This window comes from Sorex araneus, chromosome 9, assembly GCF_027595985.1.
Source record: "Sorex araneus isolate mSorAra2 chromosome 9, mSorAra2.pri, whole genome shotgun sequence".
Taxonomy (NCBI): domain Eukaryota; kingdom Metazoa; phylum Chordata; class Mammalia; order Eulipotyphla; family Soricidae; genus Sorex; species Sorex araneus.
In genome coordinates, this window is record NC_073310.1 from 61,545,427 (window position 1) to 61,833,784 (window position 288,358).

Consider the following 288,358-nt stretch of genomic DNA (forward strand, 5'->3'; position numbering starts at 1 on the left):
CCTGCTGACTCTCCCTATACCCACCAGTCCCACCACTTCCCCTGCCCGCCCGTGCTGAGCCAAGTCGGAGGGGGACAGCACTCTGTTGGGACCACCAACTCCTACCTGGGGGCTTTGTACCCCACCAGTCTCCAGTGGGTGGTGTCTGGAGGCAGGAGGCAGGGGGGGAGGGAGCCAGCTCTCCTTCCTTCAGTTCTGATTCTCTTTTTGTTGTGATCTGAACTTCTCTTTCCCTGTGTCACTACATGATAGTGACTACTTGATGCACAAAGACTGGAAAGGGGCCACCAGGAAACAGGAAATACAAGATGGTGGAAGGGACCAAACAACAGATGGACACGAGGATAACGCTCATGACTGCCATGTGCAGGTGGGCAGGCTGGGCACGGTGCAACTAGAGGGCGCTCCACTCCATTCGGCACTCACCGGGGAACTGCATCACTGCAAGAATTTTCCAGCAGATATTCTGAGTGTCTCTAATATCTAGACCCCGTTCTAAGCAACAAACATGTGTGCATATAAATTTCCCACATGTAATGTCAGCTAAACCTAACCTACATCTCACTCATCATTTCAGAAATATCCAGGATCACCAGTGAGGCCCTCCCTACTATGGGTTAGTTGCTTCAAAACATAGAGGAGGGAAGAGGAGGCTCAGGGGAGGGGAGGAAAGGAGAGAAGCAAAGAAAAAGGAAAAAGGAAAAGGACAGCCCAGATGTGGCTCAGTTCCAAGCACTCAGTGGTGCTCCTTGACCCAGGCCCTCAGACTTGGTAGTGCTCCCTGACCCAGCCCGTCAGGCCCAGTGGTGCTCCCTGACCCAGCCCTCAGACCCAGTGGTGTTCTCTGACCCCACTCCTCAGGCCTGGTGGTGTTCCTTGAGGTCTGAGCCATGACTCCTCCAGGTGACGTAGCTAATGGGTGGGATAGAAGTTTGGCCAGGAAGTTCCCTGAGAGGATGTTGCTTTGCTTTTGAGGCTAACCATGGGAGTCTCTGGGTAAGACCTTGGTGTGTGCGTCCAATGGCTATGCCCAGGCTTACTCCGAGCTCTGTGCTCAGGGATCACTTCTAGTCAGCTCAGGGGACCACAGAGGTTGCCAGAGGATCTAACACGGGTCAGCTGCATGCAAGGCAAGTGTCCGACCCTCTGTCCTATCTATTGCTCCCACTTCTTCTATCGGGGTCTCTTCCCTGGAAGGGGTGCTGGGACTGAGGCTGCGTCTGCTCTGCTGAGGTGCTAGGAGAGCCATGAGAACACGGTGCTCTCCACATTGTCGGCCTTGCTGGTGAATTCCCCGGGGCAGCCAGCAAGGGACCTCTGGTGGGCTGGGAACAGGAACTGCGGGAGGCGTGGCCAGCTGGCCCTGGGGGACACACTGCTCCCTCCGTCCGTCCTCAGACAACTTTTTCACTCTTTGTGCAAGTCTGTGTGCTGTGCGCTGGCACAGATGCCCTCTTGGCGCAGCCGTCCGGCTTCTCCTGAGGGAGGGGGCGTTTCTAAGTGGCTCTTTGAAATGCTGAGGCTTGGCAGCACGCGATGCCCTTGGCTGAAGAGCGTCCAAAAGCGCACAGCGGCTGGGGTTCTCCGCAGTTACCTGATCCCAGTGGGTTTCTGCCCCGCTCTGCCCACACAGAAACCCTAGAGGATGCAGATTTCACGGCCTTGCAAGAAAGCAATCTGGCTCGGAACACACGCCCGGAGGAATTCGAGCAAGTGCGAGGGTGTCCGCTCAGGAGGGGGAGTTTGGGGGAAAGCTGCGGCTTTGGAAGTTCCTGTTGGCCCAGGCCCCTCCGAGATGGTTGCCAGATCCTCTGTCACTGGGCAGTGGACGGGAGTCAGCTGCTCGGGAGAAGGTCACCCTGCAAGCCTGCCTCCTCCTTCAGGCTCCCAGAGTTTGTCCTCGCTGGAGGAGAAGTGGCTCAGGGACAGTGTAGAAGCAGGAGCCCCCGTGCCTGCCGTGTGAGCTCCACCAGCCCCGCTGATTTCAGGGACAGGGCTGTGTCCCTGTGGGAACAGGCCTCACAGCTGACAGGTGGGAGGAGCACCTTAGGATGTGGGATCCCGGAACCCTGAGCTGAGCACTGCGGGGCCTGGACTGAGCCCCTGGGTCAGTGTGGGTGGTTCTCTGACCCAGGTCCTTGGGCCCGGCGGTGCTCCCTGACCCAGTCAGTGCTACATGATCCATCTCTGCAGCACAGGAAGTCAGGATGTGCTCAGAAACCATCGGGGCCCTTCATGCAGAGTCGCCAGGGCAATACGGCCTGAAGACTACAGAGATCCAGCCCGTGATTTCCCTTGAGGAACGATACTCTGCAGGATCAAAGCTCCTGTTCAGAGAAGGGACTTCTCCTGACTGTGGTCCCACACTTTGTCTCTCTCCGGGTGGAAACCTCAGACGCCCCTCCTCTGTTCCCATCAGCTCAGGAGCCAGGGCTGTGCGGAGCTTGTGAATTCACCTCTTGGAGCATCCGGGAGCATCCGTGGTGAGCACGTAGGAGCATATGAAATTTGCCAGACTCCGTGTCCTTCTGCCAGAATAGAACAGGGGTCTGGTCGGTTTCCATGTGCCCTTTCGAGCCAACAGTCGCTCTGATGCCCAGAATAAAAGATAGAACACTTTCCAACAGTGATTCGAAGGCCTATTGCTGGAGGAGGGTCCTTCTGCCCTCTGGCTTAGTAGAGACCCGCGCTGGATTGCCGAGTGCTCGGACCAGCCTTTCTCCACCTTCTAACCGTGGCCCCCTTCCAATCAAGTTCTCATCCCACACCCCACCTCCATCCTGGTTGACCCCTAAGTCGCATGCAATGCCCCCGATTGACACGAGCTCCAACTGTGACCCCTTTGGGATATCCTGGGGAGCTGCACACCTGAAGGTTCCCGATTCAGAAACGCTGCCCTCACCCCATTCTAACCAAGGAGACGAGCATATCCCCATGGTGGTCTCCATGGGGGTCTCCAAGGGCTCCATGTCCTGTTTTTACCCGCCATCTGGGAAAAAAAATGAGTCTTTTCACCAAGATTTATGTGATGGCCAAGCACCTGACAAATGTTTGACCTTTGCCCCCTGGAGTTAAAGCTCTAAGAAGACCCTCTGAGAGACAACTGTCAACTCACACACCAACTTACTGCTGCTGACTGGGAGGGGCTGTCGGTGCTGCATGAGGGATGTTGCTGTCCCCCAGTTCAGCGGTGATGGCAGAATAACAGAGAAATTGGGAGGTAATCAAACAAATGTGCAATAAAAGATTTATTGGCCAACACATTGCTGGTAAGAAAGCAGTGTTGGGGCTGGAGAGAGCGAGCAGGAATTAAAGTGCTGTCTTGTTTGTGCCTGGCCAGCCTCAGTCCCACATGTGGTCCCCCGAACAGTAGGAGTGATCCCTGGGCACAGATCACCACCCTCCCACCCCCAGGCCCCCACCCCCACCCCTGCAAACAACATCAACCAAAAAACCAAGAATGCAGCAATACTGGTATTCTCACATATATAGTTGGTGGCCTATAGTTGGCAAGCTACCGAGAGTACCCCGCCCGCACAGCAGAGCCTGGCAAGCTCCCCATGGCGTATTCGACATGCCAAGTACAGTAACACTGACAGGTCTCATTCCCCTGACCCTGAAACAGGACGGCACCCTTTGGAAGGACGAGTAAGGAGAGGCTGCTAAAATCTCAGGGCTGGGACGAATGGAGATGTTACTGGAGCCCACTCAAGCAAATGGATGAACAACGGGATCACAGTGATACAGTGATACAGTGGGGTTCAGTGCGCAGCAGGACTTGGCTGTTCGCGGTTCCAGGAGCTGGGGAGTTCAAGGGGAAGGCGAGGCACACTCACTGTCTCGCGAGAAGCTGCACCCCTGTTTCCCAGAATGCCATCTCTGTGAGCTGGGAGCTCTAACTGCAATTGGGAACACTCTACACACAAGCCCTTATCCTCTCCCTACGGCCTCACCTCTGAACACCCCAAATATCATCCCCAGGAAGACTGGGCCCCGGGTTGGGAGATGGTTGGGATGGGACAGAGACACTCAGTCCTCAGCATGGAGAGTTGGGGAAAAGAAGGGCAGGCTTCATTTTAGCTTTGCCAGTTTCCAGTTACTTAAAAGAAAGAGAAAAACTGCAGTTTCACTTAACTCCCTATTTGGCTACATTGCGTCTACCTCACTGATTGTGTGCATATGGGGGAAAGACTCATTGCAAACTGATCCCCAAATGAAAGGAGCAACCGAGGCATAGCCCCAGGGCCTCCGAATCTTCTGGCACGTTGGAGGAAATAGAGTCCAGGACTCCGACCCAGACTGACTGAATCACAGAGAAATCTGTGCTTTGAATCAGTTCTCCGTGTGACTCTCAGGCCCTTCAACGTTTAAGAACTTCCTGCCAAAACCCTGAAGCAAAAGCAAGTCCAGAGAATATTCCTGCCCTTCAAAGCAAAAAAAAAAAAAAATCAAATCAACAGGAAGGAGTGCAGAGTAGCTTTGGAGGGTTCTTTGAAATGCCCAGAGAACTGTGTGTACACAGACCGACTGCATACAGTGAGGGGTCAGGGTGTGTGTCAAGGGAGCACATGCAGTTGTCCACCTGAAATCTTGCCCACCAAAAGGTATCCAATCAAAACCGAGAACAGGACATGTGGGGGTGGGAGAGAGTTGCAAAGGGAAGCCCCAGCCACACGCTCTTTGCCGGGAAAGACAGAAAGGCTGAGACACCTGGGCAGATGGCAGATCTGGCGGGGCTTGGATGCTCAGACAGATGGCAGGACTTCCCAGGGATCTCACCCACATGCAGGTGGCCATGGCTGGGGACAAAGGAAAGCTGGTGGCAGGGAACAACTGGAATGCAGTCCTGAAAGGACCAGAGACAAGACCAGGCAACAAGAGCACACACTGGATCGAGAATGGCACGGGCGCAAGATGGGGTCAGCGTACACTGGAGCTGAGCAGAGGGTGGGAGACAGGATGAAGGATGTTGTCCAGGGGACCAGGCAGTGAGGGACGGAACAAGTGGCACCACACATAGGTCAAAGGAAAGGCTGGAATCAGAGAAGCCAGGCTCATCTATGAAGACTCTACAGTACACTCTACAGACTTCTTAAACATCTGAATTTAGTATGCAAATCTCTGAAGCAATTCTCAAGAACCCACTAGCGCAGGGGAAAGGCACTTCCGTGCTAACAGCCCTGCAGGAGGAAGTGGTGACAGCCGGGGCCAGCACTTGGTTTGCAGGAGTTCAATCCCCTTCGCCCAAACCTAATCATGCAGTGCTGTAATGGATTTTTCTTTTATTCAAGTCCTGTGATTTGAGTGGTTGCTTACAATAGGTTTTTGGGCGAACAGTGCTCCTACCTCCAATCCCATCACCCCATATCAGTGTTCTGCGTTCCTCCACAGCTCACCCATGATCCTTTCCTCACCCTAGTCTGACTCCTTAACAGTTACATTTTTAAGCTTACTGTCATAGTTGGGTCCCAGGCTAGCAGTAAGATTGGATCTAGAGGTTTATTTGATTGTTTTTTTTTTTTTGCTTTGCTTTTTTGGGTCACATCCTGCGATGGTCAGGGGTTACTCCTGGCTCTGCACTCAGGAATTATTCTGGCGGTGCTCGGAGGACCATATAGGATACCAGAGATCGAACCTGGGTCAGCCGTGTGCAAAGCAAATGCTCTACCCACTGTACTATTGCTCTGGCCCCGGATCTAGTGGTTTAGATAGACCTCGACACCATCGAGGGACACAGGGTCCCGACCCTTGCCTCTGTTACTTCTGGACCTTCTCTTCTCGCTTCCCTTCTTCAATGTCCTCCATGCCTGTCACTTCTTAGTGACTTGGTTACCCATCACCCTGGGATATTTCTCTCTTCCTTTAAGATTCAGCTCAAGGGGCTGGAGCGATAGCACATCGGGTAGGGCATTTGCCTTGCATGGTGCCGACCCAGGTTCGATTCCCAGCATCCCATATGGTCTCCCGAGCACTGCCAGGAGTAATGCCTGAGTGCAGAGCCAGGAGTCAGCCCTGAGAATCGCCGAGTGTGACCCAAAAAAGCCATAAGATTCAGCTCAGGGTACCACCCAAACAGTCCCCCTGGGAGAAGCTGCTCCCTACATTCCTTGTGGGTCTTCACTGTGGGCCCCTCCCAGAGTCTGCAAGGGACCCTGACCCCTACTTCTACATGTACTTTTGTGATGGTAAGGAGGGTCACCATCATGGTGCTCAACTCTCCACTGCAACTACAGTCGCTGTCAGTCTGGCCCCCCAGGTGGGGGCTGTTGGCTCTCTTTATGGAGAGCCCTGACGGGTACCAGGGACACCCAGAAAGCAAATGCCTCAGAAGCACATGATGGGCTGAGTTGTCTCATCTCAAAATTAACCACAGAGGGCCTGGAGTCACTCAGAAAGTGCCTGTCTTTAGAGAGGGCATGACAGAGGGTCCCCGGCTCTGCAGGATGCCATTAAGGTGAGATGGAATCTTCTAGAGAATCCCCCAGACCCAGGGCCCTGCAGGGGGCACAGACAAATGAAGAGGTTAAGAGAGTTGAAGCCTACCAGCACCTCGGTCTTGGATGTCCAGCCCCTGAATTGTACGAAAATCTGTTTCGATGGTTTAAAATAACAGTCTGTGGTACTTTTGTTATGGAGAGTTGCTAGAAAACAACTTAATACTTATACTGGTACAAGTATCCTTACACCAGAAGGATACTTATTAAAATCCTTATTTCAATAAGGATACTTATTAAAATTAAAATCAATGGCTACTATTCCAAACTTTTATTTGGTGGGGGGTGTCTTGGGACCACACCTGGAAGAGCTCAGAGATCCATCCTGGCAGGGCTCAGGGGACCACATAGGATGCCAGAGATTGAACCTGGGTTGACTACTTGCAAGGCAAGGACCTGACTCACTGTACTATCTCTCCAGTCCCAATCCTGACCTTCTGGTGCTTGTTGCAATTGTTGATTTCCAGAACTTTGCCTAAGTTATAGTTTATAATTCATCATCATCCCATTGATCGTTGACTGTCTCGAGCAGTTTCAGTAATCGCTCCATTTGTCCTAGCCCTGAGATTTCAAGTTTATATTTATACTATATATGAAAGTCTCTGTTGGTGTCTTTTTTTAAATCCTGGGCTGTAGAGATAGTATAGTTCTGGTCTTGCATGAAGCTGACCTGGTACAATCCCCAGCACTACATAAGATGCTCCTGAGCACCTCCAGGAGCAATTCCTGAGTACAGAAAAAGGAGCAAGCCCCAAGCACTGCTGGGTATAGAGAAGGAAGGAAGAAAGGAAAGAAGAAAGGAAAGAAGGAAGGCAGAAAGGAAGGAAAGAAGGAAGGAAGGAAGGAAGGAAGGAAGGAAGGAAGGAAGGAAGGAAGGAAGGAAGGAAGGAAGGAAGGAAGGAAGGAAGGAAGGAGAAACAGAAGGAGGGAGGGAGGGAAGAAGGGAAGGAGGGAGGCTGGGTGTTTGAAGGAATGAAATAAAATGGAAGAAGCTCTGATTGTGTCTTTATTCTAGACATTGATGCTTCACTTCTTATTCACATGTGACTTGTCAGAGGTGCTCTCAAGTCTGACATGTCAATTAGCTGCTGAAGAAAATAACAGCTTAATGAACCATCGGATGTACCAATAGCTGCATGTGTGGCCAACAAACATGGAATGAGCCAAGAGTCTGCTGGTCTTTACAGATGTCACCTTTATTTTCAGAGTTCAAGTTTCAGAATTCAAGTTACCGTTCACATTGTGTTCAACTGGGGTGGGGGGGGGTGATGTCCTAAGAATCTCCCAGCTACTGATTCTGATGAAAGCCTGAAGCAAGTACAATGTCACTATGGAGACCATGAAGACATTTTATCTATGGGAGAACTTCTGGTTAAATCAAAACAAAACAAAGCATAACAACAATCAAAGCCCTACACAAATGCACAACAAAACGCTCTTCTTTTCATGATCCTCCCCCACCCAATTACCCCTCATATTTTAGCTTGGGGATTGTGTAGAACGGTAGGTACAATGAATTATCTATTTGATGACATGTTTAAATGGCTCATCTGAGCATATGAAGTACAACCCTCTGTTCTCTGCCAAACACAGAGGAGATAAGCCATGGAAGTAGGAGATACGTGTTGCTTAAAAGGCAAAGTATTTTCTGTGAAACACAACTCTGAATTATAATAAAAAGGATGATGTCCAAAAAAGGGGGCTGGAGAAATAGTACAGTGGATAGGGCACTTGCCTTGCAAGTGGCTGACCCAGGTTTGATCTCCAACACTCCAAATGGTCTCTCAAGTCCCCAGAAGAGTGGTCCCTGAGCACAGAACCAGGATTAGTTCCTGAGCACTGCTGGGTGTGGCACCCAAACAAACACACAAACGTACAAAAGATACAAGGACTGTGTAATATAACTTGTAAGCCATACTCACTCATGCATTTCTCTTCATTCCATATTTCTAATATCTTAAGAAGAAAATCTCTCCGAGGAAAGGGATTTCTTTATAGCATAATTAACCACACAGGGCTTGATGTGGCAGCAACTGTTATCCCTGGGACTTCTGCAGGTGGACCGTGCTTTGTTCTTACAGAGGGGAATGAAAAGCAACATGTTCTGTAATGCTTGAGGCACACAGGGAGGTGATTTTTGCCCTTCTCTCACTTTCTTATTTACCTGCTTCTCTCTCAGGTACTGCAAACGCCATTTACCCACACCCCAACATGCTTATTGAACCGTGGACTTTTGGAGAATGTAATTCTTTCCTTTTCTCCCAAAGAAGAGGCTCAACTACAAGCACATGCAACATCCTGTATACAACTGGTATGGAATAGGCGTTCCCAGGACCCTCTCATGCCACCTGAGGTTTCTGTCCAAGACCCTCAGGTAAAGGACATCAGCTCAGGAGCTGGGAGAGGTGAGGAGAAGCAAAATGTCTGGTACCTATGAGGCAGGAAACTTCCACAGTGCTGCACAACGTACATGAAGCAAAAGGGAATTTTCAGAGTGACAGAGAGCTGTATAGAGACCTAATTTCCAAATGCCTTTAATTGCTGAATTATGGGTCAAAAGATGGGATCCGGAAAGTGCCGTCAGGTATGATGGTAAATTTATTTTACACACAGAACTTTAACAGCAAATCTTTTCTGAAGAGGTGAAAGAATCCCTCTACTGATTATATTAGTTGTTTTGAGTATAAAGTGTCAGGGAAATGGATAAATAAGTCTCCTTGTAAAGAAAAGACGCCGACCAACATCACCAAAATACAAATCTATTAAAAACAGACCCTGTCTCCGAGGTGTATTTCACATTACCTACATGTATCCAGGGAACACAAATTTACACTTTCACTTCACATCTTTGTATTCTTAATATATATAAACTAGGGCAAAGAACATATTTGTGATATCCAGCCTGGGACACCCTGCTTGGGGAAATCAAGCTTCTTCTCAGCTGTGTTATTCTCTCTTTGCACGAACATTTGTAATCACTGGAGTTAAAAAAAATAAAAAAGGAGATTGGTATGAAGAAAATAAGGGGCTGTCTCTAGGCCACCTGGGGCCACTTGTCCTGGATTTTTGAAACAGCTCTTCCAGAGTTCCGCTACCCACTGCAGATGCTTCGCATGCCTGTTCCTGGCTTATTAACCTGCAGGTAGGGAAAAGGAATGTCACAGCCACGAGACAGCCACGTCGGCACTTTGAATCTAGCTGTGTATCTTTGAAGTGATGGTCAACACTGCCGTAAAAGAGAATCTCTTGCCAGGCTGGAAAAGGAGCCACAATTTCTTTATCTTTTTCACTAACGCCTTGATGCGGGGGCTGCAGCTTGTGTTAATGAAGCCTCATCCGAGGGTAAGTCATTGGTGGTCCGCATCGGCATCAATGTGTTCAGCAAAGGATTAAAACAAAACAAAAGAAGGAGAGAGTTTTGAAGGCACTGCAGTCAAGACCTGATGTCGACGGCGGTCCTGGGGCGCTAGATGACGGCGTGCTCATTCTGCTCGATGTTCCCCACGAGACCTTTGGTATCGCTGGTCCCAGGGCTCCGACTGTTGAAATAGAGGGTGTTCTCAAAATTGTCTCCCCGAGGAAGGTGCACACGCCTCTTCTTGAAAAAGAAATATGCAGCCAGCCCGGCGGCAGTCACGATCAGGAACACGACGACCACCACACCCGCGGTGCCAGAGGGTCTGGTAGGTTCCGTCTTCTGCATGTCGGCTGCAAGCACACAGAGCCATGAGTGGGTGGGGGTGGCAGGAGGAAGAGGGTCAAGGTTGGGGGACGACGGGGCAGCTTCCTCATTTGAGAAGCCTTAAGAGGACAAGTGTTCTTTCAAGTGACATTGAGCAAACAGAAAGGGCCAGACGGTAAACCGTGGGAGCTGAGGATAGACATCCAGGAAACGTTACCTTGATTATTTGGATGTACAGGACTTTCACCAACCTAGGGAGCACTGAGCTAGTTCACCAGAACTTTAAAATTCTTTATTCTGGTTTGAAAATGGGGCTGGAGTGATAGTCCTGCAGGTTGGGCTTTTGCCTTGCATACAGCTGACTCGGGTTTGATCCCTGACATCCTAGATGGGCCCCTGAGCCCTGCCAGGAGCCACCCCTGGGTGCTGCAGTGGGGGGGGGGGTGACCTACAAACCGACAGAACAGAACAAAAATAAACCCCGAACTAAAAATAATTAAGGCTTAACTAAATTTAGAGCTGCTTATAATAGTGTTAGACGATGATGATGATGATGATGAATGTGTATAGACATATATGAATAATGATGATGGCAATCAAAAGTTTGTGGAAAAATTATGGAAGAGAAAATAAGTGATGTGGAAATTTAGTAAGTCATGCCCATGCAACTAATAAGGTAGGTAGGCAAGCCAGAAATCTCACTTGGTATTTGTTGTTGTTGGGCATATATATGTGTAGTATATCATATATGATATGTTAGATACAATATATAATTTAATATAATATATCATATATAATACTTAATATGTCATATAACATTTTATTGATGATGATATACATTTGATATATTTATATATTACATATGTAATTTGTATTTGGGCTACAAACAGCGGTGCCGAGGGCTTACTCTGGGTCTCTGTTCCAGGACCACTCCTGGAGGTGCTTGGGGATTGAACCAAGACTGGCTGTGTACAAGGCAAACGCTTTACCCCCTGTGCTATGTCTCCTGCTGCTCGCTGGGTGTGTTTTAGCAGGAAATCAAAGGAGTGAAACAGGATCAGTGACTGGATACAATTATCCATGACATTATATCTTTTTTTGACCTTCGCTTTTAAAAACAAAAAAACCAAAAACACCACAGGAAACCTTGAGAGAGGGTCTCCAGTGCCTTTTTAGAAGGCAGTTCTTTTAACACAGCAGCAAATGTCTTCCATACATTGTATTGTAAAAATACCAACCCAGCTCCTCTATGTGACTTACTAGTGCTTTTATTCATTTATTTAATGACAGAATAAAAGAGAGCTTATGTCATTCAAGCCATTCAAGTCATTCTACTGAGAAGCAGAGGCACTGGAAGAGTTTCTTATGGTTTCCAAACAACTTACTAATATGTAATTGAAATTTCACAATGATCTTACCTTTTGTTGTAGTTATTGTCTGAGTAGGCTCAGGATCAATAACTGTAAAATCAAAATCAAATTAAACACATATAAAATTACATGACTCATAGACAAGAAACATTGAATCTTCCACAAATGGTTTTGGTAACATGCCGTGTGGGAGGTAGACAAACAGACATATAGATAGATTATTGATAGATCATAGATACCCTATGACAGATTCTTACTGCTGTATAGATAAATATACTAGAATATCTGAAAACGAGATGATCCTCTGACTTACATATAAGCCATATACTCACCCTCAAAATCTTCTCCAAACTACTGAACTCTAAGCTAGCAGTTTTAAATTGTCCAACTGAAGGTGGACATTTTACAAGGTAATTAAATGAAGAGTTAAATAAGACTCTTACTGCCCCAAAGGGTGGGGTATCTTTGATTAGAGTTTCGAAAGATGAAAGAGCTATGCAATCCTAAAATAGTAACACACACTGGGATAGGAATGCTAGTTTGTCTAAATCTCCTTTCCTTCTTAACACCTCTACTTCTTGGGCAGGATATTCTGTGACAAGGTAGGGCTATATAAATATGACTGGAGCCCAGACTGCATCACATCACTGGCTTACAACATGAGCAATACCCCCACCCGAAAACGCTCTGCCACACCGTCTCAGAGAGAAACTTAACTGATATTGCATTATAGAAAACATTCTGATGCTACAAAACCCAGGCTCCTTCTCATTTGCCCAGGATGGTTGGTTCTCCCCTTCCTTCTAATGCCAGATGACTTTACAGGCTGGTTCTCCCAACAAGCTGCAACTGTGTAAACCCTGAAACAAGGAAATCCTATTCTAAACGTATTGATAAAGCAAAATCACTATGTTGGCTGGGCAGAGTGTTTTCTGCTTAGACTTGCAGAGAGCAACTGATCACTAGGCCCCTAGATTTTCACTTTTATAAAGAGAACTTAGAATCCCACGTCTTGTGTCTCGATATTGGAAAGAAATGACAGCTTGTGAATAGATGCACTAGAGAACAAATTCCTACTTACTTTTTGGTCTTTTACAAATAAACCCTTTATAGGAAGAACAGTGAATATTACTCCAGAGTCCATTAGTTGCTAACAAAGATACGCAATCATTTCGTTCACCGGAGGGCTCCCCTACATTCCAGTTGACAAAGGAGACTGGGATGTTGTTTAACCAAATCCACATTCCTGATGATCAAATAAAGCCAATAAAAATAAGAGTTAGGGGCTGGAGTGATAGGACAGTGGGGAGGGCTCTTGCCTTGTATGCAGCTGACCCGGGTTCAATCCCCGGCACCCCATATGGTCTTCTGAGCACTGCCAGGAGTAATTCCTGAGTGCAGAGCCAGAAGTAGCCCCTGAGCATCGATAGGTGTGATGCCCTCCCCCCACCCAAATAAGAGTTAAACATAACCCATCTTTGGAATGTGGGATGGTAATCAGTGGTAGAGCTTAAGCTTGGAAGCTTGGGGTTCAAATCCCAGTACAGAGAGAGAGAATATGCAAAATTTACGTGTATTATTTATATTGTAATAAAACCTGATTCATAACCTGACTTGAGTGTGGCTCTGGGACCACACCCAACGGTACTTGGGGCTTATTTCTGGCGTTAGGCTCAGATGTTACTCAGGAGTAATCACTGAGCACAACCAGATATGGCAAAATACCAAGGGGGAAAAAAAGAAAGAAAACTCAGTCAACTATGCACAAGGCAAGCGTCATAGGTGCTGTGCTATCTCTCTGGCCCTTATAACCAGACTTTTTAACAGGAAATAATAATGACGAATTATAAGTGAAAAGTAGTGAAGTACTTTTTTTTTGGGGGGGGTCATACTCGGCGATGCACAGGGGTTACTCCTGGCTCTGCACTCAGGAATCACTCCTGGTGGTGCTCAGGAGACCTTATGGAATGTATAAGTGAAAAGGAGATTGAGAATGAAACTTTATAACTTTAACTGAAATTTTGTTCCAAATTAGTACATACACATATACTTATCCCTAAGTTTTTCTGGCAAAAGATAAAAAAATATATTCAACACTTCCAGAACCAACACGGCTTCAAAAACTATTCTTTTAACCTAGAACATTAAACATAGCATAGAAAATTATTTAAAATTCCAGTTATTAACTTATATGAAAAGATAAGTTTGAATTTTCAAACTCTTTATAAATTCATCATTATTTGGGGGTAGGGGCAGGCCTCTAGAACGAAAGGCTCATTTTCCCTACAATACTCTGAAATAGTTCAAGTGATCAAATTACCTTCCACATTTCTGAATAATCCTATCCAAAAGCTGGTTTTGCTCTGAAGAGGCTCAACCCGATAAGCCAGGAAATCAGCTTCCGCAGCATTTTCAACGAAAGCCAAAGTGGAACCTGCATAGCATAAAAGAGTAAACATTAAGGAAGGACACTTAAGTAGCTGAAAATATTTCTATAATAACAGTACTGCTATTAAGAGCAATACAGAACATTCCAACATCTCTCCTTACAGAGAAGATCATCAAAGGGTACTGTGGTCAGAATTTCGGTTTCCATTCAGAAACTCTGATTTTACAGTCTCTCTGGTGAGCAAGAGTGAATGACTGGGGTAGGAGAGGCAGCTGTTGCTATCTACCTTAAAGAAGGAAATGGCTTTTGGCTCTCACTCGGGAATCACTCCTGGCAGAGCCTGGGAACCATATACACTGCCAGGATCGAATTCTGATGGGCCGTGGGCAAGGCAAGCCCCTTAACAACCCTTGTTCTATCTCTGTGGTGTGTTCAGATTCCTGATGTTTTCATACTCAGGGTCATTAGGAGCACAAAAATAACAGGACAGATGGTCGTGGGCTTTCCAGCAGTGAGAAAGTGACTGCTTACCCATCCGGAGACATTCTAAGGACGCCTGGCCCCAATTTCTTGTGAATGACGACTCAATGTAGTAGCAGTGACCGTGGAAGGGAATCCAGGCTGAGTGGTCTTTCTCGGGACACCGGCCAGGCAGCTGCGGGGGCTCAGTGGCAGGGATCTCTGTTAACAGGAAGACATACTAAGTACAAAAGAGCCCAGAGTTTCCACAAGACTGAGAATGAGATTTTAGCTGGGAAAATATCCCATAGCATTCTTTTTTTTTTTTAAACTTCTAATCATAATTATTTGGAGCTGCCACTTTTAGGATTTGAAATTTTCTTCCTTCCTTCCTCCCTCCCTCCCTCCCTTCCTTCCTTCCTTCCTTCCTTCCTTCCTTCCTTCCTTCCTTCCTTCCTTCCTTCCTTCCTTCCTTCCTTCCTTCCTTCCTCCTTCCTTCCTTCCTTCCTTCCTTCCTTCCTTCCTTCCTTCCCTCCCTCCCTCCCTCCCTCCCTCCCTCCCTCCCTCCCTCCCTCCCTCCCTCCTTCCTTCCTTCCTCCCTCCCTCCCTCCCTCCCTCCCTTCCTCCTTCCTTCCTTCCTTCCTTCCTTCCTTCCTTCCTTCCTTCCTTCCTTCCTTCCTTCCTTCTGTCCTTCCTTCCTTCCTTCTTTCCTTCCTCCTTCCTTCCTTCCTTCCTTCCTTCCTTCCTTCCTTCCTTCCTTCCTTCTTTCCCTCTTTCCTTTCCTCCTTCCTTCCTTCCTTTCTTCCTTCCTTCCTCCTTCCTTCCCTCCTTCCTTCCCTCCTTCCTTTCCTCCTTCCTTCCCTCCTTCCTTCCTTCCTTCCCTCCTTCCTTCCTTCCTTCCTTCCTTCCTTCCTTCCTTCCTTCCTTCCTTCCTTCCTTCCTTCCCTCCTTCCTTCTCTCCTTCCTTCCCTCCTTCCTTTCCTCCTTCCTTCCTTCCTTCCTTCCTTCCTTCCTTCCTTCCTTCCTTCCTTCCTTCCTTCTTTCCCTGCTTCCTTCCTTCCTTCCTTCCTTCCTTCCTTCCTTCCTTCCTTCCTTCCTTCCTTCCTTCCTTCCTTCCTTCCTTCCTTCCTTCTTTCCTTCCTTCCTCCTTCCTCTTTCTTTACTCTTTTAAAAAAATTCTTGATGAACTTGAATAGAATAACTATGGTATAGTTACTACTGATCATATATGTAATAAAGAGTTCTCCAAAGTCACCCCAAAATAATTAGCAAAGGGAGTCCCCACCCTCCAAAACATTCTTCTTTCCCGAGATCCTAACCTCGCTAAATGCTTCCAGCTATGTATAACATCTGAATTATATAATTAAATGCTAGAGTCAAAATTTTAAGACTTGACCAATGTCCAATTCTCAGGCTGGATTCTAGGATAGTATCATTAATATCACTGATTCTGATAGTCTATATATCCACTCTGATTAAATTATTCTGATATAAAGGTATCATTGACATAGATGGGTTCATAATTTCCTGTGATATTTGATGTGATTGACTCAGAAGACCATCTTCTTAACAAAAATTCAGAGATTAATAAACAGTCAAGAAATCCTAGCAATACAAAATCAATACCCAAAAATCCATGGCCTTCATATATGCAAACAATGAGGCAGAGGAAAGGGATATGAAAAAAGCAATCCCATTCACAATCGTGCCCCAGAAAATCAGGTACCTCAGAATCAGCTTAACCAAGGAAGTAAAAGACCTTTACAAAGAAAACTACATAACGCTACTCCATGAAATCAAAGAGGACATGAGGAAATGGAAACATATACCCTGCTCGTGGATAGGGAGAATCAATGTTGTCAAAATGGCAATACTCCCTAAAGCATTATACAGATTCAATGCGATCCCTATAAGTATACCCATGACATTCTTCAAAGAAATGGATCAAGCAATCCTAAAATTCATATGGAATAACAAACGTCCAAGGATAGCTAAAACAATTCTTGGGAAAAAGATGATGGGAGGCATCACCATCCCCAACCTCAAACTTTACTACAAAGCAGTAACAATTAAAACAGCATGGTACTGGAACAAAGGCAGAGCCGTAGACCAATGGAACAGGGTGGAATATCCCTACACACAACCCCAAATGTATGACCATCTAATCTTTGATAAGGGAGCAAGAGATGTGAAGTGGAGCAAGGAAAGCCTCTTTAACAAATGGTGCTGGCACAACTGGACAACCACATGCAAAAAAATGGGTTTAGACCTTGACCTGACACCATGCACAAAAGTCAGATCAAAATGGATTAAAGACCTCAACATTAGACCACAAACCATAAGGTACATTGAAGACAAGGTCGGCGAAACCCTCCACGATATTGAAGATAAAGGTATCTTCAAAGGTGACACGGAACTAAGCAATCTAGTAAAAACAGAGATCAACAAATGGGACTACATTAAACTAAAAAGCTTCTGCACCGCAAGAGATACAGTGACCAGAATCCAAAGACTATCCACAGAATGGGAAAGGATATTTACACAATACCCATCAGATAAGGGGTTGATATCAATGGTATATAAAGCACTGGTTGAACTCTACAAGAAGAAAACATCCAACCCCATCAAAAAATGGGGCGAAGAAATGAACAGAAACTTTACCAAGGAAGAAATACGAATGGCCAAAAGGCACATGAAAAAGTGCTCTGCATCACTAATCATCAGAGAGATGCAGATCAAAACAACTTTGAGATACCACCTCACACCACAGAGACTAGCACACATCCAAAAGAAAAAAAGCAACCGCTGTTGGAGAGGATGTGGGGAGAAAGGGACCCTTCTTCACTGCTGGTGGGAATGCCGACTGGTTCAGCCCTTCTGGAAAACAATTTGGACGACTCTCAAAAAATTAGATATTGAATTCCCATTTGACCCAGCAATACCACTGCTGGGAATATATCCCAGAGAGGCAAAAAAGTACAATCGAAACAACATCTGCACATGTATGTTCATCGCAGCACTGTTTACAATAGCCAGAATCTGGAAAAAACCCGAATGCCCCAGAACGGATGACTGGTTGAGGAAACTTTGGTACATCTATACAATGGAATACTATGCAGCTGTTAGAAAAAAGGAGGTCAAGAATTTTGTAGTCAAGTGGATGGGCATGAAAAGTTTCATGCTGAGTGAAATGAGTCAGAAAGAGAGAGACAGACATAGAAAGATTGCACTCATCTATGGTATATAGAATAACAGAGTGGGAGACTAACACCCAAGAACTGTAGAAATAAGTACCAGGAGGTTGACTCCATGGCTTCGAGGCTGGCCTCACGTTCCGGGGAAAGGTCAACTCAGAGAAGCGATCACCAACTACATTGTAGTCGAAGGCCATGTGGGGGAAGGGAGTTGCGGGCTGAATGAGGGCTAGAGACTGAGCACAGCGGCCACTCAACACCTTTATTGCAAACCACAACAGCTAATTAGAGAGAGAAAACAGAAGGGAATGCCTTGCCACAGTGGCAGGGTGGGGTGGGGGGGAGATGGGATTGGGGAGGGTGGGAGGGACACTGGGTTTACGGGTGGTGGAGAATGGGCACTGGTGGAGGGATGGGTTCCCAAACTTGGTATGAGGGAAGTATGAGCACAAAAGTGTATAAATCTGTAACTGTACCCTCACGGTGATTCTCTAATTAAAAATAAATAAATTTAATAAAAAAAAAAAGAATCATAAAAAAAAAAAGAAATCCTAGCAATAAAAAAATGTTCTTACACAGGCGGGGGGGCTAAGGGTGGGGGGGCTAGGGGCGTGGGGGGGTTAGGGGTGGGGGGGGCGGGGTGGAGCTATACTGGGATTCTTGGTGGTGGAATATGAGCACTGGTGAAGGGATGGGTATTCGAGCATTGTATAACTGAGATTTAAACCTGAAAACTTTGTAACTTTCCACATGGTGACTCAATAAAAAATTTTAAAAAAATAATAAAGAAAATGTTCTATGCTCATTACTTTAATCTCTGTGTATTCATTTATTACCAAGTCAGTCTTTTCTTAGGCGAAGGAATATGCTTTATCTTATCTTCAACTACAACACATGTAGTGACCGTCTAATAATACCAACAACCCAATGTCTTTGCTTATTGAGAAAATTTTAAATCCCATTATTGCTTTTGTGACTTTAGTTACCACTAGATCTTTTGCAGAGGAAGTGATGACTCTCGTTGCAGTGTGTCGTCTTCCAGTAGCCGTCAACATCCATATAAACACAGGCTGATTTCAGTCTGGGCTCATCGGCACCCCAGTTCGTGTACCTCAGTCTCCATTTATCAGCCCAAACATATTCATTGTTGGTCTGCAAGAACAGAAATGGCCATAAGCAGGGAGCCTTGTCTCACTGAGCAAACGCCAAAAGGGCCAGCTGAGGAGCAAGGAGCTCTCGAGACTATTCTCACCAAGAGTCTCCAATGCCTGTGAATCAAATGAACATAACAATCACTTCTACTCACAGGAGTTCAGGAAAAGCAGGCTTTAACATTTTATTGGGGAAGGGGCTTCCCAAGCAATGCTCGAGGGGCCTGGGGGCCCCCACATGATGATAATCAGCGAACAAGGCCAGATAGTTCAATGCTAGGGCTGGTCATTCAATGGCTTGTAAGTCTAGGGGAGCCAGGCAGACACTAGGGCCACCACACAAGTGCTAGAAGCCATCAGGGTCAGCCTCTGAGGTGCTGGGGAGGTGGGGATACGGGGGAGAATCAGCACTGGGATCAAACTTGGAAACTTGCCAGTGTAAGGCATGTGCTCCGGTTCACCAAATCCCCTTCCTGTCTCTCAGGCCCAGTAGAACCTTTCTTTTATAAAAACACTAACTCGGGGCCGGAGCGATAACACAGTGGATAGGGCGTTTGCCTTGCACGCGACCGACCCGGGTTCAATCCCCGGCATCCCATATGGTACCCCAAGCACCGCCAGGAGTAATTCCTGAGTGCAAAGCCAGGAGTAACCCCTGAGCATTGCTGGGTGTGACCCAAAAACCAAAAATAAATAAATAAATAAATAAAAAACACTAACTGGGCTGAAGAGATAGTACAGGGCTTAAGGTGCTTGTATGTGACCAATAAGTGTTCAATCCCCAGCACCACACACGATCCCCTGAGCACCTCCAGGAGTGATCCATGAGCACAGAGCCAGGAGTCAGCCCTGTGCACAGCCAGGTGGGGGCCCAACCCCTCCTCCAAATTAAATCACATACAAATTAATTGATAACATCAAAAGTAGTACTTATCGTATTATCCTTTCAATGGTCTAAGATAGATTTTGCAGGTTAATTCCGAAGCACAGATGACATTTAGCATTTATCTGACATAAGTTAACTTGTAAATAATACAAACAATTGTCCCCCTTTTAGTAGCATTATCTAATTTGCCAAGCCAATTACTGAAGAGCCAATGACCAAATCAAAAGCACATGTCATTCCAAGTCAAGCTGGATGCTGTTCTACCACGGTCAACCAAAGAATGCTTACATAATAATGAATTCCATTGATATCAGGAGGAGAGTAGAATTGTTTTAGTTTAAAATGTTGGTATAGTGGAAAGCCACTCCATGATTTTGTAAAATAATAAAAGCCTATTATTCTAAACTTCTAAGAGAATTGTGTCCACAGAATCTGTGAGAGGAAATGAGATGAGTATCAAGTAAATTACTATCACAGTGAACACAGACTTAGAAAATGTGTTGCTTAAACTTGAAATCACAAAAATTGCTATGGAACTGCTGAGATGAAAATAGTCACTTATCTGCTCAAGTCAACACACAATGTCTAAAATGCAAATTTTGATCTCTGAAGCACTGGAATTTCTGCAACATCTAATACCAACTTACTTTCCTGTTTTTTTTTCTTTTCCTATCCTTTTACCTCTCCCTGGTATTCTTCCCTTAAGTTCTACCATCCTAGAGATCCACCTTTATATAAAAAGCTCTCGGTCCTTCCCCCTAACCCGCTAGTCCCTAATCTCTCTGTGGCATTTTGTATATATATATTTCACTTTGACACTGCCAGAATTATCTCTTAATTACTTGTTGACATTTTTGTTTTACTAAGAAACTTGCTAATGATGAGATTGGTTGAATAGACAGGTGGGTGTTAGGGAAGATTGGCTCTAGGAATATTTTGTTTGGCCCTCGGCTCTGTGCTTCATTCCTTACCCCACCCTTTTCCAGCTCCTTTTCTCTAATATAGAATCTAACGACAAGGAAGCATTTCTAATACATGGATGGAAGCTCCACAACTTAAGGGCCAAAAGAACTCTAGAAAGGGCTTGTCTCAAAAAAATTATCTGTGTTTTGGGCATATGTCTATACCTTTCACTCTCCTCACTGGTATAACTGAAGCCCTGGTGCCTATTCACCCATTGCTTCTTCTATTCTTCCACCCTTGATTTCCTGCCTTCTCTATCTGTCTCCTCTAACACTGGGGTCAAGGATGATCTAAGTAACCTCCCTTCTCTACACTACAGTTCCTCATCTGGTAGTCTATATTCCACAGATAAGTGAGATCATCTGGTGTTTGTTTTTCTTCTGTCTTACTTCACTCAACATGATATCTTCCAGTTTCAACCATGTTGCAGCAAATTGCATGATTTCATCATTCCTTGCAGCTGCATAGTATTCTGAGTCGGGATGCGGAGGGAATCAGGGAACACTGGTGGAGGGAATGACACTGGTGGAAGGATTGCTGTTGAAAGAGTGTATGCCTAAAACACAACTATCAGTAACTTTGTAAATAATGGATCTTAAATAAAAAATAAATAGATAAAATAAAATATCCATGACCTAGAACTCTGCCTCTGACTGGCTTCCTTATTAATTCCCCATGCCTGTTGCAGTCATGACATTAGTAAGAGGTGGCAAATAAAACTATTTAGATATAGAAATAATTTTAATATTCAAAGCAATCTGACCGAAAATATATATTAGGTAAGTCTTCACTCGATTCCCAGCATACTTCACTAGATTACTCATCATTCAAGCCATTGAGTCCTGCTTGTATCATCTCAGACTATGCAGAAAGTTTTCAACATGCCCCAAATCCTCAAGTGAATGAATAGAAAGAAAACCATTTCATCAGAATGGAGGATGGCGTCAAGCCTCACACCTCCCGTACTTACCACGTTACTGTTCAGGGCGATCCAGATGGGCTCAGGCTGCACCTGCAGCCACTGCAGCCACACAAAGGCATTGCTGTAGGGGTCCAGAATGCTGGCAATGAGGGAATGATGGAGCTTGCAATAGTCAGCTGCTTCATGCCATGGCAACTTTAATTTTACAAGGGAATAGCTACTCTCACCAAGTTTAATAAAGTCATCTGCTGGAACTGTGGTTGCAAGCTTAGTCAAGGAAGGGTCTGGAATAAAAAGATAATCCTCATTAGTATTTACAAACATTACTTGAATATCATCAGTGTCTGACTGATGTCTTTGGACCATAAAAAAAATGATCTTCATGAAGAGCATCAACCCAAAACATGGGCATTTAAAATATTTTTCATGACCCCATAAGCACCAGAAAACAAAGCTCAATTTTTACATTAGTATGCATACACTACTATGCCTGCATGAACCGAGTAATACCTAAGTAGCATTAAGTAAAATATATAACCAAATTTCTAAACTATACAAAAAGGCTTGCAAATTTAAGGGGATGTGGTACTGGATAAAAGAAAAGTTATAAATTAATTCCATTTATTAGTCTCCTAAATTTAAAAATATCCATCATCCTGCCATTGCTGATTTTTCGATATTGGTTGAATTTCAAGGTCAAACAGTCTTTTTCCCTCTTCCCCAATCTGTTCCGCTAGATACATAAATTTTGCATCTGTTTGTATCTCTTTGACTCCACCTATGCACCTTCAAGGGAATTGCTTAAGTTCTGGGATAAAGCCATACACCAGTCCCAGTTCATTGAACCTTGACCTCAGGGTTAAGCCTTAATCTTACCAATGAGTCTATGTCCTTCATCCAGCTCCCCCCACTCCCAACCTCCAACCAATCTCTGCTTTTGGTCAACACATACAGTGAGCCACTGAAGGAAAATGTCTGCAAAAGAAGTGAAATCTGGCCTGCTGTCTGTTCCTTGGAGCCCAAGAGCTAAAAAGGGCTTTTTGAAATCTTTTTCAATGCCAAGGGTGAACACGTGTGGGTAGGGGGTAAGGTGTCAGAGGCCCAGCCTAGATTCTTGCACATTCAAGTACGTGCTTACCACTGGCACAATGTCCCAATGCCAGAACAGATCTTCCACCTTAGTTATTTAAAACTCATTTAAAAACTCTCCTGCAAGGCTGGGGAGGTACAGGGGTTTGAACAAATGCCTTACATGCTCTGACCCTAGAATAATTTTTAAAGGAGCTTTTGTTTGGCTTTATTTTGTTTGGGGGGCCACACCTGGCAATATCAGGGGTTACTCCTGCTCTGCATTCAGGAATTCTCCTGGTGGTGCTTCGGGGTGCCATATGGGATATCGGGGAATCAAACCCGGGTGGGCCATGTGCAAGGCAAGCAACCAACCGCCTATACTATCACTTGGGCCCCATGTTAAATAGGTTTTTAAAAGCTAAAGAAGAACATCTCATGATATGTGAACAATACATATGACAAAATATAGTATCGTCACACTCTCTTGTTTATTGACTGCCATTGCCTGTAACCCCAGTAGAGCTGAGTGGCTGTAACCAAGATTGCTGACTGGAAAAGCCAGAATCATTTGCAATCTATCTCTTTACAGAAAAAGCTCTCAAAACCTGGTTTAAACTTCCTGATGGTTTTCCTGACTAGCTCTGTCCTGGCCGGATCCCCGACCTGGCCACTTCCTATCACCCCAACTCAGCTTGTACCAGCACAATTACCAAGCTTTGTCCTGGGGAGGGGACAGCTTCACTTCAGGAACAACAGCCACTCATTTTTTCTCTCCCGACATTACTGCCCCCTTGTGTTGGTAAGAAATCATTAAACCAAGCGATCTGGGCCAGGAGGCTTAAAATGTTACATCTGGTAGACACTGAACTGTCTTATCAACTTCCAGCTTTGAGAGATCTGGGTTTGGCAAAATATCTATGGAAAATGTGGGCTGACTGAGAGTCGTAATAAATAAAGCTTGGGGCACAACTACATAAAAGGCTTCGTGGAAGGCTGTATACGGTAGGAAACTTAGCTCATCTAGCCATCTGCTTATCTGTAAAAACACTCAGAATTATAAAGAAAACTTAGATATGACTGAGTCATCTTAGGTGATTACATTGTCGGTAGTACATATGTAACATGTTTTTTAAAGTTTTCCTTTTATTCCTATGTATTCATATTATAAATTCATTTGTTCTTGTTCAATACATTCACATGAATTCACATGAATTCACATTTTATTTACGCATAAATGGAAATAATAGTTTTTAAAAGTTACAATTTTACCTATATCCCATGGATTAATTTTTTTTTTATTTTTAAAATTTTATTGAATCACCATGAGATAGTTACAAGCTTTCATGTTTGAGTTACAACCTCACAATGATCAAACACCCATCCCTCCACCATGCACATTCCCCACCACCAATATCCCTGGTATACCCCCCCTTTCCACCCTCCACCTGCCTCTAAGGCAGACAATATTCCCCATACTCTCTCTCTACTTTTGGGCATTTTGGCTTGCAACACAGACACTGAGAAGTCATCATGTTTGGTCCATTATCTACTTTTGGCATGCATCTCCCATCCCAACTGGTTCCTCCAGCCATCATTTTCTTAGTGATCCCTTCTCTATTCCATCTGCCTTCTCCCCTCCACTCATGAAACAGGCTTCCAGCTATGGAGCAATCCCCCTGGCCATTATATCTACCGTCCTTGGGTGTCAGCCTCATGTGACGCTACCCCACACTCCACAAATAAGTGCAGTTCCTCTATGTCTGTCCCTCTCTTTCTGACTCATTTCACTTAGCATGATACTCTCATGGATTAAAAAATTTTAAATATAAGAATAAACATTAAATGTATTTAATAAACATACTGTCACTGTTCGAGCGGGCACCAGTAACGTCTCTCGTTGAGAGACTTATTGTTACTGTTTTTAGCATGTCCGACATGCACGGGTAGCTTGCCAGGCTTTGCTGCGCTGGCTCGATACTCTCAGTAGCTTGCCGGGCTCTCTGAGAGGGGCGAAGGAATCGAACTCGGGTCGGCCGTGTGAAAAGTGAATGCTCAACCGCTGTGCTATTGCTCCAGCCCAATAAACATACTAAAAATAGATTTTCTGTTTCTAATGAGATGTTTAAATATATAGCAAAATTTCCAATAATGCACAATGAATGTACAAAAGTCCTTAATTCCACTCCCCACAGCAGACAGCCACTATTCTTTTTGGGTCCACCTGGCGATGCACAGGGATTACTCCTGACTCTGCACTCAGGAATTACCCCTGGCAGTGCTGGGGGACCATATGGGATGCTGGGAATCGAACCCGGGTTGGCCGAATGCAAGGCAAACAGCCTACCCGCTGTGCTATCGCTCCAGCCCCCAGCCACTATTCTTACTCTGATGCATTTAAGTAGGCTCTGTTGGTTCCAGTTTTAAAAAGTTTACAGTAGTCCTTCTGTTACTGTTGCTCTGCCTTTAAAAGTCTATAAAATTTTGTTCTGCCTCTTTTCACTTTAACACCGAACTCTTCCTTAACTCTAACTCACTGAACATTTTTTTTTTTTTTGCCTTTTGGGTCACACCCGGCGATGCTCAGGGGTTACTCCTGGCTCTGCACTCAGGAATTACTCCTGGCGGTGCTCGGGGGACCATATGGGATGCCGGGGATCGAACCCGGGTCGGCCGCGTGCAAGGCAAACGCCCTACCCGCTGTGCTATCGCTCCGGCCCCTCACTGAACATTTTGAGAATATTCTTATTAGTGGTAAATATACTCTCATTTATGTTCATAATTAGAGAGAAAGAGAAGACCTTAAATAAGCTTGTGCATCACCATTTTCTCCCAGAAGGAGGCGCTCTCCTTGGCCTGAAGAACAAAGGTACAGAAGCCGTGGGTGGATAACGCCACTGCTCAGAGGGTCTCAGCAGGTTAGAATTTCTGCAGTGCTCCTCATCAGTCTTAAGAAACATTGCACGGTTTTCAGTCATAGTGACAGGGTGACATCCCAATTTCTAAAACAGTGTAACACAAGGCTGACTCTGGGAGGACAAGCTCTCATCTCCTACCTCAAACTCTTCCTCTTGCCTCTGCACTTCCGCTGCACCTGCACCCTCAACCTTCTATCTAATCTACCTTTGAACTTCTGCCCTTATGCTTCTGTGCAGAGGGGCTGTTGCCCCGGGTGGTGCTTGGGGGACCTCGTGCTGCTGGGGATCAAACCCAGGCTCCTGGCGTGCAAAGCCTGCGCTCCTTGCCACGGAGCCCTCTCCTTGGCCTGCCCCTATGCTTGCAAAGGCAGGAATGTCTATTAGATTTCACTCGAAACCAGTACTTGTCCAACCATAATCTTGATTCTCAGTTTGCTGCACTCTATTTTCTTCTTTTTGTCTATTTTGGCTTTCTTAGATTAAAAGAAGGCGGCAAACTGGAAACCTCATACTCTAGGACACATAATACAGAACAAACACTGAGACACAGGTGCTAAATGTGGCAACAGTTCTAGAAATATGAGTGTCCAATTGAGGTCTTTCTGCTTGGACATAAAAAGGAAGGAAGAGAGGAAGGGAGGGAGGAAGGAAGGAAGGAAGGAAGGGAGGAAGGAAGGGGGAGGAAGGGAGGGAGGGAGGAAGGGAGGGAGGAAGGGAGGGAGGGAGGGAGGGAGGGTAAAGGAAAGAAGGGAGGGAGAAGAGGGTAGATAGAGGAAGATTAGGTGGAGGAAGACATATCCCAAATATGCATCAATGGAAAATAAAATGTCAAATTCATATTGAATCTGCACAAAACTCTGGCAACAAGTGATGGAAGACAAACATGAATAAATCAGAGAAAATGAAACCCTTTGTTCTGTTCGTACAATGAGTTCAGGTGAGATCAACAGAACTTGTTGATGTGCTTTTGAAAGACATCATTTTTAAAATAAGATTAAAAAAACATTTTTAAGTTCATGGCAAAATTGAAGGGGGCATCTTTTAGAATATGAATACAGAGTTTCCAGCTCCTGGGTTCAGCGAGCATCAGCAAGCTTACCAGGACTCATCTGGCATATGTAGCCTTGCGTGCTGTCGCAGTTGTCGTCCATCCACTTCCCTGCATCCCTTACATTTCCTCCAATAATAACCGCACAGTCGGCCTGTATATTTTTATGGAGAAAGACAAAAACTTGTGAATGGTGATTACTGCAGTGAATTCATGAAGAAGCCAGCAATGATGCCTTCTCCTTCCCCGTCAAAGGAGAAGAGAGTAGGTAGAAAAAGATTAGGTAGAGGAAGACATGTCCCAAATACGTGCCAATGGGAAATAAAATGTCAAATTCGTTTTGAATCTGCAAAAGCTCTGGCAACAAGTGATGGGGGTCAAAAATGAATAAATCAGAGAAAACAAGACACTTTCATTCAATGGCATATTCGACTCCTCCTCACTCTGCAAGCACATCCTTACCCTGAACTCTTGTTGCCTTCATCAGAAACCCAGTAACTTTGGATCCATGGTGGAGAAAGGGCTAAGAAACTTCCTCTGGGACCTCCCATCCCTTCCCTGATCCCTCTCCTTCATGGCTACAGCTGTATCAGCCTCCCGCCTCTAGCCTCATTACCCCATGAGCTTTGACACACACAGGGATGCTTCTGTCTCAAAGTGTCAACCGATTCTTCTCTCTCACTCCTAGTCCCCTCCCTTTGACATGGTAATACATGGCATGCACTTTTTGATTCCTCATTTGTTAAATACAAATTTTATTCGCATATGTACTAAGGAAAGTGTGCTAAATTCAACACAAGTCATGTTTGTTTTTGCAAGACAGTGAGATTACAAATGTTTTGTGTGGTTGTTTCTGCTATTCTTTTTGTTTTTGCAATTTTTATGCATTTTATTTTCATAAAGTAGTTCACAATAGTTCATTACCGGTAATATTCAAACACCCACCCCCCAGCGAGGATCTCCCCACTGTAGTAAGAGGGAAGTGTGTGAAGGTTGTTGTATTTCATCCTGGGGCCATTTAGGTCCATATATAAGCGAATACAGCAAGTATGCAAATGTGCTACTTTAGGTACATCAGTGGGCTGGCGTGCATTCACAGCGGCGTGCTCCAGGAAATACTGCATCACTCTCTTCCAGGACCTTTATTTTATAGTCTCTGGATCTTGGCCGCTGATGAGATTACATGGCGCCGGGGGCAGTTTGTGGGTTGTGACTGCCAAGTTACTGGAAAACTGGGGAATTTCTACTATTCTTAAGGTTCTGAAAGCAGAACACTTGTGACAATGAACTTGGTTTTGCTTTTATATAAAGCTTGCTCTCCCCCTGAATTATTTCTAAGCACCCCCACAATACTATCACAATGGCACCTGACTTTATCTTCTTGCATTTCCAATTCTATCTATAAAGATTAATTTGATTTTCAGGAAGTTCAAAAAATTATTTACATTAAAATCACTCACCCATCACCAAATCTTTGGGCTAATTTGGTGGATTTGAGCAAAAGGATTCTTTTGTTCAAATCCACCAAATTAGCCCAAAGATGCTGTTTTGATCACATCTATTTTTTTCTGCTCAAACCTTATTTTGTTCCTTTATATGAATGCCAAGCTCTCTCATAGGGCATTTAAGTTACTCCAAATTTTTCTTCCTACCTTCGGAAGAGTACCCTTCTGTCCTCTTTTCTGCATAAAATTTCTCTAAAGTGGGACCAGAGAGATACCACAGCAGGTGTGGCTTGGTCCCCGATACTCCATATGGTCCCCCAAGGCTCTCCAAGAGTAATGCCTGAGTGCAGAGCCAGGAGTAAGTCTTGGGAACTGCGAGGCATGGCCAAGGGAAATAGAGCCACACAGAGGAGTGGCCGGTGCCGTGGACTCCTGCCCAGACCCATGTGCCTTTGTCTGAAGGGCTGTCACCTTACCCACGAACACGACCCCTGGCATTCTTCATCCCCTGGCCAACTTCCCAAACTTTAATACTGAAGAAAAGAGCCCCGAGCAGACTCACTTCTACCTCCCTTGCTCTCCACAAGGATGAGATCGCGCCCTCCTGGAGCGTCTTCCCCGCAAATACTACAGTGCTTTAGAACCGAGGCTACCATCCTGCAGCCTCACTTTCACCTTCTTCCATCCTACTGACCCTCCCATCTGGCCTTCCTGCCTTACCTTCTTTCCTTCCCTCCCTTCCTTCCTGTCTTCCCTTTTCCACTTCTTTTGCTGTGATCCAGGGCCAGGGCTCCTGCCCACACTGTTCAATGTGCCACGTGGGGTCAGGAACCAAACCCAGAGCCTCACACAGGGAAGTACGAGCTCTCCCTCTGACGCAGACTCCCTGGACCCAGCACCACCTTTGTCCTATAAAATGTCTGGTTTCATGTAAGTGAATTCTTCCTCCAGTCAAGTCCGCAACCTTCGAGGTCTTCGTGTATCTCACCCTGCCTGGTGCTCAATACTGACTGGTAGCTGGTTCCAGGAAGCAAAGATAAAAGTGGCCAATCAAAGAGGCAAGCACGGGGGAAGGGAAGCCTCGTGAGTTGATGGACAAAAGTTTTCAGCCCAGTGTTCAGCACGACCTGAGCATTCTACAAACACTAGCCCGGGATGAAGACACAAACTCTGAAGACAACATATCTCCAGACGCAGCAGTTAACAGATCCGTCCCAGACACTCCACGAGCTTCAAGAGTTTAGGAGCAGCTGAGGCAAAGGAAGTCACTGGGGACAGGTCCCAGTGTGAGTCCTGACTACAGGACAGCCCAGCTGGGACATGGCTTTCCCACACCCAGTGGCCAAAGGGTTCCTACCAGAGTCACAGCCCTTCCTCAAGGCCGCTGGAGTCAGACAGTGAAACTGCAAGAAACTCAAATGGAGGGAGTTTGTTTTTTTTCCCACAGAAGACCAAGACTGAACCTAAAGATTTTCAGCAAACTGACAGAGACCAGCTGAAACAGACACTTACATCTTCAAAAGAAATGCTGCTCCTACGGCCCCCTGGGAACCCTTTGCCCCAGTTTGTGTAGTGAACCCCTCGGCCATCTGTCCAGAGGAACGTGTTCTCGGAATTGACGTCATTCAATCCAGTCCAGGCATTAAAGGAGGAGTCCTTCATGTGATAGGTGATAAATGCTGAAAAAAAATCACAATATTTTAAGCATTAGGGATTGGGGTGTGGCGGTAGGGAAAGGAGACTCTAAATACTTTCATCTTCAGATGTCAAACCCGTGCTTAAAGACTGTAGTCTGAGTTACAAGCAGTCACTATGAAAATAAACACAACCTAATGTCTACTTCACTTCTTCACCTTTGGACTTGAAAAACTTTCTCACAGTAAAGGTCTGGTTTGGTTCACTGCAGACAACGGGACCAGTGGGACCCTGCCCAGGGACCAGGATGCTCTGGGTGGGAGAGGCAGAAGGAGCCTGAGGGTCAGCCCCTGCCCACTTCCCATTAATGCACCCCCAACAGCCAGAAGAGAGACACTTCTTCACTCACATGCCGATCCCATGGGCAAGTAAGTTTCTAGAAATAACGAAATCTGATGATAAGAACTGAGGGAGAATGGAGAGTGCTCTTCCACTAGGAAAATTCTAAAAGGAAAATTCTCTGTCAGGCCAGAGTGATAGCAGGTAGGGTGTTTGCCTTGCATGTGGCCTGCTTGGTTTCAATCCCTGGCACCACATATGGTGTCCTGAGCCTTGCCAGGAGTGATCCTGGAGTGTAGAGCCAGGAGCAAGCCCTGAGCACAGTCAGGTATGACCCCAAAACAAAACAACAACCAAATTATCACTACAAGAAACATCTGGGCCAAGGAAAGAGTAAGGCACTTGCCGTGCATGCCTCGGGGTTAGTCTCGGGCACTGCATAGGGTCCTCTAAGCGCCACCAAGAACGATCCCTGAGCACAGGCCAGGAGTAAACCCTGAGCACTGCCATGTGTAGTCCTCAACAAGAACATCAACAAACAACCCGAGAAGCTTCTAGCTGTCAAATGGTCAGTGTCTGGTCTTTGTCGAAGTAAAGGAGCGACTGTTTGGGAGGTTCTACTCTGAGGGGTTGGCTGCCGAGGGTGCACAAATGCTGGGGTGTGGGGGCACCTTGGCACTAAGTGCTGCCATCCTGGGGGAAAGGAGAGTAGAGAAACACAGAAAGGAGCTAACAAATATGGTCTCCGGCTTCCTCCATGATTCTGAAGCGGAGAAGGAGGTGACCCATAGCCGGCCAGTACCCACGGCCTTCCCCTCCACGGTCCACAGCGCAGGCCTCCGCCGAGGCCCACACCAGCACCTGCACAAGCCGAACGGCTGCTTCCAAATATCCATGCTAACAACCAGCTCTTGAACATCACTCGGAAACCCAGAACTCAGTGCTCGGGTGCCCAACGGAAAGTGTGCAAGAGAGGGACATAGTGATCCCTTCATTTGGAAAGAGACACTCTTGCTCTCCCTCAGAGTGGTCGGGGCAGGCCACTGCTCTGCTCAGATATTTCTTATTCCTAACGAAAAGGAAAATGATGTTTCTCTTTCAATAATTCTCAGGGGGAGAAGAGCCTGGACAGTTATTTATCCTGGTTTGGTTTTATTTCCTCAACAAGATCAGAACTTTTTACTCTGCCCCCCGATTTGACATGAAATGTGGATAAGCTCTACCTGCCAGCATTTCAGTGCTGACACTTTTTTTTCCTGCCAAAGACCACAATAAGCATTCAACAACATGGGCTGCTTTTGCCAGGAATAATGTTATTTTATCTGAAAATTGTTTCCTTCTGCACATCTCTATTACCCAGGTTCTAATTTTGTGATGCCAGGAATAAGCACTTTGCGGTTAGGAGAGGAAATCAATTACTGAGTTTCTCTGTTGGGTAGCTGTCCTGAAATGTGTAGGCTGTTAGAGAAATGGGAATATGACATTCTTAAGATTGGTCTTTCTTTTTTTCCCCTCTGAGTATTACAGTTTGACCCTTTTCAGTGTCTGGCAAGCTACTGAAATTATCAAAGGTTCTCAGTGAAATCTTCGTGCTAGAAAGAGCCCTTGGGAGAATGCCGTCTTCATTATTTTTGAGTCATGCTAGTTTCCCAGTGCATGATTTTAAATTCAAAGAATCTCAGAACCAAAAAAAAAATAGGTGCTCTGGGAAATTAAAATAAAAATCCGTTCAGCCTCCACCTGTTTCCCAACAACACCCATATACATTTCCATGTATAACAAACGTTCCCATCCCACATTCAGTTCAAATGTGTGTCCACAGCATCCAAGGACCTTCCAATGGAATTGTTTTCCCCGACCTTCAGAACACCCATGAATCAGCCCAGGCCACCAATCGTTTGCTTGTTTGGTTTGTGGGGGCCAGGCTGGGCTATACCCAAACATTACTTCCTGCTCTTGCTCAGAGATCACACTTAAAGGGGCTTGGGGAGCCCTGAAGAGTATTAGGGATTGAGCCTGGGTTAGCCACTTGCAAGTACAGGAGCCTTAACCACTGTACTAGCTCTTCGGCCCCCTCAGTCAGTTTTAAGTTCATGAATGACCTTCTAATTCTGAACCTTGATGGCGCCTCCATCTGAATAAGAGTTCTCAATGTCTTTGACTCCTCTCTTCCTAGTTTTTACTCAGAAAATTAAAACAGTTATTCACTACCAGTCATATCAGGCCATTTCATCAGAAGATGTAGATTTTTAAAGGTATGTGGGACCGTGGATGGGCCACCTACCTTGCTCCTTCTCATTGAGTATGGATGCCAGATTCCCTCCAAGTTCTATGCAAGCTGTCCGTGACTTGTGCCAATTTTTCCTTTCTTCTTTAACAAATCCAAAGATTTTGAAACACTAGGACAGAAATTTTAAAAAAACTCCACAGTGCTTAACTAAAGATAATATGGGTTGTTCTAAACCATCTAAATTATTCATGCAGATTATCACTATACAAACATTTTCTCACAATAGATCTCCCCCAAGTTAGTTGACTTTCAATACCCACATTTCTTTGACACCTTCCCCCACCCCAAACTTAGAGAAATGGCACTCCTATTCATATAATTCTTCCAAGAATTCTCTCCATCTTCTGAGAAAATTTAACTTGAGTATATCTACCTAGGCTTGCTTATTATTTTCTAAAGTGATGAGGTAAGTTGAAGTCAACTTTGAGTCAAAAGAGAAGCATTGTCACTCCTGGCATGACTAATGCCAAGGCTGCAAGTCACTTTTCCAGTACCTTGTTATTGTAAAAGGACCAACCGTCCTTACAACCTCCTGGTACTGGGGGTGTGGTGGGGACGGCAGTAGAATTAATGCTGCTGTTATGTCGTTCACAAATAAAGGCGCTTGGATAACCGCAGTTAATGTCATTCCAAAATCCTGGCAAAGAACAAAGCGGCAATTAGATATACAAAGCCTATAACAAAAAATCTTTAAATGCACCCATATTCTGTGAGGAGTCTCAAAAATGGTTTCAACTAGAATGAAATTTGAAATGATACAAGTGACTCCAAAGGGCTATGTGATTTCCTTGAGTATTTTCATCTGAACTAATGGTAGATCAATGTTATAAAGCATTTATTATGAACCAGGCATACAGCTGACATTGTCTAATGCAATCTAAATAGACAGCTAATAACAAAAATCTGATTATATTTTAAATTATATTTATATATGTACATATTATATTTGTATAACTATTTTGTACTTTATAGAAATATTTATATGTTTATATGAATATTTATCTTATATCTTATAGACATACTTGTACATTTATATGAATATTTATTTTATTTTTATATAAATATTTGTATATGAATGTTTATTTTATATTTTATATAAATATTTCCATGAATAAAATATATGGACTGGACCGCTAACACAGCGGGTAGGCATTTGCCTTGTACGCGGCTGACCGGGGTTTGATTCCTCTGTCCCTTCAGAGAGCCCAGCAAGCTACCAAGAGTATCCCAACCGCATGGCTGAGCCTAGCAAGCTACCCGTGGTGTAGTTGATATGCCAAAAACAGTAACAAGTCTCACAATGGACGTTACTGGTGCCTGCTCGAGCAAATCGGTGAACAACGGGATAACAGTGCTACAGTGCTACAGTTATTTTACATCTTTATATAAAATTATTTTCAAAAATCTAATTAAAATCTACCTATCTTCATAGATCCCAAGAATTTGCCTAGTGTTTTTGGTGTGTAATCTCATTAAATAGTCTTAACAATGGTAAAGTCTGCAGTTAAGAGAGGAAAAACATGATTGATAATCTAGATGCTGAATAAAACTGCAAAGCAAACAGACAAAATCCAACCAAAATCAATCCTTAGATGCTGAGTGCAGAACCTAAGTTATTAAAAGGAGAGGGGGATTGAAGTGGAGGGTTGGAGGGTTCTGGTGGGCCCTGTTCCTGGTACCGTGTTCTCACGTTCTCAGTGGACATGGTGAGATATGAATAGATGAACCTACATGCCTAGGACATGCACACTACAGTGCTGCCTCGTGGTCAGCAAAGCAAAACAAGAAACGTGCCTTCTGTATAGTTCCACAAATCAGAATATGAAAACATGTTTGGGGGCCAGAGAGAGTACGGGGGGGGGGGGGGGCGGGCATTTGCCTTACACACGGCTGGCCCAGGTTCAATTCCCGGCATCCCATATGGTCCCCCGAGCACCACCAGGAGTGATTCCTGAATGCAGAGCTAGGAGTAACCCCTGTGCATCACCAGGTGTGACCCCAAAAGCCAAAGGAAACAAAACAAAACAACAACCATACTTCATAAAATAAGGATCAAGAAGACTGTGTCATCTTTCAGCGTAAACGAAAAGCACCATTCTTATACCGCTGCAGCTCTGCAGCTAAGCGCAGACTCCTCTCGTCTCCTTCGGCCTGATGGAAAAGCGTCACTTGCTCCCTGTAGCCCAGGGAGATCATGAATGACCACTCACAGCACAAGGCAAATACAAAAAGATTTCCATCGTGCCTACCTGAACTTGAGTATATGGTCACACAGTTTTCATCATCATTTGCAAAATTGGGTTCGCCTGGGGCCCAAGATACAAAATTCACTTTGCTTCCATCCATCCAACTGGGAAAAAAAGAAACCTGGCATTTAGCACCATCCTAGTTAGCTAGAGCCTAGTGGGCGGGGAAGTTGATTGAATAATAGGATTGAATAATAAAAGGAGCAGAGGTTTCTGAGCAAACAGAAGAGAAGGTTCTAGAGAGATTGGCAGGAAGTTGGTACTTCCATAGGCTCTGTGTTCCTCCATAGCAACTGGCATCCTGAAAGTGCAAGAAGAAATGGATACCGCACTTACTCTGGAAACAAATAGAAGCAAATAACTAGGCTGACTTAGGCTCAGAACCCACCATCCAAAACCACCCAGAGGGAGACTATAGTTTCCCCATTGGCCCGCCTCTGATTTTCCCATTTACGTTCCTTTCTGCTAAAGAACGTGATCTGGATTTTATTTTCATAAATGACAGAAATTCAAAAACTCATCTCTGAAAAAAAGCAAGAGAGCATTGAATTGGACCCTCTCATTTTATTTTATTTTATTTATTTATTTTATTTTTGCTTTTTGGGTCACACCCGGCGATGCACAGGGGTCACTCCTGGCTCTGCACTCAGGAATTACCCCTGACGGTGCTAAGGGGTAATATACGGGATGCTGGGAATGAAACCCAGGTGGGCCGAGTGCAAGGCAAACGCCCTACCCGCTGTGCTATCACACTCCAGCCCCTTTTGTTTTGTTTTTTAATTTTTTATTAGTGAATTGCCGTGGGGTACAGTTACATACTTACAAACTTTCGTGTTTGAGTTTCAGTCATACAATGATCGAGTACCCATCCCTCCACCAGTGCCCATTCTCCACCACCAATGATCCCAGTATCCCTCCCCCCACCCTCACTCCCTCCCCGCCACCCCACCCTGCTTCTGTGGCAGGGCATTCCCTTTTGTTCTCTCTTTCCTTTTGGGTGTTGTAGTTTGCACTAGAGGCATTGAGTGGCCGTTGTGTTCGATCTATAGTCTACGTTAACTCGCATCTCTCAACCTGAGTTTGGACCCTCTCATTTTTGAGATGAACAGATGTGTTTACTTATATTGTTTTGCCCAAAGGAGCATCAAGCATCTTTAAACAGTCTCACGGAACCCAGAGGGGGAACCACTGGAGCATGCACGAGAAGACAGAGCTGCTCTTCAAATTTAGGACAACGTGTGCATTACTGAACAAGGAAAGGAGCTCCCCAATGTACTGATGTCCTCTCTGTAGCTACTTGAAAACATTCCTTTGAAAAGAAAACATGTCAAGCAGTCAAAAGGGTACATCAAAGCTATGTTAGAGCCAGGAGGGGTGGGTGGTAGGGGAAAGGATGCACAAGAAGACCCTTCAGTTCTGGTCACCAAGGAAAGTCCAAATGGAACCCTAGTTTGAAAAATAAATCCAGAACTAGAGCGACAGTACAGAAGCTATCACGCAGATCTGGCATGTGACGGGCACCCTACCCCAGCTGGGGTGACCCATATTATACCCAGTATCACCAGGCCCAGAGCAGCACCTCATCCTCAGACCCTGGCATCAAAGCACTGGCCCACTTGGCTGAGAATTTCTGGGAGCGGCCCCTGGACTTCCTGAGCACTGCTTGGGAGCTCTATTCATTCATTCACTCATTCATTCGTTCATTCATTAGCAAATCAATGCAGTTTTCTGGTCTGTCCAGTATATATTTTCAGTGGGTGACTAATTTCCTAATAACTGGAGACATCAAGTAGGGTGTTGAGCTGGTTATGTGAGAATTTCAGTCACGAAAAGTTACAAAGAATTCCTTTTTCTTCTTGTTTGTTTTCAAGATGATGTTTAAGACCCCTAAGAGGATTTTAAAAAATATATCCAGAATGCCAGGGAAGTAATTCAGTTACAGAGCTTATGTTATCTGTCCAGGCAGGCAGCCAGCAGGAAAGAAGAAGGAAGGAAGGGAGGAAGGAAGGAAGGGAGAAGGGAGGAAGGGAAGGAGGGAGGGAGGGAGGGAGGGAGGAAGGAAGGAAGGGAGGAAGGAAGGAAGGGAGGAAGGAAGAGAGGAAGGAAGGAAGGAAGGAAGGAAAGAAGGAAGGAAGGAAGGAAGGAAGGAAGGAAGGAAGGAAGGAAGGAAGGAAGGAAGGAAGGAAGGAAGGGAGGGAGGGAGGGAGGGAGGGAGGGAGGGAGGGAGGGAGGGAGATAGATCACTATCCTAAGTAAAATTTTTGTCAGGTTTACTTACGCAAACTTTTTATCCAAGCTGATCAATAAACCAATGAAATACGCCGTATGTGCATCTTTCCTGTTGGCCTAAAACATGAAGTTACCATACATATCAATTTTTACTCCCGTAAAACACACATATTCCAGAATACATTGCAAATCAGACCACCATGTTGTTTATCTTCTGCTGACGGTGATATAGGTCAAGCATTTCTCAGTGAAACTGTTGATGTGACAATTAACATCCTCCTAGGAATTTTTCCTATGGAGAAATTCACACAGAGATTGTGCTGTATATCTGATTTTTTTTTTCATAGAAATGATAAAAAAGGACATATGTTCTGTGCCAAAACACTCTTGGGAAAAAAGTAATTAAACTTATGCTGTTAGCTGATGATTGTGTATAGGCAAGAAAAATAATTTATGTAAATAATTAAAAGCCAACAAGTTTTGATCCATCCAAGACAGATTCTTTAAATGAATAATCAACCTTTACTATTCAGAATCCATCAATGCAAAATTTTAACTACTTGATTTATTTTCCATAATTTCTGGTTGGCACAGAAGAGTTTATTTAGCATGTAATTGATGTTTCATATGGATGAACTGGATAGTGTATATACTTGCTCCATGGGTTGATTAAATGCTCCTCAGGTGCATCAAAACTTTGTACATCAAAACTATAATATTACTTTGACGCTACTATGACTATGTTATCTAAAGTAAAATAAAATCATTTTTTAAATGAACAAGTGTTCACCATGCAAAGAAGTTGTGGTCTATATACTAATGGGAAATTATTCAGCTGTAGAAAAGAAAATGAAATTATATCATTTGAGAGAGGATGGATAATAATGTGAGATGCTTCCGCTAAGTGGAATAGGAAAGGAAATGAAAGGCTTCCTTAACTGATAGGTTTCACTCACATGAGGATATGAACCTTTAAATTCACAAATCACAGCAAGAAAAATGCTCTGACTCTGAAACATTGGTGGTTATTAGAGGGAGAGAGGGTGTGGGTAAGAGGAAAGGGCAAAGAGAGTCATTTTGTTGCTACTGTTCTGTTCTGAAATTTTTTTGGTCCATTTTTTTATCATGGTGACAATGGTCTATAAGCAAGTAAATATTTATATCCCAGGGGTAATCAAGCACACCAAAGTGCCAATATCCATCAGCCACAGTCCAGAGCACCCTGCCCATCTTGTCCCCTCTCCCTCTCAGCAACCTCAATTCTGCATCAGAGTCTAAGGGTTGGCTCCAACGGTACAGTTTCTATTGAAAGGGGGCCGTTCTGTTCTTCATTTTGAGACACCATGATATAGGGGTTCAAGTATACAACGCTCTAATACCCACACTCTACCTGTGTGGAGGGGGTCGTTTTGATGATGGAGAGCCCTAGAACTTTGGAGATGGACATGGAAGACTCATAGGCTTAAGATGGTGTGGCGCTATCCTCCTGAAACTGCATCAACTTGTCAACCAATGGTAAGTCAATATCATTAATTCAAAAATTAGAAGAAAGTAAAATCTCATCATGGAATCAGAAAATAAGATAATAATTATAATATCTGAGTATCAAACAAGTGAATAAAAGCCACCAAGTCTGGGGGCTGGAACAATAGCACAGTGAGTAGGGCATTTGCCTTGAACATGGCCGATCTGGGTTTGATTCCCAGCATCCCATATGGTCCCCCGAGCACTGCCAGGAGTAACTCTTGAGTGAAGAGCCAGGAGTAACCCCTGAGCACTTCTGGAGTGACCCAAAAAGGAAAAAAAAAGCCAGGTCCGAATTCTCCAAAGTGCAAACTGAAAATAATCTCTGAGTTCTGTCGTTCTATACTGAACCTTCAACCAGTTGGGCCAGCACCCACCTCTCGTCCTTTGGCATTTACATCTTTCATCCAACCTTAGAAGGCTCAAATTTAGCACATAATTTTGCAACTGTACAATGAGGGACCATTGGCATTTTCTCTGCTTATCAGAGGTTCCACACTTAACAATATTCTTACATATTTCCAGAGAAATTTCTTCTGACTTTCACTTCGAATAGTAACAAGATCGCCAAAATTTTTCTTGCAAAATTCTCGAGCATCGTCCATGGTTTTCTTGTCTTTGCTAAAATAATACTGGTATTCTTTATAAATAACCCACCCATCTTCAGTGACTGGTGGATCTGAAACACAAATTCGAGGCATGGATGAAGAGGAAAGGCAAGCATTACTCAGATTCATCCAAGAACTTGATAGGTATGGTGTATAGAGGTGAAAAGGGGAGTGAAGCACTGTGAGAGGTACCAGCGACTGTGTGAGCCCAAAAGGGACAGGAAGTTGATGCCCCATAATCACTGAATGAATCGAGGCCAAAGACTCAGTTTCCACCTTTTCTGAATAAACTAGCAACTTTCTCTTCTCTGCTAATTTGCATGGGTTGTTGTTGGATAAATATTGTTGGATAGAATTTTACTTTCTTCGGTAGGTGGGCACAGCTGGAAGAATACATATATATATTTATATATGAATATAGAGAGTAAATATTACATATAAGAATATAATGTGTGAGTGTGTGTGTGAGTGTGAGTGTGTGTGTACATGCACTCAGGATAGTCTATGTCCAGGTTTAGAAACTGAAACTTTCAATTACAAAATAAACAAAACTGGATGGACTTGTGTGCGCCAGTGCATAACTGGAGGACCAATGAAGTCACACCCTAGGCGCAGTCTTAGGTCCTCTTCCAACTCAGGAATTCTATGGGTCTGTGCTGAACAAGAGTTCCCAAAGATAGACTGTCCTGACCTCTGAAAGGTGTGAATGCTGCCTCGGCATTTTGCAAGGTTGATTAAAAGAGGGATCCTGAGATAGAGAGAGTACCCAAGGTCAGAGGTTCCCCAACCTTTTCTCACTTGGGGTTACTTTTCAAAATCAAAAAGGTCACGTTCCCTCCTGAAAATCTACACAAACACATAGAAAGGGCTGCCCCCATTCTGTCTCTGGGGCTACCACCGCACCTTCCTGGATTATATTCTAGTGTGTTCCTCCCCTACATGGTGTGTGTGTGTGTGTGTGTGTGTGTGTGTGTGTATGTGTGAAGAGGGAGAGGAGGGAAGCAATTGCCCTTGAGCACACTGATGGGTCTAAAATCACCCACAGGGACCCTAGCAAAAGGAGGCAGAGATGCTCCTATGGAAGAACAATGCCATCAACAAATAACCCAAGCTACATGGAAGTTCTTGGAAATGGGAAAAGGGACATCAACCAAGCCATCCAAGCACCCAAACTGGAGAGAGTGTGGTTTGCAGATACCTTGATTTGGGCCCAGTGAAGCTCATTTCCGATCTCTGACCTCCAGAACTGTCTGGGGATGCAGGGTTGCGGTGTGAAGTCAGAGGGTGAGCAGAAACGTGTTCCGGCAGTCTCAGGAAGCTGATATATGCACTAAAGAAGGCCCCTGGGCCCTGATATTTGATTCCCGAATCCCGAATCCCAGAGAAAGTGTATTAGCGTGCCTTATGCTTGTACATGGGAACCTCAGTTAGTCTACCTGCCCAGGGCACTTTCTGCCACCAAGAAATGAAAAAGGCGAAGAGAAGCAATGGGCAGGGAGAGGGGAGAAGCAGAGACACCTACTGTCTTGAGGAGCTGGCGTCGGCTCTGGCTTGGGTGTCTCTCCTGGAAAACAAAGGTTAAGGAGAAAGTGAGAAGCTAAAAATGTGACTCTTCTCTCATTCGGACCCTCCGTCCCTTCCGTTCTCCAGTTCTATATCCATCTGAGGAGGAGGAAAATGAAGGAAACAGGATTTGGAATGGAGAGTTAAACAAATGGTCTAGTAAAAATAAAATCAGCAGGCAGTGGAGGGGAGGGGAAGGGCAGATGTGAATGGGATGTAGTGTATGGTCTGGGGCTTTTGGTGGTGTGAAGGTGCATCAAAACCATAAACGTTAACACCATTTAACCACATTACCTAAAGGACAAAAAAATTAATGTATTCTTGGTTAATAAATTTTTATTTTATGTTTTATAAATAAAGGTGGTGTAAAATATGTGTTTCTAATATTTAGAAGGGACTATGCAGGTGTTATAGTCAGATATGTTATGATTAGCTCTAAGATAGCTTAAATTTTCTTTATCTGAAACCATTAAATGTGGACTAGTAACCTATAAAAAATTTTAAAATCTTCAAAGAAGATTTCCCAAAGAACAGAGACTCTTTAAAAATATTTTTTAATTTTATAAATTTTTATTAAAAAGCCATAATTTACAAAGTTACTGATAGTTGAGTTTTAGGAATACAATATTTCATCACCAATTCTTCCACTAGTGTCAATGTCTCTCAATTAATGTTCCCAGATTCCCTCCCCACCCCCAATCCACCCCTGTCTGTCAACTTGACAGGCATATTTAAAAGTCTAGTGGTTACTGCTTAGTTGTTATGTGTTTTGGATATATGACTATACCCTCACTCATATGACCTGTACAATTGAAGCTCAGATGCCTAAAGAACAGAGATTCTTCAAAGCCTATTACGCTTATTAAATGGTTGAGTCTATTAAATGTAAAATGAATTATTTTGCTTTCTAAGAAGTTAGTGATATGACTGGATTTAACTGGAATCTGTGAGAAACAGTGAGCTTTGCACTTATTAATTTTCCCATCACTTTTTCATTGAGGTGCTGGGAGTTATAATACTGATTTTGTGCATACATCATTCCAATACTGAGCTTTGGGTTCAATGAATGTAAGTCCATAGAGGAGAGCTACGAATGATACATTCATTGGGTGCTAGGTGACTTTTAACAGAAACTTGCTATCACTTATCCCTTAATTATGAAACAATCTGAAAGCACTAATCTATGCTGACGGTGTAAGGAAGCAAGCAGCCCGCCGCAGAAAAGCTACAGAGTCCCTAGCAATGCAGCAGGGACAGTTGTCAAGGTCCAGACAAGAGGGGGCAAGGTGGTTCTGGTGAACTTTCACAGAGCAGCCAGCAGGAGATTGGGCTCCAGGGAGGATGCTTCTGCTCCTATTAACACAACAACCTGGGTCCTCCTACCTCAGAGACAGACCCAGATGCACAGAGGCCCGCAGGCCCCAAAGCTACAGGATGGTGGCTGCGAGCATGCAGTATGCTCTTGTGAACATCAAGACAACACTGTGGGTCTATTAGCTTCATGAACATCAAGACAACACTGTGGGTCTATTAGCTTCATGAACATCAAGACGACACTGTGGGTCTATTAGCTTCATGAACATCAAGACGACACTGTGGGTCTATTAGCTTCATGGACATCAAGACGACACTGTGGGTCTATTAGCTTAGAGACCAAAGGGTGAGTCTCCTCTGTGTTGAGCATTTACTTGGGAAACTGATATAAGACCATTCAGGCTGAGGAAAGCTTTTGACCTGTCAGGTGACTAACAAAGCTTACCAGGTGAAAGATCTAGAGAAGACTCTACACTTTCCCCATCCTGCATCAGAGTCAAACTCCCACTGGAAGAGAACCTGAGCCAGAATAACAGCTTGTGGGAACTGCTCTGGGAGACGTGACTCTGGTCTGGGATTCCCTGGTGGCCTTTTGATCTTCTGTTCCGTTGGAACAATTATCTGTACTCCACAACCTCATCCTTATCCTGTGAAATGAGGGACCCTGCCAGTTCCCTTTATCTGTTACTTTGTTTGTTGGTCCCACCAGGGTGGGAAAAATCTTAAGAAGTCAGGGAGTTCAGTCAAAGCCAAGATAGAGGAGAGATCAAGTTATCATACCTTTTTGGATCTGGCAAATCCAGTTGTGAAGATGTTCACAATTAATATCATTCCAGGACATCCCAGGGTCACCTTTTAATTCACCACAGAATTCAGTATTTTGGTAATTATTAGGTTCTCCATAAGCCCAATTTTCATATGAAACCTACATTAGAAACATTGAATTGGATCTGGTCACTGCTTATTATAGGTCAATGCCAATTAGCTCTCCCAGCGAAAAAGAAAAGCTATGTCTGTCTTTTAAATCCATTTACATTCTTTTTCACAGTTGATTTTCTTTGAAAGCAAGAGTTATGAGTCTGACTCGGAGAGAAACAGTTTTCATTACACATAAACCCTTGAAACCCTATTCAGAATACACTATTGATTATTATACATTATTCTTTGCTTTTATTTAATAGAACAAATCAGGAAACAAAAGTAAAATTACTAACTGCCACAGATGTGAGATTTATATGTAGACAAAAATTGGCAACAAAGCTCCTACTTCTCAGTATAAGAAATTTTTTAATCTATAACCTATTCTTGATAAAATTTCACTGTAATATTAGAATTTCCCCCTGAATTAAATGTGAATAGTTGTCTTACACAAGAAAAAAAAGCCTGTGAAAATGGCTCTAACAAAACTTAAGTAAGTTTATCTTAACTCACATCAATGATAGAAATAAATGAAATTCTGGGCTTAGGACGGGAGCAATAGCATAGCAGGTACAGTGCTTGCCTTGCATGCAGTCAACTCAGATTTGATCCCTGGCACCACATATGGACCCTGGAGCCCCACCAGGAATGATCCCAGAGCACAGAGCCAGGAGTACTTAAGTGGCATCAAATATGGCCCAAAAAATAAAACAGAAAAAAGCAAAGCTAGGTTTGGGCCCCAATGAAATTTTTAACATAAAAGCACAGATCACAGAATTTTAGACTGGCCATAATGGTCTCATTCCCTGACATATAAGCATTTATCTTTCTACATAAGCACAGAATCCAAATGCCACTGGAGCCATGAAATATGCATGTTATATCCAAGTGCCTTGAAATGGAGCTGGTGGGTTCTAGAAGCTAGAACTGATATTACATGATTAGAGGCACTTTCTGTGAGGAAGAGGGTTCTGGAGACACCAGTGGGCCTCACTTCTGCATTTGCCAACAGAGAAGTGTAACTGAGTCTCACAGTTAACTCATGGAATAGCAAACGTTGCTTCCAAAGCTCCTGGATCTGTAAGAGCTATTAAACACTCAGTTTCTTTTCTTTTTTTCTTTCTTTAAAAATAATTTACTGTAGTATTAATGTCCATGGCTGAGATCTCCAAGCCTGCTCAGATCAAGACTGGGCCTCCTCCACCCAGATCCCCAGTTTTCCAGTAACTTGGCAGTTACACCCACAAACTGCCCCCAGCGCCATGTAATCTCATCAACTGCCAAGATCCAGAGACTATAAAACAAAGCTCCCGGGAGAATGTGACGCAGGTGCTGCCCAGAGATGCAGGCAGGTACAAGGCTAGACTCCTTGCATCGACTGTGTTGATCTGACTAGTACTTTCTGTACGAGAGCAGCACATCCATGTACAAGGTGTGTGGTGTGTTTGTCAGCATGCAGATCATTACAACATGACAGTAGACCAAAAGCTTGCATTCAGGAGACTAGGAGCACCTGTAAGGGCGATTAGAGGCCACCCCAAAAACCTCGAAGGTCACCTTGCATGCGGTCAACCGGGGTTCGATTCCTCTGTCCCTCTCAGAAAGCCCAGCAAGCTACCAAGAGTATCCGGCCACATGACAGAGTCTGGCAAGCTACCCTTGGTGTATTTGATATGCCAAAACAGTAACAATAATGGTCTTTGTGTCCCTGGAGTGAGCAGACACCATTGGACTACACTAGCACGCTACAGGGACGAATGGAGACCTTACTGACACCAGCTCAAGCAAATTGATGAGCAACAGGATGACAGGTGACATAGGTGATTTATGTTAGTAAAAATTTTAGAATCAACCTCCATATATTTATTACTATAAAGACATGGTTAAGTAATTGTACTTCAAACACTATCTAAAGTTCCTACTTCCACATCACGTTGGCATGGTAGAATGAAGCTACTGTTTTCTATAAACTCGTGGAATGAGTTTCCACTCCCATTGGTTTTCAACCAAACAGACTTTGGGGTAAAGAAACACTAAACTGGGCAGGAACAGATTCATAGTCATTTAAAAAAATCATTTTTTATAGGAAAATGTCTCTAGTTATCACAATGAGCTTTCTTACCAAAAACTTGGATCAAGCTGACAAGTAATATCAGAATTAAACACAACAATGTAAGAAAATAAATTATTAAGCCAAATTACTCACAGGAGAGCCATCGCTCCAAGTGAAGCCCTCGGTAGGACTTCCGTATGTCAGTCCCAACCAAAACACCTCATGGTAGTTTCCGCTACTCCTAAAACGTACAAGACATGCAGAAAGCTTAGGCTGTTGTGATAGAATGTTTGGTTATCTTTGAATACTAACAATATTAGAAAGCTGCAAGGTCAAGCAAGGCAATACAGTACAGAGGGTGAGGCACTTGCTTTGCCTTGCACACAGCTTGATCAAACCCTGAACACAAGCTTGACCCCATTACTCTAACCAATTGAGATTTACTCATTAGCCCACTAGCTGCAAATAAACAGTTGTAAAGCACTGAGATAACAATTCATTTAACAATATATATTAAGCAACTCGTACTTTTATAAAGCAATTCATGGCTGAATTTATACTTATGAAACTAAAACAAATAGGAGCAAAGCTACATCAAAAAAGACCTGCGGGTTTTTGATGGCATATTATCTACATACTAGAAGTAGATTCATAAGTCAACAATGTTCAAAATAAACGGGGAAAGGAAATTAGACAGGAATGGTACTTACGTTATTAATCGCCATATTGCTTGCTGTTCCTCTTTATTATTGATACTGGCCAGATCACCACCCATAGCTCTACAAAAATCTCGAGATTCAAACCATGTTTTCTTCTCATGCTTTCCTTTTGTATACAGCTAAAGATGACATAGTTGTAGAAGTTATTTGTATTATACAGTTTCACTAATCAATAAAAATAAGATGAGATTCAGACAGACACTTTAATGGTCCAAGCCAATGTTTTCCCTTGGCTAAAAATTATCCATGCGTGAATGTTTGGGTAGTAAAATTTGAGGGATGTTTTGTTGAGAAAACATTACTTAGGGCTCTTTTATAGTATAGGAGACACTGGAGCAAAATCTCAAAAGCTTTGGCATTTAGGTTGGACATGTAATCACAGAAAACAGAATCAATTCAGTTAAGGGCAAATAGGGCACTGAGATGAGAAAAAGTAAAAGAAACTTTTGATGCAAAGAATCACTGTATCACTGTCATCCCATTGTTTGTCGATTTACTCGAGCGGGTGCCAGTAACATCTCTAGTCTTCCCAGCCCTGAGATTTCAGCAACCTCTCCTTACTCGTCCTTCCCAATGATTGCAGGCTCTTTCAGGGTCAGGGGAATGAGACCTGTTATCGTTACTGTTTTTGGCATATCGAATACGCCACGGGGAGCTTGCCAGGCTCTTCCCATATACCTCTCACTGTATATATACCGAGAAGTGTCTTATGATGTGTTGCGCGGCCGCTTTGCGACATAAAAGTAAAAGAAAGTTTGATGCAAAGAAAGAAAACATAAATAGGGAATTTATAGGGAAAATAATATTTGTAAAATTGTGCCATGTTTGGGATCCTGTCTAGCTGATATAACCGCCAGCCAAGTGACAGCTGCCTTTCCATAATTGTTGGGAGTTTCTTTCAAAACTGCTTTGTAGTTTACTCCCTATGTTGCATTTTTTAGCACTTACTGGAGCACATGCCACAATACTCATCTGGCAGAGCATTTTAAAAGATGCGTTAACTAAAAATAAATAAATACATTTTTAATGGGCTAGTCTAAAGTGATATAGGAATCTCTGAATTTATTTCATTATTTACAATAACCACAAACTGGAAACAACCTAGGTGCCAATTGAAATATGGATAAAGATGAGATAGACAGGTAGATAGATAGATAGATAGATAGATAGATAGATAGATAGATAGACAGGCAGGCAGAAACAATGGTAAAGCATTCAGTTATTTTTTAATTAAAAAAGTCCTGCCATTTGCAACAAGAATAATGGAATGACAGAGTATTGTGCTGGTTAAATAAACCAGAGACATATAAACACATCATTTACTCCTAGGTTAAGTACAGGTTAAAAAAAACCAGATAAATGAAATAAAACAACGATAAATGTTTAGATTATAAAATCAACCTGTGGTTGAAGGGAAAGGGGAAAAGTTGGTGAATAGTTGACAGAGGAAGCACATGTTGATTTTCGATGATGCACATCTGAAACTTACATTATACTGAAGAGTTACCTCAATACAAAAAAAGGTAGTAAAAGTAAAAACGAGTTATTGACTAAAGTGAATGCCTACATAGTATAAAGAATCTTTCATATTCTCCACAGTACTACAATGATATCAAATCCACAGTGACAGCCTGGAAATACCTATTAGTGTGCAAATAGAATAGGTGCTCCTTGCATCTGCCAACTTTCTTTTTTATTGAATTACAGTGAGATACACAGTTACAAAGTTGCTTTTGATTGGATTTCAGTCATATAATGTTTCAACACCTGTCCCTTCAACAGTATACAATTCCCACCACTAATGTCCCCAGTTTCCCCTCCCACCATCACCCTCACACACCTCTATGACAGGCACTTTTCTTCTCTCTCTGTCTCTGTCTCTATCTCTCTATCTCTGTCTATCTCTCTCTCTCTCTTTCTCTCTCCTCTTGGCATCTGCCAGCTTTCATCATTTCCCCCCTTGTCTCCTGTGAGTTGATGGCTCTCATTACCACAGACAGTGGAAAGAAGTCTACTTGCAATGGTCTACATCTGGCCAGATGGCATTAAGTAACTTATGGAAGCCTTCCTGTGCCCTGAATCTGAACCATCTAAACAAAGGAGTCTTTTTGTTTTTTTTTTTTGCTTTTTGAGGTCACACCCTGCGATACACAGTGATTATTCCTGGCTCTACACTCAGGAATTACCCCCGGTGGTGCTCAGGGGACCATATGGGATGCTGGGAATTGAACACAGGTCGGTTGCATGCAAGTCAAATGCCCTACCCACTGTGCTATTGCTCCAGCCCCACAAAGGAGTCTTGAGTGTGTTTCTACTTCAATAAATCCCAAAATGCTGAAAAGCACTTCAACTTGCTAGACTATTATATAAGCTCTTATTTTCTAAAATCAATTTACGATCAGATGGACTTATTAATAATTGCCAAATCTTAAGAGATACAAAGATATTGCATAAATTTGCAACCAACGCCTACCCCAAAGACATTTAAAATCACATAATTGCTAGCAAAGAACATATTTGGGGGTGTGTTGGGCTTTCACTGGATAATGTCTACTAGAATATTTGTTTTACTTCCCAGCTACAGAGAATTCTGCTTCTCTCTGAGTTCTAGAACAGATCTCAAAGACTACTCTCAGGTACGTGGGTAAACCTGGTCTTTCCTTAGTAACTCAAGTATCTGTAGACAACAGTGCAATACTGATTTGCTCTATTACTCCTCAATGGAGCCATTTACAAAGTCTTTTCTTGTCTCAACCCAAATACATTCTTGTAAGTAACTATGTTAGTAGTTAGTAGACTATTATGGATTAAATGACTCATCAGGTTTTATTACTGCTACTGGTCATTACCAGTTTAACAAGTAGTATGCCCCTTTAGTTTGAGAAGACTAAATAATCTCTTTCTGACATACTAACTCAAGTTCTTCTCTGGTATATCTTAATGTCTTACAAAAACCTTATGTCCTTCTACCGAAGGACTGGATTAAAGTAGTTCTGAGAACAAAGGATCAGAGAATAAAAGTATCAATCAGAGAAAACATTTATATCCATAACTAAATCTAACTTTTCCTTATAAGGAAAAGAGAGAAAAGATCTTTTCTAAGAGAGAAAAGATCTAGATTCTTTTTTTTTAATTTATTTTTTTATTGAATCACCATGTTGAAAGTTACAAAGCTTTAAGGCTTAAGAGAAAAGATCTAGATTCTTAACTGGGCTATTTATTTGTGAACTTGACTATGTACAAGAAAATGATGGTCTGATCTAGGAAATGTATAAATAAATAGTAGCACTCTAGCACTGTCATCCAGTTGTTCAATTTGTTTGAGCGGGCACCAGTAACACCTCCATTGTAAGACTTGTTGTTACTGTTTTTGGCATATCTAATATGTCACAGGTAGCTTGCCAGGCTCTGCTCTGTGGGCGGGATAGTCTCGGTAGTTTGCCGGGCTCTCTGAGAGAGATGGAGGAATCGAACAAGGGTCAGCCGCATGCAAGGCAAACACCCTACCCACTGTGCTATGGCTCCAGTCCACAAATTAATAGTAGAATATCAAAGTTATTTAAATGGTGTTAAAAGCCCAGTTACCTCTACCTAGCCATGTCTTCTTCATCTCTCATCTAACATGACAATCAGGGGCTCTATATGGGCACAGGGAAGGAAGATAAAGTGTCACCTCTAAGATATATATATGTATATACATACATATATATATGAGCCATTGCTGCAGTTATCAATTAACCTCAGAAGGGGGCAAAAAATGGGATATATTCGGACAGCATGAGAGGCAACAGAAAGTAAAATTTTCTTAAGTATACAAAGAAGCATGAACTCAAACTAAGACAAGAAAGAGAACCTGACGGAGGCAGGATAGGGAGCAGAAAGAAGGTGGTGATGACAAATTCAGAGGCTTCTTTGGAGCTGTTTGTTTTTGTGTGTTTGTGTGTGTGTGTTGTTTCATTTGCAAATGTAGCTGGTCATGAGCATCCACCCAGGACCTATTCCAAATCAAATCAATCCACCTCTCTTTGATCATATTTTATTTTCATGCCTCTGGTGATACTGTAGGCGGAAGCATGGGCACAATTATCCTAGGAACAGGTTCTTACCTTGTAACACAATCTTGTTTTACCGCTAGAGCCCCAATTCTCCGGGCATCTGGGTTCAGGAGTTGTTGTGGGTTCAGGCGGGCGAGTTACTCCTTCTGCCCAGTGTTTGCACACAAATTTTGCCTTTTCTTCACATCTCAAGACATCCCACAAGCCCCCTGAAATCCCAGTTCTCATGGCAACACACCCTGGCTTTCGTCCTGCAATAAATATGCAAAGGAAAACTCATTGTCTGGGGTCTGTGGAAGGCCGGTTCTGCTCACAGGCAGTCCAAACTGTAATGTCTTTTTGGTCGCTGAGCTATGTGAATTTTTATTTATTTTTTTACATTAAGCTGCAAAACTATCTGAAGAGACATAAAGAAGACATTGAGATGGTCACAGAGATAAGGGAAATGTGAAACGTCACTTATAATAAGGGATTATCAAACCAAAACCACAAAGGTGATATATCATGCCACACCTGTCAAAATGGCCTATGTCAGAAAGATTGGTAATGAGTTTGGGTGAGGATATGGAGAGAGAGGAACTCCCATACCCTACGTGTAAGAATGAAAATTGTTGTACCCTCTATGAAAAAGGGTATGATTTTCCTTAAAAAAAAAATAGAAACAACGTATGACTGAGTGGTACCATTCCCAGGCATTTATCTGAAGGATATGCAAAGGCAAAGTCAAATGGATGCTCACAGTGCCATGTCCACAGTCATATTAACACAAGAGTCAAAATAAAGAACCAAACTAACTGACCATCAGCAGAGAACTGGACAGAGCTGCTGGGGTCTACGTACTCACTGGACTCTTGCCCTGTCATTTAAAAAGGATGAGCCATGCCTCCTAGAACCAAGTGGATGGAATGTGTGCTGACTGTTACTGTCACTGTCCTGTCCTTCCGTTGTTCATTGATTTGCTCGAGCGGGCACCAGTAACATCTCCATTATGAGACTTATTGTTACTGTTTTTGGCATATTCAATACGCCACAGGTAACTTGCCAGGCTCTGCTGTGAGGGCAGGATGCTTTTGGTTGCTTGCTGGGCTCTCCGAGAGGAATGGGGGAATCAAACCCAGGTTGGCTGCATGCAAGGCAAACGCCCTACCCACTGTGCGTTGACTATGCTAAGTAAAATAAGTCAGAAAATGAAAAACAGTCACCAAATGGCTTCACTCATGTGTGAAGCAAACTGGACAGAAAGAATAAAATGTGTAGACTGGGTGAAAACTATGGTGTTAATGGGAGGGAGCACAGGTGGGAGGTGCAAGGCGGGGGTTTCGGGAGGGTGCTTTTTGGCAGTGGGGAGGCACAGAGAGGCAGTAAGCTCTGCTCCTGAAACGTTAGAATGCTGTGGATGGATGTTAAGTCGAATTTAAAAGGGTGTGGGCTGAACTGAGTGTTGGGTGACCAAATATGAGATAACATGTTGAGGAGAGATCCTGTTGGCCTGGGCAGTTGATTAGATTTCTGAACCCTCCTTTACCTTGTGTTTGGGTGACCTTTGTCCCCAAATGAATCGGGATCTCAAATGACATGGTTTGGATAAGACTTTACATTGCTTTCATCTGGCAGGTGGAAAAAATATTTCATGATACAGTAAATTTAGTCAGATCAAGTATACTCTGATAGCAAAAACAATGGTGTGATGTTTCTTTTAAAATTCATTACAACTCATTTCCTTCCTTAGGGCTCATGTAGGTCTCCCAGAAAGGAAGTTGTTCAGACTTTCAAATCAGTCACACCTCTGAGAGTTTGAAGAAGTTACTGATGACTCAGAAATTGCTTCTGCTTCTTAAAGCTCCTATATCACTACTTGTATCTGGTAGGGTTGAGATTTGTGCCAGCTTTAATAGAGAAAAAGGTAATAAAATGTGGAATAAATGCTAATAGTATAGTAGCAGTACTTCAAAATAACATAAAGTTAACCATTTATAATTCCATTTCCAAGCTCTAGGTATTTTTAAACCATAGTAACGAATTCGGAGCTTTGAAAACACTAGAATTCCTTGACACAAGATGGTAAAATCTTCTTTTCTTGTATTTATTTAAAAATCTTACCCTTTTTAAAAATATTTTAAGTGCAGAGATAAAAGGCATATATATTACAATGAATCTCCCTGTCCACTCATTATTCGGTTCCAAGAATTAAAAACACTGTATTTCCATCTTTCTTTAACTTTTTTCCTTTTCAATGGAGGATTTTTAATGAAAAGTTTTACTAGGACAATTGTAGATTTACATAAAGTTATGGTAAATAATGTATAGAATCCTTTGTGCATTTTGCCTCTTTTCTTACATTTAAAATTTAAAGGACAGTAAGAATTGAGCTAACCCTCAACATTCTACAGAGGTACTTCTTTTCCAAAGCATTTTCTCTAAGCTCCATAATTCTCGAGTGCTTTGGTTTGATCCATATTTATTTCCTAGGAACATTCCAGAACTAAGCTCTTAGAATCCTACTGCTGAATGAACAACACCAACAAAGTTAAGGAGTTCAATGTGTAAAGTAATGGTTAGCATTCCTATAAATATTTTGTTAAGCGGGCATTCAATTCTTAATGTACTGTCCACTTATTAAAAAAAACCAAAATCTTTGTTTTTCAGAATGCTGAGTAATGAAACAAGAATCACACTATCCAAAAGACTGATAATGGTCTCTGAATTCACAGCTGAGAATAAAAATGAAAAGATCAGCTGAAGATTATGACTTTTCTAGGCAAAATAGTCAATTTACATATGAGCTATTATTGCTGCTAAGCTTTATCTATCTAGACAGAAAAGATGTGTTCTAAAGGAAGTAGAATTTTCTGGATGTTGTCCTATTAAAAAGTGTTATATGTCATGATACCAGTCCTGAGGAATAGCAAAATTTTTTCAGAGTTCATTTCTGAAACTACAGGGGAATGCAGCTGGATGCTGATCGGGAAGCAGATTGGTTTTGGTGCAAACACTACACTTGGGAGTTTCACAAAATGAGTCTGTACCCATGTGAGGAAACTAGATGTAGTGTAGAGTCATTTAGATGTTCTGAGCTTCAATTTCCACAGGTTTAAAATGAAAATCCTTCCATTTTCTGTGCAGATTTCATATAAGGATACTCAAGCACATACAAAGTTAACCAGGGTGCTGATACCAGCTACTGGGATAATGAAACCCATATAAGGTGATGCTCCCCACCCCCCAAATACAAGAATAGCTTCACTCACAGTAACACTTGCACAGTTTAGTTCCCTTTAGTATAATTATAAGTTTTCAGAAATGAGTTAGCCATTTGAGATATCAATGACCATAGAGGATTTTATAATATTTTTCAAACAGAGCACTATCAGATACCTAGTAATGTCCACTTCCATTTCTTCTCACCTCCCTGCCAACTTACCAGACATTTTTTAAAACAAAAGAAAAAGAATATGATACTGAAATCCCAATGACTTGGTCTCATCTGTTTGGAAAGGAATTACAGATGGTGTCCGAAGGGTGCAGGGCAGGAAGTCAAACCCAAGGATACTGCAGACACGGGCGTACCTGGCATGTCTGAGTTCCAGTGAGTGAACTGCACCTCCTCCCCAATGGTCCACTGAAAGGTCCCCTTGTTCTGTACATCAGAAAGGCCAATCCAGAAGTGCCTCTCAGGACGCATTCCCACCAGGCTAGTCAGAAAGGCTTGCTCATATCTGTAGGAAAGAACAACCTCAATTTCATTTCCATGTCTGTAAATGTCCCTATGCATCAACATCAGAGGCATCTCTATCCTATGTCGAAGCCATGATCTAGTTGGTCATTCAAACAGATTCAGCCTATTTTGATGGTATTTAAATTATTCACATCTTCACAAAGGAAATGTGAGCCTGGGCAATGAGTCATACCATTCAAATGGACTCAAACCATCTCTCTCTATTCCTCACCATCTCTTATGGCCCTGTGCAGAATATTAGAGTCTGAAAAGCACAGAACAAAGCATTCGAGAATTTTTAAGAGGTGTTATTCTTTTAAAACTCAATCCACTTTTCACACATCCTACTCAATTATTGATCAAACAATCTCAGGATCTCTAAGATCACCGGGGATAATACTGATGGAAACATCTGCCTGGATTTTCCCTTCAGCTCTGAAACAGAGAAAAACACTGAGAAGTATAAAACACAGAGCTGAAAGGGTGACGGTGCTTGTGTTGCATTCAGCTGGCCCAGGTTTGATGACCAGCACCACTTATGGTCCCCTGATCCCAGAGGCAAGAGAAGTTCCTGAGCACTGCCAAGAGGGGCCCCCAATGCAAACAAGCAGCATTATGGAGACTCAATCTCTAAAATTGAACTAGGAGCAGAATCACAAGCTCCAACATCCAACACCCCCTCCCCCGCCCTTATATCTCTTCCACATGTTTGGAATAATCCAATAATAATGCCCTGTGGCTGGATGGATTGTAGGTAACCAAAGTTTGTCTTCATTGAACCACTTAGGCAGCAACACAGGAAAAAGCACTCCCTTAGGAGCCCAATAAATCCAGGCCTGCTCTCCCAGAACCAAAGGAAGCAGAGAGAGATAGAGAAGACAGGGAGAAAGAGAGTACGCCAACAAGAGCAACACATTCATTCGACCCTGGTGTGAATCATCATATTCCCTAAAAAGAACAAGTGCCTAAAGTTCAGATTCCTTACCTGAATTTATCTATCCTATAGACACAAACCTAAAATATTATGGAAATCCAGGGCCTGTAGAGATAGTACAGAGGGTAGGGCGCTTGCCTTGCATGAGGCCGACCCCGGTTTGGTTCCCCCTCCCCAACCCAGATGGTCCCCCGAGCACCATCAGAAATAATGTCTGTGTGCAGAGCCAGGATTAAACCCTGAGAATCTCTGGGTGTGACTCCCCCCCAAACACACACATACAAATATTATGGAAATCCAATATCTAAGCACTCCAACAGACCAAAGAATCAATTACAGTGCAGATCAGCACTTGTCCTCCTGGCGTTTTTTTTTCTTAAGACTAGTCAAGTGCAGTAGTGAGAGAACCTCCTGGCATTTTTTAAAAGTGATTTTATTTTATTTATTTATTGCTTTTTGGGTCACACTCAATAATGCTCAGGGGTTACTCCTGGCTCCGCACTCAGAAATTACTCCTGGGGGTGCTCGGGGAACTATATGGGATTGAACATGGGCCGACCATGTGAAAGGCTAATGCTCTACCCATTGTGCTATATCAAGCAGGTCCCCATCCTCCTGGCATTTAAAGATGAGAAGATTTTCTCCTTGTTATGAAGTAAAAATTATACACGTATTCTGATTTTCAGATGTCAGCATTATCTCGGGATACAACAACTTATAGACATTTAATTGCATATAAAATTAGAAACTTGATAAAATTATTTTATCGAAACTATACAAATTTAATATTTTTTCAAAAATAATTTAATGACAATAGCATCCCCTACATTTTACTGGTTCTGCCCCAGAGATCAATAAATTAGACTCATTATATGAAAACCAATCACTTCAAAATTGAGATCAACTTTTAAACTCTTCTTGCAAATTTTTTCCCATTGCTTCAGAAAGAGTCAGGAAAAATAAATAATAAAATCTTAAAGATGGATGAGATGGGAGACCACAAAAGCAACATCAAAATAAAATCCTGTTTTGCTTAATCTTTGAGTAAATCAAGGAATGGAAAGAATCAAATATTCAAGAAATATTTCTACCCTGATTTTTGCTGCATGTAGGAAAAAGGATTTAAAAAATGAGGTTTCTGAGCTAACAAATGTCATTCTCTCTTCTGTTTCAAAGAATTTCACACATGCCAGATCAGAATAAGAAACATTTCTGAGAGTTCTGAGTAACTGAGTATGAATTTATAGTATTAAAATGCAAAAAAAAAGGTTTAGTATATTATGTTACCAAAGATTTTTTTAAAGATTTTTTCCTTGGGTTTTCGGGCTGCGGGGGGCTCCCCTGGAACCCCTGAACTGCCTGCGCTGTGTGGACACGCCTCTGCACCTCTGTAACGCCGAATTCCCAATCAGGAACCGACAAACAGGATCGGGACTCCGCCTACTGGCCCAGGGACACTCTCCCATCAGTTTTCGGGCTGCGGGCAGGGGGGGCTCCCCTGGAACCCCTGAACTGCCTGCACCACGTGGAGGCGCCTCTGCTCCTCTGTAAGGCGGAATCCCCAATCAGGTACTGACAAACAGGATCAGGACTCCGCCTACCAACCCTCTCCCACTGGCCTATCCTGCCCTGTCCCCCAAGAGATTACTGGGGGCTTTGTCTGTAGTGCAGGGGGCGTGGCCTCAAAAGGGGGCGTGGCCACTTGCCAGAGCTGCTGCAGTTTTAATTTTTCTTACATTACATACTCTATAACCTAGTTCTTCGAAAATCACCCTGGCCATCTAAATCATTTTTCACAAAAATAGTCCTTTAGCCGAGTTGTGCTTCACCAAAGCTATCAGTGGACAATAGAATTTCCAGAAACTCCTCATAAAGACAGCATAGCCTTAAATCATCACTAAAGGCCCTACATAAACCAAGAGGAGAGTCTGAAAATAAGGAAGTATTCTGGAATTGGAACAAAGCCTCCAACATCAACTTAGCACCAACAGAATCCCTCCCCCCGCCCCGGGAGAAAGAGCGAATAGGGATAGACAACTAGAAGGCTACAACTCTAGACTTCCACAACAATATGAAGAAACAGCGAAAATCCCCTCCACAAAGAGAAGATGAAGAACAGATTCCAGAAATCTCCAAAGGGTCCACCCACATACTGGACCTCTTAGAAAAAGATTTCAGAGAAGAAATCTTGAAGAGAGTCGATGTTCTGAAAGCATCCATGGAACAGACGAACAATAAATTAAGGGAGGAGATGAATGATGCTTTGGAACGGTCAACCAAGAAAATGCAAGAAGAAATGAGATCAGAAATTTCAAAGCTACAAACAGATGTCACAAAGCTACGAACAGAAGTCACACAAACAAAGGAGTCGGTAGATGAATTAAAAATCTCAGTAGGTGCCCTCAACAGTAGAATGACTACAGCCGAAGACAGAATCAGCGACCTTGAAGATGAGCTGCAGAAAGCTTACAGACAACAACAAATAATGGCAAAAGACCTCAAAATGGCTATAGAGAGAATCAGAGTCCTTGGGGATGACTTCAAGAGGAACAACATAAGAATCATTGGAGTACCAGAAGCACAGGGAAGTAATCCCAATGAAAAAAAAACATAGTCAAAGACATCATTGCCAAGAATTTCCCAGAACTGGAGAAGGCAGGTATCCAGATCCAAGGAGTCTGAAGAGTACCAGCAAAAAGAGACCTGAATAAAAAGACTCCAAGGCATATTATAGTCAAAATGACAGACACAGTGGATAGAGACACAATTCTGCAAGCAACAAGGTCAAAGAAGGAAAACACATTCAAAGGAGCATCCCTCAGATTTACAGCAGACCTATCAGAGGAAACCCTCCGAGCCCGAAGACAATGGTGGGACATAGTGAAAAAACTCAACGAAATGAATGCCTCACCAAGAATACTTTATCCGGCTAAACTCTCACTCAAACTCGAAGGAACCATACACTATTTCTCGGATAAACAACAGCTCAGGAACTTCATAGACTCAAAACCAAACTTAAAAGAAGGACTAAAGGGGCTATTGTAAGTCAAGGAAGAACCCCACAAGAACAACAAACCCCACAGAAAGATGACACAAAACCCCATGACAATAATCTATCTCAATATCAATGGCCTAAATGCACCAATTAAGAGACATGGAGTGGCAAAATGGATTCAGAAACTAAACCCAACATTCTGCTGCCTGCAAGAAACACACGTATATGCACCTAATGAGAGACCTGCTAAATACTTAAAACAACTCCTAACAGACTTTAAGGAGGACATCACTAACAGCACAATAGTAGTTGGAGACTTCAACACTGCCCTATCACCTGTAGATAGATTGACAAGAACAAAACTCAGCAAGGAAACACGGACTCTGAAGGAAGAAATAGAAGAGAGAGGCCTAATAGACCTATACAGGGCTTTACACCCCCAAAAGAAAGAATACACATTCTTTTCCAGTGCACATGGAACATTCTCCAAAATAGACCGTGTACTGGGCCACAAAACATACCTCAATAAAATCAGAAAAATAGAAATTGTATCAACTATCTTCTCAGACCACGATGCACTGAAGATAGAAGCTAATCACACACAGACGCAGAGAATCAAAGCAAACAACTGGAAATTAAACAGCTCAATGTTGAACAATAAGTGGGTCAGGAAGGAAATCAAGGAAGAAATCAAGAGATACCTAGAAACAAATGAGAATGAAGACACAAGCTACCAGAACCTATGGGATGCAGCTAAAGCTGTGTTAAGGGGAAAATTTATAGCTCTGCAAGCATTCCTTAGGAAGGAAGAAAGGGCCTACATAGATAGCTTGACTTCACAGCTTAAGGCCTTAGAAAAGAACCAGAAAAAGGAACCCAAACCAGACTGAAGGAAAGAAATAATAAAAATTAGAGCAGAAATTAACGACATGGAAACCCAGAAAACAATCCGAAAGGTCAATGAAACCAAGAGCTGGTTCTTTGAGAAAATAAACAAGATTGACAAACCTCTAGCAAGACTCACAAAGAAAGAGAGAGAGAGAACCCTAATAAATCGAATCAGGAATGAAAAGGGGGACATCACAACAAAAACCAACGAAATTCAAAAGATTATCAGAGACTACTTCGAAAGCCTGTATACCACGAAACAAGAGAACCTAAAAAAAATGGATGAATTCCTTGATTCCTACAATCTCCCAAGACTGAACAAAGAAGACTTGGAATACCTGAATAGACCCATTAATATTAAGGAAATTGAAACTGTAATCAAAAATCTCCCCAAAAACAAAAGTCCAGGTCCAGATGGATTCACTGGTGAATTCTTCCAAACGTTTAAAGAAGACCTGTTGCCAGTTCTCCTCAAGCTTTTCCAGGAAATTGAAAAAACAGGAACTCTCCCAAACAGTTTCTATGAAGCACACATCTCCCTAATCCCAAAAGCAAACAAGGACACCACTAAGAAAGAAAATTATAGACAAATATCCCTGATGAACACTGATGCGAAGATCCTCAACAAAATATTAGCAAATAGGATCCAACAACTCATCAAGAAGATCATACACCATGACCAAGTGGGATTCATCCCAGGGATGCAAGGATGGTTTAACATTCGGAAATCAATCAACATAATCCATCATATCAACAAAAGTAAAGATAAAAACCATATGATCATATCAATAGATGCGGAGAAAGCATTTGACAAGATGCAGCATCCGTTCATGATGAAAACCCTCACCAAAATGGGTTTTGGAGGAACTTTCCTCAAAATAGTCAAAGCCATCTACCACAAGCCTACAGCAAGCATTATCCTCAATGGGGAAAAACTAAGGGCCTTTCCTCTAAGATCATGCACAAGGCAAGGATGCCCACTCTCACCACTTCTCTTCAATATAGTACTGGAAGTACTTGCAATAGCCATTAGACAAGAAAAAGAGATTAAGGGCATCCAGATAGAAAAGGAAGAAATCAAACTCTCACTATTTGCAGACGATATGATACTATACCTAGAGAAGCCTAAAGCCTCTACAAAGAAACTCTTAGAAACAATAGACTTATATAGTAAAGTTGCAGGCTACAAAATCAATACCCAAAAATCCATGGCCTTCCTATATACAAACAATGAGGCAGAGGAAAGGGACATGAAAAAAGCAATCCCATTCACAATCGTGCCCCAGAAAATCAAGTACCTCGGAATCAGCTTAACGTAAAGGACCTCTACAAAGAAAACTATAAAACGCTGCTCCATGAAATAAAAGAGGACATGAGGAAATGGAAACATATACCCTATTCATGGATAGGGAGAATCAATATTGTCAAAATGGCAATACTCCCCAAAGCATTATACAGATTCAACGCGATCCCTATAAGGATACCCATGACATTCTTCAAAGAAATGGATCAAGCAATCCTAAAATTCATATGGAACAACAAACGCCCATGGATAGCCAAAACAATTCTTGGGAAAAAAATGATGGGAGGCATCACCCTCCTCAACCTAAAACTATACTACAAAGCGATAACAATTAAAACAGCATGGTACTGGAACAAAGGCAGAGCTGCAGACCAATGGAACAGGGTGGAATATCCCTACACACAACCCCAAATGTATGATCATCTAATCTTTGATAAGGGAGCAAGAGATGTGAAGTGGAGCAAGGAAAGCCTCTTTAACAAATGGTGCTGGCATAACTGGACAACCACATGCAAAAATATGGGCTTAGACCTCGACCTGTCACCATGCACAAAAGTCAGATCAAAACGGATTAAAGACCTCAACATCAGACCACAAACCATAAGGTACATTGAAGACAAGGTCAGCAAAACCCTCCACGATATTGAAGATAAAGGTATCTTCAAAGATGACACGGAACTAAGCAATCTAGTAGAAACAGAGATCAACAGATGGGACTACATTAAACTAAAAAGCTTCTGCACCGTAAAAGATACAGTGACCAGAATACAAAGACTGTCTACAGAATGGGAAAGGATATTTACACAATACCCATCAGATAAGGGGTTGATGTCAATGGTATAAAAAGCACTGGTTGAACTCTACAAGAAGAAAACATCCAATCCCATCAGAAAATGGGGCGAAGAAATGAACAGAAACTTTCCCAAGGAAGAGATACGAATGGCCAAAAGGCACATGAAAAAGTGCTCCACATCACTAATCATCAGGGAGATGCAGATCAAAACAACCATGAGATACCACCTCACACCACAGAGACTAGCACACATCCAAAAGAACAAAAGCAACCACTGTTGGAGAGGATGTGGGGAGAAAGGGACCCTTCTACATTGCTGGTGGGAATGCCGACTAGTTCAGCCCTTTTGGAAAACAATATGGACGATTCTCAAAAAATTAGAAATTGAGCTCCCATTTGACCCAGCAATACCACTGCTGGGAATATATCCCAGAGAAGCAAAAACGTATAGTCGAAATGACATCTGCACTTATATGTTCATCGCAGCACTGTTTACAATAGCCAGAATCTGGAAAAAACCCGAGTGCCCTAGAACAGATGACTGGTTGAAGAAACTATGGTACATCTATACAATGGAATACTATGCAGTTGTTAGAAAAAATGAGATCATGAACTTTGCATATAAGTGGATCGGCATGGAAAGTATCATGCTAAGTGAAATGAGTCAGAAAGAGAGAGACAGACATAGAAAGATTGCACTCATCTGTGGAATATAGAATAAAAGAGTAGGAGACTAACACCCAAGAATAGTAGAAATAAGTACCAGGAGGTTGACTCCATGGCTTGGAAGCTGGCCTCACATTCTGGAAAAAGGCAGCTCAGATAGAGAAGGGAACACCAAGTAAAATGTGGTTGGAGGCCACTCGGGAGAAGGGTGTAGCGTGCTGAATGTAGACTAGAGACTGAATACAATGGCCACTCAACACCTTTATTGCAAATCACAACACCTAATTAGAGAGAGAGAACAAAAGGGAAGACCCTGCCACAGTGAAGGGGGGAGGGGGGGAGATGGGATGGGGGGGTGGGAGGGACGCTGGGTTTATTGGTGGTGGAGAATGGGCACTGGTGAAGGGATGGGTTCTCGAACTTTGTATGAGGGAAACATGAGCACAAAAATGTATAAATCTGTAACTGTACCCTCAATGTGACTCACTAATAAATAAATTTTTTAAAAAAAGATTTTTTCCTTAACTTTATAAACCATACTTGGAAGATCACGTGCAATTTATTTAGAAATTCAAGCACATGGATGCTTAGGTTTGGTGGGGGGAAGATTTGATTATTTGACATATTTCTAGATAAAATCAAAAATCACTGTAGAGCTCACAGATGTGACTCAAGTGGCTGAACCCATGCCAAACATGTCCATAGCCTTGGGTTCAATCCCCAGCATTGACAGGTGTGCCCCCCCACCCTCGTGACTGAAATGAATCACAACAACTGAAATAAATCAACTGAAACCAAATCCCTACATACCTGTCTTCAACAGTTGTGAGGTAAGCCTTCTCACTGGCACAAGTCTGGTTTGCTTCTGCAAACGTTGAGAGTGAGTGACCAATCATATAGCAGTAAAAACCATGTCTTTTCCAGCCCTAGAAAGCAGATGGTCATGCATATTTAATGAATAGTCTTATCTAATAGCTCTTCTATCATGAAACATAAGTTGCTAAACAACAGAAATGTTTCAAGAACACAAATCTGCAATTATTTGAGTGTCATGACAATCATTTATACCAACAGCAGTATTGTTGCTCAGATGACAAGTTATGACATAAAAGAAGAGAGGACAAATATTCACTCTACATCTGATGTATCCCCACCCCCGGAAAGATTGGTCTGTGAAAACATTTACCAAAGAAACAAAACAAGTATTGCTTCAATTTCAGTTCTCGAGTGGGTAACCAAGGGAAACAAACATAGAACAGCAAACCAAATTGCCTACGGAGGTCACCAGCAGACCACGAGGAACAATCTGCCTCATCTGGTCCTAAGAGAACTCTGAACTCTGGAAGCCTGATTTAAGGTGGTTTCTCCTTAGTTTCAAGCATTTGTAACTTTTAAATGAAAAATAACTGTAACACTGTCACTGTAGCACTGTCATCCCGTTGTTCATAGATTTGCTGGAATAAGTACCAGTAACGTCTCCATTGTGAGACTTGTTGTTACTGTTTTTGGCATATCGAATAAGCCACGGGTAGCTTGCCAGGCTCTGCCGTGCAGGCAGGATACTCTCGGTAGCTTGCCGGGCTCTCTGAGAGGGACGAACACTGGTTGACTGCATGCAAGGCAAACATCCTACCCGCTGTGCTATCACTCCAATCCATGAAATGGTAAATAATAATAATAATAATAACAATAATAATAATAATAATAATAATGGTTACCAGGTGTTGCATGTCCTTTTCGGGGCAGGGGGTGGCAGTGAAACCACTGTTGGGGAGTTACTACGATGAAAGACATATGACTTTCCCTGCTTCACAGTAGGCGAAAAATTGCATACCAAAGTTTGAGAGAAAGAAAATTTTCCAGGTACCAAAAATGAGTGGAAAATTGATAGATGGAATGGCGGAGGGGGCAGAGAACTAATTTGAGATTGTGGCGACAGAGCATGCTCTATAACTTAGTTCAGCATCAATGGCTAAGGTGCTGGGGCAATTGTGGCCACACACCATGCACTGAGACAGAGAGATAGCCAAGAGGTGTTACCAAAAGTTACTATCCACCATGGGCAGTCGTCTCTGGAAAGATGAGGAGCCCATACGGGAATGACACAGATGCTCGGCTTTTAATGGGGCTCTGGGTGTAGGAAAAAACAAATTCTGCTTGAAGATAAACACTGAATTGTGAGAGCTTCTAGCTTTCTAGTCTTACTTTCTCTGACATTCTATATCAGCTGTTTTCGATTGTTTGTACAGTCCTACATGGGGTTTCCTGAATTTGAATTCTTTGTTATTCGAATGATCACAGTCTGACCCTCTTGGAAAGAACATTTGTTTCTTCTTTATTTTTGTCCAAGAGAAGTGAGAAAAGGAAAAAGAGGAAGATGAGCGAGGCAGCAATCGGGATAGGAAAAGGACCCACGTACAGCCCGTTCTGAGTGATACGGCCTTTCAGAACAAGGCTTTCCAGGGACCCTTCAGCTGAGCCTCCAAGAGACACGAGGCCTGCGGGAAGCACCTCTCCCGGGAGGCTGGGCCTCCATGGTGTGTCCTGGCATTATTCAGCTACCCCACCCCTACCAGTCAGCCCCAGTCTTCTGCTTCCCGCTGCAGGATTCTGCTGATACTCATGAATATACTAGAAACAGGGGGGGTGGGGGGGGACGAATGAGGAGCTTTTGTTATCTGCAACTTTAAAGTGACCTGGAAATCTGCTAAAATGGCTCTCTCTGGGCCCATCCCTTCCAATACCAACTTGACACAGCCTCTCTCCGGGTCTGCCTTCATCTTAGTGCCCTCACCAGACTCGATCAATTGACAGTCTTTCCCTCAGAGTCTTCTGAAGGGAGTTCAAATCCCAAGTAAACTGGAGAGATTTCCTGAAGAAAGAGAACGAGGCCAGCCAATGCCAGCACCGACAGGTCGTCACGTGTCCATCAGGGGCATCAAGCAATCGCTCCGACCAGAGTCAGCCCATCCCCATCACCTCCTACTCGCCGAGATGACATCAAATTTTGGACACCCCAGTACTCACCTTCCGGCAGCCAGGGTCCACTTGCACTGGTCCGGGACTCTGGCCTTGTGACTTCATCTTACAGATGTAGCCCAGAAGTTTCTCACAGGCCCGGTCAGCCCAGAGCCCATCCTGAGGAGAAAAGCCAGGAGACAAAGACCCAACAATCAGCTTGCGTTCTGACACTTTCTCCCTGGCAAAGTGCCCTCGGAGAGTCAACTTTTGTCCAGAGAAAGTGGCGTCTATGAAAAGGAAAGGGCGCTTTACGACAGGAAATCCTGCTCTGGCTTTAGAGATGTAAAAGGAGATTGTGTCCCTGGCGATGTTTTTCTATGTGAGGCGCCCTCGGCACAGAGTAAGAAAGCGCTAGGGAGAAATTAGAGACGCTTGGAAGCAAGGTTGGAGGAGGTGGTGTGGACAGATTTGCGAGCAGTCTCCTTGGCAAGCCGACAGTCAGCGCTTAACCAAGAGAAGAGAAAGTCATGGGGAAGTGCCCCCACAAGAAGTCGAACTCAAAGAGACCCCCGAAACCAGGGATCCCTCCACCCTTCTTCCTCTTTTTTGCAGATAAATTAATTCCTGGCCGTCCACAGGCCCCGCCCTCCCAGTACTTCTGAGCTCATCTGCTCCCACTTCCTCAGAGCTGAGGACATGGGGGAGACCCTCTTCCTTCCCTGAACTGGACACACCTGTTACGTGTTCCCAGTGGGGGCTCCCTCTCATCCTGCATGTCTCACTCAGGATCAACTCCCCACCCCACCCCCAGCCTACCTCCATCCAGCACTCATCCTTTTTCAGCAGAAGGATCCTTAAGACTTGCAAAGTTGGAGCAAGAGAGTGACAGAGAGACAGAGACAGAGGTAGAAAGAGACAGAGAGAGAGAGGGAGAGAGTGTGTGCTCCAAGTGTGGAGCACAGACTTTGCATGCATGACACCCAGGGACTGGTCTGCAGCTCCTCACAGTCCTCTGAGCACCCCCAGGATTGACCTCCCCTCCCCTCAGCACAGAGGACAGAGCCTGGAATAGTGCCCAATCACAGCGGGGCCGCGGGGTGGGGGGGGGGGCTAAGCCACCCACCTCCAGCTTGCACATAAGGGCTGCCACTCCCCAGCTGAAGCTGTGTCTCCTCAACTTCATGCGGGTGGCCCCCACCCCCTAACCACGCTCCTGGTCAGATCGCCCCCTGGGCTCTGCTTGTCTGAGGCTGTCTGACTTCCCTTCTCACACACCTCTCTGCCAGTTCTTTGGGTGGGTCATATCTGCTCTTAAGCGTTCACTCAATCACCATAAAAGCAATCACAATGGCAATGGTGGTAGTGAAAATAATGGAGCAAAAAAGTCAGGGCCAGATGCAGAGTGTTAGGGCCAGACACAGCATCTGTGATTGGACACTATTCCAGGCTCCATTGTCTGTGCTAAGGGGAGGGAGTTCAGCCCGGGGGGGCGCGCAGAGGACTGTGAGGTGCTGCAGACCAATTCCGGCGTCTGTAGCCCCCACCCTGTGAGTGGGGCACACTTCCTACACCTCTTTTGAAAATGGAGAAAGAAGCTGAGCATCAAGCCCCACCTGGTTCAATTTTGGTTTTTCACCAGAGAGAATCTGATGATATTGTTCTTCATTAGCCATATTTAGGAAACAGAACAGGGTTAGGGATGTGGCTCAATGGCAGATGGATGGAGTAATGGGGAAGATCTAAGTAGATCTTACTTTGTATGTGTGGAACCCTGGGTTTGATTCTCAGTACCACAACACACACACAGAGCATGGAAGCAATCTTTTCATATCTGACAGCACTATCTGACTCTCTCTGACTCTTTTAATCTTTGAAAAATCCCCATTGCTCATCGATTTGCTTGAGCGGACACCAGTAACATCTCCATCGTGAGACTTGTTTGTTAATGTTTTGGGCATGTTGAATACACCGCGGGTAGCTAGCTTGCCAGGCCCTGCCGTGTGGGCAAGATACTCTCAGTAGCTTGCTGGGCACTCCAAGAGGGGCGGAGGAATCGAACCCAGGTCGGCCGCATGCAAAGCGAATGCCCCACTTGCTGTGCTATCGCTCCAGCCACCATCTTTGAAAAATAACAATAATAATTGTAACCTTACAGGGACAGATTCCAAGCTGTGGGTGCCCAGGATATAAATGTGGCTATACTAACCCAAGATAATCAGCCAAAAGTTGAATCGATGCTCTGATTTCATCTGTTGCATCCTATATCTAAAGCATCGTATGTCTTTAGACGCCAGCATAGGAACAATCTGACTATTGTCATTGGTTAATTTCATCCCAGAACCAAAAGTTTCTGTTGATTTCCTTAACCCTACTTAATATTTTACTTGATGAGCTAATTTAGACTCAAAAAAAAAAAACCCTTAAGTTAAATGTTGGTTCAACCTGCATCTATGCCAATGAACCTAGAATAACAACAACTGAAACAGCCACAGCATGTCGGAAATGCAGCACCAAGCAGACGTCTCTGAACACTGGTACCCAGGCTGCCTCACCTTGCCTTTCATCACAGTGCAATCCTCCTGCCTGTTGTTTTCATGGCTTGGTTCTCCGCGGAGCCATTTGGTGAACGTCACAGGGGTTCCGTCACTCCATTCAAAGTACATTTGAATCTTGATGTCATTTAACCCGATCCATAGCTCATCGTTGGGCTCTAAACAGGAAGAAAAGATCACCATCATTTGCATGATTTTCTTCCCCTCACACCAAGAGATTCTCAGGAAAGGAAGACCTTGTGCTTTCCTCATAAATCACATCTGTTGCCCTGAATGTCATAATCACCACAAAAGACCATTCTCTGGAGTGTGAGACAGGTCTACACGCTTCAGACTGACACGTCAAGGACATTTCGAGCTGCCACCTTGAGTTGAAAGGTGGAGCGTATTCTTTGCATGGTGAAAATCCTTGTTCATTTGCTGTGCGAGTGTGAATCCTAGCTTGTGGGGACAGCAAAAATGAAATTGAGGTTGGACTGTCATTACCCTCTATTTTGTCAAACTTCTTTTTCCTTACAAATAACACACAGCAAACTTACCGTGTGCAGAGTATTGAAAATGTGGTTGCTGATTTATGCTTGGCGCTACTTGCCTAGGACTAAATATTATACATTTTTCAAAATAAGGAATATATTAAGAAACACTTTCCTTTTAGTGACTATATTATTATCCATTGTGTTCTGGGTGAAAATAATCTGGACAAGGAGAAGAGGCATAAACTGTCTCCTAACATTTGGCCCTTACTAATTAGTCTAGAAGTCATCATATAATCACTTTCACCATAAAATAATCAGAAAAAATAAACAAGTAAAAAATCGAAACAAACTACCCAATTTCACCACCCTTCATCGAAATTCAGATGTCTGAAACAACAGAACAGCCACAGCAGCAAAGGGCGCACTGTCATAGCACTGTAGCTCTGTCATCCTGTTGCTCATCAATTTGCTCGAGTGGGCACCAGTAACATCTCCATTGTGAGACTTGCTGTTACTGTTTTTGGCATATCAAATATGCCATGGGTAGCTTGCCAGGCTCTGGTGTGCAGGCAAGATACTCTCGGTAGCTTACCAGGCTCTCCGAGAGGGACGGAGGAATCAAAACCTGCTGGCCACATGCAAGAAAAACGCCCTACCTGCTGTGCTTTCGCTCCAATCCACCCAATAGTACATTTTGAAAATTCTACGAAGAACCTGGTTGATTTCCTCAGAAGCAATAATCCTAAAGTTCCAAAGATCATTACTAAAATGAAACACAATTAAAGACCTGAGATTGCACAGCTAAAAGGATACATTTCCATATTTTAAAAATCAATGAAAAATATAAAGTTTCTTATCTAATTTGTGCTACCAGGAATTTTCCCATGAGCATTTGATTTAATGTCACCAAATTATAAATCCATACCAAATGATTGTTAAGATGAATACCGTCATGGAACAAGAACAAAATGTCACACGGGATAAGAATTTCCCTAAATGGCAAGGTCTCTTCCTCCTCAGAGATGCCACTCAACCTTGCTTTTGGAGAAGTCTTTTCCTGGCCCAGGGCCAGCCCAGCAGATGTTTCCAGAGTCTTAGGCATGAAGGACAGGGCCAGGATGATATTTTTCCCCTTTCACTTAATTTGGCAAATCACAATCTTTTTAACAATAATCTTCAATACTGACTCAAAGGACTAGAGTTCAATGAAATGATGAAAGTCTAATTCCAAACCCCACAATCAGAATCCAAGCCCCATAATTAGAATGAAGTGAGACGTTTTTCTCTCCTTCCCTTACAGCTTCTATAATGCCCCCGGCACAACTCTGGCCCCACAAAAATGCATAAGAGGAATTTAGTACCCATTGAGTGGGTAGGATTCAGTTGGTGAAGCTGTCTTAGCTGATATAGCCCTAATTTCACGTGCAGGTCCCAACTTAGATACTGTAGGTCCGGGGATCATATAAGAAACACCTCAGGACCATCCCTCGGCCACGCCTTCTCGTCCCCCACTTCCCGCTGCTGTCTGCGTCCCCCGAGTTTCTGAAGCCACTCCCCACCCACCCTGCGCACCCCGTCTCCCGAACCGGCTTGTAACTGCGCACGTCCTTCAGGTACGAGGACCATCCCTCGGCCACGCCTTCCCGTCCCCCACTTCCCGCCGCCGTCTGCGTCCCCCGAGTTTCTGAAGCCACTCCCCGCCCACCCTGCGCACCCCGTCTCCCGAACCGGCTTGTAACTGCGCACGTCCTTCAGGTACAAGGACCATCCCTCGGCCACGCCCTCCCGTCCCCCCCATCAACAGGAAAACACTGGGGGCGTGGCCTGTGTCTTAGTGGGCGTGGTCTCAAAGTGGGCATGGCCTACTTTTGGAGCGGCCAACACTAACGCGGCCGCAGTTATTCTTTGCTACCTCAGCTCAATCGGTACTGTGTATTCCTTTGAAAATTCACTTTTGCGATCTCAAACACTTACGCAAAATAGCCATTAGCTTAGGCTGACAGTATAAAAGCTATCAGTGAATAAGGGAAGTTTAGCACAATTGGAGCCCCTTCTTCCCACAAAAAGGAAGAGGAATAAATAACTACAAAGTTCCAACTCTATACTTCCGTGACAATATGAAGAAGCAGCGAAAATCCCCTCCGCGAAGAGAGGGGGAAGAAAAGATACCAGAAACCTCAACGGGCTTCTCACATCTACGACCTCTCAGATAAACAATTCAGAGAGGAAATCTGGAGGAGAGTCTACGTACTCCAAGCAAATATGGAACAGACATCTAATAAATTAAGGGAGGAGATGAATGAAGCGCTGGAACGGTCTACCAAGAAAATCCAGGAAGAAATGAGAGCAGAAATGAGAGCAGAAATTTCAAACATTCAAACGGAAGTCTCACAAATAAAGGAATCAGTAGACGAAATAAAAATCTCACTAGATGCCCTCAACAGTAGAATGACTACAGCCGAAGACAGAATCAGTGATCTGGAAGATGAGCTGCAGAAAGCTTATAGACAACAACAAATCATGGCCAAAGACCTCAAAATGGCTATAGAGCAAATCAGAGCCCTGGGGGATGACTTCAAGAGGAACAACATAAGAATCATTGGAGTACCAGAACCGCAGGGAAGCAACCCCAATGAAAAAAACACAGTCAAAGATATCATTGCTAAGAAATTCCCAGAGCTGGAGAAGGCAGGCATCCAGATACAAGGAGTCCGAAGAGTACCAGCAAAAAGAGACCCGAATAAAAAGACCCCAAGGCATATCATAGTCAGAATGACGGATACCATGGATAGAGACACAATTCTGCAAGCAGCAAGGTCAAGGAAGGAAATCACATACAAAGGAGCACCCCTCAGATTTACGGCCGATCTGTCAGAAGAAAGCCTCCGAGCCCGAAGACAATGGTGGGACATAGTGAAAAAACTCAACGAAATGAATGCCTCACCAAGAATACTTTATCCGGCTAAACTCTCACTCAAACTCAAAGGAACCATACACTACTTTTCGGATAAACAACAGCTCAGGAACTTCATAGACTCAAAACCAATCTTTAAAGAAGGTCTAAAGGGGCTACTGTAAGACAAGGAGGAGCCCCATAAGAACAACAAATCCCACAGAAAGATGACACAAAACCACAGCACAATAATCTCTCTCAATGTCAGTGGCCTAAATGCACCTATCAAGAGACACAGAGTGGCTAAATGGATCCGGAAATTAAACCCAACATTCTGTTGCCTGCAAGAAACACACCTGAACAAACAGAGTAAACATAGACTCAAAGTCAAAGGATGGAAAACAATCCTGCAAGCAAACAACCCCCTTAAAAAAGCTGGAGTGGCCATCCTAGTATCCGACAACATAGATTTCAGGATGAAAAAGATCAAAAGGGACAGCGAAGGTCATTTTCTGTTTATCAAGGGATATGTACAACAGGAAGAAATCACACTCTTAAACGTATATGCTCCTAACGAACGACCGGTTAAATATTTAAAACAACTCCTAATAGACTTCAAAGAGGACATCACTAACAGCACAATTGTAGTCAGAGACTTCAATATGGCCTTATCGCCTCTAGATAGATCCACAAGAACAAAACTCAACAAGGAAACACTGACTCTGAAAGAAGAAATTGAAGAGAGAGGCCTAATAGACCTATACAGGGCCTTACACCCCAAAAAGAAAGAATACACATTCTTTTCCAGTGCACACGGAACATTTTCTAAAATAGACCATGTACTGGGCCCCAGAACATACCCCAATAGAATCGGAAAAATAGAAATTGTATCAACCATCTTTTCAGACCACGATGCGCTGAAGATAGAAGCTAACCACTCACAAATACGGAAAATCAAATCAAACACCTGGAAATTAAACAATTCAATGTTGAACAATGAGTGGGTCAGGAAGGAAATCAAGGAAGAAATCAAAAGATACTTAGAAACAAATGAGAATGAAGACACGAGCTACCAAAACCTATGGGACGCAGCTAAAGCTGTGTTAAGGGGAAAATTTATAGCTCTCCAAGCATTCCTCAGGAAGGAAGAAAGGACCCACATAGATAGCTTGACTTCACGACTCAAGACCTTAGAAAAGGACCAGAAAAAGGACTCCAAACCAGACTGAAGGAAAGAAATAATAAAAATTAGAGCAGAAATTAATGACATCGAAACCAAAAAAACAATCCGAAAGATCAATGAAACAAAGAGTTGGTTCTTTGAGAAAATAAATAAGATTGATAAACTTCTAGCAAGACTCACAAAGAAAGAAAGAGAGAAAACTCTAATAAATCGAATCAGAAATGAAAAGGGGGACATCATAACAGAAACCAGTGAGATTCAAAAGATCATTAGAGACTACTTTGAAGGTCTTTACGCCACAAAAAAGGAGAACCTAAAAGAAATGGATGGATTCCTTGATTCCTACAATCTCCCAACACTGAAGAAAGAAGACCTGGAATACCTGAATAGACCCATCAATGTTAAGGAAATTGAAACTGTAATCAAAAACCTCCCCAAAAAACAAAAGCCCAGGCCCAGATGGTTTCACTGGCGAATTCTTCCAAACATTTAAAGAAGACCTATGGTTGTTTTCCTCAAACTTTTCCAGGAAATTGAAAAAACAGGAACTCTCCCAAACAGTTTCTATGAAGCACATATCTCCCTAATACCAAAAGCAAACAAAGACACCACTAAGAAAGAAAATTACAGACCAATTTCCCTGATGAACACCAATGCGAAAATCCTCAACAAAATACTAGCAAATAGGATCCAACAACTCATCAAAAAGATCATACATCACGACCAAGTGGGATTCATCCCAGGGATGCAAGGATGGTTTAACATTCGGAAATCAATCAACATAATCCAGCATATCAACAAATGTAAAGATAAAAACCATATGATCATATCAATAGATGCAGAGAAAGCATTTGACAAGATCCAACATCCTTTCATGATGAAAACCCTCACCAAAATGGGGTTTGGAGGAACTTTCCTCAAGATAGTCGAAGCCATCTGTCACAAGCCTACGGCAAGCATTATCCTCAGTGGGGAAAAACTAAGGGCCTTTCCTCTGAGATCAGGCACAAGACAAGGATGCCGACTCTCACCACTCCTCTTCAATATAGTACTGGAAGTACTTGCGATAGCTATTAGACAAGAAAAAGAGATTAAGGGCATCCAGATAGGAAAGGAAGAAATCAAACTCTCACTATTTGCAGACGACATGATACTATATCTAGAGAAGCCTAAAGCCTCTACTAAGAAACTCTTAGAAACAATAGACTTATACAGTAAAGTTGCAGGCTACAAAATCAATACCCAAAAATCCATGGCCTTCATATATGCAAACAATGAGGCAGAGGAAAGGGACATGAAAAAAGCAATCCCATTCACAATCGTGCCCCAGAAAATCAAGTACCTCGGAATCAGCTTAACCAAGGAAGTAAAAGACCTTTACAAAGAAAACTACAAAACGCTACTCCATGAAATCAAAGAGGACATGAGGAAATGGAAACATATACCTTGCTTGTGGATAGGGAGAATCAATGTTGTCAAAATGGCAATACTCCCTAAAGCATTATACAGATTCAATGCAATCCCTATAAGTATACCCATGACATTCTTCAAAGAAATGGATCAAGCAATCCTAAAATTCTAATGGAATAACAAACGTCCAAGGATAGCTAAAACAATTCTTGGGAAAAAGATGATGGGAGGCATCACCCTCCCCAACCTCAAACTTTACTACAAAGCAGTAACAATTAAATCAGCATGGTACTGGAACAAAGGCAGAGCCATAGACCAATGGAACAGGGTGGAATATCCCTACACACAACCCCAAATGTATGATCATCTAATCTTTGATAAGGGAGCAAGAGATGTGAAGTGGAGCAAGGAAAGCCTCTTTAACAAATGGTGCTGGCATAACTGGACAACCACATGCAAAAAAATGGGTTTAGACCTTGACCTGACACCATGCACAAAAGTCAGATCAAAATGGATTAAAGACCTCAACATCAGACCACAAACCATAAGGTACATTGAAGACAAGGTCGGCAAAACCCTCCACGATATTGAAGATAAAGGTATCTTCAAAGGTGACACGGAACTAAGCAATCTAGTAAAAACAGAGATCAACAAATGGGACTACATAAAACTAAAAAGCTTCTGCACCGCAAAAGATACAGTGACCAGAATACAAAGACTATCCACAGAATGGGAAAGGATATTTACATAATACCCATCAGATAAGGGGTTGATATCAATGGTATATAAAGCACTGGTTGAACTCTACAAGAAGAAAACATCCAACCCCATCAAAAAATGGGGCAAAGAAATGAACAGAAACTTTACCAAGGAAGAAATACGAATGGCCAAAAGGCACATGAAAAAGTGCTCTACATCACTAATCATCAGAGAGATGCAGATCAAAACAACCATGAGATACCACCTCACACCACAGAGACTAGCACACATCCAAAAGAACAAAAGCAACCGCTGTTGGAGAGGATGTGGGGAGAAAGGGACCCTTCTTCACTGCTCAGGAGACCCTGGGTGCTGGGGAATGCCGACTGGTTCAGCCCTTCTGGAAAACAATTTGGACGATTCTCAAAAAATTAGATATTGAATTCCCATTTGACCCAGCAATACCACTGCTGGGAATATATCCCAGAGAGGCAAAAAAGTACAATCGAAACAACATCTGCACATGTATGTTCATCGCAGCACTGTTTACAATAGCCAGAATCTGGAAAAAACCCGAATGCCCCAGAACGGATGACTGGTTGTGGAAACTTTGGTACATCTATACAATGGAATACTATGCAGCTGTTAGAAAAAAGGACGTAAAGAATTTTGTAGTTAAGTGGATGGGCATGAAAAGTTTCATGCTGAGTGAAATGAGTCAGAAAGAGAGAGACAGACATAGAAAGATTGCACTCATCTATGGTATATAGAATAACAGAGTGGGAGACTAACATCCAAGAACTGTAGAAATAAGTACCAGGAGGTTGACTCCATGGCTTCGAGGCTGGCCTCACGTTCCGGGGAAAGGGCAACTCAGAGAAGCGATCACCAACTACATTGTAGTTGAAGGCCATGAGGGGGAAGGGAGTTGCGGGCTGAATGAGGGCTAGAGACTGAGCACAGCGGCCACTCAACACCTTTATTGCAAACCACAACAGCTAATTAGAGAGAGAGAACAGAAGGGAATGCCTTGCCACAGTGGCAGAGTGGGGTGGGGGGGAGATGGGATTGGGGAGGGTGGGAGGGACGCTGGGTTTACGGGTGGTGGAGAATGGGCACTGGTGAAGGGATGGGTTCCCGAACTTTGTATGAGGGAAGTATAAGCACAAAAGTGTATAAATCTGTAAGTGTACCCTCATGGTGATTCTCTAATTAAAAATAAATAAATTTAAAAATAATAATAATAAAATAAAATAAAAAAGAAACACCTCAACTAGATTTTTTGTTTGTTTGTTTTTTCCTAGGGCTGGAGAGAGAGTACAGGGGTCAAGGCACATGCTGTGCATACAGTCAAATCCTAGCACAATCCCCAGCACCCAGGGTCTCCTGAGTATGTCTAGGTGAGGCCCTAAAGTCCCTTGAGCATTGCTGGGTGTGGACTGGGTGACCCCTGGCTCCATAGGGCTGAGCAGCATCCCATCCTCTCAGTGGCCGCCTGTCCAGTTGGTCAACCATACAGGGACAACCTCTGAACCTCCTTAGAAACTCTTGGGAGCATCCAACCCCCTCAAAAATAAACTTTTCAAGACCTGCAATTGAGAAACAATAATTTGAACTTTATGACTTAGCTTTCATCAATATTATTTTTAGGGGTTTGGTTTGGATTTTTGGTATGGTTTCGTTTGGAGGCCACACTCAGCAGCACTCAGCGCTGACTCCTGGCTCTGCTCTCAAGGATCACTCCTGGTGGGACTCAGAGCACCTTCCTGGGGTGCCAAGAATCCAACCCAAGGTCGATTGCATGCAAGGTAAACAGCTTACCTGCAGTACCATGACTCCAGCCCTATCATCAGTATTACTATCCTATTTTAAAGAAATCTTTCTTACTAGTAAAAATGGTTTTCCTAGTGAAAATGTACTGTAGCACTGTCACACTGTCATCCTGTTGTTCATCGATTTGCTCGAGTGAGCACCAGTAACGTCTCCATTGTGAGACTTGTTACTGTTTTTTAGCATATCAAATATGCCACGGGTAGCTTGCCAGGCTCTGCTGTGAGGGCTAAATATTCTCAGTATCTTGCCGGGCTCTCTGAGAGGGACGGAGGAATCGAACCTGGGTCGGTTGCATGCAAGACAAATGCCCTACCCACTGTGCTATTGCTCCAGTCCATCATAATAACAAATACATAAAACTACTGAAGGCTGGAAGGTGACTGTGCCAAATCCCGCCAGACCCTGGCTGGGCCCCCTATGCCCTTGTTCATCTCCTGGGGTAACCCCCCCCCTCCAGGCCCTCGCAAACTCAATTGAATTTAGAAGCATCCTTTATCAGCCCTTTTCCCACCACCCTCAGAGCTCTGAGCCATTGCGGGTTCTCCCACTCCATGTTCTACGAAGTAGAGACAAGCCAGCCGTGGGGACCTGCAGCCTCTGGACTCGGATGTCCTCCATGGCCTCTTTGCATACTTGCCTACCTCCCCAAATCTCCTGGGGCCACTGGCACACACCCATGTCAGTTTCATTTGCATCTCTAGCTTGCTTTCACCTGGGAGCAAAACCAAGCTTTTGCAGAGCTATTAGCACGATCCACTCACTCCATGAGGCAGGCAGGGGAGAACAGATTTATTTCAGGGGTTCTGGGGCCAAGAGTCCCGATGATTGGGGTGTTTTCAGTCTCTCTGTGCCATGACCCCACTTCCCTTGTCTATTTGCTGCTCACTTTCTCCTCTCCCTTCCCACCAAGCTCCCGTGGATGGTCAATCTGTAAGCCAGGAAGCGACTCCAGCACCCCCAGGCCCACCCACACACGCTCTTCTTGCTGGCAGTGAAGAGCAGCAGCGGAAAAAGTCATCACTTAATCTCAAGCACTGCCGAGGGCCCGTCATCATGCAGTTCCTCCCTGGCCCCTCTTCTGGGAATGCATTTCCATCTCATCCCACTCACGTGTACCATTGCTCTGAGTCAGGCTTCGAAATTTTCTATTTATTTCTTAAATTATCTACCTGGAATCGAGGTATCAATCTAAGAGGTTTATGCCGATAGCTAAGCACCCCCATAATAATGCTAGTTTCTCTAACTGTTCAACATACAAGAAGAATTTACCCAGCTAAAAATAAAGCCAAAATTCATTGAGAGAGCTTCCTTATGAGAGAAACTAAGGGTCTTAAAAAGGAAAAACCAGCACCCCCCAGGATCACTGTCTCCCAACCAGTGAAAGTTTATTAATAAGTTGAAAACAGATGTGTCTGGATCCTGGTTACATATAGGAAAATGATCTTCACGTACCTTCATTGGTTACATATGAAAAGAAAAATAACATCTAGGATAAAGATTCTTTAAATTCCTACACAGTCTTCTTATTTGGGCACAACAGTCGCATTTATGTTTAAATATGTGTTTAAGTAAATTGTTAGGGAACATGTCAAACTAATCAAATGGCACATGAATGACTCCATTTTCCAGAGACGAGTAAGCATCAGGAAGTGAGAGGCCCTTGGGATACTGCTGGGAGATTCTTACCATATCCCAGCTGAGAGATGATGAAATCAAACTCCTCAATGCTGTGGATGCTGGCCAGATCTCCTCCTTCCTTCCTGCAGGCCCTCAGCGCATCCCTCTGGATCTTCTCCTCTCTGTGAATCCTGTAACAGTGCCCTGCGTACGGCCACCACTGTGCGGGACAATTAGCAGGCACATCACTTTCTGAAAGAACAAAAATGTGGGAAAGATTTTTTTTCATTGTAGCAATTTTTTTCTCATCCTAGATATGAAACGGCTGATAGAGACAAAGAAAGATTATTTTTCATGTTAGTTATGCAAAAACTAGACTAAGCTGTATTTGCTTTTAGATGAAAAAGCCAATGCAATTCATCTTCAATTTTAAAATAAAGTTAAATGGGAAAGGTGTGTGTGTGTGTGTGTGTGTGTGTGTGTGTGCGTGTGTGCATGTATGCACATGGGGAGTAGACGTTGAACATGGGGCATCATAAAATGCAAGACAAGTGCTCTACTACTGGAATTTTAAAAAATTATACCTATAAGGTCCAATCAAGATGCAATTAATTAACTCATTTTTCCTCCTCCCGTCATCATGCACCTTCACTGGCTCATTAGATGAATCTACAAGAGGTCTGACCTGTGGCACTTGCCTTATATAATGGACTTGAGGGAGGAACCATTTCTTCAAGGAGGAACAAAAAGATGAATTGAAGTGGGCAGTAGATTTGGCCCTTGCCCCTTCCCCAAAAAAGATTTTCTGTGATTTTGTGGCAAACATAATGATTCGTGTTCAGAAGAGTTTCAGGCTGAATGTGAATGAGTGTGAGCTGTGGGGTCCCCAGACATCACCTCACTGGTGGCAAAGGACTCGCATGTGTGTGCAAAAGCATTGGAGTCATGTTAGCACTTCTGCTAATATAAAGCTCCCCCTCTCCATGGTGTTCTGCTGAACCAGAAAACTTTTAAGATAACATCATAAGGTATAACCATTCCCCAACTATTATTTAATCAAACCAGGTATGTGTAGTCAAGATTCCATTTTTGTTTGCTTGTTCATTTTTGTTTGTTTTCCTGTTTTTGATTCTCAGGGCTTACTCCTGACTCTGTTTGCAGACAACTCCTGGAATAAATCAAGGGACCACAGGACTGAGGATTGGCTGGATGCAAGGAAAGCACCTTACCTGCTATAGATGTCTCCAGCTCTACAACACCAACTTTGCTACTAAGAATAAGGGTCACCAAAAGGAGAGAGAGAATATGGGTAAAATTGTCTGAATTGTCTGCCATAGAGGCAGGGGGAGGGGTGGGATGGAAGGGGATACTGGGGACATTGGTGGTGAAAATCGTGCACTGGTGGAAGGAAGGGTGTTCGATCTTTGTATGACTGAAACTCAAACATGAATGCTTTGTAACTGTATCTCATGGTGATTTAATCACTGTCACTGTATCACTGTCATCCCATTGCTCATCGATTTGCTCGAGCGGGCACCCATAACATCTCCATTGTAAGACTTGTTACGTTTTTGGCATAACAAATACACCATGGGTAGCTTGCCAGGCTCTGTCGTGTGAGCGGGATCAGTAGCTTGCTGGGTTCTCCGAGAGAGACAGAGGAATTGAACCCAGGTTAGCCATGTTCAAGGCAAACGCCCTACCCGATGTGCTATCATTTTGGTGCATGGTGATTTAATAAAAATTAAAATTAAAAAAAATAATGGTCACACCTTACCATCTTGACTTTACATTGCAAAAACATACTGATTCTCATGAGCCTGGGAAAGTAAGATGTAGGAGTGAATATTCACCTCTTCCTCTGCATCCGCCCTACAACTGGAGGTTCTGGCACATGGCAGGTGGAATGCAAGTCCGCCCAGGAAAACAACTGAAGTCCTATTTCAAATATAGCTGCTTCTTATAACATTTTTCTTTACTTTTTATTATTACTTTTTGTTTGTTTGATTTGGGGCCACACCTGATGGTGCTTAGAGCTTAGTCCTAACTCTGCACTCAGGGATCACTCCTGGCGGGCTCAGGGACCATATGGGATGCCAGGGATAAAGCCCCAGTCAGCCGCATGTAAGGTAAGTGCCCTCCCCACTGTACTATCACTCCGGCCATCTAACCAGTTTATAGATACTACGCCAAACAGAAATTTCTTGACAAGCCTTGCTTTAAGAGGGATAGTAATGCCAAATAAACATCAATTCCTATATTTAAAATTGACACTTCTTAAATGTACTGCACTGTAGCCATTCAAGTGAATAAACAATTGTGAGTCCCAAACACTGTATTACAGTTATAGAAAAATATCTCCTGCAGTACTTAGAGATCAGCAGAACCACACCCCATAGTACTGGCAAGGACCGCCAGGGCTAACCTAGAGGTAATTGGGGGAAGGGGCAGGGGGTACATGGAGTCAGTGATCATACTCAGGGCCTTGCACCTGCAATCATGAGCCTGTCCTTGGGCCATATACATACCCAACCCCTGACAAGTGCCAACTTGAAAACCCCCACTCTCTCCATAGAGGCTAGATGCCAGACACTTCCTGTGATTCTCATATATCACTGTCATCACTGTCATCCTATTGACCATCAATTTGCTCAAGCTGGCACCAGTAACGTCTCCATTCGTCCTAGCCCTGAGATTTTAGCAGCCTCTCTTTTTCCTTCCCAATGGTGCCGCATTGGAGGCTCTCTCAGGGTTAGGGGAATGAGATCCATCATTGTTACTGGTTTTGGCATATGAATACGCCGTGGGGAGCTTGCCAGAGCCAGGAATAAGATCTGAGCACAGCTACATGTGGCCCCAAACCAAAATAAGACAAATTGCACTTTAGTTATGCTACTATAACTTAACTGCAAAAGGTTTTATATATATGAACTGTGTTCTATAAAGTTGACTAGATTTGATAGGAGAGACAAATGGTGCTGATTTTATCACATCATGCAGCTGTTCTATTTCAGTAGATAAGGAAGACTTGTGAAACTCAGGGTCATTGGTATCTTGATTTTTATGATGATTATTATTTCCCATCTTAGTATTAAAAAAGTTACTTCAAGGGGGCACGGCAGAGCGTGGCAAGCTCTCCGTGGTTCTCATATACGTTACTAACATATGTCATATGTTTGTCAGTGTAACTCTGGAGCCCTCTGGTGGGATTTTTTTATTTTGCTGCCCAGTAAACCGAAGATAAAGTCAGCAAATGCTATTAAGGGTTTCAAAAAGGAAACAGATGAACTTTTAAAAGATTTTAAACCACGAAAACAACTCATGGACGAGGTGTTCCCTGGGACAGTGACAGAAGTTAGCCTGTTTTTTAGCAGCACAGTCCAACAGAAACATAACGTGAACCACCAATGCAAGCCGCAGGCATCCTGTTAAATGTGCGGGTCACTGTGTCACATAAGAGCAAAGAAAGAAGCCAGTACATTTCATGTTAATAATAGGTTTTCTTTTACTCAACAGATCTAAATATTATCATTTCAACCATGTCGTCATTAAGAAAATAAATAAGAAGATAGTTTTTCTCTTTTTTCGTGCTGAGTCTTGGAATCTGGTATCTGTTTGGCATTTACAGCCCATCTCAGCAGGAAGGAGCCACATTCCAAGGGCTGAGGGGCTGCGTGTGGTTACATGCAACTGAAGATGGAGACAGACCCAGAGACCCCGAAGCTGGGCACAACAGGGCCACATTCCAGAGATCCCAGCTACGAGGTGGGCTTCTGGCCACAGGGAGACACCCGTCACTTCTGATTTGATACGTTAGCGAGAAGGATTCAGCCGGGAGGCAGAGTGATCACGGAGAGCACTAGACAAGCGCAGGCTGGCGAGAGGGCAAGGCAAGGCTGGGAGGGAGAAGACGCACAGCGTGGGCCGACTCTCGCAGGGAGAATGGGTCTTCACGCTTCCCTTTTACGGATGAGGAACCTAAGCGGAGGGGTGAACCAAGGCCAGCTCACAGCATTCTGCTTCCTGGCCCAGGGAGACCAAAATAACTGCTCCCCCCCCCCCCCCCGACTGGCAATTCCAAGCCCTCTGAAGAGGAATTGAGCTCGCCCCAGAAGGGAGCGTTTAACAATTTCTTCGGAGGAAAGACTAAGAAAGACAAAAGAAAATGATGAAGGCCTTGCCTGAGGTACCCCCACCATCCAGTTATCTTCTCTGCCTCATTTACTCCGAAAGCAGGACAAGAGCAATAGCCAGCCCCTCGCTGATAAACCACTGGGGACCCTGGCCAGCTCGCAAGAAGTTACAACCACAGGGAGCCAGCCAATGGGCTTCATCTGAGAGAGACCCGGGTTCCGTCCCTGGGACACGATTCCTTACACTCCCCCAAGATGAATAAGTAAAATGAAAAATAAAACTGTCCACTCAGCTACTCTGCTCCAGCAACTCTGCTTCTGGGAATGAACAAATGCATGAAATAACATACATGGAAAGTTTTGTTATTTTGTTATTTGTAATGCAAAACTATAGCATTGCTTATAAGAATAGAAAACTAGGCATAAAACCAGAATCCCATAAATAGGGAACTGGTTAAAAAAGAAAAAAAACAAACAAAACTTTAGTCTCTGCAGTGGTGGTGATGGACCAAACAAAGGCATTTTAAGCTACCGACACAGAAAGAAGTTTGAAATGATTATAAGTGAAAACATTGAAGATTCTCAGTATGTTATAAAACAGAAATTTTTATCAACACTTTATATATATTGATAGAATAACAAATGAAGAATACACAACCTTAAAAAAGTATTTACCAGAGAAGGAGGAAAACAGAAGCAAGAGGTGCAAGGAAAGGTCATTTATGGCTTTGTACCTTTGGAATTTCTGAGCTGGTCAATCATATTTCTTTTTTTATTATTTTATTTTTAATTTTTAAAAATTTTTAAATTTTCTTTTTTTACTTATTAATGTAAGAGTGGGCTGGAGCGATAGCGCAGTGGGTAAGGCATTTGCCTTGAATGCGGCCGAGCTGGGTTCAATTCCTCTGCCCCTCTCAGAGAGCCCGGCAAGCTACTGAGAGTATCTTGCCTACACAGCAGAGCCTGGCAAGCTACCCATGGTGTATTCAATATGCCAAAAACAGTGACAACAAGTCTCACAATGGGGATGTGACTGGTGCCCGCTTGAGAAAATCGATGAGCTAAAGGATGACAGTGACAGTGACAGTAATGTAAGAGTATTTTTATTAATATTTTTATTAATAAATTGGGCTGGAGCAATAGCACAGCGGATAGGGCATTTGCCTTGCCCACAGCCAACTTGGGTTCGATTCCTCTGTCCCTCTCAGAGAGCCTGGCAAGCTACCGAGAGTATCCCGCCCGAGTGGCAGAGCCTGGCAAGCTACCTGTGGTGTATTGATATGCCAAAAACAGTAACAACAAGCCTCACAATGGAAATGTTACTGTTGCCCGCTCGAGCAAATCGATGAACAATGGGATGACAGTGCTGCTACATTAATAAATAATGCTATTTATTCAGCCATTGATTAAGTTGTCAATCATGGTTCTTAATAGGAGTTGTTTTAAAAGTTTAAGGAGATTGGAATTTGCTGAGGATGGGGGAAAAAATGTAAGTTTCTTCCTGTCAACTTGAAGAAAGGATTTGTTCTTGACTCAGCAATATTTTTTCTCTATAATTATAATGGATGGCATCTTCGGAATGTTTTCCAAGGGTCAAGCCTCTATTTTAAAACTCAGCTACAATGATTCCACTCCTAGTAAAGACTTCAGTGGAAGAGGGTGAACTGAGCAACACTGGAACCCAGGCAGCCCCTGGAACAGTGAGGACACGGTATCAACACCCCTTCCTGCGGGGCTGGGGAGAAGCTGCAGCAGGCTGAGTGCTTGCAGGACGACCAGTTTTGATGCCCAGCCCCGCTGCAAGCATCCCCTTGAGCACAGAGCTGAGAGCACCCCTAAAAGGTATTTCTTTCCTAACTCAATTTCCACTGCAGTCTCCTGTGTATGTTTTCTAGATCTGTGAACATCGTCTTCCTTTTCTCAGAAGTGTGCTTGCAAATGCCTGCGTCCGGGCGGCTGGCAGCTAGAGCAATTCTGACTTGTCAAAGGGACTTTCCAGGCCTTCCACAGTCCAGGACATTTCACGCTGGGGACTTACCTGATGGGATAATAAAGGGGTTCAAGGTGGTGTTTCCCCTCTTGCAGATATAGCCGAGTTTCTGGCCACATTCCAGATTCTCCCACTTGGCATTTTTCCCAGGGTTTAGTGACACACAGCTCTTTCCAGGCTCCGCAGATGGACTTCCTTTGGGGAAAGAAAAAGTTAAGATCAGTCTCTGAGGGGTTTACAAGAAGACCACCCCGACCCTCAGGACTTCATCCTGGGGTTCAAAGACGCCCCCACTCTTCCCTTTGCTGCACAGCCACAAATAACTTTTGGCGACTGCAGAGCAAAAGGAAGGACTAGAACCCACCTTCTTGTTGCTGGATAGTTACAGGGCCTCAGGTGCTAACTCTGCTAGAATATCTCTTTGAAATAACCTTTTTCTTTTTTTAACCTTACCAATGAATAAAATTAGAGCTTGAAACTGAGCAATCTTCCCAACAGGCTAGCTGGGTAGAACAAGGCGGCTCCTCGTGGAAAATATATAGGATTTTGCAAACCTGCCCTATTCCACCTGGTAAATATGTACTCCCAAACTAAGTCAGAGAAGTGTGAGAACCAGACTAGATGGTGTCTAAACCTGGGAAAAGTTTCTCTGGCGAGAGAACAAAAGACAGGAGAGAAGCTCAATGAATGGAAGAAGAAAAGGCCAGAAGCAGAAAAGTGATGTAAAAGGAGGCCCAAGCCAGCCTAGAGCCCAGACCTTTGCTCAAGGTTCTGGACTCAACCCACCCAGACAAGTATGCTGAGGATGAAAGTTCTCCTCTTACTTTTTCCTGGAAAATGTAAGATAAAGGCAGGCGTGGGTGCCCACATTTCTCATACCCTTTCATTATTTTAATGTTTGATTTATAAAACCAGCTCTGTGTACCCCTAAAAATTAACACCCCCTCATTCCTGAAGACAGGGTGAAGAACCACATTTTGTGAAGAACTCTGCTTTGTCACAGGTCCATAACCTGAGAACAGACCTTACTGCCCTTTCTGCAAGATGGAAAGTTGCCCTGAGAGCAACCAAGGGTGACCAGCCCCCCCAGAAAAAAAATTAATTCTAAAAAATATTCCCAAAACTTGTTGCTATTGTAGCAGTCAACCTGATTATACTGTACTAATAACACACTAACAGGTATGTTAGTGCTGGAAGGAAACATACAGAAGCAATAGTTCATTTTAGAGGTATTGATTATTAGTACATTAATTAGTAAATCATGTTACATGTTATTTATCAATAAAACATCATTATTGTCATTAATTTAGTAGTAATTAATGTTTCACATAGGTTATTTTACATTTTAGTTCACATTCTTGTGTCATTTATGTAAAATACCCTCAGTTCAAATGTGGACATGTTTTAATAGATGCATTCCTTAGTAACTACTCAATTGCATAATTAGACTCAATTGAGTAAGTGCAGGTGGTTAAATGTTATGCTCATAGCTCCAAAAATAAATAACAAAGTGACCAGGCTAACTCTGTCAAATTAAGTAACAGAGAATGCACCTAGTCCTTTAATAAAAGATTATTATTGTCTAATGATGTGGTGTAGGACTGGAGTGATAGCACCAGTAGGGCATTGGCCTGGCACATGGCCAACCCAGTTTCAATTCCTCCATCCCTCTCGGAGAGCCCAGCAAGCTACCGAGAATATCCCACCCGCACAGCAGAGCCTGGAAAGCTACCCGTAGCAAATTCGATATGCCAAAAACAGTAAAAACGAGTCTCACAATGACTGGTGCTCGCTCCAGCAAACCGATGAACAACAGGATGACAGTGCTACAGACAGTGCTAATGATGTGGCGGAGTGCATCTGGAATTCTCCAGTGTAATGTGACTGGGTGAGTTGGCAAACAAATCCAATCTTCACCCACAAGGTAAGGAATCTTATACTTCCCTAAAGTCATGCTGACGTCCCATGCTCCAGAAAGAGTGGGACACTGTGGCAAGGCTCTAGGACAAGGTTAAAGGCATCACAGAGGGGAAGGAATAACTCAGTGGGGCAGATTTCAGAGTAAGACATCTAGTCAATTAAATGAAAATGTAGCCTCTAGAAAGAAATCTCCCATTTAGTATGAAAATCATTTCATTGAATTCCTTTTTTAAATGTATTATTTAATTTTAAAAATTGGGGGTGGGGACTACTAAATGGTGCTGGGAGAGGGGAGGGCCACTCCCAACAATACTTGGCCAACATAGCCGAATGTTCAGTTCTCGGCCCAGTGACACAAGGTCACTTAGACCATTCACACTGGAGGTCACCAGGACCACTCCTCCCAGGGCTCTTCAGGCACTACATCTTCACGACAGAAGGATGCTCTGGATAAATTCCATCACAGACAAGCTGAACCCTACCTGGTAACCAATTCAGGTATCGGAATGGGCTGTCACCACTCCACTGCCATCCACTGTTGAAACTCAGACTGTTCAGACCAATCCAGAGGCCTGAAGTCAGGGAGCTGGTTAATCCTACGGAGTAACAAAACAGAAAACACATTCAGAAAAGACAGTGATGTCGAAGTCAGAGAGTCACACGAATCGTTCCTAACACCTCTCCTGCGGTTCTCTAAGGAGAGACCCTCAAGACCAGAGCAGTACTCACTGGCATCGGCAGACAAAGAAAATGACGTAAGGGAAGTGGATAGGTGAGGGGGCTTCTTGCTGAAGGTTCAACCCAAATCCTAGTAGGCGTCAAACCCCTCCTGGTGGCCTCTCCTGTTTATCATCCCCTTCATTTATTAAAATCATTTTTAAAATTTTATAAAGTAGTTCACAATATTTCATTACACTTAATATTCAAATTAAGTGTGAAGGGTGACCTGGGTCTCAGCGTGGGTGTTCGACCTGGCACAGACCCTCTGTGACGGGTCCTGCTCTGCCAGTTGCTCACCAACCTCTGGGAGCATTCCCTCAACCTCAAGGGAGATCAACCTGAGGCCGCAGATGTCCCAGGTGCTGCCCAGAGATGCGGGCAGTGCATGTTTGTCAGTGTGCAGTTACATGCCAGCCGACCAAACACTTGCTTTCAGTAGCCTGGGAACACCCATAAGGATGATTAGAGGCCACCCCCAAAGCCTCTGTCCCTCTCAGAGAGCCCGGCAAGCTACCGAGTACATCCCGTCTGCATGGCAGAGCCTGGCAAGCTACCCGTGACGTATTTGATATGCCAGAAACAGTAACAAGAATAACATGCCCTTCATGTTCCTAGAGCGAGCAGATGCCTTTGGGCTGCACTGGCACACAACAGGGATGAATGAAGACATTACTGGTGCCCGCTTGAACAATCAATGAACAACAGGATAATAGTGATAGTGATAGTGATATCAAATATTCAAGTACCAGTCCCACATTACACCTTCCCACCACATTACTTTAGGTGTTTCAATACCGAACCCCAATCCCTGTCACAAACCAGAAACAAATAATATATTTTGTACTGTTTGTTATGCAAAACCACTGAAAATGCTACAAAAAAGTATCTTTAGAGGAAAGAGGGTGAAGATTGTTGGATTTCTCCATTAAGCCCTTCTATAAGAGATCACTAAGATGTTGTTAGAGGTTGAGCCTTATGTACTTCTATATTAATATATATCTGTAAAAAAATATTTCCCTCTAAGGTTGGTTGCCTCCTACTTTGAACTTCATCAAATGTGGTGCAGTGCTCTTGGAAGGGTATGGGGTATGAAGTGGCACTTGGGGCCGCGTGGTCCAGGAATAGGTTCACTCATAACATCCCCTTCATTTTAAAATGAAATAAACTTGACGTTTATTTCATTTATTCCCTATGAAATAAACATCAAGTTAATTTCACATATTCCCTACTCTGAAGGAATTTTAATGAACATTTCAGACCTAATCGCCTATTAAAATACTTGAAGGACTTGATTTTAGAGTTTTTTTCACAGTACTGCAGATCAAACCCAGGGTCTCACACATACATGCAAGGCATGTGTTCTACCACAGAGGCACATCCAGAAACACCTATCATTTCTGAAAGAGAACTTTTCTAGTCTAGGAAGAGACTACAGGGGTGCAAGCGTTTGCCTTGCACACAGCTGACCCCCTTCGATTCCTGCATACGGCCCTCTGAGCACCGCCAGACATGGCCCCCACATCAGCTTTGCTCCTCACTAAAGATTAAACATTCAGGCTAGCATGAACAACTCTTCTTTGGACAGTTAATCATTAGTACAGCATCTCATACTCGAGCAGATCACTGTATCACTGTACCATTGTCATCCTGTTGTTGATCAATTTGCTCGAGCAGGCACCAGTAACGTCTCTCTTGTGAGACTTGTTGTTACTGCTTTTGGCATATCAGATACACCATGGATAGTTTGCCAGGCTCCACCATGCAGGCGAGATACTCTTGGTAGCTTGCTGGGCTCTCAGAGAGGGATGGAGGAATCAAACCCTGGTTGGCTGCGTGCAAGGCAAACACCCTACCCGCTGTGCTCTCACTACGACCCCACTCAGACAGATGAGAAATAAAAATAATCAAAAAAAGTAACATGAACCTCAGCTCTCTTAGTATTAGAAATAGCTCTCCATTCTCCTATTATTGCCTATACCTCAACAAAAATCTCACTGTCACTGTCATCCCATTGTTCATCGATTTGCTCGAGCGGGCACCAGTAACGTCTCCATTGTGAGACTTGTTGTGACTGTTTTTGGCATATCAAATATGCCGTGGGTAACTTGTCAGGCTCTGCCTTGCGGGCAGGATACTCTTGGTAGCTTACTGGGCTCTCAGAGAGGGACGGAGGAATCAAACCCAGGTCAGCCATGCGCAAGGCAAATGCCCTACCCACTGTTCTATTGCTCCGGTCCAACAAAAATGTAGTCCCTAGATTTTTGTTTTGCTACATCCTTTTAGTTGATTTCAAAAAAAGAGAATAAAATGCCAGGAATATAGGTCAGTGACAGAAAACTTATTTTGTATTTGGGGGGGAGGTAGGCGGGGGGGGGTGGAGAGAGAGAGAGAGAGAGAGAGAGAGAGAGAGAAAGAGAGAGAGAGAGTCATTCCCAGTCAAGTTTTTTTAACTACAAAAGTCACACCTCATAATATTTCAGTAGCACAGTAGCAGCACAGTCATCCCATTGTTCATCGATTTGCTCGAGCAGGCACCAGTAATGTCTCTGTTGTAAGACTTCTTGTTACTGTTTTGAATACGCCACAGGTAGCTTGCCAGGCTCTGGCATAGTGGGCGAGATACTCTCAGTAGCTTGCCAGGCTCTCCAAGAGGAGCGAAGGAATCGAACCTGGGTCGGCTGCCTGCAGGGCAAACGCCCTACCCTCTGTGCTATCGCTCATAATACTTAGAGCAATATATTTGCTCACTTCATCTTCACAACTAGGAGTTGAGTACTTTAATCGCCATTGTAAAAAAAAGGAGGAAGTTGGGACTCCCAAGAGTTTTGAAAACAACTCTAATGAAGGCAGTGCTGAAATTTAATCACAGGATCTTCTGACACCAATATCTTCATTCTGAATACTCCACAGTTTTCGTGTGATCAAATGAACAATCTCAAAATCTGACGTACTCTTGGTTCTATTTCCCAATCACTTATATCCTTGTATCTCCGTCACAAATTGAGATAAGTAGAGGCAAGTGACTAACTCCAGAAATTATAGCTCCCAGGGAACAGATCCCAATACCTTAAGAGCACTGATCATTTGCTTAGAGAACATGCAACCTGAACATCTCCTGGAATTGATTCAGCACCAGGCCCAGGCATTTGCAAATGGAAAACCCACCTAAGGATACTGATTAGGTTGATATTGATTAGGTAGGCTGATGCTTAATAAACTGAACTGAACTCAATACTAGAGGTAGTTTTACCTTAGTGGAAAGTAAATGCCTCATATGATTTCCTTGAATAAAGTAATGAAATTAGATGCTAAAATATATAAATTAGTTGACTGACTTCTCTTTGCACGGCAGAGCCTGGCAAGCTCCCCATGGCATATTCGATATGCCAAAACCAGTCAGAATAATGGTCTCATTCCCCTGACCCTGAAAGAGCCTCCAATGCAGCACTGTTGGGTAGAACAACTAAAGAGAGGCTGCTAAAATCTCAAAGCTAGGATGAATGGACACGTTGCTGGCGCCCACTCGAGCAAATCAATGAACAACAGGATGACAGCAATACAGTGACAGTGACTTCTCTTTATCAAGAGATCTAGAAAACAAAGTGTGAGACAGTGCTACACTTTGGTGCTGTTACCTTGAGAAAGGGAAATATTCTGTCTAATTGGTCCATCTTAAGAGATGAAAAAACTGAAGACAGAACTTAAGGAATGTGTGGGTCATGAAACAGAATATTGGGACTAGAGTCAAAGATACAGTTACATTTCATGAAGTCAAAGTTTTGACTGGAATCAAAGATTTAATTTGATTCTTGCAGGAATTCAACACCTGCTTAAACTAGATTTGCTTTTAAATAATTTTAATATCTTTTCTAGATAATGGTTAAAAACTTTGAATAGCTTTAAATTAAGAATAATGAAATAGAGAGAGAGTTCTAATACGTGTCACTGATCCCCTAAATAATGGCACATAATAGAATTCACTGCTGTTGCTTGTCAATACTCAACTACTTACTCTCTCCAATGCTGAAACTCATGCTAAAATAGAAATCTTTCATACAAGACTTTGACAAAGAACTGATAGTGTCTAGAGGAGAAATCCTTATATTTGCTGAGTCTTCAGTCTATGGAATGGCATTATCAGACACAAATGTACTTGGTTTGAAAAGGTAATAGGAAAGAAGCGATAAAATTCATTCCTATTAAATCAATCCTATTACATCAGTTTTTTCCTCAATGTTTTTCTTTCTGTTTCTTCATTATTTTGAACATAGTCACAAAAATCATTTTGAGGACTTTGTTATTACTTATATCTCTGTAGGATGTTAAACAAGTTGCTGTCCCTCCTGTCTTGTAAATAGAGGGGGGGGAATATCCACCAATATGTATTTAGAAACATCATTCTGCATGCTCAGTGGTCACGCCTGGTGGTGCTTGAGGACCATAGGTAGTGCTGGGGATCGAGCTGGAGTGTGCCATGTGCAAGACTGGCACCTGAACCCCTGACCACTTTCTCCAGCCTTGACACTCTATTTTAACAATCACTCTATTGAATGCTATTGAACATTAATATGAATAAATGGGGGCTGGGGCGACAGCACAGCTGTTGGGCATTCGCTTTTCATGTGGCAGACCCAAGTTCAATTCCTCCACCCCTCTCGGAGAGCCTGGTAAGCTACTGAGAGTATCGAGCCCAAGCGGCAGAACCTGGCAAGCTATCCATGCATATTGGACATGCCAAAAACAGTAACAACAAGTCTCTCAATGAGAGACGTTACTGGTGCCCGCTCCAAATAGATGAGCAACGGGATGACAGTGATGAATAAATGATTTTATTCATAAAAACATTAAATCTGTATAAAACTAAATAATAATTATTTCCACATTTACAGAGAGGTAAAATAGAGGAGATGCTAGCATTTCAGAACTGTTCAAGATAACATTCCCAAAATCAAATGCGCTGGGTTTTCTTTAACTCATCAACTAAGGAAATGCCCATAACTAAATTTCAAAATAATCTACTATTAGTAATAATAATTATATTATATTTTGTGTATAATGTTTGAACAAAATAACTGTGTTTGGTATAAAGAGGAGAGATGGGGAATTATCAATCTCTTGATGCCCCCATCTGCTCTAGGGACTGGAGGCATTTTTCAAGAATTGAATTCACACATCTTAAGAGGGAAACTAGCACACTGCATGTGTAAACTATTGCTATAAATAATAACTTACTTATAGTGTAAGCTATAAGTGTAAGCTATTGCTATCATCACTGCTGTTGTTATTGCTATTCATATTCTGTATTGAATTAAAGTTGTGGCAGAAAGTCTGACTCAAGCACAATTCAAACTTATGTATTTAGACATAAACAAATGGGACTACATTAAACTAAGAAGCTTCTGCATCTCAAAAGAAATAGTGACCAAAATACAGAAAGAGACTACAGAATGCAAAAAAATATTTAGTCAATACACGTTTGATATGGGGTTAATAGCTAGGATATACAAGACACTAGCAGAATTGTACAAGAAAAAAAACCTCTAAACCCATCAAAAAATGAAGAGAAGAAATGAACAGAAGCTTCCTCAAAAAAGAAATACAAATGGTCAAAAGGCACATAAAAAAATGCTCTACATCACTAATCATCAGGTAGATGCAAATCAAAACAACAATGAGATACCACCTCACACCACAGAGACTGGCACACATCAAAAAGAACAAGAACAACCACTTCTGACTCGGATGTGGGGAGAAAGGGACTCTCATTGTTGGTGAAATGCTGACTGGCCCAGCCTTTTTGGAAAACAATATGGGCACTCCTTAATAAACTAGAAATTGAGCTACCATACAACCCAGCAATACCACATCTGGGAATATACCCTGGAGGTACAAAAAACCACAATACAAATGACATCTGCACCTGTAGTTCATTGCAGCACTGTTCACAATAGCCAGAATATGGAAACAATTGGAGTACCTGAAAACAGAGAGCTGGCTAAAGAAACGTTGGTACATCTACCCAATGGAATACTATGCAACTGTTAGGAAAGATAGTCATGAAATTTGCTTATAATGGATGGTCATGGAGAGTATCATGCTAAGTGAAGTGAGTCAGAAAGAGAGGGACAGACAGAATGACTGCACTAATTTGTGGAATATAAAATATCATAACATGAGACTAACACCCAAGGATAGTAGACACAAGGGCCAGGAAGATTGCTCCATAGTTGGAAAATGCCTTTTGAGCTGGGGGAGAAGGCAGCTGGAATAGAGAAGAGATCACCAAGACAATGATGGTTGGAGGGATCTCTCTGCATGGGACATGTATGCTGAAAGTAGATAAAGGACCAAACATGATGGTCTCTCATTATCTGTATTGCAAACTATAATGCCCGTAAGTAGAGAGAGTAAGAGGGAAACTGTCTGATATAGAGGCAGGGGGAGAGTAGGGTTGTGGGGGATGGATACTGGGGACATTGGTGGTGGAAAATGTACACTGGTGGAGGGAATGGGTGTTCAATCATTGTATGACTGAAACTCAAACATGAAAGCTTTGTAAGTGTTGCTCATGGTGATTTAATTTAAAAAAATCTTATGTATTTAGTTCATCACTTAAAACAGACAGCATCACTCTCTACAGTTTTTCCTCTATTGGGCTTTTATAATTTTATAAAGGTGCAGACTAAAAAATTTTAGAAGGCATCAATTAGACATGCTAAATATTTTAATTTCTTCTTTATGCATTCTCCAAAATGGTTCTCTGGCTATTTCTGAACTTGACTTTAACAGAAGATGCATTCATGCCAATATCAAACTGGCATTATTTTTTCCTTTTCATTGTTGCGGTTCAATTTGTTTTCCAGGCAGCTCCAAAGGAAATTGGCAAAATAATCAGTGAAACAAGCCAAATTTCACTTCCTAGATCTGCTTTTCAGTTCTGCAAATCCTAATTCTGCACATATGCAGTGTAAATCTGATTCAGAAATTGAGGATTAAACAGTATGCCCTAATATTTTTGAGGATAGAAAGAGAAGCAAGGGTGATGAAAGGGTGGTGGGTGATGGTAAGAAATAGTTTCTGGGCACAATAGTTAGCCATGCAGATAACAAGCAACGTGATTACTAGTCACCAATAAACATACTGTAGCCAGAAACTGTGGCTGTTGAAATCAATGATTCCATTAAGGGCTTTGGGGACCCCAGATCCTGGTCTGTGAGTGAGACCAGGACAGGGTGCAATGGAAAGGAAGTTGGATGGTGATTCTGCTTGTTCCTGAGGAAGTCAGCAAAGAACATTAGTCATTAAGCAAGTGTCTAAGTTCTCCCTCCTACTCTTTCACCCCACCTCTCAAGAGGGGAGCACATTCAGGTGGAAGACTGGTGTGAGTCTGAGAAATCAAGTCCAGTGTCTGGCACATCGCTGTTCAATAAATAATAGCTATTTGATCTTGAGACTCATAAAATAAGCTCACAATTTTTAATCATATTTACTCCTAATACACCTCATATTAAAAAATTAGAGTGTGGGGGGTATTGGGACCACACTTGGTAGTGCTCGAAGGCAACTAGCAGCTCTGTACTGGGGGTCATTTCTGACAATGCTTAGGGACCATGTGGTACCAGGGTTCAAAAACAGGCCTCTAGCATCTGCTCCTTTCCATTTAGCTGCCTCTCTGGACCAAGGAAACTTATCTGAACAGCATAAACCAGGGGGTGAGGGAAAGAACTCAAGGACTGGAGAATGCGCTTCACACGTATCAGTGTCGCACATTGCCAAGGTCTGCCAAGTATGCTTCCTTCCAAATAAAGACACCGCTGCTTTAGAGGTAGATTAAATTAATACATTCCATTCTAGCCAGGGTTAGCCATGTGGCTCATTGTAGAGCACTTGACTTATATGCACAGGACCTGGCTTCATTTCCTGGCATTGCAAATAAGTAAATAATAAATAAAAATATAACTATTATGGTTTTATTGATCTTAGTATCTATCACATTTCCACCAAACCGAGTTAAATCTAGCCCCCATATTTTCTAGAATCTTCCCCAATATATCTTATTAAAGCCCAAAATATAAGTATCTTTACACACATAAGTGCTTTTAGTCTAGCTTTTATCAGAGCTTTTCCTTAATGTATGTGTTTCTATAATTGAGGTATTGTGGTTACAATCATGTTAAAGTTGATGCTTTTGGCATACAAAGCTACTGCCCCTCCATCACTAATAGTACCCAAGGTCTGCCACCACCATCCTCATGTAAATTCTCATCTCCCTCTTCCTTCCCCACCCTACTCTCTGCCCCCATGACTGTGAATCTCAGTACAGTAGTCAAACACCAAGATTTTGTCATCAATGAATACTGCACATTACCTAGAGCTGTTTCTTTATATTGCACACGTGAGAGAGATCATCTGAATACTCTAACTTAGTTCAGTTAGCTTGATCCCTTCTAGCTCTTTTCTTAGAGATGAATAGCATTCCCTGCATATATATATAGAGAGAGAGAGAGAGAGAGAGAACTACACTGCATAAATATACATATGTGTGAGTGTGTGTCTGTGTGTGTATATAAACAGTTTTTTTTTTTAACTTGCAACCTCGTGCATGCGGAAAAGGTGATTTATGCTGCCAAGTCATCTTCCAGGCCCTAGTTTGTTTGTTGTTTAATTCACTCATCTGATTTTGGATATTTTAGATCTCTGTTAATTTTGTTAATTTGGAAAATGGTACTGCAATGAACACAGCTGTGTGTATATCTTTCTGAGTTCATGGTACTAGAGATACATGCCTAGTAGTAGACTGACTCACTGGATCATACAGGAGGCACATTTCTAATTTTTTGACAAGTCACCATACTATTTTCCAACAAGGCTAATCCAGATAATATTCCTACCAGCAGTAAAGAGGATTCCTTTGACACCACATCGCTGCCATCACTAGCTGTTTCCAGTCTCTCTGACAGATGGCAGTCCTAGCTAGCATGGGTAGCTGTTTGGTTTGCATTTTTCTGATATCAGTGAAGATGAACACTTTTCCTTGTGCCCATTGTTCATCTATTTGTCCTCTTAAAGGAAGAATCTATTCATCTCCTCTCCCCATTTTATGATGGGTTTGTTTCCTTTTCTGTGGCCGAGCTGTTTGCCACACATGCTTTATATATCATGGATATTATTCCTTTGTCAGATGTGTCACATTATTTTCTCCCATCCAGGACGGCATCTTCTCATTTTCATCCTGCTTTCTTTTACAGACAATCCATGACATTTTTTGACTTTAGAGCAGGAAAGACTAACTATCTCATTGGAGAAGTTTTTCATCCAGATTTCAGCTCAAAGTTGCTGACTAAAATTCCCGAGACTTGGAAAAGCCAATAAGAATCTGAGGTGAACTCAGCCTCTGAAGTCCTGGAGACTTGTTTGCTCTCTTGAGGCGGAGGGGGGGGGGCGGGGGGTGTGCCAACAATAGCACAGATTAGGGAAACATTTCCTGCAGACAGTGTGATAACTGAGCAGGACCCGGAAACGCCTCTGGGTCCCTGGTGTTTCTCTCTCCTAGGGAGCTGGAGAAGAGTTCAAAAAGTAACCTGGGCTCTGGCCCTGGGTTTCCAAAAAGTCAGAGGTCCAGTAAACACCAGAAAGTTATGCTAATACAGCCCACAGACTTCCACTCCCCCCGCAAAAGATAAATAAAATCAGGTTTCATCCCATCCACCCAGGCAAATACGCACAAATTTCACCAGGGCCCAAATCATTCTTGTTTCTACTCCTGAATCAGCTACTTGATTTTAGTTTTGTCTCTTTCTGGGCTTTCTTCTCTTTCTCCTTGTTTTCCTGATGAGTTGTAAATTGTAGTGACTCCAATACTGCGTTCCTGTATCAGAACCATCCCTAAGCCAACACAAAATAGAATCTTTGTGTTGAATCCCCTCTCTGGGCTGATGGGTGCACAGTCAGATGATGAGAACTTGCTTTTGTCTCTTTCATTTATGCAAGAAATTGGTGAGTTTCTGCCAACACTGGCTGAAGAACATTAATACATGTTAAACATAGTGTCCAACAATTCTAGTAATATTTCATTTCAGAGAATCCATTCATGACCTAGCTCCAGAAAGAGACCAGGTGTAGAAAAATGCCTCTTACCCAGTTATGCTATGTACATTTCCTTAGATTGAACTTCCCCCCAAAAGAATACAGAATGGAGTAACCTCAATTTTAAAAGATTATACTTTGTTCTTTGCTTTGGGACCACAACTGGCAGTGCTCAGGGGTTACTCTGCACTGAGGCATTACTCCTGGCAGTGCTTGGGGGTCCACATAGGATCCACATAGGATGCCCGAGATCAAACCAAGATTGGCCCTGTACAAGACAAGCATCCTCCCCAGTGTACTATCTCTCAGGCCCCAAAATAACACTTATTTAATAATGTGTACACTACTACTGTTTTTTTAAGCCTCCCAAAATAAAATCAGGTGCAAACAAATGAAAACAAATAACCTAAGTATGTATTTGTCGTCTTGAAGGGAATGTGAGACAGACATGGAAGTCACTATTACAAAACTGCTATAGACTAAAGAGAAAAGTGGCTGAAAGTAGAGAAAATTACATCTCAAAGTCAAATTCCCAGTATGAATTGCTGGGAATTCCAAGTACAAGAAAACAAAAGGTCACCTGGAAAAGAGAGAAGGCATGAGAAGGTGAGACGCAGATGGGAAACAGACATCTCTCTGCTCAGGGCCATGGAACACAGGAAGAGGACAGCAGCGACAGGACAGGTGAGAGCTTCTGGATGCCACATAAAGACGTTATGTTAGTTATCTGGTAGGAAATGAGAGTCCCTCGGGGTGTTCTAGAACATGCTGATCACAGGGGCTAAGTTTGTCTGTGGGGCCAGAGAGAAAGAACAGGGATTAAGACATTGCCTTGAGGATGGCAGGCCCATGTTCAATTCCCAGGACCATGTCATCTCCTAAGTACGTCAGAAGTGACTCCTGAGCACAGAGGTGAAAGTTGTCCCGGAAAACCCCTAGGTGTGAAACCCAAATCCAGTAACATCAAATAAAAACCTCAAAGATGTAGAGTATGTCCGTCTAAAAGCTGGCCACGCTGGAGGGGGTGATTCTGGAAGCAGGCGGTTAGGAATGCCTGTTCCCCACTAAAACAGCTCTCACCCCCAGCAAGGGTCAGCTCTTTCCATTTCATAGTTCGGTAAGAGAAGTGCTTTAAAAAGTTATTTTAATTTTCAATACACTGTGAAGGAATATTAATGGAACCCCAAAACCAGTCAAATCTGGGGGTAAGCAGGATGGAAGACAACAGGACTTGAGGTTCTGAGGCAGGCAGAGAGATAGGAGAGGACCATGGCAACAGAACTCCTGAGAAGCCATAAATCCAATCGTCCCAAACTGCAAGGATTAGGGCCTAGGTCTGATAAGATCTCCCAGCACCAGTACAGTTCCAGAGAAGGCTGGAGCCCCCTCTGAGAGATGGTTCAGCAGGAACAAAGGCCAGGAGAGGAATTTCAAAGAAGACCATCAACCACTCCCAACTGTATCTATCCCTCTAGCAAAGACCGTGGCAAAGAACCCTTACCTAGCTAGAAAGCCCCATGGGGGTAGGTTGGAGAAACTCTATACAAGCATATTTGAACAAAGGAAGGACATGCATATGCTGCCCAAGCCCATGTGCTACTTGTACCCACGTGGCCAAGCACATTTGGTGCCCAAGCACATGTGTCACCCATACTCCCCTCTTGAGATGTGGACTTTCATGCTTTCATATCTAATGCTGTGATGTGTGTAGGGGCTCTCTCTATATTTGAAGAAGCCCGCGTCCCCCCTTGAGCATATTACACTCTCTCCCTTGGCCTTCCCTCCTTCCCCTTTCTAAAAGCCTCCAAATAAAATCTGTTTTCCCTTCACCACTCATCTATTCCTGAAATTCTTTGCTGTGAGGCAAGACAAGAACCTGGCGACCCTGGGTAAGGCCTAGGACTGGCTTTCCTTTCCTGCAAAGAGCAAACCCTTGCTCCATCCTGAGTCCGAGTCTTCCCAGCCGGTCCGGGGTAGCAGAGGGTGACCAAACGAAAGTGACCGTCTCCCTCCTCCCTGCCTCACATAAGTCACCCGTGGAGGCCACTGACTTCAGTTCTAGGGCAGAGCTTGGGTTGCCCCTGCTGCTGTGGCAGAATTTTGTTTGATCAGCTTGAACATTTTGGTGCTAATGGAAGGCCTATGACTTCCTGTGAGACCTAAATCCTTGGCTGCATGATACCTCTGCCTTGTGTCCAAGAGTGACAAAAGTACCCGATTCCCTGTTTGGGAAGCAACCCCATCTCTGTCACCCTGACACTACTACCAAACTACCACATCTCTGACCTTGTGACCTCTGTGTTCAAAACACCTCAAGTACCCTTCCACTCAAGTCAACAGAACAATCACATTCCCTGTGTCTAAAGACACTGTTAAATGCATTGGCTGCAGATTGATTGGTTGACACGTATTGATAATGCATCTTCCATGCAGAGGCCAGGTGAATCCTTAGAACCCTTCTCCACTCTGGTGCTAGAGTCGCCTCACAATGCTAGCTCAAGAGATGGCACCTGCTTGCAACCCCAGCTGCCATTTTCCAGGATGCAAATATGTTGTACCCTCTGCCCCCAGTTTAGGAGACTCTACTGCCATGTCCACAAGCCCTAGAGCAACTTTATATATAAAATAGATATAAAAACCCATGATCCTACTTTGCTTTCTTTTCATAGCCTTACCTGTGAGGTATGTCTGCTCATGTATCTCTGTGATGCTCAAGAGTTCGGCATTCTGTTGCTGGCAACTCCTTCTTGCCTGGTGCCAAGTTAAAGCAGATTTGGAGTTTATCTGGTAGGAAAGACTTGTCAATGGGTCTCTATGCCATAAGTTTTCACTGCCCTCAACTGCAAAAGAAGACAAATGGGATTGGCTGAATTATGCATGAAAAAGACTTTTCATGATCAAACACTCGTAGAAACATTAGAAACATTACTATCACAATCTCCTCTCTCTCTCTCCTCTCTCTCTCTCCTCTCTCTCTTTCTCTCTCTCTCTCCCAAATAGTTTCCAAGTGCCTATTGAAAAGTCTTCACTCCTGAAATGGAGACTTTTCAACAGATCATTGCTTCTGGTCTCTTTATGAGTCTTTAAAAAAATAGTCAAAGGGAGGCATCATCTCCCTCTCTTTTTCTGTTGTGTGTTTGGGATCAGGTTGATCAGGAAGTGAAACATACACAAAGACTAGGTAATAAAGAGACACCAGACAAACTTCCTTAATCTAGTTGAAAAACAAAGGGTGAGGGAGAGAATAGAAATAGATGCCCTTTTGCTGGGAGTAGAGGTGTTCTAGTTTGGTGAAGGATACAGTCAGTAGAGGGCAAGGTCAGGGATTCCTTCTTCAGAATATTCTAGACCAACATCTAAGCCCTCTCACTCACAGTCTGACCTCAGTTAAACTGTAAACTGCAAATCCCATTTTCTCATCTCTAAATATATTACATATAGGTAACTCCTGGCAAGGGCAGATACTGTCGGAATTTTTTTTTTCAGGTTAACTAAAAAATCCTTATGATTTTTAACTTAGATTCTGCTTTGCTATTTGAGGATTCCCTATATATTCTGTAAGTTTGGGATATATTTTCTAAAAATACATACTCTAATCTAGAGAGGTAACACTTACTTATAGACCTTTGCATATAAGATGGTAGAAAATTAGTAATCAAGTGGGCTGATTTCCCAAACCATTTAGGGGTCCCTCTTCTCACGAAAAGAAAAGAGGAGAAAACTATATAAAATCTCAAATTTTCTGAGATATTGTCAACTTGCCAAACAACTGGGTAGTTTCCCATCAGCTCATACTCTATGCAGTCACAGTTTCTTGTATCTGATAAGGAAGATAGTAGAGACCTTTTCATACCTTTTATGATATGAAACTTGTGGGTACACCCAAGAGGAAGAAAAATATAGTAAAATTTCAGCAATAACACAGGCATGTCGAATATGTCTTAAACAATTAAGAAAGAACTATAAAAATGGGTTGAACTAGAAATGTTTACATTTTAATGACCATGGCCAGGGACCTTCCCGGGTTAATATCCAAACTGATTCTTCTCCATGAACTTGAGATCTTTCGAATGAGATAGCTTTTGAGCATGTTTTAAATATTCTTAGGAACTTGAGGGTTTTGTTGATAAGATAGTAGAAAACATAATATGTTTTCAGAAAAGGGATTTTCTTACTCAGGGATGGAAGAAAGGAACATGAGTAACAAAGAAAAAAATTCAACCTGACTTTCAAGAAATTGATTCCAAAATGAAATTTTGAGTTTTCATTTCAAAATCAAGGAATTAAAATGTACTCTCAAGATATGTACGGTTTTGCTGACTGTGTTCAAGTCTTCAAAATAAACCAGAATAACCAAAGTAGAAAACTAAAGTTGCTAACTATGGGGAATTGAGAGAGAGGGATATTTTCCTTTTCCTGTTTTCATGACACTTGAAAATAAGTCTAAATAGAAGGAAAGCATTACAATAAACAATGCAGGCCAAGGAAGAGAATAGAGTGTATTTGGAGCCTTGTTTTCCTGTATTGACTCTGCTAGTTAAGACACATAAAATAAAATGTCCTTTCAACGGAAGACCAAAACCTGGAAAGTGAGATGAATCTGAGTCATAACAACACTTTTCAAAAAAGTATCAAGTACATGATGCACTTAAAAATTGTCATCAGATTTTCAGCATTATTTTACTTTCACATTTAACAAGAAAAATACACTATCTTGTTCTATGTACATCAAGTGGGTCCGAAAGACATAAGGATTGAAAGATTATTCTAGGGGCTTCCTCTCCAACATCTATCAAAGTTAGGGGTTTTCTCTGTGATTAGACTTGTCACTTGTATCCCATCTAATGACTTCAAATCAAGTGTTCTTTTCATAGCTGCTTTTTTCAGGCTGGGATTGTAGCTCGGTTGTAGAGTACATGCCTTGTATGTGTGAGGCCTGGTGTGTTCCAACACCACCAACACAAATAACAAAACAACTGCTTTGTCCACACAACCAAAATGGAATCGCTGTCATTGGACGCGGAAACCCATATCCTCAGACATTCCCGGACAGCAGATGTAAAGGAAAAAGATATTCTTCAATCACTGCAGAACAAGCATTGCTTTGTTTTAGAGTAAAATCACTCCTTTTTTTCCTCAGGGGAGAAAAAAGACTTCTGGTGACATAGATCATTCCTTTAAAAATTGGTCTGGGAGAGGTGATAACATTTACTTCACCCAAGAATGAGAGAGGAGTATCACCAGGCACACAAAGCCGTGAGGCTTCGAGGGCATTCACCCAGAATGAGGAACTGTCCAGAGAAGAGACTGATAACCACCGCTGGGATTGAGAAATCAAGCGTGCCACAGCGGGAAAAACTTCAGGGTCTAGCCATCACCAATGCTAAATGAGCATGCCTGTGTAGGATTCTGACTTTAATTTGTGGTGGCTGTTGATGCGTGCTCCAGAAAGTTTAGCTCCAGAATGATGCAGGAAGCCTCCCACCCACCCCAGACTGCCTTTCCTGGCTCTTCCCTGAGCCAACTCCCTGCCCTGTGCCAGTAGTGGAAAGGGGTTGAGCACTGGCAGAAACCAGTGCTGCTGGGATGTACGAAACTTGAAGGGACTGGAAGTTAGAGCTATGGGCCGAGAAGCTAGCTAGCCCAGAGAGTTAGGCACTTGTCTAAAACACAGTCAATCTGGGTTTGATCTCCTGTGTGTTGGATCCCACATATGGCTGGGTGTGGCCCCCAAACCAAAAAAATGTTTAAAAATACAATATTTTGAAGGAAAAAGAGAAGTTTAGGGAGCAAGAGTGAGGAAGAGCTGGCAGGAGAAAGAGGAAAAGAAAAAGAACTCTTGCTTTTCTTTCTTCAGTTCCCACCCAATCACCCAGCACAAATGTTCTCCTCCCCAGAGCTGCTGTACTTTATACCTCTATAACTTTTATAGGATTTTGAGCATGGAAAGAATAAGGGCTCTTAGGTTCTGGTGCCTTCCCATCCAATATGATGAAGCAATACCACTCACTTTGCATTATTGCAATCACAATTAAAATAGTCTGTAAAAAATGTAGAGATAAGTACCAGGAGGATTACTCCAGAGCTTAGAAGCTGGCCTCAGATGCTGGGGAAGAAGGCAGCTCAGATAGAGAAGGGACCATCAAGTAAAGGGTGCTAAGATGGCCCATTCGGGATGGAAGATGCGGGCTGAAAGTAGACTATTGACTGAACATGATGGCCATTTAATACCTCTACTGCAAACCACAACACCCAAAAGGAGAGAAAGAGAGCAAAAAAGAATGCCCTGCCACAAAGGCGGGGTGGGGTGGGAGGAGGTTGGGGTGGGGGTGGTGGGAGGGATGCTGGGACCATTGGTGGTGGAAAATGGGCACTGGTGGAGGGACAGGCACTCAACTATTGTATGACTGAAATGCAAGCATGAAAGTTTGTAAGTTTGTAACTGTACCTCACAGTGATTCACTAATAAAATTTTTTTAAATGGTCTGTAAAAGAAAAATAAAATTGTTTGGGCTGGAGAGAGTGCCCAATGGGCTAAGTGCAGGCTTTGCACGGTGTTCAATTGCTGGCACCACGTGGTCCCCTGAGGACTGCCAGGAACAAACCCTAAGCACAGAGCCAGGCCGAGTCTCTCGGCACCCACAAGGTGTGGCCCAAACACCTTCCCCACTAAAGACAATGAAAGTTGTAAAAACCCTCCAAGTATGGAAAGAACCCAATTCCATTGATCCATAGGAGTGCAAAATGAAGTGACAGATAAACAGAAGAAGAGTGTCATGGGCTGTCATCTCTGCAATGACACAAGATTGAGGTACCCTTCATATCTCTCTGCCCATCAACTGCATGCTTGGGACGTCGCTGAAGTGCTATTTTTGGTCTAAAGCTGAAATGATTGTTGGGGGTTGAGGAATGACCACGCCTACTTCTGGGCCTGAGCACACAGTGAAGCATTTCTAGTGCGAGGTGTTCCATCGTCTTAGAAAACACTTATTGAAGAGTAGTTGATGGAAACAATGGCGTTATCCACTGCCTCCGGCAGAGATCTCTGGTCAGTTCATCAGCCCACATGAGCCACCTTCTCCATACTAAAGAGAGACAATGGCATGTGAAGAGCAGCTTGCAGTGAGGTAGAAAATAATGAATGTGAAAGAAACTTTGGGACAAATAAAACCTTCTAGGGGCAGAGAGAGAGAGGGAGGGAGGGATGGAGGGAGGGAGCACAGGGGCTATAGCTCTCATGTGGTCCACGTGATTTCGGATGGGTTGCCATCCCAAGTGGACCCTGAGTATGGCTGTGTGTGAGCCAACCTCCTCCACCCCCAAAAAAGACAGGACCAAAAAGGGGGGCAGAGAGGTGGTACAGTGGGCAGGGCGCTTTTCTTGCACTTGGTCAACCCAGGTTTGACCCGCTGCACCCCGTAGGATCCCCCCAGAGCACTGCCAGGAGTAGGCCCTGGGCACAGAAGGATGTGCTCCAGCACGTTTTAGCGAAGTGCAAAGTCTCATCACGGCAGTGCACTTAAACACGCCAACATGCTCCCGACGACAACCTTACTTACACTTCAAGGGGCAGAATCCAAAGAGCTTGTCGGCGTCGTAATCTGTCGTGGTCCCGCACCAGAGCCAGCCGTCGGGTCGGCCCGCACTTGTGCAGTCTCCGTACCATTTGTTCTCGAACTTGAACGGGAAGGTGCACGTGGCCCCGTTGGCATTGCCCAGCAGCGTGTACATGGCTGGAAGACACAGGCCGGAGAGCACTCAGAGTGCGAGTGATGGGCACTGCCCACTAGCAGCCCTGGCCTCTCCCGCATTCCCGCATCCCTCGAGATACAACTGAGCTACACTGAGGACGCCACAAGCTCGCGACCCCATCAAGAAGCCCAACCTGTGGGAAAACACCAGCCAGTCTGCAAAATCTCCAGGCAGTGGCAAGCAGTCGGACTCTAGAATGACCACTGCCTCCCCAGCCTTTCTACCCAGCAAGCGACGAGCATCCCCGCCCTCCTGGACAGTACAGGGCCCTTCTCTGCGCATTCTGCAGTGAGAGAAGCCCCAGTTAGGCATGCGCAGAACTTGGTCTGCACAGTTCCAGAAACCGCTGCTTGGACCTCTCTCTTGTTCCCAAAAGGCCTTAACGGTCACAGGCCAGATGTGCTTTCATCCCAGCTGGGAAAGCTGGAAACGTCCCTCCATGTCCCTTCTTGGAATGAGCTGGGACACTCTGTCCTCGGCAGCCCCCCTGGGTTCAGATGCAAACCCTCTCCCCTGTCTTCTCTCCAAGCCCTTTCTCTGCTGCCTCGGCTGTGTCTGGTGTAAGATCTACACCTGCATTATGTTCCGCAAATGTCTCAGGATAACGTCTTCCTGAGCTCTCTCACTCACTCTTCAATTCCTCTTCTCCCACCCCCTTCCTAGAGAAGGAAAGTGGCAAATGAATCACGTTACAGAGAGCTAAGCTCCTAGGAGCGGCTGCTCCACCAGGTTCCAGCCACCCTTGAAGACACAGTAATTTTGGAAATAGGTGACCTCTTGTCCCGGAAGGCAGAGACTTCCTCTGACACCATAACCTAGGGGCCCAACCTGCAGTGTGGCTGGCAGTTCGCCATTTGACTCAAGACGCGGCCTTGTGAAAGACTTTAAGTTCCTTTGTGTTTGTTTGGTTTATCCACCAGGGAAGGAAACTTTGTCTACGGGAAAACTAGATACTCTGACTTTATTTAACCTTGACAGTAAGAAGTCACATGAAAAAGAATGCCAAGGTTTCATAATAGATTATCTGAACATGTAACAAAAAGGGGGTGGGGGTGTTGTCCATAGATAATTTCTCCAGTAATAATATAAACCAAAAAAAGCAGTTGATTAAATTCACTTATCATTGCAGGTTACTGAAGAGACAGGACAGTGGGTGAGGCGCTTGCTTTGCACTTGCTGGCCTGGGTCCAAGCTCATGGACCCCAGCAGGTCTGCCAGGAGTGATGCTTCAGTGTAGAACCAGGCATGAGTCCTGAGAACTGTTGGGTGTAGCTCCCAAACCCTCCAAATTAAAATGAAATAAATTCACTTATCATCCCAATAGAATCATGTCAGATGGGAGATTTGGAATTTGGGATCTAAAACTAAAGTGGATGCTGTTTCTAGAAGTCGTAACCCATGATTTAAAATTTGTAACAAAAATAAGTAAATATTCATTTAGTCCCATTAATTCAAATGGTCTATCATTCCAGACTTTTAGCCACTCTTATTCCTTCTCTTGTTCTTGGGAAATGCAGAATAGTCCAAAACAAAGGCAATCAAAGGTTTAGTACAAGCAAAATAAGAATAAGTTATTTTCCTTGAATCAGTTTCCAACAATGATGAGAAGACTTTGACAGGAAGCCAAACATGTGGTTTCTTACCTTCATAACCTCGGGAGCATAAGTCATCCGTGGTCCCATAGATCTTCCACCTGCTCCATAAACCGGAGCCCTTGTACAGCATAATATTCTTCTCTTGTCTATTGCCATAGTTAAAATACAACTCTTCTCCCTTGATCCCAAAGAGGGTGTCATTTTTGCACTCCCACTTCTGGAGTTCACTGCTGGAATCACAGGCATACAGGGTGATTGCGACCCAATCCGATTTCGAGGGCACTCCCAAGCAGGACTTAAAGGCGAGGCTCATCAGTTGGTACTCAGACACCCATCGGAATTTCTGGGCTTCGCTGTCCTGGTTGCAGACGGCTGTATGGACGGCTGCGGGGCCTACAGCTTCCACACAGCGCTTGTGATCTTCATTGTAGATTAGAAAGTGCCTGGTGTCTGTTGGAGAGAGGATGCTCGGGTGAGTGCATGGGCCACTCTTTCTTGTTCCTAAAGAACTTACCACTCACAGGTCAAGGGGTCAAGGGAAGGATGTTGACCCAGCCCTGGACCAGCTCATTTCCCCCCAGGGGATTCTTGGATCTGGATAGAGTTTTTGCAATCTCTTTATTACAATCTCCTTTTGGGAGTTGTTACAAGTTCTTCCCTGCCTTTACCTCACACTCTGCTGTGGTTAATTTTACTCTAGAGATGATGTATTTAAAGAGGAAATATCCCATCTTCTCTTCTATTAAGGGCATCCCCATCTACCCAGAATCATTAGCCAAAAACTTGGCTATCCAATTTGGAGTTCCAGCTTTCCTTCCTTAGGTTGGATAAAAGCAGAATCAACTGGATTACCCTAAATATACTATGATGGCCAGTTTTATGTGACATGGGTAGGTCACTTAGCCAGCTATTTGGTCAGTCACCAGTCTAAGTGTGGCTTACTTTAATAGTAAGAATAATATTAAAGGGATCAGAGAGACGGTACAGCAGATAGGACACTTCCCTTGCATGCTGCTAACCCAGGTTCCATCCCAGCATCTCTTATGATCCCCTGAGCATCACTAGGAGTAATTCCTGAGTGCAGAGCCAGGAGAAACCCCTGAGCATCATTGGATGTGGTTCCCAAATAAGCAAACAAATGAGAATAACTTTTAAGTCAGTAGACTTTGAGTAAAGAAGATTACCCTACATACGATGGGTGGGACTCATCCCATTAGTTGAAGGCTTTAATAGAAAAAACAAATTAAAGTCCCTAGATGCCTTTCTGACTTGGGCTAAAATAGGAACTTTTTTCTGGTGCCCAGACTGCAAACTCACTCTGTAGACCATAGACTTGCTAGCTTCACAATTTCATGAAGCAACTTCTAAAAATAAATCTGTATATGTAGATAAATAGGCACAAAGAAAGTAGAGAAGACCTAGAGCTACAGATATCTAGCACTCTCTCTCTCACTCTCTCTCTCTTTCACACACACACACACACACTATCATGTCTTAATTCATTCTTTTCTCTCCATCTCCACTGCCACCAGTGTAAGCCATGTCACGTGGGCCTTGCTCTATTCTTACTCTCCTTGAAATGAAATTGTCAAAGTCAAAAAGAATTGATTTCCCAATTTCTAGGAGGAGATGGGTCTCCCTTGTCCAGACTCCAAATAACAAAAGCCAAATGCAATGGCCTGTTTCAACCACGCGCTCCATGAAAGAGTAATTTCCTTTTATTTCTGCAATCTCTTCCTGTGGGCACTTGGTTGGAAATTTTTTGATACCTGAATCTCACACTCCACCATGATTAAGTCAAAGCAGAAACGTCAGAGGTCAATGTACATTTGGGGAAGAAGTCATAAACTTCAATCTAGTATCCCAGATTAAAAATAACAGAAGGGCCTGTAGAGATAATGTAGCAAATGGGGTGCTTGCCTTGCACACAGATTCTCAGCACACGGGTGGTCCCCCAAGCCTCTCTGGGTATGATCCCCGAGCATAGACCCCTGAACACTGTGGGGGGAGGGGTGCACAAAACCAAAATCAAACCAGGAAGCAAAATATCCAGCAACAGAGGCATCAAGTACATCTAAAGCCTTTCAGTGATTCTATATTAAGGAATTCAATGTTCAACCTGTGTGTAATCTCCATGTGTCAGATGGGTATCGCATTCTGTTGTGAGATAGTTTCATTTTTCTTCTGCCTTTTTGGAGATGTTTTCTAGGTTGGAAGGAGGGTTTCCAGGTTTGTTGGGGTTTTTTGTTTGTTTGTTGGGGTTTTCTTTGTTGTGTTGAGTCTTTAGCTGCACCTGGCTACGTTCAGGACTTACTCCTATCACTCCCTGCAGTGCCTGGGGGACTGACCCTAGCAGTGGCAGATGTCCAACCTGGGTCAGCCAGTTGAAAGACAATCGCTCTGATTATCTCTCCTGTCCCAGAAGTTTTGGCTTTGACACCTACTGCTGCAGACTGACCCTCCCCCACCCCCACCATGTAACTACCCACATCCACCTCCCAGTCTACGAGAGAGCCAGGACCCAGCACACCCCCTTCTGCACTCAACTCCTGGTACTCCCCACGCTCCAGCTGCAGAGTTTTCTGTTCCTCTAACACTTCCTCCTGGCTTCCTCCCTCTAAGCTCAGGTGTGGGTTTTGGGGTGATTTATTTTTGGCTTTTTGAATCACACCCAGTGATGCTCAGTGCCTACTATCCTCGGGAAACCCTATGGGGTGGCCAGAGATCAAACCCAAGTTGGCCACGTGCAAGGCAAATGCCCTTCTAGCGGTACTATTGCTCTGTCCCCCACTCCCCCCGTGCTCTGCATTTTGGTGCTCTCTTCATCTCCCAAACGCTTGCCTCAGGGGTTCACTGCTTTGCAAACTGACTTGCACCTTTTCTCTTTAGCATCCTACATAAGGTTCACCACCAGTTGAAGAAATTACATACTGTACATTTCGCCTGGGGGGAGGGGGCTGTCTGTATTCCATTACTGGAACATAAGTTCTATGTTAAGAAATTTTTCTTTCTTTTGACAGAGTATTGCGCTCTCTCTGGGAGAAAACAAACATGAATTGGATGGTTAGTAATTAAATTAAATCTGGAGACTTCCCCCCACCCCACCCCTTGCCCCAGGAGCTCACAGAGGTTATCTGACTTAGTCACTGATTAGTGATTTGGGTCTATTTAATATCTTGTCCCGAATGCCTATTTTGTTTCTTTAGGGGTTTGTGCCTGGCAGTGTTTGTGGTTGCCCCGGTGGTACTCAGGGAACCACGCAGTGCTGGGGCTCGAACCTGAGATTCTGACAAGCATAGCCTGAGTCCCAGGCCCTTGAGCCACCCCTGGCTCCCCGAAGGTCTATTTTTACCCACAGGCATTTTATTCATGTTGGCACTTATGAAAGGACTGCTTGGAAATGCTGCTATTTCAATCCAAACTTATCTCGTCTCGTTTCCTTTATTTATCTTTGACATGGGCCAGCAGCGCAAATTCGATATTGCCTTTGCTGGACAATGGAGGGAAATGTAAAATTATCACTGTAGGGCTCCACATTCATCCATCATTCCTCTCTCCCACCAGCAGCTGGACACGAGGCCGCTCTCACCACTGCTACACACCGTGTCTTCCATTTCGATCACCCTCTTTGCTCTGAAAGTGAGCCAATGCCTTAACTGAAAGGTAGCTTGTGGCGTTTTGCTACTATTAAACACACGTTTAAAGAGTGTTGTTTGCTTATTTGTTTGGGGGCTACTCCCAGCTACCTTCGGGGCTTGATCCTGGTTCTGTGCTCAGAGATCATTTCTGGCCATGATCAGGGACCTTATGCTGAACTGAGCATCACACGGGGGTCAGTCACTCACACGGCATCATTCACCTTAACCCCTGTACTTTCTCTCTGGCCCCACATCAACGTTTGATATGGGCAAACACTCCTGGCTTAGCTGTGTAAATGCTCCTGAGTTTTGGGCTATACCAGTTATACTAATGTAATATAAGTATCGCGGAATAAATGAAAACTGGAGTGCCTTGCTGAGCAACCTCATGTAAGCTGTCCAATGTGTTCCTTTTGGCTGTGCTTATTAAGATTGGGGAGATGAGGAAATAGACCTTCGCTTTATCTTACTAACCTCACCTTTATCTTCTGCACAGTTATCTGTGAACACCTGTTATGTGCCATAACCATGGGAGGGGCGTACAAAGACAATCTAAAGACAACCCAGAGGCAAGTTCCCTGCTCCTGACCTCACACTCTGCCCGGGTAAATTCAAGGCAGAGAAGCCAAAGGTCATAATACATCTGGGAAAGGAGCCATTGGTGCCAGATCAGAAATGACTGAAGACTAAATATCTCAGAACATGGGCGTGAAGTTTCTCCCAAGCATTTCTAATGGCTCACAATGAGTCCCTAACGTTGAGCAAGGAATAAAACGTCCAAACTCACTAAGAAATCTGGGTTATTAATGGTGATTTCTCACAGACACAACCACTACATAGTTGGACTTTGCCTACAACGATAACTAAAGCGCAGACATGAAAACATAGAACAATTGGGAAAGACCCAGAAGCAAGGGGAAATGAGAGTCTACTCTGAGTAGTCACCGGTCCTGCCACAATCCACTTATTTCTCCTTGCCTGTGTATTTCGATGTCTGTTGGAACCCCCTCCAAACACCCACCTCATTGGGGTCCTGTTCTGGCCAACAGAGCTCCCCCTAATCCTAACAACAGAGGCCAGCAGAGCTCCCCACTCACCATAAAGATTCCAAGGGCCAGTCCTAGAGTAGCCCTTCACCAGTGACCATGGCGAATAGGAGAGGCAACACCCAGATCTCTCTCTCTCCTTGGCTGGAGAACGGCCTCTGAGGCACTTGTCTACTCGCCACACTCTGCAGAGGCCCCCAGGAGATGCTGCAGTTACCCAGGTCATCTGCTCAGTTCTGGCACCTCCACACTCTCCCTGCGAGCCACCTCCCCTTTCCGCCTCCCACCCCACTCCTCCAGTGCCATGGAGTCACCAGCCAAGTGCTCTGCTTCATTCGGCTCTTTGTCAGAGGTCTGCTGCTCCAGCACTCAAAACCAAGGAGTCAGCCTGAAAGCCTCAGGCCCTGAAAGTAAAGCCTGTGTCAGGGTAAAAATTATGTCCCCCACCCACACCCCTGGGTCAGAGCATCAGGACAGTGGGTAAGGTGCTTGCTTTGAATGCCACCAAACTAGGTTCAATCCCTGTCATCCCATATGGTTCCCAAGCATGACCAGGAATGACCTGAGCACAGAGTCACCTCTGAGCATCACCAAGTATGGCTCAGACACAAAACAAATAAAGAAAAAATTTGTGTCTCCAAAGAACTGAAAAACTAATACTTTTTAAAATTCTTTATTAGTGAATCACCATGAGGCACAGTTACAAAGTTACGAACTTTTGGGTTTGCATTTCAGTCATACAATGATCGTTTATTTACCCATCCCCCCACCAGTGCCCATTATCCTCCACCAATGTTCCCAATATCCCTCCCACTACTCCTACCCCATCCCCCACCACCCCACCCCACTTCTGCAGCAGGGCATTCCCTTTTGGAAAAATTAATATTTAACATGAACTGAGTAAATGAAAAACAAAAGCAAAAAAAAAAAGCAAAATTGTGACTGCACACTAGGGGCTGAAGACCTGATGACCAAGAATCTAAGAACTGTCATGTTGAGTGATATTGAAGAAATGAAGGAAGGGAAAGTGAAGAATTAGTATTGTATTGTTCATACTGATCATTCACTCATCAAATGTTTAGAGACTGCTCTTACCTCTTTGCATCTGGCCTGTAGTGAAGATACCAATGTGAACGCAATGGGGAGGGGGAACTCAGAGACAAAATGAACTTCAGCAGCAAGAAACTCGTTCTCCCCCCCTCCTACCTTTCTCGCTAAAGCAATGACTCTCTGGGTCCAGGGATAGGGCTTAATGGAGAAATGCAAGACTTGCATGCATGAGGCCCAGGTTTGATCCCCAGAGCTATAGAATTCAAAAAGGTTAGAGTCTAGACACATTCTGTGCTAGCTTCATTCACCACCATCTCAGCAGTGCCTCTGGCTCCGTTGACCTTTGACCTGCATCCCTTCTGCTCCTGTCTCTTCATTTTCTGTTCCTTCTTTTCTCTCCTAGTTCATCAAAATACATCCCTCTTCCTCCCCAATATTAGGACAAATAAAACCCCCATAAGTAAGAAGCTTGCACTGATAGTCAGGCTAATTAATTAGGTGATTTTTTTTTTGTTATGTCAACCAGATCCTGATGCAGTGAGAGCTCTGAAATTTGGTTACCAGGTGATCAGACCCAAGTGCTCCTGGCTGGTGACCTGGGAGAAGTTCTTAAGCTCTTGTACTTCTGAGTCTCCATCTGAAAAACGCAGGGGGGTGAGTCACAAGGCCTGCTGGTCTCTGTGAGATCATCTAAATAAAGATCCTCTAAATCAGGACCCCTCCAATATTTTCCACTCATGACCTCTTCTTGCCTGAGAAATTTTACATGACCCCAGATATAGAGGTACATGAAATAGATACACAAATCTAACATCTACTGATAACAAAAATAAATATATTTTAAAGCAATTTCTTTAAGGCTGAGTGACAGACAATTTAAGAAGGTAAATAGGCTCTCAATAAAATGCTAGCATCACATAGAAACTGCCTGATACATGTTTGTCACTATTATCAGTCGCTTGAACAAGCTGTACTTGAAGTCAGTGTAAAATGCTTCAGAACAGGACGACACTAGACCAAACAGAGCCCTAGCGACCCAGAGGAGGGACCTAACACAGATAATGAAGATACCAGAATTTAGCTTCAGGGCATAGGTGATATGATACAAAGATACATATTTTCACATCTACACATTTTGGCATCAGCAAAATTGTAATCCTTTCCTGAGTCCACTATTACTAGTTGGATTGTCTTTGCTAAATCAATTATACCAGCCTCAACTTCCTCCTCTGTAAGACAAAGATACTACAGCAGAGTTGTCACAAATGTCTAAATAAAAGAATTGATGCATTTCATTCTACAGAGGGTAAATGCTCTTATTCATGTTCCTCTTCACCTAGGTGAAAAATCTTAAGAATTGATGCCAAGAGTCCAAGTCCCTCTCTAACATACAGTTGTTTTGAACCACATTAATGTCTTTCCTGATCAACACACTCCAGCTGATAATTTGTTTGTTTTTGTGCCAAACTAACAAACCCAGCAATGCTCAGGGGCTACTCCTATCTCTGCACTCATAAATTACTACTATCAGTGCTCAAGGGACCATATGGGATGCCAAGAATGAAACCCAGATCGATTGAGTGCAAGGCAAATGCCCTACCCCCTGTACTATCACTCGAGTCCCCCAGCAGATAAATTTTATCTCCTCCTTAGCCTCAGAGCCAAAAGACTATGGTCAAGAATTAGTCCCAATTCTCACTGACTGGGTGATTTTGAGGTCAATTTTCTCATATGGTAAAAGGTGAATGGTTACATCTATCCATCTTACCACACGGAGTTCCTGCAAGGACTGAGTGTGATTAACTAGTGATATGAAGGATTTGGAAATGCTTTGTATCCTTGACTTGGTTTGCAATGAACAACATTTGTCTTAGAATGCTTGCTCTTTCTCATTTTGCTTTCAATTTTTTTTTTGAAAGTAAACCTACTGTTGATTGCCTTTTATGCTCACTTTTATTTCCACCAACTATTTTCTTCATTCAGTCAAACCTTCCAGTAACCCAAGGCAAGATGGCACTACCAACCTTATTTTAACATCAAGTGTCTTGGTTTTTTGGAGAGTGAGTTTGTTTGGTATGGTTTGGGGGTCATGCCTACCAGTGCTTAGGGCTTACTCCAGACTCTGGTTCATAGCGCTTATAAAACTAGAGATAAAAAATGCCAAGGAAAACCTTAAACAGATGGAGACTAAGCTACAGGCTGTGAAATAATCATTGGGTCAGTAAGGAAATCAACGAGGCAATTTTTAAAATGGCTGAAAAGAAACAGAAATTAAGACATGAGCTATTAGAACACACAGGACTCAGAAAAACAGCAGTATGAAGAGAAGCACATAGCAATACAGTCTGACATCAGGAAATATGAAAAATCTCTAATTAATTTAATCTCACAAGTAAAGGAAGTAGAAAAAGAAGAACAAATAAAATCTAAGGGCAGTAAAAGGAAGTAAATAATGAAAATTTTAATGGAATAAATAGAACGCAAAATTACAATACACAAGGTCAATGAAACCAATAACTGGTTTTTAGAAACTTTTTTTTTTATCACAAACATTTAGCCAGACTCATGAATGGAAAAAATATAGACCCCTCTAAGAGGCAGGAAAAGGGAGAGTTATACAGATATCACATAAATACAAAGAGTCAAAAGAGACTACTACAAACAAGTTTGTATCTCAAGTTTATACCTCAAAGGAAAAAACTAGAAGAAAGGGCATTCATAGATTCAAACAACTTCTAAGACTTTATCAGGAAAAAATTTAAAAACCTAAACAGATCAATTATAAGCAGGGAAATTGAAACAGATGCCAAAACTCTTGGGTTAGAAAGAGCACAACATATGGAGGATATGCTTTACATGCAGGAGGTTCAGATTTAATTCCCAGCACCACGTGGTCCCCTGAGCACCTCCAGGAGTAACCCCAAGCACTGATCCAAAGATAGAACAAACGTCACTAAGATTACACAAAAGGCCCCAAATAGACAAAACAATTCTGAGGCTAAAGAATGGAGGAATCATGTGTCCTGACTTCAAACTACACTACAGAGCTACAGTAACCAAGAGAGTGTGGTACTGAAATATAAATTTTTGTTATAATGGTATTGATGATCATGAAAATATAGAATCGCAGGTGAGTCACTAAAGAAGCCACAGTGTCTACACACAGTGGGATATTATGCAGTTGTTAGAGAAGAGGAAATTGTGCCTTTTGCTACAGCACGGATGGAACTGGAGGAGATCAGACGAAACAAAATAGGTCAAGGAGAAAAGCAAATACTGGATCATCTCACTCGTGCGTGTAAAGAAATACAGTAAAGTAACAGGCCAAGTCAAACAAAAACAAACCTTTGGACTCTGTCCACAGAACTGAAGCTACCAAAGATAGGACGGGTCCAATGAACACTGGTGAAGGAACATTTGTATTTGGGTAATAAGCATAGTGTGGTGACATGCATGTTGAGAAGGTGTAGAGCGGTACCCCCTAAAAATATACAGTCCAGGGGCCAGAGCAGTAATACAGTGGGGCAGGGCATTTGCCTTGCACACAGCTGATCCAGGATCAATCCCTGGCGTCCCATATGGTCCTCCAAGCATCAGTAATTTCTGAGTGCAGATCCAGGAGTAGCCCCTGATTATTGCCCCAGGTATGACCCCAAAAGTCAAATATATATATATATAATATATATACAGGACTGTATATATATATAATATTTGTATTATATATATATAGTATTTGCTTTTCTCCTTGACCTATTTTGTTTCGTCTGATCTCCTCCAGTTCCATCCGTGCTGTAGCAAAAGGCACAATTTCCTCTTCTCAAACAACTGCATAATATCCCACTGTATATATATATACAGTGGGATATTTTAGCCAGACTCATGAATGGAAAAAATATAGAAAAAATGTATATATATATATATATATATATATATACAGTCCTGTTAGCCAGTGTTACCTCTACCAAATAACTCTGCTCACATGTGACTTCTTCTACCAAGAGGTAAAATAAGAATGATAAGGGGTCAAGAGACAGTACAGTGGGTAGGGCATTTGCCTTGCATGCAGCTGACTCAGGTCCAATTCCTGACACCCATTATGGTCTCGAGCACCATCATAAGTGATCCCTAAGCACAGAGTCAGGAGTAGTCCTTGAGTACAATGACCCAGATACTCCTCCTCCCCCAAAGGAATGATGTGCTGGCACAATTCAAAGAAAAGAACCTAGAAAACAAACAAACAAAAAAATCTAAACCGCGTCCCTGACCCAGGCGTCTCTCTTTTCAATAGACGGATTCAGCCCCTCGCTGCCTCCCTCATCTCTGGGCCTATCAAGAGGAAGCGATTCGTCAGAGAGAAGCTTCCTGCTGTCTCCAGAAGGGAAGAGATCCGAAGCGAGTTGCGCACCACGTTCTGCAGGAAGCAAGAGGGGTGGGTTGAAAGAAACGGGGGTCTGCTCCGGGCTGCCCCAGCCAAAGCCCCTGATCTCATCAGGCCCATCCCTTGGCACAAGGTCAGTCCCTGACAGCTGCCAGTGTCCAACTTGGCACATCTCCAAGTTCGCATTTTAAAAATTGTTTGGAAAAAAAAATCTAAAGAATTCAAAAGAAATTTTTTTCTTTGGGGGTCACACCTGGCAATGCTCAGGGGTTACTCCTGGCTCTGCACTCAGGAATTACTCCTGGCGGTGCTTGGGAAACCATATGGGAAGCTGGGATCGTACCCAGGTTGGCCGCGTACAAGGCAAATGCCCTCCCCACTGTGCTATCACTCCAGCCTCCGAATATTTTTCATTTTGAAGAAAAGGGAAAAATGGGAGAAATTTAAACAAATAATATTGCATCTGAACATATTTCAAGACCTTTTCAATGGATTCATGCTGAGGAGCAATATTTTGGAGCAATATTCGGCTAAAGGAAACTCTCAGTGGCAAAACCCCAGCCTCCTGCAGATCCACCGCCCGGGGTGGCCCCGTCCCACCCGGGCAGCCAGTGAAAACGCTGGACGGCGACAGGGTCTCTCGCAGCTAGGGGGGTGGTGACAGGGTCTCTCGCCGCTAGGGGGGTGGTGACAGGGTCTCTCGCCGCTAGGGGGGTGGTGCGGGTCTGCCCCTGAAAATGAATCTGGAGATTCTATAGCAGCGAAACTGTGGCCAAGGTCCGAACACGTGTCAGCTGGGAGGGTCCGGGCGGCCAAGGCCTCGCCCTCGGCAGGTTCTGCACCCCGAAGGCTCGCACCCGCGCTCAGCCCCGCGCCCCCCGCCGCTGCCGCATCGCGGTGCTGGGCGTGATCGTGTCCGCAGGAGCCCCCCAGGAACACGCACTCACACCCGTGACCCCCGCGCCCCAGAACAGCCCCCTATGCACCCAAAAGCTCCGGGTCCCCCAAAAGCCTCCACCATGCCTCAGGAACCGCTTCGATATCGGGGAACAAGCTCAAAAGCAAGCGCGGAAGCACCCCCCAAGCGGGGCTCAGCTCTCCCCACCTCCACCGACGCTGCGGGCCCAGTGGTCACTGGAAGGAAGCCAGATCTGCTACAGTGACACTTTCCTAGAAGGTGCCGGACTCATACACAGCCACCCCAGGGACAAAGCCAGCGTGGTGCGGGGAATGGGGGGCTGTGCCTTCCCGGAGATACCCTGAGGGCTTACTCTGCCTCTGGCCTCAGATATATTCCTGGGAGTGCTGGGGGGGCCAGGGGGGTGCAGAGGATTGACTGGTGTCAGCAAGGCAAGCATCCCACCAGCTTCACCGTCTATCGGAACAGGAAATTCTGCTTCTTCACGTCAAGTTGCAAAGCCCTGACCAGACCCCTAGCTATCAAGGTGAGTACTCCAGGTAAAGAGTGAGAGAGAGAGAGTAGAAAGGTTTTTTATTATTATTTTATTTTTATGTGATTCCTCTACCCCTCTCGGAGAGCCCGGCAAGCTACTGAGACTATCCCACCTGCATTGCAGAGCCTGGCAAGCTACCCGTGGTGTATTCGATATGCCAAAAACAGTAACAACAAGTTTCACATTGGAGACATTACTGATGCCCGCTCGAGCAAATCAATGAACATCGGGAAGTCAGTGCTATAGTGCTACCGTATATCCATAAAATCTGTGTACCCAAACCTTTTAGTTTTTATTTATTATTTACTTAATTTGGACTGGAGCAATAGCACAGCAGGTAGGGTGTTTGCCTTGAACACAGCTGACCCGGGTTTGATTCCTCCGCCCCTCTCGGAGAGCCCAGCAAGCTACTGAGAGTATCCCACCCACATGGCAGAGCCTGGCAAGCTACCCGTGGCATATTTGTTATACCCAAAACAGTAACAAGTCTCATAATGGAACGTTACTGGTTCCCGCTCGAGCAGATGGATGAACAACGGGACGGCACTGTGCAGAGTATGCATTTATTCTACTTATTCAGAGCCCAGCTTCGCAGCAGCCCCTGCATTGTTCATTTAGCTTCTGTTCCAAGAAGTTCAGTGCCAGGGACCTGCCTCCAAGTCCCCTAGTCTAGTGGAGACAATGTAACTCTCTGGGATTTTCACTGGATTTAGTTTTAACTCTTGGGTTCATGAAGAATAATCTGGGGGCTGGAGTGATGGGACAGCAGGTAGGGAGCTTGTCTTAAACGCAGCCAATCCAGGTTCGAGCCCGGGCACCGCTTAGGAAGCGTCAGTGACAGAAGCAAGCCCTGAGTGTGAACCCCACGCCCACCACAAAAGAAAGAACAGAATACTGGGGCCAGAGGGATAGCACAGCGGGTAGGGCATTTGCCTTGCACGCGGCCGACCTGGATTCGATCCCCAGCATCCCATGTGGTCGCCCAGGCACCGCCAGGAGTGATTCCTGAGTGCAGAGCCAGGAGTGGCCCCTGAGCATCGCTGGGTGTGACCCAAAAAGAAAAAAAAAAAAGAACAGAATAACCTGTGACCGAAACATGGCTCAGGGGTAGAACAGCAAAACCTGGGTTCAATTCCTACGACAGGAAAAACAAATAAGCAAACCCAGCAAAGCGAACCATCCTGCACGAGCCGGACTTCGCAGCTGAAGCCATTACACTGACTCACACCCGTGCTGCACCTTCTCATGCCAAGGGAAGCATCTGCCCCTCCCACGCCCACTGTCACGAGAGAGACTTTCTAGCAGGACGAACCCAGTATCTGCTTCGCCTCTGGGTGCTGTTTCCTGGCGATTTCGCCTTCCAGTGCTCTACAGATTGGGGGTTCATTGCCCGGAAGCAGGGAGGGTGGGGGTGCTGGGAAAGAGGTGATGCCTTGACCGAGGGATGCAGCTCATCTTAGCACCACGCAGGGAACAGGGTTGGCCAGCTGCCTCATAAGCCAGGGGCACGGACCTGCCTTCGCTGGTTTTTTAGCATCCCTGTGCCCGAGTGCTCCTTCAGAGTCCGCATTCTCCCCATCTACCGTGACACTTCCTAGGGGGTGCTAAGAGTCCAGGAGTCTTGGGGTCCTCTTCCCTGTCCTCCCACCACAAGGGCAGTGCTTGACTGTGCCGGGGAACCAGCTGTCCACTGGAGGGAGAACCGGAAGCAAAAGGACAAAGCCCAGTCCCTCCTGGACGCAGGTGGCCAGCAGAGAGAGGAGACAGTCGGTGACACCCCTCAGACTGGGCAAAGCTGGGTCACCAACGGAGGAAATACTTTTGCATTTACTCCTTGTCTCTGACACGTTATTTATTCAGAGAGTAAATACAAATGCAGGAGGAAAAGAAGGGGCAAAAATCCGTGCAAACAATGTAGATTAGAAACACTGGTGAACTTTCCAATGACCAACGTTCAGTGGACGGGGGGCCTGGCACTAGCCCGGCACTGTGGGGTGAGACCCACGACTCGCTGAACAGGAGGAATGAGCAAATGAGCCTCCCCGGTAAAGCAGGGAAGGAAGGAAGGAAGCAGCAGACAACTGGGTTTGGGGCGGAGAAGGGGGGCTCCCGGCCGGGCAGCACCTGTGCTTGGGGAGCAAACTCCCTCCTCAAAGCAACAGGGGGATTCCCTTGGAGCCGGAGCACTGACTCTCCTGCCCCGTCCCTCAGTGCTGTAAGGCATCGCTTCCCCGGGCCCCCAGGAAAGGACTCCGAGTCAGACAGCTGCCACCTCCGCGTCCACTCACCCACGAGCTGCTCGGCCACCGGGAGGAGAGGGAGGAAGAGCAGGAGCAGGGACAGCGGCATGGCCCACGCTGGTCCTTTCTCCGGCCGCAGATGGAGAGCAGGGAGAGAAGAACCCCAAGCAGGCGGGACGGGTCCCCGTTCTGGCACACCCAGCTCAGAACTGCCCGCTGAGAAGAGGCATGGGGGAAGTGCTCCCTTTTAAAGGGCTTCTGAAATTAGGGAAAAGCGGCCGCTAGAGAGATATCCTGTCACATGAGGGTGCTTGGAAAAAACAGGAATTCAAAGTTACAACTTTGCTTTGTAAGCGAACTTGCGGAGGAGAAGCAGAGACACGGGGGAAGAGGACGCGTGCAGAGAGGGTGAGGGAGGAGGGAGGGGGAGGAAGGGGATGAGGAGGAGGAGGAGGGACATGGGGTAAGAACAGCAGGGCAGAGCCGGCCTTCTGGAAGGACAGGAGAGAAACAGCTCCAGCCTCCCTGGCAGGGGATGGAGAACCGGCAGGATGGGGACAGCCAAACTGAGAAGCCCCCCTGGAAAGCATTTAGAAACGGGGCAGTGGAGACTCCCCACTCTAACGTGGGGGTGATGGCGAGTTTCCAGGTCGAGACATGTTCTGAAGCTTTGAAACCCAGGCCCTCTGTCGCCACCGTGCTCAGTCTGTTTTATGTGTTTCATCTTGGAAAGCTTCAAAAGGAACAGTTCACAGCCAGTTCTGTGTTTCTTTCCTTAGAAAGTAAATGAGAGGCAAAAATCGAAGCAGACAACTGAGGAAGGCTCGGGAAAGTTCTAGAAGGTTCTAGAAGGTTCTCTAGAACAGTGATCTGTTCGTGGACCAGTGCCGGTCCACAAGCATGGAAAAGTTGGGAAATTCTTGTCACTTGCCTCAGTTTCCATGGCCTGTCTATGGATCGGGCACGACAGGTGCCGTATGCAGGTATAAAGGGGTTGAAGAATGCTGATCTAGAAAGTTGGAGAATACAATGACAACGGACTGGAATAAAGTCAGACTCACCCGTTGTGACCCATCCCGGCATTGCAGAGAATCATTGTTTTTTGTCATAGTCTTCTTGTGAGATCTGCAAGTGTCTTCTTGCTAAAAGAAAACAAAGGAGTTTGCTCAAAAAAAAAATGTAGATTCATTTCATAAAGGATGGGATTCCTCCATTTTAAAAGACCTACATTTCTCAACTACCATCTTTACCCCTAGGCAGGTAGTATTATTTTTCAGAATTGAAATAGAAAGAATATTTTAAACCAGATATCAGTAACTAGGTAATCTATCCACAATTGAAATGTGAGAAATGTTAGCAATTCTGAAAAATGTGCTGAAATATGTATTATTTACTTATTCAGGTGGGGGGTGTCACACCCAGCAGTGCTGAAAGTTTAGTCCTGACCCTTTGCTCAGAGGTTAGCCGATGTTCAGGGTCCATATACAGTGAGCTGGGCATCGAACCTGGTTAGGCCACATTCAAGATAAGTGCTTTAACCCCTGTACTTTCTCCTTAGCCCAAATTTTACATTTTTTTAAATTAATGGTTTCTCTTCAAGGAGATAGTCCCAAGACTCAGCATCTTTGTGATAGGGTCTAAAATTTGCTTTCTAACCGGCCTCACGTGCTGGAGGAAAAGGTAGCTCAGATAGAGAAGGGAACACCAAGTAACGGATGTTGGGAGGACCCATTCGGGTTCAAAGATGCGTGCCAAGAGTAGACTGAACATGATGGTCTCCCAATACCTCTATTGCAAACCACAACACCCACAAGGAAGCAAAAGGGAATGTCCTGCCACAGAGGCAGGGCGGGGTGGGGAGGACGGGGGGGTGGCGCTCTCACAGTGGCACGGTTTGGAGGTGCCCTGCAGTCCTTACGGAAATGGCCTGATCTCCCACAATTAAAACATTTACCCTTATCTTGCCTCTGTATGGCATGGTGGTGGGAGGGATGTTGGGACCGCTGGTGGTAGAAAATGGGCACTGGTGGAGGGATTGGTATTCCATCATTGTATGACTGAAACACAAGCACGAAGTTTGTAAGCCTATAACTGTACTCCACAGTGATTCACTAATAAAAAAAAGTTGAAAAGCTACAGAAAAAAAATATATAAATAAAATTAAAAATGAATAAAATTTGCTTTCTAATTTTAAAAATTTAATGTAGGTCTCTTACTAATCCTTTTTTTAAAAATATTCTAAAATGTAGATGATTCTGACAGGCAGGGGGTGAAAGGTAATAAAAATGTAGCACACAACACAAAAAAATAAGTAGGACACAACACAAATGTTTCTCTTTTTATTATGCCAGTGCTTAACTGACCAAAAAGAATTGGTTACAAAACAGGACAGATGAAACATAAAGCTTTTATTTTTTCAATAAAACATTGATTCACTAATTTGTCATAAAAATATTTTAACAAGTCTTTTATAATTTTGAAAGGTAAATAAATTAGATAGGTCCAAAAGGCTCTAGGCAATTTGAATTTATATCAATTTTAGAAGCTAATTGAATTTAATTAAATTCTCTATGGGCTCACATCCTGTGATTATTTTAATGCACAGATGTGTGGAATAGCTAAAATTAATGGCAAAATCTATGCCTTTGGAAGAAAAGTAAACCAAAACATGTCACTCATGAACTTAACCTTATTGAAACAAAGATTTATTACCTTTGAACAAGTAACAAAGGTAAAAGAGAGAGAGGAAGAAAGAAAGAAAGAAAGAAAGAAAGAAAGAAAGAAAGAAAGAAAGAAAGAAAGAAAGAAAGAAAGAAAGAAAGAAAGAAAGAAAGAAAGAAAGAAGAATGAAGCCCAATTTGTGGTGAGTGACATGAGAGAAGATGGAGTGGAATGTTCCAGGCTTGCACCATTCCACCTCCACCTCCACTGAACTGGCTCCAGGAACTCTCTGCCCCAGCACAGAGGCTTCCTGGGTCTGGTACCGGTGCCAGTAAGACTCACCAGGCCTTGGTTCCTGCACCCACAAAGGGAGTCTGGCTTTCTTGCTATTGAGCTACTTTAGATTTGGAGGCAAAGAAACTTCTTTAACTCACATCTTGACTTACCACTTCTTGAGAAAGTCATTGCCTGGGTCCCTCTATCCACCTGCCTGCTTTGGTTCTAAAAATAATGTTCGGGTCGAAGGGCTGGAGCACATGCCTACCTGGCAGGAACCCCGGGTTTGATCCCCAGCACCGCAGGGTCCCTTAAGCACAACTGGGAGCAACCCCCAAGACAGACGTAGCCCCCAAGCACCTCTGGGTGTGGCCCCAAAGCACAACCAAAACAATTCAAATTTTTTAATGTGCTAGTTATACAACACTAAAAAAATTAAAGCCACTGAAATATACACAAAACTCTGATTAATATAGTGTATCTTACATCATATAGATTTAATACAATAAAATTAAATCAAAGCACTAAAATTTTTTTTATTGAATCATGGTGAGATAACACAGTTATAAAATTGTTCGCAATTGGGTTTCTGTTCATCATAAAATGTTCCATCACCTATCCCTCCACCAGTGTACATTTCCCACCACTAGTGTCTCGTTTCCTTTCCGCCCCACACCTTTCTTCTTTCCTCCTCCTCCTCCTCTTCCTTCTCCTTCTCCTCCTCCTCCTTCTCCTTCTCCTTTTCCTTCTTCTTCTCCTCCTTCTCCTTTTCCTTTTCCTCTCCTCCTCTTCCTCCTCCACCTTCTCTTTCTCTTTCTTCCTCTTCTTCTTCTCCTTCCCCTCCTCCTATTTGTCCTCCTCTTCCTTCCTCCTCCTCCTCCTTCTTCTCCTTTTCCTTCTCCTTCTTCTCCTCCTTCTCCTTTTCCTTCTCCTCTCCTCCTCTTCCTCCTCCGCTTTCTCTTTCTTCCTCTTCTTCTTCTCCTTCCCCTCCTCCTCCTCCTACTTGTCCTCCTCTTCCTTCCTCCTCCTCCTCCTTCTCTCTCCATCTCTCTCTCTCTCCTTTAAAACTAAAGTCTTGTCATCCTCTTTGTACCGGTCTCAGAAGTGTTGGTTCTGTTTTTTGTTTGGCTATTAATGATGGTGATTGTTTGAACTAGCTCACTCTTCAAGCTAAAAGAGTATTTCTATAATAAAGGAAATCACCTTTGTTATTGGCAGAACAATTACTGAACTATTTCATTTCCTCCTAGACTCTCTTTCCTAATAATTACTCATCTGAGTGTGGGTTCCAGATACGAACTTGCCTTAGATTTACAGTAGTTCCAAGAAAATTTGCTCAACAAATTCATCCATAAGCGTGCCTATCATTTCTCAACTGATTCTGCAGAACTTGTGAAAGCAAGCCTATTAGTCGGAAACTGCTCGACTGAGAGCAAGGCCATTTCAACTCAAAATAAAAAAAAGAAAAATTATGAAACCACTGAGAAAAAATTATATTATTTACAAAGAGCATTTTGATATTTATTATAATCTATGGTATGTAAGTAAATACAGGTTATTTCATGGGTCTGTGAGCTTTATAATTCTGTAATCGATGTTATACTTTGTTATGGCGAACATCTTTATATATTCAATTTTACACGGTAGTTTGGTTTGTTTGATCTTATTTTTTTAAGACCACACCCAGCTGTGCTCAGGGCTTACTCCAGCTTCTGATCTCAGGAATCACTCTGGCAGTGCTGGAGGATCATATGTGATAGGCACAGCCAAACTTTCTGGAGTATGTACCCTACATGCTCTCTGTTTCTGATCACAGATCCAGGAGTAAGCCCAAGGCACGACAGTCAGATGTGGGCCGCTTTCCCTGCCCTCAACAAAAGGAATCACTGAACTATCTACAATGCAGAATTGGAAACCAACACATAGTATTGAATTCCCACCAGTAATGAGTGACTTACTGTGACAAAATTTCTCACCAACGTTTGGTCTTTCTGATGTTTTGGGTGCTCATATTCTAGTTATTGTTTTCATTTGTGTGTTCACCTCGTGATGTAGGCCAGCGAGCAACTTTTCAAATATAAATTTAAAATATACCTCTATTTTTGATGAGAATTCAGGCTTTTGTTATTGTATTTTAAAATAGGTTTATCTTCTTATTGTTAAATTTTAGAGTTCTTTGTAAATTTAGTATAAAGGTCTATAAAAATTTTGATTTTTTTGCAAATCCTTCAAGTATGGATTTTCTTCTAATTCTTTGGATACTCTTTCACAGAGAAGAAGGTTTTGGTTTGTTTGTTCATTTTATTGAAGTGTTATTTACTAATGATTTCTCTCACAATTCATGTGCTTGGTGTTATATCTAAAAAGGTCATTTATTTGTTAAACTCAGAACATAGGAGGAATCCACAATATTACCCCTTTCTTTTCCTATTTCTTTATAACTGTCATTCAATGAAATGAGTCAATGAATGACAGTTATATGTTTTTCTTACATAAGAAAAACAAGGCTGCAACATCAAACATGAATGTTATGGAATAAAAGACAAACAGTTAAGTTAAGGGATTATAATTTTATTAAAAATTGGTATTTACAATCAGTTTGATCATACATTCATGTGAAGTATCTTTCCTGCAACTAGTTTTATTTTCATATAACATCCAATGAGACATAATAATCAGCTGGGTTTCAAATTGTATTTGGAATAAGGGCTGGAGAGATAGTGCAGTGGGTAAGGCCTTGCACACCACACAGCTGACCAGGGTTCAATCCCTGCAACTCCATGTAGGTTTCTGAGCACCAGCAGGAGTCATTCCTGAGTACAGAGTCAAGAATAACCCCAGAGCATTGCCAGGTGTGACCCAAAAACTAAAAAAAAAAGATGTAATTTATTTGAAATATCAAGGAGTCAACTTATATCTTACCATATTTTTTTGTGTGCATACTTTTACAAAGAAAAAAATAAACTCTTATAAGAACACCAAATGCTCTTATAAAAGTTATTTAGGTCTGAATAACAACAGTCTTTAAGACTGATGAGAATTGTAATATAATTTTAATGTAATTTTAATCTCATGGTGTATTATTGTAACTTGTTGCAATGTCTATTAAATACCATATACTTGAGCTTAAAATCATGTAAATGCTTAATTATGAAAATTAATTAAGAATTTGATAATTTTTTTTCATATGTAATCTTTTGTGTATGCCTTCATTATTTGTATAAAGTATCACAACTTTCCCAAATATCAGGCACATTTTCAATTCTCTACAAAATGCATCCCAAATGGAAAGAAACAATACTTTCCATTTGTCTGGCCACTGCTTACTCTATATATTCTAATATAAATATAAGTGTATGCAAAATATTTATTTAGGAATATTATAAATTGGTCTTAGGGTCTATGTTTTTTTAAAAAGGGCTACCATGGCATTTTAAAGGAACTATTTGAATTATAATTTCATGGGGAGCTAAAAGTGTTATAAATTGTTATAGGAATTCCTGACATATGAAGATGAAAGATGCACTGTTAAAGCCAACACCCTAGGGCCTCCCTTGAAAGGAATTTAAGAGATTAATGAGGACTTTGGTAAGATTAGCCCACAATGGAAGTCTTAATAAAATGCTGTCGTCAGAGTGCTGTAAGAACTCAGACCCCAGAATCTGTGCATCCTCACGTTGGTTTTTTTTTCCATTGTTTTTTGTTTGTTTGGGGGCCACACTCCAAGGGGGATAAACAAGAATCTGTAGTAACTTTAAGGTTTTGCAAATATTTTTTTTAAATGCCTAATTACCATGTATTCTTAGGAGGTAAACATGAACATAGAAAATACAATATAAAAATCAGGCAACACATTGAATTGACTCTCTGAGACTTGGTCCGATGGAAATAATTAACACTTATCAAGTTGTTCACCCAACTGATGTGCCGAAGTTCTTTCCTATCAGCGTCCTTTGAATCCTATTAAAGGAGCATTTAATCTACTTAAGTGCTCTTAGGAGGCTTATCTTTTCAATGTGGAAATTTTTGTTGACAGTGGTAAAAGAGCTTGCCTCAAATCAGAAACCTAGAAGTGGAACTTGTAACAACTGTTGGGTGAACTTCTGGCAGAGGGGAGAGACCATAAAACTCCAGGGCCAGAGATACGGGCGCTTTTGGTGGAGAGGAAAGGGTATAAGCAAGCTGGAGTTGATCACTACAAGCCGTTTGTTCCCATAGCTCAGGGAAGAGACGGGCCATGGAACATTGGTCACTGCCCATAAGCTTCTTATCAAACCCTCTCAAATCTGGAAGGTCCCTCCAAGAGCTTCTACAGGATTCCCAGTGCGTCAGCCTGCCAGGTAAACTCTCAACACACGTCCAGCCCTTCCTGTCTAGATTCTCATGGTGTAGCATCACCTCTAACGCTGACATATTTATTTGCTGTGGTGTAAATTGGGTATTTTGTTTAAACAGAGCTTGCCCATGATTCTTTTTATGATGTTATCAAATTCCACAAATTAAATGTCCATTTACTTTGAAACATACATTGTCAATTTATGGCTTCCCATGGACGTTATCTGAGTATTACCAAATGAACCTTGACTCCTCAAGTCTTGATATTTAAGTTAACAATTCAGGACTCACAAGAGCTAAGCTTTAACTGAACCAAATATCTGTTTAGACAAAAGAACTTTAATTGGGGGGGTGGGCACACTCTATAGAGATCAGGGATCTCTCCTGACCATGCTCAGAGGGCCATCTGCAGTGCTGGTATTTGACCCAGGTCAGCCATGTGTATGTAGGAAAGCACCCTACCCCTGTGATATCTCTCTGACCCCCAAAATAAGTTTTTAAGCCCAAATCAATTTTGCTAAATAAGAAAGAGACCTGCCATTGTAGAAAAAAAAAGAAACTTAAGTTCATGTTTGAAGGAGATTCTACACTATTACTTTCAATTTTTTAAAAAAAGGATTCTTACCATTTATTCAATAACTTCAGTGTTAAAAAACTTATTCATTTATAGAATGCTTTTTAATTAATATAAGTGATTAAAATCCTTGTACTTGGTGAACAAACATGTTCTATTTGTTTAAAGAAGTTTTATGGAAAACATTTTTAGAAAGTAATGAACACATAACTAACTGAAATTAACAATTTCTAGAAATACATGTAAGTCAGCTGACAAGAACTTTGCTTAAATTTAGCACCGTTAAAGCACATTTTTAAAAAAGTGACTGTGACAGTTCTTAAAAATTATTTATTTCCTACACTATATTCTTCATTTCTTTATATACAAAAAGAACTTACGTTCCAAGTTGGGGGAGGGGAAACCAAACAAGAACCCCCCCCCCAAAAAAGAGGGACAAATGTCCATACACGCATATTAAAGAGGTTTGACTCCATTGCATTTGCTCTTTAGAAGGAAGTTTCGAAGGTGGAGAAAGGCCGAAGTTTGGTTAAGTAATTGAAGTAAAAGTAAGAGAACATGACCAGGACATTCTTGCAAAGGCCCAGGACGGGTGTGATGGTTCCTTGGACGATGATCAAACTGAGTCTAAGGAAGATGAAAGGCACGTCTTGGAGCAGAACACCTAGGAAATGCCGAAGGGGATTCTGGGGCGTTAATATAATCCTCAGGAGAGAGATGTAGCTGAAGATGTAGACCGGGTAGAGCCAGCCAGTCTTGTACACAGCAGGGTGGCCGGCCACACGCACCATCTCCACCGTATCCGACCAGTTCACAAAGCTCCACAGGAATATTTCGGCGCGTCTGTCCTGGTGGGACACTGTGCTCCAGATGCTCAACTGGAAGTTGGGTTCCTGGGGTCCCTCTGGCTGCACAGTGGGGCTCTGGGTGTTGGTGGGCGGGACCTTGGTCCTCCTGGCGGGCTGTGGAGCCGCTGACTTGCCGTCACTTTGAGTCACTCCGTCGGAAACGGTTCTGATATTCTGCAGAGTGGTTTCCTGGCTGTGTTGGTCATCATCAACTGCAACAAACAGGGTTTATTTAAAGGTGAGTTGAATGGGTTAAATTTGATTTATTTAAATACCATGGGTTTTTATCATCATCATCATCATCATCATTGTTTTGGGGGTGATGTGTGAAGATGCTCAGGGCTTACTCATGGCTCTGCTCTCAGGAATTACTCCTGGTGGTGCTCGGGTGACCTTACGGGGTGCTCAGATAGGAACCAAATTTGCCACATGCAAGGCCAACACCCTCCTCACTGGACTATCTTATTTTATCTCCGGCCCCCTTATTTTTATTTTTAAATTCAATGTTTGTTTCACTGCAGTTGTTGGAAATGCATGCCGTGGTAAGTGCTCTCTTCAAGACAGCAGCTGGCATGAGAGAATGTGGGAGGCCCTAGGTCTCATCCCCAACACTCGTTTTTAAAAAGTCGACAGGTACTGGGGATCAAACCCAGGCTGAGTGCAATTGCACTCAGGAATTAAGACCAGGAATTAAGGTGTTTGGCTTGCATGCGGCTGGCCCTACATTCTAGCTCTGAGCACTGCCACAGAAGGTCCCTCAAGTATGGTCAGAATAGACCCCTGAGCACAGAGCCAGGAATAAGCCTTGAGTGCTGCCAGGTGCAACTCCAAAACCAACAAAACAAATCAACAAAAGCAAAAAAAATTTTTTTTATCATTTCATACTTATAGTTAAACATGCTTTCCCCTCCTCCCTCCTCCCCTTCCCCTCCATCTCTCCCCATTTTGCATTTCCAGGGATTGAACCCAGTGCCTCACACAGGCCAGGAAAGTGCTATTTTGGGATTAACAGCCTGTTTTGTAAACATCGAAACTGGGACCAAAGAGGTGAACTAACACCCAACCTCAAATCCACAGTAATGGGCAGAGTTGTAATTCGCATCCGGACAGGTTCCCCACTAGACAATCTCAATTTTATAGGTGCCATTACCTGTCTAGAGATAATATACCATGCACTAATTTTAGAACATGTAAGTGTCATAAAATCAAATTAATATCGAAGTTCAATGGTCAGTTTTTTTGTTGTAGAAAAGATTCTTCAAAGAGCTATAGCCCAGGGGCCGGAGCGATAGCACAGCTGGTCGGGCGTTTGCCTTGCACGCGGCCGACCTGGGTTCGATCCCCGGCATCCCATATGGTCCCCCAAGCACTGCCAGGAGTAATTCCTGAGTGCAAAGCCAGGAGTAACCCCTGAGCATTGCTGGGTGTGACCCAAAAAGCAAAAAAAAAAAAAAAAAAAAAAAAAGAGCTATAGCCCAGATCTCTATAAAAAAATAAATAAATAAAATTTTCCCTTTGAAAATCTTAGGGAATGTTGACCTCTAGTCTCATGGATCTTTATTACAATACTGAAACACATACCCTCAGATGAAATTTCTCTGCCAATTTTTATGCATTTGATGTATGATCTTTGGTCCTCAATTCCTTTAAAATTACTGAATCATTCTGTAAAAGTCCATAACATCACCCTCTTTGCTGAGCATAAAAGCAGACTCCCTACTTCCTCTCTGAAGCTGTTCTCCAGCCTATGCTGTGAACATCCTGCCCACTTTCCACTTTAAATTGTTCTGTTGCCAATAAAGTCTGTCTTTTCTAAAAATAACAAAAACAAAACTGTAGCACTGTTGTCCCGTTGTTCATTAATTTGCTTGGGCAGGCACCAGTAACGTCTCCATTGTGAGACTTCTTGTTACTGTTTTTGGCATATATATAAACAACAACAACAAAGAAAACTTAGGAAAGAGTGGCATAATAAAGCCAAGGATTCTTTTTTTGGCGGGGGGGGGCAGGGAGTGGTCCCACACCTGGTGGTGCTCATTACTCCTGGCTCTGTGCTCAGGGATCACTCCTGGCAGTACTCAGGGGACCATGTGGGGTGCCTGGGATTGAATTCTGTTCCGCCATGGGCAAGGCAAGTGGGTAGGCCCACTGTGCAATCACTCCAGCTCCTAAAGTCAATGTTTTTCAACTGTTCTTCTTCCACAAGGATCTTGAACTGATCAGTACAGTTGGTTAAACTAAGGCCTCTCATTTGTGGCCGTGAGGCTATGCCCAACCAGCATGGCAACACGCCAGCCACCTGGGTGAGGAGGGTGCTTCTTCATCAACATCATGGAGGTGAGACGAGAGGGGAGAAGCAGAGACAGAGACACGCGAATTAGCACTGATGCCATGAGTGACAGGATTTTAAAAATGAAAGTTGAGCCACATTGTTTTCCAGTCATTTATCCACTTAAGCACCATTTGTGTTGCTAAGAATTTATCAGGCCTTGACAAAGTTTACTCAGGGAACATGCTGAGTGGCCATGTTACTTGATAAGACAGAATTTAAAGGGTGTAATTAGACTAAATAGTTCTAAAGGTTAAAGGCATAAAGTTAGTAAAAACTTGTTGTACTCTATTGAGCTGAAAGAAACTATTTTTAAATAACTGATTAATGACTGAAAATGCTTGATAAATAGGGTTGTTTAAAAACAGATAAATAATGGTTTTCATAAACTCATTCTTCAATTTTAGTATAAATTGAGAATGTTGATATACTAAATACATTACCAAAATTCCTGATGAAATGACTTTCTTTCAGTAATAACCATTACAGAAAACATTATTTTACTGTTCATAATCATCACTTCTTAGACTCAAATGCCATTATCCCTCATCTTACCAAGAAAAAAATCAATATAGAAACTATGTTGCTGAGAATATGCCCGAAGTAGAGAACTTGACCTAGAATCCCCATTGCTTTGTGCACAGTGGAACACAATCTATAATTTAGGCTTTCAAAGACCATCACAAGTTCAACATTGTTTCAACCCAGGAAACAATAAGCTAAGAAGTGATCCTTGAACCATTTTTTAACAGTCAATGTCTTAATATCTGAGCTGTAGGTGGGGAACAATGAACTCCTAGTTAAGAGTTTGGAGGAAGGAAGGAAGGAAGGAAGGAAGGAAGGAAGGAAGGAAGGAAGGAAGGAAGGAAGGAAGGAAGGAAGGAAGGAAGGAAGGAAGGGAGGAAGGAAGGAAGGGAGGAAGGGAGGAAGGGAGGAAGGGAGGAAGGGAGGGAGGGAGGGAGGGAGGAAGGGAGGGAGGGAGGGAGGGAGGGAGGGAGGGAGGGAGGGAGGGAGGGAGGGAGGGAGGGAGGGAGGGAGGGAGGGAGGGAAGCCATGGGCAAGGGAGTACAGGGATTAAGATGCTTACTTTGTATGTGACTGACCCTACTTTGATGCCCAGCATCAAATGATTCCCTGAGCATCACCAGGAACAACCCCTGAGCACAGAGTTTAGAAAAAGTCCTCAAGCACCACTGGGAGCACCCACTCCTCGCCAAAACAAAGAGATGCAAGTCATAAAACTAGCAGCATTGGAAAAGAAACCAGTGCCAGAAAAATAGCTCAACAGGTTGAGCATATGTTTTGCCTGCAGAGGGTTGAGTTTCATTCCCAGTACTTGCATGGACCCCCAAGCACGGCAGGCAGTGACATTTGAGCACAGAATTGGGAGTGACCCCTGAGTACTGCCAGGTGTGTGACTCAAATACCAGAGAGTTTAAAACAAAACAAAGTGAAACTGATACTAATAATGTGTGGTTAGACTTTCAACAATTGCTAGCAGATAAATGTCAGAGGGTGCTCGATGCTGGGCGGCGAATGACATAGCACATGATAAACTCTTCTCTCCCTTACCACACTGCCCACTGCCTGGCACAGGTACGGCTAGAGAAAGAAACCAAAGGGGCTCAGGAGAGCTTTCTGAAAAGTGACTAGCGGAGTATCAGAGTGAACTTGTCAACGAACGGGGAAAGGAACATTCCCAGGTACCGGGAAGAGCATGTGAGTGATCCTTCAGCTAGAATGAATCAGAAGATGTAGCGCCTTTTGCCTTTTAAAGGGCAGGAGAGGGGTTCGAAGGGTTTAAAGGGCTAATATCCGCTTGGTGCGGTGTAAACCCCTGTCTATGCATGAAGTTGCTCATTGTAAGGAGAATGCCTAAGCTCTAGATAGTGTCCTTTCCCCTCTTAAAGATGAGTAAACTGAGCACAGAGAAGAACAATTGTTTTAGAGGTTCCATCCCTGGCATGGAGAGATCAGAATTTGATTTTGTTCGTTTATTTTGTTTTGGATGCTCAGAGGTTACTCCTGGCTCTGCACTCAGGAATCACTCCTGGTGGTGCTCAGGGGACCGAAGGAGATTCCGGGGATTGAACCTGGGTCGGCCACATGCAAGGCAAGTGACTTACCTGGGAGAGATCAGAATTAGAATCTCTGATCCTTAACCACTAGACTACTCATTCTGCCTGTAGTTCTGGCTACCCAGCAGGTGTTGGTCTTTATTCTCAGCTCAATGGGAAGCAATGAAAAGTTAGGAAAAGGAGAAAAAGTTAAGGAACGTTAGGAATAGCAGCGAGGACTGGAGACATTGGCAAAGAAGCCACAGAGTTGCTGGGCGGGGATGTGGTTATCTCAAAGCAGCAGATAGCAAGGTGAGAATTAGAATCCAAGCAGTGTGACTACTGTCTGGAAAATACTTCTTCAAATTTATTTTTCCTAAGAAGAATATGTCTGAAGAAACCAGAATGCTTTCACATATTATTACAATTCACATATAGTTTCTCACATATAACTTCGGGGGTGGGGGAAATCTAGGGAAAAAAATCATAAAGTCTTATTAATGCTTTTTATGGAAAATACAGTTTTTTGGGGGGGAGCTAGGAAGATTAGGCCATCCCCACAGTGCTCAGGGGTCACTTTTAGCAGTGTTTAGGGGACTCTACAGGATGCCAGGAATCAAAATGGGGTCTACCGTGTGTGAGGCAAGCGCCTTAATACCTGTGTGATTTCTTGGGTCCCACAAAGCACTTTTTTACTGACAATGTTTTTTTTTGAGAATAAGAGAAAAAAGGCAATGAATTAAAGCAGAACTGTGTGGCCTGAGACAGTGCTTCCTGACAGAGGAACTCCTGACTCTTTCTTGCCTGTGTCCCTTGGGTTAGTTTGTCTAAGGCCGGAAGGTAAGAAATCTCAGTTCTGGGAATGAATTCTGAGAGTCAGCCCCTGTGCAGGAAAGGGCTAATGTTTTCTAATGTTTTGCTAAAACCTGCACACAAACCGAGAGTGAAGTCCATAAAGACAGTCACGGCTCGACAACAGATGATTTTCAGTGAACTGAAATAGAAATTCAAATGCAAGAAAATGGTAAGAAGGATTACAGGTCATCAGACTTTGCATTGAAGTTCCACAGACCCCCACCCCATATCAGGGGAGGTCAGGAAGCCTGGAGTGGGATCACGCGATAGAGGCTTGCCGAGTTGTGCTGGTCTCTTGTTTGTCTGTCGACAGCGCAGGGAACAGAGCACCTGTGTGGGCAGGGATGGTGAGCACTGCTCATCAGAGCCTCCAAACGTCTCTCAGCCCAAGTCCACGATCATTGCTCAGTGGGGCCACGTAGGGAGCTAAAGTTGGCTGTGACTTGTTCACACCAGAGAGATTGGCAGGTGCTGCTAACTGGGGCTCCCTCGCTCTGCAGGAGACGAGGCATCCCACCCCTGCCCGGAGTTCAGACTGTGGTTTCCACTACATAATGATAATGACAATGATGGGGGCTGGAGCAATAGCACAGCGGGGAGGGTGTTTGCCTTGCACACAGCCAACCTGGGTTTGATTTCCAGCATCCCGTATGGTCCCCAGAGCACCGGCAGGAATAATTCCCGAGTTCAAGAGCCATGAACCAGGAGTAATCCCGGAGCACCATTGGGTGTGACCCAAAAAGCAAAAAAAAAAAAAAAAAGTAATAATAATAATAATAAGAAGAAGAAGAATGGTGGTGGTGATGGTGGCAAATCCAAGATAAAACGTATCGTCTGTTCTGGAAGAGTCTGCAGCACACAGAGCTGTCAGACAGCTGTGGCTGCTTTCTCTACAAAAAGGCATTAGTCCTCAGTACATTCCAGAACCCTAAGTATGCCTGGATGTGCTTCCAGGGCTGAGGGCACAGCGCATGTGTCCTGGTTTCTAGTCCAGCACCAAAAAGAAAAAGGGGTGGGGGGAGAGGGGGAAACAGCGCCAAGTTTCAGTTCCCTGCCAGGCATTGCATAAATCTGGTATTGAGTAAATGCACTGTTTCTGTATTTCAGGCAGTATGGAAATTCAGGAAAATTATTCTGTGAGAGGACAGCTGGAAGACCAGTTAGACCAAATTGCTAAAAATTCGTGATATTGATGTTCAAATATGCCATTTTTGAAGAGCTGAGAAAATATTCTCAATTTTTTAGCCCTCAGTACTTCCTGCGGGATGTTCTTTTCCTTGCTCCAGTTGATAAGTGTGTAGTCTAGAAGCATGATTTTATTTACATTATAGAAGTGCTGTGCAAAGAAATTACAAAGTCATGGAATATATCTTGATTATTGTATACTTGCATGAAACATTTATAACTCATTATTTTACTTATCTCTATAGAGAGATACATATTGTGATCACTTACAGGATAACTTACATATACTATGTGTTAGATTACAAACTATCATCAAGATAAATTACATGCAGCCTATTATAGAATGTATTAGGAGTAGCATATTGTGTACAACAAATTAATATATAGTATAGGCAATAATTCTATATAATATGGCATGTATGGAGAAATGTTTTAATATATTGAAAGCCTATAGCTTCTTCCCAAGTAGGAGTAACTGGTGGTTCTGCGGCGGTTTCCAGTGCCTCACGGAGGAGAGACCCGAGCTGGAGTCCCTGCACAGCCCCAGCAAGACTCAAGTGTCCTGTGACTTCAGGAAAGAGCAGGGCTCCTTGCTGACAAGCGTGTACCCAGCTCAGCTTCAGTTCTCTGGTTTGATAGCACAGGTCCCTGCCACCAGCCAGTGAGCCCTATGGGGGGGACTCCCCGGTGCCTCAGGTCATGTCAGAGTGGAATCTGCCAACAAGGTTTGCCAAACAGGCTCCAGAGTGACAGCCCAGGGTAGCGCAATGGGCGAGGCCCCTGCCTTGCCTGCAGCAGCCCCAGGAGCACTGGGTCTCCTGGAGGAACCTCCTGGTTCTGCACTCAGGCTAGCAAAGCCAAGGCTTTGGTTGCTTCTGGTAATCAGCCACCCCACGGCTAGCAGCGACAGGGACCTTGACACAGGCTACCTTCTGCTCCTAGGGAGCCTCTTAAGCAAGACAGTCTGACTTAGCGAGGAAGCCCCCACCTTAGGGACTCAACAGCCAGGAAAGCTCTCCCAAGGCCTGGGGGCCCCAGACATACCAGCATGCGGACATCAGGCTTTGACAATGGGAGGAGCACAGAGCATGGGGGCCGGGGGGCTGGGGACAGGCGTCTCAGGAGGCCCCAAGGTGGGGACACAGGAGCCAATGTGTGATTCTAGGAAGACTGTGTGTGAGCACTAGGAAGGAGACCTGAAAACTCACCCAGCACCCAGCACACACACACACACACACACACACACACACACACACACACACACACACACAGAGTGCAATAGATGAACTTAAGACCTGAAACAGCAGGTGGGAGCAGACCCCGGAGCACCATGCTGTAGGTAAGACCCCCACAACCAATCTCCATTCGGGGGAGATGACAGTGGCCTAGAGTACACTCATGTTCAGCAAAGCCACTAGCTTTGCAGCCTACTCAGGATGCTTCTACTCTGAAGGAGAAGATTGCGGCAGAGAAGCTTCAGTGATCTGTGCCTTTCGTCCTCAACTGCAGCCCCACCTTCATTGTGAACAGTGATATGTGTCTAGTAGGGAGATGACTGGTGGGCTTCCGGGAACGCTCTGCACACAGAAATCCCCAATTCAATCCCCAGCTCCCCCTGGTCTCCTGAGGTCACCAGGCACAACCCCACCATCACCCCACCACCACTGGCACTGCTGGATGTGGTCCAAGACCAATCAAAGAATGAAGTGATGGCTCAGCATTTTAAAGTAGTGTATGCTGAATTTGTTTTCAGATGTCCAGCAAATCCTCCTCAAGTATTCATTCCGAACTTTTGCAACTCTCAAGAATATTACTCTAGCTGTAAAAACAGCTCATTTCCTCCAGCACCCCCCCCAGTATGAAAGAAATAATGATTAAATACTAATTTGGGCATGTGGCTTGGTGATAAAAATGCATGCTATCCAGGATTAAGATCCTAGGTTGGATCCCTGGAACTAATAATAATTCCAATTGCCAAAAATCTCCTGAAGCTGTTGTAAGGAAGGGAACCATAGCTGAGATTTAGTTTTTCTGTTTTTGGTTTTTGAGCCACATCCAGAAGTACCCAGGGTTTACTCTTGGCTCTGCACTCAGGGATCATTCCTGGTGGGGTTCAGGGGACCATGTAGGGTGCTGGGGCTCGAACCCAGGTCAGACACATGTAACCAATCACCTTACCATGGTATTATCTCTCTGGCCCATGACTACAGATTTTACATGACCTCTGGTCTGTATCTTGGGGATCTTTTGCCAGTAGTTTCTAGCCCTGGTTGCACTCCACAGAGTGCCTAAGCTTGGCATCCGAGAAAGTATAAATCACATTAGTTTATTTTTCGGACACGCCAGCCTAGTAAATGACCACATATTGCTTGAGAAAGATAAAAGCGAAGAAAAAAAAATAAATCCTAGAATTAACATCCTTTCCTGAAACTTCCTCCTTCAAAGCAGCAAAGGGGGGTAGGAAAGGAAACAGTCCCCCGTCTTGGCATGGCCTGGACACAGTGTTCCTCATACATAAGCACCAGACAAGTTGCAAAATGCGTTATGAAAACCAGCTCACACACAGGGCTCAGATTGTATGATAAGCTTTTTCTTAAAAGGAACCAAAGGGGAACTCAAAATGCCATTCATCCTATTCGGAGGAAAGCAGCCTCTTTCCCTTCTGCCTCCTGGGATAGCTCTTGCCTTCTGCTTGGCTAACAGGTAACGGGTTACCATTTCAAGGACGTCTGCAAGGCGGCTGCCATGGGAACTTGGATTTGCTGTCCCGGCTCTTCACTTGCTATCTGTCATGACTCGGAATGTCTCCTACCAATTGGTGTTTCAGGTGCTCGTGGGATTTTATTGCAGACAGCAGGCCTTGTTCCTTGTATGGTGTGAACAAGGAATTGCACATCTAGGTACTTAACCTAAGGGAAAGATCATCTGGGCCCGGAAAGCCAGTTCAATGAATGATTTGTATGCAGGAGTCCTGGGCTCAATCCCTTGCTGTGTCTCCTGATGGAGGGGGTTTAGGCCACACCTGGTGGTACTCAAGGCTTACTCCCGGCTCTGTGCCTAAGGGTGACTCCTGGCGGGGCTCAGGAGACCATATGTGATGTTGGGTATTGAAACAGAGTTGACTGCATGTAAGACAAATGCCTGACCAACCCTGTACTATCCCGTCACCCAAAATATCTTAAACAGTTTGTGATTCACTGGACATTTCCTAGACATGCGCTACAAATCATTTTCAGTCACTTAACGAAAAATGTCTTCATAAGACTATAGCCAGAAGCAATGGCTCCAAATAACAGGAACCTTTTCCCTCCTCCCTTACTGCTCTGCCAAGTGCCAAACCTGCATCAGTCCTGTAGGCTTTCTCCTTTCCATAGTCAATGCTCAGATTTCTGAGTTCCACTGAAGAAAATCATGTTAGGGCCGGACTGATAGAACAGCGGGTAGGGTGTTTGTCTTAACGCAGCTGACCGGGGTTGGATCCCATATGGTCCCCCAAGCACTGCCAGGAGTAGTTCCTGAGTGCAGGGCCAGCAGTAACCCCTGAGCATCACTGGGTGTGACCCAAAAAATAAAATAAAAAAGAAAAAGAAAATCATGTTCTCTTGGTGACTGGTTTCAGGGCAAAAGTACAGTGTACTCAGAGCATAGCCCATCCACTATCCCACCCTTGTTGCTGGCCTTGCAGGACCTCAGAGCATGTTCCCCCAAACCTTCCACTTCTGTGCCGACTAAGGCCTCTCCCTCTCTCCATGCCCATGTCTCCACGGACAGCTTTGTACAACTCCTCTTTCCCAGAGACACGGGGAGCACTGACTAGGTGTAAATTGCCCTGCACTTCCTTCTGTCCATCCACCTGGATCACGTTTCACTTATGCAAATCACCTTGAACCCCCACCCCTTAAGACTGAATTACCTGGCCTACAGTCTGGGGGGAGTGGGGAGGGATCAAAAACTTCGAAATCCTCAAGTGATTTTACTGTGGAGCTCCAAATGAGAGCTGCTGCTCTTGATGAGAAGATAGATCAGAATCACCTGTGAGATTTTACTTTTTAAAAAAATGACAGACTCTCAGTATCTCTACTGTAAAGCATAATGCCCAAAAGCAGGGTGAAGAGAAAGAAGGAAAGTGCCTGCCATAGAGGCAGGAGGTGGGTGGGGGTGGGGGTGGACGGAGGGATATTGGGGACATTGGTGGTGGGAAATGTACAATGGTGGAGGGGTGGGTGTTCAATCATTGTGTGACTAAAATTCAATCATGAAAGCTTTGTAACTATATCTCATAGTGATCTGATGAAAACATAAATAACTTAATTAATTAGTACTTATGTTCATGTCCCATCTCCAGACATTCTGATTCAGCTCATCTAGGAGGCTGTTTTGGATATTAATATTTTAAAGCCCTCTACTCCGAGTTTTTAGATATTATAAATACCAAAAGACAGTCAGGAACACAACAGAAGCAGAGGTCCAAGAGGTTGCCAGGTCAAGACACATTTATTATCATGACTTACTTACTGCTTACCTATAAGTTAGTGCATTTGGTTGTAAGAGAGTCGTCTTCTCTTCAATTAAACATTTTTTAGGAACATAATTAGCAAGTGTTTATGTTGCAGTGAAAAGGCTTGGGGGCTACTCTGGGGTGGGGTTGTTTTATTTTGGGGCCCTACCTGGGAGCATTCAGGCATTCCTGCTCTGTGCTCAGGGTCACTCCCAGGGTGCTCAGCGGACCATGCAGGGCTGAGGACTTAACCTAAGTCTCCTGTACTCAAAGTACGAAGTCAGTCATTTGAAATGCCTCTCTGATCCTGACAAACATTTTAAGCTCATACAAAAAATAATGACAGACTTAATTATATGCATAGATATAAACCCCTAAATTTCCTGTAGCCAAAACATAGAAAAATTAAAAAGCAAGTAGTTATCAAATACATGCTACATTTTTGATGGGCAAAATTGAATGTTTTTGCCATTTACAGAATTCATTAATTGGCGAATTAAAAAAAAAACGAAAGGGAAGAAGGAGAGAGGGAGGAAAGGGCATATCAACAGAAAAAAAAAAGAGTAAAGGCATAAATATATGATTTGGGGTGGAAGAATCCCCCAAGCAGTGCTCATTAGCCCAGCTATGTGAGCCTGGGGGGTTAGTACTTGTGGATGACTGACGCCATCCTCTAGGGCTTTACCCTACAGTGCTGGGCAGGAGGGCACGTGGTATAGGGCATCGAACTCTGGGCCTTGCAGCTACTAGGTGTGCGCTCCAGCCCTTTGAGCCATTGCCCATTGATACGGGGTTTTAGAAGAAGGTCTCCCGAGAAATGTGTGGGTTTCCTGAGCTGGAGGCTCAATGCAAAGGCTTACGGGGCAATGCTGTGTGGGCTCTGTGTGCTGGGGTGTCCTGGTCCATTTCTGCCATGCTGAGGGGCGCCAGGGCTGTGCCCAGGATGCTCAGGGGACCATGTGGTGCCAGAATTTAATTCACATGCCCCCTAACCTCTGTACTATCTCCAGTAACATGAGATGGAAAAAAAACAAAACAAAACAATTCAATGCAATTGCCACTCTAAATTATAAAAGCAAAATATACTATTTTTGTTTATGGGCAAAGATAAAAAAAGGAATAAGTTATCCAATGTTGCAAACTGAAGGAGAAACAGGCGTTCAGTTGCACAGCTTTTTAAGAGGTAAATTGAATGTTCTGTAGAAGATGCCATTTGATTGGCAATACCCAAAGATGATAGAAACAGGGCTAGGAGGGCTGGTCCATGGTAGGAAGCTTGCCACAAAGGGAAGGGGACGCGGTAAAGAGAGAAGGGGTCGCTACAGCAAATGACAATTGGAAAAGGTCACTCTGGACAAGAACCGAGTGCTTAAAGGAGCTGAAATTGAAATGCATGACACCTTTTCAGTAATGGTATTGCAAACCACAGTACCTAAAGGGCAAAAATAGGAGAAAGGGGGTGGGGGAAGAGCGAGAGGGAGGAGGGGCAGAGAGAGAGAGAGAGAGAGAGAGAGAGAGAGAGAGAGAGAGATGTCTACCATAGAGGCATAGTGGGGGAAAGGGCAGCAGAAGAGAACTGGGGACGTTGGTGCTGGGAAATGTACACAGGTAAGGGACGGGGGTTGAAACATTGTATGACTGAAACCCAATCATGAACATGAACTTTGTAAGTGTATATCTCACAATGATTCAAATTTTTAAAAAGTAAAAAATACATAGCACTGTAGCACTGTGTCCTATTGTTCAACGATTTGCTCGAGCAGGCACCAGTAACGTCTCCATAATGAAACTTGTCGTTACTGTTTTTAGCATATTGAATATGCCACGGATAGCTTGCTGGGCTTTGCCATGTGGATGAGACACTCTCAGTAGCTTCATGGGCTCTCTGAGAGGAACGGAGGAATCGAACCCGGGTCAGTCTCGTGCAAGGCAAACGCCCTACCCACTGCGCTATCACCCCCAAGCTCCTCTGTCTCTTAAAAAATACATAAATAAATAAAACAAAATAAATAACCAGCCATCAGGAGCCAGAGCAATAGTACAGTGTAAGACACTTCCTTGCACATGTGACCAACTGGTTTAATCTCTGGTAGCGCATATGCCGGCCCCCACTAAATCCTGCCAGAGTGATCCCTGAGTGCAAAGCCCAGAGCATCTCTGGCTGTGGCCCAAAACAACCAAGGGAAAAAATAAAAATAAGCCTTAAATCCTTGCACTCCTCTAAGACGGAAACTTTATAGCCGGCATGTACCCTTCAAGACATGATCTTCTGCCACGGGATCCCAACGTCCTTGGCTCAATCTCTGGGTGTTAAAGAGACGACACAGAACTGGACTCGGCCACCAGGAACAGATTTATTTGAAATCCAGCTGCTGCCGGTGGCATAAGCTGGCACCTCCCTGGCGTGGCGGTGGAAACCCCCCCCCCCCGAGTGCCGGGCGCTCGGGTTTACCATGCAAACAGCCTGTCGATCTCACCCCTCGTGGGAGTCCCAGACTGCGCAAAGGCCTGCAATGGGGCCCAAACACCTCATCCCAGCAACTGGGCACCCCGCTTCCCCCCAGCTCCCCTCCCCATGGCTCCCTCTGCCAGTGTGCTGGGGCTGCGGGCCCTCTCAGCACCTCCCTGCTGGCCAGGGCAGCTGCCAGTGGGTGTGCGCCAACAGCGCTGGCCGGGTGTTCTGAGGACACTCTCCACTCTGCGCTCCCGGTTGCCAGCCTCTGCCTGGAAGGTCTCTTGTCATGGCTTCCAACTCTCAGCCCCAGCCCTGGGCGCCCTCCACACACACCCTTGCAACATTCGTGTGTGTGTGTGTGTGTGTGTGTGTGTGTGTGTGTGTGTGCGTGCATGTGAGTGTGTGCGCGTGCGCTAACCACAACTCATTGACCTGCCCTCACAGCCTAGGCATCGCCTTCCTAGTGCTGACCACATCCCTGTTCTGTTCCCCTTCCCACTTCTGGGCAATAGCAGGAACAGCAACATTTATAGAACTTAAACCAGGGGGTGGAATCTAGTTTCTAGAAATAAGCAATTTGCTCCTAAGTCACGGAGCAGAGAGTGAGGCTGTAGAGATAGTGCAGTGGGCAAGGCACTTGCCTTCCATGTGGCCATTCTGGGTTCAATTCCTGGCATTGCTATGGTCCCCAGGGCACGGCCAAGAGTGATCCTTGAGCACAGAGGCAGGAATGAGCTCGAAGCACCTCTGGGTGTGGCCCCCAAACTATATATATATATATATATATATATATATATATGTATGTGTGTGTATAATAAAACATATATATGAATATTACACAGAAGAGCTGGCAAGCTCCCCGTGGCGTATCTGATATACAAAATACAGTAACAATAACAGGTCTCATTCCCTTGACCCTGAAAGAGCCTTCAATCGTTGGGAAAGATGAGTAAGGAGAAGCTGCTAAAATCTCAGGGCTGGGATAAATGGAGACGTTACTGGTGCCTGCTCAAGCAAATCGATGAACAGCAGGATGACAGTGATATAGTGATACAGTGATACAGTGATATATGAATATTGACCAAGAAGAGAGACAGAAGGCAATACGAAGCCATTAAACCAAATAAAGAGACACAAAAGGAGATACGGAGCCTTTAAACCAAACTTGGATCCTCCTACATGTGGGCAGAGAAGAAACACTCAAGAAAGCAGTTCTTCAGATAAGCAACAGCAGCTATACAAGATGTTCTAGAGCCTTCTCTCAACACTCACTTCTTTAGGGTTCTCTTATTTCAAATCTCAATGTCATCATTATCTCTGGACTCAGGGGAAATTAAAAGTTCAATACACGTATCTCAAAAACATAGAAAAATGTCACTCATATCGTCTTCAAATTGTACAAGTACCCCATGAAGAGAGAACCATGACTAAAACACAGAGAGGACACAGGAACGGGAATCAGAAGTCACGCCACGTGGGTTTTACAGCGGTTGAGGTGTCTCCAGAGTCCAGAGAAAGCGGAAGCGTTGGCGACTGGCTCTTGTTTCAAAGAAATAAAGTTCCTGGTTGTGCCAGGCTGGTGCATGTGTGAGGCCTTTCTCTAACGGGTGCCATTTTAGCCACCTGGTGGCCTGGGTTAGGAAGCTGGAGCTGGCTGGAGACTCCCACCCATGGGCGAGGGGCAGCAATGAAGCTCTGAGGATACCTCAGACTCCCTGCAGGCACCTGCTCAGATTTGCTCTTTCACTTGAGTAGTCAGAGTGACCAGAAGCACCGTGGCCAGCTTCCTTCCCCGCTGGGTCGCCTCCCACACAGGAAGCCTCCTTCGGCGGCCCGCTCAGCCCGCCGTACTCATCACACCAGCATAGGATGAACCGAGGCCCACCCACTTCACCTGCACAAATCTCAGCCTTGTAAGCCACCTGTTGGTATGCCATGTACAACTGTAGCATAAAGACAGTGTACAATAAACCAACAAACACAGGTACCATTAGATAAATGTGAAGAATTTAAGACTCAACCAACAAAATACATTAAATCAACAACAACAAGAATTATCTATGGGTGGTGCCAGGTCTCAAACTCAGGACCTCACACATGCCAGGCAAGTACTTTACTGCTAGGATACATCCCAGGTCCTAATATTTTTATTTTAAAAAATCAAACTTGGGGGCTGGAGAGATAGCACAGTGGGTAGGGCATTTGCCTTGTACGCGGCCAATCTGAGTTTGATTCCCAGCATCCCATATGGTCCCCTGAGCACTGCCAGGAGAAATTCCTGAGTGCAGAGCCAGGAGTAACCCCTGTGCATCACTGGGTGTCACCGAAAAAGAAAAAAAAATCAAAATTTAGGGCCAGAGTGATATTTCAGCAGTAATGGTATTTGCCTTGAATACCAGCCAACCTGGGTTCAATTCCTGATACCACATATAGTTTCTTGAGCCCCGTCAGTAGTTACCTCTGAGCACAGACTTAGGAGCGATCCCAGAGCACAGCCCCCAAACAAACAAACAAATCAAACTTTAGTTAGTTATGTAGCTATTTAGTTTTGTATGGAACTATTAAGTCCCTTTGGAGGAAAGTGGCACATCCTGGCTTTATTAGTGAACTTTACTTTGTGAACAATCGTAATTTTAAAGATACACAGTTTTCTAGGGAATAGTGATCATGGTTATTTTAATTTTTGAGCTGATGCTTCTGAAACAGGGCTGTATTTATTCAACTAAGTGTCAGGTTTAAGAAGATTTCTAAAAACACAAATTTGCTTAATTTTCTTGCTAAACGTGAAAGTTTGGGGTATTCAATATTTAGTAACTTGATTTATCAGCATCACCCTAACAAAGCAAATGAAAAGCTAAAAATAACTGTCAAGATATTAAGGGGGTCAAAAATCATTGTAATATTTAGGTATTTTCATTTGTAATATTTTATCTGTAATGTTAATCCAATAAAGGAGGTATATCAACAAGTGAGTTTTCACCAACAAATAAAAAGGTGAGAGGTGAGCAATATGCCAAACTTCTAAAATATTCCATTTGTCATAATACTTACTCTTTTGTGTCCCTCTCAGAGGATATGTCCTGAGCTTTTCAATAATGTCAAGTATAATCAGGCACGTCAGAACCAGAGAGACGGGCAGGTCAGGTATGGTATCAGGCAGGCCAATAGAAGTGCCATTTTTCTTAATCTGTTTTCAGAAAGAAAAAAATAACATTTATATGCATCACACTTTTGTGCTTTCTTGGTTCTGATTACTTTTGCTAGTCTGAAAGCAGTACTGAATGAGTTAGAAACTCATTTGCTAAAAGACAAGAGCCTGACTTTCAACATTTCACAAGGCTTTGAACCACATCTGGACCTGTAATAACGGTCTATACCAATAGAAGGGTTTTGGTTAAAGAGAAAGTTTGGTAAATATGAGGAGGAATATAATCTGAGCTGCCAGATATGGTGTGATCAGCGTTTTCTTGCTTCCAGCCCTATTCAAATGTCAGGCTGTTTTAGTTCAAAGAACGAGCATTGGCATGTAGGGTCTTCTGAGATGTAGGAGTCCAGGTAAACGCAGTTGATTTGAGTGATTAATGTATCCATAAAACATCTCTAGTTTAAATTACCTAAAAGGTGACATGTTCAGAGTTTTCCCTCTACGAGTAGGAATGAAACAAAATGCCATCATGATTATTCTACTCAATATGGCACTGGAGGTGCCAGTGTCATAAGAGAAAAGTCAACAGACCTCGCAGGTAGCAAAATGGGCTGAAGTGCATGCTTTCCTGTAAGGCTGGAGTGCATGCTTTCCTGTAAGGCTGGAGTGCATGCTTTCCTGTAAGGCTGGAGTGCATGCTTTCCTGTAAGGCTGGAGTGCATGCTTTCCTGTAAGGCTGGAGTGCATGCTTTCCTGAAGGCTGGAGTGTAAGCTTTCCTGTAAGGCTGGAGTGCATGCTTTCACATAGGCTGGAGTGCATGCTTTCCTATAAGGCTGGAGTGCATGCTTTCCTGAAGGCTGGAGTGCATGCTTTCCTAAAGGCTGGAGTGCATGCTTTCCTGAAGGCTGGAGTGTAAGCTTTCCTGTAAGGCTGGAGTGTAAGCTTTCCTGTAAGGCTGGAGTGTAAGCTTTCCTGTAAGGCTGGAGTGCATGGTTTCACACAGGCTGGAGTACATGCTTTCACATAGGCTGGACTGCATGCTTTCATGTAAGGCTAGACTGCATGCTTTCACATAGGCTGGACTGCATGCTTTCACGTAAGGCTGGAGTGCATGCTTTCACATAGGCTGGACTGCATGCTTTCACGTAAGGCTGGAGTGCATGCTTTCATGTAAGGCTGGAGTGCATGCTTTCACGTAATGCTGGAGTGCATGCTTTCACGTAAGGCCGGAGTGCATGCTTTCATGTAAGGCTTAGTGGTCTGCACAGTCTGCTCCTTTGAACAACACCAGGAGCAAAGCCCATGAGCACTGAGCCAGAAGCAGCCCTGTGAGCACTGCCAACTGTGGTCCAAACAACAAAACAAAGCATCATGGAAAAATAAGAAGTAGTATCAACAGAAATAAGAAAGAAAAATGCTATGATAGACTATGTGGAAACCTACTCCCCTCATCAAAAGTGGAGAGTATATCTACATGCCGGTTGTATTTAGAAAACAAGATGAGATGTATTTGAAGGATAACTTTTGGGGGGCAGAGAACAACCCCCATGCTTCCACTGCATGCAGGAAGACTGGGTTGGATTCTAGGCACCATGTGGTCCCTCAGCCCAGTCAAGAGCAATCCCTGAACACTGGACTAGAAGAAACCCCCGAGCACTAGAGTAGGCATGTCCCCCAGCACCCCACCCCCCAAAATAAAATAAAAGTGAAAAACAAATAAATGCAACTTTGATCAAGTTTCCAGCTTTTGATAGGGAAAGGCAAGCTGAATTTTAAGCTATAGAGGAATCTACCTAAAGGGCAAGGTGCCCTAGAAGAAAAAGAAGAAAGGAAGATTTACTCTTCTAGATATAAAGAACTATTCCCAGCTTGGTGTTGGCCCAGACACACACAGGTAGACAATTGGATAGAACAGAAAGCCCAGAAATAGCAGGAAGATAGTTGCCTGGTTTATAATAAAGAGGCTGGGTGCTACAGAGAAATGTGAGAACTGGTTTAAGTAAATGGTGTTCAGCCCTTTAAAAATAATAAAGCTTGATTCCTTATTGTACAGCATATACAAAAATCAGTTCCAGAGGGTCTAGGAATGTAAAGAGAAGAATAACATTATATGGGATCCAAATTATCATCCCAACCCCAATTCAATTCCCAGTGTAGTTTATGATGTTCTGAGCACTGCCACAAGTGGCCCCTGAGCACAGAGCCAGAGGAGTCCCTGAGCTCAGCTGGGTGTGGCCCTAAAGCAAAAATAAGCAAGCAGAAAATACCACTGAAGGGGGCAAGAACTGGCTCAGTGAGCTAAGTAGGAGAAATGAGTCCCAACCCCAACACCGCACAGACCCCGAGCAATGGGTATGAGCTCAAATAAAATATCATCTGTTATGAAGATTAAGCACAGGGTGGCTTAATTTTCAAGGCACGATCAACAAAGGTCTTAAAGTATAAATTGATAAATAACTTTATATTTTTTAATTAAATGCCACCCAATTGAAAAATGAGCAAGACAAAGAATGCTGAATCCCATCAATTCTTGAAGAAGTGCAACTTAAAATGATGAGATTCAAGAGGATGCCCCCGAGCCTGGCTCTGATGGACTCACGACACCTGGGTGCACAGGGAGTACCAGGACGGCCTGTTCTCTGCCAGCTGCAGTAGACGCTGGCAACTCTCACAGAGCAAGTGGGGTTCTCTGCTTCAGCAGCATCACGCTGACATCCTAATGCCCATCTATTCCCCACACGCATTCGCTTTGTATGGCTTCCCATTGGTGTGTTACATTTAGGTAACAAAGGAGGGGTGGGGGGGAAGAGGGATAGGAGTGGGAGTTCAATGAGCTGAGTGCATGCTGTGGATGTGGAAGACCCAGGTTCAAGACCCAACACTGCAGGTCCCCTAAGGAATGCTAGCAGCAACCCCCGGCAACAGCCAGGGGTGGCCCGGAAATGAAAATTAGATAAGGGGGGAAGTACAACTGTTGAGACATAATGGGGGTAAATCTAAATTATCTATCTTCACGCACTCCCCCATTCTGTGCGTAAGTGTGTCTTGAAAGGCTGCAGATTGAGGGGTCAAGGGTCTAGCTCAGTGGCTAAATGCTTGTGTCACAGTCAGGAGTCTTGGGTTTAATCCCCAGCACTACCCTTCCTACCCTATGCCCCAAAAGAAAAAAAGAAAAAAAAAGTTATAAACTTTTTAATAGAGTTCCACTTTTATTTTAATTGAAGTATTCATATGAAGATTTCTAGGCCTTGGGAGTTATAAGCTGAGTTTTTTAAGCTCTAGGAATCTCCTGTAGGTACTTTCTAGTGTTCGTTAGGGAGGAGAGATAAGATAATCTGGGTTAAAATATTAATTTATTGCAATGTGATACAAAGTACAACTGACCTTCCATGATGTTTCTATAAATTTGTCAGTGTCCTAACATGGTGTCTGGACATTTTCTAGCTAGCACGCCACTTTTAGAAGTAGCATAGGGCTCGGTGCTCTCCTCTCTCGGGCACTTCGCATACCTGTTCTATTTTTTCTCTCTAATAAATAATTAGCGAATAACTAATTAATGAAGGCCAGAGACCATTTAGAATTAGATTTTCTGAGTTCTCTATTCTTGGTTATGTTTACACAATGCCTGACCTTGGCTATCCACTTAATGAACATCAACTCAATCTAGAAATAAAATATCACATGGCGATTTAAGTCATGCACTTTGGGGAAGTGAAAATTGCATTTTTCACAGCACCTTGCTATCTAATGATTTAGAGGAATTGGGTATTGCGTTTTGAACTATTTGGTTATAAGAATCTCATCTTCCACATGGAAATTTTGTCTGTATCTTATACATGTCCATCCACAAGAGTTTTTTTGAAGTCATATTTATGGAAACATCAACTCAAAGTGATATTCAAATGACTACAATATGCAAATTATTTGTCAGTGGATATATTATCAAAGACCTCAGAATCAGAGAACCTCTGTCCTTGAATATTTTCTAATTCCATTTAAAACTGATGAAGCTTATAAAAACTGTCAGCTTGGAAGAAAACAATTTGGATATCCTTTTGAATTCTTTGCTTTTGGGGGTGGGGGAAAACATTTCTGTCTCACACATACAAAAACACAGAAGCATTTTTTAAAATTGGCAGCTAGCTCTTCCTTGATTAAAAGAGCTAACAATGAGCTTAGTATTGTATCTGTAAATACATATGCATATATATCATAACTTGGAGGAAGAATAAATCAAATAAACCTTAGGAAATGTGTTGAGCATATCACCCTATTGAATTCTGGCAACAGAGGAGCATTTGAAAACGAAGAAACTTTGCAGAAAAAGGAAATCAAAATTGCCTACCTCCGTCGTTGCTATAGAGAAGCTGAAGCTGGGTAGGGTGGTGAGTACCACACTCATCATCATAACAGGTCTCCTAGCAAACGAGAAAAAAATAAGCAAAAGCAGTAATATACAAGATCAACAGTTCCTGTTCCATTTTGCTAAATTTGCAGTTCCGGTTCCATTCATCTATCCTTTTTTTTTTCTAGGAAGCTACTGCTTCCCTATTTCCATTTCCCAAATGTTTGAGTATGGCAAAGGGGAACATGTGCAAAAATCAAAATGCTTTTGTAGAACAAAGGGATAAGATAGCTTCAAATACTAATCAAGCCATCAACAACTAAACTACATGGCAGCCTTCCCAGTTACCAGAATCCCGCTCAGAACCTTGAGTCCTAGAGACCCACTGAAAAATAAAGAACGCATGATTTTCTTAAATTATATTACATCTTGAGTAGTGAGAACTGATTTTAAAGACCACACTTAGAGATATCACATGATTAAATACTTTGAAATGACATAAATAAGCATCTGGATCATTTTTACTTGAGCTCCCTACCCCCAAAATTGTATGAAAGTTCACATACGTTTTCAACCCAGTTTTCTTTTATTTCTTTTTTATGTATACATTTCCAACCCAGTTTTATTTCTTCTTTTTCTTTCTTTCTTTTTCTTTTTCTTTTTTTAAATTTAACCACCTATGTGAGAACCCAGGTATGTGGGACCCATGGCAGAAATCTCCAAGTCTGCTCTGATCAGGACTGGGCCTCCTCCACCCAGATCTCCAGTTTTCCAGTAGCTTGGTAGCCACACCCACAAACTACCCCTGGCGCCATGTAATCTCATCAATGGCCAAGACCCAGAGACTATAAAATAAAGCTCCTGGAAGAGAGCAACACAGTTTTTCTCTGTCCCTCTCAGAGAGCCCGGCAAACTACTGAGAGTATCCCACCCCAACGACAGAGCCTGGAAAGCTCCCCGTGGCGTATTCGATATGCCAAAAACAGTAACAATAATGGGCCTCATTTTGTGTTCCTGGACTGAGCAGATACCATTGGACTACAATAGAACGAGACAGAGACGAATGGAGGCATTACTGCACCCTTTCTAGCAAATCAGGACGACAGTGCTACAGTGCATGTGAGATACACAGTTACAAAGCTGTTCATGTTCTGGTTTCAGTCGTACAGTGTTCCAACAGCCATCCCTCCACCAGTGTATATTTCCTACAACCAATATCCCCAGTTTTCCTCCCCCCATCTTCCCCCCAGCCTAACTCTATGGCAGGCACTTTCCTTCTCTCTCCCTCTCCCTCCCTCTCTCCCTCTTCCTACTTCTTCCTCCTTCTCCCTCTCTTTCCCTCGTTCTCCCTCTCTCCTCTTGGGCATTACGATTTACAATACAGATACTGATGCGAGGCTATCACGTTTGTTCCTTTACCTACTTTCAGCACACAGTTCTTATTCAGAGTCATCATCTCCAACCACCTTTGTCGTAGCGGGTCCTTCTCTATCCCAACTGCCTTCTTTCCCAGCACTTGAGGCAGGTTTCCATCTGTGGACATTGTTTCTACTGGCCCTTGTTTCTACTGTCCTTGGTCAATCCAGTTTTTTGAGTACCTTCTTAAATCTAAGATGGAGCAATCATTCCAATCATTATTGACATGTACATAAAACAATGTTAATTAGATATATACTTCCTTTTTCATTTCTAGGAAGACAAAATATACTTAAATAGTTTCCTATAATGAAATACACATCCTTTTCATGTTAGAGGCATTATAGTAATTCAATTTCTATGGTCAAGTGTTTCCAGGCACAAAGTGTTTTGGAGTTTTTCCAGTAACTAAGAATTTCTTCTCAGTTCTGCAATGCTTCTCTCTATCCCAGGTAAGGACCTAAATGAGGGGGATGATAGAGTCCCTCTCTTATAACCAGACCCAGAACAGCAGGCTAAATGCAAGGGGGCAATAGGATTTTCCATTGGTTATCTTGCCTTCTTGGCTGAATCCCATCTGGTTCCTGCTAAACCCAAGCATTCATGTATAGTCTCCTCTGCCAGACCAGCCTGTCCCAAGGATGATTCTGAGCCCTATGCTTTCTCTGCTTTATCCATGTTATCTTCATGTATGGTGTTCATGAAACCATGGCTTTAAATACCACCCATGACCCATGACTCCCAAATATCCAGGTGTGTGTATGTGTGTGTGTGGGGGGAGAGAGAGGGGGGGGGGAGAGGAGGGGTAAGATAGAGGGAGAGAGGGAGAAAGAGGGAGATAGAAGAGGGAAGACAGATGGAGAGAGGAAGAAAAGGGAGAAAGAGAGAGAGGGAGAGAGAGGAGGGAGGGAGGGATCGAGGGAGGGAGGGACAGAGGGAGGGACGGAGGGAGGGAGGGAGAGAGGGAGGGAGGGAGGGAGGGAGAGAGAAGAAGAGAGAGAGAGAAAGTCCACACATGCATTTCCTCTTTCATGGGTGTGTCTACGCACGTGCATTTCCTTTTTCATGAGTTCTGGGTTTGTGGGCTCAAGGATCTATCTGCCATGTCCACTGGGATATCTAGTCATACCCCAGCAAGTAGAGCAAGGGTGTGGTTCTGTGAATCCTACCAACTATCAGCAGAAAGGCTGTGACCTTGGACAGGAGGGGTGGATGACCAAGCAGTAAATAAAGGCTGTCAGGCTCTGGGAATCCAGGAGCAGGAAATGGGTGGATAAAGCTATTAGACTCCAAGTGTGAATGACCCTTCTAGAAAAAGGGAAGAATGAGCCAACACACTCCAGAGGCCCGGTAGGATGCCAGTCCATGGAGGGCCCAGATGTTCCCCAAACAGAGGGAGGGCAGGTGGCCACTTGCACCAGGGAGGTGGAGCGCAGGACCAATCCCAGGACCAATCCCAGCCTTGCGCATGATTCTCCAGCCCTTGGGGAATTTCAGGCTTGCTGGAGCCTAGAATCCCTTTCTCCTCTGAGTTGCTCCTGGTTGAACAGGCACATCAATTCTATGCCACCCTCCTCACTGTATTGTATTATAAAATTAACATGTTCACTGGTGGTACACATCAACTAGATGGAGAAGATGAAACATATTTCCAGTATCACCCACCAGCGATCCTCATTCCAGGCCATTTTCATGGTTTAGAGGGCAAGTTTGGGCGCTTAGACTGCATGATTTCAGAGAAACTTGGAATTTGACTTGTCTCTGGAATGGTGAAGACTTCTGGAGAGGTTCACCCGGCCTGAATCTCTTTTGCACATGGAAAGCATATGGATGGTGGACTGGGGAGACTACAGCGGGGTCGACTGTCAAGAACAGGTGTGTGTTCCCCCCGAGACATGTAGAGACCCCAACTGCTATCTCTCGGGATGGGACTGTGTTTGGAAATTGTGTCTTTCCAAATACAACAAATTCAAGAGAGATCACAAGGAGCATCCTACCCCAATAGAACTGATGTATTTGTTTTAAAAATAAGGTGGGATTTGCAGAGGTAGGGCTGAAACTTACATTGTAGGCACATGTCCAGCTGGACATGGTTCTGGTTCAACTCCCAGCATTTCCTAAACACCCAGGCCCAGTTGAGTGTGGTTCCAGCACACTAGACCTGACCCCCACAGCAATAGGAAGTGGGTAGGTAGGGATTTGGAGCAGACGTACACACTACAGGATGAAAGCACTACTTGGATGGAGCAGTTATGAGTGAGGGGATGCCACAAAGTGTCCCCCCCTCTCCAAGTTAGGAGAAATGCTTCAGCAGCTGCCATCACTGAGACTCAGAGGAAGCAGCCCGGTCTACACGGTGACCTCAACCTACCTTCCAGGCTACAAGGCTTCAAAGTTCTGCTGATGAGCAACAAACTCATGCTAAGAACAGAGACATCTTTTAAGCTACATTTATGCTGTATATAATTGCAAGTGGGCGAGCACAGTTCAGGAACGGGAAGCACTTGTGGACTGGTATTGATTCCCATGGAAGGGCGGAGTTGAAGTCCTATACTTAGAGCATAGTCCACATATATTATATCTTGACTAAGAAAAGAACTCCATCGAGAGCTTGGCCCAGGAAGAAAGACCTGAACTTATAGCCAGGGTGAGTTCCAGGTTCCAAGGGTGCAATACAGATTCTGGCCCTGGAACTGGAGACATAGTCCAGTGGGTAACACACTTGCCTTGCATGTGACCAACCCTGGTTTGCTACCCGGCACCACAAATGGTCCTGAGTCCCACCAAGAGTGATCCCAGAAATAAGCCTTGAGCATAGCCAGATGTGGCCCCCGAACAAACAAAAAAGTAAGCTACTGAATTCAGGTTGGACAAATTAAATATTTCATCCATCCCCCAGTTATCTAAATGGCTGTGAAGTGCACGTACAGTGGTCCTCAGATAGCATTATTTTATTGGCCCTCATTTGGCTAAAAATTTGCAAGAAAAATATCCTGGCCAACATATAATAAAGTAACATTATTACATTACACATGGTTTTGCTTAAGGTTTGTTTCTAGGAAATTTCAAGGGCAGAGCACACATGGTTTGCCTTTCAGACTCTTGAAGCATAGGATGAGCAAGAACTACACTGGTAACCAGTTTCTGTCAACTGTATACCTATGAAACAAGGAACATGGTTGCAACTAAAGCCAGTAATATCATACCAATAGCTGAAGTTAATGGCTGCATCTGTAGGATAGCAAGGAGATGTGAAATCATCACAGGATATCGATCAAGTCCCCACTGTGGAAGTCTGGCCTCTGAGGCCAAGATGTCTTAGAGCAAAGAACCTCTCTTCAAATATTTGAAAGCTCTTCTCCAGCTTCAACAACCCCAAGGGGAGGTTTGGGAAACCATCATCATACGACCAGTAGGCTACACTATGAGACCGAAAGGGGTGCTGGGAAGCGGTGAAGAGGGCAAAGGGCAAAGAGCTCCTGGCCAGGATCAAGCTCAAGGGACACCTGGAGGGCAAGCACAGGAAGTGAGATCTGTGTGGAAGGGAGAAAAGAAGAGATACAGTGGCAGATTTTCCTTGGCACTGAAGAAAGAAGGAAAACTGGTTTCATGGGGGGGGGGGGGCAAAAAGCTTTGGATTCCCTTTGCCATCAAGGTAGACTGTGCAGGGATGGTAACACGCATGGCCCGTGAAGTGCCTTCTACCTGGAAGATTCTGTGGCCCAGAGTTGACACCCCAGGCCGGGGGAGAGCAGGCTTGGAAGGGGCAGAATTGGCATGCAGAAAACTTTGTCAAGATGCTAACTGCTGGGGTCACGGGCAACCCTCAAGGGGCACAGACACTCCTTGCATGCAGGAAGCCACATGAAAGGCAAGTCCAGTGAAAGGTTTTAACTCAGTTTGGTCCTCTGGATCACACGGTGCCCTGGATACCACTGGGAGCACGTTTGAGCACAGAGCTAGGAGTAGTCCCTGAGCACTCAAGGTGGGACCCAAGATGACTGTTCCTCTGTCCACAGGATGAGAAAGGAGGCATGCAGGGGACAGAAGTAACAACAAGGACACCAGGGCTGAAGGCTGAATGTACCCCGGCACAGGGTACTCAAATATTTGTCCTGTTTCCTTGGGTGAAAACAACAACAACAACAACAAGAGATTCTGGTACTCATAACAAAAGTTACCTGACACTGAACTTGAAATCTAAAATGTGGAGAGTCACACCCAAAACACCCGCCTCGGGTGACACAGACAGTGCCTCACTGGGGGGAGGCCGGTGGGCCCTGGCCGCGCAGCAGCACATCTGGGGAGAAAGACGCAAGTCCAGCGGTCAGCGCTGGTTTCCTGCTGTGGGGGACACTCCATGGGGAGGTGGGGGGCACGTGGAGGGGAGACAGGAGCCAGTGCTTGGTTCGTAGCATACCCTACCAAGACAGGCTGCAAAGAGGCAGCCCTACTCCAGGCACCCAGCCCGGGGGTCCCACAGGACATGGTGGTACCCGCGTGAACTCAGCACGTGGCAGGGCTCGGGCCAGACACCCCCCAGGGTCTGTCTTGTTCATAGGTTGTGTTGTCTTTTTGCCTCTGTCCTTCTGTGTCCTCATCTGCCCAATGGGCCCACTCGGTGTCCTGATACAGAGAGGACATCAACTAGGGCCCAGTGGCAGGGACTTGACTCTGATGCTGACCCTTCGGTTAATATTTTCTCTTCGTTTGTTGTGGTAAACGCCATTACCTCGACCGTTACTCTCAACGCTACCACCCAACCGCAGCTAAATCTCGTTGAAGAGGCTAAGGCTTTAACCCAGGTGAATCATCATCCCAAATGTTGGGAATCTTTTACACGTGGATCCTCCCGGGCTCTCTTATGCAGCAACCTGGAAAGGAACCACACTCTGGAAGACCCCAGAGAATCCTTGCCCTGTGGTGCCCAGTGCCAAGGCAGGAAGGAAATCCTACGATCTTCCTGTCCTGCCCATCCCCTCCCATCACCACCGAGTGCCCTGCTCTGACTCCAGACCTCACCACCGCTGATTCCACACCTTCCCTGATGGCACAGGGAAACGCTTCTCTCCGTGAGGGTGATTTACAAGGTAGGGTGTGTGTGGGGGGGGGGGGTGTGGGTGTGGGTGTGGACGCGTGTGCAACTTTTCCTTATGGCTGGAACCATCTCCCCAGGCTCTGATGGATGCTGACAGGCACACCTCAGAGGAGACTCATGCACCAGGAATGAGGAAGTGGTTCACAGGGCAAAGAGCACTGGGTGACAGCACTACAGCCCAGATCAGGGCGCTCCTGGACTCCGCACGGTTGTGGCATCCCACAAGACAAGGATAGTCCTTCCCATATGGAGGGGAAGTCCAATATGCAAGGACTGTGGAAAGGCAAAATGCTTTATCTGACACTGGTGCTATCCCTTCCCTGATCCTGCGTAAAAGTGATTCCCAAGGGCTCTGTCAGCCTGAAGGGTTTCCCTCACAGCCCAGAATTTTCTTTCTACTGCTTCTCAGTTGTGTCGATGATGCTTTGATCATATTTTAGGTGGAAATATTAAATCCAATCTGAAGAAGAAGCACTGATTTTATTATTATAATGCCAGGTACCCTCAAAGGAGTTTGGGAGGAAGCATCATGTTTCTTATTTTTCACTTTTTGACATGGGAAAGTTATTCGGTTGTATTCAGCACTCCACAGGGCTTACTCCTGGCTCTGAGTTTGAGGGTTGCTCCTGGCAGTATCCAAGGGACCATGTGCAATGCCGGGCATCAAACGATATTCAAATGTGTATAGGGCATGCACATATGAACCCTTCAACTCTTTGTATGGCTGATTTTTACCTTCTAAGCACAATGCCTAGATGAAGAAATCAGGTTATTCCTGTTTTGTTATGAGATAGTTGAAGTTAAATGAATATAAGGAGTTCATACAAGGTCTCATGATCAGTGCTAGAGATGGGATTTGAACTCAGACCCTCAGCCTCTGTGGCTGAGTATGCCTTTTACTAACAGAATGATCCTTCTTCCAGTGTCTTAGAGACTGTGGTGGGCATGTGGGACCGTCTCAGGTGGTCAAGAGATCTGTGAATACTAAGGATCTATGTAGCTTCACATAAAGAGCTATTTATATAAGACATCTTCAAAATTAATTCATATGTGGAGTCCCTATTTCTATAATAACCCTTACTTTTGCATCATGAGCAAATCAATGAGCAACAGGATGACAATGACAGTGACAGTGACTTTTGCATCATCTTCATAGAGCAATCAAGATACATCAGACACATTCTAGTTGACCACATATTAAAGTTCAAATCTACATCCTGGCAAACCGTGTCTAATGTCCACATACCTATCTTTGGAGAAAATGTATCCACTGCCTCTAAAAGAGCTTTCTTTCCTCACAAAACTCTGGGCATTCAAAGGCAGAAATAAGATAGGAAAAGTTGCAGAGGATTGAAGACAGAGATCTGACCTCACTCCGCACCCTCCTCAGCCTCTGAGCCTGTAACATGACCAGGCTCATTGCTTCTTTGAGTTTCGATTTCTCCTTCGAGCACCTGCCTTGCTGGTTCATCATCAAGTGCGCGTTCCATAGTACACAACACCAGCCTTGAATCATGCTCAGCAACTTTATCTTCTCGCCAAGAAGAGATAACATAAGAGTATAAGAGTTTTCATAATAAGGTGATTACGGAAGAAGCTCCTAGTTTCTCTGCAAACTGAAATAACTTTCCATCTATCTACAGCAATCTACCTCACTTGGGACCGACCACAACCACACAGAGAAATGCAAGCACAGAAGAGCATTTTCTTTTTTTTTTTTTTTTTTTTTGCTTTTTGGGTCACACCCAGCGATGCTCAGGGGTTACTCCTGGCTCTGCACTCAGGAATTACTCCTGGCGGTGCTCGGGGGACCATATGGGATGCCGGGGATCGAACCTGGGTCGGCCGCGTGCAAGGCAAACGCCCTACCCGCTGTGCTATCGCTCCGGCCCCAGAAGAGCATTTTCTATAAGCCAACTTTAAACACTGGGATTGTGGCATGGGGCATGAAATCGTAGCACCAGGTACACAAAAGGAGATGACATGGAACATTCTTTTCTTGTTGACTCCAAGTGCCCCAAGAGACTGGCTCCCCCTCTTTCTAAAAGGCATTTTGGGGACCAATTGGAAGGTTAAATGACTGAAGCAAAAGGACTTAATGCCAAAGTCTGGCCCTTCCACTCACCAGTGGATTGGAAAAGTTGCTTAACCTCCGTCTCAATTTCCTCTTAGGGCTTATAATAATATGTTCATGGAAGTACCTCCTGTACCAGATGGTAGCCAGTGAGATGAGATGGTAATATGTAAATTTTAGAGTGCATATGTGGTGAGCGGAGAATCGGGAATAGCTTATTAATATGTTACACTGGGACCTGGGTAGGTCTGCTGCCTAAATCTTGTGTGCAAGGATCTGAGCCAATGCCAGAAAAAAAAATCAAAGTAAGCTATCCTGGGCTGGGGTGGGGTATTCCTGTGCTCCTTTGCCCCGTTCCCTCCCAGCTCTCCAGCCCAGGCAGGGGTCTCAGACAATCAAGGCACTTCGTAGCTGGGTAGGGAGGGCCCCCTCTGCTCCAAGTCCTCCTGACCTTGGTCTTTAGGTCAAGGCTTGGAAAACCTGCCACTAGCCCCATTGATCAAAGCAATTCCCACCTGACGGTTTGTTTCCAGAAACCCACAGCTTGACAAGATTCTCTGGGCCCTGCCTCGACCGGGCCCCCATCAAGTGTGGGTGCAGGTCCGGACTCCCCTCCTGTACCTTCCCTCCAAGACTTCTAGCTCTACTGTACTTCTTAGTTCTGTGCCTTGCTTGGATTGAAAGTCCCAACTCCTTGCTTTTAAGATATGGTCCATATTGTTTGGCTTTATTTGAAGGGTGGGGGTTGAGAAATTCACACCATACAGGTGACCGTGTGGTGCTGCGGATAAATTTAGGGGTGCCACATGCAACAGTAATAAGTCTCACAGTGGAGATGTTACTGGTGCCCATTCGAGCAAATAGATGAGCAACGGGATGACAGTGTACAGCAGTGCAGTGCTCCATGCAGAGAAAGCGTTTCCGCCCATTGGGTCATCTCCTCTGTCCTTGTTGGACCAACATCAGGGTGCCAGGAAATAATACAGTGGCTAGGGCTCATGCCTAGCAAAAAGCTGACCTTGGTTCAGTTCCTGGCAATACATGGTTCCCCTGAGGGTCCCGAGGTGCAGCCCTGGAGTTCCCAGAGCACTGGTAGGTGTTCCTGGAGGCACCTCGCATGGCTGCGGGGACCACACGTCTCCAGCACTGCGTCTGCAGGCACATGCTCCGAGTTGCAAGCCCAGTGGGCTGAGACTTCCCAGTGCCCCCCCATCCTGAGGACCACTTAGTAAGACCCCCACATAAACAAAATAAGATCAAGTTCAGTTGAGCCTAGAATATGGCTCAAAACATCCTTTGGCTTGTCAGATGTGACCCCTAAGCATTAAGCCCGCAGAGCCTCTGAGCTCACTGGATGTGGCTCAAACCAAATAATAATAATAATAGTGGTAATAATCATAAAGATCAGTTTGAAAGAAAAGTTAACGAAGAAATCCTAGAGGGGCAAAAATAAGATCTTAAGATCTAAAAGGGAAAGTACATTCGTGTCGGTTACTCGCTTTCATTATCTTTACAGGACTCAATATTGGTCCCATGCTAAACTGCCGGTAAATGAACACTAAATCTTGCTTGAAATATTTCTGTCTGTTATTAAGTATGTTTCCCTCCTCCACCAAGGTAAGAGAATTTACTAACAATGTTTTTTTAAAACTCACTAATGGAACCGACTATACATCCCACTTGGTTAATGAGCAAAGGATACCTTAGACCTGCAAAACGATGCAATGCAAACATTTAAAAATAGACAAGACTAAATTTTACCCAAAAGTCAAAGTCTGTAATTGCACGATGATGACTGTCCATCTTAAGTGTGGAACCTATGCAATTCAGCACACAGAGAAATTAGGTGCAAACTTCTCCACAGAGTATCATGGGCTATGAAAACTCCCATCCTAACTCCCGACACTTGGCATTCATTACAAGGAAGGAAAACCAATGACACAAGAGTGTTTGCCATAGAGGCAGGCTAGGGAGGAGGGCTAGGGAGGGAAACTGGGGACATTGGTGGTGGGAAATGTACACTGGTGAGGCGCCGGGATTGGAGTATTGTGTGTCTGAAACCCAATCACGAAAAACTTTGTAACTAGGTATCTCATGGTGATGCAATCAAAATAAACAAATAAATAAAACAATATTTTTTATGACAAAAGAGGGAGAGCCAGGTCCCTTACTATCTCCCAAGAGATAGGCCAATAAAGCACTTGCCTTGCACACAGCTGACCCTGGTTCAATTCCCAGCATCCCATCTGGTCCCCCTATGATTCCCGAGTACAGAGCCAGGAGTAACCCCTGAGCACCACCAGGTTTGGCCCCAAATCAAATAAACAAATTTAAAAGGTACCATACTATTCTGCCCACTGTCATCGGAAGGGTGATTAGCAACCCCCATTCCTCTCAAACTGTGGTCCCTGTCCCATGAGCATGTCCTTCCGCATCACGCATCACACACGAGCCGCACTCGGCAGCGTCCTTGGACTCACCATCCTTTGATCTTTTTGTACAGGTGAGGTTTCTTATACAGGAGGACCTTGACAGGCACCCAGATCAGCAGGGTCGTGGAAGCCACATAAGCAATGGAGCAAGAAACAATCAGCCAGTAATGTGTCCTCCCGGGCGTGCTCTGCTCCCCCTGGAAGGACGTGGCGAACTTCTCCACAATCACCAGGGTGGGGACGGAGAAGGCCACAAACTCCAGCAGCTCGAAGACCACCAGCTTGATGGTCTTTCCCGAAATCATCTTGCGGCCGGTCAGCTGTGGGTGAGCCGAGGCATATGGACACAGGCACCGAACTGCGATCAAGTTCCTTGTGCTCGAATCACTACCCAGAGACTTTTTATTCCTTTATTGACCCTCATACGGTTCAATGATCACCCAATGGAGGAGCAGCTGAAGTCTCTTAAAGAGACAGGAGCCAGCGTTGGAAGAGACGCCTTAATGTGTTTGCACACCTGTGGCCAGAAGCCAGATAGATTGCCCGGGAGGGGGCGGGGGCTTTGGCAAAACACCGTTTCTCCAGGCCATGTTGATTGCTAATTTGAACACAGGAAACGTGTGTGATGTATAAGCTCTAGTTAAGTGGGATCATTTTGAAGAGGATTTTAGAGTTAAAGAGAAAAAGCGACAGCAACAACAGTGATTTCTCCATCCCCTGCTTTGAGATCCAAGCACAGAGAGAGACCCCCCAAACCTGAAGTCTCCTCTCAGAACCCGGCTCCCCGGCTGTTTCAGAGGGGGTGAATCTCACCACCCTTTGCCGGCTCCCTCACTTGGTCTTCTTCCTGGCCCTTGAAATATTTGTCATGGCAAGCTAATTGCCATGTAATGCAGATTAACATCGCTTTTATTTTGCTAGTCAGGAAATGAACAAGGTGCTATTAGGAACCAGTTAGCAGGATTAATAGAGAAAGACCTGTTGACACCTCGCTGGAAAAGCGTATCAAATATTTAGAAAACAATTGTTCCTCTGAGCAGTCCCCTTCAAAACCTCTCTCTGGTTTGCCTCGGGTGACCAGTGTGCTGGGATGTGAAGATCAATATGGAAAAGTTGCTGCCCTGGAAAGGTCAGAGTGCAGAGGGGAAAACAGGAAGCAACGGAGGGCTTCTGTGGGCTGTGGGAAGAAGAGGACAAGAGGGGAATGGAGAAGATCCCGCCAGCGTGAATACACAGCGGGGAGGGCGTTGGCCTTGCACGCGGCCAACCAGGGCTTGATCCTGGTTTCCCATAGAGTCGCCTGAGCTCTGCCGGGAGTAACCTCTGAGCATAGTCAGATGTGACCCCGGCCACATCCAAAAAAAAGGAGTGGAGAGTTTAGGCCTTGACTATGGGCAATGAGGTGCTGGGGACATTTCCAGTGGAATATCACTGTATCACTGTCATCCCGATGCTCATCGATTTGCTTCAGTGGGCACCAGTAATGTCTCCATTGTTATACTTGTTGTTACTGTTTTTGACATATCAAATATGCCAGGGTAGCTTGCCAGGCTCTCCGAGAGCAGTGGATGGGTGTATGACTGAAATCCAATCATGAACAACTTTGCTATGCTCTAAAATAATAAATAAAATAGTTTTTTTTGAAAAGGTAGTGGAGAGAAGCGCCAGGAACAGTGCGGAAGGCCCACTCTGTCCAGCTGACACCGTGTGGATTGTTTGGGGTCCTTCTAATGTCCATGCCCAGGAAACAATCCATGGACACAGGGACTGAAGGAGCAACGGAGACCCGGCTTCGTGCCCGAGCCAGCCGGGGAACCCCGCTGTTCACACTTTGGGGACTCAAAACAATGACTGTGTATTTGTTTGCCTCAGGGCCCCACCCTGTGGTGCTCAGGGGCCATTCCTGGCTCAGTGCTCAGGAGAGATCCTTGTTAGTGTTGGGAGCTCGAACCAGAGTCAGCAGGACACGGGGCAAATGCCCCCATACTTAACACTGCAACTAGCTCTCTGACCTAATGACAGCATTTTCAACTGAAGATGAGATTGTGTCATCCATACTCTTGCACCAGGCATCCGCTCTCCTCACTGGCTTCCCCTCTCACCAACGCGTGACTTGAATATCCTCCAAGTTATTTCTCAAAGGAAGTCTCTCCCACTCGAGAAGATTACTGTAGCAATAGGTATTTCTAGTGATCAATGGGGCGGACAAGTCAATGCAGGCCCCAAACTCACCTCCTGCCAGAAGCTTTCTCTGATGCACTCTAGATGTTTCCCATTTTCTCCTTTGTTTTTTGTTTTTTTTGTTTGTTTTTGGGTCACACCTGGCTATGCTCTATACTCCTGGCTCTGCACTCAGGAATTACTCCTGGCGGTGCTCAGGGGACCATATGGGATGCTGGGAATCGAACCCGGGTCAGTTGCATGCAAGGCAAACGTCCTACCCGCTATGCTATCACTCCAGCTCCTCCCATTTTCTCCTTTGAATGACCCAGTATTAGTTGCCACTGGTGTTTGTTTGGGGACACACCCAACAGTGCTCAGGACCTACTCTTCCGCTTGAAGGGCCATGCAGTGCAGACGCCCAAGTGTGTCTTGGTACCCAACACCTTCCCTCGAGTTGTCTGCACCCTAGGGAACCCGCAAGGCCTGCACTCAACACGGGCACTATCTGGGCACCATCGTTTCTCGGCACTGTCCTGGCACCTCGCTGGGCTGTACCGACTGCACCGCCAGTGACGGGAGAACATGGAAGGAGCGTGGCTGGGTGTGGCTGAGAAGGCTTTGGAGCTCCCGGAACTCGGGACTGCAGCTTCCTCGCAGGAAGCAGAGCTGCCTTGACAAGGGCGGCCTTTTGCGGTGAGAACTCACTTCCACGTGGAAGTGTTGATGCAGGGCTTTTACTTTAGTAAGCAGAAGATATCGCACTGTGCAGGGGGGACACCTGCTCGCCACACTTCCAACTGTCATTTCCTTCCGGCCGGCAGGAAGTCCAAAGCTGAACATGTCTGAAATTGTTAGCAAGAGCGTGTGTAGCCTCAAGGTTCAGTCATTGTTTTCCATGTAGGACTTGTGAAACAAAGTGTACAGACGGTCAAGAATGTTCTGGCATATCCGTGGTTTGTTTCCTGTGCTAATATGGTGCTGATGAGCAAAAAAAAAAAAAAAAAAAAAATAAGGGCAGGAGCTGGTGGCTGGGAAAAGTACTCTGGAATCTGGCGGGATCTCTGAGGAGCTGGCGAAGAGGAGCAAGTCCTGAGTCTCATTCTCTGATCACTTACAAAGTCCAGAAGTTTCCCCAGATACAGGACTGATCCGCAGAAGTATGAGTCTTCCAGTCAAGCACTTGAGGTGAATATTCAGTTTATGTCATTATCATTCACAATTTATCACATAGGAGAAGCAGAAGTCCATCTCTCAGGCTAGCAAGTTAACAGCGTGGTTAAGAACCACCACGATTCCATATGCATTTTCCTAACCCTTTTAGCTGAGCAGCTTTTAAATGGTGGCTCCTGAAATTTACAAAACCCAGAATGTCATTTAACACCACAATGATGATGATGATGATGTTGGTTTGGGGCTGTGTAGCTCAGTGATAGAGCACTTGCCCTGGGTTTAATTCCTGGCAGCAATAGAAAAAATTAAAAATAAAAAAATTATGATTAGTGATGCTTCCTTATGATGGTTTTTTCGTCTTATAATCGCAAACAGAAGGAAAGGAGGAAAGGAAGAAAGGAGAGAAGGGGGAAGGAAGGAAACAGACATCCCTATCACACAGCTATCACACTAATTGTGTGTAGTGGTTTAAAACAGCAATTAAGGGACGTGAGAGAATAGTTAGGCTAATAATAGCAGGGTTAAGACACATGCCTGGCATGTAGTTGACCTGGATCAATCCCTGGCACCACATGGTCCCTGCCCCGCCAAGCACTACAAGCTGAGTCTTGAAGGGCTTCCAAATACCAGAGATGGTCACAGACCCACAGGAAGGGGTCTCCTGAGCACTGCTAGGGAGCGCCCCCCCAAAAAAATCCCCAATAATAATGTGTCCTAAAGTGTCAGTTAAGAACTTGGCACTCCTGTTGGATCCTCTTTTTATCTTGTTCAGGATAAAAGTAGTTTGAAAGCGAGGCCCAGAGTAGTCCGGAGATAGCGCACCTGTCTGCCAAGTGTGTGGTCACGGGTTCAAATCCCCAGTGTCTCACATGGGCCAAGCCTAGTCCCCGCAGCTCTGATGTTTGAGGCCAGCAGTTCTGCTACCTGTGATCCCTGGCACCATTAGTGTTTCCTGGCGATGCTGTGCCAGTTGCAAATGAGCTCCACAAGAAGGGGGTGAAGCCCTCCCACCCCCAGCACAGACATGAAAGGCTGTGTTGGGGCCAAGGCACCTGTGTGAGCTCCACAGCGACCCCTGGCGAGCACTTCGACCATCACGTGCACCTCTGCTGCGTCCCCGTTGCCCAGGGGCTATCGCTCCCCTTCAGGGCAAAAGCTGAGGACTTGACCAGCATCTTCAGGCTCCCAATGCCCCGCATCAAAACCCTGCCAACGGTAGGCACTTCCGCATGTCCATTAAGACCTCAAGAGCCGGGTGGAAGCAGGTTCTGCCACAAGACACCGGCCTGACTAAAGCTTGCATCAAAGTTCCCAGTTGCAAGAAGCATCCTGGTTGCTAAGATCTACCTTGCCCTGGAAGTTGGAGAGGCACGGACCTGATGTCAGCATCTATTTATGACTTCCTTCAAGGCGGTGACTGGGCCGTGCTGGCTTTCAGGGACACCAGGCTCACGCCCAGTTTCAGTGACTCACCCCAGGACCTGCCGAGCTCGGCCTCGCGGACTTGGGGCAAGTAAAGCCGAAGCACTGGAAGTAAATCAGCAAAGCCCAGAGGCTCGGGGGTAAAGTCCGGGCCTGAGGGTTTGATCTTTCGGAGCCAGTCTCATGGACCGGCCCGAGCACCAGGCCACTGGCACATTCCCATGAACTAATGTCACCAGGAAGGTGTTTTAGACCTAGGACCAAGGCTATGGAGGGGAAGGAGGAGGTTGATGTACGCACGCTGCTGGGCAGACTCCAATCCCAGACGCCAGAGGAGGCAGGTGTTCGGCATAAACCACACTGTCTGTGCAAAGGCTTTGGACCCGGAAGGGTCTCGTACCATTCCTGGAAGTGGTGGGAGTCCCAGTTTCTGAATGCCCCCACCCCCACTCCGGACCTTTCAAACCCAGCCTGGCTTCTCCTTTCTGTCCTATGGGTCTCGAGATTCCCGCCCTCAGGCTCAAGCCTCTGCTGGACTTCACTTCCCACCGGATGCTCTGCTGAGACAATGGCTCTTGAGAAAAAGAGAAACTTGCATTTAAATCAAGGAATAGTTTCGGGGCCAGAGAGCAAGGGGTTCCGGTGCTTGCCTTGTATGGACCCTGCTTCAAATCCCGCCACTGCCAAAGACCTGCCAGGCTCCATCAGGAGTGATCCCTGAGCAGTGGAGATTGAGTCATTGGAGACTTTCTTATCCGGACAATCTGAGTCAGATAAGAACCGCCCACAGCTTTGGGATCTGCACGGACCTTACTCCTTCCCGTAAGTGCTCTTTTTCCTGAGTGGACAGACCAGTGGCGTCATCACAGATCATGAAGCAGATACTGGTTTCTAGGCGACACCAAGCACACAGGGGACAGTGTAGGGTGCTGGTATTGAGCCTGGGTCATTCACGCGCCGGGTCAACACCTTATCTTATACTATCTCTCCGGCCCCTAAGATGCATGAGAAAAAGCTGCCAAAAGAGAAAGCGGCCACATTCCTTCCTTGGCCTCTCACTCAGCTCACCAGGATTTGATCTCTGTTACCCCATAGTGTTCCCTGAGACCCACACAAGTGATCCCTAATGCAAACACAAAAGTTCTTAAGTTTGTAACTATACATCACAGTGATTCACTAATAAAAATTTTTTTTTAAAAAAAGTGATCCCTGAGCACAAAGAATGAGGTAACCCCCAAGCACTGTCAAGGTATGGCCCAAACCCCAAAATTAAAAAATATATACATACAGATATGTATATAGATATGTATACATATACACACATGTATATGTACATGTGTGTGTGTATATATACAGCTTTTGGGGTCACACCCTGAAATGCTCAGGGGTTACTCCTGGGTCTACAGTCAAGAATTACAGAATTACTCCTGGAAGTGCTTGGGGGACCATATAGGATGCAGGGGATTGATCCCAGGTCAGCTGTGTGCAAGGAAAATACCCTACCTACCGCTCCGGTCCCAATAAAAAAAAAAAAGTTTAAATCTTAATATACCTTATGGCTCATTGCTCGTATGTCTGAAACCAAATTAGGCCAAGAAGATGCCCTCAGCACATGTGTCAGAAAATCACCAGTCATAGGCTCGGTGACGTACCTCTGCTTCGGGTGGTGTAGACACAGCCACTGCTGCTCCGTCCATTGCTGAACACGCACCAGTCCACCTCGTAAACCAAATCCTACAAACCAATGTTAAGAGACAGAACAACAAACCCAAACTGGAAAGATCTGTATATCCTTTCCCAAATAACCTGAGGTCAAAACAAACTTCTGTTTAATTGAGATTTTCAGGATTAAAGCAGGATTTTTTCATGATTAAGGTTTTTTAAGGCAGCAGCACCACCTATTGATTGCAAAATTAAATTCAGAATTTTATGTAAATTCTTAGCAATACCTAACTGGAAAAGATCTAAAACATTTGTTTTTTATAAAATAGGTGTGATTTTGAGGAGGGGGGCAGAGAATACAGCGCAGCCACCCTGGGTTCAGTCCACAGCACCCCATAAGGTCCTCTGGCCCCGCAGGAGTGATCCCTGAGCCCCGCCAGGAGCAAGCCCCAAGGTGTGGGGGTGTGGCCCCCAAACAATCGAATTCAACAACAGGACACTACTCCTGCAGTAGACTGGAGCCTGGTATTCCCCAGATGGATGTATCCGACCCGCCATGAAGGTTCTGGAACTGGGGTGGTGTGAGGAGTGATTACATCACAAAGGGATTCATGTTCTTATGAAAGAGACCCAGAGTGCTGCGTCCCGGCTCCTGCCCTCCTCACCCTCCCTGCTCTTTGCTGTTGCTATGGTAACAAAGATCCAAGCTCTCCTTTCTCAAACACACACACACACACACACACACACACACACACACACACATACACACACACGCAATCCTTGCTGGGGTGCCAGGCTTGGTTGGGGTAGGAGGCCACAGGCCACACACAGCTCTCCACCCAGGACCACACGGGGAGGCCCTGGGGGTCGGGCTCCTGGCCTCAAGCCTCCAGTGCACTGCTCCCCAAATGTCGGGTCTCCCTGGCCCCAACTACTTTCTCCAAATAATTTATTAGCAGGTAGGCTTTGGACTCTACAGCTGAGTCTCATGACTTACCGTGGTGAGATTAGAACCCTGAGGTTTAGGAAAACAAATCTGGGATTGTGGCCGCTTTTACATTACACTGAGTTCTCACAAATACCTTAAAGTCCTGCTGTGAGACACACATACACACACCTACACACGCACGCACGCGCACACACACACGCGTAGCCCTAGAATTCATAGGTCTGAGAAATAGAACGTGAGGGCTAGGAAATAGTACAGAGGGTAGGGTCTGTTTGCCTTGCACGCGCCCGATCTGGGTTCAGTACCCGGCACCCCCTGTGCCCCCTGAGCACCACAAGGAGTGATTGCAGACAGCAGAGCCAGGAGTAAGCCTTAGCCACCATTTGGTGAGGTACAAAAACAAAACCAGAGAGAAATAGAATCACCCGTATGTGCAAAGCTTTCCAGTAGCACTGTAGCACTGTCTGTAGCTCTGTCATCCCGCTGTTCATCGATTTGCTCGAGTGGGCACCAGTAACATCTCCATTGTGAGACTTGTTACTGGTTTTGGCATATCAAATATGCCATGGGGAGCTTGCAAGGCTCTGCCGTGTGGCTGGATACTCTCGGTAGCTTGCTGAGCTCTCCGAGAGGGATGGAGGAATCGAACCCAGGTCACTAATAATAAAGAACTTAAATGCGTATTGGTTTGTGGGATTCAATGGGTTACAGTGGAAAGGAATATAGGCTTATGGCTTACAGTGAAAGTCTTACCAAAGTGATTACACAACAATGTTCACATTGCTTCAGGTTCTAAATTGAATTCCAACAAGATCTACAATTCCTCCTGTAATTCAGTTTCTCCTGTAAATGCCCTCTCACAAGTGCTCCACAGATTACGATTTCTATCCACTCACTTTCAAAGTAGAAACCAAAGCAGACGTAATTCCAGGGGTCATGCAAACATGCGTGCAGGGGTGACAAGTCACTCTCCTTGTCAGCAGGTGGTTTCCTTTTCCCCTTGACCGTGAACGTGTCCTTGCTTGGCCTCCATGGCCCCACCCCAGCTAGAATCCTGCAAAGTCAGTTGGCACAGTCCACTCCCTCCTTGCTATCTGATCCCCTTGGCCCATCCTCAGCAAGAATGCTCCCTCCCCCTGGGTCTCTCTACTGAGTAAGTCTCACCCACTCACCCCATGGTGCCCCACTCCCCCAGCTATAAATTCTGCTATCTTTACTGCATTCAGAACCAGAGTCCCAGAAGGAGGCCTTTCTCTCTACTGCAAGTTTCTCACTGAAACCTCTCCTGACTGGGGCTGGAAAGATAGCTCAGTAGGTGGGGCTCTTGGCTTACACCAGTTTGAACCCAGACACCCCAAAGAGTCCCTGGAGCCCTGCCAGGAGCAGTCCCCGAGAGCAGAGCCAGGAGTAAGCCCCAAGCACGGCTGAGAGTGGGTCAGCACCAAAAAAAGAGAAAAACTTCACCAAATTTTTGGTTTGGGGGCAGTGGTGAAAATCTGTCTTGACTGCACGGTCTAGTTCTGTGCAGTTCTGAACGCTGGCAGGGTAAGGTCCTGAGGGAGGGAGGGCTGTGGGAAAGCAGACATGGGGTGGCAGCTGTGGGGATGCAGGTCTGTGCTTCCAAGACTCCTTCACTCCCCAGGAGCCAACTATCTATGTAGTTCACAGGACAATATAACATCTATTAAAAAAAAAAAGTTTCCAACTCTACGTAGGCTAAATGAAGATGACAGATTCCGGTCCGGAGCAACCGCAGTGTTTGCCTTGCCTGCAGCCAACCTGGTTTAATCCCCAACACCCCGAGCCGTCCCATGAGCCCGGCAGGAGTGATTCTGGAGCATGGAACCAGGCGTACGCCTCAACACCACACCCAGCGTGGCCCCAAACAGCACAGCCCTCCTCCAAAGAGTTTTTTTCAGTTTGACTTCTCAGGGGTCAAGTCATTTACTTCCAAGTTTTGGGAGTTCTGTCAGGGCAGCCCCTAAACTTGGAAAAGCACCCGGGGCTTCACTTCCCATCTAGTATCTCTCCTCCCAGTCAAGCCTGCTCCCCCTCAACTCTGGATAAACGGTTACATCTCCTGACTGGTCTCACTTGATGCCTGCTCACACCAAGTGCGAACAAAATGCAAGATGGCAACGGGGAACTAGATTACCTTGGTAGTTCACCTCTGTGAAAAATGGATTATGACAAAAAAAAAAAAACCCAACATGTCCCGAGTATCAGCAGAGCCACATCAGAAAGAATACTGCTTCCACCTCAAACCGCGGCCAGGGCGTTAGTGAGGAAATGGGAAAGACACCTGGCGCTGAGGGCACATGGAACTGGGCATCGCCACACACAGCAGTGCTCAGGGACCAGTCTTGGCAGTGCTTGGGGACCACCTGGGATGCCAGGGATATAAAACTATAGCTATATAATAAAAGTTATATATATTTTTGGAGTCCACACCAGGCAACTCCTGGCTCTGTGCTCAGGGATCATTCCTGGCAGTACTGGGGGACCTATAACCCGACATGGTGCCCAGAGTTGAACCCAGGTTGGCCATGTGCAAGGCAAGCACTCAATGTGCAACACTCTCCCCAGCCCTTAAAAATTTGTGTATTGCAGGGGGCGGAAAAATTTTTTGTGTATTTATAAAATGTATACTTTCATATTTATAAAATCATTTTATTATAAGTGGCAATAAGGAATCTAATCTTTAAAGTATGAGAAAACTGTTAAAGTGTATTTTATTCATGAGACTGTTTTCTATAAGCATATAATGGATACATGTAAACACATGTAATTGGTACACAAGAGGAAAAGGCAGTTTTAAGAAAAATCAACTTTTTAAAAAAAAAGTCCATCTTTTTTTAATAGCTAACAATACTTATTGGCAACTTGTAACTAAACAATATGTAATGGCATTTTTCAAGGCCAAATATTTATGTGAAACAAGTCATTACTGATTTTGCACCTTATTTAGGATACTAAACATTCGGCCAGCACCAGAGATGAAAACTATGAACAGTACAATTTGGACCTCACTACTCTAGTTCTCACTCCTCTCTTCAACCCTAAGTACCATCACAGCAGCACTGGCAATATTAGAAACAGATACATTTCACGGTGGAAATTAACGAGGCCACTTTCTCATGTGCCATAAACCGGAGGCAGTAACTAACTTAAAGTGAATTTATCTGCGGTTACTTGGGGAGGGTGGTAGGTGGGATGTGGGTGGGCAGCCTTAGGGCTCCTGGCCATGGTCAAGAGGCCAAAAGTCCACCCAAGACATTCTTGACCACCCGGGCAGGTGGTGAAATGTGAAGGAGAGCTAAGGGAGGGTACTGCTTGAGCCCGCAGTGCCAAGAACACCCGGGCCACCATGTCGTGCTCCGGGGGTCTCCAGGGCTGCACTGGCAATGCCCAGGGTACCACCTGCACAGGGCCGGCTGGATGCAAGGCCTTAACCCCACCTGTGCTCTCCTTATCTTTGGTAGCTCCCTTAGAATTACTGTTCCATTTTTAACTACAGAATATCAAAGCTTTTTTTTTTTTAATGTCCTGTTTTTTTTTAATCAAAGCTTTTTAACATTAAAACTTTTTAAAACTTTCTTTTGTGAGGCATAGATATATTTTCAAAATGGAATCTAAGTGGTTCTTTTTTTGAGAAAAGTGATTATCATAGACATTGAACTAATTTTCATTAATATTTGGTGTCTTAACTGGCTAATATATTGCACATACACATAATCAGACAAAACCATTCACAAAGTGCATACAGTGTGTTCTTTTTTTTTTTTTTTTTTTGCTTTTTGGGTCGCACCTGGCGATGCACAGGATTACTCCTGGCTGTGCACTCAGGAACCACCCCTGGTGGTGCTCAGGGGACCATATGGGATGCTGGGATTCAAACCCGGGTCAGCCGCATGCAAGGCAAACACCCTACCCGCTGTTATCACTCCAGCCCCCACAGTGTGTTCTTAAAATAGTAAGGTGGTGACAATCCTGCCCTTAAAAAACTTATGCCATGAAAACACTGGATTAGCCACTACCTAATGAAATATCTTTACAGGAGTTATAAAATGTATTCAGCTCTATTGTGATAGCTAACATTAGGGAAATAAGCTACAATGAGCTCTTTTAAAAGGGAAAGAATTCCTTTCCTCTTCAGTAAATTCACACCTTCGTAGGAGATGTGTACATATTCATTGAACACATGCGTATAAAGATGTAAAATAAATATGATAAACTGTTAATGATTAGTGAATCTAGACAATATAGCTCTTGTGATTATCTTTGTAATATTTCTGTTGGTCTAAAAAATATTGTTTCCAGGAATAGCACGGCTTCTAATATCATGCACTACCTCTGTTCAATTTTGCACTCTAAAACAGTGGTCTTCAAATTGGGTATATACAACCTAAGGTACAAATAAAATGAACCAGTAAGATACAGGAATAAAATAATAAAATCTATTATAATTTTTTATCTTACCCTTTAGAAATTTGTATTTTGGGAGGTTATTATAACATACAAACAGCTGAATAGAGTAGAATTTGTATAACTTGTAAAATAAACACATACACATTTTGAAGCTATGAATTCAAAAGATACTTGTAACGTACGGATCAGGGTATCAGATAAAAACATTGGATACTACTCTTGTATAAAAATATAAAAATTTTTCCATAAGTATCTGACCATTAGAAGATCATTTAAACAAGTCCAGTTTGCTTTACCCAGGGTGTTACTGAATTTTAATAGTTTAATATGTAATACTGCGCTTAGAAAAAAAATAAATTAAATGCTCTGGAATATAAGGATAAACTACTGCTGGAGGTAGGAAACCTCAAAAATATAACACTAAACAGTATCGTTCCAAAAACGGGATCACACTAATAAAAAGAATACATGAAACTGTATTCAGAACATATCAAAAATGTACAGAATATAGTATCTATTGACACTTGACAAACACATTCTAAACATCAATCTAAAATGAAAGATAACTGCAAACAAGACGTTCAAGGAAATAGTTTCTTCTGCGCATTTTTATTCTAAGGGGTGTAGCATTAACCAAACAAAAAAAAAATTAACTTAGAAAATAAAAATGTTGCCAGAGTAAAACTGCAAACTACAATTTGGTTACTAATCCTCAGACCAATTACTAAGTAAATCCAGATAGGAGAGAGAAAACCTTGGTTTGAATGTAATGAGCAAAAGTCTGACCAACTGTAACCAACACGGGAGACCATACGGGACACTAACTTGACACATAGTGTGAGTGTAAATTTACATTTACACAAAATGTAAATCTGAAACTTTGGACTGAAAATATTTTTCAGCTGAATTATACATAACCCGTGTGAAAGCTGTAAATAACAGAAATGAATTGGTAGTTTAATAAGCACATTAGATACAAGAATTAAAAAGTACAGAATCAAAGTTCCAGTAGTTTTTAATATAAAGAAGGAAATCTCTAGGCACATAAAAAGGTCTCTTACTGAACAGAAGAGACAGGTAACAGGAAGGGAAGGGAGGAGCATAGTTAGGAAAGACAGTAAAATTCCATGAAGTACATACCACAGACTACTCCCACCAAGTACAGGGCACTGATATATTATTATATCCAATTGGTCATGGGGATTTCTAGCGACTTATGCCATGTAATGAACTAGATTGGGTTTTTATGAGAACCCCAAACTTTTAAAATTACTAAACTGAGAAGTAAAATTTGCTTCACAGAAATTCACATTATAATGAACTTATCTCAAATGTAAGACTCCTCTCAAAAGGAGGCAGCTAAATTATTCTGGAAGTGCAAGACATATACTAGTTTTCCAAACAAAATCATTTGGCTCCTAACTGGCCCTGATCACATTACTCAAAAAAATCAGTGTTCGTCTTTGTTGGAATTTTTCTACCTGACATATCACTTTTTTCCATCTGACATCTTTGTACCTAATAAATGAAAAGCACAAAATAATGAAGTATACATTTCAAGTATTCATCGTTTAAACTTTTTTAAGCCTAAGAATAAGAAAATGTACATGCACTGTAATATGGTAGCTTCTTTCCCCCTTACATTCTTTGACTTTTACAGGGCAAAAAGCATACCAGAGAATACATAATTAATTTTACAGCACAAAGTCAATCAAAGTAATATGGGAAACGATAAATTTGCTGCAGGTAAAGAAATGTATCAAAGAAAAAACATGACATGGGGACAATACCAGATAAAGTAGAATTTTCAAATTGGAATAGAAAAGATTACAATAAATATGAATTCAAATTTTATCTTTTCAATTTGAGAACGATATCCTCTAAACTCAGGAAAACGTAACACCAGAGTGAAACACTTAAACTGAAGATGGTGCTCCAGATTTGAATCTCTAAAGTCAGTCACCATTAAGATTACTTGCCAACAACGAATCAATTATAATTATAATATGGAATCTGTTATATTATAATATGGAATTATATATGGAATCTGTTATATCAACTGATTTACCAAGACACTCAATTCGTTTTCTCAGTTGTTTAAATAACAGTGTTAAGTAATAGTATAGCACATTAGGGAAATTATATTCAAGAAGATTGAAATGTCAGTGGAGAACATATTTTGTATGGTTTGAAAGAAAAATTTAAAAATCCACCTGAATAGGAAGCCAAAACAAACATGTTAGAAGTTTGAGAGAAAGAGAACAGGCCCCCAAACCAGTTTGAAAGGTAACAATAAAATCATTAAGAAAAGCCAGGAATAGAGATTACTTTGAAACATCTACTTAAATCCATTTTAATGAGAATTAAAGAATACAAAGCACTAAAGACACACATATTTAAAAGACCACTAATGGGATAGATAAGACAGAGGAGTCAAATCTTATTTATATTCTAAAGAATGACAACAGATTTGAAAATGTAGTGTGATTCACGTTTTCTTTCCAGTTAAAAAATTTCTATTCATTGCCTCTATCTTTGGTGTCGCTGCCATCAAAAAACACAGTATACAGCTTTAAAAAACCTAGTCTTCACCCAGGACAAAGAAAGGTATAAAGAATATGATCCCACTTAACTGTGTCTTATGGTCCCACAATATCCTGAAATATCATGCCAAAATATAACAGTTTAAAGGGAACAGCATCATTTGTTCTAATTGCACCAAATTTTGCTACTGTGCGCTGGTGTGATGACAGCTAGTAGTACAGAGGCTGCAGAAAGAGGCGACAGAAGGTGCGGGACATAATTCAGCTCACAATGGAAGGAAATGTAGTTTAACACGAAACATGGGCAAGAGGATGACCTCATGTAAATAGGCTACCACTTTGTCCTGCAGTTTAAGAGATTATCTTAAATTTACACAAAAATTATGAAACATGGTAGTTGTTCATGATTAAAATATAATAGCAACGTAAATTAATTTAACAGTGTTAAATATATTCACATGATCACCACTGTGATTCAAAATGACCACTAATGAAGTTACACATCTCTCTATATATGTATATATATACACGCACAGAATATTTGCCAAAACAGCTTTTTGTAAGTTTGACATTTTGTAGACTGAGTATTTTGTACAAGACAATCTCGTCTCATTCCTTTCATATTATGAAAGTTAATTCCATGTTGTGAGTAGCTTCGTTCTTCTGGGGAAAGAAGGGAGAACCTCTAATAAGTCAGTGCAAATCCAAGAGAGTTCTACCTTCTTGAGTATCTGAACTTCTGGCCCAGACAGATTCCTATACGCTGAGGATAAACAAGTCTTAAGATATGAAGAAGCCCGAGACACTGTCAAGGGCGGCGAGCAGGCACAGGCCAGCAGGGAAGCCGGAGTCCTATAGCAGAGCCTTCTGAGAATACGGCTGCTGGGGCTGAGGGGGCTGCTGGGAGACAGCAGCCTGAGGCAGCGTCGACGTGAGGCTGTAGCTTGGCACCTGGGACAGAGCAGTTCCCGCGTTCTGGTAGAGCGTGACGTCGGCAGCGGCGGCTGCAGCAGCAACAGGAGGAGGACTGTAGACTGAAGCCTGGGCGGGATACGTGCCTCCTTGAACAGAACCGACCATTGTGCTACGGAGGAGAAAACACATGCAATTAGACAAGTACTCTGTCCTCTGGAAAGGAACAGGACAGCTATTCACTGCACATCCACTCCTCCCATCAGTCCATTCAGAAACTATTCAATACCTAGAATAGGTGAAAGATGGCTATTTTAGGCACAGAACAGTGAAGATGATGGGAGGGTGAGGCCCCACCATGGTGAAGCTTTTAGCTAGTTGAAGAAATACGATAATCAACTTATACTATGTTGAGTGTTAATCTCTGATGGAGAAAAGGAAAGTATAGTTGAACCAAGAGTACCTGAAACAGGAGATTCCAGTTAACAGGCTAGCAGGGATGCCCTCAAGACAATTAAGCAGAGACCTAAAAAAGCACAAGGGAGGAATCTTATCGAGAAAAAGCTATCGACAGAGAATGATGGAACATGAGTCTTAGAGAGGCAAAGAGTGCCAAGTATGTTCCAGAAATAGCACAGGAGGCAGCGAAGGCTCAGCAAAAGGGAGAGTGGCAGAGAGGAAGTGGCAGGATTAGGGGAGGAGGAATATGAGAACGCCCAGAGGCTTGCTGACCACAGGAAGAATCCCAGAGCATACAGGAATGACACAGAAGGACCCCAGCTGGTGCTGGACAGAAGAGTGATGTGGTCTGACCATCACTTTTAATGGGCTCACTCTGGGACAAGGCTGGGAGCCAGAATTCAAGTCGAGACTGTTACGGCTGTCCAGGTGAGAGCTAACAGGAGGGGGAGCCCTGAGCAGCCAGGCAGAGGGCACTGTGAACACAAAACAGTAACACCAATGCTATCGAAAGCCTCGATACCTCAATTTAAGAAACAGAAAAAACAGGTAAGACCCAAGCTCTTACCATGCTGATTGTTCTCGTGACTAGCGCCACTCCCAGGAGACTTGAATAGTTTAGTGAACACGTGCCCCTTGGTAATAGCAGTGTGTGCCATCTGTACTAATGCACAACTCCCATCTTTGCTAACTGCACAGATATAGTGTCATATTGTCACAATAAAAAAAATTTTCTTATAATCTTTTTCTCCAGCCTAAATATTTTCTCTTCTCTAAGTTTATTCAAGAAATAAAGGGAGGGAAGGAGAGAAAGAAACTATGCTCCAGAGAGAATGCAGGCTCCTCCAGAGTGGGAAACACAAGCACACCCCCCAAGCAGGTGGGTTCAGGCTATTAACCCAGAGGGCGGAAGTGTGCTCTAAAGACATCCGGTGGCCCAAAAGGCAAGGCCTCAAGGTTTCTAAAACCTTCCCTGAACCCTAAACCCTGATGCAATCCTAATTTGCAATTTATGTTATAATAAATTAGGTAGTTTTTGAGAGTTTGCCTACATGCCAGTAAAACCTTGAAGCTAAAAAATCTGAGATCACACTTGGATATAAAGCATCTTGCAGAGTCTGGCCCAAATGAAATACTCAGTATACAGCAGTGCAAAGGTCTGTCACCACGATCATTGAAGAGTGGTCTCTTTCCCAGCTCTCAGTGAGATCTTTTGAAGTGGGAAATGATAACCATAAGACCAATATTATTTCTAAATTTTTTTGAGGGGGGCTTGGGGAGACCACACCCAGGGATGCTCAAGGGATACTCCTGGCTCTGCACTCAGGAACTACTCTTGGTGGTGCTCAAGGGACAATACGGGATGCCGGGGATCGAACCCTGGTGTGCAAAGCCTCCCCGCTGTTCTATTACTCTAGCCTCATTTCTCAATTTCTCTCTTCTCTCTCCCCTTCCCCCCAGCACCCCTCCCTCTCTTCTCTCAAGTCCCGTGGTAAATGGCTCACTTGAATGTAGTTTAATTAATGCAAAATTTCATAGCCAGAGTCAATGTGTACACACAAATGCAAGCACATTTACACTGCACCTTTCTTTCTGGCATACATATGTAGAGCGTACGTTATACATTTAACTTTAACTTTTTTAAAAATGCCTAAAGTTTTGGTGAATCCTTTGCATGGAATTAAAAATCATACCTCACTGGTCTAGTAAAATGCTTGAAATTCCCACCATGAACACTCACTAAATTTGATGAGTACCTGCTCAAGCATCACTATCCAACAGTGCAGACAAAAGGGCAGATGAGACTGTTCCACTCTCAGGATTATGTGAAGGGCACCAAAGCACAGCAGAGTGCTCAAATGCTGTGACAGCTCAGAGGGACAGTGTCGCACACAGGGAAAGATGGGTGCTCAAGTTACGACAAAGCCAAGCAAAGAATTGAAGAACGAGAATCTGGAGGGCCAGAAGGACAGTCAAACAGATGATCCCCAGCACCAAGTTAGGAGAACAGAACCAGAAGACAGAGTACAGTACCAGGAGGCCACAGCTGGATGTGTGCCCCCCAAAAAGGATAAGAATTTTGGCCAGTGTAACTATTTCAAGAAATCGCTAAGTATCTGTGTTTCTTGAAAGGTGGCAGGTAACAGCTACAGGGTCTGGGTAGAGTCAGACATCCCTGGTCCGGGATTCTATACTCAGGTACAAACCCAGAGTAACCCAAGAGAAGCAACATGAGGTCAGAGCTCAACAAAACATCCAGGCAAAGCACCTACTGACAAATGACCTCATTCACAAAAACAATTTCTCAGGATTTTAAGAATGGGTCCTAAGTAGTTTCCAGTAATAAAACTAGAGCATACCTAAGTGAAATGAGTCAGAAAAAGAGGGACAGACATAGAGGGACTGCACTCATTTGTGGAGTATAGGGTAGCATCACATGAGGCTGACACCCAAGGACCGTAGAAAATGATGGCTGGAGGAACCAGGTGGGATGGGAGATGCATGCCGAAAGTAGATAATGGACCAAACATGATGACCTCTCAGTGTCTGTTGCAAGCCATAATGCCCAAAAGTAGAGAGAGAGTATGGGGAATATTGTCTGCCTTAGAGGCAGGGGGAGGGTGGGAAAGGGGGGGTATACATAGGTTATTGGTGGTGGGGAATGTGTACTGGTGGAGGGATGGGTGTTTGATCATTGTGAGATTGTAACCCAAACATGAAAGCTTGTAACTATCTCACAGTGATTCAATAAAATTTAAAAAATTAAAAACAACAACAACAACAAAACTAGAACATACCCTGACACCGTGACACAGTACTGCTTCCAGTGAGTACTCGTGCATGACTCTTTCAGGGTGAGGAATACAATAGGAGGGGAATTTAGGAGTTTTAGGTAATTCCACCACCAAGAATAGTTTTCTACAAACTGTCCCTGAGCACAGCCAGGAGTAAGCTCTGAGAATCACTGAGCACGGGCCCCCAAACACCGCCCACTAAAAAGAACCCACCCCCCAATGCAAAAAAAAAAAGTGTTTGGAGTCAGAATATCACCAATTCTAGAATCACACCCTGGTGAACTCAGAAAGTTTTTCATTTATTTTGTTTTCATGTGTTTGGGGGCCACACCCAGGACTCAGAACTTCCTCTTCGCTTTATGCTCCGTGATCATACGTGGTGGGATTTGGGGGAGCATATGGGGTGCTGGGAATCAAACCGACCAAGTATAAGGCAAATATTCTCTATCCACTGTACTATCACTCTCTCCAGTCTAGAAAGTCCAAGTTTTACTTGTTTTCAGCAGAAAATAAATCTATGTAATTATAACAGATTATATAATCATTCCACAGGGTGTAAGTAAATGATTTAAAATAGTCTGGCCTGTCATAACAACTACTTGTCTCATGAACCACCAGGGAATGCAGCTTCTTGTACTATCTCGGGCCAACCATTACACCTTGCTGCAATGTACACTAAATCCTCACACAAGGCAAAATTAATTAATTTTTTGTCTTGAAGAGACAGACCAGTACTATAAATTCTAGAGCAATATAATAAAGGTAAACTATCTATAACTTACTGAAAACCAATAAATGAGTTATTATACTTGATTCACTCAGGTACTTAGCCAATACTCTAGACTGACTGAAGCTGGCATGCACTGGCCCAGACCGGCGGGCTGGCTGGCACAATGCTCCAGGAGGGCTCTCGCCCAGCCCTACTCGAACAGCCCCGCAAACAGCATGTACAACGCTGACCCTGGATTTTCCTTATCTAATTCTCAGTTACTGAAGGTCATGGCAATAAGACAACGAGAAGAGGTGGAGAGAGAGGTGAGAGACAGAGGAGGGGGAGGGAGGGAGGAGGGATAAGCAGAGAGAGAGAGAGAGAGAGAGAGAAAGAGAGAGAGAGAGAGAGTGCCTGTCATAGAGGCAGGTAGTGGGGGGATGGGAGGAGAGCTGGGGACACTGGTGCAGGGAAATGTACACTGGGGAGGGATGGGTGTTGGAACACTGTATGACTGAAATCCAATCATGGACAGCTTTGTAAGGGTCTATCTCACTGTGATTCAATAAAGAAAAAACATTTAAAAAAATTTAAAAATAAGTCAATAAAAAAGTGACTACTCAAATTACTTAGGGTAAGAAGCCTGGGCCTGCTGGCTGGGAAGCACCGGGTTTGCGGGTGGTGGAACTGCTCCTTGGCTGAGCGTGGACAGCTGCTCGGGGGGGAGGCTGTAGTTCTGGAGATGGCTCATCTGTGCGTTCCCTGCAACCAAGTACGTGCCACTTGGAGGCGGCCCCGGATATACCTAGAAAAGGCAACCACGAGAAAACAATTAGAGGTTCTAAAACTTGGGGAGAAAGGACATTTCTTTACAACGGCAAGAGTAGCAAAAGCCCAACCAATTACATACTTGGAATTTTTTTTTTTTTACTCTACTGAAAGGCATTTTAAAAAATAATTTTCACTGAAGGGGCTTCTTATGGACTTTATTTCCACCTAAGCATTAATGTTTATCTCACATATAAATGTATCTTCAAATACTGAAAAAAAAATTATTTTTGTTTTAGGGCCACATGTGGGAGTCTCAAGGCTTACTCCTGGCTCTGTGCTCAGGTATCACTCCAGGAGGTTGCTCAGGGGACCATACGGGGTGACAGAGATCAAACCCAGATCATTTGCATGCTAGGCAAATGCCTTACCAGCTGCACTATCACTCGGTCCCTGTCTTCCTTCCTTCCTTCTTGATATATACTTACTCGGTGGTGTTCAGGGTACCAAGTGATGCCAGGTCACCTGAATACAGGGCATGCACTCCAGCCTTTCAGCCAACACTCAAGCCCCATGTTAATACTTTGCATGCTAGTTACATATTATACATGCATATCCGTGTGTGTGTGTGTGTGTGTGTGTGTGTGTGTACACTTCGTTTACAGAAACAGTTATTCTAAATAATGTCTACTATACTGGAGAATTGTAAATGATACATCAAGGATTTACCATCTTACCTGAGAACCAGAAACTCCAGAGGGCTGCATGTAATACTGCTGATTCTGCAATTTTGCATACATGGAATACATGGGGTCTTCATTCATTAACTTGGTATATAAGGAAAGTGCCTCCATCACTTTGACATTAAGCTCTGAGAGTTCTGAATGTTTCCTGAAAAATAATACAATCATTGGAAATACTATTGTCACTGTCTCTGTCATCCCATTGCTCACCAATTTGCTCAAGCAGGGACCAGTTACGTCTCCATTGTGAGACTTGTTGTTACTGTTTTTTTGGCATATCGAATACGCCACGGGTAGCTTGCCAGGCTCTGCCGTGTGGGCGAGATACTCTCGGTTAGCTTGCTGGGCTCTCCGAGAGGGATAGAGGAATCGAACCTGAATCAGCTGCGTGCAAGCCCTACCTGCTGGGCTATCGCTTCAGCCCGGAAATACTATTAACCATTCAAATGAAACAACATTAGAAATAGTAAAACAATGGTAAAAACAAAATTGATCTACGTGGGTAACATTAAAATCCTAACCTAAAGACAGAAAACATCATGTATTTTTTGCACTGATGAAATTCTAACTTACTCTATTTGATTTTACTTCAAAATATCTAGGTTTCCTAGGCAGTGGTAACTGATCGGTCATTTATAGTTTCTAACATTACCATTATAGCAAATATAAAATTATAATACTTTACCTTTATTTTGAAAAAAGATTACTGCAGTAAAGGTCAGAAAAATTCTCACTTCACCAAATAAAAAAAAAAGGGTCTAATTTTATTCCCCACATCTAGTAGAAAAGTGAAAAGAGACCACTCATTTATGTTTAAAATGAGAGGGAGGGGGTGAGGGGCCGAGAGACAGAGCAGCAGGTAAGGCACTTGCTTTGCACAAGGCTGACCTGTCTGATGGCTGGACAGCAGATAACGCTTGAGCCCCCACCAGAAGTCAGCCCTTGGAAGGGAGGGGGCACACGTGCAGAAAGGGGAAGGAGGGAGGGAGGAAGGGGGACAGACAGGCTGGGGAGGGGGACACAGTATAGACGCAGCACATTTTCTTTTACCTATCAATATCTTCCAGCTTTTCATCAATGAGAGGTCCCATTTGGTGACACATTGCTAAAATGAAAAAGATTTAATGAAATTTAGGAAAATGTGGTAAAGGAGAACAAATGTTTTAAGCATATTTATATAAGACATAGGGGATCGTAATTTGAAGTAATATATTTATATTATAATGTGAAGTAATATATTTATATTAATTAACTTTATCCACAGAACCCAAAATTCATTTGTTTTCTTTGGTGGGGTGGGGGTTTGGGCCGCACACGGCTGTCCTCAGGGCGACCTCCCTGCTCTGTGCTCAAGGATCATTCCTGCTGGTGCTCAGGGGACGATAAGTGGTTCTGGGATCAAGCCTGGATGAGCTGTATGCAAGGGAAGTGCCCTGTCTGCTTACAATCTCCCTGTCCCAAGACTGATTTTTTAATTAAGATTATCTTAATGATGGTGACACTAAAAGGTGGTGCAACGGGCCGAGCACATGCTTTGAATGCAGAAGGCCAGGTCTGATCCCCAGCGCCACATGCTGCCGGGAAAAGCCCATCAGCACCCCCAGGTGTGACCTAACAAAACCAAAGATGATGGCTAATGAACTATAAAGCAGAGATACAGCAAATGAAAAAACCCAGTTTCTAAAATGCTTAATAAAATATCAAATTTTGAGAGCAAAGTCTAAGAATTCAAAATTTACCAAAGGTTTAAATTGCATTTGAAACTGAGACTGTCAGAAGAGAGAAATATTAGCATATTATTCTTCATTCTATGTAAATATTCACTGATTCTGCAGCAGAAAGCTAGATGCAACCCCTAATTATCAGTCTTCATCTGCAAAGTCAATGGTGAGCCGAGGTTACCTTCCAGATGCAGCAACTCCGGAAGGTCGGGCTGGTCATCACTGGGGTCCGCGCTCTGCAGCATCTGTAACAACTGGTCCATTTTGTCCTGCAGGAATTATGGAGCTGGTATGAGAAATAGCAATCGCCTACCAAACCGGCCTGACTTATGGAGAGAGAACTTCCGTAATTCACTTTTGAAGATTCTATTTTTGCTTTTATGCACTTAGCACCCATGTTCAATATCATAGAAAGTCAAAGCCTCTCCATGGGCTGAATGGCTCCAGGGTGAGATCAACCATCTGCACACACTTTCTTCTAAGGAAACCTTTTTGGACCATTTTTAGTAGATCATTTATTACAAATAATATAAAATAAATTATTTAGGGCCTGCTATTGGAATAGGCTCAAGTGATGGTTGCAAAAGTTGGAAATAATAGTAGTAGGAAGGTGCAGTAGCGGTGGGACTGGTGTTGGAATACTGAATGGAATGAATAACCATGAACAGCTTTATAAAAATAAAGTCAAAGTCTTTAAAAGCTCTTGCGACACATTTCAAAAACTGCTAGCAGAGATACTCCAACTCTGAGAAGACACATTTCAGTCCACAGTGGAAGCGTTTCTCTGCCTCTCCGGTCACACTCAACGGATCACTGTCTGGGAGCGACCGTAGCAGCCTCTCAAGATGGCATCACTCATGGTGAACCTCGGAGTTCGCGCTTCTCCACTGAGAATAAAGCAGCTGTTCAGTAAGACACAGCTCAGCAAGCTAAAGCTGCTCCACTAGGCCCTAAGAATTCATTTATATGTTCTTTCCACTTATGTTTCAGTTCGTCACAAAAGGAAGAAAGACCTATGGGCTCATCTGTTTCTCCTATGTCGGAAGACTGGACATTATCTCACCGCAAGGACTGGGATTTAATTTAGAATCTCTGGTTGGTTGTAACTCCAATGGAACTAATGAAACAATCATTTCATAAATATAGTTATACTTCATAAAAACAAATGTGCTTCTAAAAATGAAAATATAGATCAATGTACCAAAGAATAATTTGGTACCACTAACATAACTACACACAGCTTTAATGGTCATGCTACTAAACATGAGTATGCACAGCAAATAATTTAAGGATTACAAACTACAAGGTAATTTATCCAAGGTTAATTAAAGCAAAAACTATAACCTTGTTCCATACAGATGGAAAATAGTTTGAGATGCATCCATCATTGACATGAATATGACACAGGTATGTAAAAGTATTTTAAGTGAAGGGTTATTAGGGGGACGTGGGGCCCTCCAGGCAGTGTCCAGTTCTCAGCGCTCAGGAAGTGTGGGGCTGCTCCCTATAATATGCAGCCAACCAGGTCCAGCTGGGCCAACGCTAGAGCCGGAGGATGTGGCGCTACTCAGACCCGATGGTGCCGAGGATCAGCAGGGTCACCCCCAACGGCCTCAGGGGACCACTGGGACCGTTCCCTTCCAACCTGAGTCCCAACGCACATAAAGCATGCACTCCTGATAACTGACTATCAAAATTTAAAACAAATAGTTCTTTTCAACGCAAAAGACACCCAAACTGAAATATCAAAAATAAATCAAGGCATCATAAGTTTGCCTATAAAAAAAAATGGGGGCAGATCAGAGTATGAGTTAATGACCACATGAATAATGTTTGTTGATTTACAGAATATATAATATGGTATCCTGACTGAAACGACTGACTGCCAGAGAAAGAAAGGTTTCTAAATAGCCTAACAGGAGGGCACTAATATGGGTTTTGCTTAATGTACTACCAAGTCGGACATAACTTTCCCTGACCTAGCCGGGCACCTTGGCCCTTAACACAAACTTCCACAGCGTCTCTCGGAAAGAGCACTCTCCCACCTCTTCCCTTCTGAATCCCACGAAAGCTGAAAACCTAGAAAAGCCTGCATAAAGTTTAAAGAGCTCACTTTTTTAAAAATTTTGTTTTATTGAATCACCGTGAGATACAGTTACAGGCTTTCATGTTTGAGTTACAATCATACAATGTTCAAACACCCATCCCTCTACCAGTGCACATTCCCCAACACCAATCTCCCCAGTATACCCCCCTCTCCCACGCCCCGCAGCCCTGGCAGACAATTTCTCACACACTCTCTCTACTTTTGGGCATTATGGTTTGCAACACAGATACGGAGAAGCCATCACTTTTTTGGTCCTTTATCTACTTTCAGCACTCATCTCCCAGCCCGAGCGATCCTTCCAACCACCCTTTTCTAAGTAATCCCTTCTTCATTTTAGTGCTGCCTTCTCCCCTGCTCAAGAGGCAGGCTTCCAACTATGGAAGAGCTCATTGTTCACTATTAATTCCAAAATGTCACAAAGGATAGAATTCCCAAAAAGTTAAATGCTGACATTTGAAAAGTCGCATTCTTTTATGTAAGTATTATTGGTCACTGCAGCAACAACAAAAAATCTCATAAAGAGAACTGGAAACAACCAATGCAATAGAATGATTAAATCATGATAAACCCATTTTTACAAAAATACTAAGCAAATTCTAAATACTGGTTAGGTACATTATGTAATATATTTAGCACCACTGTATGTACCTCATATATATATGTGTATATAGGTATATATATACACATACATACACGTAACTAGATAAGAAATCCCCATCCTCTCTAGGAACTACAGAGAAAGTTGTTTCAGGGAGAATTTCTACCTCATCTACTCTTCGAGTTTTTATAAGAAGTGTATGTGTCAATCAAAGTAATAGACATTCTTAAGGAAAACAGACAATAAAATTTCACCTTCACTAAAAAGTTCTCACCAAAGAAATTACTTACTTCATCTATATAGGCTTGTTCTGGCTCTGGTTCTATTGTTTCTACCTGAACATCATCGCTGAATTGTACCGTCTTCTTCTCTGTTTTAACTGTAAAATAGGTATTATTTATCTTTTTCTTAAAATAAACGTCAAGGGTTATCTTAAATTTATCCTCTAAAGATTTTGTCTTCCAAAAACGGTATTTCACTAAAAACAGAGATATGTTCTCAAAGTTTAGTCACCTACTACATGAGAATTTAGTAAACTACAGACAAAAGGCAAAGTTTTATAATGGGAAAAATAAAAGCAGCAATTTAAAATAAACCCTCTTTTTAAATGACATCCTTCAAAGAAAGTCTTCACTCGCCAGACCAAGCTAATTTCCCTGTCGCGCTCTCCAGTGTGGCACTCGGACTGTTACTAAGAGGCTGCCACCCAGGTTAGTAAAGAACTCTGCAAGCAGCCTCAGAGGGATGTGAATTTTCCACGGAATCATTCTCAAGTCTTCCATGGATCAGTCTTCACAACAAAAAGAGAAAAAGAGTAAGGAACACCTATTCCCTTTGTTTAACTCAAACCATTTCTTTTTCTCTTTATTTATTTATGCTTTTTGGGTCACACCCAGCAATGTTTAGGGGTTACTCCTGGCTCTGCACTCAGGAATTACTCCTGGTGGTGCTTGGGGACCATATGGGATGCCGGGGATCGAGCCCAGGTTGGCCATGTGCAAGGCAAATGCCCTCCCTGTACTATCGCTTCGGCCCACCATTTCTTTTTAAATGACTCAAAACAACATTAATACAAGATTACGACAAACATAGTAATTAAATGTGTCCAAAAGAGCATACCCTTTTATGGGGGAGGGAACTCCAAGCAGTGCCCAGGGGGCTGGGGGACTCCCGCCCATGATGCCCAGCCAACCTGGTGGCTCAGCACTGGAGCCCGAGGAAGCAGCAGTGCCAGGAGGCAGCAGGGCACACCCTGCTCAGCTCAGGAGCCCACAGGGCTACACTCAAATACTCAGGAGGCTGCATGGTGCTGGGGATGGCACCAGGTCAGCCACTGGCAAGGCCTGAGCCCAGGGCACTGTTCTATCCCCCGAGGTCCAAGATGGAGACACATTTTGAAAGGAATCAATTTCTGAGCTAAGGACACAGCTCAGCAAGCTGAAGGCCTTGCTTCAATCCCAGGCACCAGCTGGACCCCTGAGCACTACCAGAAATGACCCTGAAGCACAGAGGCAGAAGGATCTGAGCACCACCGGACGTAGCCCCAAAACCAAAATAAATGAAATAACATTTTTCAGTGAAGTAACTAACTTCCCTTCTGCTCTGTCCACCTTGTATCAATGTGTCAATCCACACTATAAAATCCCATTTTGGAACCACACGCAGCACACATCAGAGGATACTCCTGGTGGTGCTTGGGGATCACAGGTGCCAGGACTGGACAAGCCTCTGACAGGAAAGCATGTGCTCAGTCCGTGGAGCTATCTCTCTGGCCCGAGTCAGATGGAAAGGGGAACCAGAGGGGAAGAACGAAAGGTAAAGAATATCTTTTAATCTATTATTAGATATGCTTGGTGGACAGCGAGTGAGTAGAGGAGGTTAGCAGCTCGCCTGGCATGCAGCTGACCCTGGTTTGATCTCCAGCGCCATATATGGTCCCCCGAGCCCCATGAATGGTCAGTCCTGAGCACAACCAGGTGCAGTCCCAAACCCAAGTAAATAAAAAATAAAGATGCTTAATGGAATATTACAGTTCCTCCAATGAATCTCCAGAACAATTTGATGAGATATACACATCTTATATAATGAGACTGAAGATTTAAACCTCTTACACAAGATAAAGATAATGCATTACAAAGCCTGGGCTTGAATGCCAATCTATCTGACTCTCCTAGTCCCCCACTATGAAATCTGCCCTGTGGTTTTGCTCTGAGAAGAAGTTAAATCAGTTACAATTCTGTGTTGTGCACTTGTGCATAAAACGGAAATAGTTTAATTCCCAAGATAAGCACTATATCCATTCCATTCCAATCACCATTAAGCAAAATCTACATACCAAAAAAAAAAAAAAAGTTGAGCTGATTTCATTTCCCATGGGGGTGGGGACGACATCTGCTCCAGGTATCTTTTCCTCCGGATACTCGGAGCTACTATAAGTGGAAAGCGGGACAGCGCCACACTGGCCGTGAGCCACAGAGAACAAACAGTCTTCACAGCCGGACAGCTGCCCGAGATGAGGAAAGCAGCCCTTTCTCTCATCAGGACTAGTACTGTGACTGTTATGTACGAATGATGTGTGTAAGAGAAAGTGTTTTCACAGTGTTTTACTGCATCTTCAAAATATAAACACACTAAGCAGGATACCTATTCACCGATCACATCAAGGAAGCTGGCGATGCTGTGAGGACGGTGCAGGTACTCATTTTCCAAGCGTGGGAATCCTAACTTGCTACAGTCCTAGCTCCCATTTACATGATCTAGAGTGAACTACAAGTCTAAAACATGTCGACCATTTCCAACAGCTTGCCACGGGGGGAGAAGATGAAGTACCCAAAACCCTCAAAAACATAGTAACAACCCAAAAAAAACACAGGGGTTAAAAGTCAGCAAAATATGCACTCCCTTTAAACAAGTTTCAACAACCTAAAAAAAGTAATTAATGAATGGGTATCAGGAATCACATCTGCTCATGACACAAAATAACCCAACACTAACTATGAGAGAACTCTGGTTTCACAAAAGATCTATAATGGCTCCTTCACTGTTGAATTCTTCTCCTAGGGGCCGGAGTGATAGTACAGAGGGGAGAGCGTTTGCCTTGCACACCTTGGGCTCAATCCCCAGCATCCCATATGGTCCCCCGAGCACCGTCAAGAGTAATTCCTGAGTGCAGAGCCAGGAGTAACCCCCGGGTGTGATCCAAAAAGACAAAAAAAAAAAAAAAAAATCCAAACAAACCCCAAAAGAATGAAAGAAATAAAGTCTTCTAAAATAGAAGAGTTCTCAGATCTTTAAAGAAAAAGAAAAAAGAACTCTTAACTGGTAAGTCATTTCTAGCATTTTATATTTATTGAATAAGTAATCTATATTCACCGGAGACTCAATATTTGGTACTGCTGGGAACAGAAAGATAACCAAAGGCAAGAGCCTGTAACTGCAAGGCTCCCCGTATATTGCTGTTACCACACCACAGTTACTAGGGCTAGCCCGAGATTCTCTGAGTGGGGTTGTTTGTGCCGAGATCAAATCCAGGCCTCCTACGTCAGAAGCAGGAGCTTAGCTCTCCTGTGGTCCGTTCTGCCCCACTGCTCTTTCCTTCCTTCCTCCGTTGGGGGATGGAGTGGTGGGCCACGATCAGCTCAGGACTTACTCCTGGCTCTTTGCTAGGGGAACTACATGAAGCAATGAGACTGACCCAAGGCAGGCTGCGTGCAAGGCAAGCACTCTGCCTGCCGAACAATCTCTCTAGAACCAACAAGGATTTTTTTCTTAAAATTCTTATGAATTAAAACATTTAACTATAAGCATCCCATAGGTTCACAATTTTCTTTGAATCCTCTCTGGCATTACAGAAAGATGACATAATTTGCCTAGCCGTAGATGGTCACATTATTAAAGAAAATCTTAAATTTCTACACATTTTAATTACATAAACCTTTCTATAGTACAGACTACAGATTATTTATTTTCTTAAAAGATATGAAAAACTTTTCTTGATGTCTCAGAATCATTACATGAAATTCATTTACATATAACAATTTGTAGAGAGAGAGTGAACTGTGTACCAAGCCTTTGATAAGATACTGGTGGTGACGGTATCTCCTGCAATCCTTACCTTCCTCCTTGGCCCACTTTCTAGTTTCTCTCCTAGCCAGCAAAGCTATGAAACGAAACTAAAACTGACTCATTGACCCGTGACTGGCTTCTTCTGAATACCTAATACCTAACATAAAAGGAAAACCATTTATGATGCTTAGAGGTCACTGCTTCCAAATTTTAGGCTACACAAGAGATGGGTGCCATCTTAGACTAGGAAGAAGTCTCAATGAGGCTGCACAGCATCTGTCATGCCATCATCAACTGACAGCAATGAAAACACATCATGTATAAAATCTGTAATACTTCTTAATCTATCTATCTATCTATCTATCTATCTATCTATCTATCTATCTATCTATCTATCTATCTATATTTTGCTTTTTGGATCACACCCGGTGATGCACAGAGGTTACTCCTGGCTTTGCACTCAGGAATTACTCCTGGCGGTGCTCAGGGGACCATATGGGATGCTGGGAATCGAACAAGGGTCGGTCCCGTAGGGCAAACGCCTTACCCACTGTACAATCACTCCAGCCCCCTTAGTCTGTATTTTTGTAACTGCATATATATATATATGCAGAACTGTATATATATACACACACATGCATATGAGAAATATTTATATAAGTTTAGTCTAGCTAAAGATAATCTTAGTAAATTATTTCAATTCTTAGATGATTCTACTAAATGATCTGCCGCACAGGCACTGCACCTGTAGTAAGTGACAATATTTAAGTCTCTGGACCAGAACGTTGGCTTTATTTCATCTTCATTAAGGGGATTAAAGATTATTCAGAGACTGGAAAATACTTACTCATTTCTGGTTCAGCAGTGAGATCTGCAGTCACAAAATTAGAAGGAAACAACCCCATGCTTTGATGGGTTTCACCCTTCCACCAATTGGGATCACTGTGAGGAACCAAATAGAATGCTTTACTCTAGTGGTCTTATTCAATAAAACCTGTACCTTCCATAATGCTGAGCATACATCATTACTAATGTATATTGTATACAATAATGCATCCTGTTTACATTATGCATTGTATAGTGTATGTTGTATACTGAATCTCACAAAAACCCAAAGAGGCTATGAATTTATCTTTATTACAATAAAAGCGAAGCATCAGCAATGATCAGACGCTATTAAATACACAGTTCTTTAACTTTTGGAAGACTGTCAAACGCTCTGAGGATCAATTTTTTTCTTTCCTTTTTTTTTTTTTTTAAAGAAAAAGCTGCAAACTCTCTCCAGAGACAATGGTCTACAACCAGAGTAAGAAACTTTTGCTTACGTAAGACACACTGAGATCTCTCAATCCAGATCTCCCCTATTAAACCAGTGCTATTTCTGTTGCATATTAGCAAGTGCATCCCCAAAGAGAGCACATGATTGAATACATCATTTTCACCACAATACACCCCCTGTACCACAGTTTCTAATGCACATCTGCATTTGTGGCGTGCTTCGTAGAGGGAAAGCTAAACTGGTCTCAGAATTTTTCTGAATAAATGAGCAGTGTTTTGTTCATTTCTAGCTCAAACTTTGATTCATTTTTTCCACTTAAGAAAACATGTGGAAGTCAGCAGATGGTTCGAAAGGCTTGAGCACACTTTGCACCCAGGAGGCCGGGCTCGATAACTAACATCTCATGATCCCTGGAGCACCACAGGGAGCACTCCCAGATCACCAAGCTAGGATTAACCAGAGCCTCACTAGGTGTGGCCCAAAAGACACAAAAAGGAATACAGGATCACACAAACATGCCTGAATACAAGTATCATCCTACAGAAACAGCCTTAAATCTGTTAAAGTAGTTTTTTTAAATGACATTCAAATTTTACTAATTATCAGAAAAAGCATTAATAAAGCATTACTTTTAAGAAAGTAAACTGTGGTTTTCAAAGAAAAAAAGCACTGTATTATTTCCTCTATGATAGCATAAATTTATATAAATCTGTATCAGCCATCCTATTCTATGTAAAGAAACAGCCTCAGCTTATTATGTATTGCTTATAAGTTCATATACTTTCAAAGTATTTTCCAAATCCTTAACTTTATTACTCTTATTAGTTGAAAAACACAAATGAATGTACTTAAGCCTCCACAGCAAATAAAAAACAATTTAAAGAATAGATGAGAAAAAAATTAAACTACAAAGGAAGAATCCAAACAGTCTGACACAAACAATCAGTCAACTGCCATAAAGAGAAAATATCTGAGTTGGTATATTTTTAACTACATTTGCTAGTAGGATTCAACAAGCATATACAACACAGAATACATTATATATTTTCATATGAATTTTCAATTTAATATTAACCATCACCTGTCATCAAGAACTGTAATAATTTCTCCAGCCTTAAAAGTCAGTTCATTATCTTCAGCAGCTTCAAAGTCATATATAGCACGAACTTTGCGGCCTTCGTGTTGGTGGTTAGTTAAGAGACTGGACGTACTGGGATACAAAGCAGAAAGCGTGGTTGATTGCTGCCTTTGTTCTTTCAGAGACAACTCAATGGCTGGAAAAAAGTGGATTTTAGAAGGTCTAAAATGTTAATATATCCAAGAGGCTAAGGAAATACAAAAAGACTGAAGGTCAAATACAATTTTACCTGTGTGGAAACTAGAAACAGGTCTGAGCAAGAATAATCTCATGAATTTTACTGATGTACTCCTAACTTAAAGTACACTCCATTTTTTTATTTCCTACATTTTATACTTTCTTTCTTCTTTTATTTTGTATATTCTTATAGCTTAGGTTCCCAAGGCTTAATTGGGAAACTGGGGAATTAGTAAATCAGTCTCAAAGGTAGTATCTGAGAAGCTGTATTGTATTGTTTTAAAAGTATGGCAATACTTTTTTTTTTTTTTTTTTTTTTTTTTTTTTGCTTTTTGGGTCACACCTGGCGATGCACAGGGGTTAGTCCTGGCTCTGCACTCAGGAATTACCCCTGGCCGTGCTCAGGGGACCATATGGGATGCTGGGATTTGAACCCGGGTCGGCCGCGTGCAAGGCAAACGCCCTACCCGCTGTGCTATCTCTCCAGCCCCATGGCAATACTTTTAGAATGAAAACTGGATCTACAGTCAGTGCCCACCTAACAAATTCCCTAAAATAATTACAAAAGTCTCTTCTAATGTCTGCTTCACTGCAGGCCATCACCAGGCTCCACAATGGGATCTGGGCGTACTGTTTTATCCTGTTTTCAACCAATTCAGAACGTTCTCCGTTTGGAAATAATAAATGACCTAATAGGAAAATGAATCTTTCCCAACCCTGGGGCCGAAGAGATAATGGATTAAGGCACTTGCCTTGCATGTGGCCAACCTGGGTTTAATCCCTAATATGGGTCCGAGGTCCATGAGAGTGATTCCTAGCACAGAGCCAGGAGTAAGTCCTGAGCACATTAGGGTGAGGCCCTCAATAAAGAACCAACAACCACAAACAAACTACACACACACACACACACACACACACACACACACACACACACACACACACACACACACACACACACATATTTAAGGTGAATTTCTTTTAGACTTGTGAAGGGGAAAACATCTTAAGACCTAAAAGCCAAAAATTCCAACAGAAAAGCAAAATATTTCAAGTACATCAAACTTTTGAAGTTGCTTCTTAAAACTTATGTATAAACCAAAACCCAACAGTATACATCTATAACAATTTAACACATGAAGGATTAAAATCCCAAGTAAAGATTTTTCTATATATTGTCTTTGAACTCCAGAATAAAGGGCTCTGGGAGACATCTCCAAGGGCTGAAGCTCATGCTTTGGGACCCAAATTCAATCCCTGGCACCTCATAGTCCTCTAAGCAACCCAGGGGAGTGACCATGAACATCAATCCAGAAATAAGAACACAATCTGAACAGCAAATAAACGTGCTGAAAAGGGCTTAATCTAAAGAAAATAGGAACAAAGTAAGCGGACATAATTACAAACCTTACCGAGGTCACAAACTTAAACTGATAATACCAAGCTCTCCCAGAAGATTTTTTTTTAACTGTAAGAGCTTCCCTACAATGCTGGTGGAAGACGAAAACTAACCATCTAGCAAAACTGAAGTAGCTAGTTGCCTGTGAACCAAAACAAATAAGGTAACAAATATATGTAAGTACTAAAGAATATGAAAGATAATATTTAACACAGTGTACTTACTTTAATTTTAGAAAAATCAGAAAATTTAAGACTCCATTAGGAGATAAATTATACTACATTAGCATATTGAATGAAAGTGAATTGTACAAGAAAGTTAAATGAATTTATTTATGAAAAAATCTCAAACATATTCAAAGAAACAACTGGCAGTGATACCAAGAGTATAACTAATTTATGTAAAAAGAATGTGTTGAATTATGTACTTACTGCTACTTATAGGTAAACAGTGTAATAAAAATTATATTAAAAAAATGCAGTTGTTCCTGAAGAGGAGAATAAAGACACTGAGGCAAGGAACATCGTACATTTCAGGTTCTATCAGCGGGAATAGAGCGAAGTGAGAGAACTAACTTCATCTCACCATCAGGGACCCTAAAACGCACCTTTTGCTAAATCTTCTTCTTCCTTTTTGTTAGCCACAGTACCGGGATCCTTGGCGACCAGAGCTGGACTTGCTTTTGCTTGTTCGGCAGCCTAACACACACACACACATACACACACAAAAAATCAGAACAGGATTTGAAGACTGTTCTCCAATATTCCAAATCTAAGGACTTAACAAGACCCTTCTCATCAATCTAGCACAGGTTTCTGCAATAGAGAGAAACCCAAACTATAGCACCTTCCACCCAGAAGTTAGACTAGAGGAGCAGAGATGTCGAGAGCAATGCGAACTCAGAACAGTAGTCCGAGCATGAAGTACACTCTGCTACCTTTGGATAAACAGGTGATGAAACTCAAAGGCAGATTGAAAAATCAAAGAAAGAATAGAGCTAGAGATCGGGAAATGTTTAGAAAACAACTGAAACCAGAAGTTTTAAAATGCCCCAAACATATTTGGGGATTCACATCTCCAGACTACTTTGGACAATAACAAAATCAAAACCTTTTTTTTTTTTTTAAAGCAAAAGAGCACTGGATTAATTGGAAGTGTCTTGGGAAAAAATGTAGGTACGTATGAAAAGGTAGCCTGCTTGATTCCATTAAGTGGTCAAAATCCCAAATTTGATTCTGCAAGAGTTTGTGCCCTTCATGCCTTTACATTACTGCAACTCCACAGAGCCAGTTGGAAATGACAGCAAAGAAAACAGCCATATATTTTAACCCCACGTGACTAGTTAATGGGCTATCCTAAAGGAAGACTGGCAGATCAGAGAGGTTTTTCATTTATTTTCCATGACATTAGACTTATTAAGTAAATTAAAATGTTTGCTGAAGTACAGACCCTGTGCTGGGAGCACTGCTTGGGTGCTCTACCTGCACATGCTCAGAGCCGAGGGTGAGGGCGCAAGACAGGAATGGTCCCATGGAGGGTGGCGGCAGGATACTGGCACTTTGGGGCTGAGCACAACCTGGTCACATCATACCCCTGAAACTGACCGACATTTTCAGTCTTGTAAGTAACTATCTCAATAAAATAACAGGTATTTTTGGATTAGAAAAGTGAAGCTTTTCTGGTTTTGTTCTGGGGTCACACACAGCAAGACTGGGGGTTATTCATAATTTTATGCTCAGGGGTTGATCCTGGTGTGCTCAGGGATTGACCCCGGGCGTGCCCTGTGCAAAGCATGCACTCAACTTGTGGAACTATCGCTCCAGCACCAGAAAGGTAAGCCTTTCAAAGTCGTATGTTAGGGATAGGGTTAGAAAAAGTTATAAATTAATCAGTTCTTACTAAAGAAAAAGATGCTGCAAGTGCGTTTCTTCCCATTGGTCCATTATATCTCCTTTCCTTTTTTAACTCAGATAAGTCAAATGATCTGATCTTTAAAATCAAAATTATCATCCTTAGATTTTAAGGATATCCTGATTTTTGAGTTGTCATTCTTTGCAGAAAAACAAAAATAAAGCCTTAAGAATACTTAAAAAACAACTTATCCTTATTAGAAAAACCACATAAAATAATTTTTTTTTTTAATTGCAGGATGTTCAACTTACTTATAAAGGAGAAATGGAGCTAGGGAGATGGTTCAAGTGGTAGGACACACGCCAAGCATATGCAAGGCCCGAGTCAGACCCCGGCAAGCACTGTTGGCTTTGGCTCTGGTGAACCCCAGGTACTGCATGTAATCTCACACCAGATGATCCCTGAGCACAGAGCCAGGAGTAAGCCCTGAACAGACAAGTGTGGCCCCAAAGCCAAAGGGAAAAAAACATTTTTTGGCGGTGGTCAGGGCTTGATCCTGGCTCTTGACACAGGGATCATTCCCGATGGTGCTGGGACCAAACCACATCAGCCGCATCAAGCCAAGCACCTTCCCTACAGCACCGTGGCACCAGCACCCCTCCCCCACTATTTCATTTTTAAAAGGAAATAGGAACTGGAAGCTGGTACTCATTAATGTTTCACACTATATTTTCCAGCAATTTAGAATACATTATTACAACAACAAACATTCCTCTGAATAGCAGTTTTCACTATTTTATCTCAAAACCTAGTTTTGAAAGCAGGGGAGAAAGAAAAATTCAAGTAAACCTATTTTGAAAAACAACAGCATATTAACTTTTTACAAATTACCTGGGACCCAATGGCTGGAAATGTAACTCCTTGCTCCTTAAGGTTCTTTATCATTGCTGATATTAGACTAAGCTGTGGATCATTCTTAAATTCATCTGTCCATTCAACCATAAGAGCCTTTAGTTTTTCACACACTTTAGGATGACCCTGAAAAATTGAGGGATGGGAGGGAGGACTTATTTATTGGCTAATCCTAAGTATAAAAATTATCCCATGTTATATGTAGACCTCTTCTTGAATCATAAATCCTCCCAAGCTACAGGTGTACATGCAAACATAAGAAAACAGGCTCATTCCCCACCATGAAGATCAGCCCACAGTGCATATGTGGACTTCGGCTTCCTCCCGCCTGGAGAAGCTAGGGTCCCCCTGGAACACAACTCTCGCTCTCTCCCCTCAAATCTCTCTACACGCAAACTGCTTCATATAAATTTATTTACTTCTAGTATTTATGTTTTTATTCATTTATGTTTAATCAAGTAAATTCATTTTATTTTCACACTTACAGAAGATAACCACCATACTTACCCCAAACACATAATATATTCATATCTATTTTGGAAGTTAAAAATCAAAGAGCCTTTCACAGAATTTTCCAAATAAGCAAGCTTCATAATTAAGAAAGAGAAAAGCAGTTTTATGATTTTATGGACTAATAAAAAATAAACTGAGAAAATGATTCAGTTGCTTTATTCCTTATTTCTGATTTTAAGGTACATGACTGCAAGTGTCTCAAGTTACAGAATTATTTGAGGCCTGATATGAGGCTCAGGGAATGTCAGTACTAGTCCTGAAAATTCAGTTTTTCCAAAATGACCTCTCCCTTTGGTATAAAAACCATATGATGCGCATTACAAAACTTGTAGAGAGAAGATCACTCTCCTAATTGTGACCACTGGCTTTTCAAACCGATCAACACCCAAGAGCCAGCTGCCTCTCTGAATAGCTGGGAGACCCCCCACCTCCCCCTTCTCACGCATACCCCCCCTCCCACCTCTAAAACCAGTTCATGCCACTGAACTCAAGTTCAATTAAATCAGAGAAAACAGGTTATTAGAATCTCATAAACATCTGTACATCTTGAAAAATGTTAAGGATTTTAAAAATACCTAGATATCAATGAATAAATCATTTCCAATTCGAGGGCTGGGGAACTCAGAGGACGAGTACACGTGCTTTGCACGCAGAGGCCCAGGATCCATAAGCACTGCTGGGAGCGACCCCCGGGCACTGGAGGGCTCAGCTTCCTCCCACGCTGCCAGGGAAGACTGGCAGGGGCCAGAGCACAAGCCCAAAGGGCCAAGCATATGGTTTTCAGGCAGGAAATCCAGTTCTATCCCCAGCACCACCACCCCCCAGCACTGCCAGGAGTGACTCCTGAGCACAGAGCCAGAAGTAGCTCCCGAGCACCACCAGATATGGCTTACAAAAACACAACCAAAAATATCAGACTCTTAGATTTTTGTTAGGGGGTGGTGGTTTTTTTTTTTTTCTTTTTTCGGTGCTGGAAATCCAACCTAGGGCATCTTACATGCAAGGCACATGTGCTTTACCTCTGGCTGAACCATAACCTCAGTCCCAACTCCCTCTGCAATGCTTTTGGCTCTCTGGCTTGTGGGCCACACCTGACATGCTCAGGACTTATTCCTGGCCCTGCTCTCAGGGATCACTCCGGGCAGGGCCTGGAGGATCATATGGGGTAAAGGAAACAGAACCTGGGTTGGCTGCGTGCAAGGCGAGTGCCCTACTCGCTGTACCATCTCTCCAGCCTCCGCTGTGCTTTTTCATATAGAAACCTAGAGATCCTCATTTCCTCCAAAACACGTGAAATCGTTTCCCTTTAACAATCAATATTTTCTCTTAATATATGTCAAAAACCAGTGTCAGAAATAACTTTAGAATGCAGTAGTTTTGACTCAATTATATAGTATAAAACTAAAACTCTGATGGTCAGGCTCTGATGGGCCTATATAAAATGATATCTAAACAGTACCATATTTAAAACAGTATTGCTACAGCAGATAGCATGACCTAAAAGAGAAAGGTACTATTTATCCTATAGGTTTATTAGAATAAATAATCTTCTCTAGAAGAAAAGAGGGAGAAGAAAAGTATTATAGGCAAGGTTCTTGCCTTTCCTAAGGCCAAACCCATTTCAATTCCCAGCACCACACATGGGCCCCCAAGTACAGAGCCTTGTAAGCATCAAACACTGCCCAGTGTGGTCCAAAAGCAAAAGTAGAAATTTTAAAAAAGAAAAAAGAAAAAGAAGAGATAAAAATAATTAAAAAAAAAAGGGGGGGGGCTGGCGCGATAGCACAGCAGGTAGGGCGTTTGCCTTGCATGCAGCCGACCCAGGTTCAATTCCCAGCATCCCATATGGTCCCCTGAGCACCGCCAGGAGTAATTCCTGAGTGCAGAGCCAGGAGTAACCTCTGAGCATCGCCGGGTGTGACCCAAAAAGCAAAAAAAAAAAAAAAAAAAAAGGGGGGGGTTAAACAGACTGGTTTGTCTTGGAAAAAAGCCAACTCTTGAAGTTACTTATAGTCTACAAAAAATATAACATTTATTGACATTCTACATAGCTACTTAGCAAGGATTTTTTTGTTTTTCAAGCAAAGCCTACACTTCTGCAAAAATGCAAAGAATTAGACAATAAAATACTTAAGAAGTGAGACTGCCTTCATTTTAGAAATTATGTTCCTTACCTTATTTAATACGTTGCTTACTTCACTAGCAAAATCCCTTGAACATACTTCTAAGTGAAAAATTTTGCCGCAGTTTGATACACATGCACCTAGAAGCTAAAACAGCATAAAATCAAGAGTTAAAGGCTCTATCTGAACAAATATTTTTGTAGTATGACACAAAATGAAGCCACTCACAGTCAAGGCCTGCATGGCGACATGAGGGTCCTTGTGGTTCACCCTCCTCATGACGGAGCGAAGACAATCTTTAGGTCTAACAATAAGAATGAAAAGGTAAATTAGCTATTTTCCCTCTGCAACAGGCAACAGATTACACACACAGAGAAAATGCACAGCATTTGAGAACCTGAACTCTTACTAATGACACAATTTAAAACTGCCCACTAACAAGTTCTTGAAAAACTTTCAACCCAAACTGAGACTTTTACTTAGCAATCAGAAATCAGGAATCTCATTTAGTCTAACGTGGAAGAAAAAACACTTTTAAGTGATAAGTCATTTTATCCTTCTTAGTTCATTTTAAATGTAGCAGAGATTTACTATCTAGATATACACATTAGTCACATAAAGAAAAGTTAAACCAGGTTTTCTACCTTCAGTCAACTTATCTCTAGCTGAAACTACACAAAGTTAAAGATATGAAATAGCACAACTAATCTGTATATCAATTCACTGTCATCCTGTTGCTCATCAATTTGTTCGAGCAGGCACCAGTAACGTCTCTCATTGAGAGACTTATTGTTACTGTTTTTGGCATATCCAATACGCACGGGGAGCTTGCCAGGCTCTGCCTCGCAGGCTCGATACTTTCGGTAGCTTGCCGGGCTCTCCGAGAGGGGCGGAGGAATCGAACTATGGTCGGCCTCGTGAAAGGCGAACACCCAACCGCTGTGCTATCACTATGCTATTGCTATGCTATGCTATTGCTATGGCAAGCGATAGCACAGCGGTATATCAATTAAAGAGCTTAATTTGTTATGGATTTAACACCTACCCTATTTTTTTTTTATGAGAAAACAGATAAAACAAAAGCTGTTCTGTGAAGACATGAAAAAAACCCTGGTATTCTCATTTTGACAGTCCTATCATTTGTAAATAAACAGACTTTCAACTACCGTGTGACTTCACTTGTGAGGCATTTTTCAATACTTACTCACACTGGAAACACACACTAAGAATCATGTGAGTATTTTAGGGAGCCAGAAAAAAATTTTAGAATTTTTTTTATAGTTTTAAATCCTGCATATTTAAACACCTTGGGTTTCTAAAAAAACAATCTATCACCTATCAAAAGGAAAAAGGAATTATATTTATGAAGTTACCTGCTGACACAATTATTTGAAATTTTTAAACTTATATATTTATTCTACATAAACATAAATCAAAACTGATTTTAAACTAGAAAATCTTCAAATCTGTAAAAATAACAAGCACACAATTCTAACTAAAGTGAAAAATGAAAAGGAAAACATTTCTAAGATTAATAATATTAAATAAGCAGTTATGAATGTAAAACAGTGCACACAACACATTTATTGTGCATAAATGGGGAGGTGTTATTTCCACCCGTGCAAAAAAACAATAGAAGGATACAAAAGATACAAGAAGTCATCTAGAGAGGGTGAGGGAGGGAAACAGGAGTCAATGCTGCTTTGAAAATTTGCATTTTTGAGTCATATTAATATTTTTAAAATTAGAAAGTAAGCCTAAACTAAATAAAACCTTTCTAAGTAAATTTTTAATAGCCTAAGTATTTCTTTACATTAAGGAATGCAAATACACTCATATTTACAGTTTTGAAGCAGTACCATAAGAATTTGGGGGCTGGAGAGGAAATACAGGAATTAAGGTCTAGCATGAGACCACCCCTGGCTCATTCCCATAGGATCCCCTACACACTGCCAGGAGTGACCCTTGATCACTGTCCAGGATGGCCCAAAATCCCAAACAGAAACAAAAATAACAACATCATTTTTAAAAGAGAAAAAAAAAATTTGTCCTCACATATGAGAATATTTCTGGAATCTCGCTTCAAAGATTCCCCACCCTTCACAAGCCAGGAGAGGCCTGCTACCATCTTCAATTCTCTTCAATAAAATTGCTTCATAATTTGGCTCTCACTCTCAAAGAATACATTGAAAATATTTCTAAACTAACACAATTCCACAATGACGAGAAATAAGTCTAAGAGTTCAATATTGTTAGGGAAGAGTAACATATAAATTGTTTTATATTTATAAATACTAATTCTAAATAACTGACTTACTTACTCTGTCATCCTATAATGACATTAAATAATTCTTTAATACACTGCTGGCTACAAATTATTCTAATAACAGAATGAAATCAAATAGTATAATTTATTATCATATTATTATTATTATAATTTATTAGAATAATAAGAAATGTTCTTAAATTCCCTCCACCAACCCTAAAAGCCCCCTCGTAAGACTTTCAAATTTCATAAAATTTCAGATTAACAGCAAGTGACATTTTTTTTTTAAGTGAAGCAAGATAGTTTTTATTGTGGGAGTTTTGGGGGCCACATCCAGCAGGGCTCAGGGTTTACTGGTGATGGTGCGTGGGATCAAACCCAGATGGGCTGTGTGCAAAGCAAGTGCCTGACCTGCTGTGCCTGTCCAGCCCCAGCAAGGTGGTTTTTATTCAGTGAAATTTAGAAAGCTATGATGGGACAGAGAGGGGACCTGTATTCAAAAGAGAACTCAGGCTTAAAGAGCAAGCCACAGTGACAGTCTTAAAATTCTGAAATGTTGCCAAACACATATTCTACATATCCTACACAGAGTTTTATGAAGTGCATTCTAATCCACAATTTCTACTTCAATATACCATAGCTAAAATCTGTCTCAGGAAAATTCACATTGCCTTTCCCTTCTCATATCAATGACGTATTTCAGTCTTCTAGAAGACATGCCGGGAACGTACAACACTTCACTGACAACCTACAATTATTATCCCATATTCTCTTTTGTTTTGGACCACACCCAGAGCTATGTGGCACCAGGAATGAGCCAGGGCTCCAGCAAGCAGAGACTGGGTGCTCCACCACGGGGAGCTTGCCAGGCTCTCCCCCATGTAGGCAGTAAACTCTCACCACTTGCCAGGTTCTCCAATAGGGACAAATAGGCTATTAGATGTCGTGCGGCCGCATCAAGGCCGGAGCTTCCGGGAACTTGGTTTTATAGTCTCTGGATGTTGGCCGTTGATGGGATTGACGGTGGCCGGGGGCAGTTTCTGGGTGTGACTGCCTACCTATTGGAAAATGAGGAATCTGAGCAGAAGAGGCCCAGTCCTGATCCGAGAAGCCTTGGAGATCTCGGACCCGGGTCCCGCATACCTGGGTACCTGGGTTCCTCTGCGTGTTCCTTCATGTGTGAGGCTCCTCCGAATGTGTGGAGGCAATAAATGTACCTAATTTAATATTGTTAATTTCAGAAAAACAAATTATCCCTTCATGCTTCCATGAGCTGCAAAGGTGTTGCCTAGTCTTGTGGGTTTGCACACAAATGTGCATGCAAATGCCCACTCTCGTGTGTTCTACCAGGAAACATTATCAGCGGTGAAAGAGTTCCAGTCATGTTGGATGGTTTGTCCTTGAATTTCAAGCAATTAAGCAAATTATAAAAAATATCTAAAAAACAAATACCAAAGTAAAGATAAAAATGAAAATGGAGGATAGGGGCGCAGAGAGATAGTAGAGAAGGCAGGGTGCTTACCTTGCATGAGGTTAACCTAGGTCTTCAAGAAACAATTTCTTGTTTCACAGGGGAGGGTGGGAAGATGGTGGGAGGGAGGGGAAAAAGGAGAGAGAGAAAGAGGGAGGGAGGGAGGGAGGGAGGGAGGAAGGAAGGAAGGAAGAAGGAAGGAAGGAAGGAAGGAAGGAAGGAAGGAAGGAAGGAAGGAAGGAAGGAAGGAAGGAAGGAAGGAAGGAAGGAAGGAAGGAAGGAAGGAAGGAAGGGTAAAGAGAGAAGAAACTTTCTAACTGGCATTCTAGATACATGCTTTATCTCCAAAACATATAGGACAAAGCTACACTGACACTAATTCTAAACAAACTGTCATAAGACCCTAATCTAAAAGAGGCAGTGTCAGGGAGGGGCCCCTGGGCAATGAATTTCAGGAAACCTCAAACTTCGATGAGATCTCAAAAGGAATTACCAAGCCCTGCCTCAGGCTGAAGCCCAAGACTCACATACAACCGACCCAGACTAAGACCAACCTGGGGTTCCAACCTAAAGCTGAGTGCGGCCCCACCAAGACTTAAGGCCAAACTGAGGCTCCCACTTAAGAATGACCCAGTCCGAGGGGCTGGAGCAATAGCACAGCGGGTAGGGCATTTGCCTTGCACTCGGCCGACCCGGGTTCGATTCCCAGCACCCCATATGGTCCCCTGAGCACCGCCAGGGATAATTCCTGAGTACAGAGCCAGGAGCAACCCCTGTGCATCACCGGGTGTGACCCAAAAAGCAAAAAAAAAAAAAGAATGACCCAGTCTGAGACCAGAGAAACAGCTATGTGACACGACCAGGAGTAAGCTCAGAACAGAGCCGGGAATAAGTCCTGAGAACAGCTGCATCAAAGACAAAACCAAAGATTAATCTCCAGGCCAGTGCCTGGGAAACAGGTAGCCCAAAGGGTTAGTGTATGGCAGATGCCAGGATTCAATTCTCAGCATGGCACGGTACCCAGCCCCCCATTCAAGCATCAAGGTAAGTAGCCTCTGAATGCCACCAAATGTGGCCTCAAAACCCAAATAATAATTTTTTTTAAAATGATGTACCTAGCCCAAACCCAAAGCCTGGATGCCTTTCAGGAGACAGTTCAATTAAGACCCCCTCCTGAAAAGACCACCAGAGTTCAAATCCTCAACATACTCTACCAATGGGCATTTGCGGGCTAAGTAAAGCAGCTGGATCCCAGGACCAAGCCCAAACATGCTCCAATCTGGACTGGTCACAGCCAGCTCATGTGATATGTGACTCCATCCCGTCCCAGTCCATCCCATCCTAGGCCCTACTCCTAAGCAACTAGCTATTTGCTTCCTGCTCCAGTACAACAAATATTCATAGACCTCTCACTCTCAAATTGAGGTCAACGAGACAAAAATAAATTATCATAATATAAAACACAAATAAAAATGGTTTTAAGAGCATGCTCACAAGATCCAGAGAGACAGAATTTTAAGAATAGGACAGGTTTTGCAAAATAGTACCTAATTTGGGTCTGAGAAAATATGAAACACAGAGGGAAAAAAAAATGGAGAAATTATTCCATTCTAAGAAACTAGAACCCATAGCAGCAAACTCAAAAGTGCTGGCAACTCAAGTTGTGGACTGAGAAAAATGGTATCTGAATGAGAAATCAGAGAAAATGTATTTTTCAGAGCCCTAAGAAGGTTAAAGTTACTGTGGAAGATGGAGAATTAACAGAGTCACAGCTGCCAGATGACAACTGGACATATTCAACGGGTGGAGAGAGAGAGATGGAGATGGAAAGACGTGCCAGGTAAGGTCACTATCTAGGTGTGGTAAGCAGCACCTCAAGTAAAGAGGGGCCAACGGAAATCGGTGAGGAAAAACTATGCAGCACACAATGATTCCTTGAATTTCAGTGAAACAAAGGAACAAGCAGGGTCAGGAATACATTGCAAGAAGATGTAAGGAGAGTAAAGCGAGTAAGAAAGGGTCTCGTGTGGAGAAAACTGTGGAGACAGACGAGGGACTCACCTAGGCCGACCCAAAAGGGCTAGAGCGAACATCACAGAAGACACCAGGAAGCCGGGTAGACAGAGTTTAGTAGCTCATGTGTAGATGAAGCAGAGGTTATTTTTTTTTTGTTTTTCTTTTTGGGTCACACCCAGCAATGCTCAGGGGTTACTCCTGGATCTGCACTCAGGAATTACTCCTAGTGGTACTCAGAAGACCATATGGGATGCTGGGAATCGAACCCGGGTCAGCTGCATGCAAGGGAAATGCCCTACCCGCTGTGCTATCGCTCCAGCCCCCAAAGCAGAGGTTTTAAGATGAACTAATCACCTGTCCTTAGCAGTACAGCAGGCAGGAGAGGGAAAGTAGGATTAAAGCCAAAGGGACACGAGTTGAGGTTTCCAGACAATCAAATTAAGCCGTATTTATTAGCATAATATTCAGAAATAATGTGGTGCCCACAGAATCAGTGCTAGGGGAAGAAGTATGAGATTGAAAATACAGATGTTACCCACACACACACACAAAAAAACCCTCAGAAATTGTGATTCTGAAATAAAATAGGATTACAAAAGAAAAAGCCCTTCAGAGGAAAAAATGGGTAACAAATTTTAAGAAACTATTAAGTAGGCAAAGAAGAATCAGAGAAAACTATCAGAGTATAAGTTATGACCAAAATAATCAAGAACAATGCAACAATGCTCCCTAATCTTTTTCACATTAAAGCATATAAACAAAAAATATCTTTACTGCAAAGAAAAGGAAATGAAGTGACTAGATCCAGACAGTACTAGCCCCCAAAGTTAGGAAAGAATTAACACGAATGGTTAATCACTCACTGTATTATTTAGAAGTTCTCTATTACAAGAAAGTTCATTACAAAAAAAAAATTAACTGTAAACATGCTTTACCTCCTTTTATTCATGTTAATAAAATAAGGTCCATTTGAAACTCTGCATCACTTACCCAGTACGCGACTGACCAACTTTATCACATATATCCAAAATGAGGCCCCAATCCTCAGCAGTATTCATCTCACTGGTCGCTTTCTCTGTATATCAAAAAAAAGAAATTGCAGAAACATTATTTGCAAAAGTATTTAAGAAGCAACTAATCAAAGTATTAGGAGTCCTTGCACATGAGTACGTTTCACTTCCATGAGTTCTCCTAGGTCCTCATGGATACAATCAAAGTAAACTGTTTTCATTTTCCTATAGGGTAGAGGAACATAAGCATTCTGAAATAAAACAGAGCATTCTCTTTTTAACAAGGCCACTCTCAAGACAAAGTATTTTACCAGTATTTCACCAACCAGGGTTTCACCAATGACAGACCAACCTAGGGTACGGTAAATTATTACTTTAGTTCACTTTCCCCCACCAAATAAAGGAGCAAAAAGTGAATATACATCAAATTCATATTCTCTCTCTGCCTCTCGTCTGTCTGTCTGTCTGTCTGTCTCTCTTTCATACACACACACACACACAGAGGGCAAATCACCTGAAACAAGAACTAATCCCAGGATGATAAAGAGCTTCCCATCACCCACTAATAAAGGCTGGCAACTTTACCTAATATATACAATCTACCTACCAACAAGGAACACACTATATGGAAAAACTATGAACGCAGTATGAGGCTCCATGCTGCAGAAGTCAGGCAAATAGGAAATAAATGGACAGAGTACAGAGAATTTGTAGAACAATGAAACTATTCTACAGGTCATAACAATGAATAACATATCAAAACCCTTAACATGTGTAACACCAAGCCAACACAGACTGTAAACCACAGGCCTTGGGTGGTGATGAGGAATGAGCCTAGGTAACTGGGTTGGAACACAGACCCACTCTGGTGCAGCGTGCTGATTGTGGGAGAGGCAGTGCATATGTGGGAGATGGAGATATACAGGAAATCTCCGTTCCATCTGCAAATTGCGGTATGAACCTAAATGTGCTCTACAATCATGAATTAAAGTTATTAAATAAAGCAATTAGGCAGCTGCGTAAATGTGGGTGCTTCCTGTGCAGAAAGAGTTACTGTTACATACTTGACCGGTACCCACTGAAAGGCCTGCTCACGAGCATTGTCTGGGGTATGGGAACTCCGACTTCAGGAGCGTTCCCACCATTCTCAGAACTGAGAGAGTGGCTCACTGTGCCTCAACAGGTTGCACAAACAATATGGCTTATGCTGGGCAAGCGCCTCCCTTCTGGGAGTCTGGAGTTTGGGCGCATGCCAGGCAGAGTGCCTCCCAGTAACAAACCAAGTCGCTAATGAACATCCAGTGCTGGCAACATTTCACATACGCTGTCACAATTCATGGCTAGGGGACTTAAGAGCGTCTTGTGTGATTCTGCTGGAACGAACCCTGGGAAGCTTGCTCCTTGTTTCCCCAGATTTCACTCCATGTGCCTTTTCGCTCTGGATCCTGCACTGTGAAAAATCCTAACCGTGAACATGCTATATAAATCCTGTGAGTCCAGATAATCTGGCAGTGGGAGGGTAATATGGGGTCCTCCCCACCAAGTTCCTGCCCCTTCCTAAGTATCCTATTTCTCCTTCTTACTGCCCTTCAAGCCTTCACCCCTAAAGACCGGTTGGGAGTGACTGACTGCACAGCAGGTAAGGTGCTTTGCCTTGCTTGAAACTGGCCCTGGTTCCATCCCCAGCATCCCACACGGTCTCTCCAACACTGCCAGGAGTGATCCTTGAGCACAGAGTCAAGAAAATGCCATGAGCACTACTAGGTGTGTGCACCCCCTCCCCCCAACAAACAAACAAAAACAAACCACTCTCAGACAGCAAAATACTTTTCTAGGGACTCTAGGTCAGATTAATTAGAAAGCCCTAAAGATTGGGGGAAAAAAAAAAAGGTATTTACAGAATAGAGGGAAAAGGTTCCATAGTAAAGATACACCAGATCAACCTACAATGAATCTCACTATAAAGCTGAACCATGCAGAATTCCTAATGACCAGCCAATCTCTCTATTATTAATCACAGGCAGACAACCAAGGACTATCTGCACAGGAGCCAGGGTGTAGCTCAGTAGTACAAAAACACTTGCCTTGTGAAGCAGTCGGGGAGGAAGAATGGAAAAGGAAGGAGAAAAGGGAGGGAGAGAGGGAAAAAAAATGAATCACGTAAGATAAATGACAAGATTAAAATAAATTTTAAAAATAGGGAAAGAGAACAACTTGGAAGAGATCAGAATCTATGCAGGGAGAAAAACTTTAAAAGAAATCATTCTCTTTCCAAATGAAAGCTAGGGAAGTAGGCCTAACCGCCTTTTGCTCTATTCAGTTGGGTTTGGTGCTGGGCACCCAGGGCCTCACACATCTGTCACTGTCAATGTCATCCCATTGCGCATCGATTTGTTTGAGCGGGCACCAGTAACGTCTCTCATTGAGAGACTTATTGTTACTGTTTTTGGCATATCCAATACGCACGGGGAGCTTGCCAGGCTCTGCCGCGCGGGCTCCATACTCTCGGTAGCTTGCCGGGCTCTCCGAGAGGGGCGGAGGAATCGAACTATGGTCGGCCTCATGAAAGGCAAATGCCCAACCACTGTGCTATCGCGCCAGCCCCCTGATTCTCTCGCCGAGCTGAAGAAAGAGGAGTCTTTCGAGGCTAGAGGAAAGCTGCCCTGAGTAGAGCGCTGTGGGCCAGACAGCAGGAAGCAGAAAGACCCTGGGCCACCCACTCTGCCCGCAGTCTGGTCTGGACGGGACCCCGATACTCCTGCTCCTCTCCAGCTCTCACTGCCCTCTTGTCGAGTTCCACAGAGAATACACATTTTCCCCATTTTCACTGGCCACTGAGAGCTGGAGGTAGGTGAGAGCAGGTTAAAAAGCAGAAATTGGAAGCAGCCAACTGTCCAAATGACTTGCAGGCCCCTGAAACAGCACTAGGGACGCAGAACCGAAGTGCCTAGCGAAGTCGGCAGTCAGCTGCAGCCACAGGGGCCTTTGCTGAGCCAGGCTGACATCTTTCTAAAATGCAAGATTACGCTGATAAACACGTTATTCTCACAAATCCCTATTAGAAGAATTAACATAAATGTCCAAAACATCTAAGACCTTGATAAGGTGATTACTCAAGAAACCATAAAACTTGTAAAATGTAGTGAATTTCTAGTCTATGCCAGATCCTATCTGTAGATGCTAATACTCTAAAAGGAGCCAAATCAAAAAAAAAAAAAAAAAAGATTGTTTTTGAAATTTTAAAATCTTTTTTAAAAAAAGATTGTTTTTAAAATTTACAAAAAAAAAAAAAAAAGGAAAGACTGAAGCAAGTTGGAAATATAGTGAAGTCCTAGGAGGAGAATGAAAGAATAACAAAAAAGGTTCCTTGATGCCTATAAAGACCAAGAGGTATAGAATTAAAAATAAAACTCTGGTTTTCACTTAAGTGAAAACCTTTTCAGCACAAGGCAAAGTTATACAAACAGAAGATAAAAGCAGCCAAGAAGCTCATCATCATCATTCTGTTGATCGTCAAATTTCTCAAGCGGTCTCAGTAACGTCTCCATTCGTCCTAGCCCTGAGATTTTAGAAGACTCTCTTTACTCGTCCTTCCCAACTATGCCGCATTGGAGGCTCTTTCAGGGTCAGGGGAATGAGACCCTGCTTGTTACCGGTTTTGGCATATGAATACACCATGAGGAGTTTCTGAGGCTCTCCCTTGTGGGCAGGACACTCTTGGTAGCTTGCCAGGTTCTCCCAAAGGGACAAGTAGGCAATAAGAGGTCACGCGGCCGCTTTCAGTGCACGCTTCCTGGAGCTTGGTTTTAAAACCAAGCTCCCAGAAGACAGTGACGCAGAGTCTCTTGCCCAAGAGCCTGGCTGTCTCCCCAGGGCCCCTCGGAGGGGGTGGGCTCCAGCTTCCCTCCCCACCCCAAGCAGAGCTCCCGTGGCCGAAGACCTCGGGAGCCTAGCCACAACCATGCTCAAGACCCCTCTCCACACATTCGGACGAGCCTCACGCATGAAGGTACCGGCAGAGGAACCCAGGTGTGTGGGACCCGGGGCTGAGACCTCCAAGCTTGCTTGGATCAGGACTGGGCCTCTTCCGCCCAGATTTCCCATTTTCCAGTAGCTAGGCGGTCACACCCAGGGACTGCCCCCGGCGCTGTGTAATCCCACCAACGACCAACATCCAGAGACTTAAAACCAAGCTCCCAGAAGCCAAGAAGTTAGTGACAGAAAATAATAGAGTACCCTGAAAGTACAGAACCATGCTAAGACATGAGGTGTTTGTATTAACTCAAGAATCAAGCCAAAAAGGTGGGGTTCTTGACATTGTTTTGTCAGGAGCTCTCTGTGGTTGGGGGAATGAACCCAGAGTCTCACAAATGCAAGGAAAGTATTATACTGCTAAGCTACATCCCAAGCACATATAATATGATCACAGCAAAAAAATTAGAAGAAAAAAAAAATCAACTGCCAATATGTAAGACTAGTTTTGAAGAGGAAAAATGATAGACTATAAGGAGACTACTCACAAGTGGATTATTTGAAAGTGAATGCTAAAATGCTAATTGTATGGAGGGATAGTCCATAAAGACAACTGAGATAATAATATGAGTCATTATTTAAGACCCCAGACTATACAACAAATTCCTTAAAAGCAGTCACTTCTACTTCTGATAATTTTTTCAATATTCATGCCCTCAACATAAGTATTCAATATATACTAAAATAACACATAGTTCATGTAAGTCTATAAAAGTCACAAGAACTCAGATCTTTAATGACACCTATTCCAATGTCTTTTTTTTTTTTTTTTTGGTGCAGGGGTGGGGGTTGGGGGTGAGCCTACACCCAGGTGTGCTCAGGGCTTACTCTTGGCTCTAAGCTCAAGGATCACTTCTGACAGGGCTCAGGGGACCAAATGGGGTGCTAGGGAGAAAAAAACAAGCCTGCCTTGTGCAAGGCGGCCCTTTCCGTTATAGTAGGGCTCAAGCCCTTGTTTTGTTGTTCTGTTTTAGAGCCACTGTGAGGCTCTGCCAGTGGTGCAGTACTGGTTAGTGCCCTGCGGATCATACGATCCCAGCAACTGAACTAAGGGCCTCACACACTGGGAATGTGTCCTGCTACTTTAATTATTTCTCTGGCTCCTTCAGTGGTTTTAGAATTTACTACCAAATGCAAAAACTGTGTAACTCTGCTACCACCAGGGTTATCACAGACTTCATGGGTTAAAGGCAAGCACAGTACAAGTTTCTCTCTACTTTATAGACCAGCAAGCTGCCAGGCCACAAGCACTTCTACAAGTGGTTACCCAGTCACAGAATTAAGGAAAGCACTTCAGCTGTATCATCCAAGATACAAATCTGAACCAGCCACTGCCAGGCTAGGATTGTCTACTGACTGGTTCCCAAGACAGCTTTCATCCTCTGATACATCAGTGTCTAACCCCGGTCAGAAAGCTCCAAGGGTCAGTGTCCCAGTCTTTACTTTATTTTAAAGATCTAATGGGCAACCTTCTGGCCCCGCCTCCTTCCCCTTTGAGATCTGGCCACTATCATGCGACTCAAGCCTCAGTCATCAAATCACGAGGGTAGTCATGTGCTTCAACAGGCCAGTCCTTAGGCTGAATTACACGGTCAGCTTCAACAAAGATTATTTTCCCAGAAGCATACAGCAAAGAAGAGACTCTCACTCAGTAAATTCTAAGGATTTAGAGGTTTCTTCCCAAGAAAAGAGACAACAGGCCAGTAAAATTCTTTATTATTCAATAATCTTTCATAAAAAAAAGCCTTAATTAAAAACAAAACAAAACAAAAAAAACCAGTGGGACCAGAATGATAGTAGAGCAAACAGGGCATTTGCCTTGCACACAGCCAACCGGGGTTCAATCCCCGTCACCCCATATGGTCCACTGATCCCACCAGAAGTAATCCCTGAGCACAAAGCCAAGAGTAAGTCCTGAACACTGCCAGATGTGGCCAAAAAAAAAAGAAAAGAAAAGAAAAAAGAAACCCAGTATATAAAACAAATCTCAGTGGAAGAGTTTTAACTGAGGAGTTAGGGGTTAGGAATTTTAACTGAGTTAGTTTCAAACCTGTGAAGTCCTAGACTAAGTTATCCTGAACACAATCCTACAGTCTAATATTTACTTAATCTTAGAAAAAGAAAGCAAATTATTATTCTAATCTGCTCATCAGTTTGTTTATATTAACGCATCATCCTGACTGGGAGCTAAAAAGGATTTAAGGAAAAAACAAACAAACATGGAGCTTTTTAAAGAAAACACTAAAGGGACTAGAGACATAGTTTAATGGAGTACTCATACTCAGCCTGGGAAAGCCCAAGTTCATTCCCAGCACCACGAGGTATTCCAAGCAAGGAGCTGAGAGTAGCCCTTGAGCACAGCCAGAGGAAGGTGGGGGGAGGGGGAGCACGCACTGAAATCTTAAAATTACATTTAAAAATATCTAAAATGGAGGCCTTCTGTATATAGTACAACGGGCATAAAATATAAGTGTTTACAGTCTAGTCAGATAACACTAAAGATAAATAACAAAGAGGGGGAGACAGTGGGTAAGGTGCCTTGCTGACAATGGTTCAAACCCCAGCACCACATACGGTACCCCAAATACTGCCAGGAGCAATCTCTGAGCAAAGCCCTGAAATCAAAACAATACAAAATCAGGGAATAGATGTTTATGAAAAACTTATTTTAAAAGTCAACAGCTAACTAGAAATGATAGGCTTATGTTTGATCAAATATGAAAGACCTATTACCATACTTCTTTTAGTTTTCAAATTAAGGCAGACCCAGGACCAGCTGGTACAGGTAGCAGATAGTAAACTGCACACTGAGGAACTACCTTCTTTATGTCCCTACACAAAACAGGGGAGCAGCTTGGCATCAAGTGGACTGAAAATATACACCCTGATTTCCCATGCGGTACTGGGGACAACACACAGAGCTTCACACACGAGGCAAAGAATAGAGGCACATTTCTTCTGTTATAAAATAACACTTTCTTGTAGCTTATTATCAGAAAATTGTGAATTCCTATTTTGAGGCCAAGGATGTCACTCATGAATACAGCACATGAGTTACATGTATGAGGCCCTGATTCAGTTTCCATGCTGGGGAACTGAGTTCAGGGCCTGGGTTCAAGGAAACAATCTCCTTGTTTGTGGGCAATTCAGCAGTGCTCAGGGCTTTGCCTCGCTCTGTGCGCAGGGTCACTCCGGCAGGGACAGGGAACCATACAGGGTGCTGGGAACTGAACCCAGGCCAACCACATACTAGGCAAGCACCCTGCCTGCCATCCTAAGTCTCCTGCACAATTTTCTAGGACAAAAACAGGACAGTGAGAAAAGGGTAAGGGACAGCAAAAACAAACACTTGCTTCAGAATTTTAAACTTCATTATACCATTTTCTCCTCAGATCATCCCCAGCCCAATGATCACAAAATATATCTAAGGGTGGGAAAATAGCTCCAAACAGCTAGTGCACTAGCTTTTCATGTAGACGCCCCAAGTTCAAAACTCTGCACCTATACTGCCCCCCCCAAAGTACTGCCTGAAGTGGCCCCCAAGAACTTCACTGTGCCAGAGTATCCCAGGAGCACTGCCAGATGTGACCCACCACCACTCAAAATTTTTTTTCCTACCAATACCCAGAAAAATCATACCCAGAGACTCATTTGCGTATCAGTCAGTAGTCTTCCCGAGGGACTGGAGAACTTTCCTCTGATAAGCTGCTACTCTAATTTTCTGAAAAGAGATCTTGTCAATGTTTTGGAGAGGTGAGAAATGCTAACAGGATAACAGACCAAGTTCAGGATATGGGGAAGACTGTTACTCACTAAATTTGAAGAAATAATTTATCCAAAATGTTCAATGAATGGAACATACGCATTTTATATGCAGGAGGCCCAGGTTCAACTCCCTACCCCCCTGGTCTCTCAACATCACATAGGAATGATACCCTAATTATCATGCAGGATATAGCCCCCAGCACCTCCCAGTTGGCAAAAAAAAGGGGGGGGGACCAATTAAGGGCTAGAGAGATAGTATAGGGGCTAAAGCATTTGCCTTGCAGGTGGCAACTCCAGTTCCATCCCTGGCAATGCCAGGAATGACCCCTGAGGACTGCCTCGTAGGGCTCAAATTCCCCCACCCTACAAGTTTTCAATGAAGAAAACAAATCTTAAAAGAAATTATCCACTTAGTGCAATTATGGGAATATTTTTTACATGTTTAGTCTAACATCCCTGGCCTTCCTGGGAACTGGAAACTGATTCACAAAGAAAAGCAATCTTGGGCTATGGAGACGGCTCAAAGGGCCAGAGCTCACGTTCTGCAGGGCAGGCTCTGTGCTCAGTCCCCAGCACCGCGTGGTTCCCACAAGCAACACTGGCAGTGGCCAAAAGAAAGGAAAGAAATCCTAAATTCTAATAACCGGGAAACAATACAGGCATCAAAGGACAGTGTGGAAGCATTAGAAAGAAGGGTGTGCAGGAGAGGTAAAACTGAACAAAACACACAGTACATACAATGTCTTAACCCACTGAGTGATCAGTCGGAGAGAGAGCTCAAGGGGCTGGGAGTGTTCTGTGTGCATGTGGGACCCGCAGGTTCAATCCCAGTCCCTGAGCACTGCCAGGTCTGCCCCAACCCACACACACAAAGCAAAAACCAAAACCGCCTGTACTGTGGGTTTTCCCATTCTCTCCTGATTAGATCATCATGGCTGACTCTACCCCTTACAATCTGCTTATTCATATCTACCTTTTGACAGAGGCACAAAAATGACTATTTTTTACGATATACCAGGTCCCCTATTAAGTGTTTAACTTGCATCAACTCAACACAACCCTAGAACTAATAAAAGAAAAATCAAGCTGGCAAATACACACCTGAAAAAAGGTAGTGAAAAACCAAAAAGGAGTTGGGACTATAAAATGGCACAAGCTTTCTGGAAAACATTATGGAGCGTTCTCAAGAAGCTCGAGATAGGGCAGAGAAGACAGTACAGGAGTTAAGGCACTTGCCTAACATGCTGCCAAACCCACTTTGATCCCTGGTACTGCATAGACCCCAAGCACTACCAGGAGCAATTCTTAGCACAGCACGAAGATTAGCTTGTGAGAATGGATGGATATGGCCCAAATCCACACCCCAAATGAAGTTCAAGAGTGGTCTAAGGCATCAATCCCACCTCTTGTTTCTATCCAAAGTATATGAAGATCAAAAAGTTATATCCACCCCTGAGCTGAACAGAGTTCAATGGGCTGAGCACATGGCTTTGAAGGCAGGAAGTCTGAGCTCAAATCCCAGGAGGTCCCCTGGCACCGCAGGCAGCTACCTACGTCTGAGCGTGGAGCTGGAACTAGCCCAGGAGCACTGAGCACTGCCAAGCCATTCACCCCATGTTTATTTACAATACCAAAGTAAGGAAGAAACAGCTGATCAAGTTAATATGAGGTGCACTTATATAATGGAATACTATTCAACCATTTAAAAATGAAATGTCATTTGCAGCAAAATGGAAGCTCAAGGAAATTAGGCTAAGTGAATGAAAAAAGAAGAAAAATGATTAGTACTGGGTGATTTGCCTAGGTGAAAGAACACATGATATGAAATAGATGAAAGACAAATCAAAATAAGAAGAGAGATAAGTGAACACTAATAACAGAACTAAGGCTACCTAAGAAGGTAAGGGAAATGAGATAGAGGAAGAGGAGATTTAAAAAATAAAAGGTGGGGATGAATGCACCCTGAAGAAAGCAGTGAAAGATGAAGCTGGAAAGGTCTAAAGAGCCACATGCCAAAAGATCTTACCTGCCAGGCTGAAGATGAGAGCTCTAATTCCTGGGAACGCTGCAGTATCACTGAAATACTATAATCACAAGAGCCGGAGGATCACAATGTATTTTCAGTTACCTGGAAATGATGGTCCAAACTGGATACAGGGAACATGAAGACTGCTGGAAGAGCAGAGGGAGCTCAACCTGCCCACAACTGCACTCAGGATAGGAAGGACGGGAGGCATGGATGGGAGACAGAGGAAGGACCCAAGACAACTGGAAACTGCATCAAGAATTCCTTACGTACAACAGTCAGCATCTGTTGTTCAGACTATAAGGAATCACAACGACAGAATTCAAGAATGAGTCCCACATTCCTAACATGAAAACTGAATTAACTGCCAACAGAAGAACAGACGAAAAGCATACTAGAGAAAAGTGTGAATACCCACTTAAATATGAGGGCTCTGAAGCATAGTCAAGCCTAGAAAACATCAGGGTATTCTATGTGTTTTCCAAGTAGTCCTGACAGCAATACACATGGAAACTATCTTGTCCTGAATTACAATGCTGGTAAGTGGACTCTAAGTGGCCTTATACCCACCTACATCCATATTATGCCCACTTAGTAATAGAAATACCACAGCTGCAATTCAAACCCAAAGCCCAGTGTCCTTCCATCATATTACTACAGGACGATGTGGCACTAAGGACTGAAGCAATAGCACAGCTAGTGGGGCATTTGCCTTGCACGCGGCTGACCCAGGTTCAATTCCTCTGTCCCTCTCGGAGAGCCCGGCAAGCTACCGAGAGTATCCTGCCCGCACAGCAAAGCCTGGCAAGCTGCCTGTGGAGTATCCGATATGACAAAAACAGTAACAAGTCTCACAATGAGACATTACTGGTGCCCGCAAGAGCAAATCAATGAACAATGGGATGACAGTGCTACAGTGCAGATGTGGCACTAACATAAAGAATTTAACATAAATAATCTAACCATAGCTTATGATACTAACAAGACTAAGTAAAAGACTACACATATATCCAAATTACAGACTACATGAACCTGTCCAAAGTAATACGACTGGGAATTCAAATACATATTATAAAAGACATGGAGATGGAGAGAGATCCCAGCATGACAGCAAGGACCCCTGGTTTGCTCGTGCACTGCAGGACCCGAGCATCACAGCAAGGGCTCCCCGCGCAACTCCACCAGCACTGTGTGTGGGCCTCCTCCCCCTAAAAAAGTGGGCGTGATCTTAGCAGACGCAGGGCAATGATTCAAAGATACATTTTTGTTTGTTTGTTTGTTTTTCAGGTCACACCGGAGATACACAAGGGTTACTCCTGGCTCTGCTCTCAGGAATTACTCCTGGCAGTGCTGGGGGACCATATGGGATGCTGGGAATCGAACCTGGGTTGGCCGCGTGCAAGGCAAACGCCCTACCCGCTGGGCTATCGCTCCAGCCCCTCAATGATATTATCTTAAAGTGTCAAGTACTAAAATGCTATAAAATTATCAAATTAAAAAAAAAATTAAAAACACACAAAAAGATCCCATTTTTCAAACATTTTAGGTGATAACATTAAATACAAAATATACAGCTGGAGGAGCCTAAGTACAGAGGACAGAGTGCTTGCTTGCCTTATACATGACTGATCAGATTTTGATCAGACTCCACATATAGCCCAATCCTGTCAGTGATCCCTGAGTGTAGAAGCAAGAGTAAGCCATGAACACACCTCCAAGGCTTAACATGTGTGTGTGTGTGCAAGAGTGTGTGTGTCTAAGAGATCTAGCAAAATATCTGTAATTCACTGTTCAATAAATAGTTTACCGAATGCTTACTATATACCAGGTAATGTCCCTAAGGGTTAGAAATTAAAAGTTCTCAACCTGATGGGAGATAGTATTACACGCACAGCAATCAATGTCAGGTAGCTGAGTACTCTATAGAATAAGAGGACCCAGGAAACAAAGTGAGAGGTTACAGATAGCTGTTTTCCACAGAAGATAATTAGGAAAATCCTTTCTTAGAAAAAGAGATAAAAAGCCCTGAACAGGGGCTGGAGTGACAGCACAGTGGGCAGGTCGTTTGCCTTGCATACGACCAACCTGGATTCAATTCCCAGCATCCCATATGGTCCCCTGAGCACTGTCAGGAGTGATTCCTGAACACAGAGCCTGAGCATCGCCAGATGTCAGGTGTGACCCAAAGAGCAAAAAAAAAAAAAAGCCCTGAACACCTTAAGGTCCTCAAGCACAAAGTCAAAGTAGCTGCCAGCACCACTGGGTATGGCCCAAACCAAACAAAATCACAGATCTTGGTAGGTGAGAACTAAATACAGAGGTCAAGAGTGAGGGGTCAGAGCAGTAACACAGGAAGTAAGGTGGCACTAGGTTGGCAGTAGGCCAACATAGGTTTGATCCCCGGCACCCCATGTGTTCTCCAGGCTAGCGCCAGGAGTATGCCCTGAGCAAAAAAGTCTAAAGGCTCTTGCCCATCTATGAAGACAACAATAACTGGGTTGAATGTCAAGAATTTGGAAATATTTTTATAGTAGAGGCAAAAAAAGCTTGCTGATAGAAAGGATACAAAATATGTTATAAATGGATTAATGATGACTCACTCCTAGATGAGGGACAGGAAACATACAGGCAAGGATGAAGCAACGATTAGCTCTGGGAGAGAAACTGAAATACTGTACTACCATCACAGTGTCCCGTAATAAAGATGATAAAGGGGCAGAGTACCTAAACAATCAGTCAAGCAAGACACAATGCTAGTTAACAGCAAATGTGGAAAGTGAACTCAAGAAATGTAGTCCCAGAATCTGAATTTTTTGGGGGTGGGGTTAGTTTCTGGCCAGATGCAGATGTATTCTGGGATATCTCCCGACTGTGCTTGGGAGTCACTCCCACCAACACTCAGGGGACCATAAACCTCCTAAAGACGCTCCCCAAAGAAAACAATGCTAAATAAGGGCTCTGGTATTGAGCCCCAGCTCAGCTGAACATGAAGAAGTCACAAAAAGGACACACCAAAAGAGAACATAAAATTTAAACATGAAATTGGAAAAAGTGGTGTCTTGGAAACCAAATGAATAGACACCAAAGAAGAGTGTTAAGAGATCAACAAAGCCAGCCTAGGGCTGATTACAGGATTTGGCGGGGGAACCTTGAAATAACAGCTTGGTGGAATAAGTTTCTTCATAACTCAAGAGTTGAACTCATGCAGGTTTCAAGAAATTGAATATCCAGACTGCAAGATCAAAGCTGGCTGGGATCGCTGGCTGGGGAAGAGCGCTCATTAGGAACAACACAAGATGACACTGTTCTGTATGTTAAGCTCATCGAGCCCAAAATGGCTCCTACTGGCATCAGACTATCCTAAAGAAACGGAACAGGATTTTCAAGCATCGATGTCTCTGGGAGACTGTGAAATCTATGAGGGGACCAGGCCTGAACCTGAAGTTTATTGCCAACAGAGCAGAATTCCTTCTCCCTCTGCCCTGCCCAGCTCATTTCTACCTCCCACCTTAATATGGATGTTTGTTCTAAAATACTCGTAATACTTAAATAACCAGAACTTGGAATCATAGTTCAACTTAGCAATAAGCGTAAAGCCCAAAGTAAGGTTCAATAAGTGAATCTTCACCCATGTTTGTTAGTGTAAGAAACTGGCAAAAACGGCATGTTTGGAACAGAAATCAATCCAAGATCCCTGCTGTCCTAGAGCTCACATTCCAGTAACATGTTTAGGTGTTTCTTTGAGGGAAATGCTATCACCAGCATGCTGCTTCCTTATATGCAATGGCATCATACTATATAAATCAGTTCATCGATTTCTAACTCGCCGTTTCAGAGTTTGAATAAAACTGAAGACAATTTTGAAAACGTATAAATGTACAAAGATCTAAGTGACTGATAGTATCAAATGTGTGAGAGTACTTTAAAAACACTGACAATGTGAGAAAGAATGTTGGGGTTTGCTGGTGGGCAGGGAGAGGCCTTCCAAGCGGTGTTCCTAAGAGCGGCTGGAGGGAGGCCAGTCCCCAGGACACTGCTGGGATCCAGCGGTGCCGGGGGCCACTAAAGTCACCTGGCAGCGCTGGGAGGCCATGAGGTGCCATGGGAATCCATCGGCCTGTCCAGGGATTACTCACTGTGAGTCCCCAGCAGGTATTCTTAACTTGCAGACAGTAGTTTGGTGGATGGATCATGAGACAACTGGCACAGATGCCAAAGCGAACTTCAGCAGACTGGGAAGGCCAGGGAGATGGCTCAATGGCTCTGCATGCATGAGCACCCAGGCAGATCCCAGCACTTCACCGCTCACCGTCCTCCCCCGCCCAGCAGCAGTCAAGTGAAGTCAAAAAAAAGAAAAGAAAAGAAAAAAAGCAAGTTCAAGAGTCAGGGATGGGGCTTAAGTGTCAGAGCACAAGCCCTGCACTTGCAAAGCAAAGTTCAATCCCAGGCATTCCTTTGCCCTGTCCCCTACGTCCCAGCACTTGTGTCATCTGAGGACCCCTGGACTCCACTGGGAACAGCCCCCAAAAGAGATTTTTTAGAAGATTTGCTCCTACAATCAAAAAATTTTAATGTCTAACAGACTCAGTCGACTCATTCTCAATTCATTAAGTAGCAACCATGCAGAAACCCCCCTAAGTAATTAGGATCATAATACAGGATACAACTATCATTAATAATTAGGATCATAATACAGAATATAACTATCATTAATAATCAGGATCATAATACAGAATATAACTATCATTAATAATTAGGATCATAACACAGGATATAACTATCATTAATGCCAAATAATATTATAAAGAGAATAAATCTTACAGGAATTCAGGGTAGAGATGGTAATAAACTACAGCAGTGGGTCTCAACTGGGGGTAGGGGTATTTGTGCCCCTAAGCGAGATTTAGAAGTTTTAGGAAACTAAATCGCAGCTGAGGGTTTGAGAGTACCACTGATTAATATATAGACAATAGAGTCCAGGAATGCTGTTCAACACTCCACAAATGTTCCAACTAGTATCATGACTGAGAAGCCCCAGGCTGGAGTAATCAGGAAGTGATTCCATTATGATCCTGAGTCTGTTGACTTTGAATTATGAAGGGAGAAAGGTAGAAGAAATAACAGAAGCAAAAGCATAAGGGAAGGAGCTTATGCTGGAAATGGGTGATGTCAGCACTGGAAAAGGTTTACCAGTAAATCTACTTAGGGGAGATGCAGCTCAGAGCTACGGGGCTTCTCATACCCAAGGGGGCAGGAAGACAGCAGAGGGGTTAAGGCACTTACTGCATGCAGGTCAGCATGCAGCTGACGTGGGTTCAATCACTGGTACCACACACACTCCTGAGCACTGCTCAGTGATCGCTGAGCAGAGAAAGTACAGCCATCAAATCCCACTGGGTGTGGCCGATTCCACCCCCCACCACACACACACACACACACACACACACACACACACACACACACACACACACACACACACACACACACACACATTACCTTCCCACCAAAGCAGCAGCCCTGGGTTCAATTCCAGTCAACAATGCAAATATCTGACTCCAATGAAAAGATGTTTAAAGATGTTTAACGTTAGTTTAGAGCCCATAGAGAAAGCAGAATCTCGCACGGCTGAGCCTGGTGAGCTACCCGTGGCGTATTGGATATGCCAAAAACAGTAACAATAATGGGCCTCACTCCTCTGAACGAGACAGGGACGAATGGAGACCTTACTGGCGCCTGCTCGAACAAATTGATGAGCAAGGGGACAGTGATACAGAGAAAGCTCAAAGGGCTGGAGGGTATACTCTGCATTAAGGAGGCCCAAGTTGGATCCCGGCATGACATACGAGTCTCCAAACACCCTAATGAGCAACCTCCGAGCACAGAGGCAAGAGTAACCTGTGGGGTGTGTCCCCCCAACTCCAAAAAAAGCAAAATAGGAAAATGACTGTATAGCTAGAAGTAATGTCATATACAGACGTGGGAGACAAAAGTGGTAAGAAAAGTTTTAATTTAAGCTCTGATTAAGGAAACTGGTTTTAGTTGAGGCATTCATCACTCTTGTTCCAGCAGCGTCCAATGTACAGCGCATGAAAAATATTTATCAAACTGAATGCATGTTTCCTATTTATTCATTATTACTGGAGATCGCTAAAGCCTGGTCCATTGCTAAGATCCACTTAAGCTGGAAAACACCAAGAAGTGACCACCACCGCACGGCTGTGTGGCTACTACATAACAGCACTGTAATGCGCTTTCTACACATTATTCCATTTCACCAGCAACAGAATGTGCTTCTTCCTCCCTTGAAAGATGAGCACTGGAACCGAAGGCAGCTTCGATGACTTACAACACTGGCTTCACTCTTGGGTAGGAAGCAAAGGTGACAGCACCGAGGCTTGGTGCTCAAAACCTCCCAGACCAGAGTCAGCGGCTAGCTTTGTAAGAAAAAGGTTTTTGTTTTTTTTTTAAGAAAACAAAAAAGGAAAACTCAACTCCCTACTTTTCAACAATTGAAATACACAGAAACATACGAGGTGATCACCCCCAGAATTGTGGGTCATTAGTGGATCTGACCCGGACAGGGGTCCCGGTCCAAGGGCCGGCCTCCTCTCCATCCACCCGTGCGTGCCAAGGACTCAGGTTCCCAAGTGCATCCAAACCACCCCATTCCCTCCTCTGCCACGTCACTCAAAACTGACACGCCCCCAAATGGACGGAAAGCGGCCCCCTTAAATGGGTTCGTCCAGTGCCCATTCCCCCCACCCCCCTCACCCCGCCACACACACACAAAAGACCAACGACCAACCTGCCTTTTGGAGGGCTCGGGTCATGGATTGGATCTGCAAGGCTGCAAGGGCCCGGGTAGTGGACTGGGTCTGCAGGGGCTCGGGTCATGGATTGGGTCCGCAGGGGCCCGGGGCATAGACTGGGTCTGCAGGTTTGCAGCCGCTGTCCAATATTCCAATTATTTCCCCGCAGCTAACACCTCTTGGGGGGAAGGGAAAAGGGGTGGGGAGGGGGGGTCATTCCTTAAAGCCAAGGACCTAGCTCCTGGCGTCCACAGTCAGCCCCTCCCAGCACCCACCCGGCCAAGAAGCCCCCCGCCCGCGCGCCCGACCCCGGCGCGGCGGGACGCTGGATTCTGCGGCGGCGCGCAGCCCCCCGGCTCGGTCCCGCGCAGATGCCCGCGCAGCTGCTGCTCCCTGGCCGCCTCCACCCTGCGCGCTGCCCGCGGCCCCTCCAGGCGCGCTCCCACGCAGGCTCCGGGGGGCGTCGGAGCGGGGGGGGGGGGGTGGTCTCGTTTCTTCCCAAAAGGATGCGCTCAGCCCCCCCAACACACACACGTCAACGCCCTCCAAACTCTCTTCTTCACCCCCCTCGACTCGGGGTTGCCCCCGCCCCCCAGCCCACGGGGCCCCGGACGGGAGGCCGAGAGCGGGCAGCGCCGGTCACTCACCCACATCCTGGTCGAAGGGGTTGGTGGCGAAGAGCGGCATCTCCTCCGCGCGCCGCGGGGCCCGCAGGGGCTCCCCCTGACACCGCGGGAGGCGGGCTGCGCCACAGACGCCGACACCTGAGGGGGCCGAGGCGGCGGCTCCTCCCGGCACTGACGCTGGGCAACCGCGGCGGCGGCGGCGGGAGGCGACAGCGACGGAGCCGAGAGGACCCCCGCCCCCCACCGCGCGCGCGGAGCCTGTCGGGAACTTAGGCGTCCTCGGCACTGCCTGCAGGAAGGCTGCCCCGCCAAAAGGGGTTCCCGGCCCCCACCACGCAGGCTCCACCTCCGCCGGAGTCCGCGGCTGGTCTGCCCGGCGGGAGAGCGGCACGGGCTGGCGCGGGCGGCCTCAGCCGAGGGGGCTTGAGCGGCGCGGCGGGCGGCTCCGGGGGTCGGGGTCCTTCAGGCGCGCCCCGGACAGCTCGCGGCTCCCCCGGGAGCGGGACGCCGGGCGAGCGCGCAGAGCGGGCGAGAGCGCGAGGGGAGAGGGGTCGCCCGAGGGAGGCGCGAGCTCCCGCGGCCCCCGGCGCTCTGCAGTCCCTTCAGGAGGCGGGCGGAGGCGCCTGCGTGCGGGGGTCTCGGCGCGGGCCGGCTCCGAGGAGGCCGTTCGCTGTCCGAGGTGACGGGAAGCGCGCGCGCACCCGCGTCACGTGAGCCGGGCCGGCGCCTCCCCGAGGGGAGTGTCGGGGCGTCGGCAGCCCCGGGTGACTAACCGCGCCGTGACTCGGCGCGCGGCACCGGCTCAGGCGTCCCCCGGGGCCCCCACAGGAGCCAAAAAAAAAAAAAAAACCAAGTTGGGGAGTGGAGCTAGCGAGGAGGGGCCTCCCCGCCTGGTGGGCGCGCGGTCGCGGCCTGCGCCGGAGGGAGGATGCCCGGGACCGGGCCCAGCGCGGCCGGCGCGCGGGCGGGCGCTCGGCTGTGGAGTAACCGAGACTGGGAGAGGTGGAGGCCAGAGCGGCCTCAGCCTCCGGGCTGCGGGAGGGTCTCGGGGAAACTGTCGTGGAGGCGGGGGGCGGGCCGGGGTGGGTGTTCCATCCTTGTATGACTGAAACATGAAAGCTTTGTAACTGTAGCTCACAGCGATACAATAAACATTTCTTTGAAATTCTTTTAAAAGTTACATGCTACACCTTCCAACCCTAATTCCAGCTTACGGTGTGCACTGTGATGTGTTTCTTCAAAATGAGTGATTCCCGCTCATAGTTGGCCGGTGCTTACTATACCCCAGGCTTCTGAGGACTCTGTATAGTATTTCACTTGATCCTCGCAATTATATTGCTCCTATTTTTAATTTTTTATTTTATTTTGCAGATGAGGATCCAGAGGCAAAGTCATTTGTCCAGTCCCTTAATGTTGACCTGATAGTGACAACAGCACTTTTACACACCTTTGGTAGCGCGACAGCTACTCCAGACTCAGTGCTCAGAGGTAGCTCCACAGAGTTGCTACCGGGACGATGTGGTACCTGAGATCAAAACTGCAAGGCAGGGTCCAGAGAGTTAGTGCAGGGAATAAGACACTTGTCTTGCACTCAGTCGTTTTGGTTTGGATCCCCGGCATCCCATATGGTCCCCAAGACTGCGATGAGTGATCCCTGAGTGCACAGCCAGGACTACGTGCTGAGCACATCTGGGTGTGATCCCCCCAAACAACAACAAAAAACTGCAGAACTTGCCTTTCAAGCTCCTCAACTTAATTTTATTTATAAGCTTAGCCGGACGAGTTCTCTATGTCAGAACATTTAAGAAATATCTATTGGATCTTATATCTCATTTGGAACAAACTTCTAGCAGCTTAGTAAATTGTGTCCAAAGGTAGTCTGTAAACATGTCAACAACAGTAATGTCTTTGTTATATAAAGCATGCTTACAAAAATTTAAAATAAAGTTTAATTAGAATAAAAATAAGGAACTGAAGTGCATCCTTTATATGTAGAAAGCTCTGAGTTTGATCTTCCAGAACCCTTTTCCAAACCACCTCCATTCTCTACCACTGAACCAGCGGTAGCCCCTGAGTACCTTCAGGTATGGCTCCCAAACTGAAAAGAAAGAGTATAAGGAAAAATGCAAATTAAAGTAGCATTTAAATATATATTTCACATTTTGAAATCAAAAATGTATGTAAGAATTGTTTAAACATTGTTAAATAACTTGTAGGTTAGTGTAGATTCTTTAAAAGAAACTTTTGGGGGGCTGGAGAGGTAGCACAGGGTGAACATGCTTGCTTTGCACACACCATACCCAGACTCAATACTGGTATCCCATATGGTCCCCCATTCCTGCTAAGAGTCATCTCTGAGCGCAGTTAGGCGTGGCCCCAAAACCAAAATATATGTAACTTAAAAAACATAAGACATTCTTTAAGACTGAGCAGACAAATGCTTTTGACAATGAATTTGCTTCAGGATCAAAGATCCCAGAAAGACCCCAGAGAATTGTGTAATAGGGGTCCCTGCATAGGTCTGGAGCCCTCTGACATGCAGGGTGCATCGTGAGATCATGAACCTGGCAGGGAATTTCTGCTCAGTGCGTGTTGGCCTCCCATATGCAGAGCATGTGCTCCTCCCCTTTGACTCATCTGCCTACCCTGAAACCACAGCTCTTTCAGCTGCTGATTTCAGCTGGCCAAAATACCAGACATGCAAGTTCTGGGCTTACTGCACACCACCTGTCATTTATTTTGATCATCACAGTCTAAGTTCTTGGTGTTTCTGGTCAAGTCCACAGCTTGCCTTCCAGTCACTTGCTCACCCCTGGGAGTGTTTCACGTATGTAGCTGGTAGAAACACCAGAATATCCTTCCTGTCTTGGCAAGGGTTTAGCCCTGAAAGCCACTAGTCGTTTTTCTATTTAGTTTTGGTTATGGTTTGGAGACCACACCTGAAGGTACTTTCAAACCATTTTCTCCTTTTTGTTTAGTTTTGGTTTTGGTTTTGAAACCACACCTGACAAGTGCTTACTCCTGGCTCTGCTCAGGGCTTACTTCTGGTAGTGCCAGAGATCCCACGCAGTTGCCATGAGTAAGACAAGCACCTCACCCCCTAACTCTTTGGAGCAATCTTTTTCTCCTTGTGAGAGGAAATAAGGCTGGGAAAGATGATATCCTTCCGTGCCTTGAATGAAAAAATTAAAATCTCCTTAATACAAGAAAAATTAAAATCTCCTTAATACAAGAAGATATTCATGGTAACAAAGATAGTCATGGCAACATGATGTACATACAGTGTCAAGGTACTATCATCTACTCTAATGTCATTCAGGGACTGGACAAATAACAACCACCTCTTGGTGCCTCTGGGGGTCCTCATCTGTGAAAAATAGGAGTAATAGGATTGTAAGGATCAAACAATACAAAGTTCCTAGAAACCTAGCACGTAATAAGAACTAAATAGTTGCGAGCAATCATTGTTAATTTTGATCAAATACGTCATAGTTCACCCAGTGCAGAAACTACATACATGGCTATTGAAGGTGATGATACAGGGCTGGAGAGAGTGCAGAGGTCAAGGCATTTTGCCTTGCATGCTGCCAACCAACCCTGGCTCATCTCGAGCAACCAGTGTGACCCCAAAACTGAAAGCAAAAAAAAAATGGTGATAGAGACATTTACTTTCATAGAAAGACATCCAAATACATGTTTTTCAGAGCAGTTTAAAATTTTATAGAATTTTAAAATATCCCAAACTTGAAGTCTGAAAGGCAATACATGAGAATATTATATTATGATTATCTCAGTGGTAAGATTGAGAACAATTTTTCGAGGGTGTGATCTTAAGTTTTGTTTTGGGGCCACACCTGGCAGTGTTGGGGTCTATTCCTGGCTCTGTGTTGGAAATTGTTCCCCAGCGGTGCTCATAATCTTATGATGCTGGGGATTGAACCCAGCCATTCCAAATGCAAAGCCTGAGCTCAGTGCTGTCTCTTCGGCCCAACAACATTTGATGCATTATTTCCCACGTTTTTATGATCAGCCTGTATATTTGTTTGTTCTGTCTTAGAACCACACCCAGCAGTCCTTAGGGACTACTGCTGGCTCAGTGCTCGGGGTTCACTCCTGGCAGTGCAGGGGAAGGAATAAGGACGGAACCTATATTTCTTTCAATAGCAAAAAGTTAAAAGCCAACAATGTGAAGCCTGTGGTATGTTACAATTGCTGATCCTTAATATTTTGAGGTGTCAGTACCAAACGCTGTCTTATGTTTCATTATGAGAAATTAGACATTTTTCTGAGTCACCACTAGCTAGAGGGGAAATGGAGGAGCATTTCTTCTCAACAACTGGTTCTTAATTACTAGGCTAACAAAATCAAGTTACAACGAGCCCACCTCAAGTTCCTGAGAGATGTCAAGGGCACATTCTCATAAGTGCCCTGTACCAGAGCCAAATATTTATGAGAATGCATTTGATTGCTTTGTGCTTCAGTAATGAGGCTGAAGTATTCTATTGACAGCAATAAGCTAGTGATCATTTTGTTCAATACATTATCAATATGTGAGTACTGGGAATAGTAAGGAAGCAGTACAGTACTTACATCTGTGCGACTCTGGGTTTGATTTTTTTCAGAACCTCAAAAATAATGATCATTACTCATCCTGGAGAGCATTATCCATGTAGTCTAGTCTGGAAGAATGACTGGGCACATGAGTCCTTTTTGATGAATCTGCTCTAATTTTACAAATTTGATCCGAAGTATTTCACCATTAACGGAAGGCCAAGTGTAAAAAGTGAAATGGAAGCGCTAAGGAACTAATTCAGAGGCTAGAGTATAGGGTTTGATCCCCAGCATCACATAGGCCCCCATACCAAGCCATGAATAATAACCAGCACCACAAGGTATGACCCCAGAACCTAAATAATTCAAAAATGAGATGGGTGTATATTTTGAGGCCCACTTTCTATTATATTCCCTTAAAATGCTGAAAGTACTGGCATTTCTTTACTTTTAATATTACCGTAGTTTTCTTTTGCATATTCTAGGAACTATATCAAAATGTTCTGGGGGGCCTGTATAGAGCTATTCTTGGACTTGGTAGCATGATATTTTGCATGCATAAACCTGGCTTTCATTCCCAGCACAATACACAGAGCAATAATTTTTGTAATAACATGTCTACTAAGTTTATGAATTTTTAAATTTTATTTGGTTTTTGAACTACACTCAGTGGTTCTCAGGGCTTATTCCTGGCTTATTCCAGGAGTGACTCTTGTCACTCCTGGCGGTGCTGGGGGACCATACGCAGTACTGGGGATCAAACCGAGGTTGGTCATGAGCAAGACAAACTACTTACTCCCTATACTATCTCTCTGGACTTGTCAATCACTGATTTTTAAATGGTAAACCCCTTTTTATTGGACTTTGATTTAGAAAATTCTTACACATTAAAAAAATGGACCTATTCCAAGAAAAAGTGACGGTCTAAGTTTAGACAAAGGCATATTCTTGGAAGGTTATTATACTACTTGACTGCAAACCCTCAACATATTTTAGATAAACTATTTAATATGTCTCCTATTATGTTTTTTTCTCCTTCCCTACTATTAGGCACTTAATGCCTGATGCTGAGTATGGCTTCCCCCAAAAAAAGCTATAAAGTAACTGTTGAAAAGATATGATTTAAGGACAAAACAAAGTGTAAAATTTTAAAAGAATACTCTTGGAGACAAAAAATAATGTCTACAAAGACAAGACTCCAATAAGTCAGCAGGCATGGAAAGGAGCAGGCAAATGTGGCCCATAATCAGTCATGCAGTCCATACACATACTGACATGACTGAACATATAAAAATGTCAATAGAGCTATTATTACTATTACATATATACATATTTATGTTTCAAATTCTTTTTGTGTGTGGTTATAGGCCTCCTCTCTCAATGTCTGGAGTTACTTGGAACCTGAGTGCTTAGAAGTTGCTTCTTTTGGTGCTCTGGGAACCATGTGATGCCAGGGATCAAGCTCGGGCTTCCTGCATAGAAGACCTTCACTCCGCCTTTGAATTACAACCCAGGTCTATTTTTTTTAATTGTGTATATATATATACATATATATACACAATTATATGTATGTGTATATATATATATACACACATAGATAAGTCTTGTGAAAGTTAAGCTTGCTTAACTCATTTGTTTAATCTTTCTAATGTACAATTGAAGTATTTATTGATCATCATTTAAATTCTATTATCTCTTATTTCACCTTTCATCCACAGCTCAAAATATTTTTAAATTTTCTTTGTGACTTTTCTATGAAATATCAGTTGTTTGGAAGGTTAGTTGTAGTGGCTGTTTGGGGCCCACACCCACTGGGGCTCCTGGCTCTGTGTTCAGGGTTCACTCTGGGTAGTGTGGAGAGATCATAAGCAGTGCCAGGGATTGAATCTAGGTCAGCAAGGCAAGTGTCTTAACCTCTGTACTGTTGCAGTATATATAACCCTTTGGGTTAGGTTTCTAAGTAAACTCTTTGATCCAGTAGCAAAATTTCTCTGGTTTTATTCTTTAAATTATACTCTTTCATGTTGCAAAGAACATGAAACCAAAACTGATGAGAACTCAAGGAAGAATAGACGATTCCACAATTTTTGTTGGAAATGTTAACCTTCCTGTTTCAATGGTGATAGAATGAGTTGACAGAGAACAAGAAAGTCAGTAGAAGGCTTGAATTAAAATGTCAACCAACTTGACTTTATTGAAACGTATCAAACTACAAGAACATGTAACATATATTCCCTCCAAGTCCACATAACATTATCAGGATACATTCTATTCTGGGCCATAAAAAATACCTAAAAACATAGAAGGATTAAAGTCATGCAAGCTATGATTTCTGCCTGCAGTGTAATTGGATTAAAAATAAATAAGCAGGGGCTGGAGTGATAGCACAGCGGGTAGGGTGTTTGCCTCAGCGGCCAACCCAGGTTCGATTCCCAGCATCCCATATGGTCCCCTGAGCACCGCCAGGGGTAATTCCTGAGTGCAGAGCCAGGAATAACCCCTGTGCATCGCCGGGTGTGACCCAAAAAGCAAAAAAATAAATAAATAAGCATATTTTGAAATTTCCAAATATTTGGGAACTAGAAGTCACATTTCAAAATAACCCATTGATCAAAAGTGTCATTTAAAAAAACGGGGGGGGGCAGAATTTGGGGCCAGGAACACAGGACCAGAATAGCTTGTTTGAGCTTGTGGTTTAGACCTCCAGCAGTACAAAACCAGAAAAGAGTGAGAAAATAAGTAAAACTAAAAGCTTGTTTGGGGTCACACCCAGCAGTGCTCAGGGCCTACCTCAAGCTCAGAACTTAAAAGTTTTCTCCCTTTGGTGCCAGTATCTGAACCCAACCCTCCTGTGTGCAAAGATGAGCACCAGCCCTCTCAGCTATTTCCATGACCCCCAAAAATCTTGTTGATTTTGAGTTGCGTGGTTGGTTTGCAATCAATGAAATGGATAAAACTATGCCAGCCAGAGAGATAGCTCAAAGTGCTGGGTGATTGCTTTTCATGTAGAAGCTTTGGATTCAGTCCCCAGGATTACTTGGTTCCCAGAACACCATTGGTTGTGATCCCTAAATTCCATTTGAAGCTGAGTAGTCCCTGAGCATTACCAGGTATGACCCAGAAAGCAAAGTAAATAAATTGAGCAACTTCATGAAAATGGCAAAACCTGTCACTCAAAGCATAAACAACTAAAACTCTGGAAAGATATAATTCATTTGAATAGCTGTTTCTATTACAGACATGTAACTTCTTGCTAGAAATTTTGAACTAACTTAAATTTAGATAGATTCACTGGGGATTACAAAATATGAGATAATGGGGCAGGAGAGGGGGAGTTGGAGGCTTATCATTATTTTGATAGTAATAATGATTTCTTGGATATATATGTATATATGCCAGTACACAAAAGCTATGTCTTTTTGTGTTTTATTTGTTTTATAAGATTAGGGGCCACACTTGGCTGTACTGGGGGCTACTTTTGGCATGGTTGTCATCCCAGCAGTGCTTGGGGTACCATGTAGATTCAAAATTCAAACCCAGAGCCTCGCACATACAGGGAAAATGCTCAACCATTGAGTCATAAGCCTCGCCCCAGAGTTACACATTTTTAATTTATGAAGATTACTATGTCACTTGCACCTCAGTATTATTGTTAAAATCACTAAATGTTATGTTTTACAATTCAGTTTTGATTTTAAAATCTCAACAAATCGCTTACAAATATATGAGAAGTTTAAAGAAAAAGTATTCTAAAAGGCAAAAATGTTTAAAAATTGGTCTCAGCCCCTCAATAACCAGATTAATATTCCCAATAATCAGGTTGCCTTCAACTCCTTAGCCTTTCCTAATTAATCATTCTAGAGCTGCTGCTTCTAACAGGGTTTCCAATCTCACCCTGCTTGCTGGAGTTGTTTAGGCCAATCTCTATAATGCTAGAATCTGTAGACTTCACAACAAACAGTTTTATAAGAAATATGGTGTCCTTGATTGGTTCTAGCTCAATATACGGCTTCCACTACTGCTTCCACTACTGCCTCTTTCCTTGCTCATTATAAAGATCATGTTTTCTTTAATAACAACCAAAGATTGAGTAACTGGCTTTGCAACACCCACAGCTGCTGGGGTTTACAGGATTCTGCTGACGCCTTTTGCAGCTGGTACATCCTGCAAGCTCCTAGAAAAGGGAACGCTACCTCATCCAGTCACCTGCTCCTCCCCAGCACTCACCACGCAGACTTTCGGCTGCTGGCACACAGATTACAAGCAGCCATGCATTTCCAAAACAGCTGGCTTCTATTTTAGAGGGCATACAAAGTTTCCAGACATAGTAAAAAATATTTATGTGGCCCATCCCGGTTTAATTCCATGGTCTCCTTAGCACAGATAGAAGTAGCCTCCCTGTGCACGGCCAGATGTGGCCAAGCAATAACCCTCCACAATCATCCTCATAAAATTAAATACTTGTTATATTGTGTTTAGTCTAGCATAATTAATGATTACAGTAGCATCAGTGTGTTTTATTTCACCACCAATGTTATATTGCATGGAATGGTTCTTCAGAAATGAAGTTTTTGTTTTGTTTTGGGGGCACACTCTGTTGTCCTCAGGGCTTATACCTGTCTCTGTGCCCAGAAGTCACTCAGAGGTGCTCTAGAGCCAGCAGTGGTGTCAGGGATGGAACCTACCTGCATCAGTTGCATGCAAGGCAACTATCTCCCCAACCTCAGAAATTACTGTCTTGTATATTTTTGTTTTAAGATTTTGGGGGCCACATTCTGTTTCTGTGCTCAGGGATCATTCTTGGCACGCTCAGAACACCATTTGGAGTGCTGAGGATCAAACCCAGATCGACCACTGCAGGACAAATGCCATACCCACTGGACTCAAGCCCCAGGAATGATGTTTTTATCTATAGTCTAGGCCTACAGAGCAGAACTTTGTGTCCAAAGACTTGACTTTCACTGTCAGCCGACAATGATTGATTCTGTTCTAGAGCAGGTTATAAATGAGAATATCACTGTCTCCATATTCACATCAATAAAAAGTGGAATTAATTCAAATATTCCTTTCAAAGTACAGTGCTCAATTTATCATTTTCTGAATTAATACCTGCTCAGAGATTTCTCACTCTTCACATTTAAGTTCTCATTCCACTCATCTTTGTGATGGGGGTGGGGTGGGGTGGGGAGTGTGTGTGTGTGTGTGTGTGTGTGTGTGTGTGTGTGTGTGTGTGTTTTCGGACTACACCCAGCAGTGCTCAGGGCTTACTCTAAGCTCTTTTGTCAGGGATCACTCCTGGTAGTTCTAGAGGGACTTCATAGGGTGCAAGAGATTGATTTCAGATCAACCTTGTGCAGGGCAAATGCTTGACCCACTGTAATGTCTCTCTTGAGTGATGTGTTTACTTTTTTTGTTGTTGTTTGGGCCACACCTGGTTCTGCTTAGTGCTTATTCCTGGCTCTGTGCTCATGGATCACTTTTGGCAAGCTGGGTGGACCATATGAAGTTTGGGGATTGAACCTGGGTTGGCAACATACAAGGCTCTACCTGTTATACTCAGGGCCCCCACATGTATGTTCTTTACTGAACTCCCTTCTGCTACATTTTACAGCTATAACAGCATGTTTTTTCTCCTAAATCCGTGTGTGTGTGTGTGTGTGTGTGTGTGTGTGTGTGTGTGTGTGTTTAGGGGACAGTGCTAGAAATTGAATCCAGGGCAAAGGCAAGTGCTCTACTGCCAAGCCATACTCCCAGCTTCTGTTAATTTTTTCTCTTAAAAGTTGGAGCCAGAAATGTAACTAGTACAGAAGTTAAGGTACTTACCTTGCATTTGACTGACTCAGATTCAATCCTGGCATCTCAAATTGGTCACCTAAACCTTTCCAGGACTAGTCCCCTGTTTTCAGGATCAGGAGTAAGCCCCTTAAGCACTACCAGATGTGCACACCCCTGCCCCAAATATATACATAAATCAGCTGGAGTGATAACTTAATGGACTGAGCAAACACTTTTTATGTGTTAGGGCTGGGTTTAATCCCCAGCACCACATATAATTCTCTGTGCACTGCCAGAAGCACCTACTGTGCAGAAAGCTAGCAGTAACCCCTGAGTGCCATTGGCATGTCCCCAAAACAACAACAAGAGTAATGACACCACTTCCCGTAGTGATATCATTGTTCATATCCGGTTGAATTAACCACACCAAGTTTAGTCATGATTTACCACTAGATGCTAAAAATATATATAACATCACTAATAAATCCCTTAACACTATCACTAACTACCTGATTTCAGGTTTTGATAAAAGCACTGATAATCAAAACAGTATGGTATTGACATAAAGATAGATAAATAGACCAATGGAACACAATACGCATTTTAGAAATACATCTGTACTTGCATGAACAACAGATTTTTTAATGTGTTATATTTAAGGTTATGTGTTTACATTTATTGTCTTGGTGCACAATTACCTCACCACCACCCAAAACTCTTCATGCATGCCCTTTGTCAACTACTCCCTGTACAACTGACTTTTAACAAAGGTACAAAGACAATTCAATGAAGAAAGCTTAAGTTTTTAGCAAATTAGGTGCCTGTCATATATCTGTAAATTAAAAGTATCAACTTCTATTTTAATTTCATACCATAATGAAAAAATAATTCAAAACAGATTGTAGACCTGAGTGTTGCAGAAGATGAAGTGATTAACCTTTCGCAAGAAAGAGGACATAACTTGTATGCTCTCGAGTTAGGTAAAATTCCCGTTTGGAGTGCCACAGTCAACAGTGCTCAGGGGTTACTCCTGGCTGTGCACTCAGGGATCACTTCTGGTGGAGTTTGGGGGACCATATGTGGTGTTGATGAGCAAACCTGGATCGGCCCACATGCACGGCAAGTGCCTTACTCACTGTACTATCTTTCGACCCACAAATCCTTGCATCATCAAAAATCAAGCTATTAAGGAAAAGCCTGTAAGAGTCTGGGACACAATGGTAGAATCTGATGTCTTGGGTTCAGTCCCCAGCCAAAATAAAGATGCAAACAAAAAAGGATAAACTGAAACTCATCAAAATTAAGAGTTTCTGTTGTTTGAAAGTCTACAGTGAAAAGATTGCAAAATGGGGCCCAGAAGATGACTCAAAGGGCTAGAGAACATGCTTTGAGGTTTGATCTCCAGCACCACGTGGTCCCCCAGATACCATGTACATACAATACGCATGCACAGAGCCAGGTGTAGCCCCAAAACTAAGAGGAGTGTGGGGGCCTGAGGGGTAAAATCAGAAGTGCAGTCCAGAGACTAGAAAATTATTCAGCAATCACATATCTAATATAGGACTTATGTCCAACATATGTTAAGTGTCCAAAAGATAAGAATGTAATCAGACTTGGCTGGCATGTGTGAGGCGCTTAATTTGACCCCTGGCACTGCATGGAAAAGACTGGAAACATAATTATAGCTACAATTTATTTGATCTGTCAACCAGTTGTTCCTCACAGACAGCACCCATATAAGCTTTTACAGAAAATGATACATAATCAGCTGCTAAACTGAGTTGTCCAGTATCAGTACAAATGATCAGAGCTGAAGAATACAGCCCCAGTCTGAGCTGAAGTGGTCGGGGACAGACACTAGAAAAAGCAGATATTGAGTGAAGCCGTGAAGAGTGAACATATAAGCAAGAAGGAAGGGATACGTTCATCTTGAGAAAGATCTTTCTTGAATATGATTTTTTTTCTCCACAAATGTTCATCAGCTTTCTCAAAAGCTGGCCAGTGAGAGTAGAGTGGGTAAAGCACTGGTCTTGCTATGCAACCGACCCTGCTTCCATCTCTGACATGGCATATAGTTCCCCAGCCAGTGTCAGGGATTACTTCTGAGCTTGGAGCCAGGAATAGCCCCTGAGCACTGCTGGCTGTGGCTGTGGCAGTGCTCAGGATTCCACTCCCCTCCCCTCCCCCAACACACAAACACAAAAAGTAGAGTGATTTTTTTCTAATTATTCACCCCCAAAATATTTGAACTTTGACAAATTTGAAGCAATAGATAACACTTCTGTATTTGTGTTGCATTAGTTACAATAGCCAAGAACTGGAAACAACCTAAATGTCCATCAGTGGAAGAGTGAACTTGGACATGTACCCGATGAAATCCTGCATGGCATGGGCCATGGAGGAGGAAGATGCCCGGTGAAATAGACATCCTGTGGTGTTGTTCAATGCTGGTATATAGAGAACACAATGAACTAAATTAAAAAAAAAACACACATTTTGGACTGTGAGTACAGTTCGTGGGTACATGGAATGAAGAGGTCAGTTGCTGACTGAGCGATCAGGTGGCTTTATTATTCAGCTGCAAGGATGCGTGATATATTCTGGGGACAAGATCCTTGTCAGATATGTGATTTTTCACTTTTTAATAGTACCTTTGGGAGAATACAATTGTCACTTCAACAATATGACACGTTTTTTCTTCCCTTTTATGATTAAAGTTATTTGTGTAATAATGTTATTGTAGTATCTTAAGAAATCTTTGCCTTCCCTCAAGTTCCAAAGATGCTGCTCTTACTTTCTCCTAAGTTTTATAGTTCTAGCTTGTTTTGTTTAGGTTTACGGTCCATCCAAATTAATACTTATCTGTGATCTAAGGGAAACGTGAATTTTTGTAAATATGGATGGCATTACTCTACCATGCTTTTAAAAGGTTTACTTTGTCATCACTGTTGAAAATAAATTGACTATATCCATAGTTTTTTTTCATACTCTGTTTTATTGAGCTACAAGTATCTCTTTACTTATGTATGAGTTATGTCACTACAGTTATGCCAGCTGTCTTGCAAACAAGATTGTAATCCAGCTTTGCTTTTTCTTGGCATTTCTATATCAATGACAGTTACCTTGTCAAATTAGATCTATATGTCTATGCATACATACTTCTGTTGGGATTTGGGGAGAACTGACATTTTAAATGTTTTTGTTTTTAGGGCGAGAGTTAAGCTACGCCCGGCAGTGCTGGTGGTACTGGGACTGAGAGGCGGGTGCATGGAGCCGGGGCTCAAGTCAGGACGGGCAGGACCTTGCTATCATCGCCCCAGGCAGAGAACTGACAGTTTCACATATTAGATCTTCCAATTCACGAACATAGGAGAGCTACTTATTCAGCTCTTGAATTTCTCTTGGCGATGATTGGGAGTTTTCAGCGTGTAGGTCTTGTCAAATTTATTCCTAGTATTTGGGGATGCTGGTAGACATTAAATAGCTTTACTTTTCAATTTCCAGTCCAAGATGATTTGTGTTCCATCAGTGTAGTATCTTGTGACCAACAATGTCGATTGACCTTTTTTCTTTTCCATCGAAATTATCCTTTAAGAAAATAGGGGTTCTGTTCCAGAGAAAGCATGCAGGGGTTAAGGTACTTCCCTTGCAATGAGTAGGTATCGCAGAGTCCGCCAGCACCTCTGGGTGTGGCCCCCAAAAAAGACTAAATCGGGACCTAATCATCAAATCTGAGCAATTATCAGCTATTATTTCTCCCCCCAGCGCCCTTAAGACTTCCCTCCACCCCAGTGGCCTACCCAGCCGCCTTCAGATCGACGGGGAAGTGTCTGGTTGCCACTTGGGCGAGCTGCCCTGGGACAGGGCGGGCTGAGGGGGGATCCAGCCCATCCTCCCCTTTGCGCGGCTGTGCCGGCTTACCCCAGCTGGACGCTAGGTGGTCGCTGGCGTCCTCCCCGGCCTCCCGGCCCAGGCCCACGACAGCCGCCTCTAATCTCTTCCTCCGCACAGCAGTTTCCTGAGCTGGGTCCATTGGAGTGCTTGCACCATGATTTGGGGTAACTCAAGTGGTAATCGGGGCTTCAGAGTTTTACATGCAAGATACCACTTAAATCGCACAGCAAACGCAAGAGTTGGGTCTTGAAAATGGCATCCCAACGAAGAAACCGAGGCACAGAAGGCAAAAGAAAATCTTTTTCCCCCAGTGGCAAGGCTTAAAAGAAGCCTGGAATCGGGGAGGTTAGGTTTCTGCAACCTGACGCCCGCGCCCGCTTCTCCCCGGGGCACCTAACGGTTTTAGGAGGAACTGACCGCGGGAGAGAGAAGCGTGGGTCTAGGGGGGAAGCGGCGGGAGGGAGGGCGCAGGAGGGGGGCGGGGGTCCATCGCGCCGGGGGCAAGGGCGTTTCTTCCCACTTTGCTCCCTTGGGACTCTGTCAATGCCGCGCTGGCCGCGGCTGACCCCGGCACCAACCTCGCTGCAGGCGCAGCGCTCCGAGCGGGGCGAGCTCAGCGCGTGTGCCCCGTCTACCTGCCCGGCCGGCCGGTGGAAGGTCAAACAGGGTCACTGGGGGATGGGGGAGGGGGCGCGGCTCCCCCTAAAGCTCTGAAGCCAGGGGGGTCCCCACCTGGAGAAACGCCGCGATCCGCCAGGGCGGCTCGGGGCAGGTGTGCCCGCCGAGCGTCGCCCCCCGGCCCCGGGCCGAGCCGGACCCCGGCCTTAGCCCGCGCCGTTGCCGGGGGTGACGCCGGGGCCGCCGGGCGCCGCGCGCGCGCTCCCGAGCCCGGGGCGGGGCGCCGCCGACCCCCCGCGCCGGCCGCGGCTCCCCGGGCCCCAGCGGGCCCCCGGGCCAGCGGCCACCATGGCGTCCAGCGAGGAGGACGGCTCCAACGGCGGCTCGGAGGCCGGCGACGAGCGGGAGGCCGCGGGCCGCCGGCGGCGCCTGGGCTGGCTGGCCAGGACCTGGCTCACCTTCTACAACATCGCCATGACCGCGGGGTACGTGCGACCCCCGGGGCCCCCCGCCGGGGCCCCCCCAAGCCGGGTGAGCTCCGCGCTCCGGGCACCGCTGATGCCCGCCTGGCCGGCTGCGGGCGGCCCTGAGCTGGCGGGGCGCCCTGCGAGCTCGATGGCGCTCGGGTCGGGGCGGGGGGTCTCGGCGGCGCCGGGGAGGGCCCCCCCGCCCGCTCCCCAAGCCGGGAACGTTCCACGCTCCGGGCCCCGCCGGTGCCCCCTGGCCAGCTGCTGGCTGCCCGGAGCCGGCGGGGCGCTTCGCAGGCTCGATGGGTGCTCTGGGAGGTCTCGGTGCTCCTTGGGGGGTCGCGGCGGCGCTGGGGAGGGGGCGCCCCGCCGCCCGGGTTGGATGGAGCGGGGCGCGGGGGGTGGCGGGGCCGGCGGCGCGCCGGGCATTGCCTAATACGGTGGCCGAGGTTAAGTATAGACCCGGGCAGGAATGCGGGGCGGCGGCGTGGCCCCGCCGGCGCGGCTGCTGTTGAAGAAAAGCGCCCCGCAGGGGCTCCCGTCCCGGTGCGCGCGCCACGCGCGGCTTGGCATGCCCCCCGCCGCCCCCCGCGAGCGGCCCCGGGAAGCCAGGAGGACTCCCCTGGAGCGGCTCCCTTGGTCCGGATCTTCTTTCTAAAACTCTTTTTTGAAAGCCTTGCAGCGTCAGGGCCCGAGCACCGTCCCCAGCATCTGCCGGGCCCTGGCCCCCTGCCTGTGCTTTTTTAAATTTCTGGTTCCACGTGTCCTACAAGTTGAGGTTGCACAATGCCTATCGCTCTTCAAAGAGCTGTCAGAGTGACTAATGTTTGCGAAAGGACTTTTTTTCTACTACAGCTTTTCTAGAAGTCTCTGGAAAGGACAAGTTCTTTTTTCTTTCTTTCTGTTTTTTTTTTTTTTTTAATATACATGAACACATCTTTCTTTTGCGAGGTGGGGTTTGGGCTCCACCCTGCAGAGCTGGCGAGGGGCTATTCCTGGCTCTGCTCAGTGCCTGTATGATGCCGGGAATCGAACCAGGGTCAGCTGCAAGGAATGCAAGTGCCTTAAACGTATACTGTGCACCCCCCATCTTTCTTTTGTTTTTGTTGGGGGGCCACACCCATGGGTGTTCTGGGGTTATTTTTGGCTCTGTTCACTGAGATCCATGCGGGGCTGGGGACAGAATCCGGGTTGGCACCACCTTGGCTCCCGGGCTTCTTGGCCAGCGGGACTGCACTAGCTGCGGGGCCTGAGGAGCTGGTGATGGCAGAGGGGCCTTAGCCCTGTGCCAGCCTGCTGGGCCCCCAAACCTGAGGGTTTTTATAGTGCTTGTGCACGTCCATAAGTGTTTGACCCGGAAAGCGAACCCCCTCTCGCCTCCCTCTCCCTCCTCTCTCTCCATACTTTCTGTGTGAAGTGTGTTGTCCTAAGTCAGTGAGAGACAGAAGATGAATTTTAGGGCTGTCTTTGGAGAAGTGCAAGCTGAGAGTATTTGTACAGGGTGCTGGAGAGGCTTTCCTTCCGACAGGCAGGGAGAAGCAGAGAAAACTGGGGTGGGGGTGGGGAGGCGGTCCTAGTTGCAACCCTGCAGGCTACATGGGCCTTAGTGGGCCTGGCCCGTTCAGATTAGGACGGGACAGAGAGTGAGGGAGGGACACCGTCCGCGCCGCAGGGAGGCGGGCGTAAATGAGCTGAAGGTGTTAGGTGGCACAGGACAGGGAGCTTGGTCTCCCAGCAGGCGCTCAGCATCCTGCTGACCTGTCTGGACACAGTGCAGGAGTGTTGAATGCCCTTTCGTTCCTTTTTTTTTTCTTAAATGTATTTATTTATTTGTTTGTTTATTTATTTATTTATTTAAAAAGCTGTTCACAATTTGGTTTCAGTCATACAATGTTCCGACATCCATCCCTCTACCAGTGTAATTTTCCAACACTGGTGTCCCCGGTTTCCCTTCTACCCCCCACCTGCCTCTATGGCAGGTACCTCCCTTCTCTCTCTCTCTCTCTCTCTCTCTCTCTCTCTCTCTCTCTCTCTCTCTCTCTCTCTCATTTTAGGCATTATGGTTTGTGATACAGATGCTGGAAGGTTTTCATGAATATCCCTTTACTTATTTTCAACACTCAGTTCCTGTCCAGAGTGATCATTTCCAACTAATGCTGTCACAATGGACCCTCCTCTACCTTAACTACCCTCCACCCACCCCCCAAACCCTTGGGTACTTTCCAGCCATGGACCAGTCCTCCTGACCCGTTGACTCGTTTTCCCTGGACTTGGGCTCCTTTTTTCAGCTGGGTGACTGTGGGTGAGTGACTTAACTACTCAGAGCCTGAGTTTTCTCATCTGCAAATTTGCAAGAATGCAGTGACATTTGCTAGATCATTGCCAGGACAGGCGACATCCCAGGTCTGTCTCCTGCTCAGAGTGCCTGGAAGTGGGTGTGTGAAAAGAAGAATCCTGAACATTACCAGGGTGGCCCCCAAACAGAAAACAAAACAAACCCAAAAAACCAAACCAAACAAAAAACCCAAAGAAACTATTCAAGCTATTTTCACAGTATACACAGTGTGGATTTTAGAGTACCAAATCCCAGCTTCAGACATACACAACATTACCCACAATTTTGAGTAATACTTTGTTAGTTTTTGGTTAATAGTTTTAAAAGTTTTATAGTTAATAGTTTAACGGTCTTGAGTTAAAAACGTCCAAAGCCCACTGATGAAATGTGTAGCCTGACTCTATTTTGTGATCTTAAGGAATTATTGTTACATTTTTCACATGGGTTAGTAGTATTCTGGTTATGGCTATGAAAAACAATTCTCTTCAGGAGAATTAGGCATTTGTGAATCACACTTTCAAATACATGAGAGTTGGTTCAAAATAAACAGGGGAGGGGATGATGGGGAAAGAGAAGGAAGCAGACATTTGGATGGAACAAAATTTCCCCTAATGTGATAGTGGTTGAACATGGAATTCAGGGTTCCATCCTTTCTGTCTCTGGGGAGCTCTGCTGGTTTGGAAAATCTTGTATCACTTGTCGTCCCGTTGATCTTCAGTTTGATCGAGCGGGCGCCAGTAACGTCGCCATTTGTCCCTGTAGCGTGCTAGTGCAGCCCAATGATATCTGCTTGCTCCAGAAATAGGAAGAGCCTTAAATCGTTCATTCAGGGATTTGACGAAGAAATCTGACCATCTAGTTGGTGGGCAGCCACGCGGTCTTCTGATGTCCCGTGGAATCCAGTCAGTAATAGCTCTAGTCCAGCGGTCATCTCTGAATTGCATTACATGACCGGCCCATCTGATTTTTGATGCCTTGGCAAAAAAGACAGCATCCCTGATTCTTGACCGTCAATGGAGGTCAGAACTCCGGATTCCTTCTCTCACTTGAGTGAGACGTGATACTCCTAGCATAGCTCTTTAGATTCCTCTTTGGGATACCCGAATAGTGTTCTCATACTGTTTGCGAAGGGCCCAGGTCTCTGAGGCATATGTTAGTGCAGGAAGAACGGTGGAATCAAAAAGATGTGCCCAGAGTCAGAGGTTCTTCGTCCTCTTAACCACTTCTTTGACACTCTTGAAGGCATTCCACGCTGCTCTCTTCCTCCTGCGCAGTTCTGGCATCAAGTTGTTCCTCATGTTGAGTACTCGACCCAGGTACACATAGCTGCTGCATTCGGAGATGTTCATTCCATTGAGAGCAGATGGAGCTTCAGAGACTAGTTCATTTTTCATAAGCATCGTCTTGTTAAGATTCAGCTGCAATCCAACCTTTCCACACTTGTGGTCGAAGTCGGCCAGCATTTGTGCCACTTGGCTAATGTTTGGCATTATGAGAACAATGTCATCAGCGAAGCGGAGGTGGTGTAATTGCCGACCGTCTATCTTCACTCCCATTCCTTCCAATTTCTATAAAGCTAAAGAAAATCTAGGTGTCACTTACCAACATTTAAGGAGTACAAGGTCTCCAAGAAAATTTTGGAGACTAAAAATCGCTGCTGAGGCTATAAAGATAGTACAGGAGTTAAGGCTCTTGCCTGAGTGTAACTGAGCCCCTTGTGACCCAAAGCACTGCTAAGAGAGAACAGAATGCCATCGACAAGGTTTTCCAGCATCTCTGCAGCCCAAGAGGCCAGAGAAGGTCCCTAGAGCTCTAGGTTATGAGCCTCTTTCCCTGAAGTAGCGTGCGGGATCGTCTCCTCTTACATAAGAGTTCCGTGAGGCAAGAGCTTCGTCACTTTTTATCCTTTCCCCCCTCGAAACCCACCTGGCTTAGCACTACACTTGGGATCTTTAGATGAGTGTCTCCATCAAGCAAGTTCTACACAGAACCCACATTTTAATTTTTCTGCCTATTCCATTAAGCACTGTCTCTAATGGGTTCTACCAAAACTGAGTTTGCTCATCAGTAGCTCTGGCATTTAAAAGCACAAAACAAAACAAAAACTAATGGGACTTCCCAGAAAAGCAATCCTATTTGTAGATGTCCTGGAGGCTTTTTGGATTTCTGTGTCTGTTTGTTCCTGTGTGTGCTTACGTGCATGCTTGTGTGTGTGTGTGTGTGTTACTATTATTAAACTGATGGAAGTTCAAAGTTTGCTAAATGCTTCACTCCTTGTTCTTGTGACTTCAGAAGCAAACACTGATTCGTTTAGATGAGCTTCTGGACATTCTTGCAAAAAAACAGATGGTTCCATGGTTTTTTCCTAATCCAAAGTACATTAGTCTAATAACATATTAGATGGTACAATACCGCCACCTAAGGGGCAAGAGGTGAATTGCAGTTATGCTCCCGATCTCTAGATGCTGCAAAACAACTGTAAAAAATTTAAGTTAAACTTTGACGAACCCCGAGGCAGGCAATTAAAAAAAAGAGAGACGATTTATGGAATATATGCTATAAATATGGGGCTGGAGCTATAGCACGGTGGGTAGGGCGTTTGCCTTACACCTGACCGACCCCGGTTCGATTCCTCCACCCCTCTCGGAGAGCCGGGCAAGCTACCGAGAGTATCTCACCTGCACGGCAGAGCCTGGCAAGCTACCCGTGGCATATTCGATATGCCAAAAACAGTAACAACAAGTTTCATAATGGAGACATTACTAGTGCCCACTCGAGCAAATCGATGAGCAAAGGGATGACAGTGCTACAGTGATACAATAAAAAACATATTACACCATTTGTTTTCTGATTAGCAGTAGTTTAGGGACTTCGAATTGAGGATAATGAAACTGTAACTGTTTCCAGTGATTTTACTATCTCTCCTATCCCATACGATTAATTTCTTCCTTTTCAGTTCATGACTGAAAACAAAATATGATGGTCCTTGACACTTGTAGTAGTTCATCTCAGTGTTTTAAACATTCCCCTGGACTGTTTCATATTGGTCCCTCCACCGTGATGCAGAAGGATGTGCAGGTTAGCTCAGCCCTTCACCCCTGACTGTCTCTCCCAGGACCGGAAAAGAGAACCGTCCCAAGGGAAATAGAGTAGCTTTGAAAGGGAGCAGACTGGGGCTGTGAGATCTCCCGCTTCTCTTTCTGACTTCACCATATGCTTCCTCTTGGCTGGACCCGTCACTTGATGTCTCCAGGGTGTCTGTTACAGGAGAGACAGTTTTTGATGCGCCCTTCTGGCCACTACAATGCAGCACTCTGCACATCCTTTTAAACACATAAATTAAATAGCTAGTGATGGAGTAGGATTGGCCCGTATCCCAGGGCCCAGTTGGGCTGTACCGAGCCAGCCCAACACCTGGGCCCTGGCCCAGAGGTGTGGTTCTTTCACCTGTTCCCTCAGCAGTTAAAATTGGAGGCTAAGTAGTGTCTGCTCACGAGTTTTCCTAAGAATGAAAATTGATCCTTGAGAGCGGCTTTTAGAAGTGTCCAGACCTGTCGCATATGCACCTCTCTGTCCTTGTCACCATCCTCACCCCAGTCCACATTTCACGGTCTTGGGGATCCATTCAGATACTTGACTGGCTTCCTGTCCTATCTCAGAAGGAAGCTGTTTTGTTCTAGGTCAAGGACCAGTAGGGATTCCCAGGGAGGGCTGGGGATGTGACTCAATAACAGGGCACTGCATGTGTGAGGCCCTGAGTTCGATTCCCTGCACTATAGGAAAAAATAAAACAAAAAGAGAAGAGGCTGGAGCAATAGCAATGGGTAGGGCATTTGCCTTGCACATGGCTGACCTGTGTTTGATTCCCAGCATCCCATATGGTCCCTTGAGCACTGCCAGGGGTAATTTCTGAGTGCAGAGCCAGGAGTAATCCCTGAGCATCACCAGGGCTGATAAAAAAGAGGAAATATTAGGAAAGTTCCAGTAAAGACAGTCCACCCTGCCATTTTCTTATTCTATACTTCATGCATTTTCATCGTATTCAAGTAGTTACTTCTTTGCAGGAATTTTGTAAGTCATTTGTCTATTTACAAATCTTGGCTGTCTTTCATTTTTTGGTTGGTTGGTTGGTTGGTTGGTTGGTTGGTTGGTTTTGAGTCACATCTGGTGGTGCTGAGGACTTACTCCAGGCTCTGTGCTTCGGGATCACTCCTGTCGGTGCTGGGGGGCGGGGAGGGGGGGGGCGCATATGCAGGGCTGGTCTCCAATCCACATTGGCCGCTTGCAAGGGAAGTGTCTTGACCCCTGTACTCCTGTAAATGTAATTTTTTCCTTCTCTGTTTATCAACTAAAAACAAATTACAGTGGTCATTGACATCTGTAATAGTTCATCTCAATGTCTACACATTCCCTTGAAGTGTCTTTGCTTCCTCTGGAGTTTTCAGAATAATGAATTGAACAAAAACTTTCATGTTAATTTTATGGTAATAACATGATGTCCCAGAATTACATTTCAGGAAAATCAGTGGTATTCATTTGGATAACTTTATAAGATATGTTTCTTTCTCTGTAGGTGGTTGGTCCTAGCTATTGCCATGGCCCGTTTTTATATTGAAAAAGGAACACACAAAGGTTTATATAGAAGCATTCAGAAGACACTTAAATTTTTCCAGACAGTGGCCTTGCTTGAGGTAAGTTTTCAGTGATGCTGCTTTGCTAGGTTTGGGCAATGTATGTGAATTTTTTTTTTTTTTTTTTTGCTTTTTGGGTCACACCCGCAATGCCCGGGGGTTACTCCTGGCTGTGCACTCAGGAATTACTACTGGAGGTACTTGGGGGACCATATGGGATGCTGGGAATGGAAACCAGGTCCCCCTGTGCAAGGCAAACGCCCTCCCTGCTGTGCTACTACTCCAGGCCTGATGTATGTGAAGCTTTACTGACTGAGTAAAATCAATCAGATTTCACTGATGACATTCCATCTCTGGTTTGCTCAGCACCAGTGTGGACAGGGGTTTATACTGTATGCCATTGATGTGTGATTTTGTTTTTCGTTTGCTTCTAGATAGTCCACTGTTTAATTGGTGAGTTTTTTTCACTTTCCTTTTTTTTTTTTTAATGTTTAGTGTAACTTAATTCAAGACAGTGGCTGACCTGTTTTTCTTTTGAAGGCATCGTACCGACGTCAGTGCTTGTGACTGGGGTCCAAGTGAGTTCCAGAATCTTTATGGTGTGGCTCATTACTCACAGTATAAAGCCAGTAAGTGACATGAACTTGACCTTACTTGAATCTGAAATAGCAGCATCGCTTTTGTTCAAGAAGCAGAACCCCTGTACAGAAAAACATCGGGTTTGGAGTTCAGTGTGTTGGGTCACTAATCAAGGACCTTAGCAGAATGACTTTGAAACATGAATCAAACCGAGCATACCAGCATTTTATACCCATGAGCTACTGTCCGGCGATAGTCTTCCTTATGGGTTATGTGTTGTTCGGGGTTACACCTGGAGGTGCTAAGGCGCCATTACTAGCCTGGGCCTTCCAGAGTGCAAAGTAGCCCCTGAGGCCCTCCAGGGGTGGCCGCCCAACCACACCAACAATAAATAAATGAAGCAGTGGTAGCAGGTCCCAGCTTGTCTGCAGTAGATCAGGTGTGACAGCAAGTCAGAGGGTCCCGCTGTCCCCCGGCTCCTGTTGAGGGACTGTCCCAGGATTGGGGGTGAGTTACTGGTTGGAGTGGAACGTTCGAGTAAACAGCAGCAGCTCCCTGGCCCTCCTGAGGCCCCAGCACGTGCTTAACTGGAGTGTTACAGTGGACGTCGGCACGGTGACAGTGAAGTGCACCTCGGTCATGGCCCAGGGCAATGCCCAGGTTCCCTTCAGAGCTGCTCTGTCAACACCCCCAGGTCATGGCTTCCGGCTTCAAAGGCACTGTGGCTTTCTCTGTGACTCCGCAGATCCAGAATGAGGAGAGCGTGGTGCTTTTCCTGGTGGCGTGGACTGTGACAGAGATCACTCGCTATTCCTTCTACACATTCAGTCTCCTCGACCACTTGCCATACTTCATTAAATGGGCCAGGTGGCGGTGCCTTGCGGTTCAGTGCCTCTCACACGTGTTGCATGTGGGCTTGGTGTTGTGTGGTCGCTAACACCAGAGCATTGAAAAGTGTGTCCTGGAGCATCAGACGGTCGTGGCCTGGGTGGATCTACAGAGTGCCACCAAACTCAGAGCGTGCCCTTGGGAGGTGGTTCCTCATCCACTTGCCTTCTGCTCCTACACCGAGCTCTTTTATTTATTTATTTATTTGTTTGTTTATTTTTATTGAATCACTGTGAGGTAGAGCATTACAAAGCTCTTCATGATTGGGTTTCAGTCATACAGTGTTCTAACACCCGTCCTTCCCCAGTGTACATTTCCCAGCACCAGTGTCCCCGGGTTCCCTCCCACCTCTCCAAGCCACCCATCACCCCCTCCTGCCTCTATGGCAGGCAGCTCTCTTCTCTCTCTCTGTCTCTCTCGCACTGTAGGCTTTATAGTTTGCAATACAGATACTGAAAAATTAGCATGAATATCCCTTTACGTACTTTCAGCGTTCTGAATTCTTTGACTTCTGTTTATGTCCATACAGCTCTGTCTTGCCACAGAGCTTTAATTCAAGGCTACACGCTGTTCCAGAACAGACGAACTGATTATTTAGTAGGGGAATAACAGAGAGAGGCAGAGCTCAAGCTGGGTTGTGTTTGTTTGTTTGTTTGTTTTGACAACTTTAATATTTCCGCTTGTATGTTCTTTTTTTTTTTTTTTTTTTTTTTTTTTTTGCTTTTTGGGTCACACCCAGCGATGCTCAGGGGTTACTCCTGGCTTTGCACTCAGGAATTACTCCTGGCAGTGCTTGGGGGACCATATGGGATGCCGGGGATTGAACCCAGGTCGGCCGCGTGCAAGGCAAACGCCCTACCCGCTGTGCTATCGCTCCGGCCCCCCTCCGCTTGTATGTTCTTAGGCCAGAAGAGGGCAAACCTCAGCTTGTGACAGATTTATGGAGCCCAGGATATTCAGAGTTAGCCCCTTCTCTAAGATGTGATTACCCACCCACCCACCCCTTTTTTTAACCCATGTATTCTAGATCTAGTGTAGTAATGTAGAATTTATAAATAAGTCACGAAGGAGGATCCACACTTTTTCATGTTGCTTCTCCCTCTCCTCTATGTACAAAGATAACACTGTCGTGATCAACATTTTTTATGCATTTTTATATTCCCTCAATTATTTTAGACATCTGTGGCTTACTATTCTGCGTAGCACTGTCATTCCGTTGCTCATCGATTTGCTCGAGCGGGCGGGCACCAGTAACGTCTCCATTGTGAGACTTATTGTTGCTGTTCTTTTTTTCTTTCTTTTTTAATTCTTTTATTGATTCACCATGTGGAAAGTTACAAAGCTTTCAGGTTAAAGTCTTAGTTATACAATGCTCAAACACCCATCCCTTCACCATCCCTTCACCAAACACCCATTCCACCACCAAGAATCACGATATACCTCCCCCCTTCCCCCACCTCCCCAGCCCCCCACCCCGCATGTGTAACTGGTAAATTTCACTTTACTTTCACTTTACTTTGATTACATTCAATATTTAAACAAAAAATTTCACTATTATTGATTTGGAGTTTCTCCCCCCTAAAGTCGATCTGCTGAAAAGAAAGCATTTGGTAATTTGTTTTCCATTGCTGAGAATGAAGAGATATGAGGTCAGGAGGCCGCACTAGCAGCAGCATAGTTTTGGATTTCTGTATTTTAGTATTTTAGTAACTAAGTCCAGAGAAATGTCTGCCAGGAATCACAAATTGTTGCTGTTTTTGGCATATCGAATACGCCATGGGTAGCTTGCCAGGCTCTGCCACGCAGGCGAGATGCTTTTGGTAGCTTGCCCAGGTCTCCGAGAGGGCAGAGGAATCAAACCCGGGTCGGCTGCGTGTAAGGCAATCGCCTACCCGCTGTGCTATCGCTCCACCCCCATTCTGCATAGAAAAAAACCCCACACTTTCAAGCAGTGTATGGGTGCTGGGAATGGAGCCTAAGGAGGCCTCATACATTTCCAACATTTTTTCTGCGTCTGAACTCCATTCCCACCTAAATTATATTCTTGGGTTTTTTTTTTTTTTGCTTGGAGGGGCCACACCTGGACGTGGTTGGGGCTCTTCTTGACTCCTGGAAAAGCTTGGGCGACTCCTCTGCAGGGCCGGGATCCATCCCAGGATTCCTGTGTGCAAAGCCTGTGCTCTGGCCCTGTGATCCGTCTCTCCAGCCCCGGCATGATATTCTGAGCCGAAGCCTACTGACTGTCTGGCCTCGGAAGGCTGCACTACCATCTCCGTGCATTTGGTTGGTTTGAGCCCTAACTGCACCCGAAAATGTGTTGACTTTTAGTGACTGGACCCCTCACGAGGAATGTAGCTGGCTTCTGATCCCAGCACACCTCTCAGTGCTATTCTGCACGACCACTGGCTTCTGACCATGCACACATTAAAAAACTAATTCATGATCGAGTCTCTTGAGATTTGCTATACTTATAAAGTGTGTTTGTGGGAGGCAATGGGCCTTAGTGCTTTTCTGCCCTTTGAAATGTTTTTGCATGTTGGGAAAGGTGCGAGAAAGTCTGCTATGGCATGTTAGAATTTTCTGTTTAGAAAACCTCTGTCAGCGACCTTAATAGTCAACAAGGCCTTTGAAGAAATTTTCAAACCTTGAAATGCACACAAGGTAGCATGTCAAACCATATGAATAATTATGCTCCACTTAAAGAATCTTAAAAGATCCCAACCATCTCTATATATTTGGCCACCCCATTATTCACCTAAAGCAGTATTTGTATTTATGTTCAAATGCTGAAACTATGATTCTCAGGTATAAAAGTTCTCCTTAGAAACACTCCTCAGTCATGAATAATTGGCCTCAAGCTATGGTTTGGGGACACTTTGATTCTATTTATGTGTTAGAAGTATTCCCAGTAAAGTCCGCCGGATCGTCATAGAAGATGATGCTATTGTCACACTGGCCTCCGTCCTATTCCAAAATATATTCCCTGCAAGGAATTTTTAGGTGACAAATAGAAAGAAGCATGCAAGCACTTGAAGAAACATCCAGTCTTTTTTATTTTCCTTGTCTTTGATTTTGGTGCTTGGGCGTCAGCAGAGGTGCTTGGCTAGTCCGGGCTGTGTTGGGGTGCTCTGCCCTGTGCCCGGCATTTCTTCCATCCCTCCGAGTTTTCTCCCTGGCCCTCTTTGCTCCCGTTTCTGTTTTGTTTGGATTTTGGGTGTGTGGATTCTGGATTTCGCATCAAATTTTCTCAGCTACTTGAAACCAGTGGGCTCCTTTATTGGGGGGATTTGGGGCAGCCCCTCATTTTATTGGCTCTGCTGTTTATGTACTTTCCGACAATGTACTTATGAGTTTTGATATGTTACAATGTTCACAGTTTTCCAGAACAGTGTTTTTTAATGTGTTTATTCTCTGCATACCTGTGTGTATGTGCAGCGCCTGAGGTCGAATCTAAAGGTTCACACACGCAAGGCAAGTGCTCTCCCGCTGAGCCACCATATCTGACCTTTTGGATGTATTTTTTGTTTGTTTGTTTGGGGCTCACACCCGGGCGATGCTCAGGGGTTACTCCTGGCTCTGCACTCAGGAATTACTCCTGGTCGTGCTCAGGGGACCACATGGGATGCCAGGGATCAAACCCGGGTCGGCCGCGTGCAAGGCAAATACCCAACCCATTGTGCTATCGCTCCAGCCCTTTGATGTATTTTTATTTTGTTGCTGCTACTCTTGAGAAAAAACACACTCAGCGGTGTTAGGATCCACCAGAACCACACCTGGTGGTGCTGGTGGTCAAACCCAGCGCCATGTACATGGTCAGTGTGTGCTTTACCTCTCTCTTGAGCCATGTCCCTGGCCCAACATTCTCTTTTAGGTTGTTTTTCTTAAATATATAATTTGTTAATTTATTTTGGGCTTGGGGGCTGTATCTCATGATACTTGGGTTCTGGTTCGGCCTCTTTGCTCAGTGGTTACTCCCAGTGGTGCTTGGGGGACCAAGTGGTGCCTCTGTGGAAGGCCGTGCCTCCTGTCCCATCTCTCCAACTCTCATTGTTTGTTTTATCATTTTTGTTTTTGAGGGGGTTGAGGATGTACAGAGTCACACCCTGCCTCCTAGGTGCAAAGCCCCTTGTGCTACCTCCTGGCCAACTCAGCACTCTCTCTTGATTGGGAATCACAGAAGTTACAGTTCTTCCTTCACAGTCCATTGTCACTGAGTCACATGGTCCTACTTTGCATTATTTCGAATTGTTTATCTCTCTTTCTTATCCTTTTTTTCCCCCCTTTTCTTTTTGGGTCACACCCAGCGATACTCAGGGATTACTCCTGGCTCTGCACTCAGGAATTACTCCTGGAGGTGTTCAGGGACCATATGGATGCGGGGATTGAACCCGGGTCAGCCACATGCTAGGCAAATGCCCTACCCACTCTACAATCTCTCTGGCCCCTACCCATTTTTTGTTTTTTTGTTTTTTTTTTTAAATGTATGTGCTTTTGTGAGTCATCTAAACACACAGAGAAGAGCTGGCCACAGCAGAAATGAAAGTGTCAGGAGAGCAGGACCCAGTTACAGTCATGGAATGGTCTAAGTAGAAAAGAAAGAATAAGCGAGGATATGGTAAACACGGGTAGGAAGGATAATTTGCACATTTAGACTCAGGAAAGGAAGAGAATTGCTACTTAGTGGTCAATCATGATTCCAGAAGAATAATTCTCTGAGGTTTTTCTCTCTCCAGATATAATTTTTTTATCATCCTCTACCCCGTGGGAGTGGCCGGGGAGCTGCTGACGATACATGCCGCCTTGCCTTACGTGAGGAAGTCGGGGATGTTCTCCATCAGGCTCCCCAATAAATACAACGTCTCTTTTGACTACTACTATTTCCTTCTTATAACCATGGCCTCGTACATCCCATGTGAGTATGCATCTCCTCGTACTTTGATTTCACCCGTGATCTGAGAGGTCCTGGAAGGCTCACATTCATTTGCTAAGGCAGGAGAGTAATAGCTTACCAATCTGCCAGCCTGCTCTCCATCCCACATTTATTCACAATTTGAAAGTCAGTCTGCCCAAAAAAGACAGTTTTCTTAGTTAAGAGAAGTTAATACACAACTTTTCAAAATGATTTTGGAACAAGTTAGGGCCTAGGGGTGGAGCTTATTGATATAGCACATGTATTGCATTTTATTTGTTTTTGTTTGGGGAGTCACATCCAGCAATGTGCAGGGATTACTCCTGGCTCTGCACCCATGAAGGTGCTTGGGCGACCATATGGGATGCCGGAGATCAAACCCAGGTCGGCCGCATGCAAGGCTAACACTCTACCTGCTGTACTATTGCTCTGGCCACATGTTATGCAATTTAAACACTTTGGGGTAGGGGTGTTTGCACCACTTCTGCCAGTGCTCAGGGGCTGTTTCTGGCTCTTTGTGAGTGTATCACTCCTGGCGACGTTCAGGGGACCCTCAGGGATGCCAGGGATCGAACTGGACATTCCTGCCTGTGAAACATGTGCTCAGTCCGTTAGAGTAATTTTTCTAATCATGTTTACTGAATTTTGATGTGATTTTGGGATGCATGTGTGTGTGTATGTGTGTGTGTGTGTGTGTGTGTGGTGTCTGGTACCTGGGTTGGAACCCCAGGCCTCACACATCCAGATCAAGTGCTTTACGATGTGACTCCAGCTCTCTGTCCCTGAAACCATCTCTGTTGACTGGATATTTGGGATAATCTGGGTCTTAGTTCTAGCCCAGAACAGCCTCACCTCAGGGAGCTGCTCAGAGTTACCCCACAATTCCACTGGCACCAGATCGTTTCTCTTAGTGCTGATTACATGTCACTAGTTTTTGCTGTGCCAAGGAGCCAACCTGGGGCCTGCCAATGCATAGCTCATTTATTTTAAAGCAAGATGGTTTTTCGGGGGGAGGATACTAATTATAAGGTGAGTGTGGGACTCTACGGAGAGTATATGTTCCAGAAAGAGCAGTTATGCATCCCATGGTGTCTCCAGAGTGAAGTGTCTCTAATTCAAACTTTTCAAGATATTTGTGGAGAATATCATTAGTACATAAGTTAATTTTTTTGGGGGGGAGGCACATTTGGTAGCGTTTGGAGATGCTCCTGATGCAGTCCTCTGAAGTTCCCCCGGTGGGTACCATGTGGTGCCAGGAATAGAACCTGGGATTCCTGCATGCAAACCACTTGCTCAACCCAATGACAGCGATAGTGCTGTCGCTTATCGTGGAAGATGTTACAGATCAAGAGGGTAAATGCACCATTTGAAACCTACCAGGCTAAGAAATGAGGCCAAGAGTCAAACTCAAGCTCCCGAGTCACTACTCAGAATATTTTAGAAATATCTTAAATGCCAGTTAGCTTTTAATATAATTTAATTGCTAGAGATGAGATTGGGTTTTCATGCTTACTTTTTATCAAGCTGGGTATACCTAGATTAAACGGATGAAATCTCTTGTGCATTTTTGCTCTGTTTGAATGGAGCTCTAAGAAATAGTTATTTAAGCTATGTAAGGAAGTGCAGGCTCCACGTGCACAAATGAAACGAAATATAATTATTTAAAGTTGCAAGATATTCGGAGTTGTTTGGGTCATTCTGATCATCCTTTTCAGAGATAATTTTTACATTTCCATTATTTGTAGATGATAGTAATTGGTTCGTCCATCAATATTTACACTGTAGTCTAAAGCACTGATGCCAGTAGGCTCAAAATAATTCCCCAAATTGATAAGCCTGAATGATGCTTGTCTAACTGATCCAGAGACATTTGAAGGTTTATATACATATACACATTCATCCTCTAAAAACCAGGCCCAGGGAAGAAATCCCAGACTATAAGGATCATCTGCTCTGGGACTGCAGTCCAGGGCCTGGTTTTAGAGGAAACTGCTCAGATGACTCCTCCAGACTGCTCCCCTCCTCCCTTCTAGAACTTTCTGGAAGTCTGGAGTTAGTGGAGTTTGTACTTCTCCAATGGTACCCCCGTACTTCTGGTCACTGTTCTTCTGAGTATGTTCCCCTGAAATGAACAGTGTCACCTCGAGATTGGGGTGAACCCCATTTGGGGGTGTGGACGAAGCCTGGCTATGTGTGCTTATGTGTGCTAGAATGTCCACACTTTAGTTCATAACCCCCACCGTGGTCCATTATGTCCACCAGTAGAACAGAGAAGGGTTCCTGTTCTTCCAAAGAGCTCATTTTGCAATTAGATGTGGCCCTCCAGGTCATCGTGAAGTTCAGGTTTGCTGGAAAAAAAAACCCAAAAACGTGTGGGGCAGTAAAATCCTTGGGCAGATGGTTTGTGGGCCCTTGTCTGTACCCGCTGGGATCACCAAAGTCTGTAAGTATTGAAGGTATTAGCAACCGTCATGCACCCCCTCCGATCTGCCCCACTGAGTGGTTTTCCAGTACAAATGACTCACACGATCACTCACCTCTCTGTTCTCTTCCCTCCCTGTAGTGTTTCCGCAACTCTACTTTCATATGTTACGTCAAAGAAGAAAGGTGCTTCACGGAGAGGTGGTGGTAGAAAAGGATGATTAAGTGATCCTTACCCACAAGGTGCTTTTCCAGAATAACCAGGATTACTTGAATCCACGTTTTCATAGCCAGAATAAACAACTTGAAACATAAAGCATTGTATTATTTCTTTTTTCTTTTCTTAGTCTTTTGTTCTTTTCTTTGGGCCACACTTGGCTATGCTCAGGGCTTACTCCAGGCTCTGAACTCAGGGATTACTCCTGGCAGGCTCAGAGGACCATCTGGAGTACAAAGGACTCAACCCCAAGTCAGCCACGTGCAAGGAAAACGCTCTACCTGCTGGACTATTGCTCTGGTTCCCAGGGGTTGTGTTATTTTTTTAAATACATTTCTCAATGTTTGTTCTCACACCGTGCAGAATTCTGCTTCTGCAAAAATGATGCAAGTATTTATGATCAGATACTAGGAAGGGGATGATCCTTAAGAAAATAGCCAGAGAAGATATCACAGTGGGTACGGCACTTGCCCTGCATGCAGCTAACCCAGGTTTGATCCCTGGCATCCTACATGGTGCAGAGCTAGGAATAACCCCTGACCATCACTGGGTGTGGCCTTAAAAAAAAAGAGAGAAGAAAAGAAAGTAAGTGGCATATTACCTGCAAAAAAAGAGAAAAAAGGTGCTCTTTAAGCTTTGCCAAAATTCTTGCAACTTGCAAAATTCTTGCAACAAAACAAAACCAAAAAAATCAATATTTAGAAATTAGTTTAATGATTTAACATTATGATATTGGCCAGTGACATTTATGTGATATTTAGAAATGAACATAAATATGGAGTTATAATGACTGGTTAATGATGTATTGGTATTTCTTGAACCCAAGATCTATTTCTGTCAAATTCTAAGGCAGCATTTTTGATTAACAAGGGTTTGGGGAAGCAGGAACATGATTTATTATGGCAAGATTTTTGATACAAAGTAGCCACAGGAAAACTCCACAAATTCTCAAGTATATGTCAGAATTGCAACATGTGTTTCAAAAATATGTCCGGAGGTTCAAGCACTACTTCTAGTACTAAGCAAACGTTCCGTATTTGGGGTGAGGCAGGGTGGGGTGACAGTTCAGACTGAGGGCGGGTCACGAGGTCTCCGGTGGACAGTACAGGGTGGGTCTACCATGAGGGAGATCCAATTTGGATTCTCCCTGGGCCCAGGGAGAATTCTTCATGGCCCCAGGAAAATTCACTCATCTGAATTACCCACACATGGTCCAGTTCCCACCCCAGAGGATCCGAAAGGACAGAGGCACATGCTATGTTCACTTGTAAGGCACGGCATGTGGCGTGAGCTTCACGTCTGTTCAGAAAGGCTGTCTTGCTCTGGAATCCTAGAGCAAAAAGCACTTTGGGATAATCCCAGTGTAGGATTTAGACAACAAGAATGTTCGGCATAAGATCTGATAAAGTCTTACTCCAAATTCTACCAAAGAGCAAAGAGTCTCCTACTAAAGCTGCTGCCCAGACGCTTACGGAGTAACTGAAGAAATCTGTCTGCTGCTTCCTTAGGTACCCCCTAATGAATACATTTAGGGGCCCTAACCTCCCGAGTGTTAAACTGGGCTGCTCCCAGCTCTGTGCTTGGGAGTCACTCCTTTGGTGCTCGAGGGAGAGTGTGATGCCAGAGAATGAACCAGGATCGGCTGTATGCAAGGGAAGTGCCTTAAGTCCTGTACTAGCTCTCTGGCCTGTGACCTTTTCAACAGGACAAGACCCTCACATTTGCAGGAAGACCCTTGCTGTGTTTCGGCGTGTATGATGCTTTGCTCATTATTGATGCATTTGTGCGCTTTCAGGCAGGAATATTCATTTGATCCATTTACTGGTGATGGATCCATCCATTGGATCACTGTATCCCTGTATCACTGTCATTCCGTTGTTCATCGATTTGCTCAAGCAGGTGCCAGTAGTAAAGTCTCCTTTCGCCCCAGCCCTGAGATTTTAGTAGCCTCTCTTCACTTGTCCTTCCAAATGGTGCCATCTTGGAGGCATTCATTGGATTCATGGAATGAATCATCCATTCATTGGATGATTAGATTAATATTTGGGTTACAGATTAAAACATGGGCGCTCAACCTTAATAGAAGGCCTTTAGGCTAAGTCACAGGAGTTTGGTTCTGAAATGAGACTCTGGCGTGGGGAGTGAGGGGGAGTGGGGTTTGGGGCCATACGTGGCTGTGCTTAGGGGACTGGATGCAGTGCTGGGGAGGAAGATGAGGCCTACTGCGTGCCAATTCAATGCCTTAACCACTGGACTATCTCTCCAGACACTGTCCAGCCTTTCTGGAAAACAATATGGACAGTTCTTCAAAAACTAGAAATTGAGCTTCCATATGACCCCGCAATACCACTTCTTGGAACATATCCCGAGGATGCAAAAAAGCACAGTAGAAATGACATCTGTACCTATATGTTCATTGCAGCACTGTTCACAATAGCCAAAATCTGGAAACAACGCGAGTGCCCTAAAACAGATGACTGGTTAGAGAAACTTTAGTACATCTACACAATGGAATACTATGCAGCTGTTAGGAGAGATGAAGTCATGAATTTGCTTATAAATGGATAGACATGGAGAGTATCATGCTTAGTGAAGTGAGTCAGAAAGAGATGAACAGACATAGAGGGACTGCTCTCATTTGTGGAGTATAAAATAATATCACATGAGGCTGACACCCAAGTACAGTAGATACAAGGGCCAGGAGGATTGTCCCATAGCTGGAAGCCTCCTTCATGAGCGGAGGGGAGAAGGCAGATGGAATAGAGAAGGGATCACTAAGAAAATGATGGCTTGGAGGAACCAGTTGGGATGGGAGATGCATGCCGAAAGTAGATAATGGGCCAAATATGATGATCTCTCAGTGTCTGTGTTGCAAGCCATAATGCCCAAAAGTAGAGAGAGAGTATGGGGAATATTGTCTGCCATGGAGGCAGGGGAAGGATGGGAAAGGGGGGTATACCAGGGATATCGGTGGTGGGGAATGTGCACTGGTGGAGGGATGGGTGTTTGATCATTGTGAGGTTGTAACCCAAACATGAAAGCTTGTAGCTATCTCATGGTGATTCAATAAATTTTTTTAAAAATTCTTAACCACCATAGTCTGTCCTGTCTTATTCTATATTATCACCTTGTTATTCTTCCTCATTACAATGATACATCATGCAAATTGAGGTTAATGCAAGAGATTGACGCATTTTAATGTCTCAGTTTACCCCAGTCTTATCCCTGTTTTTAATTTTATAAGTACAATCTGAAAACTAAAGATTATTCTCAAATTCACCTCGCACTTTGAGAATTAGCCACTGAAAAGTGATTTTCAAACCACAAATTCTATGAGCCGTTGGTGTCCCCCAGAGTTCTTCCAGAAATTTTATGTCCGTGGTGGTGGGGCTGACACTAGGCATTGAGCAAAGGGGCCGGCGGCTCTAACACAGTAACTTGCTAAATCTTACAAGGTACATATTGCAGGTTTTGTGTCAAAGATGTTTTTCCCAAAAGGGGGAATGTGGCATTATGTGATGATATTTTTGTCAATTTTGAGATTAATTACTTCTCAGTTCTGTTTTTGGGGACACAGCTCTGTTCTTGGAGACAACTCCTGGCTCCTTGCTCAGGGCTGGCTTCTAGCAACTCCGGGGGACCCAGGAGTCCAGGATGAACCCAGCCTCCTGCGCCCAAGGCACACACTCAGCTCAGTAGCATCTCTGTGAAAATCATCCTTGTTTCTTTAGCTGTACTGAGACATTCACCCGGGTTCAGTCCCCGGCTCTTCGTGTGGTTCTCTGGGCATCACCAGGAATGATCCTTGAGTACAGAGCCAGGAAAAAGCTGTGAACACTGCTGAGTGTTACCCCAACATCCTCCTCCTTATCCCAGAAAAAAAAAATTGTGCCAGTATTGCTTAAAAACAAGGAGCAACAATTATGCAGTGGTGAGGCTTACGCAGTGAGATACGGGGATGGTTTCACCGTTCTGGAAGACACTGCAATAGAAGTATGTCAGAAACAGACGGATCTGACTTCAGACAACACCACTACACCTGTATTCAGTATAACTGAAAAAAGGCCAGCAACCCTTATGACAACTGTTCTGATTCAAACACAATGCTTTTAAGTGTATAAAAATGAAATAACTGGATATTTACATAGAATGAAGTAGTTAAAATATTTTGCATGTGCTTTGTAAGATATGCCCATTCTATAAGTAGTGAGACAGATAATATTAAAATTCAGAGTAATCATGAGATTCTTATTTAATTGTATTATTAATCACATTTCCCTTTCTATTTTCTTTTGTAAATAATGCCCCCACACACTTTTAGGAATATATTAAAAATTATGGAAAATGTACATGCTCCTGATTTTAAGAAATATGCATGAGAGAAAGTAATTGTAATTCGCCTGGCTGATTTTTAAATCAATAGATGACTAAAACAGAGTTGTGGTTAAATTAATGTGTTCATAAACTAGTTTATTGATTTAAACTTTAAGTGAACTTTATTAAAATCCTTACAACAGAAATTCATCTTAAGAACTAAGGGAACGGAAAGCTTAATTTACATTAAGTGTAATCAAGAAGAAGAAGAAGAAGAAGAAGAAGAAAAGGCTTTTAAGCAGTTTTCAGGTAGAAGAATGTAGACTTGGGCAGCAAATACATTTTTTCTCCAATGCTCCAAATTTACTTGTAACTTATACATACAGATATGTGCACCCAAGTCTGGTATTGTTTTTGGGTTTCAGTCCCAAAGTTAACATATATGAGGAAATTAATTTGAAATGGAATTTGTAGCATTGAAAATATAGTATATTGCTTTATAAAAATTATCTTACTAGTTGTACATATTCATAGTTATGAAGCATTTTTTTACCCTGGAATGTTCCTAATTATTTCCTAATATTTATGGAATTCTCTCCCCTAGGCCTATGAATTCAGATTATTTTGTTTGCTGTTTGAGCTACTTGTGGCTTGGTTCCGGGACTGACTCCAGGCTCTGCACTCAGGGACCATCTTCGTGTGGTCTGGGAGCCAGATGGGATGCTGGGGAGAGAACCTGTGTTGGCTGTGTGCGGAGCAAGCTTGCTACCCACCGTGGGCTCTCTCCAGCCCATATTGTTTATTACCACTTGAGGGAGCCACACTCAGCAGTGCTGCGTGTGTTCCAGCCCTTTCAGCCACCTCCCTGGCCAAAGACAGTTATTTTATTTTATTGATTTCTATTATCATACTATTTTTTGATGTTGGGGTCAGACTTGGTAGTGCTTAGGGGCTATTCCAGGTGCCCCTTGCTTGGGGGCCTTATGGGGGGCAGAGCATGAGATATGGGGGATTGAACCCAAGCTTGCTGAATGTGACAGGTATAAAGATTTTCTCAGCCTCCACTCGCAGTGGCAGGCAATCGCCATGTCAGCGGGTGATGTTCTGAGATTCAGAACCCTCAGGTGCAATGGGTGGGAGGTGGTCTGAGTTACAAACAAGGTGACACTCACCATGGTGTTGCCTGGTGCCCAGCCAGAAGTTACTTAATAAATGTTATCTGCTATTAATGACATATTTTACTTTTATTTAGTTTGAGGCCACACCCTGCAGTGCTCAGGGGGTTACTCCTGGCTCTGTGCTCATAGATCACTCCTGGCAAGCTCAGGGGACCACAGGGTGTGTCTGGGGCCAACCTGGATCAGCTACGTGCAAGGCAAATACTCTCTCCACTGTACTATTGCTCCAACCCCAACATATTTAGCTTTTAATGACTTCTAACCTCTCATTCAGACCAATAGAATGAATTCAGACCAATAGAAAGTTTTCATGGCATACCAAACTTATTCGCTTCTGGGGTAGAATTTAATATCACTGATAGTGAAACCCAAAACTGAGAGGCCGCTAAGTGTGGTCACTCGACCTCATACCTCTTCATCCTCAGCAATGGAAAACAAATTATCTAATGCTTCCTTTTCAGCAGGTCTGACTTTAGGGGAGAGACTCTCCAAACAATAATAGTGAGTTTTGTTGAAATATTGTATGCAATCAAAGTGAAAGTAAAGTGAAATTTATTAGTTACACAGGCAGGGGGGGGCTAAAGGTGGGGGGGCTAGGGGCGTGGGGGGTTAGGGGTGTGGGGGGGCGGGGTGGAGCTATACTGGGATTCTTGGTGGTGGAATATGAGCACTGGTGAAGAGATGGGTATTCGAGCATTGTATAACTGAGATTTAAACCTGAAAACTTTGTAACTTTCCACATGGTGACTCAATAAAAAATTTTTTAAAATAAAAATAAATTAATTAATTAAAAAAATAAAATAATATCACTGATAGAGCGTGGTTTCAGTAAGATTTTCTTTTCCGGTATTTCTTTTCTCTTGTGGGCTGGAAGCCTGTTTCTATTTGACTGTTCTTTATCTGGGATCCGAAACAGATGGCTCTGGCTTTATACGTCCTCATTCAGCGGCAGGACAGTGGAAAGGAAGTACCATTGATTGGTGTCTCTTAGGGCAGAGACGCTATCCTGAGGCCTTTCTCCCTACTGCAGGGCCTCGAATAACATTGGTATGTTTAAGGCTATGTCAGTATCAGGTTGATGAGGGAAAAAAATTGGCCTGAGTGGAATGAAGTGGTGTTATTTGAGGAGATGGTTTCCTTGTAGGTCATTTTGCTGAAAGTCACAATTTCCAGAACTCTGAGGCAAGGATTTTCCTGTGTGATTAAAGCCACGAGGAAGCTGTGTGAGTTTTCCAGCCAGTCTGGGCCACTAGTGTTGGGAGCAGGGACAAGAGGATCCTGACTCACCACCAGGAGTCCTGGGGATGAGGTGTATGGCCCTATAGTCACTGTTCCAGAACCTTCTAGCATATCTGCTTGTGTGGACAATTTGTATGAAATGAGCTTAATCAAATAATGGAAGTTTTATAGGTTTTTATAGGTTTGTGGAGTTTTATAGGTTTCCCAAATTGAGAGTCTTTTAGAATATGATGAGATAATTTTGTTTAGAGATGTCTCACTAGGGGCCGGAGAGACAATACAGCAGGTAAGATACCTCCCTTGCATGCACTTGATCCCAGTTCAATCCCTGACATCCAGTATCAATCTGCATCCCCCAAGCACCACCAACAAACTTTGTTTTGATTGTTGTGCTACACCCAACGGTGCTCAGGGTTTACTCCTGATCCTGTGGTCAGGAATAAATAATAATAAATAATCCTGGTGGGCGGGGGGATCATCTGTGGTCCCTGCAAGCCTATTGCTTATTCCTCTCCTGTCTCTCCGGTCCCATCTCCTCTTAACAGTCATTAGGGTATAAATTTAAGATGTTGTCTTCATCAGTGATAGAATTTTTGCAGTTCATTTTATTCATAGAGTCCCTGTTTTCAGTTATGATAAGGACCATACATCAAAACGGAGAAGTGAAAATGGATTGCAGTTAACCACACAGAAAATGAGCCAGAGTAAACAGTCAGCAGCAGAGCATGGGTAATTACCATGCAGATTGGTGAAGGTCAATTTGTGCATTATTATTAAATTTGTCAAAAAACCCTCCCTTGTTTTCTTTTCTTTTTCTGTTCTGTCTCATTTGGGAGCCATACCTGGCAGTGTTCAGGGCTGACTTCTGACTATGTGCTCAGGGATCGCTCCTGGCAGGGTTCAGGGGAAAAGATGGGGTGCCAGGGTTTGAATCTAGGTCAGCTGCATGTAAAGCAAGTGCCGTAAGCGCTGTACTATGTCTCCAGCCCTATTCTCGAATGTTCTTGATAATACGGTTTGCACTGACTTTAAGGATCATCTATGAGACTAGGGAGAAAGTTAAGTGGTAGCACACAGGCTTAGCATGCCCGAGGCCCAGTTTGATCTGGTCATTGCATGTTCCCTGGGGCACAATAATCCTGATAATCCCACTTATATTGTTTTTTCAAGTGTACAATCCTATCAATTCCACAGAGGGGGGAAAGAAACTCTTAGCTGTAAAACTTGAAAAACTTTAAAAAAACTTGAAAATCTATCATCTTTAATGAACTTCATATAAATGAGCCAGCTAATGCTGTCCACACGTCAGAAAGAAGTGCAGAAGCAGTTGCCGTGACGCTGAATTGTTATCCTCAACGGAACAGGCCACATTATCCCAGGGTAAAGCCCTCTTAGCCTCTCCACAAGTGCAGTCTAAATTAGCCGTTACTGCTAGTTCTCCTGGACCTAGCTCAGAGGATGGAGGTGAGTGTTGGTGGTTTATAGGGTCCTATTCTTCAACTTGTGGTCTGTGGACTGGACATGGACATTTTTCTGCTGTCCACTACAAAGTTCCCACCTTTCCAGTTGCCTTAAATGTTGTGCTATACTAAAAATGGTAATTTTGTGACATTGGATTTAATAAATAAAATACTATCTTCATTGGTTTTTTCCTTTTTCTTTTTCAGCTGGTCCATGGAATAGTTCTCCAATTTCCCCTGGTTTGCAGGTATAAAGAGGTTTAAGAGCCCTGGTAGAAAAGATATTCACAAGAATATCATGTATGTAGGAAAAGAGTGGGACATTTGAACCATGTTCAGATAAACTATTAGCATTGACAAATGAATTTTGCAAGTTCATGGACTAAAAGGTCAAACGCTGCACGGTCAATTGTATTTTGTATATATGGGCAACAACTGGAGCCGAAGCATAAAAAGCACCATTGACAAGCGCATCTGAGTCACCGGGAGAAGGATGAGCAGAACCTCCTCCGGGACAGGTAGAAATGGAAGAGCCAGGGCAAAAAGACCTGAATAGGAGAGAGAAATAGAGAGAGAGAGACCACAAAGAGAGAGAGAGAGACTGCACACACACACACAGAAACCACACACATACACATACAGAGGGACAGAGAAAGACCACACACACACCAGACCACACACAAACATATAGACCACACGCAAACACACAAACACATACAGAAAGACAGACAAAGACCACATACACACAGAGGCCACACATATACACACAAAAACATATACAGAGAGACCACACACACACACACACATACAGAGAGACAGAAAAAGACCACACACACACATACAGAGAGACAGAAAAAGACCACACACACACACACACACACACACACACACAGAGACAGAGAGAGACAACATACACATACACCACACAGAGACCACACACACACACACACACACACACATACAGAGAGACAGAGAGAGACCACACACACATACACCACACAGAGACCACACACACACACACACACACACACACACATACAGAGAGACAGAGAGAGACCACACACACATATACATACAGAGAAACAGAGAGAGGCCACACACACACCACACACACACACATCACACACACATACAGAGAGACAGAGAGAGACAACAGAGAGAGAGAGAGAGAGAGGAGAGAGAAAGTTTGTTTCGTTAGGGGGACTATTCTCTTCAAACTGATGAACAGATTCTCTGCAAATGCAACTCAACTCAAGTGCCTTGTCAAGGTTTGAGAATGATGCTCTTCTCTCCAGATCCTGACCCCAGGCCCCTGGGCTCCCACAGGAACTGTACTCTGACTTCCTGCAGCAGGGTTGGAGGGAGTCAGCTTGTCCTCACCAAAACCAGGATAGTGGGTGACTGCCTTCTGGAACGAACACAGAGCCCACCTCGCCCTCCCCTTCCCCCCAACCTGTCCCCTCGGGGTTGCAATGGGTTGCAATGCCACAAGTGGCAGCATTTGGAAACCACCCAAGTTTCCAGGAACAGGGGGGGTGCTGGACGGAGAACCTGGGCTCTGTGAACAGTGGAACTCGGTACCTTGAGGACAAGAGGTGGAACCTTGCACTGTGCTACCACGTGATGCCTGTGGAGGGAATCACGCTGAGTGAGGCAGCGGGAGGAGGGGGACGGCTACGGAATGATCCCTCTCATGTTCGTAACCTAAAGGAATGTAGATAATAACACACAGTGAGAGGCAGCAGGACCTGAGGACTGAGCTCACCGTGGTGGGGAGTGGAGCTTGGGGAGGGGGTGTCCGGGGGAGGCTGAGACAAGCTGAAGGGAAGCAGATACTCAGTGGAGGGGCTGGTGCCTGCGACCATCACTAACAGCATTGTACATCACGGAGCTAAAATGAAAACAATAAATCAACAAACTGGAAAGCCACAGGGCCACGTACTTGCTTTTTAGGGGGGACACTGTTTTCACTCTCTGGCCCCACACGACACCCTGAGCACTGCTGGAAGGGCCCCAGAGCACCACAGCGGTGGCCTCCCCCACCCTGACCTTCATCCTCAAGGCAGAGTTGGACGGAATGTACAGAAGGAACAGTTCCTGCACCCCAGGGGCTTGCTCCGGAGTGGGGTGAGCCACGTGTGTCGCAACGGCCTCGAGGGCCAGAAACCACAAAGAATTCTTCATCTAGTAAAGAAAATATACCCATTTATATTGATTGCTTCCTTTGGTGTGGGGGCTACACTCAGCAGTTATCAGGGGCTACTCCTGGCTCTGAGTTCTGGGTTCATCCTGGCCCTGTTCAGGGGTACGTGTGGTGCAGGGGGTTGAACCTGCATGCCCACTGAGTTATCTCTCCGGCCTAAAGTAATCCATTTCAGTTTCATTTTTAGGTCACACCCGCAGTGCTTATGGACTGCTCCCTGGGCTGGGTGCTCAGGGGACGGTGGGGTGCTGGGTATCAAACCCAGGCCTCCTGCATGCAGAGCACATGCTCCAGACATTGACACTCTGTCCCCAGCACACAGTAATGCAGACGAGTGACATGAGGCTCCACATGCAGGAAAGATTCATGGTCTTTGCTTGGTTGCTTTACTTCCGGGGTTTACTCCTGGCTCTGTGCTCACTCCAGGAGACAGTATATAGTGCCAGGGATTTGAACCAGGCTTGGCTGCATGCAAAGCAAGTGTCTTAACCACTTTACAATTTCTCCAGCCCAGAAAGGTCATTTATACCAATAGCATTAACGTATCATCATAAAGTGGATACTGGCGTTCTCCAGATATCAAGCAGATTCAAACCTGCTAGCTTCCTATCTCCAAATCCCACATTCATCAGTTTTCCCCTAAGGTACCCTAAAGTTATGAAGTCCAGGGCTAATGCTTCAATTTCAGCCTTTAGATCTGGTGTTTGCTGTGGCCTATACACAGTTTTGTCTCATGTGCTTTCAGGAATTTTTTTCCTATAAAGTAAAAAATCAATATATTTCTATTCGCGTGCAACAAATGAAAATGTACTTGGCCTCCAAGGAACAAGACATATCATTTATTTTGCAGTGTTGTCTCAATATTACCTCAGAGAGATTCCCATTCATGGAGAATCTTGGAATATGACTTTTAACATACATTGTTTTATCCTAAATGATGATGATGATGATGATGATGGTAATGATGATGATGATGATGATGATGATGAGCTCTAAAAGAAAATAGTTTAGTTGAGAGAGAGTGAGAAAGAGAGAGAAGAGAGAGAGAGAGAGAGAACTGGGGATGTACTGGTGGGGACCAACTCCCAATCACTGCAAATCTTTTCCAATAAAAAAACCTGTTACTGCAGTAGCAACTATCAAAGCCCCTGATGAGTATTTATGGAGGATTTATCCTGAATAGGCTGCTGGGATGTGTCCAGTAAAAATTCTGCATCCGCAGAGTAGAGTAGGTGGGAGGCTGCGATGCAAAGAGAGAAACAGCGAGGCACATCCATCGTGGCTAAAACACGCAACTCCGCAGAGACCCAGGAGAATCTAGGCACGGCGGGAAGAGCAGATGAGCCTGGCTGGGGCGGAACAAGAAGTTCTCTTTGGAGTGATGCGTTTTAAGGGCGGGGCTGGCCAGACAGTCCGGAGCTCAGGCACGCGCCATGCGCGCAGCTGATCGTGATTTGGTCCCCAGCACCACACTAGCCGTTGAGCATTGCGGGGCGCCTGGGGGATCACACACTGGCACCCCTGCACAGAGCATGTGCTCCATCCCTTGAGCGGGTCCCTAGCACCAAAGCCCGCTTCTTTTGCTTCTGTCCCTGCAATGCTCAGGGGTTCCTCCTGGGTTTCTGCATCCAGGAAATCTCTCCTGGCAGTGTTTGGGGGACCATAAGAAATTGAACCCCCGTGCAAGACAAGTGCCCTTCCTGCTGTCCTATCCGTCTGCACCCCCCTCCCCAACTTAATTTTCATCCCGGAGCCTTTCAGCGTTGATTTTTGATCACACACCTGTTTGATGAAGTGAGCTGTACCGACAAGTTAACTATGGGATGAAAGGTTCACACTCCTGTTTTCTTTATTAATGTCAAGGAAAGTGGATGGTGCAGCCTGTGATGGGGGGGGGGCGGGGTGTTTAGAGATTTCTGAATCTCTGCTGTGTTCAGAGATTTCTCCTAGCTTTGTGCTCAGGGATCACTCCAGGTGGCGCTTGGGGAGACTGAATGGGGTTGGCAGCCTGCAAGACAAGCTCTGTACTTTCTGGCTACAACTTGTGATTTCTGACATAAAAATCCATACCTCTTTCCCTGTGCGAGAATCACGTTCAAACCTCTTCCACCGTCTCGTCAGTTAACAAGATTGAGAGTCAGTGGTCTGGAATCATCTTTGCAAGATACTTAGAGAAAATTCTGATCATCAGAGCCGGGGCTGCTACTTCTCACCTCACCCGCAGTTAGATGGTGAACGGAGCATTGCAGGAGCGTTCTCTGATCAGAGGAGCCAGGTCAGCTGCAGGGAGCACCAGGGTCATTACCGCCATGATGGAGCCAACGCTGAGAGTTGTTTGCCCAGAGTTTGGGAGCCTCTGCACATCCGATCTCATGACAGTGGTGCCAATTGGGAGATTTTCTTTTTTTCTTAGAACCTGGGAACCCTAGGGAGTTTCTAAATTGATGTGTCAAGAACCACATTGAATGTAAAGTCTTTGATTTTGAACCCTAAGAGACACAGGAACTAAATCTCCACGTATGAACACCTGGCCAGACTTTTCCAGGACTCGATGTTATTCTGCTAGACACTTTGTCCATCAGCACCCACCCACCCCTATCACTGGCCATAGGCACTCGACCAGAAAATGCTTCCTTTTTTTTTTTTAATTTTATTGAATCACCGTGAGATAGTTACAAGCTTTCATGTTTGGTTACGATAGACATGCAGAGTATCATGCTAAGTGAAATGAGTCAGAATGAGAGGGTCAGGCTTCCTTTTTATTTACGTACATCGGAGAGGGTGTTTTCAGAAGCACAATGGCCTGGCAGGTTGGTACCCACTGCACAGAATTTTTTCTTAGATGAACAAAGTCAGTGTAAGCGAGAGGAAGTGAAACAGGACTGGAGGTGAGAGCGGAACAGCTGTTAGCAAAGAGAGCAGGGTCACAGCCCCTGCCTGAGAGCACTAAAGTTTAAATTTGCCCCTCCCCCACCTGGATGCGTTTCAGCTGGTTTCCTAGGAAGCCTTTGCGGAAGGAAAGGAATTACAGATGCTGAAACTGAACATCAGGGGGTGGTAGAGTCAAGCGAGCCTGCCGGTCTCTCTGAGTGCTACTTGGACCCCTCGCCTGTACCTGGGCAGTCGGCAAGGCTTGCCTGACTCTAGCTAGCAGAGGGAAGAGACACACAGATGCTCACAGGGGTCGTTCTTGTGGGCAGATGTGACCATGACATTCACAGATGCTCGTTAGCAAAAAACCTGGCCCCAGAGCCGGGAGATGTGCAGGAAGTTACTGCTGGCTATCGGGAGGACACGCTGAAAGAATCTTATACCTCGGAGGAAAAGGAGGTGCCTAGGGTCTGGCACCCATGCACAGAAGGACCCCCCACCACCATTTAAAAATTTAATCAAAATGTAAAGGGAAAAAAGTCATCTGATAGAATTTTTTGGATAATTTTCACTTTTTTTTTTTAATTTGGGGACCAAACCCAGTGGTGCTCAGGGCAGACTCCTGGCTCTGTGCTCAAGGATCACTCCTGGTAGGAATCGGGGGACCAAATGGGGTGCCAGGGCTAGAACCCAGGTCAGCGGTGTGTAAGACATGTAAGTGCCCTATCTGGTCTACTGTCCCTCCAACTCCATAACATATATATATACATATATATATGTATATATATATATATATATGTTTTGCTTTTTGGGTCACACCTGGCGATGCACAGGGGTTACTCCTGGCTCATGCACTCAGGTATTAACTCCTGGCGGTGCTCAGGGGACCATATGGGATGCTGGGAATCGAACCCGGGTCGGCCATGTGCAAGGCAAATGCCCTGCCTGCTGTGCTATTGCTCCAGCCTCCATAAAATATGTTTGTAACCCCACAATTTCCCACACTGTTTCAGATCTGTGCCTAGCTCTTAGACTTACCATGAACAAAAGCAGGACTTCTATGGAATGAATATGACTTACTTAAGTTCTCCCTTTTTTGGATATTAATTTGATTCCAGGTTCCATCCCTTCTATAAGTTACTGCAGTAACTTCCAACAGATAAATTTTGTCAATGGAGCAATGTCTGATACATCTAACAATTCAGTCTGAGGCTTCCCATTCAATTCCATTGGTCTGTGTATTTATTTCTGTGTTTCCCCAGAGGTAGTTGAAAGAATGCAGAACTGTAGAGCATACTGAGGCTGTACAGCTCCATGGTAAAGCACAAGCTTTGCATGTATGCATCTGGGTTCCATCCCAGATATCTGAAAACAAACAAACAAACACATACACACACAAACACACACACAAATAAACTGCAAGCAAACCACTCAATCAACCAACCAACTAGAAATAGAGGGTGATGTATGTGATGGAAGGAAAAATGAACCATGTATTTTCTGCATTCCATTTTCTTATTGGGTTGAGTTAAATCTCTCAAATGTTGAATGAGTGTGTGTGTGTGTGTGTCTGTGTGTGGAGTGTCTGTGGCAGGAACCAGGGGAATGAGGAAGGACAAAGGGAAGTAGCCAGAGCCCTGAGGAGTTGTTTGGGGGGGACAACTAGAGAGCTGATCAGTTGGCTGGGCGTTAGGCAATAATTATTCTATATTTCTGCACCTACTTCATGAATTCAAAGCTTGCCTTCTCAGTCATCAGACTTGACAGAGCTTACCTTTGCATTGCATTTGACTATTCAATTTTATTGAAATGGAGTTTCCAAATGAGTCACTGGTGTCAGTAGACTTGAGTCAGATTCTCATATTACCCTCAAACAAAACAAGCAAACAACCCAAGGAGGAAAAGATATGAAGGACATGCAAAAGTCTCACCAGGAGGCCAGCCATGCAGGGAGCAGGGAGATAATTTTGTCTCTCAGGAAAACAGGGGAGAAAGAACTCTGAATCACCACCATCCCTGTGTGCAGATCTTACATGGAAAGACAAAAAGAAATAACCAGTGCAAAGACAGTTTTAGTTTGGTTATGAGAAGGCACTGAAATATGGAATTATTTTTAAAAAAGTGGAATGAGAGGAGCCTGGAGCTCATTTGAATTTATGATGAAGGGAACTGAGAAGCAGTATGGACTCAATAAAGCCACAGTTGTGATCATTCTTTAGAACTTCCGGATTCCTTAATATAAAACTTGATTGCAGCAACATTATTGGGAGTGTTTGGTTTGGGGGCAGAACCCAGAACGGAGTCCAGTCCCGGGAACAGGGCATCTCTGGGTGGTGGACACCCAGAGACCGGGCCTGGAGAAACCACCTTTCAGTCTAGTTCACGTCCTGCCAGAGCTGTTCTGGGAAGCCGGAGAGAGATGATTTGTTGGCCTCGCTTCTGACTTCATCCCTCTCTGCGGGAGATCACTTTATATTTCCTTAATTGCAGGGACAGCTTGGAGAGTTGGCAGTTGTTTGAACTGCGAAATGGATTTTAATGAACTGCAGTTCCTTTGGCTCAGCTGGAATGGAAGCGGTCAGAGCCGAAATGAAAAGGCGCAGGAAAGCGCCGGGCAGGTGACACGGGCCAACACACTGGAAACAAGGGGCTTTACAGCATCACCCGCTTGAGTGGGGCACTACTGCACTGCTGTGATGCCTCAGGGGGCGCTCACCACTGCGTGTGCAAGCTGCGATTCTTGCACGTTGGGGAGTGCATGTTCAGAATGACAGTGCTCCCCACGCTCCTGGCCATGCGTGGACAGCTTGCCGTGGTCCTCTCTAGGGCTACCGTTCTGCTCCCCAGTGGAGGTTGTGGCTCTCCTCCGCACCTGGCCGTGGTGGAGCTGGAAATTGCTGTGCCAGGGGCCACCGACAACTGTGGAGAGACAAAGACAGAGACAAAGAGATGGAGAGAGAGAGAGAGAGAGAGAGGGAGACAGAGAGAGACAGAAAAAGAGATAGAGAGAGATAGAGACAAAGAGAGAGGTAGAGAGAGAAAGAGAGATAGTGGGAGAAAGAGACAGAGACAACAAGAGAGGTAGCAAGAGAGAAAGAGAGAGGGAGACATGGAAAGACAGAGGCAGACAGAGGCAGAGACAAAGAGAAAGAGGGAGAGAGAGAAAGAGAGAGACAGAGACAAAGAGAGAGGTAGAGAGAGAAAGAGATAGGGAGACAGAGAGAAAGAGAGACAGAGAGAGAATCACACAACGTTAATGCAGTCAACAACAGTTGCCAGGCTCACAGTTCGCATCTGTGACAGCACGAGGAGGCTGGGCTTTTGATGCTCCTAGGAAGCAGGCCTGGGAGCGGTTCCCTCAGAGGCCTGGAGTTTTGTTTAAGTAGGACATACTCACTCACAGTGAATTTTGGTCCGCAGCTGCGTACGTTCAGTTCCCTGAGGCAGACCAAAGCTTTGTTATCCTGATGACTGAGATATTTTTTTAAAGGTACCAAAAGACCTTCCCAAGGCCGTTCTGGAAACCCTTCATGTCAGGACAGAGAAAGCCAACTGGCTGTCAGGGCCTGAGAGACGGGCCAGGAGGAAGGAGCTCGCCTTGCAGGTGGCGGAGCAGACCTGGAGTCTCCCCCCTCATACACCGTCCCCTGAACACACGGCCAGGAAGCTCCCCTGAGCACAGAGGCAGGAGTGAGTCCTGAGCACACCAGGTGCACTCAAAAACCAAAACATATAAAGAAATAATGGGGAGGGGTGCTAGGGTGATAACAGAACATAAGGTGCTTGCCTGGCACGTAGCTCACCGGGGTTTAACCCCTGATACCTCATATGGTTCCCTAAACCTACCAGGAGTGATCTCAGAGCTCAGAGCCAGGACTGAGGCCTGAGCACTGCCAGTTGTGCCCTTCCACCAAAATACTCATTGTGTGATTTAGGCTACTCAGCTCTTTCATTGTAAAACGTCATTGCTCATCGATTTGTTCGAGCGGGCACCAGTAACGTCTCTCATTGAGAGACTTATTGTTACTGTTTTTGGCATATCCAATACGCACGGGGAGCTTGCCAGGCTCTGCTGCTCGAGCTAGATACTCTCGGTAGCTTGCCGGGCTCCCCCAGAGGGGTGGAGGAATCGAACTTGGGTCGGCCGCGTGAAAGGCGAACGCCCAACCGCTGTGCTATCGCTCCAGCCCCCAAAAGGAGTCACGGTGGCCGAGTGGTTAAGGCGTTGGACTCGAAAAGGTCATTAACAATTTTTTTCTATTAAATACCTAAGGACATAAATGCACAAAAAGGTTAAGGCATATGGACCAAAGAAATAAAATTTGGGATTATTTTCCCAAAACCTATCACAAAACAAGCAGCTCAGCTTCCGCTATTTGCCTGCGCTTCACCAGCATTTCTTCAGGCATTTTGAAAGTACTTTTTACGAGCTGTTATGCAAATGAACATTATTAGTATTAAATTTGTTTTTGTTCATTCTTACTTTATTACTTCCTAATAGTTTTCTAGGAAACTTCAACAATGTGTTTTAAATATATTCCCACTCATTCGTCTTTTTGATAAATGGATTTAGATAAATTTATTATGGAGTTTCAGCTCCAGAAAAGTCAGGCAGTGGAAATTTTGTGACTTAAATTTGAAATATACCAAGTAGAGCTGGAGAGAAGCTAAGGGTTTAAGTTGGCCTTTCGCTTGGTTGACTCTGGTTGGCTCTCCTGGGACCACATAAGATCCCTCAAATACTACAAAAAGTACCACAAAGGTACCAGAGTACCACACTGTGTGGACTCCAAACCGAACCCCACAGATGAAAAAGTATTCCACTCTTTCAAAGACTTGGATGAAACGAAAGACTACACTCAAAAGTTTGCACTTGCTTTGGAGTGACAGTTCAGTCACTCCAAGACACTGTAAGGCTCTTCTTACAGTGCTCAAGTAGTCAACTGTGCTGCCTCATTTCAGTCTTCCCTGAGACTTGGTATTAAGCTGGCAACGATCACGCGGGGCAAGAACTGAGCGTTAAAGTAGGTAAAGGGGTATTCCTGATAACCTTTCCGTTTCTGTGTCGTAAACCACAATGCCCAAATGGGGGTTAAGGAAGAGAGAAAGAGAGAGACAGAGACAGAGAGACAGAGAGAAGTGTCTGGGCAGGTTAGGATAGGGGTGGGGGGTGATGGGAGGGAACCTCCGATACTGGTGCTGGGAAATGTACACTGGAGAAGGAATAGGTGTTGCAACACTGTACAACCGAAACCTAATCAGGAACAGCTTCGTAAGGCTTTATCTCACAGTGATTCAATTAAAAACTAATTAGTTTTTAAAAGAGTACTGTAGGAGCAGGAGGCACGGTACAGTAGGTAGGACACTTGCCCTGCATATGACCAACCAGGATTCTACCCCTAGCATCCCATACGGTCCCCTAAAGCACCTTCAGGAGTGATCCCTGAGTGCAGAACCAAGAGTAAGACCCAAGCACTGCTGGCACTTAAAAACCAAATAAATAAACAATAGAAGTCTCTGTTTCTGGGATACTCTTAGTCCCAGGTAAACTAGGATGTTTGGTGGTCCAACAGACACATGAAAATTCTATATAAAGAGTAGGGTTCGGGAAGGACATTCTTTGAGAGTCACAGATGCCACATGGATCCTTCCTCTCACATCCATCCATCCATCCATCCATCCATCCATCCATCCATCCATCCATCCATCTGAGAGCAAGCAGGCTGCACTCTCAGCCTTTCCAAAGTGGTCACAGATAGTTTTCCTTCTTTCAGTCAAGACAGAACCAATGAGATGTTTCTAGGTCAATGTAAGGGGAAGCTCAGGACAGGAATTGGCATGGATGCTGATGAAGGTTGAGAAGCACCGTCTTCAGAACCAGGATTAGTGATGCATAAGCCAATGAGTCCAAAGGCCTGAGGATGAGGGGAGCCAATGATGTAGTTCTGGGACCCAAATCTCAAAAACTAAGAGCTTTGGTCTTGGAGGCAGAAACCTATGCACACCTCAGCCTGAGAAAGGAGATGGGGCCAGAGAGATAGTCCAGTGGGTGGCGTGCTTGCCTGGCATCCGCTAGCCAATCCAGGTTCATTACCCAGAGTCCCTCTAAGCCCTGCTAGGAGTGTTCCCTGAGCACAAAGCCAGGAGTAAGCTCTGAGCACCACCAGGGGTGCCCTCCCCCACATCCCCCAAAACCAGAATGTGAAAAGTATTGATTGAGATTTTTATCAAATATTTTCTCTAGCATCTAGTTCAAATTCTCAAATGGGGTTTGATACAAAATCATCCAAATTTGTGTTTTCCACAGAACACCATCCTTTGATAGGACAAGGCAGACCTATGGGCAGCATTTCTTTGGGCTGTTCTTCCAGTCTGCACACTCAGGCATAGACTCTGATTACTCTGTGGCAAGAATTGAATGGCTGAGAGTGATGTTGAGGTGTGTGCCAACCTCAGAGATGCTTAAAGGTGGAGAGGGGCTCATTTGAGTCAGTGGGTGTGCAGTAGCAGGACACATGAAAATTACTAACATAAGACATAAGCACTAGGAGGGCTCTCATTTTCATAAAATCTTTGGCATACACACATATTTTTACCAGAAGCATGTTGACTTACGTGATCATAATCTTACTAAATTTGCCATTGTGTGTCTGGCTTTCTCACTTAAGTTTTCATGTTTTTATCTTCTCTTTTAGTGCTAGAGTTTGAATCCAAGGACTCAAAGATGTAAAAAAAAATGGTATCGGGAGTATGGTACCACCATCATGTCAACCTGTACATCAGCAACCTGATGGTGCCTTCAGGATTCCTGACATTCCAAAATTGCCACTGCTCCTTTGCCCAGACCCCAACAACTTGGGACCAAGTTTCCCAAGAAATTAATTGGCCAAAAGTTAGGTATGTTGGAATCTTGGGATGATCTACTCCCCCCCACCTCCCTTACTTCCTGAAGACTCAGCAGTCACATCCACATCCATTTAAAAAGCTATTTCAGCCTAACCATCCCAATAAAAATACGGAATGCCCCGAACAAACATGATGACCTCTTAGTACCTATATTCCAAACCACAAGATACAAAAGGAAAAGGAGAGAGAGTAAGAAGGAAAGTGCCTCCTATAGAGGGAGGCTGGGAGTGGGGAGTGGGTGTTGGGGGATGGTGGGAGGGAAACAGGGGACATTAGTGATGGGAAATGTGCAATGATGGAGGGATGGGTGCTAGATCTTTGTATGACTGAAACCCAATTATGAACAGCTCTGTAATGGTCTATGTCATGGCTATTCAATTTTTTAAAAAAAAAATAATGTGGAGTTCATGCCTGCTTCAGTCAGCTTAATCAGTGGCTGAGTAAATAACAGTATTCCTACATTAAACAAAAGAAATAAAGAAAAGGTACTCAACCAATGAGTCACATTCCTGGACCTACTTTCTCAGGTAATATGAGCATAATTTCATGGAATCATTAGTTCTGATTAACATTTATAGGATACGTAAATTCCATATGTGTATGTCTGATAATCTACTTACCTAATAATCTACTTCAATAATCTCCTTCATCTCATTAATAATTGACCGACCAAATTCACAAGCCACAATAAAAACTTCCTGATGATTGTATATGTGTGAGCACTCAGTCTACAAAATGAAATTGATACATAGGCTTTGGGGATATTTGTTTTCTAAAACTGAATAAACAAATATCCTTAAGATCCCTAATAACAATAGAGAATTACCTTAGGCTATTCAGAATACCTTTGTAGTAAGACTCTTGCTTAGCTGAATCAATTATCACTTCCTCAAGTTAGTGATCACCAAAGGATGCAATAACTAGTACTTTAGGATGAACATGGGTATTTCTATGGAAACCACTATAGCAAAATGCTTCCCCAGAGTACTGAGAAAGGACCTAAGATGACAATACTTTAGATTTGAAGAAAAGTCCGAAGAATAAAGGAACACTGAAAGCAGAACAAAGCTTTCAGTTCAGATTAGAGCTATCTTGTCAGAGGAAAAGTGAAAGAAGTGACTTGATTTGACAGCATGTCAATAGCTTTCTGAAAGTACAGCGAGGTAATGGGGGAAGGAAAGGAGGAAAGAAAGAAGTCGGGGAAAAAGGAAGGAAGGAAGGAAGGAAGGAAGGAAGGAAGGAAGGAAGGAAGGAAGGAAGGAAGGAAGGAAGGAAGGAAGGAAGGAAGGAAAGAAGGAAAGAAGGAAGGGAGGGAGGGAGGGAGGGAGGGAGGGAAGGAGGGAGGGAAGGAGGAAGGGAAGAGAGGTGGGGAGGGGAGAGAGGTGGGGAGGAGAGGGAGAGAGCAAAGGAAGAAAGAAATTAGGAAAGGAGAAAGAAAACAGTGTTTCTAATTATTCTATTTCTTTATATTTGGCTGGTGATGCTTTTCATACAGATTTCTGGGTTATTAAAATTTGAAGACAGTTTAGATATTATCGCTAGCACAATTAGAGGTTGTGGCTCCTAAAAAGGACTTTTTTTTTAAGTTTAAAAAGCACAGCAGCAAGTCCTGACTGAAGCAGAGAATAAAGCAGCTCTTGACAGAGAGAGCAAGAAGTTCATCCCCAGTTGTTCTGAATTTTGAGAGAAATGATCCATAGGGACTAGTGCGATGAGATGGGGTATTAGCTTCGATTTTATGAGTAAGAGACAAGAAATGAGAGTTTTTATTAGAAAGACCTTTCTTTTTCTTGTCTTAAAGATGGTTACAGACACCCCCAAAAAAATGAGATCTGCAGCACAAGGTAAAAGAATGTTTTCTAGAGAGCACTTCTATTATGTATTCAGTGTCAAGGTAATATTTGTCTTTGATGATTACATGGGAAATAATTTTGGAATGGTAACAGTGAACTGTAAGCAGCAAAGAAAGAAGTGAAAAGAAAATAATGTATGTGTGAAAAAAATGTTCAAAAATGTTTCTGGCATTGTTATAATCTTGAATAAGTGCTCCAAGTTTGCGCTTGGTTTGGAAAAAAATAATATCCACAGAATGGGAAAAAATTTGAAAATCATGCATCTGACAAGGAAATTGTGCTAAGAATATATGAAAGAAATTCTAACAACTTAACAATAAAAAGCCAAATAAGTTTTTAAATAGACAGGGGATTTGAAATGCATTTCTATAGTCTATACAAATAGTCAATAACTGCATCAAGAGTTATTTCAACATCATTATGAATTAGGAAGTGAAAATTAAAACACAATGAGATTCCAGTTCAAGTCCACTAGTTTTGCAAACCATTCTGAAAAACAGACAATACCAAGTATTTATGAGAATATCCAGAAATTGAACAACTCCTACATTGCTGGTGGACTTGTAAAATGGTGCGGCAACTTTGCAAGATAATGTGGCAGTTCCTCAAAATGTTCAGCATCAAGTTCTCCTATAAGCCAGCAATTTTACTTCTGTTCATACTGGGGAGATAAGAAACTCATTCTGGACACAAACTAGTGCACAATGTTTATAGCAGCGTTGCAAGAAATCAGGAAGGAAAACAAAATACCCCAAATGTTCGCCAGGTAATGAATGGATAAATAAAAGGAGGCATAGATGTACAATGGAATATAGTGCTGGGACATAAACGGGAACAAAGCACCAATCCATGTTATGGTCATACAGAGTATGCTAAGGAAAGGAAGTCACTCACTGAAGGCCATGTATCGTACAAGTAATCCTACTTATGTGACATTCATAGAAATAGGAAGTAGGTTGGTAGTCACAGGCCTGGGATATGGAAAAAGGGGTCATGCGGGAACAGGCATGGGGTTTTGTTTAAGAGTGATGGAAACTGTTTAAAATTAGATAGCGGCCCTGTTTGCACACTTTGTAGTAAGATCCATGAAACATGGCCTCTCCAAATCTGAGTTCTTTTTTTCAAAATTGAATCACTGTGAGTTAGACCCTGACAAAGCTGTTCATGGTTAGGTTTCAATCATGCATGTTCCAACACCCATTCCTCCAGCATTGTACGTTTCCCAGCACCAGTGTCCCCAGTTCCCTCCCATTACCCCCCACCCCACACCCCAGCCTGCTTCTATGGCAGGTACTTCTCTCTCTCTCTTTCTCTCTCTCCCTCTTTCTCTCCCTCCCTCCACCCCCTTCCTCCATCTCTCTCTCTCTCTCACTCACACACACATACATAGTTTAACATGATTATGCTTGATAAGAACCAAGTCTAACTTTTATGATATTGAAAAATACATTTAGAGAGAGCTGTTATAGCAGCTAGAAAGAGAGAACACAGTGGTCAGGGCCTATCATACAAAGGGCTCACACATCTTTCATCCCTGGCACCCCATATGGTCCTCAGAATACCACTAGGTGTAATCCCTGAGCACGAGCCAGGAGTAAGCCTTGAGCATAGCTGGTATGCTCCCCCCTCTAAAAAAAAAGGAAGAAAAAAAGAAATGGAAATTTAGAGTATAAACAGAATTTCTAAAGTACAGTTGGGTTTCTGGATTTCCATGAATATAGTTTTTCCTTTTCTTTTTTTTATCGAATCAACACGAGAAAAGTTACAAAGCTTTCAGGTTTAAGTCTCAGTCATACAATGATCAAACACCCATCCCTTCACCAGTGCACATGTTCCACCCCAAGAACCCCAGTACACCCCCCATCTCACCCACTCTCCCTGTCTGTGTGGCTGATGATTTTCACTTTACTCTCTCTTTACTTTGATTACATTCAATATTTCGACAGAAAACTCACTATTATTACTTGGAATTCCCCCCCCCCCCAAAATCAGACCTGCCGAAAAAGCATCATTTGATAATTTGCTTTCCATTGCTGAGAATGAAGAGCATATGAGGTCGCGTGGTTTTGGATTTCAGGTATTTTAGTAATTAAGTCCAGAGAGATTTCTCCAGAAGCCATGTCACTGAAAGCTCGTACCTCTGTCTAATGGGCTCCAAAAGATGGCGGTCGCCACGCTGCCAGCACCGCCGAAAGGAAAGGCCGAGGTACAAAAACCTTTCGCCCCCAGGGCAGCACAGGGCCACAGCTCAGTTCACAGTCTAGAGGCATTTCTGCAAGAAGCTGCTGGGTTCTGAAATTGGTTTGTGGGCCTCTGGGATCATGGTCATTCAGGAGTGGAGGAGCCGTTCGTGTGGGGCCACTTGGGGTCTCGTCTGGGCGGAGAGCAGCGCCAGTACCGCCCCCCATCCTGAGATCTCCCGCTCGCCCCATCGTGCTTCTGTGTAATGGGCTCCAAAGGATGGCGGTCACCATGCTGCCGCCACCGAAAGGAAAGGCTGAAGTTTTTCCTTTTAAATTCTGAATAATGACTGCCGTCCTTCATATAACTGAATTAGGAATGTGAAATTGAGGGACTAATTCCCCTTTCATATAATCACTCCTATCAATGTTTTGCTTACCTTCATTTATTTGTTGCTCAATTCATATATGCTAGAAGGAAAATAGGACTTTTAATTTAGTCATTGAGGCAACAGAAACATACTTACTATTTTTCATTATAATCACTGTGGGTATTTTTGTGTTCTGTTAAATGAATGTCAAATTTCTCCCCCATCCCACCCCATACCTTCTAGAACATACTATTAAAAAGTGACCGTCTGTGCTCAGGGCCTTGCAGAGGTGGCCCTGGTGGCATCTAAGAATCAGAGCTGTCCCACCCTGCTGTGTCACCAGAAATGACCCTGCCCCCAGTATGCCTTGGGGGTGCCCTCCCTGTCCCAGTTTAAAAATAAAACAGACTGTTTCTAGGTGGAGTGGTCAATGGTTAAATGATCTACCTTTCTGCTATTTTTGCAGAACTTTTCCACATTTACACTTCAACTCTAATTCACTCCATGTGTACATGTTTTTATGCCACACAATTTTAATTGCAGTTCCTTTCTCTGTTTGGTCTTGGCATCTCACCTGGCAGTGCTCAGGGTTCACTTCTGGCAGGGCTCAGGGGATTGTATGCAGTGCAGGAAGGACCAGCCTAGAAAACACCTTAACCCTGGGCTAACCCTCAGCTACCCAGTCACCGGTTTTGCTTCAATTAATATTGCAAGTGTTTTTCTGCAATGGCCTTTCCAGATCTTTGCCAGAGGCAAAAGAATCATTCTCTCTCTTCAAATTGTCCTTGCTCCAATCCTAGAACCTCTGATGACTATCTTTTCTTTTCAGAGGTTAATTAATTAGGAGAGAGAGGGAGAGAGGGCCTGAGAGAGGGGTGGTGGGAGGGAAACTGGGGTCATTGGTGGTGGGAAATGGACACTGGTGAAGGGATGGGTGTTGGAACATTGTATGACTGAAATCCAATTATGAACAGCTTTGTAACTGCATATCTCAAGGTGACTCAATTTTTAAAAAAAAAGAAAAAGAAATTAATTAGTTTGGTTTGGAGGGGTGGGCAGGAGAGATTGTTTTAGCAGGTGGTGCTCAGGGGCTATTTCTGTCAGTGTTGTGAGATTATGCCATGCTGGGAATCAAACTTGGGTCTCCTGCAGGCAAACCAAGTGCTCGGCTCATTAAAAATCTCTCTCTGCCCCCTGTGTGTTTCCTGCAAGGGTAAAAGGAATGTGGGATATGGGAGATTAGGTCTGGACACTGCTCCTGGTGTTCTCCCCAGCCAGGCTGGGCAGTCTCTTGGAGAGAAAATCCATTCTGAGATATCCAACCTTCTGCAAGGAAGATAACAACTCTAAATTGCTTTAAGCTCCCGGTGATACTCAGGGGTTACTCCTGACTCTGCACTCAAGAATCACTCCTGGCAGTGCTCGGAGGCCCACATGGGATGCCTGGGACTGAACCCGGGTCGGCCTTGTGCAAGGTAAGCACCCTCCCTGCTCTGCCATCGCTCTGGCCTGCCCTTCATAGTTTTCGATGATTCCCCATTGTCATAATGGGCCAGAGTCTTCCTAACAATGTTCCTTGTTTCGAAAGAACTAATATTGCAAAGCAGCAACCAAGTCCATGTAGCCATGTAGCCAGGTCGGCCCTGGAGGGTTGAGCCTGATTGCTGTGTCACCAAGTTCCTAGATGTCACCTTTAGGGGTGACCGACACTATATCCGTTGCTACTCTTGTCCCATTCTCCTCTCCAAATAGAGCTTGCCACTGAGCACAGCTGCGCATAGGAATTGTGCAGTCATGGGCCCTGAACACAGAAAGCTTATGTTTAGGATCCCAAATTGGGGGAGTGAACGGCTGCAAAGAACTAATGGTAGGGATTCCATTTCAGCCATGGTCCCACATTGGAACGATTTAATACTGAGCAGGTATATCGGACAGGATATCTGGGTTTATCTTTAACCTAGCTAACACAATCACTGGCAAAGTTCTGGGAAAACAGAATAAGAGTGCAGGACATAAAAGGAAAAGCAGCAGGCTGTAGTCTAAAAAGGGGAAAGGAAGTCATACTGGGCAATCTGAGTTAGCACGTGAAGGCAGCAAGGAAGGGATAAGCCAGTCAGGGAAATACACGGCCCTAGGGTCCTGAGAGGGAGCCAATCCAAGGCAGGAAGGTCTGAACCCAAGTAAAGGGATGAAAGGGGACACTTGCAGGGAGACAGGGTCATCCTCTGTGCAGGGGACCCTGGTAAACCAGTAGGTGTGCTTGACGTGAATAAAGAACTTCTTTGCTCACAGTTTTGACTGTCTCTTGCCTTGTATCCTGAACCCAACCAGGGAGCAGAAAAATTGAAATCTGGACTTCAGGGGAACCTGGACCTGATGGTGGCCGGACCTATGTTTCAGCAAGTGGCATTTTTTCATCTCAGTTGGTGGCTGGTCACAGAAGCACTCTGCAAGAAGCAGAGCACGTAGGGGTTGCCTTCTGATTCATGACCACAGAACAATGCCCAACAAATGCTCATTGCAACCCTGGAAGTTTCCACTTTATCTTTCAAAGTTAGCCCGAATCCCAACAGATGGGAGCGCGGCAGAAGGGGCAATGGATGGCAACATAAATCAAGGCAGAGAATGACGATTAATTTCCCAAGTGTGGCAAGCCTGAAGCCTCCTAGGAGTCAACTTTTATGGAGGAAAAATTCATGGGACAAATGTTTCTGCTAAGTCCTCTACAACTGGGGCAGAGAGGTGGGGGGGGGGGAGCTGAGCCATAAATTGTGAGGCCAGAGTCCGCCTTGTCTGGCGAAATTCTGCTACACTGACACCTGCGTGGAGATGTGCATCATTGGTAATACACTGCATGGCAATTAGGGAAGGGATGATCAGCTTCCACGAATGACTGCATTTCTTATTACTTGCACACAAAGAGCCATTTCTAAACACATATTTTCCTCTTTCTAGTGTCATAGAAATCCTAACCCCTGTTTCTTCTAATTCCATGCTTTATTTTCATTTCTTTCCTTTTTCTTTCTTGTTTGGGATGTGGGGGCGGGGGGGCTTGGGCCACATCAGGTGATGTTCAAGGTTTACTTCTGGCTCTGAGTTCAGGGATCAATCCTGGTGGGGCAAGGCAGGCACCTTGTCCACTGTACTATTACTCTAGCCCAGAAGAAAGTAATTCTAAGCCAAGTCACTGGAGAAATATTTTCTCACTGAATCTCTAATTGGTCTCAGTTCTAAACAATTGCTATGGCTTATTCTTGAATTTTATTATTATTAATTTTAGTTCAGGGACTGGAGCGATAGCACAGCAGGTAGGGTGTTTGCCTTGCACTCGGCCAACCTGGGTTTGATTTATCCGTCCCTCTCGGAGAGCCTGGCAAGCTACCGAGAGTATCCCGCCAATAGGGCAGAGCCTGGCAAGTTACCCGAGGTGTATTTGACATGCCAAAACTAGTAACATAATGTCTCACAATGGAGACGTTACTGATGCTCGTTTGAGCAAATCGATGAACAATGGGACGACAATGCGACAGTGACAGTTCAATTTTATGAGTCTTCCCAAGAGGTGCTGGGAAGGCACTGGTCACTTTCAGTATAGTTCTTTAGCTCTGTGGTACTCTGAAGTCATTGGAGTAGCATCCACGGTACTAGGGTGCTGGGAATAGGTATGAGGTATAAGTTATCAAACTCAGGGCCTCAAGGCTAAGGCTTGTGTTCTGCCACTTTCAGTCATTCATCTCCCAGCTCTTTACTGTTGAGTTTTAATATGATCTATATTGGCTTCAAACCAAAGAATTTTAACTACATGTTCTTAAACATCAGCTCCCACACAGAAGTGAATTTGAACAATGCCCAGTTTTATAATCACCCTATATACACGTGGACTTCTCCACTCATTGGTTCTGAGAGTTAATTTGCCAACATAGAGAGCAGCTGGAGTTCACTTCAGGTGCAAATTTATGTGTTCAGGCCCTGTGAAATTGCACAATTTAGTGTTTAAACAGTGGAATAAAAATAAACAGTAGTACCATGATTGTAAACACAAAGATCCAGGAATTCAATTACCTCAATCTGTCATTCTATGCAACCACTTGGAGATTTAATTTTGTTCAAAATTTCTTGACTATAAGCACATCTGAAAGCTATTATAATCTATCAAAGCAAGAAAATTGTGGATGATATTGAAGTTCCTGGGGTTTAAGAGGATTTTCAAACTCTTCTACCCAACTTACAGAAGTCCTTTTCTATTTATATTTCTGTTGCATTGTGTGTAATACATTAAAAAAGCATATTTGTTTACTTCCAAGCACAGACATAACAAACCATCTACTAGCCTCTGCGTGAATATACAGAATGATCAGTTTTAACAGAGATATTTAGAATTTCACATAGAGAAACAGCAGTATTACTGCTCATTACTAATATTGAAAAGTAAGTTTCCTTCTATTTTTCAAAATAAAAGTATAACTCCAATCAACAAGATCAAATAATTTTATTTTTTCAATATTACTTTAATGTTCATTAATCATGTGATCGCGGATTGGGGAGTTGGCTCAAAGGGCCAGAGCACACGCAGGAGACCAGGGTTGAATCTCTGGATCTGCTTATGATCTTCTAAGCACCATGGAGAGTGATATCTAAGCATGTAGGCTGTGATCCTGCATGCAAACACACAAATAACAAACAAATAAAAAAGCAATATTTTTCTGGTCTGGAAATTATGGGGGGTCAAGTAAAATTTATTTTCTTATGGTCAATATAATTTTTGTTTCATTACATAGGTACTATTGAAAATAATTTTATCACAAAAAGAAGTGGTAGAAAATGATCTAGGATTGTCATTTGTCACCTAAGAATGGTTCTGCTAAAAGATTTGGTGCCTGAGAGACTGGTGACTGTCAAGAAAAGCAGTATTATGAGAAGAAGAAAAGCGGATGAGGACAATGGTCACACACTGTTATTCCCAAAGTCCCCTCTTTGATGAGCTACTGCCCGGCTGCCTGGATATCTGTCCCTATTGCCATGTGATGAGCAAGGAAAAAGGCCCCCTTTCTGCCACTTAGCTGGCACCCCGTGGCACATCTTTAATTGGAAAGAAAGCTTTTATTCCATGCTTGCAAACAGAAGGCCTACCACTCCAGATGTCTTTTATTCCTTCAACACATATTTTTGAATTGCCTGTAATATGCCAATATTCTCCTGATAAAGAACTATCTACAAATGGACAGAGCTTCACCCGCCCTGAACTTATGTTCCACCAGGGGACAGGCGTGATGTGAAAACATAAATAGGAAATAATGAATTTGGTTAAATGGCAGAGGGGCCACACTAGAAAAGTGAGCAGTAAGGGGGAGAAGGAGAAGGATTAAATATAGACATGGTTTCAGTACTTCAGCCCGGTGTCGTTAGGCAGTAGGAACCAGAGGAGTGGCTTAGAGGCGAAAAGCACCTGTAAGCATGAGGCTGTGAGGGTTTTTTTTGTTTTGTTTTGTTTTGGCTTTTTGGGTCACACTCAGTGATGCACAGGGGTTACTCCTGGCTCTGTACTCAGGAATTACTCCTGGGAGTGCTCGGGGGACCATATGAGATGCTGGGAATCAAACCTGGGTCGGCTGCATGCAAGACAAACACCCTACCCACTGTGCTATTGCTCCAGCCCCGAGGCTGTGAGTTTTATCCTCAGTGTTGCCTGCATGCAGATCCTGTAACTTTCCTTTTGGGGACCCCTGGGGCATCAAAAAAGAGGATGTGGTCTCCAGAACATGGCCAGGTGTATGGAAGCACCATAGTTTAAAAAAAAATGTGTGCAACCCTCGGTGAACACTACTGAAAATGAGCAAGCACTGCAGGTAGGTGACACCTGGTGAGTGTGTGTGAGCACCAAAGTGATACCTGGTGACTGCAATGCCTGCAAACCCTGCAGTGACCACCAGCAGCTCCAGAACCATGCAGGAAGCATCACAACCAAGCATGGATGAGCCTCTGGAAAGGGAAAGGAGGATGCTGCATCATTTAAACTATCTAGGGGAGAGGGTTATAGTTTATTATTGTTACTATTGTTGAGTTTTGGTTAGTTCTTCTGGAGGGAAGAGGACATAACGATATGATTTCAATCTTTTGAAATTTATCTAGGAATTTCTTTATGAGGAAGTAGATGGTCCATTTGGTTAGCTGCTCTCTTTCCTGCATATGGGTCCCTGGAGCTGTAACCGAGATGGAAGATTAGTGGTTTTTGATCTTTCTACATCTATGAACTGGCACAGTGTGTGTCCCAGTGGTTGAAGATGACTGCTTTAAAGAATGCCTGTTTTCCCACTGTCATATGCAGTGTACTATTTGACACGGTCAGTATATTGCCTGTGGTTTGGTACTGCCTCATTTGATAGACTGATAATGTCATTCAAATCTCCTCCATGCTTGCTTGCTGTTTCATCTGTTTGTTCTATCAGTTGCTGTAGTTGGTGCTCAAAGTACAGAATTATGTTCCTAAGTGCTCCCCTTTAAACTTTGTCTCTAGAAAGGCAGAGGAAGAGGAAAGAAGAGATGGAAAGTGCCCACCATAGAGACATAGAGGCAAGCTCGGGGAGTGCAGGTGGTGGGAGGGAAACACAGGGCGTTGGTCATTGGTGGTGGGAAATGGACACTGGTGGAGGGATGGGTGTTGAATCATTGTATGACTGAAACCGGATCCTGAACAACTTTGTTATCGTGTATCTCACAGTGACTCAATTATTTAAAAATAGAAAAAAATGTAAAAAACACCTTTGTCTATCATTTGATCTATGTTATGATGTACATATAGATTAGGGTTGTATTTATTCCTGGTACAGCCATCTATTTATAATTATGAAAGAAATTTTCTCTCAGATGTGAAATCTAATTTATCTGATGTTAAAAAATAAAAGACATACTAGCTTTCTTATGATTAGTGCAGGCAACACATTATCCCAACCTTTTACTATTAAGCTATTTTACATTTAAATTGTAACCTTTATAATCAGCAATGATAAGACATTGCTTTATAAAAATATTTATTTTCATTTATCTTTTCACAATATTGTTAACATCAGTCCCATCCCTCTCGAAGCACTGCTGTTTTATTTAGTTTGACTTTCTTATTTTCATTGGAACATTTAGTCAATTTACATTTCATTTGACTGCTAATGTAATCTTATTCTCCCCTAATTATTTCATTTGTCCTTTTTAAATAGTCTTCTTTTGGATTGACCAAGCAGTTTCTAGTATTACATTTTATATCCTCTGTCAGCTTTTTAGCTATAACACTTTGAATTATTTTTAGTGGTGATGGTTGCATTGAGGGCTATAAAACACAAACTTTGCAAATAGAACTTACCAAAGTCCTGCAGAATATCATTTAACTGGAGAATATAAGAGCCTTTTCAAGAACTATAATGTAGCATATTCTCCTGATTTCTGCATAATTATCCCACAGACTTGTCTTTTACTTGTCATAAATCTCATTATACCTTACAGTTACTTTTTTCAAAGAAAAAAATAACACCTTAAATATAATTTAATATAGGCTGAGGATCTTAGTGGGCAGAACTTTTGCCATGGATATGTTACAGTCTGGTTTGATCCCCTGCCACTGTAAAAACCCAAAACCCAAACAAATTAAAACATTTTTTAATTTGCAAAAATATTTTTGTGTCTTTACATACATATTGACTTTTTATGCTCTTCATTCCTACTGAGGTTTTATGTAGAGTCATTTCTCTGCATCTTTGTAAATCTTACTTACTATTTCTTTTAGTGCAAGAGATCATCTCACAAGGTTTTGTTTGAAATGTGTTTGTTTTGCCTACAGTTTTGAGCAATATTTTTACTGAGTATAGAAATCCAGATTGACAATGTTTTCTTTCAACACAAAACAGGGATCATTTCATTGTCTTCTAGTTTTCACTGTTAAACATAGTGAAACGCAGAGTGCTTTTTTTTAATGGCTGCTATAAAATTATTCTCCCCCATGTAGTTCAGGAGTAACTTACTAACTCAAGCCCAGGCATCACCTGGAACTGCTGGAAATGATCCCTCAGCACAGAGCCAAGAATTAGCCCTATGTACCATAAGGCGTGACTCTCAAAACACTGAACATACTTTCCTCTCTGTGGTTTTAATCTCTATTATGGTTTTCAGCACTTGACTATGATATGACACGCAATGTTCTTCTTGAACTTTTAAAATTTTTTATTTTTTGCTTAAGGTTGAAATTCTTGAATCTGTAGATTTCTATTTTCCTTCACTTTTGGAAATTATCTGACATTAAAGTTTCTTGCTTCTATCACCTATTTCTTTCCCTCTTATCTCTTTTGGATTCCAGATGCATGTGTTAGACTGATAATGTTCTATACATACTTAATGTTCTGCTTCTTTTTTCATATTTTCTCATTACTCTTTAGAGCAAATATTTCCTATTGACCATTCAAGACAAGTATCATTCTTATGTCATTTATTTTTGCCACATTCTGCACTGCTGCGTGATTATTTCTGAGGCAATCCTCAGGGTCATTCATGGCAGTGCCCCTGGGACCTGAGGTACTGGGGATCAAACCCTGACTTCCTCTGTGTAAATCATGCACTCAGCCAATTAAACTACCTCTTCTGCCCCACCAATCTTTCCACTGGTGGTCTGAAGAGTACAGTGATTTTTAGAAACATCCAGGTTGCTGTATAGCAGAATTGACTCTACTTAGAAAGAGGCTAGCATGGAGGATTTTGCTCACAGACAACGTTCCACAGAACAGAGTGGAAGGGACTTGGGGAATAGAGAAAGGCAGAGTGTAGTGTAGTATAACATTGGTTCGTCCTTTCTTCTCCATCCTTTATCTCTTGATGCAGAGAACTTAGATTTATTGAGTTACACCCATCACAGTGCTCCGAAGGTACTCCCATTCCTCTGAGTTTATCTTTAACTTCTCTGTGCTCAGCTTCATCTACATCCCCAAATCAGACTCTGTGATTTGTAAGGGCAGATTCTTCTAAGGACCCTGGATTTTGTATTCGTAAGTAAAATATTGCTTTTTCTCTTTCCCTTATGTTACTTGCATAGTTAAGTTTAGAGCAATGTCCTTTTCGCATAGACACAGAAAGACAGTTAATGCTATCCTTTTGCAACTTAGGAGATAATTGACTTTGACTAATATTTACTCCTGGGTATCTGTCATATTTACTCAATTTGAGCCTCAGTTGTCCTTAGTTCCTAGCACCCCAAAGCAGGGTCCCGATGAAGGGACTTGGATGGACCCTGGGCAAGCTGTGAGCTACTCTGGCATCAAAGGACAGATCAAGTGCCATCAAACTTATAAGTTAAGAGCACAGTTATAGACAAATTCCATCATGACCCAAAGAGAAGTGAGTGGAAAAGGACCCTGCTGGGGTTAGGAAGAATTAATCTGGCCTAAGGACTGTAGTCTGGGATATATAGTGAGTGTCCTCAGGAGAGCCACGCTATAAACTTAATAATCCCTTACTGTGTCCATACAAAATGACTACAAAGACGAAGAAGTAAATTTAGGATGATTGTTTAATGGACTAAGGAAAGGAGAAGTATGCCCTTAGATGACATTCCACCTTTGAGCGAATCTCCTAGCAGGTTAAAATCTTTGTCTTAGAAGAGCTTCCCTGGAAGAAAGGGCTTTACATATGTTGATTGTGTTATCTCATCTATGAATATTTGCTACCCAAGCTCCAGGTGATTGGATTGATGACTAATAAGGCTGTGAAACTGGAGGCAGAGAGAGACTAGCATGCAGAAAAGTAATAGACGAGAGTGAGGGGCAATGTGAGACTGGCATGGGATACTCAGTGAGATTGGAATATGCACGCAGGACAAAGATTGGAATAAATGGAGGCTGATCAACAACCAGTTTGACGACCCTGTTCCCTCCTTCTTGAGTCCGGTGGCAGCAGGAAGGGGTGGGGAAGCAGCTCATGGCCATCGAATAAACGCGGAGAGCATCCACAAACTTTTGTGAACACACATAGGGGAGGACATAAATGGATCGTAGAAATGGTAGAGTATAGAACATAACATGTGATTGGGGAGTTTGGAGGTGCTTGTGGATTATGTAAGAGGCAAAAGGTGAAATGGGATTAATCCTGTGATCCCAAGACTAATGGTAGTGGACAGGTTGGGGGTGGGTGTTGGACAGGTTGGGGTAGGTGTTGGGAATGGAATGGGTGACATTCTGGGCCCCTCCCTCATTATTTGTTACAAGAAACAAAGGAAATGAAGCAAGAGAGGAGAGTCTCGATGTGAAGGGTTTAAAAAAATAAAGTTAATTCGCAAGTTTGAATCATTTCCAGATAAAAGTGAAATAATACATATTGCTGTGTCTGTTTGGATTAGAGCTGGGGATTTAAAAGTAGGAAAAGCCAAGGCCCGAAAATATAGGGGGGCATGGTTGGATGTACGGCCGTGCTGGGGAGAGAAGGGAACAAAATAAGGAGTCTGGAGACTCACATAAATAAACACAATTTCACAGCGGGCACAGTTTTGCCTTGGTTTATTTTCAGTGCTTGAGGAATTGTGATGGGGACTTGGTATTATTTCTGTCAAATTGTCAGGTACTTTATGAAAGAGTTTGAGAAGGGAAGATAACTCTTTGGCTACAAAACATCCTTGTTGTTTTTGTTTTGTTTTGTTTTGTTTTAAATAAAGTTAATGTTCTTCCCACCAAGATAAAAAAAAAAGTGAGTGCCAAAAAAGTAAATTAAGAAAAAAGATCCCTTTCTACCGGGGGCTAAAGCCACCTCTATTTTTTCAAGTCATTTTTCCCTTTGACTACTTTCAGTGTTTTCCTTTTCAACATGAGTGGCACAAATGCTCAACTCCCAGCAAGATAGCACATACTAATTCCTTTTTAAAATG

At 43.9% G+C, this 288,358-nt stretch overlaps 4 protein-coding genes and 1 long non-coding RNA gene across 5 annotated transcripts; 2 read left to right on the top strand and 3 right to left on the bottom strand.

The window, feature by feature from the left end:
* Window positions 1-7,680: 7,680 nt before the first annotated feature.
* On the bottom strand, window positions 7,681-118,513 carry MRC1 (mannose receptor C-type 1). The gene is made up of 30 exons (XM_055147082.1): window positions 118,451-118,513; window positions 104,645-105,046; window positions 102,809-102,982; window positions 97,925-98,089; window positions 84,926-85,039; window positions 82,572-82,718; window positions 76,470-76,652; window positions 66,290-66,447; window positions 63,804-63,914; window positions 61,587-61,702; window positions 53,050-53,198; window positions 49,534-49,733; window positions 45,419-45,546; window positions 44,862-44,949; window positions 42,518-42,662; window positions 40,383-40,424; window positions 38,768-38,931; window positions 36,778-36,845; window positions 34,503-34,603; window positions 32,748-32,890; window positions 32,248-32,362; window positions 29,502-29,668; window positions 26,596-26,698; window positions 21,559-21,794; window positions 18,575-18,740; window positions 14,467-14,616; window positions 13,867-13,980; window positions 12,628-12,792; window positions 11,595-11,636; window positions 7,681-10,202 (listed from the first exon to the last, which is right to left on the bottom strand). Exons 1-30 carry the CDS (start codon window positions 118,509-118,511, stop codon window positions 9,961-9,963), a joined length of 4,359 nt encoding a protein of 1,452 aa, XP_055003057.1. The 5' UTR covers window positions 118,512-118,513; the 3' UTR covers window positions 7,681-9,960.
* An 8,223-nt stretch (window positions 118,514-126,736) lies between these two features.
* Window positions 126,737-159,300, bottom strand: TMEM236 (transmembrane protein 236). The gene is made up of 4 exons (XM_004605479.2): window positions 159,035-159,300; window positions 147,967-148,039; window positions 143,527-143,662; window positions 126,737-127,308 (listed from the first exon to the last, which is right to left on the bottom strand). The coding sequence occupies exons 1-4, from the start codon at window positions 159,289-159,291 to the stop codon at window positions 126,737-126,739; spliced, it is 1,038 nt and encodes a 345-aa protein (XP_004605536.2). The 5' UTR covers window positions 159,292-159,300.
* An 11,936-nt stretch (window positions 159,301-171,236) lies between these two features.
* Window positions 171,237-221,813, bottom strand: STAM (signal transducing adaptor molecule). Its single transcript, XM_004605345.2, has 14 exons — window positions 221,632-221,813; window positions 204,333-204,417; window positions 197,818-197,893; window positions 197,641-197,736; window positions 194,933-195,079; window positions 192,798-192,888; window positions 190,561-190,753; window positions 189,048-189,142; window positions 184,426-184,514; window positions 181,612-181,699; window positions 180,760-180,814; window positions 179,704-179,857; window positions 178,828-179,003; window positions 171,237-174,407 (listed from the first exon to the last, which is right to left on the bottom strand). Exons 1-14 carry the CDS (start codon window positions 221,669-221,671, stop codon window positions 174,176-174,178), a joined length of 1,617 nt encoding a protein of 538 aa, XP_004605402.1. The 5' UTR covers window positions 221,672-221,813; the 3' UTR covers window positions 171,237-174,175.
* Window positions 221,814-221,991: 178 nt separating this feature from the next.
* Window positions 221,992-234,847, top strand: LOC129406993 (uncharacterized). The gene is made up of 3 exons (XR_008631407.1): window positions 221,992-222,289; window positions 227,529-227,675; window positions 234,238-234,847. It is a non-coding gene; the product is annotated as an uncharacterized LOC129406993 (long non-coding RNA).
* A 1,883-nt stretch (window positions 234,848-236,730) lies between these two features.
* On the top strand, window positions 236,731-253,037 carry HACD1 (3-hydroxyacyl-CoA dehydratase 1). The gene is made up of 7 exons (XM_055147225.1): window positions 236,731-236,933; window positions 243,824-243,941; window positions 244,316-244,334; window positions 244,422-244,510; window positions 245,206-245,327; window positions 250,082-250,260; window positions 252,821-253,037. The coding sequence occupies exons 1-7, from the start codon at window positions 236,797-236,799 to the stop codon at window positions 252,901-252,903; spliced, it is 747 nt and encodes a 248-aa protein (XP_055003200.1). The 5' UTR covers window positions 236,731-236,796; the 3' UTR covers window positions 252,904-253,037.
* The last annotated feature ends 35,321 nt before the right edge of the window (window positions 253,038-288,358 follow it).

Bases quoted from the DNA above. Each gene is read 5' to 3' on its own strand.
- MRC1 (XM_055147082.1), bottom strand. From the start codon at position 118,511: ATGCCGCTGTCCCTGCTCCTGCTCTTCCTCCCTCTCCTCCCGGTGGCC. The intron at 105,047-118,450 runs GTGAGTGGACGC...TCTCTCCAACAG, and splicing joins GGTGGCCGAGCAGCTCGTGG to ACACCAGGCACTTTCTAATC. The intron at 45,547-49,533 runs GTAAGAACCTGT...TGTCATCTTTAG, and splicing joins AAACAAGATTGTGTTACAAG to CTGTATACAAAAGGAAAGCA.
- TMEM236 (XM_004605479.2), bottom strand. From the start codon at position 159,291: ATGATTTCGGGAAAGACCATCAAGCTGGTGGTCTTCGAGCTGCTGGAG. The intron at 148,040-159,034 runs GTGAGTCCAAGG...CTCGTTTGCTAG, and splicing joins TACAAAAAGATCAAAGGATG to GAGACCTGTTATGATGATGA. The intron at 143,663-147,966 runs GTAGGCAATTTT...TTCTGAAAACAG, and splicing joins TCTCTATAGCAACGACGGAG to ATTAAGAAAAATGGCACTTC.
- STAM (XM_004605345.2), bottom strand. From the start codon at position 221,671: ATGCCGCTCTTCGCCACCAACCCCTTCGACCAGGATGTGG. The intron at 197,737-197,817 runs GTGAGTGGCTTC...ATGCTGTTTTAG, and splicing joins TCGCCATGCAGGCCTTGACT to CTTCTAGGTGCATGTGTATC. The intron at 179,858-180,759 runs GTAAAAGAAAAT...ATTATTTTTCAG, and splicing joins AAGCTGGAAGATATTGATAG to GAAACATTCAGAACTCTCAG.
- HACD1 (XM_055147225.1), top strand. From the start codon at position 236,797: ATGGCGTCCAGCGAGGAGGACGGCTCCAACGGCGGCTCGGAGGCCGGC. The intron at 236,934-243,823 runs GTACGTGCGACC...CTTTCTCTGTAG, and splicing joins AACATCGCCATGACCGCGGG to GTGGTTGGTCCTAGCTATTG. The intron at 245,328-250,081 runs GTGGCGGTGCCT...TTCTCTCTCCAG, and splicing joins TACTTCATTAAATGGGCCAG to ATATAATTTTTTTATCATCC.